We start from the raw sequence: 278,737 nt of genomic DNA, 5'->3' as shown, positions 1-278,737 counted from the left end.
AATGCAAAAGTCTGAGAAAGAGTCATGGGAACAAAAGCCACTGGAGGGAGAACAACTTGTCCTTTCAATCCATAAAGAGGAAGTGGGATGTGGAGAAAAGTCCTGAGCTGAAAAGCCACTGTGAGAGGGGCTGTGACAGAGCTTGAGCAAAAGCCAGGGTGATCTGAGAGGGAAATCACAATGCAATGGGCAGAACCTTTTGTGCAGCTACAACATAGATATGAAAATATTTGTATATGTACATAACACATACATGCATGATAAATACATAAATACATTTGATAAAGTTTTATTGGGTTTTTTTGCCAGGCAAGGGTACTGGAAGGGAAGACTTACCTACACAATCACAGCACATGGAGGAATTTAACCCAAAATATTTCTGGAGTTGGAAAACTTCTCCATTATCTCCCCCAAGATGTAGTCACATACATTCTCAGGACATGAAATAATAATTTAATGTTGATTTGATTGCACGTCAGTGTAGAATAAAAAGGTTTGAGAAACTGAAAATATAAAGGGGTCAGTTCTACCAATCTAGGTCAGCATCTAGAGTTTGAACGTGGCAGAGAATCATGAATACCTTCAGACCTGACAAACAGCCACATGACAGAGCCTCATCCACAAGTGTTTCCAGGAACTTCAGAGAACTTTGGCTCATATCCCAGAATCCCTGCAATTTTCAGGCTAGCTAAGGACAGAAGTGCTCCTACAAGTGAACTGCATAAAGAGTAAGTCCAAGTCATAAAAATATTGTGCTAGCAGTTGAGAAGGTTAGAATACAAATGCAAGTGAAGAAACAGATTAAGGTCAAACAGTTGTATCAGAATTAGCCCAGTGTGGTGCATTTACAGCTCCCTATCTCCAGCTGAGACAATTTTTTTATGTAAGAGTTCACATGAAAACCAAAGCTGCAGCCATCAGAGCCCTTATAATAATCACCAACCACCCTTCCAGCCAAATTTCTTCCTTTCACAGTTCTTGGTTCAATAGTTCTAACTCTTTTAAATCTTCCCAAGCAGATTTGCCCTCACTTTCTCACCTCCACTGAGGTATAATATTTGGGTCAGGTCTATCTTCTGACCTACTCCATGCCAAGTTCCCATTGCACTTTAACTGCATCACATCTGCCATTATAGAGACCCTGTTATGACATCCAGCTTTTAATGCAGTGCTAGTTACTTATTTACTAGCTATACAGACCCAAAAACTCCCTGGCTCTTTCCCTAGCTCGCTAAGACTGTCAAGGGCATTTTTTTAAATTTTTTTTTTCCAATTAGGGCATTTTTTTCTCCATTGTTACTAATTCACATTAAGGGTCCTTGGTCATGCTCAGTCATGCTGTCTCTTTGATCAGCACCCAGGTCAAATACCATGAGAACAGCCTTTCAAGAAATGCTTGGCTGCTCTGTCTTCCATCATCCTAAATGCTGGCTCTGCCAACACACTGGCTGGGGATTTCATTACCTTTACTATATTAGGTTCTTTACAGACTTCAAGCTCATCTTTATTAAATCATCTCCACACATTTTCTCCTACATTCTCCAAAAAACTATCCCAGGTCTTTGTTCAAGTTATTTAGTGACCATTCTTCCATCTAAGTAGAGATCCAATAACTTGAAGCTCTGCAGCTTGGTGTCTCTCACTCTTTTGGTCCTAAATGTTACCTGCAGAAAAAGTAACATCATTATCACTCTTAACAAGCCTTAGCTTCCCCTGAGGTGTTCAAACCCCTTAATATCAACATAATCTAGAGTTTTTACTGACTTCCAGAAAAGCATTCCTAAGATGATCTTAAGCTAACAACTGGGCTTTATTTCCTTTAAATTTAAGTGCTCTTTGGAGTTTGTTTTTATATTTGCAGTACCTTCTGGTCTACAACTCTCTTCTGAGCTGTATTTCTTCTCTCTCATGACAGTTAACTCACCACAATGCTCAAAAAGGAAATGTAAACCATTCAAATTCACACTATTCTAATAATTTTACAGTGAGTGTATTAGTCCCACCCAGTCATATTAAAAGTTACAGGAATGATACTTAAGCATCTCTCTGACTTAACCCTTCACTGAGGTCAAACAGAGCAGAATGTGCAATGTTTGCCATTTCAAGCAGTTCATATTTGAACCTTTCTGCTGGAAAGTCAATTTGTGACAAATACACAAGGTTCTTTATACCTCCCTAAAAGCTAGAGAGCAAACATACACACAGATATTTTATATATATATATATATATATATATATAGATCACATTCCTGTCCTCTCCTGAGCTCGTAATGGATGAAGTCTCTCCTCTCCATGAACAAAAATAGGGTTTTTTATAAAGCAGTTTGGATGTATTAGTCTGTACAAAGAAGGGAAAATACTGCAACATTTCTTCCATTCTGGCTTCTCCCTTCTAGAGAGTTGGGCAAATTTGCTCGGAATTTATTCAAGCTTCCAAACCAAATCAGTTTCAAAAGCCTTTGAGTCTGTGTAGGCCCTTCTGTTTTCAATAATGCAGCAGGAACACTATCAGCCCCTGGTGCTTTATTGGTCCTGAGAATTGTAATTGTCTCTCAAAGCTCCTCAAAATGTGGTATTTCTACAAAACAGCTGAGCTGTCTGGATTACAGCCAGTATCTCTTTTTTCCACCTCACTCTTGAAGAGATCACAGTATTTTCTCTATTTCTTTAAAGTTACGCTGTAATTTCCACTTTCATCCTTAGTTCTGCTCACTCATTTCTCCACACATGGATATTCTTGTAAAGTGCATTCACATTATTAATACCTCTCTTCTCCCCTGTCATCTCTATTGTGTTTTATTATCTGATGTGTCATTTAACTCGTCCTCCACCTGTGTTGTAATTCTCAGCACGGTGTGCCTTCCCATCCTGAGACAAACAATTGTCTCTGCACCAGCCCTCTCAGCCTCCACACACAAAGCTTCAGCTGCAAGTTCCCTCTCTCTGTGTTCCCAAAACAAAAATCTCTCACTCACTATCAACAGGTTTCTAAAACCTCAAATCAGATCTCAGCTAAGATCAGCAACATCTGGGGTTTCTGGATATGTCAATTATTTTGTCTTGTCTGATGGGCTCAGGAATTTTGTTGTATTATTTGCTTCTTTGAGGACGTGCACTGAGAAACAGTCTCAAGACTCTTTGGCTATAACCTTGTCCTTTGAATAAATAAAAGTGTCAGACTGACTGACATCAGCTCCATCTAATCTTACAAATGTTCTACTGCTCTTCACAACTGTTAGATATTGCAGAACTAACACATCTCTAGTATTTAACAACACTAGAAGATCACCCAGAATTCCTGCAAATTCCACAAAGGATGCAGTTTTAATTTCATCAGAAGGCTGTTGTTTCTAATATAAGTTTATACAAATCATTAAGAAAAAAACAAACTGTGTTATCCTTCTATTCTGGAAAAAAAAAACAAAACAAAGAGACATTCACTGATAGCTTCAAAACCAAGAACTTCTGAATCCTGTCCCTCATGATAAAAACTTTACCAATTTCATGCCTTTGAGTCTTTTCAACTCAGTGTATTTCTGAAGAGGGTTTTGTACTCTCTTTTGTACTCTCTCTTTTGGCTTTTTGCAATGAGAGGATGCTGTGGAGGTCCAGTCCTTTTTCTTAATATCTCTGTCCTGTATTATAAAAATAAGGAAATTATAATTATTAAAATTAAAATTATAAAAATAAGTTGGAGATATTAATTTTTGAAACTACCAAGGCAACATGGGAGACTCACTAATTTCATATAATTTGAAGGCTTTCTGGCCACATCAGCTCGTAAGTTCCATGCTTCCAAATCCCTGTCCTCTCCCTAAGGTCATCTATCCATAGAGCTGACATGCTGGGGATTTGTTTGTAGGTTTTTTCCATCACAGAAATGCAATGCACCTTTGAGGGCTTTGAGGCCAAGTGCTTGTGAAAGCCAGCCTGGATATAGCCTGAAATGCAAAGGGTTTGAGCCAAGCTTCACCAAATGTTTGAGCATGAAATAGTCTGGGGCAAGAAAGTGACATCCTTGATCCAAAGATATTTTCACATCATTCTCCTTGGATGCCAGAAATACACCAAGATTGTTTATTCTCCCTTTGGAAAAGGCACAGGTCTGCATGAGTGTCCTACAAGGAAGAGAGGGGAGGTGTCAGAGCACTTTACAAACTAATCTGGGTTTAGAAACACCATTACAATGAACAGCCAGTGTGTGCCTGTACCACTGTGCTCAGCTGAATGCAAGCAGACCAGTTCATTTCAGCATCATGACAGATCCTTTAATGTTCATTGCTGAAGTAGCTGTTTCTGTTTCACAGAACAAATTCCTACAGTTTCAGAAACAGTTTAATCCTGGCATTGAGAAGTTCAAAACACTAGTTTTCAACCTGTCCATTTTCCTAGTACAATCATGTTTTGGCCAATGAAAGACATATGAAATCCTGCAGTTTATTTCCTTTTCTTTATAGGATTATTACATTTTTGCTGTCCTGGTGCTTCAAATGAGACAACTTCTGTGAACCTTGTTTGGAAAGAGACACCATGTGCTTACACATCCCAGGAGTCCAAATTGTTCTGATGCTACACTTAACGTTCTTCATTAAAAACAGCTGAACACAAATGTAAGGGATTAATGTCTTTATTCCTTAATTATGTGATCAGTATCTATGTGGAGCTGAGATTATTTAAGTGGGGAAAATGCAATATTTTTTTTTCATGATATAAATGTTTTTAGCACTGAATTCATGTAAGCAGAGATGCTCACAAACTACTTTGAATCACTTCTGTTTCTAGCTGCTGGCACCTCTTAGTTCCTGAGTTTGGGGAAAGCAGCACTTACTGCAAGAGGACAGTGCCCTCAAAATATTCAAAACATTTTTAAAATACAGTTCTCTGAGTTCCTTATGCTGAGGAAAAGCTTGAGAACAAAGAATTTCAATTGTGTATCTCACCCAAAAAACTACTGGGCAAGACCCCTTGAATACTCCCTCTCTTTTCATCAAGATATGAAGCAGAATTATTATCTGACCTATTTGTAGAAAAACAATAGAAAGGCACAATTCTTTGCTCCCCTCCAGAAAGGCAGCCTGGGATCCCAGCAGAGCCAAGGGGTAGCTCACAGTGATCTCATCAGCTGAACTGTGCTGACACTTCCCCTGCCAAGAGCAATTCTCTGCAAAGGGACTTCCTGCACAGATAAGGGTAGAGAAGTCCACTGAGTATGTTGTTATTCCAAAGATTTAACTGGTAAAACACATGGATGTTGAACAACTCCTGGAGACCAGCTCAAGAGCAGGAGGCAGCTTTAGGATTGACGCCTCAAGCTTTCATTCTGAGCCCAGCAAATTCACATTTTCTCCCTTCTCAGGCATTTTATTTTCCATTCCAAATCCATTTCTCTGGAACATGATTAGAGCGTCTACGAACACTCTTGGGCAAGATAAGCCATGATGAAATAATTATTGAGTTTATAGTGTTGGTACAATCTTTGCTATATATTTTTAAGGGTGCCGGAGCAAGGCTGTATAATGAAAAATTGACTTATAAAAGTGTCACTGAACAGGTCTGTATTCACAGTTGTGATCAATGCTAAGTCCTTGACAAAGATAGAACTTAAATTCTGTGGATGTTTTGTGCCTACAACCAGTAGTTTTCTTTAAAAGCTGTTTTTGTTTAGAAGAGTAGTCAGGAACAGAAGGGAGGCTGAGAAAAGCTGCAGTAATTGCTTGAATAGAGAAGTGTTTTTTCATCTAGAAAGTTCCTAAACAACATTTTCATAAAGAATTGTAGCGCCTACTAGAAGTTTAACTTTAGGCAGGAATTACAAATGCCTATATAGGTTCTCTACCTAGATTTGAGGGATTCTGGGACACTTCTTGCTCTTTTTGAGTTTCCATCCCCAAGCTTTGCTGAGGATGGCTTTGCCCTTCCCAAAGCCCCCTCTCTGTTAAGCCAGCCAGCCTCCATTTGGTTCTGCAAGCATCATTTTCCTATTAGAAATGATGTTTTTATTACTGTCCTATCACGCTGAGCAGTGGGGGATATTCCTTCTGCAGCAGCTGGGGTGCAAGGCCTCCTGCCCTGTGGGGATTTGGCAAACCAGTTGCAAACTCAGTGGAGCAGGGAGCGAGATCTGCACAGAGGATGTCTTGACTGTAATAGCGCGCAGATCGCTCCATTCCTGCACAACTAAAACCAGGCCACTGTTTTGCTTTTTAAGAGACAATAGGTCTCTTTCTCCCCTCCTCCCAGACAGGCCAGGCACAATAGCTCCAAAATCAAAACCTTTTGTGAGTGCATATTATTTGGTTTCAAGCTGCCTGGAGTATAATGGTGATTTTTTTTTTCTCAGCTCCTCGCAGCAGCTGCCAGCATTTCTGTGCAAGGAGATGGGAGTACTGAATATCTTTGTGTGCATTATTTGCTATTATTTGTAATTTATTTTCTTAAAAAAGCTTTCAAAAGGCTGTTTAGGAAACTGCTGCCAGCTCTCCTGGTAACCCCAATGCATTTTCCTTATGGAAGGAAGTTCAGCAAGGAAAGCCACCACTTAGATTTAGAGAGCACTGTGTATTCTGTGCTACAACAGAAACTTTCAAAGCCTAGGGAGAACTCTGGAGAAGGAATGAGAAGTGGGAAAAAAGCCTCTCAGAAACAATAGAAAGGCTCTTTTCAGATTCACACAAGAAATATTGTTATTCAGAAAAGAGTAAAACTCACAATTAATTTGTCTTCCTCTCATCCTTTTCCCCCATCTCAGTCCTTTTCTAAGAGAGCAGCTCCTGGAACTCACCTTTTATGCATTCCTTGGCTAGGGTTATAGCCAAGTGTGAGCAAGCATTAATGCAGCTCCAGGTATCTGGCTAAATAAGTGGTTCTGCAAGGCTTAAATCACCTTTTTGGGGGCAAGGGGTGCAGCATCAGTCCTCTTTTGACACCTTTGGTAAGTACTAGCTAGGAAAGAAATAAAATGCAGTGATTTTCTTTTGCTGTTATTTCTTTTTGCTTTTTTTCTTGGTTTTTTTTTTTCAATGTACCACATTTTTACAGAGATTTTTCTAATAACAGATTCACTTCTGTCCCAGATAGAACAGAGCAGAACAGAGCTGGGGCTTCACTGTCTCTCTTTTCTGCCATGCCAGGTGTGATTTTTGTTTCTGGCACATGAATCCTTTGTCAAAGACAAGACATCTGCCTTACAGGTTGTTGACCACTGAACACAAGGGCTGCCACTCAACCATCCAAAGGCTGGATAAGAATCCCTCAGTATTTAATATTTTTGAATAAATTGTCTCACTTGACAAAAAAAAATAAACTTTACAGCAAAACTAAGGCCATACTTACAACATGGAATAGAGATCAGGATTCTGCCTGAGGTGAGGCTGACCCAGGCTGATGATGGAGTGCACCTCTAGAAAACACACAGCTGTAACTTTTTGGCACTAAAACTTATGGTTTGCCCTGCAAATATGGTTTATAAACCTACTGCCTCAGTTTGGTGTAGGAAAGTGAAGCAGAACTGGCTCAATCTGGGGAAAGGAAGAAGACACCTGCAAAGGACTTTTAATTCTAGGTTCATCCTGCTCGGGGAGGAAAAAGGAGAGACTGCAAACCCAGGGTGTTGCAATGCCCCATCTTTCACAGCAAGAATGGGATTTGTGTGTGTTCTGGCTCAGGCCACTGCAGTCAAACTCCCTCAACCTTGTCAGGTCCCAGGCTGTGGTGGATTTTAGCTCAAGCCTATCTCCAGCAGCCCTTCCCAGTGTTGGCAGGCAAGGGAGCAGGGCTGCCACTATTCACTGTCACAGCCTCAGCCAGGGACCTCCTGCCTTGTGATTGCTGATTTCAGTTCATTTCTCTGATTTACAGTTTCCTGATTTGCAGGTTGTTAAAATACTTGTAAAAAAACACCGGTCTGGAAAATGTTCCTAAATAATTATGTTGATGACTAAAAATCAGGGCTTTAATTCATAGCAGCTTATACAATAAGGGGAGATTTAGGGAGAGCTTTTATTCTCTACTCATATTTTTAATGCTTGATTCATGCTCATATCCTGTACTACAGACCCCAAAGTGAGTTTATATGGCTAAACTCTCATTCTACAGTCAGGAACTAGTCCCTTCTCTGGAAAAGCTTTTTTAAGCAAGTAACTTTTTCTATTTGAAGGTTAGTGCTGTGTTTATGTCCTGGAGGGCTTGTGAGGAATTAGAGTATTTTCCCCTCTGGAAGGGGATTGTGGGAATTGAAAGGTTGGTGTTTAAATAGGATGTCTAAGCACCAGTGAGAAACTGAGGTTGAGAGGTGCCCCGTTGAATTATGCAAATAAAGGTCACCACAGTGCTCAGGGATTTGTGCAGCACAGCCTGACACATCCTGGATCTGCAAATGTGCAAACCACAGCCAGGACTGCTTTGAGTTTTACCTTTGGTGTTGAGAGGAGAGAGATCTGTTGCCATTAGCCAGGCTAATGTTTAGGCCTGCAATGGTGTCATCTCAAGTTTCTTATTTAACCAATCCCAGCTGTGTGAAATTCTTCCTGCAGCAGAGCTGGAAGTTGGAATTAACCATCGAACCTCCCAAAATGTATGACTGATTGGCTCTATTGTAAGGTCTGGTTAGGACCATTTTGACGTGTCTTCTGCTGGAGAATGTCTTTGTTAAAACTCTTCAGAAATGCATCTGTTACTTAATACCAAGACAACTCAGAATATCCTGAGTGAGGCCTGGCCAGGATGGAAGATGGGCTTTACCACATCCCAGAGGAATAAGTTCAGGCTATTGTGAGTTGTTTCTGGTTTTGTAATGACTCCCAGCAGGGAAAAAGCTTGAGATTCACAGTTTTTCGCCAATGAGATAAACACTCTCCACTCAACTCCGTTTGCAAGTCTTACTTTATTTAAAGTCTTCAAAGAAGTCGACACAAGAACATGACTGCATTCAAACAAGGTTCTTAGGTGGGACAGAGCACTTTCTGCATTAGGGGGACGTGGATTACAGGAGTTTGCCCATGAGGTGCAGTAGCAAACATCTTCATGCAGCTTTGCAGGCCAAGGCTGCTCGTGAGCTCCCGTGGAGCACACAGCACCGCTCCAAGGTGCCAGAGGCTCAGGTGGAAGTTCAATCCTTTGGAGAGAAACAGAACTTCTGGAAGCCTTGATAGTACAGAATTCTGAAAAGTTTGGAACTTGCTTAGCAGCTTGATGTATTAACAGAAGCACTAAAAATAACAAAAAGGCCCCGGTTAGTTAGTGCAGGTGCCTGGTCTGCCAAGAGGCAGCTCTGAGGGAGGAGAGCTGATGTCAGCTGAAACCAAGTACCTTGATGAGTGAAGCAAGGAGAGCTGTGAAAACCCTTTCCCCTGGTGTGCTGGACAGTCAGGTGCACCCAACATCTGCTTTTGTCAGAACAGAGCTAAATGACATGACCTGCTATGACTTGCCAGACTCCTCTTTGTGAGATGGAGCATCCTCCTTGTCCTGCTCCCAGGAAATATTTGTCAGGCAACATTTGCTTTGTCTCATCCTTCTACATCTCACCGTGCCTCCTTGTGCACAAAAAGGAGCTGCTAGAATGGTGTGTTAGCCATCAGCTTGGAAAATGGCACGTTGAAGGAATGTCTTTTAGCACTGTATTCCACTACTGAGAAAAAATATTTCATCTGCTAGAGGAGTCGATGAAGCAAAGAAGAGACAATGTCTTGATCAAAAGCTTTCATTGAATTTTAAAATGTAAGACAGTAAAATGGTGGAAGGAGAGAATTTTGAGAATGGAGAAAGGATGTTTCAGGAATTGGCATATCATGGCCTCATTATTATTATTATTATTATGGCCACAGAATGGGAGAGAAGAGCACCAGCTTACCATTAACTCAAGGTGAATTTGCAAATTTGCACCTAGATATTTCCAAGGGACAAGCACATAACATGTGACATTTGTAGTGACAAATAAACTGATCTGCTCATACACTCTGAGATCAGCAAATTCTGCCCTCTCCTTTAGCAAGTTCCACAGCAGCAAGCAGGTTAATTTGCAATTATCTACTTGTATCAGTTTAATTTAATGCTATCTCCTTGTGTGAAAGGGTGAGAATATGGAACCAGTCAGTTTTAGGATTGAGGTGAAGGTCTTGCCAGTGGAGAAGTCTACTCCAGTCTGCCACAACTTTTGCCACTTATATCCCTTAAGGGAGCCCTTAAGGAACTCCCAAGGATACAGCACAGACAGAGGTAGAGAGGTTTTAAAAGCCATTTCCACTTTGTTAATAACGTGTGTGAATACTGGATTTTATTATTTCCTCTTTGATTTTATGACTATTGCAGATTATTCAAAAAGCAAACTGAAAAAGTCATTTATTGCCTGAGTTTGTTTTGTTTTTTAAACCTGTTACACTTTAAAGGATCATGAAGAGTTCCAGATCATACTCATAACAACAGGAATGCTTTATGAAATAAAGGAACTTGACTGCAAGTCTGAACACCATGATAAATGGAGGGGTGGGAGTCCATGTGGAGCTGTAAGGTTCAAGAACCCAGTGAGATTTTGCTGTAACTCCTGACTGAAGCACCTCAAGGGTCTGCCAGCCCTCTCCAAATGACCTCCATAAATGGACTGATGATCTCCTGGTAAAAAGATAGCAGGATAAAATCCTCCTGATACTTTGGGTCTTGCTAGAAACCAGATGTTCTCGGAGTACCTGACAGCCTCACTTTGAACACTGGCAGGAAAGAGATATTGGAGAACACAGGAATAAGAACACAGAAATAAGAAACCTTTTTTTATTATTATTTTTAATTTTTTTATTGCACCTGATCATTCTCGAGCCAGAATACTGGGGACTAAGATTTGGGCAAGGATCCAAGCTGGTTCTTCCTCATTAAATCCATTTTCCTGTTCCCACATGCACATTAAGGTGAGCATTAAGTCTGATGTTTCAGTTTTAAATCTCAATTCCCTTGCTTCGCTTCCAAGCCAAACCTTTCCTGGGGGACAGAGAGGCACAGAGGATGAGTGTCCTTCTTCCAGGGAGCCTGTTTCCACTGACTGTGTGATGAAATTGCAGATCATTCTGAGTGGTTCTGGCTGTTTTACACAAGACACCAGCTAATTAAGCTGCAATGTGTCCCCACCTTGACCAAGTACATGGTTTTTGTACAGCAATCTTCACTAAATGCTGCCAAAGTGCAGGTGGCACCATGACCTTAAGCTAATGTCTGTGTCACCAGCATTTCAGACAGACATTTCTCGGGTCACAGACTAGGTCTAGTTAAGTCACCATTTTTTTCTTCCCTGGTGGCTTTCTGGTTTAATTGAAACCAAAGGGTTTAAGTTCAAGATTTACTATAGATATTTAAGCACTTTTTCCCCCTGCCATGTTCCCCCAACAACCCTATTGAGCTTTTCCTCCCAGAGGCAGCTGCATTTGACTTTTTACCTGATGTTTGACAGCCTAAAATGCACCTTTTGTGCTGGTTTTCTAGCTACTAAGACAGCTTTTTTGTGACTTCAAGGATCATCTTATCAATGAAAGACAAAAAAATAAAAGACAGGAAAGTATACACATCATAGTAACTTCAGATAATTGTAATCTGAGTAACTGTAAAAACTGACAATCAAACAGATTGCACCTGTTTAAGGTCAGTAAATACTCTTTTAAAAGGCTATTCTTTAAACATGATGCTTCTGGACCTGTGTTAATCCATAGGTATTCATATCTCTGCCACTGACAACTTCAATATGAACTGAAAACACAATCCAAACAAGGATTAGATTTTCCAATCAGGCAGTGACAGTAAAATTCTGAAGCACTTCCAATGTGTCAGGCCACTCCTGCAATGGGAATTCTGCATAAATCACAGCAGTGCTCTGTGTCAAATGTTCTGTAGGAATAAAAGCCAAACTAAGTAGTAAGTGATTTAAATAAGGCTACTGGCTTGCTTCAAATTATTCCAAATTAAGTCATTTTTGAACTTAAAACCTTTGGCTTAAAATAAACCAGAGAGCCATCAGGGAAGAAAAACCTGAGTGCCATGAAAAGTGAGCTCTGAGTTCATGGATATGATTCATTTTCCCCTTTTCCTTTCCATCCCTTCAGGGGCCAGCCAAATGCATCTCTTACCTGGCCTTTCTTTACCCTGAAACTCAGAGTAATGGGAGGAACAGAGGAGCTGATGTGGCAGAATGTTTGTCAAAGGTTCTGCTGTGAGTGTCCTGTGAAGATATATACATATATATGTTTATATACATATATTTACACAGGTATAGTGCAGTGATAGAGATCCTGGGCCTAAACAATATGTCTGGGTGGTGTTAATATGGGATTTGCACAAAATCACATCTCTCCGTTTCTTCCAAGCTGGGGATGGAGAGATCCCTCACACACACACACACACATAACCCTCTCAGAGTGTGGCACCAACATCTGAAGCCCCCAAGATTGGAATTTTTGTTGTTGATGCTCACTTTCATCACATCCAATATTAGCCCTGAACCAACTGCTTCTAAGAACATCACTCTTCGCAACGTGTGTGGACATTAATCTTCCAAAGAAGAATTTAAATGGCAGAGTGGACCCTTCAGGCTAACACAGGGGAGGTGATGCCCTGCCTGTTTTTAATTAGAGCCAGCTTGTTTAATGAGGTAATGTTCTGTTGTGCTGGGTTATCTCCTGGAAGACGGGGCAGCAGGCGAGCTGCTGGGGAGGGACACTTGAAAAACATCACAGGCAGGCTGTTTAATGTTAGCACTATCATTCATCACCCGGGCTCTTTGGAGAGCCTGACAGACGGAGCACGTCCTGTGGGGACTCCATCAGCCTCTGGCGTGCTGCTCCATGCAATTTAGCCAGATGTATCAAAGCAGCAGGCAAGACCCTGCTATTTGGACAGCATTTACAGCATCCTGGGCAAATACTCAGGAAATGTTCAATAATGTGCCTTGCACAAGTGTGGCAAGGAGCAGATTCTTAGAGTGACGGGTTGCCAAGAGAAATGCTGGCAGTGCCTCACTCCAGCTTTTAGTCACATGCTGCTTTTGTTGTTATTGTTTGAGGGCTTATTTTTGCACGGGCTCTCTCGGTCTGAGGTTTCCAAGGGCCGGGTTTAAGGTGTCTTGCACACACCCATCTGGTTCCCGATCAAGAGGATGAATGTGAGCAGCAGGACCCCTGGAGCACTCGTGGATCTGGGCATGGGGCCTGCTGGAGGGCTGGGGCACCTTCCAGCAGACAGAGCAGGGCAGAGCTGAGTTCTGCAGCAGCCCAAACACTCTGCTCCCCATGCAAAAGGGATCAGTGGTGTTCGGGCAATCGTAGAGCAAATACCAGTACAGACAGGGAATTTAGTGGGGCCTCTGGCTGTATCTCTAGGCTACAGAATCCAGTCTGGTATGCTGACAGCCTCTGTTTTGGAATATAAGAGGGGTTCTGCAGAGTGTACTTCAAATACACCTAACTGTTTGACACTGAAATAACAATAATTCCCAAATTTTGCCATATGGACCTCTTCCCAAAAACTTGGATATACCCACAGCCCTGTCCTTGGTTCTCAGTGTGGAATATTGTGTCTGTGAGATCTCTCCATCAGTTACACAGCTGGAGGATTGCTCCCTCAGGAGAGCAGATACTCTGGGGAAAGCAGGTTTCTGCTCTTTCTGCTCCATGTCCTCTGCCCAGGCAGGGGGGCCACTGCCAGCAGCTGCCAGAGAAACCCTTACCATGATTCGTGTGGGTGCTGAAAGCAGATGGGGTTTGTGGCACTGGTGTTGTGCTATTTAAGTCTACAGCTTCCTTGCCAGCAAAGGAAGAAAAGAGCATGGTTAATGCACTGCCCCATGGGCTGCTGGCAGAAGATGTTTAACTTCTAGAGGGGGAGAAGTTCCAGTGGGCCTGGAAAAAGAATAGTTGTGATGTGTATTTTCAGCCTTAAGGCTAAAGCCTCATTAAATTCCCAGTGCAGAAGCAAAGCTGTCCCTGGCACCAGTGTTTTAAAATTACTATTATTATTATTATTATTATTATTATTATTATTATTATTATTATTATTATTATTACTCAAAACCAACTTTTCTGAGGAGACCCCCCCCTTCTCCCAGGAGCCAGACCTGCAGCTGGGGTGAGGGACAGACACACAACCCAGACACTTCCCCATGTGCTGGGGTGTCAGCTTCACCTGTGAATTCAGCTTTGGCTCAGGGCTGGTGCATAAAGATGTAAAATCCATCTGGGCCTTGCAGTCTTGGAAAGCCCTTTGATGGTGTTTCCAGCAACAGAAACGTAGCATGTGCAGAGCCTTGCATCCTGTTGCTAATAAGTCTGCTTTTACACCACTCTGCTACACTTAGTAACTTTCATTTACATATTTTTCCAATAATCTTTTAAACAAGTGATTAGATGACCATAAATCCTGGGGAGTGAGGAGTGCAGGGTGTGTTGGAAGAACAAGTGCTTGGGGCTCAGTTTAACCCTTCAGCCCCCACTAGAAAAGCCAGGGCCAGAGCAGCAGTGTCCTGCCATGTGCCCAGCAGAGAAGGTTGGCAGGGAAGGGTAAATGCTTCAAAAGGAACAGAATATCTTCTTGTGCTATCCCAAAAAAAAATACAAAATCTGGTGCTGCTGCCAAGCCCCAAAATGCAAATTAATGCAGAATGGGGAATTCAAAATGTTTTGCTAGCAAGTACATGCCATGGTTCTGGATGGATATTTAGCTGTTGATGAAATCCCATCCTGGTTTTAGCAACCAGGTTCACTACACCAAAAGGCCTTCCCTATTTGATGATATATGATGAGGCAAAAGAAATCTGGAATGGCTTTTTAAGGCAGGACAGAATAGGGACAGCTGGGTGGAGTGTGTCCAACAACAGCACTACCCAGAGACACAGACCCCTATGATAAAGTAGGGGATTATTAGTGTGGGAGGGTACCAACCCTGAATTTCAAAGTTTGAGTTCTTCCCCCTTCTACACCTGGAATTCAGCCTCCTCACTGAGAGAATCAGTGACAGCTTGAAAGATTGTCCAATATATATAATTATTATTTTTTATACATACATCCACATAGTTGCTTCCAACTCCCCAGGAATAAGAGTTTCCTCTACTGAGCCAGTTGCATAGATGGCTGAACAATCTGTCTGTTCAAACACACTTCAGTCAACTTTTCTAGCTGATTTGGCAAGAACTTTTCTTCCTGCAACTGGATCTCCTCCAGTAACAACTCAGACAGCCTTTTGACTTTGGGTTGTGGCTGCATGACACTGAATCCTTTCATTTGTCTCTCTGCAAGTAATGATGGGAAAGCCAAAGCACTGCCATGCCTCTGGATGAGAAAGGACTGTTTAATTCTTTGTGCCACACATCCAGGTGTCACTGACTTTACACCACAAAGCAGAATGGATGATCTCGAAATCAGGGATTTGGAGTGGCACTCAGAGGTTCAAGCCCTGACACATGTCCTGGATAATCACCCATTTTTGCATCTGCATGTATGGAAGTAACTTCTCACCTCAAAAGGTTTCTGTAAGGGATGATAGCCTGTTATGACCAGAGGGCTCAGTGTAATGATGAGCATCAGGGGGAAGAAATATCAGTTCCAGGCAACCAAGAAAGATCTGGAAAAAGATCTGCCAGCAGCAGCGAGGGTGAGCAGGAAGGGACACTGCTGTCATCAGACTGCTCCACCTTTCCCAGTCCCACCCTTTTGTGACAGTTCTACTTAGGCTGTGGCTGTGAAGGCTATGAAAACTTCTAGGCAGGTTACAGCACATGCATTTTACACGTGCAAATTTACACTGCCCTCCCTAAAACTTCAGCTTGGAATGACAACCATTCATAAATACTTCACATGCCCCAGCTGAGAGGCTAGAAGAAAATGTGGCCTTGATTAGCAACTGTTAATCAATTTCCCTTTCAATTAAATCTTGTTGTTGCAAATGCAGAGTGAGACCACTCAGTTTGTAATGTTCCCAAACCTTATGTTGCTGCCTGGCATGAGGAAACCAGACCCCAGCCTCCAAGGTTGTCATCCTAGGAACCTTCACAAGCAGTGAAATGCTATTTTGACAAAATCAGCACTTTTCTGCAGCCATTTCCCTGCTGACTTAGGGCAATCTGCTGGGACTGAGTTTGATAAGGGCCCCTGATCTTAGTAATGCAGCTTAATCTCCAAAAGCTGGATTTCAGCACTACCTAATCACATCAGGCTCCTTTGCCTTTGCCAATCCATTATGTTGCTGCAGGCTTCAAAGATTTTGGTGGCATAATGACATCTTCAGACCTACCTTTATGTACTTCCAAAATTCCCATCCAATCCCATGTGCCAAAGCATATCATATTCTTTTAATCGCCAGCTTGCTACTTTAGGGGCACCTTCCTTCATAAGTTCTGCTCTGCTTGTAATGATGAGATCTCTTGCAGATGCAGTTAATCAAAAAGATTGCAATCACTCCAGAAACACCTGCATTGGAAATAAGTCTGGCTTTTATTACTATGAATTCCTACTGCTGACAAGCTCTGGGAGGAGAGAATGGGGGAAAACCCAGGATCCCTTTGCACAGCTGGAATATAAATGTGAAATTTTCTTTCCATTTATTTTTCTTCTGTAAATGGTTTAGCTGCTATTGATCAAGATTACCACCAAATAAAAATCAGAATCTACTAGCTTGTGGTGTTTTGTATAACACACTCATAAAATAAATGTATTCCTTCACCACTGGAACAGGCCATACTTTTTGCTAGGATATGTGCAGAACTGGATATAATGTTCATTGTCAGGGCTCAGCAAACAGACATTCAGGAGCAGGAAGGATCCTCTATTGGGATTCCATACTTCACATGGAAGACAAAACACTTCAGATGTTCCCACAGCCTGCATCTTCTTTACCCTTATGCAATTAACGATAAATATAAAAGAGCTCATTAATTGTGATGGATAGGTACAACAGGAAGCAGAGAAACCAGAATTGTTAAGGGAGCAGAACAAAGATCTGTAATTCACTGCAGGTAAAAAAGGCATTTAAACCATTGCAAACTCTTCAATTAATATCCCTATTGCTCTCTCTCCTCTCTAACTGTTGGGTAGGTGCCAGCACAGTTTTTCTGAGAAATAGGAAGTTTTCAACCTTTACAGTGATAAAGGTGACACAGTATTTCAAAATTCCAAGGGTTAGATAATGAAAGATCTTAGGAACCTGAAAACTGGCAAAACAAGAAACAAAAAGCCATTCCTTCCAGGAAGTGGAAGGACATCCATGTCCACCAAGGACAAAATGGCAACAATCTAAGAAACAGCTCAAGGCACATTTATTAAGGAATGCTAATTTATTGAAGTCTGCAATAGTCCCAGGCTCTGAACACAGAACTTTTAAGAAATTAAATATTGAGTTTAAAAGTCATAGAGGATGTTCAAAATTTTTCTAGGGTTTTTGTTTTTGGTTTGTTTTTTTTTTTTTTAAGTAGCTGTTAAGTTCTGCTTCTACAGTGATCTACTAGCACAGGAAAAAGAAAAATCAAAGTGTCCCCCTGTCTCAGGACTGAATTCTCACTGCACACAGAGTCAGTATGAAATTGTTTGAGTCTCACAACATCCTGCTCTCTCTCACTGGATAGCAGCTCAAGCCCAATATATACTCAAAGGAATGATTTAGTGGGAATGGTCTGTCCCACTGCTTCTGCAAGAGCTACTGGAAAGAATCTCTAACACAAAAGCAGAAAATATAGCCCCTTTAGTGGCTCTTGATAATAATATTTTCTTTTACCTTCTATAGGTTCATTTCAGATTCATAAACCATCAGAGGCTGTGCTGGCACAGTTACTGACTGGTTTTAAATGGATGTATTTGCCATGCATATCCATGTAACTTTATTTAAATAGCCTGCAATTGGTAGTAGACAACTAAGAAAAGTAATGGCCCTCTCAGAGAAGATGCTCCATTAATAATAGCAAGGTGACACTTCATATTTTGAGCAGAAGAAATATTAGGGCCTGATCCAGCAAACCACTTAGCTACCTGCAGTTACAGATATCGAAATCCAAGAAGACAAGACACAAACTCTGTGTAACCCAACAGTTCCTGAATTTTGCATTAAAGACACATGAAGTAAAATATGCATAGAGTTTTAAAATCATTGGAAAACAAGGGAATGCCTTCTGTGACATGAGCAATGTTCCTTCTGGTCCTGGCAGCTTCAGCAGGAGAGCTGAAGAATCCCCTTCCCTCATCCTAAGCTGTCTTCCAGTATGAAATTGGAAGAGGTGGATCAGAAGGGCTAAAGGAGGATTAAAGAAGGTTTAACCCTGTGTAAAAGAAGGTTTAAAGTGTACCTCTCCCACTTCATCAGGTTTTATCCTTGTGGTCTGCTGCAGAGGAGGCTGTCCCTGCTGCTTTAGGAGCAGGCCCAAAGCAGCACCACGGCTCTCCAGGACACTTTGGGCTGTGGAGCACAACCTCAGCAAGCTGGTTAAATCCAGCCTGCAGTAACCTTGAGTAACCTCAAGTAACAAGGAGGGAAATACTTCAGACATCCTTTTTACCATTTCTCCTGGCAGCCTTTCAGAGCCTCAGCAAGCTGGCTGAGGTCAGCGCTGGGGTTCAGTGACCAACTCTTCACTCAGTGCCCAACACACGTCAGAAATGGCAACACAGGCGTACTCACTACATTGAGAAGTGTTCAGCTGTCACAAATAACCACTCATCCACTCACAGCCAAGCTCCAATTCTTCTTTCCAGAGCACTGTCCAGGTTGCATTACTGAGGGGTGTCTAAGACGGGCTGCAGGAGCACAGGGACTTTGCCTAACAGGACATGGGAGGCCACTGAAGTAACAGTCCTTGCTGACTTCAGTGTACTTAAGTCAGACTTAGCCTGTGGTTAAATATACAAGTCCTTTGCCCTTTAAGGCTTAAAATAAATTTGCCTCAAACTACTGCATTGGCTTACATTACAAGATAAATTATGAAAAATAAGTTGGCCTCAAAGCATAGTTTTGCTTAGCTGCTCTGGGCATGAACCGTTTCACTTGGCCTCTGTTTTCCAGACCACCTATCTCCCACACCAGGAGGATGAAGAGAAAATAATCAAGAGGGATGGAGCCTATTTAGACAACTGCTCAGCTCCTTGCAAAGGGCTCCTTCTCGGGTAGGAGATCCACCACAGAGGAAAAACAAAGCCTGCTGGAGGCTGATCATGGTGCTGATTCAATGCTCTGGTGTTACTGGACAGAAAGGACCAGGTCTGTGGCTTTGACCAGGAGCATGGTCAAATCCCTGGTCGGGATCTGTGCCTCCCTTCTTCCTCTCTCCCCCTCCTCTCTTTCCCTGGCTCTCACCTTGCCTTCTCCCTCATCTTTTACTACTACATTTATGTCAGGGCTGAACACACACAGAGTCTTGCGCACTACAGCTCTCATCACACCCATCACTTGACAGTGATGATCCCAGCACCCTTTACGAGATCTGTAACCAATTACAGCTGAAATCAATATGAATCCATCAATATAAGCTCTTAAGCTTTACAGCCATGGAACAGTGACAGGCACAGCCTACATATTTTCTAACAACACTGTCTAGTTGACTCAGAAGGGGAACTGCACTAAAATACAGTACTGCTACAGTATGTCTTATATAAAATGTCATATATAACATGTCATATATAACAAGAGGGAAAGAACAAACTACAAAGACACCTCTGTAAAGGCATTATTGCACTGCTATTGAGCAGTGCCTTTCAACAGCAAATCAATCACCAGTTCCCTTAAATGTACTTGGTTGCAGAATTGCTGCATTTCTAATTTCTATTCCCAATATCGGCCCAGGATTGTGCTGCCTTCCCAAACTTTATGACAGCTCTGCAAAGGTGACCCACTCCTCCTGATCTCATCAGCAAACTTTGAGTGGCTGCCCTGCTGCTGCCTCTGTTGGTCAATCCAGGCAACTCTGAAACAGCAGACAGGGCTGACTGCTCCTCACTCACATTTCTTGTGTGCCCTGCACTGGGTTCATGCCTAGACCTGAACTGTGTGAAAAAGAAAAATTAAAAAAGAATTTATGGTCTCGTGAACCTTGAGAGCAGAGGCCCTTGAGCATCTTGTGAATGACAGCAGCACTCTTAAGTCTGGATCCCAGCCCACGTTTTCCATCCAAGAGGACTGAGCGATGTTTGGAATTACATAGCGAGGAATCTAAACTAAACCAGGTGTCTTCCCAGTTTTGCCAAAAAATAGTTTGACACATACTAGCTTATAAATAGATGGTTCTGCCAGATCAAACAATGATATATTACACTGACCACTCAAACAGCCCAACAATGAAGCAATTTTCTTGAGGATGCGATACTTTTTTACTTTTTTAAATTGAAAATAATAAACAGATTGGTTTGTATTATCATGAAAAATGTGCTAAAGGGTAAGGTCTGTGAAGAAAAATCTGACAAGTCATAGGTCATAAAAGTTTCAGTTCAAGCTTGTTCATATTATAGTGAAATAAATTATTGCTGAAAACTCCTTTCAAAGAGTTCCTTTTTGATTGGGTCTTGGTTTTAAGATGAGCAAGCACTTTAAATGTGAGCTATTTCCATTGTTTGTGGGCAATAAACATCAAGCTGAATAGAAAAGCAGAGACCAGAAGTTATTCCCACTGGTGTAAAAGAAAAGCTGCACAGTATTTCCTTCCAACCACAGAACACCCTTTAGCCTTTATCTAACTATGATTATCCAGATCACCTATGATTATCCAGATCCAGATCACACAGGCAGCTGGACAGGGAGTTCTCAGCATCATACAAGGCTTTTCTTTCTCCTACAGGTACAACCCATAAACCCAGATGGCACTTGGGAAACTTCAATTCTTATGTGACTGACTCCAGCACAACCTGACTCCATTTCTAAGATTTAATTCCTTTCACTGGGACTGTTTGCCATTTAATTCTCATTTTGATCTTTCTAGAGTGAGGCTGTTTCGATCATGATGAGCAGTGTCTCACTCAGGACAAAGGAGATTTTGGGGGGAGATGTGAAGTGGAAGGGTATAGCTGCACAGGACCAAAGAGTGTCTTGCAGAGATGGTGTCTGTGGCAGAATTCCTCAGTGTAAATGATTCATGGAGAAACTTCTTTTTGCTGATAGGCTCTGGAGAGATGCCTGGATACAGTGATAAGGAGCTGACAGGGAACCAGCCATGCTCAAGTGCCTTTCAGTTCATCTAAAGCTGCAGAGAAAATCTCCTCCCACATTTAAGACTTTGGGACCCTTTCCAGTCATGTCTTTCCCTTCTGACAGTCTTCCAGTTCCCTGAGACTTTCTGGCCCTCCTCAGCATCCTCTTTTGTCTTCTTCTGCTCCCCCAAGGACAGTTCTGATCTTTTTTCAGCTCATTCCACTTCCACACAGGAAGTTCCTGGGGAAGAGGCCGCAGGTGGAGCAGCCTGTGCTGGGACAAGCTGCTATCAGTTGTCCCTTGTCCTCACTCAGGACGCACTGGAGCCTTTCAGAACATGGTTTAGACCTTTCAGAACAAGGTTTAATCCAACACAGCAGACTCAGCTCTCCCCCAGTGTTAGTTTCTAGTAGAGCTCTGTGCTCCAGCATGTGAAAGTGCTCTAACACACATCACATATTTTTCCAGGCTCCACTACACTGTCAGGCTTAATGAAACACTTAATTATCAGACCTCAGGACTTGGGATTCCCCAGCCAGACAAATGCATCAGGGCCTGGCTGTGCAATCCTTCCTCTGCCCAACACTTGCTCCTGGGGACAGGTAAAACCAGCAGGCTGAGAGAGAAAGAGGCTGCATGTCTAAAGACAGGAATGAGCTCATGATGGTGACTTCTTCTGCCAGCCTAAGGAAAGCCTGGATACAGGATCCAAATAGCTGCTCAGCACCTGAGAGGCAAGGAACTAAATCAGAGGCCAGACACCAAAACACTAGTCCAAGAGTTAGAATGGGAAGTACCAAAATCACTGCATTCCTTGACTGAAGTAATCTTGCCTAGAAAAGGTGGATCTAGCTGGGAGACCCTGGTGCAGTGGGACACAAGCAAAGGATGGAGACAAGAAGACACCACTGAAAAGACCCCACTGAAACTTTGGCTTTTGTCCCTGTTTCCACTTTCAGAGCAGCTCAGTGAAGCCCACCACCAGCTCTGTCCTGGCTCTGAGAGATGGGACCAGCACCCTAAATTCTCAGGTACCACAAAAATTTGCATCTTCTGGGCCAAAGAACAAACACTGCCAGCCATAGGGGCAGCATGAAGGTTTCACAGTGCCCACACCACAGGGGCTTTTGCAGCACAGATCATTTGTTTTGTCTTGAGCACAACAATTCACCCAGGAGGTGTTTCTCCCTCCCAGCCTGCCAGGCACAAAATATTCACCAGCTTCCTTTTCCATTACTAATTTAAGATCTACCTGCAGAACATTAAAAAAGCCTGCAGCATGACAAGCATGCAGAGTAAGAGGAAAAGATCTTGAGTCTGCCAGCACTCTCTGTAAATCTCTTTGGTAGCTGGGAAGCTGTGAGGTGGCAGGTTTTCAGTACTGATCCACTGTTATCTGACATGGATTGTAGGGCTCTCTGGGGCTTTTTTGTCAAATCTGTAAAGCCACTGAAACAATAGTTCTGGTTATAAGAACTCTTTCAGGGGGGAGTGAAAAACAAGAAACCATTGCTGGAGAGTATCTGGTGTTGATCACAAAGAGAATAAGTACTATTTGCCCAGAGAAAACAAGATTTTTTCCACTAACCTCTTATTTTGCTTTCTCAGCAATTTTTTCTGTTTTCTCTAGTCTGCAGCCCTTCTCTAAATAGTAAATTCAATATCTTGTGAGATCTAGAGAGAACAAAGTGAGTGTTAGGCAGACAAACAAGGAAGGGGTCAATTATTGTATTAAAATCCCCAAGTGCATTGTTCTAGCACAAATTTCACATTTGCTTGTGCATGCTTTTAACTGATTCCTTACTTTGTACCTTATAAATGGGCACCAGATGCCAGAGAGAATGATCAAAATTGCAGTGAAACTCGAGATCAAATAAGCTTTTCCCTAAACTAAAACTATTTTTAAAATATCCTCCATGCTTTCCCCTCCAAAGATTTAACAAGAAAAAGAGTCTTTCTCCCAATCTGTCACCTTAAGAACTGTGCACACAAGTTGCAAAATCTCTAGGACTCTGTGACTCCCCCCCAGTCTCTCCCCTCTTGAGGCACTGGAAGGACCGGAATTATCCTTGTCTTAAACTCACGAATCAGCTTTCCTTTCCCAAACACAAACATCCAACAGCTGTAAAAATGGCATCCAATCAAGTGCTGACTCTGCCAGTTCTGCAGTGTTCCTGCTCACGTCCATCTGCCTCCTCCTGCCACGCTGCAGCACATCAGAGCGTGCTGAGGAGGTAGGGCAGAAGTTGACTTGCTAGCCATGTGTGTGGGCCAGTAGCCAAGTGATTGCACTTTACAAGCTGGCCACAGATCCACCTTTCATGTCAAAACATGGGGAGAATTAGGCAACTTTTTATATTAAATAATTTTTCAATCAATGTTCTTCTGCTGTTTACTTTTCTTCTTCTTCTTGAAAACTTTAAAACCCTCCTGGATTGAGTTAGGTCAAAGAACAGCAAGTTCTATACAAGTAAGATCATGTTAAGTTACTGAATCTTTTTGTGAGCTATCTGGCTGCCTGCAGTGTGGCCAGAATATTTTTTCCCAGCATATGAACAGAAGAGAGACTGCAAGTCTTTCATCTGACACTGCCTTTTAAGAAAAAAGTCCTTTTAGACATAATCTGTTGCCTCAGATTTACTTCATGCTTCTTCAAAGTGTATTCCTATCTATATTTTTAAACATTTGGGATGTTAGAACCAATTTTCTGCTCTGAGTTCTGTCAGGAAAATGAGCCTCTCCCAAGCAAGGCCTACTCAGCTTTCTAGAAGGTGTCACCTCTGTCTTGCTGTAAAGCAAAGAACCACAGGTTTCTCCTCTCTAGGATGTTGTGGGAATTTCCCACACCCTGAAACTTAGAATTTGTTCTCTGATTTTTCTCCCTAGTGTAATAGGAACTGAGCCCCTCTTTCCAGTCCACTAATTGTAAACTTTAAACCAAATGTGACAGTTTCAGAACCTGGGTTAATTTGGCTGATCATAAAGGCATCTTCCAGCTATGACCTTCCTCAAAGACAGGAGCATCCAGGGGTTGAGTGAGCATCCATCCAACCCTTATGGACATGAACAGAAGCTGCAGATTTCAGATTGGGTTATTCCAAGCAGAAAACCATCATGGGTCTTGTTCCCTTAGGAAAATGGGATACAGTTCATCAGTTAGGAAAACAGGAGAAATAAATGGTATATGGGCATCAAACTTACAATTTCACTACTGGCCTATGACAGAAATCTCCCCTCCTTTCTGTAAGGGAAAAAATTGATTGAAAGGAAGAAACAGAAGAATCAAGAGGAGTTAGAGGAGATGGAGATTGCTGTATCTCAGAACTCTGACTCAGAAATCATGAGTGAACGCAAGAAACTACCACAGCAGCTTCCCTCAGTCCACATGCACACTCATGTCTCTGGGGAGCCTTTTTTTCAAATATGGGGTAGCTTTCTCACAAGTTGCAGACTAAAACACTAAATCTAATTGTTTCCCATTTATTGTGGACTGTCACAGGGTCAGAACACACCAACAGCAAGTTATTACTGGGCAGCTGACAGATGCTTATTCCTGTGTCAAACCCTTTGGATCAGAAGCTGAGCTGAGTCCTGCTCCTTTTTGAGTCAACAGAACTTCTCTGAGATCTTTCACTATGTCCTAACTACCACTGCTCCTTATGGCAACTATGAAACACCAGGGACTGCCTAAATTAGACACCTGGTTCTATATTGATTTCAAGTCAACACTGCCCTCAAAATGGGGGTGAAGTGCTTAATGCCTTTGGAAAGCCTGCTCCACATTTTTCCATATATTTCGATAGCACAGAAGCACAGGGAGTAAGTTTGGAAAGTCGCTTGTGTGATCTCTCACTAAAACTCCAAGGTACTATTCAGTAAAAATCCAGCCTTTTGGAAAATTTTGCATGCTGCTTACAGGACACTAATCATTCTTTTGAAATATAAAGGAAAAGTTTTTTGCATCAAAGCATGATAGGTTGAAAACTTTCTCCTTTCTACATATAATACAGAATAACTTCCAGAGCTGAAGTTGCTGTGGGCCAAACCCTATCAGTGGGATCTTTGCCATTTGCTTTATTAAACCCCCAGTGTGGCCCTAAAAGAACAGTATATACTTTATAACTGCAATTTGAATTCAGTGTTGCTGCATAAAACATTCTCTCTTCAACTGGCTACACCGGAAAATTTTGTCCTCTGTTGCACCTCAATATTTGTATTCTACACGAAAATCTTTCAGGCCACACTGTCTTTGTCGGCTGGTGGGCTCAGCCCACAGCTGGGCTCAGCCTAGTCTGTCAGCCCACAATTTTGCAGGTGAGAGTGATGAATTTACCACTCAATCTTAACAAACATTTGAATTCCACCCCCTGTTAAAAGACCTCTTTATTCTCCTCCTTTAAGTTTCAGAGAGGTCCTCGCAGGATCAAACTCTTCCACCACTTTGATGACTATTAATGGTGTGCACCGTCAGAAACTTGAATTTAGCATGGAAAATGTCCTTGGATGACCCAGCAGCAAGAGGTCACCACTGTGTGGAGAGCACTTAATCCAACACTGCACCTCCTATACGCCTTGAACTTGGCATTTCACTTCAGTGTGTAAAATGTTTGGACTCTCTGGAATTCAGACCATTTAACTTCAAAGTTCAGGCTCATTTGGCTGGTGGTGGGTAGTCTCACCGAGTCACCCGTGTTTGCTCCTAAACAGTCTGCTCCATATCCTGTGTTCTGGGATGTTTACAGACACTCTTGGGATGCTGGTTGTGTCTCCCCCATTCAGACAGAACATCTGAAGTTCAGGCCTTTCCTGGTTGATGCACTGGGACCCAAGGGCTGGAGCACCTCTCCTGTGGAGACAGGCTGAGTCGTTCAGACAGGAGAAGAGAAGGCTCTAGGAGACCTTAGAGCACTCTCCAATGCCTAGAGGGGTTCCAAGAGAAGTGGAGAGGGACTTTGCACAAGGGCCTGGAATGACAGAGGGGCTTTGAACTGACAGAGAACAGGTTTTGATTTGATATTAGGAAGGAATTACTGGCTGTGAGGGTGGTGAGACACTGGCACTGCCCAGAGAGGATGTGGATGCCCCATCTCTGAAGTGCTCAAGGCCAGGATGAAGCCCTGAGCAAGCTGGGCTAGTGGAAGGTGTCCCTGCCCATGGCAGCAGGTTGGAATGAGATCATCTGGAAGGTCCCTGTCAACCCAACCGTGATTCTATGATTTGGAAGCTGGACAACATGTCATTACAGCTCCGTGGATGCACTTTAAACTCCCTGGTGGCCAAAATATTGTAGATTAATTGTCATTGACCAGGTTTTTGGTGAGGATTTTACTACATGCTTAACCCCTGCAATACCACAGCTGGACTGCTGCCAGCCCCCAGATTTGTCCACCTGAAGCTACTCCCAATATATCTGCAGCCACAGCACAACCATGACTACTGCCACATCTTGCTTGATTGGGTCAGCCCAGACTATAACCCTGATGCAAATCAGCTACTGCAAATAATTTCATTCTCCTTTTAGCCACAGCACCCACTGCTGTTTATAACCAAGGCCAGTGTAGGCATTAGCAAGCAGGCAGGTTCCTGTGGCAGTTCTCTTCTGAAGGGCAGCAGAATAGCCTTTGCTCCCTGTGGCTTAATTTGCCTGTGTGGAGCCCTGGAAAGCCAGGCTGCTGGGAAAAGGGTAGGGATAAAGCCATACTGCAACAGCATTTTGAATGGACTGAAAGGAGGGAGGGAGAGGAGGGGTTTGAACAGCCAGAGGCGAGGAAGCTGCAGCACTCTGATGAGTGGATCCTGGACAAAGGTAACCACCAGGAACAGTTCAGAATGAACCAACACACACCAGGGCATGTCAGAGGCAAGCACTCCCACCCGAAATCCTGTTCACAAAAACCTGCAAATGAGCTGCCACTAATGAAAACAAGGGGCTTGGAAACTGGATGGTGGAGGGAGGAAAGGAGAGGCTGTTGTATAACTTGCCCTTCCTGCCCAGACCTGCCAATGCAGCTGGATCCTGACTTGCAGCATCATCACTTTTCCTGCCTTGGCCTCTTGAACCTGCCAGCAGCCCCTCGAAGTGACCTGCCAAACCTTTACTATCCGAACTTTTCTCCCTTTGAACAGCTTGATAAGGGGCCAGCCTGTGCAGTAGCTTCTCACTGTGCCCCGAAGGGAGAGTACAATGAGGCCTAAAAAGCCAATTGCACTTGTTACCCGAGGCAGTTTTTGAACTCTGCACTGAGAGGCTGGAATGCCCCCTTCCACTTCGCAGAACAAAGGGCAGCCAACCTGCAGGGGTTTAAATCTGAAAGTTCAACATGAATGTGATTAATGTGTGGCTTTGAATTTCATGTATTATTGAATTGTATACATTACTCCAGGCTCAGAGGTTTTTCCCTTTTATACTGCAACACAATTGTAAGTTCTGTTTGGGAGAGGTGCAGAGCAGAGAACACCAGGCAAAAGTATTTCCATATGTATTCCACAAATTCTCTGCCTGAAGGACTCGAGCGAGCTGGGATTTATGCTGTGTTCCACTGACCCCAGAAAAACAACTTGAAACAGATTTACAGAAGATGCACTGGAGCTCATTGCAATTGAAACACTGGATACTTATTTGACAGCCTCCAGGAATCCTTCCAGGTCCACCCTTTCCTGTGAATCTGCTAAAGCTCCGGAAGATTATCAGAGCTAAGCAATTGTGCAGGATGCTGGGTTTTAGGAGATGGGTTGCCTCTCTTAAGACCCATAAAAATGATCATCTCATGTAACCAGTGCTCCCACTCCAAAGTCTGAGTCCTTGATCCCATTTAAGTCATAATCTGCTGATAGGAGGCAGAAAGCTGGACCACACCACTCCTGTCTGATCCCGCTGGCTTTGGTGGAATGCTGCATGACCAGAGCAGTATCCCGCCTCTCACTGCTGGGGAAACCTCTAGCATATTTTTAGAAACAGTTAATTAACCCCATTTGTTGCATACAAAGGCCAACTGTAAAGCACACCTGGACACTTCCAGTTTGGACTTTTTCATTCTGTGTATGGCTCTTGGGCAAGTTTTCTCACTGCACCACAACATAACACGAGGCTAACAAAGGTCCTGAGAAAACCTTGAATGTTTTATTTTAGGGAATACAGTTCTTTGATTGAAGGGTTTGCCTGGGGAGATCATAAATAGAGTGTCAAATGGTCAGTATCTGATGGGCACTACCTGCCTTTCTGTGGATGGATCAATGGATCTCCTCCTGCAGGTCCTGCGCATTCCCACCCACCCATGCAGCCTGTGCTTTGCACTGGTGATTCTGCATGGAATGGAGCAACACACCTGCATAAATAATGAACCTACACAACTCCTTGGGCTGGCACTGTCAATCAATGTTACGATTCTGATGTCCTGAGAAGCACCTTCAGCTTTGCCTCAAAGACAAGGCACTGGTTTCTCTCCCAGTATTTAACCCAACCAAATACTGTTGGACTCATCCTGTGCAATCACAGGCCCCAGCATGACAAGTTTGTGGAGAATGCTCTGCAGCATCCAGACACGTCTTCAGAGAACTGTTTTCACTTGGATAAGAACATTGGAAAGGGGGATTTTCTGTCACACACCACCACCCAGCTCACTATGATTCCTTCGAGAAGGACCACCATTACAACACCCAGTGAGCCTGCCTTCTATGCGACACCTCTCACGCTGGGCTGGGCAGAGAGGATCTGGAAGAAATGAGAGATTATGTGAAGAGCTCCCATTTTCAAAGCTTGGATCTAGATGGCTTCTCATAATTTTCCATGCCAATTTGCATCTGGAACTTCATTTGCTTGTGGAATGGAGCATGACTGCTGCAGCAGGAGAGCTCTCTCTCCAGGAACAATTTCTGGCTCAGGAGGATGACTGACCTTCGTTTTGGACAGGAATATGAACTCTGTTGCCCTTGGACACCTTTGAATCCTTGTCTCCCATGCTTTAGCCATTACTTTAACCTATTACCAGCCAGGACATGGATATAGTTTCTCCTAACAGCACTAAAAACTTCCCTGGCTTGCCAAGCTTGTTACAGAGTAATGCTTCTTTAATTCTTTACTTCCCAATCAAAAAGTCCAGACAGTGGATATGGGAATTGTAGCAGTGATTCTTAGACCTGATATATGTCCAGTCCTAAGTTTCCTAGAGTCTCCCTGAAATACATAAAGAAAAATTATTGACCACTGAGGACATTTTGGGAGCAGGGAAGACCAGAATATCTACCATTATCCATGGCCAGAGACCAGCTCTGAAACTTCACCCTCAATCTGAAATCTGGCAAACGCTGTGCACTTTCACTGGCATGGACTTTACAGAATGCAGCTGCAGCTCTGAGCTCTGAACTGCAAAAACTAAACCTGCTGCTTCTCCTGCTCATCTCGGTGCAGTACAGACACAAACCAGACAAAACAGGACAACCACATTTCTGTCAAATGCGTGAAAATTCAATTAATGCTTGGGACAGAAGGACAAAGAAGTTTTGAGCAGGGGGCTGGACAGGAATGTTCTTGCAGTTCTGTGATTCTCAAACTGGCCATAAAGCACATACCAATGTATCAGTCAAAAATAGTAAAAATATCAAATACCTTTTGGGACAGCCCCCAGAAACAAAATTTTAAAAATCTCTGTATCTTCTCTGCAAAATGGTATTAACAAGCCTCACATACTGCTCCCAGCCCAGGAGCTGCTGGTTTGCTGGGCATATCTGCATCACTTTTGCTATTGTCTGGCAACAAGACCTGACCCACATCTGAACTCATTCAGATATTTCAATAAATCTGCAGTTTCCCTATAAGTCCAAAAGTCCTTGGTTAGGACACCCCTGTCCTGTGCAAAATAAACCAGTTCTCCCCATTTTATTTTGGCATGGCTGGTCCTCCTCCAGTATCTTAATTAACACAAGAGGAAAAAATAAGAAGTGTGACAAGACCCACCAGTGGCCTTTCTCTGTGTGCTCATGTGTCTCCATTCCTGGGGGCTGACCCAGGGCACAACTCTGCTCTTCTACGTGTATATTCCAGTGGAAGCATTTCTTCTCTCCTTCCTTGAATTTATTCAGATGCCAAACTTCAAATTCATCAAAACTGTCACGGGCCATTTGCAGGATGGGAAGATACTGTGGGTCCAATCAGCGTGGGTGCCACAAACAATTATCCGCTGTGGAATGATCCCAATTAGTAAACACCCTGCTAACAGGCCACCTCCCCAAGGACACTGATTGCCTGTGACAGTGTATTTTCAGGATGTCTGCTGGAAAACTAGGACTCAAGCCTTTGTGGCCTGGCTCCTGGCAAATTCCTTGTTAACCCTACAAAAGAATCTACACATGAATAATTAAAAATAGATTGGAGTAGAAATTTAAATTACATTTAGCTTTGTCACCCAACCCCCTTTATAACAAGACCTAGTTCTCATCTGGAATAAAATGGAAATTCTATTCCCTGTCTTGGCTTGTATGAGGCACTCTGTGTTTTGATGCTTTGCTCTAGGCTGTTGGAACTAAATAAAGATTTCAATATAAACACTCCCTTCCACTTTCTCCTTTCTTCTCTCCTTTTCTTTTGGTGCAAAATTCTCAAAGAGTTGCCTGAAGGACCAGCTCAGTGAGTGTTTGAAACCCAGCTGCTTACTCCTTTGCTGAACAAGTGCGGCCTTTAACAACCTGATAGTTGTTTCTAGGGAAAGAAATCACAAAGACAGGAACAAAATAAAGATACAAAACCAAGTCTTTTCAAAAGTAACTTTTTGACCACCCAATTATCTCCTGGAATGGACTGGCTGTGATGCCAGGATGAGGTAGGAAGACAGATTTGGTCAGCAAGGCTGCCTCCCAGCCAGCGCTCTTGCTCCCAAGGAATGGGCTTTAGTGCCATACTCCACTTCCTCTCAAGTGTGCCAAGTCTTCCCACACTGCTCAATAATCCTCCCACACCTCAGAGATTTTGGCAGGCTCCTGCACAGCCTCTCTCCTTCTCCTCTTGCCTGGAATAAGCAGACTCCAGTCTTTCATATGTGGGGGCAAGTAGATTTATTTAACTCGTCCCTCATACTTTCAGCTCTGATTTCAAACAAGTTGATTGGTAATTTCTTGTCAGTAAATTTTACCCCAGCTGTATCTTCAGCAGGGATAAACTGCCAAGTCTCTGTAATTTCCATGGAGTTATGCCACTTTCCCCAGTCCCAGTCCAGTCCAAAATCCTGGCTCCAGCTATCTTGCTGTCAGTCTGTCACACACACCCAAGGGCTCACTTTGCTGTTTCTCACACTAAAGTTTTGAGGGTTCCTCCTTCCTAAAGAATTTTGCTTTCAGATGTTTCTCTCATACAGAAAAACTACTTTTCCTTCTCTAACATTCCATCACTTTCCCACCAAAGTGACCAAACTTCCTGGTTTCTGCCATGCTTCACGTACAAGGTACTCAGTAATGTTTGAAAAACATCGCACCTAAAACTGTCATTAAAATGTTCTTTAATGCTTTGCTAATGCACAGGAGGAGCCCTCAGTGAAATGGATGAATCAAAAACTTTCATCAGTCACATTGGTTGAAAATCTGCATGACCAGAGCCATGTATCATTTGTCATTTCCACTAATCCACACGACTGAGTTCCTATTCAAAACAAGCCAAACAGTCTCGGAGGGAGGGCAAGATCTTGTAAGACCCTGTATCAAATGCTCTACTAGGCTCCAACTGCAATATATCTAAGGCAATCCCTTTGTCCAGCACTTTGCCTTTGCATGATTGAGGGTGAAATTGCATAACCATTCCCTCCCTGTCTCCCCCAGGCACAGCACCCTGTGGTTTGGAGCAATTTAAGACTTAGTTCAAAAATTTGTCTCACTTTTCTCCCATCTTGGTGGTCCACACTAAATCCCAACTCTTTTTCCTTTGCTTTCTTACTCCTTTTTTCCTGACCCATAGTGTGGTCCCAGCATCCAGAGCTTCACCATTCTTTCCCTCCACCTCCAAAGTCACAGGGACAAAATGTGAGAGAAAATCTCTGCTATGACCAACTCAGTTTACAAAAACCTTGGCACTGGCACTATTGCTTTCCTATCCACCACCCTCTTTCCAAAAGAGGCTAAGAAATACTCTGAATTCCTGTCTCAGTTGAAGAGACCCTTCAGCCCTCTGTAAAACTGCAAGAGGTATGGGCCCTTGTGAATCTGGGAGAAAAAAGAAGTCTGGCTCTCTCCCAGGGGAAAGGCTTTGCACATCAAGATGCAGACAGAGAAGCTGGCCCTGCTTTAAAGAGGAGGGACACAGTTCTATTTCTAGCAGGGACATTGTGTGAGCAATTCCCTCTGAAGTCAAAGGGTTTTTGCCCTCAGATATCCAAGGGCAGAAACCAGGAGCCAGAGTCAGCCCTGGTGCCAGCTGATGGAACAGGCTCACTCCAGCTGTAGCAAAATAGCTCCCAACACTAGGATAAAGCTGGAGCCACTGGAAGTGTCCTTGCAGACACAAACAGATTTATGACCCAAAAATTCAAATAGAAACTATCCTTGTAACCACTGCTAATGCCAGGAGACATTCATTCCCTGCCTATCCATCCTGCTTGGCTCACAGATCCCAGTGGTCCTCCCTAGGACAGCCACACAATCTATGTGAAAGCACTTGGCTTCTGGGAATGCCATGAATTTTCTGTGTTCCCTACAGCACACACTCACCAAGTAAGTCTTGATTTAGCTACAGGAATGTCTGATGCCTGTTTCCACAGAGAGAACTGTTTATTTTATAGTATCTCAAATGGATGGTGATAAACCTCTGATGCCTCTGCATCAGAACAAGGTCACTGACCCAATCTGCTGCCCAGCAAACGTGTATAAATGCAGCATGGCCCAGGCATGCCCCATCACCCTGGGCTGCCAAGCTGGCTGCCTTGTGTTGGTGTAGCACAGGCAGAGAAAGCCTGGGCTCTAAATGTGGCTTGAGAGAGGATGGGACATCAGGGAATTGCACCCTTGGAAGGACAGCAAGCCCTAAATGCTGATCCAATATAAGCTACACAACCAAAAGGGAAAGATTTCACAGCTTGGCCAGCAGGAGCTTCCAGAGCTTTGGAGGAGCAACAGCATGTTGGCCTAGGAGGGAAGTACCCACACAAGAGCTGGGGTGGCTTGAGGCACCTCTCCTTCACAGGAAAAGAGCACTGACTACATGGTGCACTGCAGACCAGCTCGAGAAACAGGAATGTTCTGGAAGAACCCACCTTCTGGCCAAAACACTTCCAGGCCAGAGGACTCTGATGAATGTCTGAGCTGGTCTTGAAGGGTTTTACTGCAAATGGCCACTTTGACACCACCACACATGCATAAACTGACAGGTTTTACAGGAGGGGCACTTCCGAAAGCCAACAGCTTCCCAAAGCCTCACATCCAGCCATCCAGCAATTTGGCATGTGGTCACTGTGCCTTCAGCAGCAGCTCCCTGACCACCTCAATCCTCTCAATCCTGACCTCTCTCAACCCTGAGATCTTTGAGGCTCTGGTGTGGGACTGTGGTGTCATTTCTGTCCACTTAGCCAGAAGACAAGCAATGGACTTTTGACCAGTTTTGTGATCCTGCATCACAAAGGGAGCAGGTGACACCTGGTCCAGCATAAATCCTACCACTAACAAGGGAGTCTTCCAGGATGGTCTGAACCAGCAGAGAGAGTTTATACCAAACCAGCGTGATCTCTCGTGTGGCTGCAGTGTTTTGGATCCAGTACTAACACCCTAAAGACAGTTTTATGGTATCACTGTGTGAGGACTCTGTTTGAACTCCTCTGGTTTAAGCCTTGATTTAAGCTAATGCATAATTCATAATGGGGATGATAACAGATGGCAACTTGTGAAGCCACAGGAACTCAATCAGTTGTGATCACATGACAATACCCTAAATAATTTAAATCATGTCTTACTGCAAGGGCTGCTCTGCTGGGGCCCTGTTACAGAGATGCTGATGCCACACTGTGGGAATCATCCTGCAAGGCAGGATCTGTTACCAAATCTCCTTCTTTGCAAATGGAGAAACTGAGGCTCAGAGTGAAGGGCTTCCATCTGCTGGCTCTGTGAAAGCAGATCCCTGGTGTCCTCCTGCTCCCCTGCCCCAGATCCCAGCCATGAGGCCCTGCTCTCTCCTCCTCTGCATATTGCACAAGTTTACAAAGATATTTGCAAAAGGTAAATTCAGACAAAAAGCATTGTTTTAAAAATCAGCCTGCCTTCCACAATACAGTTTCTAACTCCAGGAAAACTCTCCAGAGAAGTTTACCCTCAGACCAGACGCTCTCATGTCAGAATATCTATTTCTTCTTTAGCTACAGGAGGAAACTACCTTTCCAACACATGGTCTAGACCTCAGTGACACAGAGACCCTTCAGTGTCTGTGTGAGAGCCAGGAGGCCCTGCCAAACACCTTGGCCACTTCAGGAAGAAATGTGGGATGCAGGGAAGCGTGGGGGCTTCTCTTAGAGGCTCAGCACCTTCCTTTTCTTTCCATCAGTTTCCAGGTGGCCACATGCACATGGAATCTGGGGCTCTGCAGGAAAGTTTCGCTCGCAGTGACTTGAAACAGTTTTCTGAGTAAAAACACTTTAGGAAAGAAATGTTCTAGGAATAATCCAATGTGCTCTGGATTACAGAAATGCTTCTACCGTCACAAGGGACAAAGCACCATAAAGAATATAAAACTTTAATGAATTGTTATCATCATCTCAGCATACTTTGAGAAGACACACTGAGTTTGAGCCTTCTCTGGAATTCCAATCAATCATAATCAGTGCAGTCAGTCCTGGCTGAAGCACTGGCTGCTCACCATAAGCATAATTAACACAGACTGCTGCCTCCCGCCTCCTGACATATTACTGGGGAATAGGGAACACTGCCTACACCACATTCATCCTTAAACATCACTTGACTGCCAGGCCATTCTTCATTTCTAAAGTCACCATCCTTTTTTTTAAACACTTCAAGTATAAAAGCACACATGAGATGAAATTCTCCTACAGTAAGAGTTGCAGGCACTTTCTGAAGAGAACATCTCCCAAACAGAAAGGAAACTGTCGTCTAAAAAGACTTCCCAGAGGTGTTTGAAGCCCTGTTGGTTTAAGCACAAGGCATGGTTCAAGCAAGTTCTTCAGCACACTGGTTCTCACCAAAGCACAAGTGTGTACTTTCTGGTGCAATATTAGCACTTGGCAAAGGTGTTCAGAGAAATACCAATACATAAAACAAAGCTCTGTGTGTACAAGATGGACCAGACTCTCAGGTGGACTAGAGTCTGAATTCAAGGCAATTATGCCAAGTGCATGAGCAGAGATGCAGAATTAAGTTTCCTCTAAACCTGTGTGTTAGCAGTGGAGGACAGAACAGCGGCTGGTAACAACACTGTCCTGATCTTCAGGCAAGGATGCAAATCAGAAGATACCTCATGCCCTGAGGGATCCTAGATTAAAAGGAACATCCTTTCCAAAATTATAATAATCCCAAAACTTCTCACAGACCAAGCAGTTTTACACTCAAAATGAAGCCCTGCAATATGTCTCTGTTCTGCCTGGAGCAGGGACAATTCTCCATCACTTTGCTAGATGACTCCAAAGACCAAGAGTAGCTGCAGCCAGGGACAGCCAGCACTGAGGCAGGTCCCAAGCAAAGTGCCAACCACAGGTTTAATTGTAGAGGCTCAAGAGTGGTTTTGTCCATTTCAGTTTGGACCTAAGGAAGCCCTGCCTTTGTAAGGAGCAAAATCCATTCTTGCCACCATGAGTGACCAGCCCCAGACAAGGCTCACAGTCTTGCCCTCTCCCCAGGGCTGCCTGTATGAGAGCCAGCACAGACAAACTGCTCTTCCTGGGGTGGGATACTGAGAGAAACCTCTTCCCAGCAGAGATGGATGCTGCCCTCCCCAGCTGACCTTCTCTGAGAGGAGGCACTACAACACAAAAATTACCCGACTTGCTTTCCTCGGAAGGAAGAGAACCACAACACTCACATACTCATCTGCTCAGGCTCCTTAAGGAATGCCTCTTTCCATCTAAAAAAGCAACCTGACACCTTTTTTATTATTATTATTTATTTCAAGCAAGTAAGGACATGTCAGTCTTCTTGCATAAATCATCAAGGCAGTAACTTCAAAAGCAATGAACCTTACACTTCACGCTTATTACAGGGAATAGAATTATAGGACTCTCTTTTTTTTAACATGGAGAGCTAGAGTGATCTGAACACAGACTGAACTTAATCTCCTAAACAGGCCCAGATCTCTACTCCGAGTGTCTGGGTTATGTCTCTTGGTCCCAAGCATGCCAAGTGCTGCAGCTCCAAGCAGGTCCTTAATACTCCCAGCAAATTGGTGTCTTGGCTACCTGCCCCTGGGGACAGAGACAGAGCAAAGCACCAGACGCTGCAACACGGTGACCTTGGGCGATAAAAGTGCCCGAGGAAAATGGATAATCGGGCTTGAGGGAGCAGCTCCAGAGGAAGCAGAGCCAGAGCGAGGAGTGCCAAGGACAGCGCGCTCAGCAGACGGAGGGTGGCGGACAGAGGGAGGCTGGGGTTGGGAGGGAGGGATGGTGAAGTGGGGACCAGCCTGAGAGGGAAGGCTCCTGCCGTGCTGGGAAGGATCCATAGGCTATCCAAGAGTGTCCTCTGGCGGCAGCAGGCTCAGCAGCCGCGGTGGCCGGGGAATGCACCTTCCCTTATCTCCTAATTACGTGAGTGACTCATGGAAGTGAATAAACAACCGCTGCGAAGTCATTTTGATCTTGCCCACAGCTATAAGGTCAGGGTATGGGTTCGGTCAAGCTGAGGCGTGAGAAGTGCAAATGAAATTGTCTGGACTTGGCCGAGGTTACCCGGGGCTTGTCCAGGCTGGCACCGACAGCCGGAGAGGCACAAGCCCCATCCCACAGCAGGGAGGCTGCCACAGGAGTGCCCTCTGCCAGCAGCGATCCCAGGCTGTCTTCAAATCCTACCTGGCTGCACTGGAAAAAGGGGGAAAAACAATAACAACAACCAAACAAAACAACTAAACAACAAACAAAAAAAAAAATGAACAAAACCAACACCTCTCTGAATGTTTTTTGCAGCTTTCCCTTTGCATTACAGTTTAAAGAAAATTCTGGTTCAAAGGCCAGACTTCAGAAGCTGTAAATCACTAGAAAGATACCAAGTGGAGATTGGGAATGATCCCAGGCTTGGAGAGTGCCTTTCCCTGTGCAAGGCTGTGGGAAGCACCAAGGCTGGACATGGAGGAAGGAACTTCCCACTTTCACACAGCTGAGTCCTCACCAGAATGGGATTGAGGACACCACCACTAGTACAGGTGAGCATTCTATGCATGGCAGACTCCCAAAGATGTCACAAAACTTACAGAACACCGAGATCACACAGACACTGCCCAAAAAAGAGGGATGGAGGAGCAGAGGCAGGGAGTCTCGTGAGAGAGAAGGCATTTCTTCCCATGATGGCAAACCTGTGCTGAAATTTTTTCATGGCACTTTTGCTTCCTGGCACTTCAACTCCTCCCATCATAATCTGATTTTTGGTGTAGGTCCTGGCTTGAGAAAACCTGTAGGAAAAGGCAGACTCCAGAAAAGGGCATGGGGTGTCTCTCCTGTTCACCAAACCCACGTGCCAAGGGTGTTGCCAGTCTGACTGCCCCATGTTCCCCAGCACCAAGGAGGCAAGTGCCAGACGATCCCTGTTAGCCAGCATGGCTGTTCTCACCTGATTCTGTGTTTTAGCTGTCACAGGACAACTGGAGTGGCTCAGGTAACCAGTTCCATGTTAACCCAATGTCTCTCTGCACCTACTGGCCCCTCAAAATTGCCAGAAAACAAAATTAGGCACCTCAGGCCCATCTGAAAGAATTAAGCACAAAGAATATATACTTTTTGAGAAGACATTGACAAAGGCAAGCAAACTGAGACATCATTTGAACACCCCTTGCTCTGAACACTGTGTGCAGTCAAGCTTCTTCACATCTGGGGCTGGGAATGCTCTTCAAGGACAGGCACTCTCTGCTGTGTGGTGCTGTAGATCAGAAGTGATTTTTTTCTCCTTTAAAAAACATAAGAAAGAGTACCAGCCTGGCAGAGTGCTGAGCAGGTGTCCTGTGCCCCAGGAGAGTTGGTTTCTAAACAGAGACACGTAGGGATTTTTTCAAAAGCAAACTGAGAGTGAGTCTGCTCCCCCTGTTCGAGCACACAAAGCTTTCCCATGTGGGTAACTCTGCCCTGCTCTTCCCCTCTGCTTCCAAGGGAGAGTTCCCTGAGTCCTCCCTCTGCCTGCCCAGGCCTCCTCCAGCAGCTCATGGATCCAAGCAGTTTCTGGGAGATGTGTATAAACTCCCCAGCAGCACCAAAATCCCAACTCTCCCATTGTCTGTGTAAATGTTAAAATTTTGACTTTGCCTAGAGTTTGACACACTGTGGGCAAAATTCCTGTGAGCTTCCCAGAGCTACAGGCACACAGGGTGATTTGCAGCCCACATTTGTGAGGGGACCTGACCCCATGAGCAAAGCAGTTAAGAGAGATGAGATATTTGGGATCACAGGGGGTTTTTTTGGGTTTTTTTTAACTAGCCCTGTGACTCCATGTGAATATAGAGACATCCATCAATCTGTGCAGCCTCAGGACAGTGGCTGTTCTGAGACACTCTGACCCAAGTACTGCCTGTTTCCAGCTCCTACTCCTCCAAGGGTGTGTGCTGTGAGAACACTCACTTCCAAGTCACAGAGAGTTTTCTTGCTGACAGTAATTATTTTGATAAGAGACAAAACATAAGAACACAATCAAACTGAAAAACAGCTAATTTTTCCTCCCCCTCACCTCCATCTTGCTGTAACTTGAAATTTCAGTAATTTAAAAAAGAGATAGAGGATGTTAATGAAGTTCTCCAGGCCATGAAAAAGGTTGAATACAATATCAGACTCTGCCAGGACAACATAACCCACACAAGGGCAGGAAAAAGAACAACATGTAGCAGGAATGGAAAAATGTGGGACCATTACATCCCAATTGTTAGAATGCCTCTATGGAGCAGTGCAGAGCTCAGTCTGACACTGAATCACAGCACCAGACACAGGCTCTGAGAGAGCATAACATCAAGAAGGGTAAAGTCAGAGACACCTCTTTCAAACAAGCCTTTGGTCCCAGATTGCTCCCACATCTCCATTGCATCTGGAAGCACAACCTCTCTGAAAAGTTTATGTCATAATTATGATTTTCCAACGTTTACATAAAACTTTCATTTACAAGCATAACCAGATGAAAGTCTTCCATTGCATTCTCAAGAATCAGCCTAGCAGATTTCTATAGTTTCTTACATCACTTTCTTGCATACAATGATAAAATCACTCCTAAGCTATTTTTCTCACAGTTGATTTCACACAGTGCTGAGGCTTCACAAAAATCTTTGCATGAACTCCTGGAGGGATTGTTGGAATCACCTACAAAATCTGCACCTCTGACCAAGTTTATAAATCACAGCACATACCAGGTTCCAGCAATCTTCCCTTGGCCTCAGGGATGCCCAGGAAAGGCAGGCTACTCATCCCAGAGCCACAGCCCATCCATGGCCAAGGGAGGGCAGTGTGTCCTGCAGATCCAGCAAGCCAGGAGCTCTCAAGGAGAGAATCTCATTTCCTGACTACAGCCACATCATGGTAAACTTCTTACAGCAATTAGGCTGTTGGGATGCATCCCTGTCTGTGTGATCCTACCTGAGCCTTTTGGATATTGAGGTGCAGGCCTCAAAGGTAGATAATTTCCCTCAACTACATAAAATCACAGAATCACAGAATGTTCTGAGTTGGAAGGGACCCACAAGGATCATCAAATTCCAGCTCCTGGGTTTATTAAACTTCTACATCAAACTGGTGTTAACAGGGAAAGTTCCTAACAGGTATGAAAGCAATTTTTTTTCTGGAAATAATATTAATCAGCATCCTTAAGCTGAATGCAAGATATTTCCAAACAAGTTTATGAAGGCAAGAAAAGACAACATCACAAGCAAAACCTGTGAGTCAGGAAGAAGAATCATGTTCCTACTAAGGACAGGCTGAGAAGCTTCTCTTGTTACTGGTCAACAGCAAGCCTTCATGTGGAAAGGTAAAAGACAGTCAGATGCACTAACAATCCTGCTACATTAATCTTGCTCTTCAGGAAACTGCATGTTTTAAGAGGTGAGGTCATTTGCAGCAGAAGAGGAATAATGGAAACAAATGGCTGTATCTACTTTCAGAAGAATTTTTGAGACGTACAGATGCTAACTGCTGCGTGCCTGTGACTGGACTGCTCCAGGAAAAGAGCCACTCCCTCCTGCACACCAGGCTGAATCTGCTCCAGGAAGGAAAAGTAGTAGCAAGTGAAGGCTAAGATTGGACGCAGCCCAGGAGAAAGCTGAGTGCATTTGCTGTGTAGAAGGAGCAGAGAACAGGAGAGGGGGCTGTGCAGCAGGAAAAGTGCTTCTCTCTGCCCTGAAGATGGGAGATCACACTGGAACAGATAGAGCAGGTGGGGAAGCAACATGCTGCTTCTCCATTTCCTCATCTACCCCCAGAAGTCCACCCCATCCTACAGGCAGTGCTGAGGCTCACAAGTGGTGGATTATTTCCAGCTCTGTCACTGAACCTCCTTTGCAGTACTGGACAGATTCTCCCCTCCTGGTGAGAATTGCTCTTAGATCAGAGCACAAGCTAGAGATTTAGAATCTCTGAGCATTTATAAATAGCTCACCTACACATTTCACAGGAAGGCAAATGCCAATAAGCAGCTTTAATGGCAGCCCCGAGATGACAATGGCAGCACCGAAAACACTGCCACCTTTCTCCAGCCTGTCCTTTCTTCCCACATCCTTCATACTAATAGGGACAATTAAAACCTGGGAGAAGCCCCAGGACACTGACAATTAGTGACTGTAGGCCAGGCCTGAAACACAGTCATGGATCAGTAGTTACAAGTCTATGAAACAGGCTGGGCAAGTCATGAGCTGAGCACACAAATGGCACCTCAGGTCCTCGCCTCATCCTCCCCACAAGCCTGGACCACATCTCACACAGTTTTCACACCATGCTGTGGCCCTTCTCCTGCCCACACAGCAGGCAGAGCTTTTAACTTGCCAAACAGTTTGGCACAGATCACAGAGTGGGGAAGAGGAGAGGTCTCAAGGCATAAACAAAACAAGCCCAACCTGGCCAGTGGAAGGAGAGCAATTCCTCACTGTTAAATCACACCAGGAGCAGCACACTGTGGTCAGAACTCCCAGCAACTGGGACGTGCTGCAGATCAGGGCTGTGCCACTTGGCTGGACCCCATCAGCAGACAAACACACAGCCACAGCCTTCCCTGTGCATGACCTAGTGCAGCAAACACTTCTGTCTGTCTGTCTGTCCTCCACCCCACAGCACAGCCAAGATCCACCCCTGAGTGCAGGGACAAAACGAGTTGGATCACTGATCTGCAACCACATCAGCAGGAGCTGGCTGCTCAGAAGGCTCTCTGAGGAATGTGCTTGTTATGCTGGAGTTTCTGCCCCAAATCCTACAAACCAGCAAGTCCTTGCTAGGTCATCTGATAAGCAACATCTCCAGCAGAACCGGCTCAGGTGCTGCTATTGGTTTCTTCCAGCATTACTATGAATTTAGCTGGTTTTAACCAAATACATTTTAAAATTATTGTGTGTCTCTACCTTTGCCCATTTGCCACACTAAAAAAAAACCACAAATGTGAAACACAAAGCTCATTCAGCCCTGCAGTACACAAAGCACCTTTCTTTCCACTGGGGTCTCTAACTTTGACAGAATTAGCCTAGAATTAAACTAGATCCAGCCTGGCCAGCAAAAAGGGACTTCTGCTGGAAGATGGGATTCAGGACTGCTCAGTAACATTAGGATTTACAGGCTGGTCAGAGCCCACAGCACCAGGTGCTGTAAGGATGAAGTAAACAGCCTGTGCTCCATAGATTTTTAAAAGCAGCAGCTAAATGCAGCAGGGAGAAGCAAGGGAATAATTAACCATATAATTATACCACCATGTAGTGTCTGATGGAAATTGCCATCTTGAAGCAAACTGATTTCCACCATGATTATTGGAAGGCTGAGGGGAATAGTTTTACTTCATGCTTTCAAGCAAAAGCCTGGATGTACTTGTGAGAGCAGCGTGCAGGCAGCAGAGATTGCAGCATTTGGGGAGGGCTGATGGCCCTGCACAGTGTAATGAAGCATTAAAAAACAAGAAAAGCTGTTGCTGCACTTCGGGAACAGATCAAAGGCCGGGAGCACCCCAGGAGTGAAAAGAGTAGCTGATAACAGGGTACAGTAACAGGGCTGATACATGGGTGCGACTCAGCCCTGAAGCACCTTGCTGGTGCAGATAGCGAGCCTGGGAATGAGTCACTGACAGATCAAATGCCTTCTAAATGGGACAACACGGCTGTGTGTGCCAGCAGGCAGATGAGGCAGGAGAAATCCAAAGCTTTAGGATCTCACAGCCTTGAAGAATCTCTTCGTGCTTCTGAAAAATTCAGCCCTGTGATGGAACCAAAAATATTCACATGCTTCATGCATGTCCCACCTGCAGATCCCGAAGCAGTGCACTGAAGCCTCTCGCTGGCACGGGACAGCTCTGCCTCCCACCCAGAGCTGAGCCCCAGCTCCAGCTGCCCTTCGGCCAGCACTTCATAATCCGCATGAAATGTCAGAATCTGCCTGAATGAGAAATGGAGAAATGCTGTGAAAGCACAGCCGAAGCAACGGTAATGTTAAAAACATTCCAAAAGGGAAAGAGGTTCTTCCATCACAGCCCCTCTGCCTAAATACCTCCAGATTTTTTGTCAGGATAATGGTTTTCACCTCTCTCACCTCCAAACTCTTGTTGGTGCCAAGCAGCTGCAGTGCTCTAGTACAAAACCTTGGCAGCAGGAGCACAACTTTAGGTCTCAAAATCACTGAGGGCAAGCAAGGTGGTATTTTGATCAAGAGGCAGAGGTGTCCTTTAACAGCAGGAGAGGGTGAGGGACCAGTCTTTAATATCAACCATTTTTTTGGTGCTGATTTAAGCCCAGCACCACACAGGCTCATACTGTTGTGGAATGGAGTAAAACAGAAGTTAAAAGGCAGCAGATACGAAAAATGGTTTCCATTTGGTGATTGTCTCCCTTAGACCCCTTCCAACCTGTCCTATGTTTCACTAATTAGGCCTTTAAAAAATCCTGCAGCTTCACAGACTTGTTTCTCAAGCTTCAATGCAGAATTTAAACTATGAGAAACTGAAGAAGCATGTCTTTCTCTAAAGGTCAGCACCTAATTCAGAAGGAATCTGCAGAGGGCAAGAAGCCAGCAAGGAGTTCCCTGTTCTATCACATTGCACCACGTTTCAGTGTACACCAGGGAAACGCCAGCTGCTTTTGTTCCTGGATATCAGATACACACACCACAGAGAGCAGCCTTCACCCTCAGAGCACTGCTTGTCACTACAGGCTCTGTCAGCACACCACACACCCTTAGCCAGACTGAGGGAGTTTTTGAGTATATCCCATCAGAGCTGGATTTGCTGTGCTGTTTTCTGCCTGCCTCAACAGTCTCCATGCTGTTCCCCATCAAAGTTAACGTGTGCTCGCAGTGATTTCATGCTCGTATTCACAGCTTTACTGATTATAAGACTGAAAAGCCTGTAAGTGTTGGGCTGGTATCACAACAGGCAGGACATTCACAATGTCACATGTGTGTTAGCATCGCTGGCTCTGTGACAGCATTGAGGGATCCCTGCAAGGGCACCAGCAAGTGAGGCTGGGACAACTCCAGCACAAAACAAAAGCACCCAAAGGCTACCCTGTAAAACTGTGTGGTGCCTCACAGACTTCTTCAGTGCAACAAGAAGTTTCCATTTCAGGCTGTTTCACTTCTAAAATGTCACTGCCTGAGCTCGTCCCTGCACAAACTGGGCTCTACAGTCAACTATTACATCAAGTTTCCTCAGCTAGCTTGGCTGCAGGAGAGAGTGAGCATTCCAGTGCCTGCCCCTGAGTCGGTCTCTGGGGGTGCTGCTGCAGCCTGACACTGAATATCCTGTTTGTATCATTTCTCCCCTCCACCAGCAGCTCAGCCAGAGCCTCTCTAGCATCAGAAATAATTCTGTCTTTGCAGTCTATCTGTAACTGAACTCACATGTCAACACATCATTTATCTAAAATGACAGTAAAGAACTGTAACCAATACAGGGAGAGAAATGATCTTTTAAAGAAGTGATTTTACCTACAACCACACACATTAAAAATGGATTAGTCATAACTGCAGGTTTTTTTCAGGGCTCTGTTCCAAATCTGACTCTATTGAATGGCTTCACTCTGCACTTCTGCATCTGAGTGCTTTCAGCTTGTTTTAAAGTTCAGCCTTAGCTTTCATTTCCCACAGGCTGTGAAGCTTGTTTCAGGAAGAAGGAACAACCTCCTCGCAGTTGTTTCATTTCCCAGCCCAGAGCTGCGGAGATGTGTTGCAAGACCCACAGAATGGTCTGAACTGAAAACAAACCCACACAGTGAAGCAGAGGGGGCAGATCTGCTCAACCCCTGGAGTTAGCTGTTCTCTCCTTTCACTCCTGATTCCCATAACATACTGTTCCACTCTTTCCACGCTCACGTCATGCTGTTTCCATTCAAGGGAAACAGTATGAAACTTCATTTTTATATTCAGGAGGCCAGCGGGTACCCAGATTCTGCTGCAGAAAAATGGTCATGGTTCAGCTCCTGTTCCCTTTGGATGCTGGAATAACAACAGGGACAGACTTGCTGGAGGAGGCACAGCAACACCACAAGATCTGAACACCTTCTTTCCCTTTCAGCCCCATGATAGTTTGTAGCTGTTGCAAAAGTTAATACATGTCGAGGAGCTAATGGTATCCCTCCACCACCCAAAAGGCTTGTTAGATACCCATCTTAAAAGCACTGTGTTTGAGCTAAATATTGTAATTATGATAACCAGTGTGCATGAGTCCCAGCTTGAAACCACGGGAAGCTGCCTCTTCACAAATCATTGCTGACAGCAGGCAAAGCCTTGGCGGCTGCCCCAGCTCAAATCTCCTTTCTCAATGGACAAAAGCTGTGAAGGCAGCAAAAATTCCTACCATAGACGAAGTCTAGAAGTGTACTGCAGGAATCTGTCAGCTGGTGCTTGTGAACAGACTCACATACTTCCTGTGCTTTCTAAAATCTGTTCTGAGTGAGGCTGCACAGCTACCTGAGGCACCAAAAGCATCTACTTTCTTATTTCTCCATTGCAATTGTACCTTGGAGAGGAGTTATGAAGTTTTTCTTTACACATTCAAACATTCTGAACCCCTCCGCTAAAGGCAACCAAATACAATTCATCAATATGTACATATAAGAAATGTGATTTTCAATAACTCAGGGGGATTTTCTCTATGTAGTTCTCAAGGCGCCTCCTTAAAATCCACCTATTATGTTGAGCTACAAATAAACTAGAAACAGGAAACTGGAAGAGATTGGGTGGGACAAGAAATACAAGGAAGGAAGGAAGGAAAGATAAAAATCATTCAGAAAACCTAAATTAATTCTTTGCAATACTATACAAATACTTGGTTCTGCAATATCCCAGATACTCTTTTTTCAGATAGTAAAGATATCCTTTGCCCCAACTGGCAGCTACACTAAACAGCAAGTGCCTTGCCCATCCAAAATATAAGATTAGCGAGACCTCTGTAAACATTGCTTATAAATGTTCCTCTTGTCAGTGTTTGGTATCTTTAGGGATACGGGGACATGATATTTCTCCCTAGCAAGTTACCTTCTTTCCTCCAGTGGGTGATGAGATTTCCTGCAAGACATCAATTGCTCTGCCATCTCTTTGGTTAATCTAATTCAAGACTACATAAAAGCATTTACCCTGCAGCCTGTGGAGAGTGTTTCTGTTCATCTGGCAGACGGGACAGAAGCCCCTTCTTAAAATCCTGAGATCCAACTATATTAGTCAGCATCCCAAATCATTAACATCAGTCAGAAAAATAATGTTCTTCTCTTCCAAACAAGGGAGGTTGGATTCATCCAGGCTCACACACATTCCTCACTCATGCAACAACTGCAAAGGAATATTTTCTAGCTACTGTAGCCCCAGTTTTCATACAACTCCTTCTCTGCTTATGTATTGTAGAGTGTTAGAATCCTGCCATTAAATTTTGTCCTGATTTCCCATATTTAGCCATTATTTATAAACAGCAAGTTTTACCTCATGCTAAGCTTCCCTTGGTAATATATTCCTATGGTACCTCTAACAAAATATGAGAAAGGTACTCTTTTATGCTGAGTAAAACACACATGAAATTGAAGATTTGGTGGCAACATAATGAACTTTAAGTCCTTTCTATAATAATCTCTGAGTATTTATGTAACAATCATAGCTAGGACAGTACAACAAAGAGAGAAACAAAATCAGGGTGGCATTGGTATTTTCTGAGTACATGGGATTTTGGCTGGAATTTCCCAACAGCTATAAACTACAAGAAAACCTCCAAGTTCAATAAGGCAGAGTCACTTCTTAGTTTGTCTGTGAGTACATGTTTCACCAGAACAATAGAGTTGTTTCTCTTTGAGGGGAAGCACTGCATTCACCATGTAAATAGCTAAAGAGCTGTAAACACAGGACTGGCTTTAAAAGAAGTTTATGGAGAAAAGTATAAAAGCATTCTCATTAAAAACACAAATTATTCAAACACATGTACTGGAACATTGCTGCAGAAGTCATTGCAATTCCCCATCACACTCTCTTTTTATTCTACCTGGCCACACCATGATCAACCCAAAAGGCCAGGTTTGATGTCACAGCATGACCACTTACAAAAGCAGTGGTTTCTCTTCAAAAAAGTCTTCTTCTGTAACACAGAGGTTTCTCATGTCAGACATGCCTCAGGATACACAATATGATGCAGTCAGTAGAAAGCAATTACCTTCCACATGGTAAGGCAATCAAATAACTTGCGACCATGTGTAACAGCTAAGTGGCAACTACACAGGCACAAACTCCAAGTTATCTAAAAGCAGATCTTGGGGATATTTGTTCCCCCTGCTTCAGTTTATTTCCTTCCCTTTTCTCCTTGCAGCTCCTGGTGCCCCACAGAGAATCACTCATTGTTCCCTCTCGTTGTTCTCAGACGAGTTTTCTCTGCTTCTCCCTGCAACTTTTCTAGACATGGCAATGCATGAAGAACATTTGCAGACTGTGACTTCCAGGCTGAATAACGTCTAGAAAAGGATGTGCCCATTCCTTCACTAAGCTGCAATGTGTCATCTTGTCCTTCAAGCAGTCTCAGGAGAGGTGCTGTCAATGAGGTCTGTAAAAAATGCTTTGAGGACCAGCACCCCTCACTGTCAGTTATGTTGAGCTGCTGTGTCCAAGTGTTATTCTCACCTCCTGGTAAATCCAAATTCCCCTCAAACTTCTTTCAGGACAGCTGGACAACAGAGCATGAGTAATTTAATGGCAATGCATCCTCTTCTTCCTTTGTCACTTGGGATTGCAATTAGTTCCTCCATCACTTATGTAGTTTTCATTAATTAGCTCAGCACAAATTTACAGGAGCACTTCTTTGAAATAATTCTAAAAGGAATAATGGCATCTAATAAATTTCTTACTTTTTCCTACCAACTTTTTTTTGCATTAGTAGGGGGAAATTATGCCAACTGACTTCATCAGGCTATGAGAATTAAACCATCATTTATAATACTCTTTAAAAATGAGAAAGTGTCATTTAAATGTTAGTCACATGAATAAGCAGTGAGTCAATATCTGCATATTAACTGATGCATTTGAAGTGCTGGAGTCTTTCTGAAACCTGCCAAGACTGAGCCATAACAATTTCTTTTATAGCTGGAGATCAGCCTGAATAAAAGACCTTCCTAAGATCCAGAAGGTGAAAATCAGAGTCATATGCACATTATCTCCATTCCACTGAATGTCAGCTTAGAGAAAATCAGAGAGGACTGAGCAAGAAGAAGGAGCTGTGATTACTTTTGAGGAAAGTAAATAAGGAAAATAAGATCACTGATGCCATACTGCAATCTAAAAATTAATCCAGAATCTGCCAGTCCAATAGACTGATCCATCAGTTTGTCTCTTTCAAAGACTAACACCACACTCTGAAAGTTCATGTTAGAGACCTAAATACTGCTTGTGCCCCCTACAATTGAAAGTTTCTTTTATGCTGAATGTGATTTGTATCTGAGACATCAGACAGGGGTTTCTGGATTCCTTAACCCCAGGGTCAGTCACTGTTAACACAAAATAGTTTGCCTCAAAACATGAGCCTCCAAACCCAAATGTTTATATGTAGATACCAGTACTGATCTTGACAAATCTTTTATCTGTTTCCTCCTTCCTCCACTTCTCTGGACACAGAAAATACATTGTTACAATGAGGTAATAAATTTTGCCTGGGAGAGTGCCAGGAGATCCAGATCTGCTGACTTCTGTGCACCATAAGAGTTCACCAAGTGTGTTTAAAGAACACATACAACTTTCTCTCTGCTTTGGGCTCTAGAATTTGGTTTTTTTTCTGATTGTACTCTGCTTCATTGTGTATACACAGAATGATTTGGGTTAGAAGGTACCTTAAAGATCACCTAGACCCAACCCCTGCCATGAGCAGGGACACCTTCCACTGTCCCAGGTTGCTCCAACCCCCATCCAACCTGGCCCTGGACACTTCCAGGGATCCAGGGGCAGCCACAGCTTCTCTGGGCACCCTGTGCCAGGGCTTCACCACATTCACAGGGCTGACTTTCCTAATATTATATCCTGAAAGGATGCAATCCCTAACTCCACGATGTGCTCCCCGGAGCCAAAGCATCCTCCCAGCACTCCCACTGCACTCCCAGCCGCCACTCCAGGGGCAGGAGCAGCCGCTGCAGGCTCCGGGAGTTGGCTTGGCCATAGAACCGACCCCATTCCCTCAGCCAAGGGCGCAGCTGTCCCCGCCAGCCCCGCCGCTCGCTCCGGCCCTCAGATCCCCACGGGCTGCGCTCTGCCGCCCGCCGGGCCCGCCGTGCTCCGCCGGCCGTGCCCCACCGGCACCTGCCCACGGAGAACAGCCGTCATGAGCGGCGGCACTACCGGCAGCGCCAGGAGGCCTGTCCCGGGCTGCCCATCCCCGGCAGGACGTGAGACACCGCCAGGTCCCGCCGCCGGTCCCCGTCCTGATCGCGGTCCCGATCCCTATCCGCATCCCGGATCCTAATCCAGGTCCAAATCCTCGTCCCAGTCCTCATCCCCGGTCCAGATCCTGCTGCACATCGTCATTCCGGTCCCCATCTCCGTTCCTGTCCCCGTTCCCGTTCCCATCCCGGTGCGGGTGCCCGCTCCCCTCACAACGCCGCCCGCCCTCACGTGCCCCCGGGCCACGCCCCCTTCCCACGCCGGTCCATTCATCCCCCCCCCCCGTCACGTGACGCGGGCCCGGCGGGCGCTCCCCGGCCGGGGCTTCGCCGCCGCTTCCGGGCCGGGCCGGGGGCGGGGCTGGGGCAGGGCCCGGGGTGCGCGCGGGGGGCGGGGCAGGGAGGGGCGGGGCCAGGGCGGGGGCGCGCTCGGAGGGGCGGGGCGGGGCGGCCGCCGCGGCGGCGGCGGCGGGAGGGGAGCGGCGCTCCCGGCAACATGGCGGCGCGCGGGGCGGGCAGCGCCTGAGCCCGGCGCCTCTCGGTCCGCGGGGGTTCCCCCCCGGCCCCGGCCTCTTCTTCTTCCTCCTCCTCCTCCTCCTCCTCCTCCTCCTCCTCCTCCTCCTCCTGCCCCGCTCCCCGGCGCGGCCATGGAGAGCGAGGAGGAGCAGCACATGACCACGCTGCTGTGCATGGGCTTCTCGGACGCGGCCGCCATCCGCAAGGCCCTGCGCCTGGCCAAGAACGACATCAACGAGGCCGTGGCGCTGCTCACCAACGAGCGGCCCGGCCTCCACTACGGCGGCTACGAGCCCATGGAGAGCGGGCAGGGCCCGCCGGGCGGGCACGGCCCCCCCGCCGGCGGGCAGGGCCCCCGCGGCGGCGACGGGGACGGCGGAGGAGGCGGGGGCGGCTTCGACCCGCCGCCCGCTTACCACGAAGTGGTGGAGACCGAGGTGAGCTGCGGGCGCGGGGTCCCGGGGCGGTGGGAGCCTCCCCGCTGCCGGGGCCCGGCGGGCGGGGGTCGGCCCGGACATGGGGCCGGCGGGAGGTGCTCGGGGACCCCCCGCCGTCAGTCTCCGGGCCGGGGGCTCCTCATCCCCCCGCATCGCCCGCCCGCCGCCCGCCCCGCGCGCTCCCGAGCCCGTTCCCTGCGATCGCTGCAAGGTGAAGCGCACCCAGGGTTTTCCTTGGCATTCCAGGAATGTGTGGCTACCGTAGGGCTCTGCTTTTCGCTCCCCCTCTTGTGCCTTCTTGCATAATCCCGGTGACTAAGGGCTGTCTATTTTTTTTTAACTGTTTGCACAATGTTAAAGAAAGCGCAGTGTGGGTATGACTTTACGTACAGTTTTATTTGGATAATCTGAGCGTAAGTTTTGAAGTAGGAACGCAGTGAGGGCAAATGTTTTTCGGAACAGAGCTTTAACTCATAACTTAGGGCTGTGATCTAAAACAAAACTGAAGTAGACAGGAGTGCTGGAGAATGTCAGCCTTTCCCAGGTTCTCTCCTTCCTCCTTGTTTGCCTTTCTCTCTCTTCCATCCTCTTCCAGAACTCTGAACTCTTCAGCCAGCAGATACACTCATGGTACTCTCCTTGCTGTCGGAACAGTCTTGCACTGCTTTCCTGTAAAGCCTTCTCCTCCTCCTGGTCTTTTTCCCAGAACTTCACAGAGTGCTCGTTAGAAAAGAGCTAATTAGTAGTGTCCAGGCTATGGGACTCGTGGGGATGAGAACAGCTGAAAGCCCCCCTGTGTGATACCAAAGGGCCACCTTGCGCAGTCTCTGTCTCAAGAAGTGGTCAAAAGCAGATGCTTAAGCTCATGAATAAAACCAGGGAACCTCGTGTAGCCTCTCAGGCTCCAATGAAGAGTATCCTGAGGGTTTTCTGTGCCAGAAAAGTGCTCCCTTTCTGTGCATGCATGTGTGTGTGTGTCTATAAATACATTTGTGAAGAATCCATGGGCGTATCTGGTGCGTAACTACACTTGCACGGATCATCCGTATCCGTAGCCTCGGCGTATTGACGTCCAGCCCTGCGGAATAAAGATAGGTGATCCTGCTCACTGAATTAACTGGGTTAGATCCTGAGCTCCTCTAAGCTGCTGATGTGTGCTTGTGGGGTAAGGTGATCCGGGGATGGCATGTATGCCACGCAGAGACGGAGCCGCTCTTTAACTGCCCTGACCGAAGCGCCAGGGAACTGGTTTCCAGCCTTTCCTGTGAAGGATTGAGAGTGAATGAGAGTTTTTGTTGGCATTTGGGTTGGATGTAGTTATAGCTGGGACAGTCTGGCTTGTCAGTGTGACATTTCAAGAGAAGCTGTCAGTGTAAACTTCAGAGAAGCAATTTTTTCCCTGCTCTTGTTCCCATTACAAATGGCACTTTGACAACTCTCAGAGGATTCTCCCACCCTCCATTATTTCATCCGGTATTTCTCATCAAATTTACTTACGCTTTAGAATAGTTTCCTTTGCCACTCACGTTCTTGTTTGCTCTGACTTGTGTTCTTTTTAAGCCACAGGAGAGAAGTCAAAACATTTCAATGTAGGTAAATCACTGCACAGAGCAGGCATTTCAGAAGGATGGAGGTGTCTTGCTACATAAAAATTTATATAAATTCATGCCTCAACTTAGTAATTGGATTCATTTGCATATGAGCATCTGTCAACTCTTGCACGTGTGTGCAAAACAGTATTTTTGTAATAAAGGAGTTACATCTGTAAAAGTCCTGAGATTGGAATTGTTGCCTGTGCATATTTGTCTAACACTGCAGTACAATTTAACACCTTTTGACATACATTTTATGAAAGGGGGAAAGTGATATATGGTCAGTTCTTGGCTTTTTAAATTCGTCAGCTGTGATCTAACATAACATTTAATAAGCTACAGCTATTCTTCAAGTGGTTAATCAGTAATTAATCAGGTTAATCAGTAGTTTTCCATTTAGCAGAAGTTTATGGCATATGAAGCTGTACAGAAAGCCAATGCAGAAGCAGCTATATTATTCATTGTAGTCATACACATTATGGTGAAACATATTGTACCCCCTGCTGTCTTGTGGTAATTCAGATGTTATTTCTGGTTTTCTTCCTCTCAGTATCATCTCTCTAACAGCTCTTTGAGTGTGTATTCCTCCTTCTCTTCATAATACCAGTTTTCTTCAGTGGGGAGGAAGTGGTGTGTTAGATTTTTGGATTTTATATATCAGCAACAGGAGATAAAGAGGAGATAAATCACAGGAGAGCAATTCTTAGAAATTTTCCCCCGAGTAAAATGTTCCAGTCTAATGCTTCATGAACAAAAGTTAGGATTAGATGTTATAATTTAAAAATAAAAAGGATGCTTCAGTCATTCTTCAAGATGCGTATAACAGGTCTGTACTTTGAATTGACATGTTTTTTTTGGCTGAGCACACTTTAGCATGCATATAAGAATAGGTCTATGAATGATTAAACACTTTACATTTTCCCTAATCAGTAATGAATCCATTATGTTTGCATATGCTTATTTGGTCTCTATTACATAATGTTAGAATCTGTTCAGCATTCATGTGGATCAAAGAAAGGCTTGTATAGTGGTTTTCTTTGAGAGAAGCACAGCAACCAGATACATATCATACTAGTTAAAACATGTTTTCTGTAGATAAGATTTTAAAAATCAGAGTGAATCCTCTTTCAGTGGTCCAGACTGCTGGGCTTCAGGGCTGTCTGCAAGTGTTTAAGAAGCCTGAATTTAGAGTAACTGGCTCAGAAGCAAGATAGCTGCTGTGAGCTGGCCCTATATATTCCCTGTGCTTGCTTTCTGTATGAGGCTTGAGGTGGAGATGTGCATAAATTTCAATTTCATGAGGTTAAAACTTCCATTTCAGCAGGCTGGTGTTTCCCAATTGCCTCAGTTTTAGGTTAATAGGTGTGGTGTACCTTTGGCATTGATGCTGGTATCATGACCACACTTAACTCATCAAAAGAAAAAGGCCAGACAAACTTGGAAATGCAAAGGGGGCTTCAGTTCATTTGTGCAGTCTTCCTGAAAGCGCAGGAAGTTCAGCTTGAGGTTTACAGCTGTTTGGAAGTTTTGCCCTTTGTAGCACCAAACCACACTGATAGACTGAGGTCACCTGCTTTTCCAAGAGGTAGCTTTGTGTGTTTGACATAGCTTCTATGTTTATGTCTGCTGACAGAAGTAAATCTTGCATTTTGGCAGGATGCGGGGTTTCTGTGTTTATTCCTCAGGCAGCGTGCAGACTGTCACGGTGTGATTCTGAGCTTGGGAGGCGGGTGAAGGATGCTATGCTCATCTCTTCATCTGACTGACAGATAAGCTGCTTTATGATCTGCTGCTAAATCCTTATAATTTAAGGCAAGACTATAAATGAGTGTGATGACAACGTCTGTCAGTGTGTCCATGAATTGCCACAAGTGCCACAATTGCTGGCTTTAATGAGTCTCAGAGGAATGGGGTGGAGGAGGCTACACGAATGTGGGGATTGTGACCAAATAACTTGAAATTGTTGGGTGGGGCAGGTAAAGATATTAAACATATATCAATGGTTTGTATAACCTTTACTAAAACAATCTTAATTTGCTTTTAAAACAGCTTCTGAGAGCCATTACTATGACCTTTTGGCTAAATTGTGATGAACAGATTATATTACCCCCTGGCTATTCCTGTCCCCTACAGCATGTGCTCTTTTGATTTTATGTTTTTTTAGTTGAACTGGATCAAAAGCTCATACATGCCAGATTTTACTAGGTAAGGTTTATAATAAAACTTGTCCAAGATTGCTTTTGAGGTGCTGTTTGACTGCAAGAGAAGAGATTTTGTGAAAAAAACAGGCCAGCAACTGTAGTGAGTGCCAGTGCCAGGAACATTCTCACTAGTCATGCTGCAGAACTGTGGTGTTCAAACCCTACCTCTCCTCATTATTAAAGCTCAGGACTGAAAGCAGTTCTGCCACAGATGTGCTGTGTCACGGTGGGTGTGTAACTTAACCTCTGGTTTAGCTTTTAATGTGTAAAATGAGGATAATGGGGTGTGCTTTATTAGGAGAACCATGGACGTTAGGCTTGTGAAGTTCTTTGATCTTTGAATGGAAGGAGCTGTATTTATTTAAAGACAAAGAAGGTATTTAGCCTTCAAGCAAAGGAGATGGATTTCACGCTACAATTCTGCACATTTAAAGTCAGTCTCCTCTCTTGTAAGTAGTCTTGAGCTTTGCAAAAGTGAGTATTTCTTGCATTCTCATGTGGAAGTTTTACAGTGTGGCTTGTCTACGAATTGGCCTTGTAAAACAATTAAGCAATCAAATAAAGCTCTGTGGTGGATTCTGGCATCGAGTCCCTGGCTGGATGCCATTAGAATGTCAAGTGGAATTAGTATTTTAGCACTCCTGGTTTTCAGCATCACTGTTTTCAAAAATAAGTGGCCCTGGTGTGGAACCTCTTTCTATATTCTGATTCCATTAACAACACTTCCTTGAAAGCATTTGTAAGAAAACACTCTGGGTTTCATTCTTGATATAGCACAGACTAATAGAGATGCTACATGAAGTTAGGGAAGTAGGGGTGATACTGAGAGGTGCAACTGGTTAATTTTAAATGTAAGCTTTGTTTTGAGTAACTCACAAAGTCATTATCATGTAATGTGATCGTTAGAGTAATTGCTGGATTGAGAGGAGCACTCTCTTATTACTGGTTCATTGGTGAAGGTGATGCCTGCAGGGTCAGTGAAGGTGGGAGACAGCTCTGTACAGCCAAGTTCTCAGCTGGGCAGGAAGTGTCTCTGGTATAATGTCCTCTGGAAGCATTTTTTGGTCATCTTCCCAGTTTACAGTGCTATTCTGTGGCAGCTGTTTAATAAGGAAGTGAAATACTGAGGAAGAATGAGAATAAAAACAAATTAGCCAGTGTTAGAAGTTAATTCCAGCAAATCATTTGGATTGCTTTTGGATTAAGGAACAGTAGCTCTTTGTATGAGGAGGGCAAAGAGGAAGTGCCCGTTTCTTTTGTAAGCTTTTATTTTGAAAAAAACACGTATTTGTGCTGCTGTAGGAATAGCCTTTAGCATATATGTTTCAGGGGCCAAATTAAAAATTAATTTTAAAAGCCAATGTTCCCAGTGTTTCTTGCCACTTGATCTTCCTGCCACTACTTTACAACAGTTCTGGCTTTTCTGATGCCCAGCAAAATGACCTTGAAAGGCAGTTAAACATTTTTTCATGTTAGTTAGTCACAATTTTGTAATTATACACTGTTAAAATCAGCTGCTTTGTGAGTTCTGGTTTCTGTCTCACTATACATCAGTAGAAGTATAGATGAGTGTTTAGCAGCATTATTGAATTAATTTTCCTTTCCAGAGCCTGACCTTTGGTCACTAAAATGTTACAGTAAATACTTTATGTAGTAGTTCTGCAGCACTTCTCTATTAATTCCTGGTGTTTTGGCAAAGGGAGATACAAGTATTGATTTAATTTTAAGTATTGAAATGTTAAATGCTTGTGATTCATGGTTTTATTGTTTTAAAGCACAATGTTTATCTGATATCACACCAAGTTGTTCTGGGTTATTTAGGAACAAGTATGGGGTTTTGTGCTTATGAAAACTCGAGGCTTGGGAGGAATAGTGGTGTTGACTCCGTGTCTGGCTGTTTGTAGTTACACTAATAGAGAAGTTTTTAAATATATCCACAGGCAATAGTGAAAACACACGGAAGATAAGTGTTTTCTTGGTTCCTTATGAATGGCATTCCTAACAGTGCTTTCCACAACCTCTCCCTCACCTACAACTCATCAGACTTAAAAACATGTTCCCAAAAGTGGCTGTAGTGAATCTCTGCCTCAGATTTCACTCAATACTGTGGTAATAGCAGTATAAAAGGGCAAAGAGGCTCCTTGAATTTTTGAAGGAGTTTTTTTTATGTATGTTTATATTTTCAAATGGAGGTGTTAATTCAAGTGCTATTTTTACAGAGCCTCAGTTGTTTTGTTTTGCTGTGATGCTCAGGACTATGTTTATCTTTGAACAAGTAGACAAGTACATCAAGGGAGTATTGCCTGGTAACAACACACCATCACCCTGGAAATCAGGGAGAGAGTACAACCCATCTTTTCAGAAACTCTTGAGTCAATTCTTAGCTCTGCTGAATTTATTTTTATTTTTCAAATTCATGTTGTGTTCTTAATTCCCATCTTACACAATTTTTGGTTGTGAGAGATGGGGGTCAGAGGGAAGGTGGAGCCATAGGGTTTTTGTGGTTATAATTTGTTGTAATCCTTTACAGCTACTAAGGGTTTAGTGTAAGCATGCATCCTTGATGGTGTCCTTGTGCAACTCTCAGTTAAGGTCAGTGTCTAAAACGTTTTTGAGAACGTTCACTAAATAAATTTGTTTTTTCTTAGGGCATCTCTATGATGGGATAAGGGTCCAGATCAGCGTCAGGTGGAGTCTGTAAAGGAGGATTTATTTTCCTTTAGTACTAGATTGGAATAATTCTTTTATATTAGCATGACAAAATACTAGCATTTTTTCTTGTGACAAGACTGCATTTGTTTGTGTAAGGTAGTCCATAGTAGAAATTTTAAGAGCTTCTTTTATCTGAAGAAAGAACAAAGCAAAACATCTGTGTATCTCACAACAAACTTATGTTCTCTTATCAGAACATTAGCAAAAATGATTCTGTTACTGGACTTAAAATTTCACCTGTGGATGAAATTCTATATCTCTTTAGGACTTAAAACAGTTAAAAACTATGACAATACTTTACAAGTAAATATCTGTTTGTCAGTACATGCAGGAAATCACAGTGGGTTTTCTTATTGCCAGATAAGAAACATAATGTTTTATCTATATGTATATATTTTATATATCTATATAAAAAATGTATATGTTTTATATATGTGTATATATTATGTTTAATGTGTCATGTATCCCATACATGACACCATTTTTTGAGTCTTAGCAGTACTGACATAGTCACAAGAGGAGACCAAGCTTGCTTTAATTGTCTGGAATATCAGTTTATAAAGAGCAAATAGGTTCCAGGTATGAAAATGTGAGCATTGTTTTTAAACATTCAATACCTTGTTCTTAGTTAAGTGCAAGGTGGTAGCTTTGAGTTATTAGAATGGCTTTGAATTCTTACCTTTGTGTTTCAGTTCTAGGTAACAGAATATCCCCCTTTTAGGACTTAATTAAAAGAAAAAAAGGGTTTGACATCCTGGTGTGAAAGTAAAAGCTGGTTTAATCAATTGTCTGGCAGGTGGAGGGACTGTCAGGTCATGACTTCAAGATTCATAGCTTCTCTCACAAATTGATGGGCACAGTACATCAGAGCAGAGAAATGCTGTGTTTTTATGGGTATTTGATGTATTTCTCTCACCTTGCCTCCACCTGAGCGTTGCAGTGCTCTGCAAACACTTGTGAGTGGTACAGCAGTGCTGTGGCACAGGGGAGAATCCCTGCTGACACTTGGCAGCCGGAAAAGCTGTAGCATTGAGAAATTGATTTCTTTATGTTGACTATGTCTGTGAAAACTGAAAAGCGAACCTAAAATTTTTCTCTGCTAGTTCGGGTTTTATGCTTTGTTTTCATTACTGCTTTTCAGGGCAGTTAAACTTTGTCCTGTTTGTAGGTACATAATAACAAGGTTTTGTGGTTGTTTTTTTGTAGTAATGCAATGAAACTTTAAAAATCTGTTTTCTTGGCTATAAAATGATGGTTGTTTCGTGAAAATCACTTATTAGAGAGGCAGGAGGTGGAGGTAACTGCTTGGTCTGCTGGTGTCTTAGAAAGTCTGATCCTGTTGCTTGTTGAAAGAAACGTGAGTTTGTGGTTTTGTTTTCCAAGTTATACTGGATTCAAGAGCACATAATGTGACTTAGCTATGGTGATAATAGATTCTGTTGGTAGCCTCCTATCAAAATCAAATTAACGAATCTAAATTATTATTTGACTGTAATTTCATTACTAAGGCTGTCAATTAGAATCAAAACAAGTCTTAAACTCCTTGTTATTGTACGTAAAGTGACTGGAATGAGAACTGTCAGTGGCTTTAGTTAAACAGTGTTTGATGAGTTAATTAGCTGAATACTGCATGAATACATTTTGAAGCTTTAAACAGTGACCTTTTGGCAATTAAAGTTAATTCATATTTCACTTTTTGCACTAATCTTTGTTCTGTGCTACTCTTCAATAGAAAGTTTTATGCTACAGATTTAAGCAATGCTTTATGGATCAGATGTTGAACAATTTTTGTTTATTCAGCCTTGCAAGCAAATCTGGGAGGTTCCAGGTCCCCCGAGAGGGAATCTTGAAATCAGTGTTTGAGCCTGTTCCTGTGAGGGTATTTCTCCTGGGAGCCTGTGTGTGTGTTTAGCCACAACTGCATTTTCACACCTTGAAAATAAGCCAGAAGAGCCAAGACTGTTAGAATGAGGGGATCTTCAGGGCTTTTGTGCAATATGAGATATATCATAAGGCATGGAAAACTATATTAAAGGTTTGTCAGCAAGTTTGTTGGTCTCAGAATTTCAGCTGCAGAAATAGTCATAGATTTATCACCATGACTTCCTACTGCAGAAAAGAGGGATTGTAGGAGCCTTTTAGACAGTTTATCTTTAGATGATCCATTGGTTACTAGGGTTAGTAACCCAATTGGTTACTAGGGTTGGGTTTTATTTTTTGCTTTTTGCTATTCTAAAGAAGAACATCCCTACAAATCCTTATCATGTTTGGGGCCAGTGCAGTGCTAAGTCTGTTCATCCAGAATTGCAGAGTCCTGGTACAGATCATCATCAACTGGCAGACACTATTCTGAAGTCACCAATTTGAGGGGAGGGAGATAACTTTATATATATATATATATATGTACATATATACACATATATATAAACAACCAACAAACCCCAAGACCCCATGTAATTCCCCAAAGCCAAGATTCTGAAAGCCACTTTTTGGGAGGCTGACATGGCCTTGTATCCTATTTACTTTCACATATATGATAATTTTTCTTCAAAATATTTTATTTCCTCCATGGAGTTTTGTCAGTAGAGTGTAGCTCTCCAGCCAACATAAGATGATGCAAGAACTGAGCTGATGTTTCACCTTGCTGCAGCAGCTGCTGGTAATAAATCCCTCACTTTAAAGAGCAGTGCCCAAATTTATTTAAAAATTGGGTGGTGAACAGTTTGGGCTTTTTCATGTGCAGAGAGACACTAATTATGAAAGAGCAGCAGTATAAAGAGACTGTTTCTTGTAGTAGATTTGTTTTAAGAAACCCAGCTCAGTCTACACTAATATAATGTGAACATAGCTGTAATCTCCCAGAAATACAGAGTGTTAAATTTATTAATGGTTTGGAGGGGAATTTGGGTTTTAAACTGCCTGGGTGTGTGTTTAAGACTGTCACAAGTTTCACAGTAGCTGTGAAGCTTTGTGGATGTGCTGTGTTCTAAAATTAATAAATGAACTTGATACTTTCTGCACATGGTTTTACTAGCAGAGCACTGTCAAGCAAGAAGCCTCACTGCCTCTAATTCCTGGAAAGTGCCAAAAGCATGCTCCTTCAATGCAAATAGTTCCCATTATTATTAGAGCAATATTCCCAATACCACACTCATTTTTTGTGTAAAACCATCTTTTCACTGCACTGTTTGTAGAGTTAATCTGACAATAGATGTTCTAAGCATAATTTATGATAATGTGGGAGCTGAATGTACAGTGAAGGACAAGTATTATTTCACTTTCCATTCTCATGGACCCTGGCAATCACTTGTGTGGAAACAGTAACTAATGAGCAGCCTTGCTTGGATGCAGATGGGAAAGCACAACAAGAAGTGGAATTTTTCAGCTACAGTTGATGGTCTGCATTGCTGTTCTGCACCTCTTGAGATACCAGGTGCTGTCACTGAGTTTATTTAATGTGGATACTTTCCTCCAGGGGTGAAACAACTGTTGCTCTGCTTCTGTAACATTTGTTGAAATGTTGCTTTCCTTGGCTACAATTTGGGGCTGAACTGTAGTCCTTGAACACCCAGTAATTGGGTCTTTATGTTATACTCAGCCTGCCTTTATTACTCTAAAAGTTCATTCCTGCTCTGTTACTGTGAGCACTTTCTTTATAACTGCACACTTATTTTCTGTAGGAAATGGTTTTGTTTTCTGCATGGGTGTTCTTTACAGAAGCTGTATAATTAACAGTTTAATTCCTAAAAAATACTTCTAAATAATTTCAGTGTCTTTTCATGTAGACCTTCAAGCATCCCTTCTCCAAAACCTGAAGTATTTAAACAGGGTATGATTTGCTAGATGGGAATTACATTGAGGTTTCCGTGCACAGTGCTGGATCAGGTGACCACAGTTTCAGAAGCTGATATTCAGGTCTGCTAAAATGCAGCTTCCCATAAAGACAAACTGAGGACTGAGTGTTTAGTAGGGGTTGGAGAAGGGTGGCAGTTTATTTCCCAAGCACCAGTATGTGTTTTTTTCTAAGCAGTGTTCTGTTCCTATAAATTGTCCTGCTGCTCTCCAGAGCGTTAGTAACTCCAGCCTGCGTGCTGTCCGTGAACTTTAAAGGTTAAGCTCTGTATAATTGCTTTTCCCTTGGCTTAATAGTTTTGAACTATTATGAAGGTGAATGACACATTTGCTTTTTTAAAACAGGTCTAATCCTACAAATAGCAAATGCAGTGAGAAAGCTGGAAGCACTTTGTGCATACATTGATTTCATTCTTGATATACCATCTCCTCCAGAGTTCAGTTCTTTCTTTTGGTCTATTCCTTTCTAGTTGTTCCATTCACTTTCCTGACAGTGTCTGGTTTTTACTTTCTGATGTGTTTCCTGCTTGTCCTTCCTCCCTCCATGTCCCTGGCTTCTTTCTCAGTGGGATCTTGTTACCATCACTGTTCTTGTTTTCCACTGTCTCCGACAGTGGCTCCTGCTCGCTGCCAGGCCTGATCCAGACATTCTGTCCTTTCTCCTGCTGGCTTTGCCTGCTGTTGTGGAGGCAGGGAAAGGTAGTCCATGTGAACTCTTTGACACATTGGGTACCTGGCATCTATGGGAGGTTAAAAAATAAACAAAAGAAAATAAATGAATAACTTGTCTACTCTTTCTTTGGCGCTGCTGAGGCAGTTACCTCATATGGCATTTGGCGAGGAGCTGGGGGTGATTCTGTGTCCTGTGCACAGAAATAGCTGCTCTTTAGTGCCACTAGCAAGGAAACCTGTAAAGCTTAGCTGCAGTCACCTGCTTGCCTTTTCCCTCTTACCTTCCAGAGTACTTGCCAGTAACTCATTATTACTTCAGGAGAGGGATAATTACATTACCTTGTTGGACAACTGTATTTGATGCAGATTTTTTCTTTAGATTATTAGTTAGTAAAAGAAAACCTTGATGTACTGAAACAGTATCCTGTATTTCTAATGTGATGGGGTGAAACGGGCTTCCCTTAGAGTAAATTATTCCCATATTCTACAGGAGTTGTTGAGCAGAGGATTAATGTGCAGATCTATGGAGATCAAAATTCATACTCTACAGTCTCCCAGGGACTGGAAGTACTTATCACCTGGCTCTAGGATCTGATATGCTATGGAACAAGATTTGCTGCTTAAATAGGCAATTAGTTAGCAATTAGTTATGTAAACATAGTAGTTATCACTTACATGAAATACATCCAGGTATGTAATCCCTTCAAATTGAAATATTAAATTCTGCTTTGAAAAACACAAGGAGCCTCAGGGTTGAGAATTTGACATGCTTGTTATAAGCACAGCTGCCTTTTCTAAACCCTTTAATGTGCCTAGGAAACTGTTTCACTTGGAGTTTTTGTTTTTTTCACCCATAGAAAAATGATGAAAATGGGAATTGCTCTGGTGAAGGGATTGAGTTTCCAACAACCAACTTGTATGAACTGGAGAGCAGAGTTTTGACAGATCACTGGTCCATACCCTACAAGCGTGAGGAGTCTCTAGGCAAGTGCCTAATTGCATCCACCTACCTGGCAAGACTGGGTAAGTTCCCTTTCACAATTACACAGATTATCTGTTCAGAGGGTGTCACAGATAGAATATTGTGCAGTTGTGTTCTTTCACTTTAATCTTGTTGCTGTTTACTTGCACCCTGCACAACAGCCACATCTCTGGTGAAGTGGTTAACAGTGAGCTGTTCTACCCAATGCTGTGAAAACAACATTGATCTCTTTTCTTTCTCTCTAAAGTAATTTATTTACTTAAGTTTTTTTCAAAAAGCGGCGCACATGTTTCTTTATGTTCTAATAATTGTGGGAATTACATCTTTTCAGAGCTAAATTACTGACTCATTTTTTTCTTGTGCTGGCTATTTTCCATTCATAAAAGCAAGCTGTCATCTCAGTCTCTGCTGTACCATGCTTGTATAAGTGGTTGTTTTTCCCTGGTTAAATGCTTATATTGCATTAGAACTGAATTTTACTTTTCTTATTCAGTACTTTGGCTGGGGTTAAGAGTGTTATGGAGGCACCACACCCAACAACTGGTGTATAATGAGAGTACAAGATAGTTTTTCAGTCATGCTTGATGGCAGACTAAAGGAATGTTGTAATCTCTTGGAAGAATAGAAGTTGTTAAGTGGTTCTGGTTTGCTTCTCTGTTTCCAATCTGTGTTAAAGGGCTGTGCTTTAATTTGGTTTTGGAGGGAGGCTGTGAAGCATCAGTAACGTATGAATCGTAAACTGTGTTACAAGTTACTTATGGTGCTAATAATGCTTGGAGAAGCTGTAAAAGGTATTGGGAAATTAATTCTTAGTTCTGAAAGGCAAGTTCTTTCAAGTCATGCTTTTTGTGGTTTAAAAAGCATGCTAGTTATGAAGGAACAGTAGCACATTTACTACTGCTGGTTTGGTGTTCCCTCTAAATTTGCAACAAGATCCCTGAGGTCATCTTAAAAAGTAATTTTTTAAAATACTGTTAAAAAGCACTCTCTTTTCTGTAAAGGTGTTTCTGATTCTGATGAGAATTGCAAGAGGTTTATGGACAGATGTATGCCTGAAGCATTTAAAAAGGTAAGTAGGTACAATAGGTCAGTTCAATGTTTCTTTGTGTTGTTCATGGTGGGAATAGTGTTTTGTAATACAGACTTCAGGCAAGTACTGCATGGGTTCTTAGAATAAAATCACACTCAAATTATTTTCCTAGATTAAAATCATTGGAATTTGAATTTAAATTGTACAAGGTCCCAGTTTTGTAACTCTGACCAGCTTTAGCACTTAGCTTTTTGGGTTTTTTTTCTCTTAAATTAAGAGCCCTGTAGTAATTACTAGAGCCCAAAAAGAGGTTTAAAGACCCTTGGATATGGCCACTGGTGGCAAGTTCATGGTCAGATTTCCATTAACTATTCTTTCTGTTATTTCTTCAGAGGGTTGCTAAATTCTGTTCACAATCCATTTAGAATTATATCTTCCACCTCAGTTCTCAGTGCCCTGTGTTTCTCTGGGCTGTGGTGAATTTTCTCTGTCGAGCTCCTCAAAGTAATTGACTTCCCACAATTCCATCCACTTTAAGTACTGCCTAAATTTCCTGCCCAGTTTTTAGACCATATGTATAAAAACACATAAATACCCTTTAAAGAGTTACTCTGCCCTAGTGTCAAAATACTGAGAATATAATTCCATTTAAGGAAGGCAGAAATTTAAGGGAAAAATAATTTTTTTCCATTTAGTTTTCAGAGTACTAATCTTACATACAATAGTTTTATATCACTTGGTATTTTTTGCATATGAAATAAAAAATATAGATTGTTCCTCCAGAAGGATAATCATTAGATTTCTAAGTTCAGGATGTGCTGAATTACAATTTGCTGAAATATTTACAATAAACTCTATTAATGGTACAAAAAGTGATTGTATTTAAACTGTTAAGTTTTTTTATCTGCTTCTGTTCAGGCACAGCAGAAATTAAGTTAAATTTGCAGATAGCAGCCAAGTGTCCTTTATAAACAGCCATGAAACCAGATTTAAAGAACATGTTTCAGTAGGTGGAAGCAGCATTAAATACCTCTCTCTTCTGGTACATGTGCTTTGTTTTCCAATAGAAGCTGCTCAAAAAGTGGGAATTGGTAAATGGTTACCTCAGCTTAATCAGTGCAGCTTTATGGCTGCCTGTTTCAAGATTTAATAGTTGTGTGTTCAATCTGCAAACAGATTAGTTTCATATTAGTTGTTCTTTGCAAAGGTTACGGTCTCTACTAGTACATGCAAATGGAAACACTTTGATAGATTTTATTTTCTGCCATAAACTGTGATTTAAGGTGTTCTTCCACAAAATTACAAATTGAATTAACTCTTAAGCCATTAGTGCAGAAAGAGCATCTGAAAAACACACCAGACAGTGAAGAGTGCATTCCAAGAAAACATTTATTCTGAAAACAGTCTCAGGAGTTGATAAATTTGTTCTTGTTTGTGATTGTGCTCAAACTTTTTAAAAAATTACCTTTTTTTTCCCCTTGCTAGCTGTTGACATCCAGTGCTGTTCACAAGTGGGGAACTGAAATCCATGAAGGAATCTACAACATGCTCATGCTGCTGGTGGACCTGGTTGCAGAAAGAGTAAAACAAGATCCCATCCCCGTGGGCCTGCTTGGTGTGCTCACAATGGTATTTGACTCTGATGCAGTTTCTAACATCTGGGTATTTGGTTGGCATTTTGTATTTATGCAGCTGATCCTTTTTCCAACTGTTTAAGTTGTAGTTCATTGTCTTAAAACCTGCAGCTATTGATTGCTGCAGATGTTTTACATCCAGTCTGCAATTCAGAGGAGTGGATGCTGTTCAAAACTTCTGAAAATTATCAGTTAAAAAAAAAAAAAATCACATTTTTGTCAATTTACTGTTTATTTTTTAAAACTGATAGTTTGAGTTCAGTTCTCTGTTTTATGGACCTCTGGCTGACATGGTTATTGGACATTGTCTCTACAGAATAAAGGCTTCAAAATGCTTTATATGGTGAGAACTGAGAGGCAGAAGCAGGGGGCTTGCATTCAGCTTTATTTTTTGCTAGATCTTTAACTGTCAGCCAGGAGAATGCTTAGCTGAAAAGGTCAAATATTGTCAAGATAAGTTTTGAAGCTGACATAAGGCACCTGCTCATTGCCATGGGCTTTTCTTTCAAGGCATTTAATCCCGACAATGAATATCATTTCAAGAATCGAATGAAGGTGTGCCAGAGAAACTGGGCAGAAGTCTTTGGGGAGGGGAACATGCATGCTGTCTCACCCATATCCACTTTTCAGAAGGTAAGCATGGCCATGCCCCAAAAACTAATTTTAGGGTGGATGTCTTTGTTTCAGATAAGATTGCTTGTTTAGTAGGTATTTGTAACACAAAGTTTAAGTATGTCACCAAGAATTATTGCAAATAGATGTGGAGTGCATGTTGGTCTGTAGACATTAATTTGTGCTCTCACATTGTTCCAGTTCTCTGTTAGAGGCTACATTTAGAAATGGGTGTATTTTCATGGGTAAAGTAGCACAACAATCTGTGTGTTACTTGGGACATGAAGCATACAACGGGTGGATCTGTGTATCTAAGGACTGACATCTGTTTGGTTGTTGAGTGTGAAATGACCAGGATAACTCCAAGTGTTCAGTTCTAGTAGAGAATTCAGGCTTTTCTGACAGTCAAGGATAAAATACCTTCAACTCAAACACACTGGCAAGGAGGCAGTTTTTGAGGTTTGCACTCTCTTGTCACAGTTGTTCCAGATGGGTGGGTCCAAAACAGCATCAGTGGATTTGATTTCTCCTTCAGGAAACAAGTTTGTGGCCATAGAAAGAAAATTCTGCATCTGCTGCTTTGGGAAAGTAATGTTCCACAGTGCTATAAATACAGTTGCTTGTGAGTCAGCAGCCACATTGTGATCTGTTGCCACAGCACATGGACAGTGATGTCAGGCAGAGTCCAAAACAGGATGATGCTCATGAAAACCAACCAGAGCTCTGGCTACACTTAACACAGGAGCTGTCACAAACATTGTTTTATTTGTGTAATAGTGCATCCATTTGAGATGTGGCTTAATGGGCTGAACGTGTCTGTCCAAATGTCTGTTTCAGTAGACAAATGTTTAGCATTGATGTTGCAACTGCTAATTTCTTCCTGTTCTTATTGTTCAAGGAGCCTCACGGGTGGCTGGTGGATCTGGTAAACAGGGTAGGTAAATATAAACCAGAGTTGTTGTTTCTCACTTGAATTCATTGGTCTTCAGAGATAATTTCTTCTCCCCCATCCTCACCTTGCCCTGACTTGTTTTTTCACTCCTCACTTTTCTGACAAACACAAAAAAGATAGTTTGAGATTTTAATCCTGCCTTATAAAATATAACTTGTTGAGTTGCTGCCTTCTCCCCTGAGCACCTTTACCCTAACATGGTATCTATAACTCGAGGAATCTGAGAGCCCAGCTGAGGCTGCCATCAAAGGTTCCCCAAGCAAAAGTGCCAGTCCAGTGAGCTGTTGCTGTATGTGGTCTACCTTTCTTCCCTGTGTCCATGTTTTACTCAAGACAGAGTTTCTAGCTTGATGCTTAAACCCTGCTACCATGTATAATTGCATGACATTCCCTGAATTCCCATGAAAATACGAAGCTTTTTTTGGATGGGATGTTCCATGGTAAAGGACACTTGACATGTCAGGAACTGTCAGTGGAGTGTTTTCTATCCTCTCTTATTTAAAAAATAAAATACTGTAGTGCACTGTGTAATACTGATTATTTTATTTCAGTTTGCAGAGTTGGGTGGATTTTCAGCAATTCAGTCCAAACTCAATTCTGAAGATATTGAGCTTGGGGTAAGTCCATCTTCTGTCATGAGACTTCTCCCTTTCCGTTTTACCCTTCATGTAGAACCAGCAATGTCCCTTTTGGCAGTGCTTTTACCTTTTCTTTGGTACCAGAGCAGCAGTCCCACAGAGCCCTGAGGAAGTGCTGTCAGACTGGAGGTCAAATGAGGTTGTACATAAGAATCCTGACTGAAGAGCAATTAAGACTTCACAGAAAAGAGGAGAAATTAGTGTACCTTTCTGCTAGCATTCAGCCTTCTGGTTAGACATCAATCAAAGTTGTTTGATTGTATGTTCACCAGTATGTCCCTGGTTTTCTGTTTACTGCACCCATAGCTGCATTTAGCTGCAAGTGAATTGACTTCTGTCATTTATTACAGAAATCACTGCTTAAGGAAAAAAATCCTTAGGAAGACAGACAGTGTCTAATCCTAAACAACTTTTCAAGAAGTGTCTTAAAAACTGACTGGTTCAACAGAGCTAAACTATTTTTGGTGAAGACTAACTTGGTTAGTTTTAGCTTCCTAACCTATATTCTGGAGACTTCTAATTCTTTCAAGCTTTGGAGCATGAGGAGGCTAAAGGAAAACTGTGTCATTGGGAACCTTGTCCCCCAGTATAAAATCACTCTGCTTTCAGTGACGTGCCACTTGGAGGGAATTCAGCTCCTTTTCTTGGGATATTGGTATTTTCTGCTTTATATAGAGATAGGTACATATGTGAGCTTGACAGAAGAATAAGGAAAACCTTGATTTACATGCCAGTTCTGTAACAGAAACTTTGACTTGACTTTGTTTAATGATTAATAACTGCTTGCTTAGGAAGAAAATCTGGGTCAGCGTCACTTAATTTGGGCCTTGGACTGCACTGCTGTACACTCAGGTCCACAGTTCTTGATCAGTGTGAAAAGAAACTGATTTTGATATTATTTATTGGCAAACAAATGTTTTTCTACATTTAATTTCTTGACAATAGATGCCATTTTAAAATCATGCATTGAAGAGATCTTGACATGTATATGACACATTTACAAAAGCTTTCTCCCACGTATTGCTTTGGGAAAGAAATTTGCCATATGGCTTTAACCTTAAATTTTGCATTCACACTTCTGATTGCTGTAGAGAGCAAGCAAAATGTGATATGTTCCTTTCCGTCTGTTTATTTCTGTGACTGAAACAGGATCTGTCAGAGAACACTGAACAGAGTGATGGAAGGACCAAGATTAGTAAAAACTGGGAAGGCATTTTTTTATTTCAGACAAAAAATGTAACACATACTGTATGCCATATATAATATATAACATACTCTACTGTGTGCCATAGAGTAAATCTTTCTTAAACCATGTGTTGTTGTAAAGGACTTGCACACCAAAAACAATCATAGCAAATGACTGGAGATATATGATATAAATAATACTCGTTCACCTTCATTTGTCTTTTAAGCTATAGATTGCTAACCATGAAAATATTTCTTAAATATGCACCTAAATACTTGCTGTCTTTCTTTCAGGCAATCTCTGCATTAGTTCAGCCATTTGGAGTTTGTGCAGAATATCTTAACTCTTCTGTAGTACAGGTAAAATGTCTTTGTTATGACTTGTAAGAGGACTGAAAATTAATTTCAAACTGTGTTGGTGTGAAACTGGTGACTAATTTGAAAAGCCTTCAAACCTCACATTGCAGAAAGTGCAAGAACCATTTTGAGCATCCTGAGGTGATGAATAAAGGGCTCAGACAATGTTCAGATTCATTTTCCAAGCAATCATCTGTAGTCATGCATCTACATCTGCAGCAGTGAGAAGCTTTACTGCTGCCATTAGTAAGCTTGAGCAGTAGAAACCATGTGGGAAAAGAATCCAGCCTGAAGGTTGGATCTTGCTTTTAGTTTAACTTTCTGGCTGAGATCAAGCACATGGATATGAGAGTTTACACTGCAAAAATCGTGGAAAAAAAATTCACCAGGACCTCTTTGTATGTGCAAACATACTCCAGGCTTCACTCCTGCCCTCACCACCAAAAACTGTTGACTTAAGTGACTGAAAGACTTTATTTGAAGAGAACGTAGTTTAGAAGCCCCTGGGAGTAAGAGAGGCACATGCACCTAAGAACTGATGTGTTTTTAGAGGGCAATCAGTCTTTTTGCAAACCTGCATTACAGTGGTCTGAAATGGGTTCTTACTCTAATTGCTTTTATATTTTCCTGGACATAGCTACCAGGATAGTTTTATCTTTGTTGTAGGTGTTGCTTTATCTCTAAGGTAATTGTGAGCTTTCAGCTAAGTATTTCCTTTTGCTGCAGTCACGTCTTTCAAGTAATTCAGTTGATTTCAGGAAACATTGAAATGATTGTCATGCCTTTTTCACATTCTTTAGCCCATGCTGGATCCAGTCATTCACAAAATGATTAAATATGTACAGAATGTAGAAGAGAAGGACTTGAAAGACAAGGTAATGTTTTACATATGAAATATTTAGGAAGAACTTCCTGCTTGTCTTGGAAATGCTGTCAATGTAAACTAGAACAATAGCTTTCATCTCCCTGGCAAGAATGCAGCCTGTTCTGAATTCTGACTGAATGACATAATGAAAATGCATGTACCCAATTCTATTTAATACGCTTTTCAGTAAATATATGGTTTATGACCCTTTTTAAAATATTTTGCCACTGTTGCTATCAAATTTTTGGTACGGTTGGTCCCTTTGTGCAGCATGCTGAATGCTCACTCTCTGACTCAAAGATATTTGCTGTCTTGCAGTCTGTTAAATTCATATTACTGTTGCATTAGCTGTTTGCTCCTGAGAATTCAGTAGTAAAGTGTCTGTGTAACTTGTGGCTACTTCTTGCATTACCCTGAATTTGGCATTCGGTTCTGTTATATTGCATTGACTTTTTACGTAGTTAAAAATTGTTAGTTTTAAACAAGAAAGTATTCATAGGTTGTTGAACCAAAAGAGAAGAATCTGAAGCTTTAACCAAAGGTTTGATTATCTTAAAATACCTACTGTACAAATAATACTTTCAGATGTACCAGGTACTGTGTTTTGATTAAAGAGTCTGTTTGGTCACTAAACCTACTCTTTGTGAGTCACTGACATCTGTAGCAGAATAGCAAAAATACCAATGCCTCTGTTTGTCCCTTTTTTGTTGTTGTTTTGTTTCAAACAGAGGCTGGTGAGTATCCCTGAGCTCTTGTCTGGGATCAAACTGCTGTGTATGCGCTTCCAACCTGACCTGGTCACGGCGGTCGATGACTTGCGGCTGGACATTCTGCTGCGCATGTTGAAATCCCCCCACTTCAGTGCAAAAATGAATTCCCTCAAAGAAGTATGTTGGCTTTTTGCCTGTCTGTGTGTGCACAAGAGCATGTGTTTAGGTAGGATGGGTTGTTAATAAGCCACTGAAACCACAGCCTTAAAAAAAGAGATGGTGCAGAATTTCCTTGCAAGTTACGTTGCCTTAACAAAAGCTCAGTTCAAAATAAACACCAAAACAAGTTAATATAACAGGAGTTGTTCTTAGTATTAGTAGCCACTGCAAGGCCTCCCAGTTACACACAGTTTGAAAAGTACACTGTTCTAAGAAATGCAATTTTAGATTGATTTATAAGCAGTGGTCAATGCTATTCATTGAATATTCACTCTGGGATAATCCTGAGCATCCTGTGGTATATCCCATTTTTCTCCTTTCACTGAGAGGAAGCAGAAAAAAACCCAAATAGGACTTAAACCTATATTGATGTCTTAGCCCACTCACATCAGGTCATTGCACTACCTAATTGCAGTATTTTATATTGTATTTTTTAGTACAGCTGTATGTGGATACCGTAGTGTTTCAGAATCCATCTTTTCTGCTTCTTTCCTTCTCCATTTAAGAGAATATTGAGTTGTTAAACCTCATTGCTGTTTGGTTCTTAATCATAAATGCTGTGTATCCGTGGTGAATTTATAAAAGTGCAGCTTTTGAAGATTTTAGCAGAAATGTGCTCTTTCTCCCTGGAGTGAGGAGCCTGTATCAGTTCAGTATTGGATAAAAAGTAGGACACTGATTTGAGTGGAACAAGCAGAAGCCTGAGATAACCTATTTCTGGCATATCTGTAGAAAAATACTTGGCAGCACGGGCCAGCTTTTCTGTGTCAGACTGAGAACAAGATTGTGCTGCATCAGAGACTGATGACGTGGTGTTTCTGGTTAGGAATTTGCCTTTAAGTGGCTTATTAAAACACAAAAAAATTAAAAAACAAGCACCCCACGAAAAACAACCAACCCAAAAAATTCCAAACACCTTCTGTACACAAAATATTTCAGGATTCACACTTAAGCTTCATCATGAGCCTTTTTTAATAGATTTCACTCTGTGTTTGTGTGTGTGTGTGTGTGTGCATGATGCAGGTGGGAATTTTTTGTTAAAATCTTACATTTTGCACTTTTTAGGTAACAAAATTAATAGAAGACAGCACTGTGTCCAAGTCAGTGAAGAATGCAATAGACACAGACCGACTGCTAAATTGGCTCGTGGAGAATTCAGTCCTGTCGATTGCTCTGGAAGGTAAGAACTCTCACAAAGCCTTTTGGCACATGCTTTGAATGACTTAAATTTAAAAATCTCATCTTTCCCTTTCAATACATTTTAATGAGCACTATTAACCAAATAGTTCACGTTTTTTGTTGTCTCCAAAATAAAGTAAAATCCTGCAAATTCTGTAGCTATCACCTAGTCCTCTGTTTGACATCTGTGCAGATGTCTTCTGCTGTACCTGGGGTTTTTTACTCTCAGTTTGTATATTGTTAGCCTCTAAAACAGAGAGAAAAGAGGTGTTTTTCTCCCCAAGTAATAACATTCTGTAGGTGTGCTATCACATGTATGAAGCAAAACAAAATGGAAACAGCCTTGTTCTTTTTCTTTGTACTGATACTTGTCTGTAACAGTAAAGAAAGAGTTTCCAAATTAAGATAGCTTTGTTCTCTCTTAAAGTAATTAGTTCTTTTATATTAATTTAATGTCTCTAATACTGTTTGAAATATGTTCATTGAGTTGTCTTTCTTTGTTTCACAGGTAATATAGACCAAGCACAATACTGTGATCGTATAAAGGGAATTATTGAACTGCTGGGCAGTAAATTATCTTTAGATGAGCTCACTAAAATTTGGAGAATTCAGGTAAGCAGTCAAGACTAGGCAGGTGCTTTTAGACTGTCTTACAAAAGTAAACATTCCAATGAAGGGATTTTTAAAAATAATCTGTACATCTCTATTGCAATGTGGAGGTGTTGAGATTTTAACAGTATAATTAATGCAAAGAGTTCCTTCTACTTTTTCCTTTACCATGTAAAATCAATTGTTCTGGCAATTTCTTGTATCACAGCTGTTAAATCCTGTGATGAAGTTCAGTTCTTTGCAACAAGCATTAAGGAACTGTAAAAGTATTTGGCTTGGCATAAAAATTTGTCAGCCTGAAACAGGTGACGAGAATATTTGTCTAGACCAAACTAGGATATTAATGTTTGTGGTTGGAGGTATGGATTTAAAGTCAGAACGTGACTTTTAAGAGAGCAGGCTCCAACTGTATGGATTCCCATTTACCTTCCTGTTCAGTCTTATAATTGACTGACAAGTCATCTTTTGGCCTTCACTTTAAGGATATTCAGCTTTTTACTCTGTGGGGAAGGTGGTTTGAGTGTTTATGCAAATGACACATGGAAACTTTGACAAGAAACTAATCTTGCACTGCAGGAAATGGTTTACTCTCTGTGCAAATATTGATATTTTAGACTGAACTCACTGAACATGGTCAGCTTTGCAGTTTGTGTGGCATGGTAGCAAGTCTTTAATGCTTAGCAGAGTTGAAATGTGATTCTAGCGCTCTCACTTTTATTCTTTAATAAAAAGCAATACTTCCTCCCCCTCTCTGGCTGTTGTTACCATGGTGCTCACATCCATGTGGGAGGAGATTTCGTATTGCTCATTTTTGAGTAAAGCCTGGGAGAGTTTCAAATATTCAACACCTCACACGTGAACCTCACCAAGCAATAGAAAAGGTGATGTTTGTACTGCTGCCACTGCAGCAGCTTGAAGCTGCTGTAATGATGGCAGACTTGTAGTTTCCTGCTTTAGAGTTACTTCCAAAGACTTCTCAGGGAAATGAGGAGTGCAGACAATTTACTCTGAACTTGTGTTTCTACCATGTCAAAAGCTGCTATTCTCACTCATTAGTATGAATAGTAGGATAATACTTACATTAAGGTTTTTCTCTGGTTTGTTTTGGTTAAAGACCTACCTTGTGTTTTCCTCCTTTTCAGTCAGGACAATCCTCCACTGTGATTGAGAACATACATACCATTATTGCTGCAGCTGCTGTGAAGTTTAGTTCTGATCAGCTCAATCATTTATTTGTTCTAATCCAAAAGGTAAGTCTTCACATGAATTTACATTCCTTAGGAAGGTATGTGCTTGTGCATCCAGCCTTCTGAAAGGCAAATGCCTTGAACACATTTATATTTTCTTTATAAATGTGAAATTTGCTATTAAAAAAAACACTTCTACTGCTAACTTCTACGTTAACCCAAAAGCCTAATCTGCTACTGTATTCCTAATTGACTTGGATTTTAAGTACATATAGGTAGCCAGTCCTAAGGGACTTACAGTGAGATTTTGTTATGATATTTAATCCCTAATAGTATTTGAAAAATAATTTAGCAAATTAATGCTTTAACTCCCAACAACAGAAATAAGGAAATACTTATGGTGGAAACATACTTATTTGTATTTTGATTTTCCTGCAGTAGAGCAATTGTGGATTACATTTTTGTGTCCACTTGAGGTGTAACAGCCTGACAGAGGTGCTCTAACACTGATCTCTTTGCTGTCCAGAGCTGGGAGACAGAGAGTGACCGAGTGAGGCAGAAGCTGCTGAGCCTCATTGGGCGCATTGGCCGAGAAGCACGAGTGGAAACAACCACTGGCAAGGCAAGTGGATGCTTTTCCTTTGGATTTTTTGATTTATTAAATGGAGAGTTGCTAGCCTCTGTCCTTCCTAGGTGCTGACTATCCTTGCCCTTCTTCCTCCAGGTTCTGGAGGTTCTTTGGGAGCTGGCTCATCTTCCAACGTTACCGTGTAGTCTTATCCAGCAGGCCTTGGAGGAACACCTGACAATCCTCAGTGATGCTTATGCAGTGAAAGAGGCAATCAAAAGGAGCTACATCATCAAATGCATAGAGGATATTAAGAGGGTTGGTTTATTATTTTATCTTTTCCAAAATGAAATCTTATCTAGCCTCGATGTTGCCCTTTTCTTTCAAGATGCACAAATTGTGTGTCCCATCTGTAAGTTCTTACCTTGGGGAGTCCTCGAGAGGGGTAGGCTTTGTGTGAGCCACTTTGTTGATCATGAGACTCATAGTAAGTCTCTTGCCTTTGTTTTAAGCAAATTTTCAGCACAAGGAGTGATCAGTTTATGGGAAACTACCAGGATGGGCCCAAGGTTAGAATTTGCAAATGGAACCACTGTAAAGGTATGTCAGTATTTTAACTGTCCATTTCATGTGAAAGCCTAGATTAGTTTTTTTTTGAGTAAAGCATGTGTTCTGGCATGACCATTAAGTCTCAAAATGCAAATCAATATTTCAATTGTAGTAGTTTTGTATTTTAGTAAAATACTTAACTCTTTTCCTGTAACACAAAGAAGCCATTCCCAAAACTGCCTGTACTGTTTCCTGGCAGCAGCAGAGATGTGCATGGCTTAAAAGACTGCATATATTCTCTCCTGCACTGTTCACATAGCAGGCAGCTTTTCTTGAGGCCTGCAGGAATGCTCCTGTCTTCTTTTTTTTTCAGCCTGAAGTATGCTGTAAATAAAGAAAAAGGCTTGTATTTTTTTGTTCATTTCTTTCATGATAAAGCAGGTTTTGTCTGTGTTGCAACATATCTAGAGGATTTTAGATGTTTAGGAGGTATAGTATGTTGATTCTTGATACTGAACACACTTCTTCAGACATGAACACGCACTTCTTTGTGTGTGTTCATGAATATGGATTTCAAATCTTGGGCTCTCAATGTCTGTGAAAGTTGTAGTTTTTTGGGTTTTGTTTTTTTATCTTCTCTTATGCTTTCCTAACCTCACTCATTTTAATTATATTCTGGCAAAGGCTTTTACAGAGGTGCTGCAGTGGGAAACACTAACAAAAGCTGTAATTGTAAACTAAAAGGGTTTGGGGTAAGCATAATACAGCAAACTTCTAAAATACATGGTGTTCTTATTTCCCTTCATTAGGGAAATGAAGACATAAACTGGGAGGGAATGTAATGTTAAGGCAGCTTTCTCAAATTTGTGAGGGAGTTTTCAGTGGAGAGCTCTCTGTTATGGGCAGGTTCCTTCAGCCTCTCTGAGTGTGTAGGTGGTATTTGGGTGTTGTCAGTATTTAAACCAGACATCACTTCTCTGAACAAACAACCTCAGTACTGGTCTGTGTGGTCAAACTTTACAGAAAATGAAGCCTCCCAGAAAAGTGATGAGCAGTTCTAAAAATGAGGTAGGAGGGTTATTCTTTGTAGGATCTCTTTCAAAATGCAGCTTAAGTATCCTTTGCTTCCTATCAGGGAGCTGCTTGCAGCACCAATCAGAAATTTCTTGTCTCTTAAGCCTCAACAGTATTTTAAATTATTTCTTCTGTTGCTCTTGCTTTAGCAGTAAGTAACATAATTTGACTGGATTTGCCCTTTTATGCCCTTTTAGACCTGCTTCATCTCCCATAATTGAGGAAGGTGGTGGTTGTCATCTCTCCCTGGTGTAACTGAGTTCTTTTTGGCTACTTAATTTGCATGTTCTCTAGCAAGGAGCTGGTATTTGGGCTTAAAAATAGGGATAGCAAAATGGCATATGTGTGTATCAAAGGACTTCTTGTAGAAAGTGAAGAAGGGCACACTGAGTGTGTTTGAAAAGGGAGCAGGAACAAGTAACTGACGCCAGCAGAGGTGGTAGCTGTTGTTTTGAAACAGCAGGGTTAGCAGATATCATTAGGTTTCCAGGAGTCTGAGAGGGAAGTTACTCTGTTGTTGAGCATGTACCACATGGGTAATTGTTTTTACCTTTCCTGCTACCAGTCGTCCCAGCACAATAATCCTCAGTTTGTGTGGGTGGTGCCAGCCCTGCGTCAGCTCCACGAAATCACGCGTTCATTTATTAAGCAAACTTACCAAAAACAAGACAAGGTAAGGCTATTTGCTGACAAGATTTTTGAAGCTTTTCTTGTGTCTGTGTAGCTCTGCCATGCATGGAAGGTTGAATTTAGAAAAAAAAATAAATTAGCTAATAAACAATATTAAAAGTTGTTTAGTGATGTAGTGTAAACAAGCTGTTGGAATAGAGGTGCTGTGCTGTCCCTTTGTGAGCATGTGTGTATGTATAAATCTGTTTGCTGTGTCAGGACTAATTTATTTTATTCTCAGCTTTTTGTAGAATAATTAACAGGAATGTTTGTGTTAAAAAAGGAACAATGGCTAATGTTTAGACTAACTGCTTTGTAATTGAATTGACATTGACTCTTGGAAAACAGACTAAACTACCAGCAGTCATGTGTGCTGTAGAGTGGCAGTGTGGAGATGTGGGACTTTGCAATCTTCAGCACATGCTGAAAATACCAACATTGGGGGGTTGGGTGTTTGGAAGTGGAACAGCTGACTCTGGGTGGGAGAACATGACTCCTTCTGATACGTGTCTTTAAAAGAGCAAATTGCTTATGCACATCCTTGTTTAACTATTATTTTAAAAACATCTTTTCTCTCTTTTCTTTTATTGCCAAGAGCATTATTCAAGATTTAAAGAAAAACTTTGAAATAGTGAAGTTGGTGACAGGAAGCTTGATATCCTGTCACCGTTTGGCTGCATCTGTGGCAGGCCCAGGAGGGCTGGTGGGAGCGACTCTGGTGGATGGCCGATACACTTACCGGGAGGTACCAGATTTCTTTACCTCGTTTCATTTTTGATATTCACTGCTGAATAATTATTCTAGTTTTTCTCTATAGTTCTACTACTTATCTATGAAGGCTTGTTGTACCTTTGTTATTATATAGAAGAAAGCTGTGTAAACATTACACAAAATTGTACAAGTTCCTTAGCAAAATCTTTACCTGGTGAAGAGTAGATCTCCCCAACCTAGGATCTGTTGTTGCAGCTTCTTCACCAGCTTCAGTTCCTGGTAGAGATGATACCCTTGAATGTTTTGTGAAGCTCTAAATACCTGCAACAGATTTGCTAATTAGCACGTAGAAGCCACACACACAAATAGCAGTTTGTTGGTAAGGCTTTGATAATTATTTTTTCCACACTAGTTTTGACTTAGTGTCAAATAATATCACCACCAGCAAAGTAAGAGCAAATCCATGGGGACTTCAGTGTTTGTTTCTAGAAAGGTAGCCACAAAGTATGTTTAAAATAGAAATAAATCTCACAAACAGTTTCTGTTTCCAGGCTTTCCAAAATGCACTGTTGTTTGACAGCTTTCCAAAAAAAAAAATAAAATAAGTAAATAGAATGCTCTGAGTTCTTGTTTCAGAAAGAAAAGTCTTAAGCTTGAGTTTTTGTTTCCTCTTTCTCAGTATTTGGAGGCACATCTAAAATTTTTGGCATTTTTTCTGCAAGAAGCCACCCTTTATTTGGGCTGGAATCGTGCCAGGGAGATCTGGGAATGCCTTGTAACTGGCCAAGATGTTTGTGAGTTGGATCGAGAGGTAAGAAAAACTTGAAAAGTTGGTTTCTGTGGTTGCAGAAGGAATTTTAATGGGTCATGAGCAGCATGTGTGTTTGTTGAGACATGTGAAGTGTGAGTAACAAACTAGTCATGGATTTTATGCTTTGTGTAGGCAAGAGCAGCCACTGTTAGGAATTCACTTATGGCCAGGATACTCTTTTAACATTAAATTTGACTGGAAGAGGGACATTGGCTGGAAGACTAGCTGGAGATGCTGGTTTGAAAAGGGGTACATGGAAGTTGGTGCAGACACAAGAGACATTCAGCATTATTTGGGTGAAAGATGACTATGAAGTACCCTAAATCTGCAATGCAGCCTCTATAACATGTGAGGTTACAGGAGATGAGATTTTGAACCTCTTGCTGTAGATAAAACCTTCTGCAAGATGAGTTACAGATGAGTGGTATCTGATATATTTTGCTGTATAAAACTAAAATATTTGAAGTGACAAGTAGGGTAAAAATTATTACCCCATTATCTGCCTTTCATTCACAGATGTGCTTTGAGTGGTTTACAAAAGGACAGCATGATCTGGAGAGTGATGTGCAGCAACAGCTCTTCAAAGAGAAAATTCTTAAACTGGAATCTTATGAAATTACTATGAATGGTAAGAAAATGGATTTGGTGAACAGATTTGGGGTTGAAATATATACCAGAAATTTGCTTCCTAGGCCTTCAAATCAAACATCTAACCAGTTCTTTAAATCAATGTAGTAAAGGAGTCTATCATTTTAAGCTTTATTAGTTTTAGAGGGAAAAGTTCATCTCTTGTATTTGATAAATTTACTTTTTAAACAAAGAAACTAAGCCGGACCAGCATAAAAAACCTGCCCCTCTTTTTTCACTTTCAGGTTTTGGTTTATTTAAAACATTCTTTGAAAATGTGAACCTGTGTGACCATCGGCTGAAGAGGCAGGGAACTCAACTGGTGAGTGTGTTCTGGCAAGTTTGGGTCCTGTGTCCTCTTAGGGATAGGAGGAGGTGAGACAGGGATTGTGTAGCAGCTGTCTGACATGGTCATGTTTGTATTAATGACCAGATTGTCCTTGTAGCATTAACGTTGTTACATTCTGAAGCTAAAACTTTGACAATTTCAACAGTTAAAATTCAGCAATTGATATCTGGAAGCTGGTTTGTAGCTTGCTTTGCAAGAGGAACAGCTGAACTCTTTTTTTTAAATAACTGTGAATTCTAGTGTGCATTTTTTTCTTCTCCCAAGCAGGGAAAGTCTTTTTTTAAATGATTTTTTTATTCTTCTTCTTTGCATGGGAGTTAGACTTATCATATTTAAACTCTAACCGACTATAATTTTTAACTCTGATCCTTCAGTGGTTTTGTTAAATTAATGGTTATATGTTAAGTAGTTTATTATAGACATTGTAGATCTTTATCACAGAGAACTTATTTCAAATGCAGAATTATTTGCCAAGTATCATAGCAGGTTTTGTGATGGTTTATTGTGTGGTTAGTTACCATGTTGACTTTTTTGAAACAAATTCCATTCTAGATTAAATTTCTCCATGCTTTTAAATTTTTTAATTTTTCAGTTGGCTTGACTGAGATTGTTCTTTGGAATTTGTTTATCTGCCAGTAAACAATTTTTTTTTCTTATATAAACACACAAATGTGCAGCAGTTGGTTTAACTTTGCACTGTGCCAAAGTTTGGCAACATGTTGGAAAAGAACATTTTCAAGTTTTAATGAAAAGGTGCTTTTCCAGTTTTGTCCCTGTGGTTCAACTCACTATTGTGTAAGAAATCCAGTCATGTTTTACTGTTGTTCTTTCTTGTGTAGAGTGTAGAAAAACTGGAATTAATAGGAATGGATTTCATCTGGAAGATAGCAATGGAGTCCCCAGATGAAGAAATTGCCAATGAAGCTATTCAACTGATAATTAATTACAGCTATATTAATCTAACTCCCAGATTGAAAAAGGTAGGCATATATTTGTACATAAATGTGCTTTGACATTCATAAAGCCTTGATACTCTGCATGTTCAGTGATGTGATTTGTTGGGTTCTGTCAGTTTTGGAGTAATTCCCATGATTTTAGTGTACGTTCTAATTAATTTATCCATTTTATCTTTAGGATTCAGTATCACTGCACAAGAAATTCATTGCTGATTGCTACACACGATTAGAGGTAAAGAACAAATTTTAATTATTCTCATGCCTACATCCTTTTGGGTCTGTATCTTAGAATAAGAATACTTGTCTATGATAATTCCATTTAAAGAAAAAAATTCTTTCCACAAATATTTTTTGTCCTCTGAGCTTTCCAGGACATCCTGACTGTCCCTTTCTCTGCTCTGTGTTGCAGGCAGCCAGCTCTGCACTCGGCGGTCCAACATTAACACACGCTGTCACAAGAGCTACAAAAATGCTTACAGCAACTGCCATGCCTACAGTGGCAACATCAGTTCAGTCTCCTTACAGGTAGGCCAGCTTCTAAAGGAATAAATATGACAGCAGACATTTGCTCCCAGCTGCTTCCCACAAGATTTTGAGTGCTAATTAAAATTCTCGGTAATTGGTAGTTGTACATTCTGATGGTTCCTCAGCTGAATGTTCCAATTGCTATGCAAAAGGAGTTCCAGAGGTTTTGAAAAACCTCTGTGTTTAAAAAAAGAAAGGAGACAAATAAAACCAAAACCAAAGAGACATTAAGAAACCCCAAAACAATGAATAAAAAACAAAAAAAACCCCACCCTACCTCCAGCCCCCCAAAAACCAAAACCAACCAACCAAAACAAAACAAAAACCCCCACAGGTTATTACCAGCCTATTAATCATGTAATATTTCTGAGGCAGTGGGATTTAGCTGTGGTTCTTCTTAAATTAGGAGAGAAAAGGTTGTTTTTTCAACCTCAAGCTTCATTTAGTCATACCTGAATATGTGTAACTTAAATGTAGGAGCATAGGGTGGGACCTTTAGAAACATTAATCTTCCTCTGAAGCTGGCAATATCTCAAGCAGTACATCATGAGCCTCATGGCCTGTTTTCTTAGTTCATTTCTGCTGAATTAACTCCAAGTTTAAGGAGGTACCTTCAAAACCAGACAATTCATGGTAGTTCCCCGTGGGCGTTGGAAATTAATCTGCAAGACAAGTTATTCTTGTTTTCAATGTTTATCTTTAGGTCAACTAAACTTGTAATAATTGAGAGACTGCTGCTGTTGGCAGAGCGTTATGTGATAACAATAGAGGTAAGATGTGTAATTTCCTACCAGGCAAGGCTAAGAACACAACTTCCAATTTTATTAAAAACACTAAAAGTTATTTAAACATTCAGCCCTAGTTAGCCACCATCACAGAAATGTCTTGGTTTTCAAGAGTGATATTTACTGTCACCCTTCTCTTCCTGTAGGACCTTTACTCTGTTCCCCGAACTATTCTACCTCATGGTGCCTCTTTCCATGGACATCTTTTAACCCTTAATGTTACATACGAGTCTACCAAAGATACCTTCACCATAGAGGTAAGGTGTGCCCAGCTTGTGTGTGCCATGGACTGTTGGTTATAGAGCCACTCTTGGTGGGTTTTATGCCTGGACTGAATAGAGTAAAATGGTTATAAAGACTCCAGTTAACTTCAAAAGTCTTCTTAAAAATGTTAAAAATATGTATATGGAAGTGTCTGTGGACCAAATGTATTTCAACAATTAAATTCCAAGATAGGGAAAAATAAAGTTTTTCGCTCACTGTGGGTGTTGGAGCATTACTGTGCTGTCCTATCTTGTCACTCTTAGGAACAATACTTTTGTCACCCTATGCAGAAAGACTCTTTTGGAAGATTTTTAATTTTTCTTGGCATTTACTGCTCGAGCAGACTTACTGAACCAGTGTTGTTTAATTTCACAGGCTCATAGCAATGAAACTGTAGGAAGTGTCAGGTGGAAGATAGCAAAGATGTTGAATTCACCTGTGGAAAATATACAGATATTTGCCAATGACAGCCTGGTATGTTAACTAGAAAGAATTCCCATTCTTTATGAAATTGAGTCTTTTCCAGAACTAAACAATAAATATTTTCTTGCAGCTAACAGTAAACAAAGATCAGAAACTACTTCACCAGCTGGGCTTCTCCGATGAACAAATCCTTACAGTAAAAACATCAGGAAGTGGGACTCCATCAGGGAGCTCTGCAGATTCCTCAACCAGCTCCAGCAACAGCAGCAGTGTATTTAGTTCATCCTATGCAATGGAACAGGTAAAGTATATGGTAAAATATGACCTGAAGCCTTCCCTCAGATGTTTCCTGAAGGAGGGATAGATGGGGAGAGAGTAGGAGCTCCAGTATGATCTTCTAATCTTTAGTGATCTGGTTTTGCTTTCAAACTGCAATTGAAACAAATCATCTGAATACACAACTGCCTTATGCATGCAGGTTGGACTTCTATAATTTGTACTCTGTCACCTATGGTAGCCTGCTTGGTGTTTATTCATCTCTCCAGGGTCTTTTAAACAAATAGGACTCACCTGGTTTAATTATGAGACTGTGTATTTGTTGAGGGTAGAGATTTCCATAATTTCACTACTAATAAAGATACAGTATGAAAATAAAAGAAGAAGCATCGATTGGCATGTTCAGATCACTCCTGGTCTGCTTTGTATTTTGCTTGTCATAACAGCTGACTTCAAAAATTGGCTGTTAAAAGAAAAATGGAATAGTGTAAAAATTTAAATGTTGTCTCAGCCTAGAAAGTAGCTGGGATTTCTGTGGGTCAGGTTGGCATCTGGGCCATTTGCTTCAGTGAAGACCTCTGTCAAATTTACATGTAACAGAAAAGGGAGAAAAAGACCTTTGTATTTCTGCTTAATTCTCAGGAGAAATCCCTCCCTGGAGTGGTCATGGCTCTCGTTTGTAATGTGTTTGATATGCTTTACCAGCTTGCCAACCTGGAGGAGCCAAGGTAAGCAGATTAAATGGTTACTAAATATTAAAGAATTGCTCACAGGACCCAGTTTGAATACTCACTCCACTGTGTGCAGGCATCCACCAGGCCAGTGTGGCTGAGCCCTTGATTCATGCATGTAACTTCTGATTTCTTTTCAGGATAACACTGCGAGTGAGGAAACTTCTGCTCCTGATTCCCACTGACCCAGCTATTCAGGAGGCTCTTGATCAGCTTGATTCCCTGGGAAGGAAGGTATGGATTAAATAATTGATCAGGGTGAGCTACACAAAGAGGATTTTACTACCAGGTTCCTTAAATTCCCTGTCAGATTATTATACACAGAGGGTTTGAAACTACAGCCAAATAATATTCCTGTAAAGTCAATGTTCATTATTGACTTATTTCAAGCAGCCAAAAGTGAGAGGGTTATTACAGGGGTTGTAAGAATTATATTCCCAATTACAGCAAAACACAGGAGTCTCAAAATATTTCTTCTGTGGCTTTTTCCTCCTAGAAAACACTGCTTTCAGAATCCAGTTCTCAGTCCTCAAAATCCCCATCCTTGTCTTCAAAACACCAACATCAGCCCAGTGCCAGTTCAATACTAGAAAGTCTTTTCAGATCTTTTGCTCCAGGCATGTCCACATTCAGAGTGCTCTACAATTTAGAGGTAAGAAAGCAAATTTGCTTCTTTCTGTGTTTCTAAGCAGTAAGAGTTAAATATTTCTAGGCTTTTTGGGCAGGAGTCCACTGTGATGGGGTCATTATGAAAAAGGCAAATATTGTGACAAAGTCTGCTTTTATGCATGTAGTAAATTTTACACAGAATGAAAGGGACAGAAAGTTCCCTTTCAGAGACTTTACTGAGAAAACAGCCCCTCTTTGTGTGATTTGCAAGGTGGAAGAAGTGTTCTGAAGTAAGTGGAGAGGAGCAATGAAACAATCAAATTCTTACTGTTTAGATAAAATTCCTGCTGGAATCTCTAGATCTCTGAATATGCAATTTTCAGTGTGTGTATCTATGAAAAAATATATATGAAAAAAGTTGGCCCTTAAGAATTAATGGGAGCTATTTTAAGTTGGATTGGTTTTGCTTGATTAAATTTGTCAGAAACTTTGTGCTGTGTAAGTCTCCCATTTTCTGTCTAAAGATGAGTGTTTTTACAAAGCATTCAGCTGGGAAGAATTTTCACTATCCAAACATGCAGGGCTTTTACCAAGAGGCCTCTGGCCTGTTTTGGCTGCACAGGTAAAGTGGAACACCTACCCCCAAGCATTCTGCTGAACTCTTTAGCCAAAATGCTGGAATGGATCCTGTGAAGATTCTTTCCTAGAGTTCAGTGAATGGATTTTAAGGATTACAAGAGTTCATCTGGAGTTGTTGGTAGGACACAGTAACCAGCACACTGAAAGCTGGACACTTTAGTTCTACTTGCAGGTCCCACTACTTATAAGAACCCATGACAAATGTGATTTGAACAAGTTGAGGCTGGAGGACCAATTGCCAACTGCTTCCAGAACATTAGACAAAATTATTCTCTTCCCTTCATGGTGTGTGCCAAGATGAGTGTAGGAATTTTCTCGTGGTTGCTTCCCTTTAGGTTTCCACAGTCTAATGTTAGCTCTTCATCTTCCTACACTGTCATCACACTCCTGCCTTAGGATTCCCCCTTTCCTGTGCAGCTGGAGTGAAAGATACTTGATTGTGTCTTCAGAATTTGTTAACAAGTTCTACAACTCAAAGCAAATGGTTTAGGGTGTCTTGTTGAACTGACAGGTTATATTGCAGTAGGATGGGACAGCTGCTTCTGTGCCAGAGAAAATAATAAAGGCAAGTAATAAATTGCTTGCTTTTCTGGCAAGGGATGAGAAGTAATAAATTGGATTAGATGTGTAGATTATATGAGTGGACTTTTTCCTCAGTGCCAGTCAAGCCAATTGGAAGATGGTTTCTCTCAGGAAAAGGAATATGTGCTCTTTTATCCCCTCAGCTGATGATCTGGTGAAAAGATGGAAACCAGTCCTAGCAGCTTTCTGAAAAAAAATGTGCAGAGGAAATTTGCAGAACATGTGAAAGAGATCAAAACTGAATGTTGCAGATGTCCAGGGGGTGATAAGATTTCATGCCTAGAATTCTGTAAAACATTCTTCTGATCTATGAACCTGGAAGGGATGTATTTTGTTTGCAGCACTGTTGGCTGTACATGCCAAGGAGAATTTTCAAGGGAATTCTGGGATTTTAGGAGGGGCCAGGGTTTGTTTGGTTGATGGTTTTGGGGGTTTTGCAGGGGTTTTTTGGTGGGTTTGCTTTTTAGGTTTTGGGGATTTTTTTATGTGAAGTGAAACAGATTATAAACATAAATGAGAACTGACCCACAGAGACCACAGACTTCCTTCTGGCCATGTTTCTGAGTGCATTTGCACTCTGAAGTTCAGTGCTGATTTAAAACAGGAGGGATGATAGAGTGGTGATATTCATAAGGCCTCTAGAATTACCTGAGCCATCTTTTACAAAGAAACACCAGAATAATAGTAGTGCAATTATATTTCAGAAGGTGTGAATCAATAAGTAAGCCATCTGTAGGGTGCTTTATGGGATACTGTGAACTGAAAATCCAGAACCAGAAGAATTTGGGCTCCTAAGAAGCACCAAGTGAACCAGAAGATGACACTCCATGTACTTCATCTGTTCCCTTAAATGTAAACTGCAGTGAGAGCAAAATGCCCTTTGGTTCAGAATAAACATCTGTAGTTGCCACAGTTGTCCTAAATATTTGAGATTTATTGAATATATGGGATTTCTTTTACTGGCTACAGTTTTGTGTAAGTGTAATATTAATTGCTTCATTTGTAGTGGATTTTTTTGCTGTTACACTTTCACACTTCAGCAGGTGAAGAACGCTGAGAGGGGTGGTAGTTTACATCTGCTTATTTATTTATTTTTTGTAGGTGCTGAGCTCCAAGCTGATGCCAACTGCAGATGATGAAATGGCAAGAAACTGTGCCAAGTCTTTCTGTGAAAACTTCCTCAGAGCAGGAGGTTTGAGGTTAGGTTTCAAAACCTTGACTCAATTTGTAGCACTTCATTTAGTTAGCAGTTGTGTGTGGTTTCCTATTTCCACACTGCAGCACACTAATACACCTGTCAGCTTCTTTTTCAGAGAAAAAAATCCACCCAAGGCTGTTTTACCACTGCCAGTAGCTTTCATATTTAACAGAGTACATGTTGTTAAACCTCAAAATCAAGTTAGGCACAAATAAGCTTGTGAAATGTAGCTTGTACTAAAGTAGTTGATATTTGGATAGTTTCCTGACATTTAAGTGTTTTAATTCAAATTTGCAAGTGTGTACATTGCACTCTGCTGTGTAGACACCAGTGGACATTTTAAGCAGTCAAAGTATAGGTCATGCAGTGGGAACCAAATTAAATTTGTACTTATGGTCTTGAAAATTCACACTCTTCAGATAAGAGTTGAGGCACAGTTTTGAGTGGTTTGGAAGACCTGATAATATTGATTGTATGAGATTTATCAAGTATACTTTGCTCATAGTAATTATATCCATGACACACCTCTGCCCAAGAGATCCTGAAGCATTTTCCATCAGGAGGAGAAAGCTTCCATCTGTAGATATAAAAGGGGAAAATGAGAATGTTGGCCTCCAAAGAAGTGAGTTTGAACTGGGGCTCAGCTGAGTGAATAGGTGGAAGGAAAGATAGAGACAAATTAACTGCAGCTCTCCTAATGTGAAACATTTCCAAATGGAGTCTGTCTTATCGATTTGTTTTTAAGTTTGGTGGTGAATGTGATGCAGAGAGATTCCATCCCATCAGAGGTGGACTATGAAACAAGACAAGGAGTCTATTCCATCTGCCTGCAGCTTGCAAGGTACATAATTGCTTCTCCTTAGAGAAAGTGCTGCTACCTTGGCTTTTAGCTTTTAATATTTAAGATTAACTGGTACTTTGAGTTCCGTTTCATTCGCTCTGTGAGCATTCAAATCCAAGCCTGATGTCTTTACTCTGTGAATTAGATTCTTGCTGGTTGGCCAGACAATGCCCACGCTGCTGGATGAGGATTTCATTAAGGATGGGGTGGAAGCTCTGTCCTCGCGGCCCTTCCGCAACGTGAGCCGGCAGGCGAGCAGGCAGATGTCCATCTGTGGAACTCCTGAGAAGTCCTCCTACCGCCAGCTCTCTGTGTCTGACAGATCCTCCATCAGGGTAGAAGAAATCATCCCAGCTGCAAGAGTTGCCATACAGGTAAGGAAGTGTTTGATGGTTTTGATGTAGCAGTGTCATCTCCAACGACAGCTCTGAGATTTTTAATCAATCTGTCTTTCATACAGGCTTTTGCCTTGGCTCCATTTAAAAGCCTCTGAAAATCTTGACCATCAGTGTTTCTTCCCGTCTTGATCTGAATTTTTACATATTCTCATAAATTATTTTGGCACTACAAAGGGAAGCAGTATCCCAAAAGTGCTTACAAGAAATAGATGTACACAGAAATCTTACTTGTGGTTTATCCTCAGTCACACTTAACTCTTAAGATCTTATTCTTGTTAATTTCCTGTGTATTGAAAGGAGAATGTTCCTGCATGAACTTGTGGCTTTAGAATCCATGATACTTTAAATTAAAAAGACTTGGACAAGCTTTTTCCAAATAGCTCATTAAAAATTAAATTTGCTTGATGGTACTGTGGAGAAAAAGGAAATATTTTATTTTCATTACCTTAAAAAATGTTGTTTGAAAACCTATTGAGTCCAGTTGAAAGAAGCTTCATAGTCTATGTGACAAGTGTGCTGTGTTAGGTTGTTGGGCAGTGCTTCCCAAATGGATTGAACGATTGGAATCACCATGTCTGCCTCCAGATAGGTGACAAGGGTATGTATCCTAGTGTAGAATTAAAAAATTAATTGCTTATCCTAAGATAGCAATACCAATCTCTCATTGGGAGCAAAGACTCTTGAATCCTTGAACCTGTGTAGAGAAGAGAGGGGAAAACAAATGTAATTTTTTTAAAAATGTAAATGTAAATCCAGAAGATACATTCCTCTGATCCCTGTGATTAACAAAGATTGTTGAATATCACAGAAGTAACTGCTGTTTCTTGTTCCTCCAGACCATGGAGGTGAACGATTTCACCTCCACAGTGGCTTGTTTCATGCGCCTCTCGTGGGCTGCTGCTGCAGGACGCCTGGACCTCGTGGGAAGCAGTCAGCCCATCAAAGAGAGCAACACTCTCTTCCCTGCTGGGATTAGAAACAGACTTAGCAGCTCAGGTGGGTTAAATGTGTCCCTAAACCAATCTAAAAGCATTTGGTTTAATCTTAACTGAACACTTTAGGAGCTTGAAACTGAATTCATTGGATGCTCATCCTCTTGGATCTCCTCCAGCTTGGGACATTATATAATTAAATTACAAAAAATCTGAGCAAATTCATGTACATTCATCAGGCATTCAGAGAAGTTTTTCAATTGCAGAGAACTAACAAAAAGCTGAAAAAACATCTGAGTAAAATTTAATAAATTACAGCACTTGTTCTTTTTTTTTTTTTTTTTTTTTTTAATGCAGGAAGTAATTGCAGCTCGGGAAGCGAAGGGGAGCCCACGGCGCTGCACGCTGGGATCTGTGTGAGGCAGCAGTCTGTGTCCACCAAAGATGCTCTCATTGCTGGGGAAGCCTTGTCTCTCTTAGTAACCTGCCTTCAGCTACGTAGTCAGCAGCTAGGTATGGAAAAAATTGGATTATTCACTACTTGGAGTATAAGCCAGGTGGGAGGAGGCTTTTGGATATAGTAAACTTAAAAACAAAATAATGAGAAATTTGTAGCTTTGTTAGCTGAGACAGCTCAAGCTAAAAACACATTAGATTTTTTTTTTCCAGAGCTGAAATAAGGCATGTAGTGCTATGCCTTGGTTGGAAATGTTTTGGGAAAGCTGACTTACTGCCAGAATATAAATATTTGCACTGTCTTTGAAGTCTGTAATTTTGTAAGTGCTGCTGTTTGCATAGCTCCTGTTTAGTACTTGAGTCTTTGTGTACAGGAAGTGTAAATACTGGTGGTGCAGGAAGGCAAGGAAAATGCTGTTATATCATGGTGGCACCCCCTGGTGAGGGAAGGAGATCAAGAAATAGCCTTTACTGCTTTTCTGTATTGATGTCCTCTAGGTCCTGTGGTATTTTAATGCAAGACTGTAACTGACTTACTTTAAAATATTATTTTTAATAAGATAACCTGGTACTTTTCTGTTCCAGGATCTTTTTACAATTTGCCTTGTGTTGCTGATTTCATCATTGATATTCTGCTTGGATCACCAAGTGCTGAGGTGAGGGTCTTCCTCTGAAAACTTTCTAAATTCTCCTGAAATGTGTATGTTTTGATAATTTCATATGGTCTGAACATAAAATTGTTCATTGTAGGTATTCCCACTGATTAGTATTTGAATAGATAAACTTTGTATAATTGTTAGTAATTCCAGTATCTGGTGAGGGGTTGATAGAAAATGCTGTAGTATTACAATTTCTAGGCTTGTTTCATCCATGAGATGCACAGGACTGTGCTGTGACTAGTCTAAAGAAAATAGTCTCATTTTGGTGACACAAATTCTGTAAAATTGGTACTTCAGGGAAAGTTTCAAGTAACTTTGGGTAAAATTTAATAAATACTTCTGAACATTTATTCCAAGTGTCAGAACCCTCCTAAAATTCATTCCTTTTGAGTTAAGATTATCATGGATATTCTAAAATCTATTGACTTTTATGCTTACTTCATTTCATCATGTTTCATCTATTTTGCATGAAGTCATTGCATCTTTCCCCTTTATCTGTATTTATAATTTGTGTTTGTCAGAGGTTTTCACTCAGGGATGAACAGGGTTTGTTAAATTTCTAAAAACCCTGGCTGGTGAGTGCAGAGCTGGTTTGCACCATTGCATTGTCCATTTTTCCTGTTAGATTTCTAACATAACAGGAGTGTGGGGATTTCTGCAACCTTTGAGTAGCTGCTGGTGCTTGACAATGTCAATGTCACTGTTCCAGATTCGTCGCGTTGCCTGTGACCAGTTGTACACCCTTAGCCAGACAGACACATCAGCTCACCCAGATGTTCAAAAGCCAAACCAGTTCCTCCTGAGCGTTGTTCTTGGGGCCCAGCTGCCTCTTTGGTCACCAACCAGCATCATGAGAGGAATCAACCAGAGGTAAGTCACATGTGTGTTTATTGAGGGAGCAAATCTGACACATTTGGAAATGAGCAGCACTGTGGGAGCTCTGAGGAAAAAGAGATTAGCACTTGGCAAGTGTTGGAAGTAGATATCCTGCAATTTCTAAAGGAGTAAGTGAGAAGTTAAGGCGTGTTGTTGTTTTATTGTCCAGTGATAACTAACTAGAATTGCTATGAGGTGAGGGAAGAAATGAGGATTAAATATGATTCCTAACATTCAGAAGCAGCTGTTGGGAAGGAATGTAGTATGCAGAAGCACACCGAGGTAATTATGCTGCTTTGGGTTAGATGGACAGAGCACACAGACTTTAAAGACAACTGGTTAGAGAAAAGCTTATGATTTTAATTTTACCTTTCCTCTGTGTATATCTCTTTCAGACTTTTGTCCCAGTGTACAGAATATTTTGACCTGAGATGCCAATTACTGGATGACCTGACGTGTAAGTATGTGCAGACACCTGATTCAGTCATTCTGATGGCAGCATCCAAGCTTATCTTCCTCCTGTAGAAAAGATGTACAATTGGCTGCAGGAAGGGGTTGCTACACCTTGAACTCAGAGTGTCCTGCCAGTGTCCTGTGCTAGTGCCTGGCATGGTCTGTTCTTGGCATTGGGTAGCTGCAGGGCAGCTCATTCCTTCTGGAAAGTGGACTCAGTTCCTTGGTGGAAGGTTTACTCCATACACATGGGGGCAGAACTGGACCATTACCAAACTGTTTAAAATTCTCTGTATTTATATTCTACATTTCCAAAGCTGCTAATTTTTACTGACTTCCTTTTTTTTTTTTTTTTTTTTTCCTTGCAGCATCAGAAATGGAGCAGCTGAAGATAAGCCCAGCTGCCATGTTAGAGGATGAGATCACTTGGCTGGACAATTTCGAACCCAACCGCACGGCGGAGTGTGAGACTAGTGAGGCTGATAACATCCTGTTAGCAGGACACTTGAGGCTCATCAAGACTCTCCTTTCACTCTGTGGGGCAGAGAAGGAAATGGTTGGTGAGTATTCATCTTTAAATTGACCAGACTGGTGTGAGTTCTGCATTGACACATGACTAAACAGTCATGTGAAGACATCAGGAGAAGTGATACCGAGCTATAAGGACTGATTTTGGCAGTACCTTTAATATTTGTTAAAACATTTGTTGTTGTGATGCTATGAAGTGATTTTGTTTTCATGAAACACCTTTTTGGCATTTGCAGTGATAATGTGAGTATTTAACAGTAGATGTGGATTGCTGTGTTTCAGGTTCATCTTTGATTAAGCCATTGTTGGATGATTTCCTGTTCCGAGCATCCAGGATTATTTTGAACAGCCATTCCCCAGCAGGCAGTGCTGCAATCAGCCAGCAAGACTTCCATCCAAAGTAAAAATTCTTTTTCTTTTTTTTTTTTTTTAATGTTGAGTTTTGTCTTGAATGTCATGAATGCAAATGTCAGTATTAAGTCTTACAGACAGTAGGATTTAATACCAGTGGTGAAGCATTTCTCCATTTTCTACACTTCCTACACAAATGCCCAAATAGCATTTTATATGTTTTTGTGTGATCCAATATCCTTGTGTTTCTGTACTTCAAAGTCTGGGCTTTGTTAGATAATGATGAACTTCAAGCACAACCAAGTGCTGATGTCATTAGTCTAAAGAATATTCCTTTAGCTCATTACTGCTTGGGGAGTTGGCTAAATTGGAGCATGAGGAGGAAATTAAATTCCCAAGCTCCTTGTAAAGGAGAATCTCAAAAGTACCACTACTTTCTTTTTCCCTTCTCCCTACCTATTTTTTAAAAATCTAACACCAAGCACCTTGCACCTGAGAAAGGTGATACAGCCTAGAATAGATCAACTGGAGAAAAAAGAGTGGGGTTTCTCCTCCCTGTCACAGCTGTTATGGCCATACGGTGTCTGAAGGGGTAAATTTGCTCATGTGGAGTTCTGACCTAATGCAGCTGGATTGTTTGTGTTGCACTGAGTAGTTGGTGTTAGATCATGCATATCCTCACTGCCTTTCCACAAACCCAAAAGAAGGTTCCAGTGGCATTTAACAGCCCTGAAATGAATGAGACTTAATTCACTTCAGTGTTTTGCTCCAGCTTTGCTCCAATGCAGTTCATCCCAAGCTTGCTCTTTTGTTTACCTAAAGTAAATAAAGCCTTTTCTTTGGACTTCAGAAGAAAGGGCTGCTGTGTTGAACGACCACTGAAAAGAGCTGAGTTGGGAAGGTGTTGTCTAGTCTAGCTCTTCCCAAGCTTCCCTCCCTGTAAAAAAGTCATTTTGTCTCCATCAGTGTAATATGGTGGAGAGTATCTGTCTGTTTGTCCTCAGACATGCAACCAATTCTGTCTTCTTTTAAAGCTCCTCCTTTTCCTTGCTCCTGAACGTTAGTAAGTGTATCCATGTCAGTGAAGAAGGCTTGTTTAAAGGAGTATTCCTCTTGCCACTCTTCTCACTGGATTCTTCCCCATTCTCCTACTCCAAGAAAGAAAAAAAAATAAAAAATAGCACTCTGCAGTCCCTCAGGAGTGTTTAATCACTCCAAGTGTTCTTTAGAACATTGTTGCTTGTTCTGAGTAATACAGCTTTCTGGAATTAGAAATAATTGAGTCATCTAGCCAGTAGATCTGAGGTGTGGTTTTCTTTCCAGGTGCAGTACAGCAGACAGCAGATTAGCTGCTTATGAAGTGCTGGTAATGCTGGCTGATAGCTCACCCTCCAATCTCCAGCTTATTACAAAGGAGCTGCTTTCTATGCACCACCAGTGTGACCCTGCACTCACCAAGGAGTTTGATGTAAGCAAGAAGCCTTTTTTTATTTGTTTTAGCGTGGCTTGGAGTGCTGTGGATGGTTTACTTTGTTGATTCATTCATGAGATTTCCATGGTCTTCAATTTAAAATGGCACAATGCAGCTAAGGGTAAATGCGGATATATTTGATCTTCCTCAGAAGCAGATACTTCAGTGTGTTATTATCTGAGTAAGGAAGAAGTATTTACTAAATGTCACAAATTTTATTTATTGTAACATTTTAGGTCATTTTCAACAGTGTTGTACAATGTGTTAAATATTTAAATGATTGCATACAGTCGTCTTGCAGTTTTTCAGAATTTATATCCCTGGCTCCCCATTAAATTGTTATTAACAGCTCATATATGAGGAGGAGTAATTTTAAACTGAAAGTAAGTAGTTTTAGGTGACATATTAGGAAGAAACACTTCCCTGTGAGGGGGTTGAGGGCCTGGCACAGGTTACCCAGAGAAGCTGTGTCTGCCCCATCCTTGGAAGTGTCCAAGGTTGGACTGGACAGAGCTTGGAACAACCTGGGATAGTGGAAGCTGTCCTTGCCCATGACAGGGGGTGGAGCTGGATTAAGGTCCTCTCCAACTCAAACCATTCTGTGACTTCACAATATAAAGGTGGTTATAAAAGCTATAGAATGTTGTTGGAGCCTCGTGCTTTTTTTAAGTTATTGAGACAAAAAATGTATTTGTCATTCTAGTACCTTCCGCCAGTGGACAGTCGCTCCATTTCTGGATTTGTGGGACTGAAGAATGGTGGTGCTACTTGTTACATGAATGCTGTTTTCCAGCAGCTCTATATGCAGCCTGGTCTCCCAGAGGTAATTAGTTCAGCATCCAGTGAAGTCCTCTTTTTGGAATTACTTTCACTTGAACCACTTCATCCTAGCACCATTTGTAAATAAATTGTAAAATAAAAAGACAACTGTGTATGTATGAATATGCACAATAAATACAGGAATTTTAAGTTGTAGTGCTGTGTGCCATTACATCTTACAGTAATGATTTTTCCAAAAACCAATTTAATAAGGTCATTTATTTCCTTCCAGGCCTTGCTTTCCATTGATGATGATACAGACAATCCTGATGACAACGTGTTCTATCAAGTTCAGTCTCTTTTTGGTCATTTGATGGAAAGCAAGCTACAGTATTATGTACCTGAGAACTTTTGGAAGGTATTGCATCTTTTTGTTTAGAATCTATAGTTTTTCTGCTTAAAAAGTAATCATTTATTCAGCCTTTTCTAATTGCAGGATTTATGAAGTTCTAATTCAAAAAATCAAAACATGTTGAAATAACCAATTTATATAAAAATTACTTTTCTTAGCGATATATGTATGAAACAATCAACTTTAACATATAAATATATTTATATTTCATATAGATTTTCAAGATGTGGAATAAGGAACTTTATGTTAGAGAGCAACAGGATGCTTATGAATTCTTCACCAGTCTTATAGATCAAATGGATGAATACCTCAAGGTAAAAACCTCAGCAATTTCTTTTCTGGTTCATATGCATATCCTTGGTACCTTTTTTCTCTTTTTGCTTTGATTATTAGAAAAGAAGGCAGAGAGCCATTTGGCTTATTTTATAATCTGCACAGTATTCAGGAGTTTAAAATTCCTACTGATTTCTTGGTCCTCCACCCTGCAATATATCCAACTGATGTCTGACTTTACATCTCCAACAGAAAATAGGAAGAGACCAAATATTTAAGAATACTTTTCAAGGAATCTTCTCTGATCAGAAGATCTGCAAGGACTGTCCTCACAGGTAATGTCACATTTAGTGCATCAGTTACCAAGTTATGTGCTCCCAGAATATTAAAATATGTAGGACAAAGCACTAGAAAGTAGATAAAAGCCCCTGTGAGCATCACAGATTTGATAGCTGCAGGGCAAATGCAGTATTCTTTCTGAAACATATGTTTTGTTCCTGCCAGTTGGGTAAGTCCTAATATGTTTTTCTTCTTGAATTTAGGTATGAGCGCGAGGAAGCCTTCATGGCTCTCAACCTTGGTGTGACTTCATGTCAAAGCTTGGAAATATCACTGGATCAGTTTGTTAGAGGAGAGGTTCTGGAAGGAAGCAATGCCTACTACTGTGAAAAGTGTGAAGAAAAGGTATTGATCCTTAATTTTTGTGAAAGAAGATTCATGTGCAGTTTGATGTTTTCTAAGCATTACATGGTCATGGGAACCATGCTCAGATGCTGCTCACTCTCGCTGCATTGAAGACAAAAAGTTCAATGCCTGTAACTCATGTTGTAAACTAAAAATTCAGAGGGATGGCAGGATGGTAAAGTTTTGTGTAAGATGCTGAGATGTATCCCAGTCATCCTATGAACACCCTGCTTCCCATGGCTGGATTTGCCCTGTGAATCTCTAGAAGGATGCTGCAGATTGCCTGGGGTATCAGATAGAGGTGATATTCTTGTTTCTTTTCAAGAGAACTACAGTGAAGCGTACCTGCATTAAGGTCTTACCGAGCCTGCTGGTGATTCACCTGATGAGATTTGGCTTTGACTGGGAGAGCGGCCGTTCTATTAAATACGATGAACAAATAAGGGTAAGAAAACTTTTCTTTATGGTGCCTTCCCCAGCTACTCTGTGTAGTGGACTCTCATTCTTCCTATTCATTTTTCCTTCTTTTCCCCACGTTTTGATGCAGGGATTTTGAGTATGTGGTACACTTATAACATGGTAGTGCTACAGAAAATAAGTGGTTTTCCTTAGAGCTTTCCTAGTTTGCAGCATTCTCAGGGTCCTTTCAGAAAGCAAGGCAAAATACCTCCTTAAAGTGAGTTTATTATCTAACATCTGTGGAATAAGCATAAGAAGTTGAAGTTCCATATTTTCCTTTGGTGTTCCCAATGTGGGAAGTATTGATACCATTCTCATAAAATTACACAAAGAGTGTACGCACTGCAATGTCTTAATTAATCCAAAATATCTCTTCAAACAGTTTCCCTGGATGCTGAACATGGAACCTTACACTGTGTCGGGGATGGCTCGTCAGGACTCGTCCTCAGAAGTGGGGGAAAACGGCAGGAGCACAGACCAGGGAGGAGGAGGCTCCCCGAGGAAGAAAGTGGCCCCAACAGAAAACTACGAGCTGGTTGGTGTGATTGTCCACAGTGGCCAGGCTCATGCAGGGCACTACTACTCCTTCATCAAGGACAGGAGGTAACGGGCAAGAAGGTTCGTGGGGGAGGTTTGAGAGCTGTCTAAAGGCTTCTTCTTCAGGGAAAGTGCATGGAGCCATCCAGGGCTCTACTGGAAACACATTTCCCTTTCTCAACACCTGTCATGAGGCAATGACACAGGGATATGGGACATCATAGAGTAAAATTCCCATTAATTCTTATGCACCTTGTATTGCAGTTTGAGGGCTTCCTATGATACAGAGTTGCAAGGGATGTGCTTCTCATAGTTTTAATCAAGGTTACTTTTTAAAATGCTACTTTGACATCGATTGAACTAAGCTTTCTTCTTACTGTTAAAACAAATACGAGTTCAGGCTCGTGGCTTCTGGGCCATTCAAGGTGGTTTGTTTTTTATTGAGACAATCAAGTAACTTTGTTTCTGTTGTGTTTCTGTTGTGTTTTGATCACAGAGGATGTGGAAAAGGAAAGTGGTACAAATTTAATGACACCGTTGTTGAAGAATTTGATTTGACTGATGAAACCCTGGAATATGAATGTTTTGGTGGAGAGTATAGACCTAAAGTCTACGATCAATGTAAGCAGAAGACTGATTTTACAGTAGCTTCATATTTCATACTGATTTCAGTAGCAGTAGAGCTTAGTCCATTATAGGCACTTTGAGTTACTTGGGCTAATAATCCTTCTGAAGCATTGTTTCCCTAAAGCCTTCCCTTTACTGAAGGACAGAACAGCTTGTGTATGGCCTAATATCAGTTGAGCCATATTCACTGTTATCCAGCACTTTGTAGACTTAATAGCAGAGACTGAAAAGCAAAATGGCACCTTGTTAATATAGTTTAAAAAAAACCCAACCAAACATAAAACACCCCTTATTTTAGGCTAGTGAGGATGACTTCATAGAACACTGTGTGGCATCATAGTGTTGAACTTTTCAATCCTTTAAGGATTTTATTCCAAGTACCTTTCCAATATTCACCTGTTTCATAATTCAGACAGTTTTAACCAATGGCACAGATTGATGTTTTGATCTGATAGGCTTACACCACTGCCATTCACATTACTTGTACCCCCAGTTTTGCTTCCATATGGGAATGGGAAAGGTACTAACCCTTCAAGGGCCTTCATGGACTGCCTTTTTTCCCCACAGCAAACCCCTACCCCGACGTGCGCCGGCGCTACTGGAATGCCTACATGCTGTTCTACCAGAGAGTGTCCGACCAGAACTCTCCTGTCCTACCAAAGAAAAGCCGAGTCAGTGTCGTGAGGCAGGAAGCTGAGGACCTCTCCTTGTGAGTTCCTCTTGTATCCATAAAGGTTTCTCTCATACTGATACCTAGAATTCTCTCCACAGCTAAAAATTGTATATTTCCTGTCCAGCAAAGCAATGTATTCACCCTTCTGTTGATTGGGGTTGGTTTTTAAGCTGCTTGTTTGCTACTGCTGTTGCAACAAGTTCCAGCTGACTGACAGCCTGCTGTCATCAAAATCGCCTTAAGATCACCCTGGTTGCACTGGTATTTTATATCTAAACTGTAGATTTGCTGTAGGATTTCTTTATTCACCTTCAGCTTGTTTATATTTCAGATCTGCTCCCTCTTCACCAGAAATTTCACCCCAATCATCACCTCGACCTCACAGGCCCAACAGTGACCGTCTCTCCATCTTGACGAAGCTGGTTCGAAAAGGAGAAAAAAAGGGACTCTTTGTAGAGAAAATGCCTGTGAGGATTTATCAGGTAGAGCACCCTGAAAGTGGCAACTAAATTCTGCCTCTGTAAAATCTGAGCAGTAGTGAAAGAAACACAGTAAGTTTTAAAGGTTACCTTGAAGTAATTCCCACGTAGTAAAACTAGAACGGAGTTCTGGATTCTGACATAAAGTTACTAAACAGCTGTTTAGTGATATGTTAGTGTAAGTTTTGCTGTACCTTCTCACAAAATTGGCCCATCAATTCTTTGCTTTGAAGAAACTGCAGGCAGATGAATCAAACATGAGATCTGGCAGCAGTCAGCATGCAGGCAAGGAGAAACAACAGCAGAGAAGGTGCTTCATTTGAAGTACACTTGAGGAGTAATGGAGATGATGGCAAATTACAGTGATCCCCAGGTTCTTGAGTTCACAAGAATGTAGAAAGAGGAGGAGCAGCGAAGAAAGCTTGCATCACACACACAGGGAGAATAAACTCTGCAGGCTCTCTCTGGCCCTCCCCATGGGCTGTTTCAGGGCATTAACAGTCACTTTGGGCATTCTTGTATCTGGGATTATATTATTACAATGAACAGAACTTGGCTCCAATTTATTGAGAGTCTTTCAGCAAAATCTCATTTGAAAAAAGAAGGGCTTGGCATTTAAATACCTTATTGTGGCTACAGCTTGTAATTACACCAGGTCTCCTTGCTGTCTGCATCTAAATTTGTAGGCAAGCCTTTCTGGTTTGAGAGGTGTTCTCTTAGCTTCTTCATTAAAAACAAGTGAAAAATAGAACTTACCTGCAATTTCTTCCTTTTCTCCCTTAATGGCCAAATGATTAAGTCCCTCATCTGTTGTTTTGTAATATCTTTGAAAGAAAATCACTGGTTTTATACCAAATCTTCTCCTGTATGTATTTTTCCTTCTGCTGAAGTTGTGATTCAGAAGGAAACAGAGTAAGTTTGACACTGACTTTTAAACACCACACACGTACATAAAAGATGTTGTTGTTAGAGAAATGTATTTTGACAACATTTTTAACTTTTTTTTGCCTTCTTTTATAGATGGTGAGAGATGAAAACTTGAAATTTATGAAGAACAGAGATGTATACAGTAGTGACTACTTCAGTTTTGTTCTGTCATTAGCTTCCCTGAATGCTGTAAGTATCTGGATTTTAATCTTGGAGTGTTCAAAGTATGTTGGGAAAAATGGCCACAAAAGCTATTTGGGTCAAACCAAGAAAACTGGAAGAGCTGACATGATTTTGCTTTTCCACATGAGCTATTCCTTGTCTCCAGTAATTTTTGATGTCGATGATACCATCTGTCTCAAAGCAAACTCCAGCCTCTTTTTCTAGTACTGGGAGAAACATTTTGCCCCAGTAAAATTTATTTAATAAACCATACCTTTTATAATGATGCAAACTGAGCTCTAGAGGGACAGAAATCCCTCTCCATATGGAAGGTCCAAAAGTTGGTGTTAGTTGCCTCAGAGCTAGTAGAGTTTTAATTGGTAATATTTTCTTAATTAAGTTTTTCTAAATGGAATCATAAACAAACAGAATTTATTAAATGTTTAAAATCCACAGATCTAGTTGGCCTTACAGCAAGTTTGCTCCTGTTTTAGCATATTTATATAGTAGCACAGTCAGCACTGGAGAGTGACTTAGCACAGAAAAATGATGTGGTTTGTTTTTTCCAAGTGAAGCAAATAACTTGGATAGAACACATTGATGTGTTTAAGAGACAGCATGTGTGCAGCAGGCATCCTTCTGCTCTGGAGTAAATTTGATATTTCTTTCAGACTAAGGTAAAGCATCCCTATTATCCCTGCATGGCAAAGGTGAGCTTACAGCTGGCAGTCCAATTCCTCTTCCAAACTTATCTCCGAACCAAGAAGAAACTCAGGTAAAGCAAACAAGAAACACGGTTTAGTTTTGAGAGGTGTTTTTTCCTCCTGGATTACTGATAGTTGTCCCTGTTTTGTTGAAGGGCTGATACAGAAGAATGGATTGCCACCATAGATGCACTGCTCTCCAAAAGCATTGATGCTTGTCAGTGGTTGGTTGAGTATTTCGTTGGGCCAGAGGGCCGGGAGCTTGTAAAGTAAGTCCTGGTAATTCTGTCTGGGGTGTTTTGTGTCTCATGTGTGGATAAAGCTTTCTCTTAACATCATCTGGACTATACTGATGTATTCCCAAAGAGTTGACTGTGCACATTATTTAAACAGACACTTTAGATAATGACTTGGAGTTTTATTTCTAGTATTTTCTCTGTGCAGCTTTCTGAGAATGTTGAAAATCAAATTAGATAGCGCAGTGTGCATGGAGGAGGATGCAGGTGATGAATTCAGTGAAGGGACTTGGAATGTGTTTTAAGTTTGTGTGGTCAGCCCTACAAGTGGTGGGAAAGGAGAACATGGTGAAAATGTTTGGGATAAGGTAAGTTAAATACTTACCTGACAAAGATCACAGATAGACTGGAACATTTTCTTCTTGCCAAGCTAAGGATCAGCTAATAGGTGCTTTGAAAACAAATTATTGGAGATCTGACATGCTGAAAGAAGTGTCAGTGTAAAGAAAATGGTATCTTTATATTTGCATTGAAAAACAGCATCCTATGAGAGCTATGAATGGAGTAATAGGGATATTATAGGCCTCACTACAAGCAGGAGTGTGTGAATGTTAAAGCTTACTCACAGAGGTACAATACAAAATGTATCTGGACTATTAAAATAATAAATACTAAACCCCACATGGAATCATAGCAGCTGTGTGTACATGTTGAATCCAGTTCTTTTTGCAGCTTCATCTTTTCTCTTCCAGGACTTTCCTCCTGGAATGCAGCGTGAGGGAGGTGCGAGTTGCTGTGGCCACTATCCTTGAAAAAACCCTCGACAGTGCCTTGCTTTATCAGGAGAAGGTCAGTGAGTGTCACCCCCTCTCCAAACATCTTCTGGTTGTAGCTCTTCATTTCTAGAATAGGTTAATGCTCATCTCTTCCTGCCCAGGAGGGATTTGAAACACTTTGGGTTTTTAAGCAGTAGACAGCTCTTTACGTTCAAATTTTTTTTTTGTTTTCACAGTTAAAAACTCTACATCAGTTACTGGAGGTGCTACTTGCTCTGCTGGATAAAGATGTACCTGAAAACTGTAAAAACTGTGCTCAGTACTTTTTGCTATTCAATAACTTTGTACAGAAGGTAAGAAAACATTGTTTTCTCGTGGCTATTTAAATTTTAAAAGGCAGTGATAAAGCAGATAGTGATCCTTATTCATAGAAGGGTTTGCAGCACAGTGAAACTCAGAACTTTTATTGGGAGTAATCAGGTATGTGTTGTTTTTTAAATAAATGGCTTTGAATAATGGATTAGGATAAAATCACACAAAAATGTACCAGCAAAGCATACCAATGAAAGATGTCATTTCCAGTGTCTGAATTTTGGTTGTCTGTTTTGAAGGGTTATATGGGGTTAAAAAAATTAAAAATATATATAGATAGATACAGATATAGATATAAATCAAGCATTCAGGATTTTTATTTCACAGGGAGCAGAATATTAGCAGAATATAGAAATATTTCTAATTCTCTACTCTTTTTGCCTTTTTTTCTTGTAAGACATTTATTGTGCATCTGCTGATTCTGCTCTGGTTTGTGTAATGTGCTGTAAAGACATCTCTTCAGCAGTTTATCTTATTGATCTGTGTTGGGATATTATGGGGGTTTTAGGGTGGAAAGTGCAGGTTTCAGCTTGTGCATTTTACATCTGTTCTCTTGAGCACTAATTCTTCACCTGGACAGGAAGGTAATTTGTTGGTTTTGTCTTCACAGCAGGGAATAAGGGCCAGCAGCCTTCTCCTCAGACACTCTGCCCTGAGGCACATGGTCAACTTTCTCCTTGGCCCCAACCGGCAGAGCAATCAGGTACAGTTGTGTTGTGCTGTACTTTGGCCATCCCCACGTCTTTGATAATGTTTAAATTATTAATAAATACTTTTCTTGTGGTAGAATAGACAAATCCTTCAATTATTCTATTAACCTCGTGCAAGTGTGAGCCCACCTATGTGTAATTAGCATGTGGCAGAAGTGAGCAGGATCTTTCTGATAATAATAAAATTTTTACTCACTCCAAAGTATTAGACCATGGTGGTGGACTGTAAGAATATTATTTTGGCTTAACCAAGTGGATTAAATAAATGAAAGTTAATTAAATCTGTCTTTGGCTCAGCAGAACCGCAGGTGGAGTTCAGCACAGGCACGTGAGTTTGGATATCTTCACAACACTGTAGCACTACTTGTCTTGCACTCTGACGTCTCCTCACAAAGAAATGTTGGTAAGAATTGTGTTTTTGTCCTTTGGTGACCTGGCATTTCAGCTACATTGGCTGGGAGTAACTTAATTTTAGTGAGGAAAATACAGTCATTTTGAATTTAAGGCAGAAATTATTAATGCAAGTTTGATTACTTCTGATTTTCCTGTAAATGTATTGAGAGGCTGTGGCAAACAGTATTTTGGGGGGATGGAAATCTTGATACTAACAGTTTTGTACCTTCTTCACTTCCCCATATGCCTAAAAGGTCTTTCCTCATGTGAGCGAATTGAGCTGTGTTGTTGGCTGAACAGACTCATAGGCTGTATTTTGTTTAGACTTGTCCTGTCTTTTGCTATTCTAAAGGGGGGTATTTAGACTAAGCTACTGAATAACAAACAATTAAACACTCTCCTAGTTACTTCTTACAAGAGGCAAAAATATCCAAATAAAGATAATAAAGGAATAAGTTAAAATCTTCAGTTTCCTGAAGAAAGAATTTGATGTTGTCATTTAAAAGAATAGCTTAATTTCTCTCTGAGGTTGAAAGCAGTCAAAAATCAGAAGATAACAGGAGAATTATAAATATTTTGGATATGATAAATGTGCAAGAGTGATTGGTAGCAAAACTAAAGCTCAAAGTTGATAGTCTGTGGACATTTTGCTTTGACCTTCCTGCAGTTCTTTTGTCTGCTGTGACTAAAACAAGTGACGCTTCAGTGTGCAAGAGATTTGTTACTTGGAGTGGTAGCACACGAGCTATAAACTAGTTGAGATGAGTGTCATGAGAGATTTCATGGTGCCAAATGAGCAGCAGTGTCTTCAAGGTGTGTTAGAACAAACTAATCTATGAGTGGATTGTTTTTGTATTTGCTGTTATAGCTCCTGGTCTCTTTAAGCAGCGTCCACCTCTCAGCATCACCACTTCAGGGCCACTTCTGGCGCTCCATGAAGAAGTGGAAGCCTTGCTATTCCTGTCTGAGGGAAAACCCTACTTAATGGAGGTATCTGTTCTAAATTCTGCCCTGCTTGAACCTAAAAACTTACCTGATGTATTCCTTTGACATATCCTTTCATGAAAAACACTGATTATCCAAAAGCAGTGGCTATTTTGAGCCTAAACAAGAAGGCACTTTTAGTTTCTTGGCCTCTTCATATTCTAGTATATCCCTAAACTTTGGGTTTTTGCAGGGGCTTATGCAGCTTTTTACCATGTCAAATGCAGGTGCTAACTTGAGTTGATCTGACTTAATGGACGATGCTTGACCAGGCTCTTGGAGGTGGCCATCAGGAGCTGAAGGAATGCTGTGAGAGCAGGGGTTCAGCCTCCTAGGCCATGCAAGCTCTGGGGAAAAAGGGCTGCATCCTTCCTGGGAAGGACAAACATTGTGTTACAGAGTTATTTTTGGGAAGGCAGCCGTGTGCTGTGTGTGACGGGTGTGCTCTGCCCGCAGGTGATGCACGCGCTGCGGGAGCTCACGGGGTCGCTGTCGGTGCTCATCGAGATGGTGGTGTACTGCTGCTTCTGCAATGAGCACTTCTCCTTCACTGTGCTGCACTTCATCAAGGTACACACAAAACCAGGACACACCTGTCCCATAAAGTGTTTCTCACGGGCTTTGGTCATCCTGTGTCTTGTGCGTTGTAACAGCACCCTCAGAACAATCAGTACAGTTTTGTTGGATTTGGAGAGGGTGTGGGGTTTAGGTTTTCTTAGGCCTTTACTGTTTAAATTAATTCATTTTCAAAAATCTGTAAAGCTGTCTAGAAATTCTTTGCTTCATCAGCGTATTTTGCTAAGTAACTTTGTTTCTTACACGCAGACTCAGCTGGAAACTGCTCCACCTCATGAACTGAAAAACATATTCCAGTTACTCCATGAGATCCTGGTAGGTGAAGGGTAAAGACTTGTACAGTATAGATTTTGTATTGATGTGTAACAAAAAAGGTCGGGACTGCATTGGTAATTTCAACATCCACACATTTTAATCCTTCATCTTGAAGTTTTATTAATTCCTGAATTTCTCTCTTGATAATCCAGTGACATGTGAAACTTCACAGTCTTTCTTGTTCTGCATGTGGGGGTGGGTAAAACCATTCCATAGAATAGATGCATCATCACACACAACTTACCTAAGTTGATATTTTTCTTTCCTAACAGGTTATTGAAGACCCATTACAAGTGGAGCGCATCAAGTTTGCCTTTGAAACTGAAAATGGATTAATAGGCAAGTAAGCCAGTGGGTGAACACTCCTGTCTCCTACTGACCCTGATGGTGCTAGTGGTTCACTCCATCTCCTGGTTCCTAATCCTCCTAAACTGTTCTACATCTTAGGGAAAAAAACTTGACACATTTCATTTGGCCACTATCACTCCAAAAGTGCTCTAAGAAAATCCAAATTAAGCATTGAAATGTTATAGTGACAGCAAACTAGAAAGGAATTGAACTGGGAAAAAGAGCTAACTTATTTAAATAAGGGGCAGATCAGGGTGTATGTGTAATGGGGGAGGGGGAAGAAAAGTGCCTTTGATTACCATAATAGAGGAACTGTTTGAATCCTGTAACCTTAAAATTATTTTTTATTTCTTACATTTCTCAAGAAACTGCCAGACTTTTTGTTTTGTCAGCATCCCAATTACCATAAAAGAAAATGGTTCAGCACAGCAGGATGCTTGCCCTGCTAACTGCAGTAGAGCCTTGCAGTGGGACAAGTGGCTCCCACCTGTTGCTGCTCATACAGAGTGTTGTGTTTCCATTACATACAAAACTTCACTGAAGTGAGGTTACTGAAGCATTCAAAAGCAACAGAAAAATCCAGAAGTAAAGAGAGCTTATTTCATGTGCGTCAGGAGGAGCAGCTTTGGTGTGTAAATGAAATGTGGGGTAACACAGAGAGCCCCTCTGATGGGTTAGAGCAGCTCTTTCATGGCTGTTTGGGTGAGGAGCTGCTTCAGTCTGTGGCTTTCACCTTCAGTTAGTTTGGATCCTGATTTAGTGAGAAGGAATATTTAGCTTTGTTCTTTGTTTCTCTCATCAGTGCTCTCCCCTGTTTAGTAGTCTCCATGTATGGCTGATGGCAGAGAAGGAAATATGCAGCAATGTAAGAGAATAGCTAAGTGATTATTTTAATTTCTGGATAAATTGGTCCCACTTGGACCAATTCTGTGCTGTAACTTGGGCAATACATTACCTTTTTTCCTCTGCAGAGGAGAAGTGCAAGTGTTCAATTGGATTTTTATGTTGAAGGTTTTGAGAACTGCCCTGAGGTTTGGGAGTGAAAGTTGTAGTTTTACCTTGAAGTTTCCTCACAACAGCATTGAACAGCATCCCTCACATTGACTAGTTTTAATCCAGGAAAGGGAAATCAGCAAATAATAGGTTTTGGTGGTCCTTAATAGGATGCTTGTGCATAATTTGTAGTACAGCAGTGCTGTAATTTTAATCATCTGCTCTGCTTCAACAGTATTAAAACTGGCAATTTGCAGTTCCCAAACAATTTTTCCCAGCTTTGGAGGTTTCACTACAGCATTCTTTGCTGACTGCTATGGACAGAGCAACTTTTGAGTAGCAAATCTGATTGGGGCAGCTCCATGGAAATATTTTTGCTTCTCCTCAGTCAAAGAATTTTGCTAAAGAGGTGGGAATTCATTGTACAGAAACATCTTGGTAGGAATGGCCTGGGGTTTTGCCCGAGTCTCCCATGGAACAGTTTCATGGCTGTTGAATTCTGCTATGCTTGTTTATGTGAGGAAGCTTTAAACATTCCTCTGGCTTTGCAAACTTTGATCCAGGTGGAAGCTGGTGATCTGGTTCATTTATGGGGGTTTCAGACAGTTTTTTTTTTTTCCTTCAGACAAATGTAACCATAGTGATTATCTAACATAGAATGGATTATAGGGGAAGAATAACTGCATTAGGGCTGTTTAAAATTCAGGTACTGCATTTGAAAGATCAAAGTGAAAATGCAGCAGTTCTATTTTTAATCCAGTAGAGTTGTGGAAGTACTCAAGACTGCCAGCACTTACAGCATTTGTATTTAACACAAATACTTATGCTAACATCTGTAGAAACAAAATTTATTCCCTAACTTAAAATTTTAGCTTCGTCTTTGTTTCCAGACTGGCTGGTACATGGAAATCTAGGTTGTGGTTTCTAATCCATGTGTTTCTCCCCACAGCCTTGATGCACCACAGCAACCACGTGGACAGCAGCCGTTGCTACCAGTGTGTCAAGTTCCTGGTAACTCTGGCTCAGAAGTGAGTAATGAAGGTTTCAGAGTTTAACCTCATCCCTGCCTTAGATCCATCTGTGACTATTATAAAACCTGCTACTCCTCTTTTTGATCAGTTTTATCCTTTGTTGCTGGTGCAAGGTCTTGGTAGCACACATGCCAGTGTGAAGTGAAATTTTTACTGGTTGGTACCTGAAGGGATTGCTCAGGTAACAAGTGGTAATTGCTATTTATAAAGAAAAAGGCCAATCTGCAGAGCAGGAGTCTGACATTAACACCAGATAAACACAGGGACACTGTTCCAGATTTTTGAAATATTATGATTCCTAAATTCTCTTTGTTTAGAGCTTGGCATATGTCCTGATAAAGCATAATTCTGAAATATGTGAACCTGTGGAGTAGATTGCTTTGAGTAAATTTTACTGGGCATTATTGCTCTTGCTAATTCAATTAACAGCAGGGCTGTAGAGTTAAAGTCAGTTTGCAGTGATAACAATGCACACAGAGGGCAGCAGTGCAAAGAGAGAGGAGTCTTTGTATTTTGTTTTTGTGTTGGCCAGAATGCCTGGTTCCTGACTAATGAATATCATTTCAATTCCCAAGGTGCCCTACTGCAAAAGATTACTTCAAGGAGAATTCACACCACTGGAGTTGGGCTGTGCAGTGGCTACAGAAAAAGGTAATTTGGCTGTAAAAGGGAAATTGTCACTTGTTTACAACACCTATCATGGATAGATAATCTCCATCCTCTGCATGGCTCACTGAGATGGCTCTAAAGACAAAATACAAGCTACTTCATTTTTCACAAGGATGCAACACTTCGATGCAACTAAATCTGATGCAATGCCAGAACTTCAGTAGCCCTCCACGTGTTCCAGGCATAAATGCATTTACAGTGAATAAAACCAAGTGTGAATGGTTGCAGTGATTATTCTTTGCTATGAGGGAAGCTTTCAGTGCCACTGTATTCGTATTGGAAGGCTTCAGGTTTTTTTTTTTTTTAAAGAAAGCAGTTTTCCATTGCCTGTGTGTTGATGCAGGAGAATGTTTAAATGATTGGATTCCTTACAGAATCATCACAGCTTTGCACAAAGCACAGCTGTTAACTGATACAGCTTTTCCTCCCACACGTGTAGTGTTTGTTCTTCCCTCTAAACTCAGCATAGTTTGGCCAACATATCTTTCATAAATATCCAAGGACACTTTGCAAACTTGGAGCTCAGCAGAAGTTGGTTTCAGCTGAGGGACAATAAACTTTGTGGCTGCATTTAAAGTGTCTGTGCCCCAGATCTCCAGCTCACTGCTAGAGAATTCAGGAAGCTTGTTCCAGACTTAGTTCACCCACCGTCACAAGTGGTTGAGGCTTTACACAAGTGAAAATCAAATGGCAAATTGATGGCTTTCTTGGCTTTTTACACAGATGTCTGAACATTACTGGGCTCCCCAGAGTAACGTGTCCAATGAAACATCCACTGCAAAAACCTTCCAGCGCACTATTTCAGCACAGGTATGTGTCAGTCCTGGCAGAGGATGTTAACCTTGCTTACTTCTTTTCTTGAAAGCATCTGGGTTTGGCAGCTTTAGTTACCATCCCTGGAAGTGTTAAAAAAAAATGTGAGGCCATGGTTTAGTGATGAACATGGTGGTAGTGCTGGTTTGGCAGTTGGACTTGATGATCTTAAAAGGTCTTTTCCAACCTTAATGATCCTGTGATATTTCAGTGCACTTCAGGCTGTTTTTCCTTTAGAAGCTCAGACCCTGTGGTTGTTCCTGAAAAAAATGAACCCTTGAGTGATATTAGTGAATACTCACAATTACCTGTGGTGACTCGGCTGTCTCACTGCAGCAGCTATTATTGTTTAAAAACAATAACAATAAAACAATAAAAATTTTAAAAATAATAATTGTGAAATGAAGGGATCATTATGACCCCTGACACTCTCTTGGACTGTTTCAAACTCAGGACACTCTGGCCTATGCCACAGCCCTGCTGAATGAGAAGGATCAGTCTGGAAGCAGCAATGGGTCAGAAAGCAGCCCTGCCAATGAGAACGGAGAGAGGCACCTGCAGCAGGTAAAATAAGGGCAGATTTACCCTCTGCTGTGGGCTCTGTGGGGCAGCTGGTCCCTGGGGCTTGGGTCAGAACCATCCACGCAATAACTGTGCATCTTACAAAAGTGACCGTGTCCTTCTCTCCCCATCCCTTGTGTGTTTGAAAGGGCTCAGAGTCTCCTATGATGATTGGGGAGCCTAAAAGTGACCTTGATGATGTTGACCCTTAGAGGAAATCCCTGTCAACACAGGAACCAACTCAAACACTCAATGCCTGGTACCTGCTGGAACTGGAGTCGTGTTGCTTATGCCATGGGAAGTCTGGGGGAGCAGTGGCTTTACAGGACCAGAGGAGATGCTGGAAGAGGTTGTTTCCCTGAAAGATAAAAGCATTTTTTTAGCCACAAAGGCTTCAGATCAACAAATGGTCTAGAAAACTGCATCTTCACCTGCAGTAGCTTGTGACAGTCCAAAACACCGAAACCAAGTTTGTCAAGAAGATTTTATCAAATACACAAACGCTAGTGGTTGAATTTTTATGTGAACATTAAATGAGTGAATGTAAAACTGTTGCTTTTCTGTGATGCTGCAAAAAAAAAAAAAAATTCTTTTGGTTTTTATACAGGAAAAAAAAAAAGAAACAGACTGCCCTTATGTATGGAGGGCAAATTTTTAATCTTTCTGATAATATTGAATAGGAATATTCAAATTTCTGTAAAGATGTGTGATGAGTTACATTTCATTGTAAAATATTAGTTGAAGAATGGGTTTACATAAGGACTTCTGTATTTAATATGTCTCCCTGCTAATTTGTAAAGCTCCTGATGAGAAAGATCAGCAGGATTGCTCTGTAAGAAGAGTGATTCCTTACAGAATGATTTGGTTAAGGAGCTCTGGAATGAGTCATCTTTCCCAGTACCCTTCCAAAAACCCTTCAGACAACTGGGAAGGGCAGTACAAGAAAAGCTTTGTTCTCTGGGTATGCAAGCATTTATTATTCAAGGATGTTGATGAATTAAAAAAAAAAAAAAAAAGTTAATGAGTAGTTTAAAAGAAAAAAGCACTTTAAGAAGGAATTCTGTTGCAGTTTTACTCATTGAATTTTTTTAACCTTTGGAGACATATTGAATAAAATGTAGTCTCAGTCATGGATCTGCAATCACTTGCTTATGCTTTGAAATTACTGAGAAAGTTGGTATTGGTTGTATATGATGAATAATTCCTTGAGTGAGCTGGGAACACTGTTGTGCAGATTTTATAGCAATTTTAACACGGGGAAAGAAAGAATTGGCTTTGTTTGTATTTTCACTTGACCAGGCAACATTTAAAATATCACAGCTCTTTTAATTTGCTCACAAATAACTGGAAACCAGTTGGGATGATTTGAGCACAGTTTTATTTTCTATGTCAAGTGCAGTTCAGTGATTTCTGGCTCTGGATTCAAGCTTCTTTTGTGCCAACTAACTTCATCTTTTGTACATTTTGTGTTCGTCACATTTTCTGCACTGCTTTTTGCCTTTATTTATGGATTCTGCCTTACTTTAAAAAAATGATATAAACAAACATGCACAGAAACGGGGGACATCTTAAGGAGTGCCTGGGTACCTCCAGAATAGACAAATTTGCCAAGTTAAAGGCACAACCAGCCAAAAAGTGCCTTTTTTTGTTTCTTTTCACACGCTGCTGCCAAAACACGGAGCAGCAGACAGCTTTTCACTGTTGTGCACTAATATTGGAAGTAACCAGTCATTTCACTGTTGGAAGTAACCACGGGATGTGATGTCAGCTGAACGGCTTCATAACTTATTGTGGGGTAGGAGAGCCGGCATCACGGAGTGCAGGGGCAGGGGGGCACCCTAGTGAACCTCTCCCTTTCCTTTTCCAGACAACATCTTCACAGACACGCGGCAGAGTTAGCATTTTATAAATGTTTCTGATGATGTGCCGGGACATTTGAAATGTGACGCGTTTTAAATTAATTTCCAACCAATCATTTCTTACGGACACCCCCTTTCCTTCCTTCCCCCACCCCCCAAATGCTTTGGGAATGGCTCCTGAATCTTCCCAAGGAGTCAGTACACAGCGGTGATGTGGTGGGAGAAGCTGGTCATGTTCCTATGGGTTGGCACCACTTGTCACTTCAGGTTCCTGTTATTTCCTATGGAAACAACATCCTCGATAGCCGCAGGCCCAGGGAAGGATTGGTGGGAATTGCATCAGGATGGCTCATCACCACTGTGTATACTTGAAACCAATACAAACTTTTTCACCGTTCTGCTCACGCTTGTACAAAGTCAGTGGTTATAATTTGCAATAAGATGATACTTGGTCACTTATTTTTGTTTCCAGCTGCTGTCATTTGAACCTGCTGAAGATTATTTTTTGGAAAATAGAGTTCAACAAAAAAAAAAACAACAAAAAAAAGACAACTAGTTTTTGTGTAAATTGTGATGCATTTATATGTTGTAATTTTTACTGCCAATCTTTTTGGATGAAAATGTTTTTATACAGCTTACAAAATGTTCAGTGAGGAGCAGCCACAGCCTGCCTGTGAGCACTCGGGGAGATATTGTCCAATTATTGAGTAGACATTTGGCACTGGAAAAATAGGCAGTCTTGATGAACAGTCTTGGGATTCCTGGTCAATGGAATAAAGTTATTCCTTTCACAGAAAACTAGTGTAATCTTTAGACTGTGCACACGCTGCTACGCTCTTGTCTTGTTGATCCTCTTATCCTGAACCTCCTTGGGCCAGCCCTGCAGATGCTGAGCTCCCCAGGGGTGCCCTGATTGCTATTCTGGCTCCTGCCCAGAGTCAGTGGAAGCAGCTGAGTGGCCCTGGAGCTGCTGTTTGTCCTCATGCCATGGCATGTGCTGGGGCACTGTCACACCTGTAGCTCTGTGCAGCCTCTCCTGGCCTCAGCAGAGTGATTTACCCTGGCCACGCTCACAGTGGCGGATTAGAGCGGATTTTGTGTGTCAGATCCCAGATTTGTGGGCGAGCTGCGCGTGAATTCGTCCTGCCTCCCGCGGGGACAAGGGGCAGAGAGGTGCACACGGGGCTGCTGTTCCATTACTCACTTATTTGGGAACCAGGAGCTACAGCCAGAGCTGCCATCCCCTCTCTGCCTTTGTCACCTGCTCTAAGGACAAGGACTTTGACTTTTCCAGCCTGATCCAGCCTCTGCTCTCCACTGGTGGTCCTGGGAGCACGGACTGGGCATTGCAAATTGCTGCCAGCACTGGGATGAGCATCCTTGGGATCAGCCCTGCTCTCCTGAATGTGAGAAGCTTTTCTGCCTACCCACGTACAAGGCACAAAGTAAGGGCTAATCTTTTAATATTGTTTCCTTCCACCAGGATTATGAAGGCTTGAATTGAGCTGGGGAAGCTCTGTCTGGCTTATCAGGCGTGGAACATGCTCACACCTTGTGCTGGATCCTCCCCTTTCCCAGGGAAGGCAGCAGAGCTGAAATCCTGATGTGTGTTTTCAGAGGTGACGGCCCAAGGAGTCTGCTGAAAAATCACCCTCAGTGTCAGAGCTGTCCAGGAGCTCTCAGGCTGACATCCTTTTTTCTTTTCTGCCTCTTTGTGCAAAATTCAGGTTCCAGCTGATCAAATTATGGGCTGTAATTATGTCCATGTTATATAATTACATGTTTAGATTAGGGTTGGGCTTTTGCCAGCTTTATTTAACAAGTTGGAATTAGTTTCAACCTTTCAAAGTGATGTTTTGTGCTGGGTTTGTCTTCTCTTGCCAATTAAAGCCAGAGTAACAGAACTGCAGGGGGCTTTTGTATTAGGAAAAACACTCAACCCAGCCAAGTCTGACAGGTTAACCTGGAGCTTATGGTATCAAACTGCATCTTTTTTCATCTATCCTCAGATAACACCACAAAAATTATATATCACAGTACCAGGAGGCTGCTAAACACTGAGAGAAAAATGAGACCCAGCTTTGGTGGCTTCTGGTGCATCTCAGTGCTTCTCAGCCTTTCCCTGCTGTTGGCATCTCTCTGAGCCAAGCTTCGTCTCCTTCCTGGGGCTCCAGCCCTTCCCAAGTGAAGGAACAATGCAAGTTCAAGGGCACATTCCCAAAGCTGGGTGATGTTTGTTTCCGTAACTGGAAGCTCTTGCCCTGCACCTCTGTTGTTAAAACAAACTTTTGGTCTTGTGTTTGTGTGGATAACACAGTCCACAGAGCACAACCCAGCTGTGGGCAAGGGCCCTGTGCTGGCTGTGCCAGCTTCCAATGATGCCAGCTGTCATCCAGGAGCACCTCAGATCCCAAATCCCACTGGGGGCCTGGGGCTGCTCTTGGGGTGAGCAGAATCCCTGCTGGATCCCCCTTCCCTCTTCCAGACCAGTTCCCCAGGGGGATGTCTATGAAGCCAGAGCATGGACCACAAGAGCACAGGTCTGCAAGTTTTATTTTAAAAAGACATTTATAAAATGTTCATTTATAAAACTCCAAATAAATATTTAAGGTACAAATGTAAAAACTAAGGTGCTGTGAAAGCTTTTCCTTCATCCTATTTTTTTTTTTAAGGAATTGCAGCCTCCTACAGTTCTATGTGTCTTGGGAAGACCTGAAACTGTTGACACATAACACCAGCAGATCATTAACTTTGACTTAACAAAAAAAGCACTAATGAAGCAGTAGCTGACTATAGCAATGCAGATAAAAAATCTAATTAACCAAGCAGGCCGTTTAAACTACAGCCCTTGCACTTGACTCAGAAGTAAAGAAGTCTCCTAGGAATATGATTAGGCAATTATAAAACTGCCCAAAAATGGCTAAACTAAGATTTTCTAGGTGCTAAGCAGCATTAGCTGACAACTAATGAGCAGCTAACCAGGAAAGGAAGGAGTGAGCCTAACAATCCTTTTTTCTTTAAAAAGGTAGTGGATTTTGTGTTGGGTGACAACACCATGGCTTGTTCTGTCAGGGTGTTTATAGGAAAACTCGGTGCAGAGCAGGGAGAGGGTTCTGGGATGGCTCTGGTGCTGGGACAGGGCTCCAGCTGCATGGGGGATGCTTGGAGAGCTCTTGCAGGGCCGCTCTGGATGCTGGTCCTGGATCCTGACCCCACTGTGTGTGAGGCAGAGGGACGTTCATCCCCCACCAGCACGGCAGCCCAAGCGTGGAGGTCCTCAGCTGCATGTCAGAGCATGGATTGTTCTGGAAGCCCTGGAAAGGGACAGGGTCACACCATTCCAGCCAAGCCTCCATCCCCGCTGTGCCACAGGAGCCTCCAGCTCAGCCTGTCCCTACTGCCGGCTCCGGCAGCAAATGGCGATGGCCACAGCCGAGCTGCTGCCAGGGACAGAGGGTGCCAGGCAGGAATTGTCCACGGCATAGGCTCCCATGGAGCTCTGGGGAATGGCGTTACAGCCTGTCAGCGTCCAGCCATCGTCACAGGACACCGTCACCTAACAGGGAGGAGAGCTCATCATCCATGGGTCAGCACAGGGCCGGGGGCCTGCCCGTCCCTGATGTCCCCACACTTCAGGGTGATGTGACTGCTGTCACCCAGCTGGGTGGGGTGTCCCATTGCAGGGGGGGACAGCAGTGAGGGCAGGCAGAGACAAAGACAACAGCACGGCACAGGGAGCAGGGCCCATCCCTACCTTGTCCTCGTTTTCCGGGGCCATGCGCTCCTTCAGCCGGCACTCGAGGCTGGCAGTGGGGCAGCACAAGGCGTGTGCCACCGCCTCTGCCCTGCTGGCACAGCGGCAGGGCCCCCTCCCCAGCCCCACCACGGGCCTGCCAGCGGCCCCCAGCCCCACGGATGGCGAGTGGAAACTGCAGCCTGCCCGGGGGAGAGGGGATATTGGCACAGGGCAGCCACGGCAGCATCCCAGTGCACACAGGGGTGCCAAGGATGTCCTGAGAGAGCCCTGAACCTTCTCCCCTCCGTGCACACAACACACGAACCCCGTCCCTGCCACCCCAGCAAACACACCCACCATTTTACCCCCAAATCCGAGTTTTTCTGGAAGAGACACCCACGTCCACCAGGCTCGAAGGTGTGTAACCCGGCGTGTTGGGTGTTACCTGTCAGCACGTGGTGTCCTGGGGAGCACTCGGCCTCCCGGGAGCTGGCGCTGATCTGGCATTCAGCCCTGGGCCACGTACAGCACCTGGCGATGGCATAAACCCCCCGGCCTCGGGAAGCGCCGTGGGCCACGCACCGCTTCTGCCCGTCCTTGTCCTGCGGATGGGGCGGCACGGGATGGGGACACCCCTCCGAGGCCAGCGGGCCCTCCCGGGGCAGCACCTCCACGTTCTGCTCACCTCCATGTGCTCCCCGAGCCGGCTGCCGCTGCGGGAGAAGCTGGAGCAGCTGAGCATCTCCTCGGCGCTGGAGCAGCGAGCCACGGCCGTGGCGTGCCGGGCCGGCCCCGAGCGGGCCGACCACACCGAGCGGCAGAGCAGCTGCTCCTCTGCAACGGGGCCGGGGCGACAGCGGCGGGGACACGGGCGGGGACACCCAGTGACACCCAGGGACACCCAGTGACACCCACATTGTTACCCACATTGTCACCCACAGTGACACCCGCAGTGACACCCACAGTGACACCCAGTGATACCCAGTGATACCCACATTGTCCCCGCAGTGACACCCGCAGTGACACCCACAGTGACACCCACACTGTCACCCACATCGTCACCCGCAGTGACACCCACATTGTCACCCGCAGTGACACCCAGCGCTCACGGCACCGACCAGGCCCCATCCCGGCCCATCCACGCAGGCTCAGCCGTGCCCGGCACAGCTCAGGGGACATTCCCTGCGGCCACACCGAGCGCCCAGCCCGGCCCTGCAGCGAGCTCCTCACCTGTCCCCAGCCGGGTGGGCAGGGCAGCCACGCTGTTGGGTGTCTGGAGGCGCTGCTCCTCCGGGACCCGCTCCGTGCCCATCGCGCCCTTGGCGGAGAAGCGCAGGAGGCGCTGCCGGAGCTCGGCCAGGCTCAGCCGGGGCTCGGCGCTCAGCAGCACGGCAGCGATGCCTGCAGAGCCCGGGGGGCCGCAGTGAGAACCAGAGGGGACACGGCACACCTACACAGCGCTCCCGTGGGCAGCTCAACTCCAGGGACAAGGGAGGAGCCATCTCTGCTGCCCATCGCTCACACGCGGGATGCGGGAGCGCTCTGCGGGCTGCAGCGCCCCAACGACACAAACCAAACCCGCGCGTCCTGGAACGCAAAAACGCCCCCGGCTCAGGCATTCCTGAAGCCCTGTGCCAGTAGCAGCAAGAGGAGGGCCAGCCCTCCCTGCCCCTCAAAGCGCAGCTCGCCTGCCACGTGTGCGGCCGCCTGCGAAGTTCCGCTCCGCGCTGTGAAACACGTGCTGCAGTCGCTGGAGGCGCCGATGATGTCGTCCCCCGGGGCGAACAGGTCCACGCAGCGGCCAAAGTTGGTGCCCAGGGTGCCGATGGAGGCGGGCTGGTCCTCGCTGTCGGTGGCACCGACCGTGATGACCTGACGGCGACAGGGGAGCGCTGGAGGAATGGCACGCTCAGCCCCAGCCCACGCCGCCGACCCGGAGCTGGAGGGGATGAGGTGGCACCTCAGGGGTCCCCCACAGCCCGTACCTCCGGCTCGGATGCAGGCGAGTAGAGGCAGGCATCGTCCTTGTAGTTGCCGGCGGCCGCCACCATCAGCGCTCCGGCCCGTGCGGGCCGCCGGCAGCCCGCGTTCAGTGCGGGGCTGTGGCCGCCGGCCAGCGGCAGCAGCACCAGCGGCGCGTACGGCTCAGCCTCCAGAGCCGTCCTGACGAACTCCAGGGCTGGGAGGGACAAATCACTATGGCAGGGAGCTCCGCGAGGGATCCTGTTCCTCTCCGGGGCAGGGGGTCACTCACCCATGAGGGTCCCGCTGACGGTGCCCTTCCCCTGGCAGTTCAGCACCCGGAGGCTGCGGATGTTGGCTGCCGTGGCCACGCCGGCGTCGCGCCCGCTCAGCACCCCGGCCACGTGTGTCCCGTGGCTGTCACACTTGCTGGCCTGGCACAGGCACCGCAGTTTCATGCCTCAGCCCATGGCATCAAAGCAAGTTTGCAATCCCACAACATCGTCCCCACCCCTTCCCACCCTGATTCCCTCTTACCTGACACACACCCGTGCTACCCTAGAATAGTTTCCTAGAAAGAAACCCTGCCCCACTCAGCCCTATCTCCAAATAGACCACCTTGAGGGTCCCAATATCCCTCAGCACCACAGCTCCTGTTTCCCATCCTGCCCAGTATCTTGCTCCAGCCAAGTGTCTCCCTTGTCCTGGAAAGCCTCACAAGCCTGGCCAGGATTTGGCGGATGCAGGGGGGTGCTCTGGCCAGGACGCAGCATGTGGCACCTCAGGACTCGCCTGCCTGTGGAAGTGGGTGCCATCCTCATCGGGGATGCTCTCGAAGCCAGTCACAGTCACCCTGCCCTCGATCTCCCTGTGGGTGCTCTGCACGCTGGTGTCCAGCAGGTAAATCTCGACCAGGTCACCTTTATCTGCCAGGGATGCAGCAGGGGAGAAAGGCAACCACCATCACGGTCAGCTCGGACCGCCTGGGTTGCTCCCAAACTGCAGCTCCAGACCCGCAGCACCATGGGGCAGAAGAATATTCCCATCCCTCACGTTAAGGAGAGGGGACCTGACTCTTCCTCAGAGTCGCCCCCCTCGCACACTCCAGCGCTTACTGGGAGGGCTGTAGGAGCCTGAGCTGGGCTGCGGCGGTACGATCCTGCCCAGGTTCCAGGGAATGCTCTGGCCGAAGACGTAGGCATCCTCCTCGATGTACTTCACTTGCGGCAGCTTCAGTGCCTGCGGGGAGGACACAAAGCTCCCGTTTCCCCCCAAGGCCGGGGCTGCCGCTCCCAGCAGCGCCCACCGCAGCTGCCGTCCCCTGCCACGACCCTGTCCTCTCCACGTACCGTGTCCAAGACGTCGCTGCTCATCCTCACCAGGAAGGCTGGGAGGAGGTGGAAAACGTGCAGCAGCTCGGCCCGGTGTCCCCGCCGAGCCGCCCGGGCCTGCAGCCCCCGGGCCGTGCCCCGCAGCTCGGCCTCGCTGCCCGCCCGCAGCATCACCACGTAGCGCCCGGGCAGCCGCCACGACGCCTGCGGGGACACGAGCACCGGGCTGGCTCCGGGGGACACACACACACCGGAGCGCGCCTGTCCCCCCGCCCCACGCTCCTCACCTTGGCGGCGCGATGGAAAGCAGCGGGTCCCGGAGGGGCCACCCCGACGGCGGCTTCCCCCTCCTCGGCCGCCCCCAGGGCCAGAACCAACTCCGCCAGCACCAGCGCCAGCTCCAGCGCCCGCGGGGACATCCCGCACCCGCCCCCCGACGGGCAGCGCCGGGAGACCCCGCGACCCTCGGGGCAGGGGACGGCACCGGCGGGGACCCCCTGCGCGACCGCGGAGGGGCCGGAGAGCACCCGCGGGGCCGAGGGGCAGCAGTGCAGTCGAAGGGCAGGAGCGGGGCCGGGCAGCTGGAGCGGAGCCGCGAGGATCCCGGAGCGCACCCGCGGCTCTGAGGTCCCGGAGCGCACCCGCGGAGATCCCGGCGCGCACCCGAACAGATCCCGGAGCGCACCCGAGCAGATCTCGGAGCGCACCCGGGCAGATCCCGGCGCGCACCCGAGCAGATCCCGGAGCGCACCCGAGCAGATCCCGGAGCGCACCCGAGCAGATCCCGGCGCGCACCCGCGCAGATCCCGGCGCGCAGCGGCGGCCGCGGCTCTGCCCGTGCGGCCGGGGCTCAGCGCGGCGGGGCGGGGATCACGCCACGGCCGCCGGCCCCGTCGGTGCAGCCGGGCGGGTTAAGCATTAACGGGGCCGAGGGAGGGGGCGCGGCGTGCTGGGGCCGCAGGGAGAGGGCAAATGGGGCCACCGCTCACCCCGAGTCCCGGCGGATCGCTGGGGGCTCTGGCGAGCAAAGCGCAGCAGCTCAAGGACTGTTTTCAGAAAGGGCTGAAAGCTTTAATGTGCCTCCTACTGCCTCACTCCACGAATAAATTCCCGTGAAATCCTCTAATCCTGTTTGGGCATTTTTTACAGAGGCGGCACACATCGCAAATGCCCTTTTTGGGGGATGATATCGGCGCTTTCCCGCGGGTCTCCAAGCCGCTTCCCACCTCTGCCCTCCCGCAGCATCGGGATGCCACACTGCCCCACATTCCCAGTGACCTTCTGCAAACCCCGTCCTCGCTGCCGGCTTCTCAGGGAAATAGGAATATGTTTGTGTTTTGACTGGTTATTTGTAAGCTGCTCAGAGATTATATTTCTATATGGATGCACGTGTTTTATAGAGATGTGTGCATTTCGTGTGGATGTGCATGATTTGTATGAATGTTTTACATGGGTGTACACGTTATGTGTATGGTTTGTATGCACGTATATGTTTTAAATGGATGAACACGTTTTATAATTATGTGTATGGTTTACGGGGACATTAATGCTTTATATAGCTGTTTTATAAGGATGTGGATGGTTTATATGGTTTATATATGTGTGTGTTTAATATGGATGTGAATGGGAAATGTTGATCTTTTTAATAAGACCTCGAGTGGGTGCCTGGGCTCTGGTTCTGGAAATTGCAGGGACACCAGAGCATGCTTGTCACCCACTCTGCTGCAGAGCTGACATGGGAAGGGGTCGGCTTTCAGGACACTGATCATGGGGACAAGTCTCACTCCTGATTTTTGGCTCAGCTTCCTCAGTGCCGCTAAGTCCCACAACGCCCCATTGGGGCCTCAGGAGGCTTCTGAGACAGCTTGAGCGCTGGGGGACCCATCTCAAGGGGGACAGTCTCCCTCTCCCTGCACTCTTCCCCTTCGTTTTAGCCCAGGGGACAATCTGTGTCCCAGGGAAGGATGGAAGCAGCCCAAAGAGGAGGGAGGGGGTGGCGGATGTCCCCACAGTTCCACGTGCTGAGGAACCCATGAAAGTCTTGGCACGAACATCTGACCCCAGCACCCGGAAAGGGATCAGGCCCAGCTCTCACACTCCAGGAATGGATATCTGAAGAAAGGTTTTGTTTTATTTTGTTTTGTTTTAATTGAGAAATTATTCAGAAATAACTTAAATTTTGCACCTTGTACAAAAGTGCTGTGTTCCGGTCCCGGCTCCCTGCGGAGCTTCCAGCGTGTGTGTCTGTGTGAAGGGGGAGCTCCTGTTGAGGGGGGAGGAATGGGAGAGCAGAGGAGTCATCAGAGAAGACCTCAACAAGGGGAAGGGTTCTTAAATCCCTGCTGCCGTCCCTGCGTGGGGAGAGATGGGGCTCCGGGCGGTGCGGGCACAGGACTGGGTCGAGCATCCCGTCGGTAAAAGGGAACTTCCCCCTGGCTTTTGGGAGAACCTCGGGGTGTGTAGGCATACTTTATATGCTCCACAGCTCAGAGGCGCCTTGTCCTGCACCAGCCGGGAATCGAACCCGGGTCGCAAGAATGGGAATCTTGCATGATACCACTACACCACTGGTGCGCGAGGAGCTCTGCGGCCCGCGGGCCTGAGGGCTCGGCCCGGCCCGGCCCGGCCCCGGCTGCAGCCGCGGGTCCCGCACGGTGACACGCGTGGGTCCCGGCACTGCCAGCCCCTTCCCATCCATCGGCTGCAGCCGCGGGTCCCGCACGGTGACACGCGTGGGTCCCGGCACTGCCAGCCCCTTCCCATCCATCGGCTGCAGCCGCGGGTCCCGCACGGTGACACGCGTGGGTGGTGCCCACCCTGCACAAGCTGAGCCAGACCTGGGGCTGCTGGAGACGCTTAATTCCATGCAGGAATGTAGCGATTCCCACAATGTTTAACCTCGGCCGGCGCAGGAGCCGAGTCCTCCGGCTCCAGGATGCTGTGCCAGGGATGGGGGATGCACATCCAGCTGTGTGAAGGCTTGCGTGGGGGAGAAGGTCCCCGTGTCAGCCCCTTCCCCTGCCTCTGCCTGGAGAAACGCTTTGAAAAACAGATTCCTTTTGCCAAAAATGAAAGTGAGTGCCAAGCCTCGAGGTAGGAACCTCTTCTGTGAGGAAATTCTGACAGTGTTCAGCCTGGAGAAGGCTCCAGAGAGACCTTGTTGCTCCTTCCAGTACAGAGACTACAGGAGAGCAGGGAGGGACACTGGACTGTGAAGCCCTGTCACAGTTTTCCCAGGGAAACTGTGGACATCATTGGAAATATTCAAGGCCAGGTTGAAGGGCCTTGGAGCAACCTGCTTTAGTGGGAGGTGTCCCTGCCCATGGCAGGGGGCTTAGAGCAATATGACCTTTAAGGTCCTTGCCCAGCCCAAACATTCTGTGGTTCTACAAGTAAAAGCAGTGTGTCTCTAACAGATTCCCACACTGCACAGGAGCAGTGACACAGAGTGACATCCCACCCCAGACACCCTCTGAAAGCCAGTGAGACACGGCCCCATCCGAACGGCATTCCCAGAGCCACCTCGCTCCCCCACCCTGGGAAGGACAGGCAGGAGCTGAGAACATGCAATCCATCTGGTAATGCTTCCTCCTGGAGAGCGTCTGGCAATCCTGTGGCAATGTTTAGCCAACACTGGAGCCTTCCCTCCCCACCCTCCTGTTGGCCATAAACAGCCCGAGTGCGTAGGTGCTCCCTGCCCTTCTCCCTGGCTGCTTTGGTGACACCGAGGTGAGCGAAGGGAACAGCAGCAGGAGTGTCAAAGGGTGTGACACCTCAGATACAGCTTTTTCTTGCACACCCTGCACTGTACCAGCACTCCCTGGGTGACAAAGGAACACGGGAACATCCCTCCAGGGCTCTCGTGCTCCCTTCCCCTTGGGTGCTGGAGGACAGCTCTCCCCCACTTTTGCACTTCTGGGGTTGGAACTGCAGGATTTTTAAACTCCCTTCAGTTCTGTGCTTCCATGGAATTTGCTGAAGTGCTCCTCTGCCAGCAGACATGTGCTCCCAAGCCTCCTGGGACCATGCCAGGCACAGGCAGATCCAGCCCAGCTTCCCCAAAACAGAGCGGGAGACTCTCAGCATCCCCATGCTGTTGGATCTGCTGGTGCTTTGATCCAAACCCAGCTGCCCTGGGGAGGCTCAGCCCCACAGATCCCCACAGCAGCCAAAAGTTGTGGCTCCCCTGTGTGCTGGAGACAGGCTGTGGAGAGCCCCCTGTGTTGTCCCTGTTGTGGTGACAAACCAGGCTGAGGCATATCCACGTGGTTTGGAACAATTATTATTGACAGGAAGTTTGGGGGTGGTGGGTGCCAGCATGCAAGCCCACCTGCAGCTGTTGACACTGGCCCAGCAGTGTGCAAAGCCACCACCTCAAGTGGCATCACCAGGATTTTGGCTCAGTTTTGTCCCCTTTCCTGTGCCCCCAAGAGTGCTGGAAGCTGGTCCTTGTGCAGGAGAGAGGGGACAGCACGATCTGTCACCTCCATCACCCCTCTCCCAACCTGGAGATATGAAGGCTGCCTGCTGCAGAAGACTCAGGGCCGAAATTTAATTTCAACAGAGCTTGGGTAAGTGGGAAAAAGACTTTGAGGATACCCCTGCCTGGTAAAACCCACTTGTATTGAGCATGTTTTACCTACCCAAACCTGATCCTGTTCCAAACAGCACAGCCAATCCTTCCCCTTCCCAAGCACAGTATTTAGCCCAGATCCTGCCCAACCCAGCTTCTCTGTGCCCACCCAAATGGCTTTGGTGAGGGGGCCTTGTCCCATGTTCTGTTGAATTCTTGGTGTATCCCCTTTGGGTTTGGGGGAAATGACAGCCTCCTGTGTGGCTGGGTGTGCACAAGGGGTGCAGCATGGCACAGGGGCAGGCAGGAGCCTGGGGCCACTGCACTTTTAGGGACAGCCCTTTCCTCCAGGCTGTGACCTGTGTGTCCCCTCCATGAGGTGAGTCCATGCCAAGTGGCCATTCTCTCCAGGAAATCAGTTTTCAGGCTCAAAAAGGTTATCACTGGCGTTCAGCAGAGCATCTGGCTCCTCCTGGAGACCGTAGAAGAGGTCATCCTCCTCCCCAGGACCTTTCCAGTGGGATCGGGGGTGCTGTCCCCCCTCCGGGGAGCTGCTCGGGGTGCGGCCGCAGCGGGAGGCGGAGGGCAGGGTCCGGCTCTGTGGCGTGGGGCTGCCGGGCACGGAGCCCTCCAGCGATGGTGTGTCCATCTCCTCCAGCAGGGATGCCAGCGGGGCATCGCCCGCGGCTGGCCGGGCGGGGCTGCGGGGACAGGGTTACACCAAACGCGGCTGGGCAAGAGCTGCAGTTCCTCCTGGAGCCCCTGGCTGCTGCTCGAGCAGCATCCCAGCATCAGCAGAACCCTTGCTGGGTGGCTGGAGCGCCCTGGGACGTCCCTGTCCCAGCCCTCGGTGCCTGCCGTTTTGGGGACACCTGCCCACCAGGTTCCTGCTGCCCATGGGGTGAAGTAGTGGCTGTCCTTGCATTTCCTGAATCTACAGCTGGGATGGGAAAGCACTGCACCCCCATCACCTGCAGAGCCCTTTGGGACCTCCCAAACCAATGCTTGGGCATCACATGTGGCATCTGGTTTGAGGGTCACGTGCCAGGCATCTCATTTCTAGCAAAGTCTGACCAGGAATTTGGGGTTATTCTTGTGAGTGGTGCTGTTTATATTGATAAAATGAAATAAAAGCAAAATGCAGAAACGCAAACATCAAAATGCAAATTGCAACCATCTAAATTTCCTCCTGGGAAATAATTCAATTCAGAGACTCCTCGTGGGTTGAGACACCACCTGACCTTCAGTGGAGGCTCAGAGCCGTGAGAACAGCAAAACCCCTCTGCATTGTCCCCCACCCTCAATATTGGGTGTCTGATCCCCCCATGTTCACCCCACACCCCACCAGTGCCACCCCAACCCCGCAGACATCACATACCAGCTGCCTGCTGCTATTTCCAGGCGAGGTGCCAGGTCTTGGAGGGGGTCTCCAGCACCCCCCAGCTCCCGGTGGATCTCAGCTTTGGCCTGCACGGCTGACTGGGAGCAGCTGCGGGGTCTGGGCTGTGCCGTGGGTGGGAGTGGAGCCGAGCTGACCGCCTGCCTCTGGATCTGCTCGTAGGATGGCAGGCTCTTCTCGTAGGTGCTGGTGGCATCTTGGTTGGGGCAGGGGGTAATCAAGCTGCAGGGAAAGGGACAACAAGGGTGCTGAGCAGCCCTGCACACCTGAGGAAGAGGCTCTAGAGGCCACCAAAGCCCACCCCAGCAGCAGAGGCAGGGGATGCCTGCAGGAACATCACTGGATGCTCTGCATGCCCCGGCATCATGCAGGCTCAGCCCTGGGGGGGCTCAGGCAGCCCTTGTCTCTCCCAGCCTGATCCCTGCTTGGCATTTTGTGCTGCAGGAGGTGCAGCAGTCCCCAGCCTCAGGGCACACACATTACCCTGTTGTGGGACCCACCCAGTGTCCTTCTGTGGCAGCACCATGGGTTTGTAGTCCAGGAACCGCTCGACCCCGAGGTCTGCAGGGATGAACGTAATCTGGGGGGAAAAGAGAGGCAGAGCCCAGGGGCTGTGCTGGGCATCACAGGGTCCCTCGGCCCTCCTAGTGGGAAAAGGGCCAGAGTGTCCCTTCAGCTGGGTTTAGGGTCTTTTCCCACCCTATTTAGATGTTTTCCTCGGAAATGGCTTTTTTGAGGGAAACCAATAAGGAATGAATGAATCCAGCACAGCCCTGTTCTAAGTGCCTTTCCCCCCATGGAGTCACACATGTGCCCAAGCCCAGAGGGAGTCCCAAGGCCCACACAGGAGGTCAGTGGTCAGGGACCACACCATCCTTGAGCCTCGAGCACAGTGGCAAAGCCACATCTCCCTCCAAGCTGGGGCTGAGCTCAGCTTTGAGGGTAGCTGGTTTCTGCTTCACCCCAACCCCAGAGAGCACAGCTGCTTTCAGAGGTCCCAGCTGGTCCTGGGTCCTGAGGTGGCTCCCCCACACTTTGGAGGGCAGCCAGGTTGTTGACAGGCCATCCAGCAGTGTTCAGATCAGTCCTACAGATGCCCTCTCCTTGGACAAGTCCCTTTTCTGCCAGGCCAGTTTCCCAGGGCAGGGACGCGTGGCTGCGCTCCAGCAGTGCCCTCCGCCAAGGAGACTGGCAGGGGAGGGCTGGGCTCAGGGGGCCGGGACCCTCCGGCCTCCATGGCCACGACAGTCCCTTCTGGGAGGTCCTGGGAGCCTGCCAAGCCCCAGACCCCAAGGAAGGGGCTGAATGGGAGAGATGAACACAAGTTTACTTCCTTGGGATTACTCCTTGCTGCCCAAAAACAAAGTCCCAGGCTCAGGGGGTGTGCAGGGGGTGAAGGAGACAGGGCACACCCTGTAGGTATCAGCAGGGCACAAACCTCCCAAATCAATTCCCCCTCAAGATTGCTGCAGCTGGCTTCCCCTGGGGAAACTGAGGCTGCACATCCAGAGCAGCCAAAGCTGAGCTCAAGCTCCCTCCCCTCAAGCCCCGCAGCGTGCGCAGCAGCGGGAAGGATCCTACCTTTGGGTAGCACTGGCACATGCTCCATGTGATGCCCACGGCTACGAGCAGGACACCCAGGACGCAGAAGGTGATGTAGTACTGAGGCTTTTCCACGCTCATGATGAACATCCCCACCATCACCAGGAAGAAACCCAAGATGATGAAAGCGTAGCGGAAATTCTTCTCCTCCGCCATGGGCTCCGGGTGGAAGAGGTGGGAGAAGAGATTTCGGGAAGGCCGTTCACCTGCAGCACTGCCTGCCGAGCACAGCGTAAGGCAAGGAGTGGTTTCTCTCCCCAGAGGCTGCCAGGAGCTGAGGATCAGCTGCACGTTGAGCTGATCCTGCCCAGGGCTGAGCCAGCCAGTTTTTAATGGGTTTGTAATGAATGCAAACACTGCCCTGCCGTTCACACTCCAGTGGAGCCACCCTGCACGTGTCCGGGTAACCTTCCCTGCAGGCACACTCAGCCAGACCACAGCCTGGGGAAGGGACACGGAGGGAGAGGGGAGCAGGGCTGAGGGGATGGGGACACGGAGATCAGCTGGTGCTCTTGGGATTTTCCCAGCCCTGGGCACTGGGACTGGACTCAGTCATAAATCAGAGCTAGCACAGCACCAGGTAAGGGGGACACCAGAGCCCAGCATGTTCTCAGGGGCTGTGGGACTGCAACAGGAAAAGAGGGAGTGATCCAGGATCTTTTTGGAGACCAGTGGGTTTGGAACAGACCCTGCCTTGCTCTGGCTGAATGCTAAGGCTGCCTCACTGGGCAGCAAGTGGGCTGTGAAGGAGGAACTAAAGCCAGAAAAGGATGGAGTGAGGTTGGTCCACCCAGCAGAAGTGAAGACAGAGTGTCCCTCTTCCCTGTGTTCACTGAAGTTGGAGCTGGGATGTTAAAAGGTGTCTCCTTCCCACCACACGTCCAACAGCCAGACAGTGTTTGTTTTATTCCCTTGATTTATTCCCTCATTTTATTCCCTGGATACACCAGGTTTATGACAAATAATTATATTATAAACAGTATGTTAGACGTGGCTGCGGCTCCTCAGCCACTCTGCAGCCCTGCAGGGCCACAGGGGACCCAGGGCAGCCCTTTATTTTGGTGGAGTGCAGGACCTGGCAGCAGCCCCTGCCACAGCTGGCCTTTCCTCTGGGCAAGGCTGCACACCCAGCCGTGGAGGACAGGGAGGGAGGGGGCTGTGCCACCCAGCATGGCTTTTCCAGGAGGCTGCCTGAAATGCCAAGTGCACTTGGATGCTCTGACCACAGGCACGACCCACTGAGCATCCCTGACACCAAATGAAGCGAGGCATGGGGAGTCAGTACTTAGGGAAGCAGGGTGGAAGGCACTCCGTGGAGACAGGGCTGGAAGGGGCATTGCAAAGGCAGAGAAGTGGAAGGTGCAGACAGAGCTGGGCTTTCTCTGGCCAGATTTGCCACGGATTTATTACTGAGTGGGCCTGACAGGAGCTCCCCAGGGTGGGCCAGAGCAGGGAATGCAAAGCCTCTGAAACCAGCAGTGGTTTTATTAAAAATACGAAAGCTTCCAAACATGCCAGTTACACCCGGCGCTCTGAACACATCACCTGCAGGACCCACGATCCCAGCAGCGCCGGATCCACCCCTCGGACAGCCAGGAAAGCCGGGCTGACCCTTGCCACTCCTCGCCCACCCTCTTCTCACCCCCACAAAGAAGAGGCTCAGTTTAAAGCTGAGGGACTGGGCAGCCACCCGCAGAGTCCCGTTCCGGGCTGCCGCAGCTCAGACCCCTCTGACGCTGATGTTCTCATAGCTGGGGGGAGGCGTTGCCTGCGGCTCCTCGGGCGCGTCCAGCCAGGACGGGCTGGGGCGGAACAGGGCGCTGTCCGAGGAGCTGCGCCGGCGGCCGCCCTGCCAGCTCTCGTCCTCCTCCAGGTAGCGGTACAGGGGCGGCGTGAGCTCCTCCTTCCTCCCCGGAGGCTGCACATAGGCCGGGGCACCGTGGGCAGGTCTGCAGGTCAGGGCTTCTTCATAAGTGGGGATGGCACTGGCGTCCCAGTTGCTGCAGGGAAGAGGAAGAAACCCAGCAGCGCACACCGTCAATATCCCAGCACCCAGCTGGAGCATCCCAGTGCCCAGCTGGAGCATCCCAGTGCCCCATCAACTCGAGCAACCCAACATCCCATCAACCCCACTGTCTGGAGCATCCCTGAGCTGCCTAAGGCATGCACCGGGGACAGCACATGGACAGGTTTTGCTGAAGTGCCATGTGTCATGTGTGCAGGGGTGACCATGTCAGCTGCTTCCTGGCAACCATGAGGTTTTGCAAGAGGGTCCCATGGGCAGAAGAGCATCATCATCATCATCATGCCTAACCCTTAATTCACCCCCTGAAGAACAGAGGCTGCTGACAGCTGAGGGAGCAGTTTGGCACAAGAGCTGGACAAGCCCCAGGCACACCAGGTCACCGTGGTCACACCCCACTCCCATGCCAGCCAGAGCCCTCCCTGCACTGGCCAAGCCTGATGCCACTTCCAGCAGAGTTTTCCTGAGCAAACACAGCTTGTGTACAGGAAAAACCTCTGACAACCTCTGCCCTGCACATGGCCCAGCTTGGCACCCTACAGAATGGTGCAGTCCCAAAGCTGGAGATGCTGTGAAAGCAGCTCATCACTGCAGGTGAAACCCAGCCCAGTGTGCTGGGGAGGCAGCAGGCATGGGAGGGCACAGCTGGTCCAAAGGAAAAGCCATGTGCTCCACAGGGATGCCTCCATCCTGAACTTGGCAGATCTCTGTCCCAGGCAGACCGCCCCGGGCTTCTGTGCCAGGGATTTGCCAAACAGCCTCAGCTCGCACAGGAACACTACCTTGGAAATGCGGAAAGCGGGGTTTATCCCAGCACAGGATGCTTTTCTGGGGCTGGAGGAGCTGCTGCAGCACCAGCACTGCCAGGGTGCTGCACCCCATCCAGCAGGGGAGCTGGATGCTCAGGGAAAGGGACAGTCCCCACAGGGACACAGCAAAGTCCCTTCCTGGGATAAGGAACCTCCCCCCAGATACCCAGACCAGCCCACAAGCTCACAGATATCCAGATGGGCACTGAAATCCCTGGAGAACCAGAAACGTGTCTCCCACTCCAACTGTGTTTTTATGGTTTCATGTTCTTAAGAGTTTCTTTTAGTGCTGTTTTTCCCCAGAGCCCGATTTATGCCAGAGCCAAGATCTTTGCTATGACCCCATAAAGCAGCACTGGGAAGGGCTGGCTGGCTCTGCTTCCACAGCAGTCTCCAGAATAAAAAAACCTTTTGATCCAAAAACTTTTAAATGAAGAAGTGGGAGTAAATCTTGGGCTCACACTGGAAGATTCAGGGAACCTGAAAAGCATCAGTGGTGTTCAGGGCAGGGCAAGGAGTCTTTCTATACCCTGAAATGGGCTTCATAAAGGACCTTCTGCCTACATTCCTATCTTGATGCTATTCCAAGGATTATTTTCCTTTTTTTTTTCCCCATTCAACTCCCTTATAAAAAATATTTTGCTCCCATTAAAGATGTTACAAGCACCCTCATCCTTACAGAGCACTGCAGACGTGGGAGACCAGGACTGGAGCTCTGAGTGACCCTTCCCCACCCCCAAATCCAAACCTTCTGCCAGAAAACCAATGTATTCTTCTGCTTGGTAGCCCTGCTAAGGAGATGTGTCCCTTGGCACGTAATGGCCCTGCAGGGCAAGCAGAGCTGGATGCAGCCGAGCCAGCCACAGGCACGGCCAGCGTGGGCAGGGAGGGTTGACATTAATGAGCAGGAGCAGGAGGAGGAGAGCACAGAGCAGAGCTGCTGCTCCTGTGAGTTCACCAGCCAGCAAGGTAGCTGCTGGGACAGCCAGACCCATCCTGCCCACACAGACACCGGCAGGGACCAGGCTCCCACCTGCAGTTCCACTTCTCCGGAGGCTCCGCCGTGAAGTACTGCAGGTCCCTGGGGAAATGGTACTGGTAGCGCCGGGACACCACCCTGGCGTTGGCCTTGACGGACCAGAGGAGGCCGAAGATGAGGAGGATGCCGCCAATGCCGCAGCAGAAGAAGCTGACGGAGCGGAGCAGGGCGCTGGAGGAGGAGGAGCTGGGGACGGCCTCGGCTTCCCGGGGAGGCAGGAGGCGAGCCCCGCCGCCGGAGCCCACCTCCCCATCACTCCACCAGGCAAAGCACAGCGTCCCCGTCACCAGCAGCACGGCCCCCGTGATGGTCAGGCCGTAGCGGAAAGAGGCGGCTGCCATCCTTCAGGAGGAGGTTTTAGGAGGGGAGAAGAGTGAGACAAGGCATGAGAGAGCCCAGGTCCTGTAAGACAAGAAAGGTGGCAGGTTTGAGCAGAAGAAGCTCAAGGAAGACCTGCCAGAGGAGAAAATGACTGAGCGAGGAGTCATCCGGGTCTTGCAGCCCCTTTAGCCACCATTATTTTCCATCAGAAGGGGCATTTCCACCATCTCAGATGGGAAGCCTTTGGGAAAAGCAAAGTCAGCCCCAGGTTGGACCTATAAACTTTCCAACAGCCTCGTAAAAACATCTTAATTTTCAAGGAACAACACAAGAGCACAAGGGCAGGATGGACACCCCAGCTGTGGGAGCTCTCCTAGCTCTTCTCTTTGGGGTTTATTCCAGACCTCCTCCCAGGCTTGGAGGAATGCCAGCTGGGTTTCCTGGGTTTTCAAAGCATGGCTTATGGAAGAGGTCGGAGACAGGGACATAAATTTAAGATGTCATCACTTCTGAATTTTTAGTGTGCCTGTTTACTCCTCCAGAACTGATGACGTTGGAAAAATCTGCTCAACCTTCATCCACATGAAGTTCGGCACACGAACTTCAGGTCAGCTCCTCCTCAAGTTCCTGTCAAGATCAATCCTTCAGGTGTTATCACCACCTTCACCCTCCCTGTCAGGGTCATTTGGGGTTGGTTTGACAACCAAACAGGTGAGGTAGTGCCACATGTTCCTGCTGGGTGGCCCTTTTCAGCTAAATGTCACATGCAGAGAGTTTCCCTAGTGCTGGAAAACTCGGGGAGGAGGAGGGTGATCTCAGTCCCCATTGCTTTCTCCAGCAAACAGCAGGCATCTGCTCCCTCAGCTTGTGCACCCCCAGCTCCCAACTAACCAGGGAGGCAGAGAGGTCCCACCACGTCCCCTCCAGCCCTGCTCATTGCCCAGCAAGAAGATGCAGGTTCAGCTCGCACTTCTCAATGGACAAAAAGCTCTGGACCATGTGGGAATTAAGCACCAAGACCTCTGAACAGATTCAGTCCTGGGTGACTCTGCTGCAAAAGTTTGTCATGGTGGCAGTGCCAGCAGAGAGCCTGCACATGAGGGATGGCCAGGGCAGAGGAGGAGCTCAAGCAGAGGTGGTGGACAGATGGATGACCCACACTCAGCTGTCACCTCTGCCTTTATTGCTTTGCCTGTGTGTCAGTAACAGGACAATAATGTGGTGGCTTTGGTCTCCATTCCTCCAGGCAGGGCTCATCTCCTACAGAGGGGTCTTAAAATGTACCCTGAGATCTGGAAGGGCAGAGCCAGAGCTAGGCAGGGAGCACAAGTCCAGCATGGACTCGGTGTCATCAAGGTCGGGTAGAATTATGTTATTTCAAGCTGTTATTTATCAGATGGGCCCACTAAATGGAAAGCCAAATTACCTTGTAGTGAAAGAAACACTATCTGATCTAATCAACATTTAATGAAGGAATCTGATGAGAAGTGAGATTTAGGAAAGCTGCAGGAGTGGAAGCCCCAACAGCTCACTCCAGCTTTTGTCCCAGGGTCACAAGCCATCTGGGCTGGCTGTGACTGGTGGTCATCAGCTGTGGCCACCTGCTGGGAAGGCAGTCACCTTCCTGGGCTGAGAAAAGGCTTCCCTCCATAATGGGGGCTTCTTTGGATGCTCCCTCCTGAGTGGCAGGGGCTTGGCTGAGCTGAGGTAAGGAAGAGATTTTTGGAGATGGTATTAGATACTATCAGGGATCAGAATCCCCAAACCATCACTGAACATGAGCAGGACACAACAGAAGATCTGGACTCAGGTTGCCTTGCAGCAGGAGATGCTCAGGAGAATGAGGACCCCACTGACCTGTGAATGCAGCCCCTTTGGACAGCAATGCATTTTCATGCAGAAATTTCAGCATATTGTTTAAAGAAAAAATATTCACCCAAAAAAAACCCTACAGCAAAGCTCTTGATCCAACTGCATGGAAATGTCAGGTCACTCCAAACTGAAACACTGGACTGAACCTGCCCCAGGAGCTGAAATGTTCACCTCCTGTAACAAACACTCTCCGCATTCTGGGGTCAGACTGGTGAGGTTTGGGAGATGCTCTGAATACCCTGGTGAGATTTAGGAGATGCTGTGATTCCCCCTGCCTGGGAACGGGGAATTTTGCAGCCTCCAGCACTGAGCACATCTGGGAGAGCTGGCAACAAGGGGGAGGTGGAGGGAAGGTGGAGAAGCCTCTGGTGGAGAAGCCTCCGGGAGGTGATGGATTGACAGCTCGAGAGAATAAACTCTTCTCTCTCTTGACAAATCCAGTGTAGCGCAGGGAGCTCCGCTGAAAGCTCCCCCAGCCTCCCCGCACGTGTTCCTGTGCGGGGGCAGCTCCGTGACACTGCCACAGCTCAGTGACACTGCCACCACCAGGTGACACTGCCACAGCTCAGTGACACTGCCACCGCCGGGTGACACTGCCACAGCTGGGTGACACTGCCACCGCTGAGTGACACTGCCACCGCTGAGTGACACTGCCACCGCTGGGTGACACTGCCACCACTGAGTGACACTGCCACCGCTGAGTGACACTGCCACTGCTGGGTGACACTGCCACCGCTGGGTGACACTGCCACTGGTGGGTGACACTGCCACCGCTGGGTGACACTGCCACCGCACCCTTGCCCCTTGTCTCGGGCTGCCACAGCTCTCCTGAGCCTCTCTGAAAGACCCACGCTGTTTGCTCAGCGCACCAGCCGCTGCAAGAAGAATCTGAAGGAGCAGGGGCAGGGACAGAGGTGCGAGGCTGGGGCGGGACCCGAGGCTCCCGGAGCCTCTCCCGGCTCCGCTCCCGGGGCACTCAGCATCTGCACAGCAGCCTTCCCTCCCCGTGAGCATCCCTAGCACAAGTTTTCACGGAGCCATAGCAATTGTCGGCTCTCAAACGCTCTTCTCCACTCTCTGAGCCGCCCTGACATTTTGTTCTGCCCTGTCTCCTTCTTTGACCTGCCCCGAAGTAGTTTTCCAGGTAATAGATTTGCACGTTGCATGTACAAACAGATACGAATGTTGATAGTTTACATAGTTCCAGTGAGATGCTGAGAATAGCAGCCCCCATATAAAGTTATGCAGATGGTGATTCATAGGGTCTACTAAGCATTACTCAGAAAAACGCTCTTTTCAAGCAACACGAGAAAAGAAAAGAGTTTTGAACCTCTCCCACCGCCATCAAGCAAAAAATCCACCTCCACACCCGTCCCTCCACGGCACTTACAGATCGCACTTCCATGCGGGGCTGGAGACCTTTAATACGGAAGAAGAACGCCGGGCAGAGATGCACCAAAGCGTGAGCATGTCTTTAGGGAGATCCCTTCCTGCCTTTATCCAAATTCGCTCTTTTGTTGCGATAGTTATCAGCGAGGGTTTGGTCCCCGTTCAGAGCAAAGTACCAGCGATGCCTCGGAAGAGCATCCCACAGCTGCGCTCTGCCCGCGGCAGGCGCGTTCGGCGGAGAGCAGCACACGTGTCCCCTCCGCCGGGCTTCGGGGAGATGCTGAGCCCCACGTCCCCTCTACCGGAGGGCACCCGCGGGGCCCCTGTCCCGCCCGGCACGGCGCTCAGCCGGGGGGTGCCCGTGTCCCCCCGCAGCCCCGGTCCCAGCGCGTACTCACCGCCGCCGGCAGCCCCGCTCCGGGAGGCTCCGGGAGGCTCCGCCGAGCGCGGCCCGCGGGGCGGGCGGGGCCGGGGGCGGGCGGGGGGCGGCGGCGGCTCGGGGCGGGCAGGACCGGAGCTCCCTCCCGGCTCCCCGCAGCCCGCTCCCGTTCCGTCCCGTTCGGGAGTTCGGGATGCAGAGGCCGGGAAGGGTCCCTTGTTCACCCTCCCTGCCCTGGGGACAGCACTGCTGTCCTGTGTGTGGGACACCCAGGCTGCAGCACAGGAGGGTCTCTGTCCCAGCCTTCCTCTGTGATCGCTTCAGCTCTCCTCACTTCTATGTCAAACGCTAATATTGTCCCTTTTCCTCGTTCGTGGAATTAGAACGGTTTGGGTTTGGAAGGACCTTTTAAAGGTCGTGTAGTCCAAAACCCCTGCAAGCAGCAGGGATATCTTCAACTAGATCAGGCTGCTCAAAGCCCCGTCTCACCTGGCCTTAAATGTTTCTGGGAATGGGGCATTCACCATCTCTCCGTGCCAGTGTTTCATCAAGTTCACTGTAAAAAAACTTGTTTTCTTTATACCTAATCTAAGTCAACCCCTTTTTAGTTTAAAACTATTACCCTGCAGCACTCAGGACACCTGGATATTAAACAAGCTGAGGGTGCTGTGATCTGAATTTCAGGATGGTCGGTGTGACAGCACCTGGATTCAGGCACAATTCCTCATCACGCAGCTGGAGGGAGATTTGATCAAGAGCTGCCGTGCTATGTGCATCTCACACATCCACACATCCACACATCCACCATGCTGCTCCTGGGCTGCAGCTGAGCATCACTGACGGGCAGAGCCATTTCTGTGGATACCCTGGGCTGCTGTTCTTGCACTTCTCGGAGTTCCTCATCTCACCAGCTCAAAAGCAGCTCGAGCTTTACCTGCACATGCTGCAGGGGCTGGTGCAAAGCCCCTCTGTGGAATTCATGTCTGCTTCATGCATGATTAGAAGCCACTCAGCCCAGCTGAGAGCATGTGGGTGTGCAGTCCCATTTACCCGCAGCCACTGTGGAGTTTTACAAATGGCAAACTGAGGCACACAGAGGGCTGGCTCACACAGGAGTGGCCCTGCAGCAGGTTGGGTCCTTGTCCAAGAGGAACATGGGGCAGAAGTCCCCAGGGCCAGCACCCAGTGATCTGGGGGCACTGTGAATCAGCAGTCACTCTGTTGAAGAACAATGAGACATATTTTTCTGCTCCTTACCTGCTCAGATATTGTATTAACTGAAATTTAATTGTTAAACAGCATCTGAAGCACTTCAAGGTGGTGTTAGTGCACGGCTCCATGCTATTCCCAGCACAGGGCTGCAGAATGAGATGGCTTTGTGCCAGCACACTGCTTTTTCAGCCCCATAACCATCCACAACCTTCTACCTTGTCCAGGGGTCTGGCCTACAGGCAGCCACAAACCCATGATAAATAATCCACCACAAGGTAGAGGCTGGAAGTGCTGAGTGCTACCAGCACCTCTGTCTGCTTAGCAGCACCTTGGCCAAAATGTGTTTTCCCTCTCTGAGAACTTTCCTGATGGTGGACAAGGTGCTGCAACACAGGTCACAGGGAAAGGGCTTCTCCAGAATAAAGACAGAATATCTGTGGAAAATATGTAAAACATCCCATCTACGGTGAAACTGCAGTGGAGAAAACAAGGAGATATAAAAGACAGTTACAGCCCCTGCAAGAACAAGAACAAAGGAGGAACAGGGAAAGAGATTGTTCCAGTAATTGCCTCCCCCAGGTAGGGATGCTGAGCCTGAGCAATGCTGCTGGCACCAAAAAAGTGCTGCTTTTTGATTCACTGTTCACCTAGTTTTGCTGCTGCAGCAAATCACATGTAAAACAGTGCATTTCACTGTATAATCAAGATAAATAAGCCAGCTTTTTCATTAAGGGTGTCTGTGTGCAGATGCATGCCCAGTCACGACAGGATGGGTGATACCAAGAGCGCCAAGTCAAGAATGAATTTGGATGCACCAAGTCCAGAGCACAGAGTCCCTGTCAGAAATGTTATTTGTGGGACCTGGGCCAGGCCACAGGTGTCCATCAGTGATTTGGCACACAGGACACTCATCCCATGCTCAGCTGCTCCCAGCAAGCACCTCTGGTCACAGGGGTGTGAAAGAGTCAGTAAAGAGGCACTGGTGTGGCTTCAGGGGTCACATCTCTGCAGGCATAAGGTGTCCATGTTGTCCATATCCATGGAGAAGCCAATCCCAGGGGCTGGCACACCTCGTGTTTCCCTTAGCATGGGCCACTGGGCACGGCAGGAGTGGGTGCAGCCTGCCAGGCTGATAAGGAGCTGCAGCACATAGCCATGAGGATGTGCAGATGGGAGAGAGTTCCTGCATCCAGCACGTGTAAAGCAAAGGAGAAACCTCCTGCTGTTTATCTTTGCCTTAATTTGCATCTCCTTAAAATGCCTAATTAGTCATGCTAGTTGATATACTGGCTCAGGCGCTCCTACTTAACCCAGTCAGCAAACCCAGGCTTTGAAAATATTTGTCCTACACCTTCACTGGATGCAACATTCTCCGGTGTCCTTTGGGGTTGAACCCGCAGCTGGACATGAATCTCTCTGTGACAGTCCTGCTGCATGGGCAGCTGCAGGGCTTGGGAGCACTCCTTTGTGGTCTCCATCAGGAAAAGCCAAGCATTTGGATGTGAAAGGAAATCAGCACCCTGGTCACAAAGGGAGTGTGGTTTTTTTGGCTAGTTCACCTAGAAGTACTCCTTCTGCAGACCAGCTTGTTTTTGACCCAAGACTTTACTGAATGCCTTTTTGCACCATAATATGTACTTTGTAATATATCTTATTATTTAGTTCAAATTACTTCACTGAGTTTGGAGTATAATAGAAGAAGAAAATGTGTGTAAAGTTGTTTAATATCAGTTTCTGATGGGGTTCCTCCACTAGCTATGTCCATCATCTAGCAAGCCCCTGAACCCAAAACCTCTGAGTGTTTTAAAGCTTAAATATTTTCTTACTCAACTGTAATGATGGCCCAACCAGCAGCCTGTAAATCTGCACCACACTGAGGAACACAACTGTGGTGGAAAGTTTTGGAAAGGGACTTGGAAAGTGCTGATAGCATCATCCACAGAGGGCTTTATGGACAAGCAATGATCTCAAATTCCTTCAGCTCCTCATTGGGGAGTTTTGTTCATACAGGAGCACCTGGCTGAGGTGCCAGCTCCCCTTGGGGCTGCTGGGTAGAGAAATGGGTATGATAAAGCTTTGGGTTTCCTCTAAGGGAAATTTCTATGTTGCAGGTAAGGACAGAAGGAGCTTCCTAGGAGCTTTCCAACAAAATCTACAAAGAATTTGAAATCTGCCTAACAAGGGGTGGGGGAAGAAAAGAGTTAAATCCTGACATCTCATCTCAGTCTTTAGTCAGACAAAACTTTTCCTGAGCTCCTGGAGATTTTTGCCTCAGGGAAGCCCCATGTCTGAGCCTCTTTGTTTCTCCAAGAAGAGGCACCACGGTTGTGTTACAGGTGGGTAACCCACCATGCAGCGTGTTTTACGTGCCACAGCTGCTGCAACTCTGCTGCAGAGAGGAAACATTGATTCCCAGCCCTGTAGGCTCCTCAGTCAAGCTTGATGTCAGCCACATCTATCACACCTGAGCAGAGAGAGCTACAGGAGACATGCTCTGGCTGCTGAAACACAGCAGCAGCTTGCTTTACTCCACACATTGGATAGCTCAGCTTGAAGCTCCTGTGTATCCTTGATTCCAAATGCTGATGTTCAAAGAAGCAGCAGGAATTTTGATTAAACAAAAGACTGGCTGAATTTGCTTCCCAGTGAACTCAGCATTAGGTGTGAGATGAACTGCAGCTATGCTGACATCCCTGAGCCCCAGTGCCTCCTCATGCCTCTGCTGCATGCAGCTATTACAGATCCATGGAGCTATTACAGAGCTCTCCAAGGAGCAGGGAACGGCTCGGGCTTTGTTTATTTTTCAGCACAAAAATGCAAAAGAGAAGCTCAAAGCAGCAATAATTATAAATTTTAGAGGAGAAGGGTGGAGCAGCCATCTAGCTCTTCTGGTTGCCACCATGTGTGAAGCCCTCGGTGTCCAGCACACACCTGTCCCAGATGTTCCACAGCTGTTCTCCTTTTCCAGTGCCCCTGCATTATCCCACTGCCTGCCTTGGCATCGGGCTGCCCACAGGCACTTGTTCTCATCAGTGTGCTGTGCTGGGAGGTGGCTGAGGGTTATGATGCTGCCAGCAAACCTTGCAAAGGTTTTGTTGGAAGCATGACAGCCTGGGGGGAGACACAAGGAATGGCTGGGAGGAGGAGGGTTTCAAGGTTTCTGAAAGAATCACTAGCAAAGGTATCAGCAAAAACAGATTTAATATAAAAGCGACAGCACAATGAAGTTTGTTGGCAAGGTTCACTCTATTATTTACTAGATGGTTAAAGCACAGAGAGAAAAAAAAGCAAACAAGGAATCCAGTGTCAATCAATCCAAGCTGATATAAACCCAACATTATCTGTGTGAAGGATGGGCTGGGGAGGGGGAGACAAAAGGATAGGAGAAGGTAAGGGTAAAAAGGAATACATCCTAAAGGCACAACAGTTCTTCAATAAAGAGCATTTAAACTTAACAGGACTTAAACCTTATTTAACTTATGTTATCAGCTAAGTCAAACAATATAGCAAAGGATTTATATAGGATTTACTACAGCACAACAGTAACTTAACTACAGGCCTAACTTCCTTACAAATCTAAAATACTTAAGGCTCCAGGAGAGCAGCATTCCTGGGACATTTGATGTAGCATAGGCACACTTGCATGCACACTGTTATAAAGAGTCTGTACAAGATATCTGTAAGAAGTTCCCTTCTAATTCAGTGAAATACTCACCTGGGATACCTTTGGTGCCTTGCTGTGCCCAAAAGCCTGTCTGCTTTCTTCAAAGCTCATCTGCAACATCAGCTGTTGACCCAGTAGGAGCTCTGTGATTTCTGCCTGCACACCTTGCCTCACTTTAACCCAGAACTTTCACATCTCCTTACACGGGTTTCTAGGTTACTGAAGACAATTTTGAAGCTCTGCAAGAAATTACAAGAGGTGAATTTGGGAAATAACAGGCTGCAGCTTCTCTGTAATGGCATTAAAAGAGTCAGAGGATATCACCACTCATCTCCAGCGCCACAGCTCCCTCAGTGGGGAATTTGCCTCGCACTCTGGTTAGCTCTGTGGTATGAGGCTCTGAGGAGACCCCACTCCTGATGTTCCACTGATTTCTGCCTGAAAGAAACAGCACTAGCAGGAGATTTTTCCTATAGAGGTGTAAGAGCAGGTTGCTCCCGTCTCTTCCCTCAATCTGTCTGAGAAAAGCTGACTGTACTGACTTGGAAGAAAGAGGGGGATGTGAATGTGATTGTGATGTGCAAAGATGCATGTGAAGAAACAGCTGGAAGACATTGCCTAAATTAGTTACCTTCAGACTGCAAAGAAAGGTCTCCATCTATCATATGCAGATGACTTACATCAGCACCTCAGACTGCGACAGGACCTCACAGAATTCCCTCAGACCCATGAGCAGCTTCCCTGAGACACAGACCTGCCATCCCAGAGGCAGAACACAGGCTTCCCTGCTCGACCTCCCTGGGAAGCCACTCAGGATCCAGAGAGTTAATCTTGCTCCCCAAAATGTATCCTGTCCTTTTCTTTGGCTACTCATCTTATTTGAAAAGGTGTGGTTTCACTTCCCCGGCGCTCCTCCTGCGCCAGAGAAGTGTCAGCTCTTGTTGGCAGATAACTGGTTGTCTCACAGAGGGATGAAACTCTCCTGCCCTGATTCCTTCTGCCAGTTCCAGCATGAGGGAAAATTCATCCCAGCCCTATATCCTGCATTAGACTGATGTAAGCAGACAACTCTGTGCAATAAAAGTTCAGAGTTTATTACAGGCTCTAGTTTGATACCATAGATAATGGTAATTAACCGCTCTGGGATGACAGTGGTTTATTGCTGGCTGATTTCTCAATGTTTTCCTTAAACATCCTGTAAAAAAATGGGCCCTGCCAAGGATGGAGAGGGCAGGAGGAGACAGAAAGCAGTTGTGTGGGTCTGCAGCTCAGCACATGAGGGGCACCTGGAGTTTAACATGAGCTGGGGGCAGGATCAGCGCATTTAACCCATTCTCAGATTTGTTTGTGAGTCACAGGGTTTCTGTGGGTGGCTATTTAAAGGCCACTCTTCCCCATGGTCAGGATGCTGCAGCAATCATATTTTGATGCTTACTGGAAGTATGAAAAAATCGGGGTTTGGTTGTTTCAGGAGGTACTGAAATTGCCTCATTTTACGAGGTATGGCTCCCACCAAGTCTGCCAAACTGGATTCTACAGAAATTTCCTGTATTAAAGGAAACTGGGCAATCACACCCTCACCACCTTCTGTGCAAACACCTTCTCCAGCCACTGATTTGCAGAGCTGAGGACCAGTCAATTTATCAAGTCCTCAGCCTGAAAACTGTTCTGTATCTCCATGAGATGAGCCACACATGGGAGCACATCTTGTTCTTCTCCACAGAAAGGGGCAGGAACCTCTTCTCAAAGCCTCCAGCTTCCTTCTGCTCAGTTCCATACACGTGGGAGTCGCTTCCAAGGCACATCTGCTGTTGAAAGGAGCCGAGCAACTTGGAGGGAACAAATACTGGCAATCAGCTTTCGACCTGATTTTATACTGAGTTTTCTAGTGAAAAAAGGACATTTGTAGTCTATCAGCATAGCACTGAACCACGTTAAATACGCCTCCATTTATCTTCAATAAGACCAATACAGTTCCTTATTATTGGAACAATGGTATATTTTTGTCACCCTTAATTATTAACTTATCTGGCTGCAGTTTATTAAAAGGATATTCTAGGTGACTTTAACAGCTATACAACACTTATGTAACCAACATCTTAAACTCTTTTTTTTTTCCAGCCTTTCTTTTCCTTTTTTTTGCTTTGCTCCCAGCTTTTCTGTTTTTCTTTGGCATCAGTAAGTAAACCCAAAGGGCCAGATCCTACAGTTACACTGATGTTTTTGGAGCATGGCCTGGAGTTTTATCAGTTTACATCATCTGGGAGTGGGCCCATGAAATTTTTGAAACGTTGAAGTAAATGAAAGCAGGCAGGTGACAGAGTGACAGCACCAGACAGAGAGAATGGCCACAGCCAAGGCAGTGCAAGTCTTAGCTTTATTTGGAGGAAAAGGGCCTGCAAGTACATCTGGTACTGGGAGGTTAAACACACAGGCAGGTTTGCTGGGAGCTGAAAACGGGAGGAAAAATTTGGCCTGTACCGAGAAACAACTCGTAGTGTTCTCCTCTGGTGACATTGACAAGTCTTCACCATCACTAAATGATTCCTGCATGTTCCCACAGCATTTGTCACTCCAAGCAAGAGGATTCCAGAGGCAAGTGATGGGAGAGGGTACCCTGCAGCTGCTCCCCACCAGCTGTGGTCCACAACTGCCTTCATGACCAATCTCACCCTGAGCATTGTGGAAGCCACTGGAACTTGTGTCCATTTTGTCATGAGTCTGAGATAATGCATTTACTGCCTTTCAGTGACTGCAGCTCATTTCTGATGCCCAGCACAGTCAGTGTCCCCAGGATTTCACTGATAGAAAGAGACAGGGGAGCATCACACTTTCTTCACCCACTTCTCCTCCTCACTCTCAGGGCTGTAAAGCCAACTGATGGCTGCCATGAGCTCACTGTCTCCCACTGCTCACCCAGAGGAGTGTGGCCTCCCTCAGCCTGTAGTTTGAGTGCTGGAACCCCAAGTTCCTCAGTAACCAGCTCTCCACATCTGCTACTGTACCACAGCCACTGTGTTTCTGCCGCAGAGGACACAACCCTGGTGACAATGAAGGGAGGGCTAAATTCCTTTCCCAGTCTGGCTCTCTGTTTTGACAAGTGATTCTTTTTATAAATCCCAGACAGGGTATCCTTTCAGAGGCAGTTGTAAAGCTGGATTTAATGCACATCACAGAGAATACACGAAAGCTCTCGTACGTTCTGCAGCACTGGGGGTTTTTTTAGTGGCTCTGTGAACGTGCTGACCAGCAGCTGACCTTGCCTCCTGATGCAGAACACAGCCACTGAAGGATAGGACACTCTCTGCCATGGTCAGAATTCCTGATTTCACCTCACACCCTGCATCTGCTTCCCCCCAAGGTGGTGATGGGTCCCACCAGCCACCTACAATAGCTCATCATCAGAGGAGTGGGGCCTTGTGACACGATTGGTATCAGAGCACGTGGGATACAGCCCAGGTACCCTTGATCCCTGCAGCACCAGTTATTCCTGCTCTTGGTGAAGCCCTTCCCAGTGTGAACAGGGTGACTGCAGCCTGGAGAGGACAGAGGAAGGCAAGGAAAAAAGAGTAAAGTCGCCCCAAGAACTCAGCGTGCTGGACAGCATGGACCAGTCCACATGGAGAGCTTTCCCCACCGTGGATGTCAAGCAAGTCTTTCCACGTTAGGTCCACCTACACCTAAAATAGCCACACCAATCTAACCTTGCCTAAGCCTTCAGCTGGTGTTTCATTTCCCCTGAGAACTATCTGGAAGTTTCTAAAGTAACTAAAAATGCATTTTCCCAAACCCTCTGCCCTCCTCTGCAGGCCACCACACACTTCTACTCCCTCCCATGAAACATTTGTGAAACCTGAGAAACAGGTCCTATATAGATATCCCATCAACAAATACCTTTCAAAAAACCCATCTGCAAGCTGGTCAACTGAGCAACATCAGGTAAACAGAGACACTACATTCCCCTACAGGTTTTTCCTTCAGGGTGACCGAACATACTTAGGATTTCTCAGCAGAGGGAGCTTCTCACAAGCAGTTTGAGCACCACCTCCCTCCAACCCTCAGAAACGCTCCTGTTTCAAGCAGCACCAGCTTTGCTCCAAACCAGTGAGCAGGAAAACCAAAGGGAGGTGACTCTTAGCCCCGAGTAACCATCATCTGGGTTGGTTTTTTTAACAAATTTAAGCAGGCTTGCAGTCTTCCCAAAATTCTTTATTAGTTTTTGTAACTATTCCTATTAAATGCCTGTCCTTTCAACATCCTGGTACTGCTCAGCAGCAGCTCTGTGGCAGTCAGTACCAGGGCTGTGAGAGTTTGCAAGAAAAAAATGGGCTTTTTAATGCTTTTCAATGCCGTCATTTGGTGCCACTGAAGGCCTCTTGGTATTATTCTTATGGAGACAGAACTCTTCAGCCTGCTTTTGTGTGCAGCTCATATGCTCTGTATGTTATGACCATGCAGTGTGGCCAGCAGGATGAGGGCAGTGATTGTCAGCTGGGTGCTGATGAAGCCACACCTCGAATCCTGTGTGCATTTCTGGGCCTCTCATGACAAGGAAGACATTGAGGGGCTGAGGTGTGTTCAGAGAAGGGCAGCAGAGCAGGGAAAAGGTCTGGAGCACATGTCTGAGGTTGAGGGATTGGGGGGGCTCAGCCTGGAGAAAAGGAGTCTCAGGGGGGACTTTCTCAGACTCTACAACTCCCTGAAATGAGGTTGGAGCCAGGTGGGGGTCGGGGTCTTCTCCCAAGGAACAAGGGAAGCAGCCTCAAGCTGTGCCGGGGAGGTTTGGATTGCATATCAGGAACAATTTCTTCACATAAAGGGTAATAAAACACTGGAACAGGTTGGCCAGTGGTGGAATTATCATCCCTAGGGGGGTTTAAAAGCTATGAGGATGTGGCACTTGCGGTGGTGGCCTTGGCAGTGCTGGGGGAACAGGGGGATTGATGATCTTAGACAGCTTTTCCAGCCTAAACAATTCTATGATTCCATCACTCTGTGTGCCTTTTCCTTGTCTCCTCGGACAAACAGCTGCATCTTTTATCCAAAAACCTTTGCAAGGGTACCAGCAAGCCCTGCTGGGTAAGGAACAGAGTCCTGTGCAGGGCTGGCAGGACTGTCTGGGATGAGCTCTCCCCAGGAGGATGGGGAGCTCAGGCACGGTCAGTGCCAGGCCCCTGCTCTGCTCCCAGCACAAGCGTGCGTGGGGTGAGCTCCACCAGGAAGCTGATCCAGGCAGAAAATTTTAAAAAAACTGGTTTTAAAAGAAAATGTTTAATTCTTCAGTCAGATCAGTTCTCCAACCTGTTTTACTGAGTGACAGCAGAAGCACTTGTACTGCACAGCATGCCCAGAACAGCGTGAGTGGGTGGATGGGATGGCAGGAGAGGGAGGGAGGGAGGAGAGGAAGGGAAAAAGATTGCTTTTTTAAGAAGCACTAACAGCTTAAACACACTTAAAATGTTAATTTAATTGAAGAAACCAAGGATTTTAGTATCACAAAGCTACCAAGGGAACCTTAGATCTTCCAGCCAGATTTGAAGATGATGTTTTCCTAAGCCTACATAGATCGTTGGATGATGTTTTGCTCAAATAACTAGAATAACTAGAATGGAAAACCAGCAGCAGTTCTAATATCTATCTCCCCTTCCCTCATCCCCTTCTCGTTCCTGTGTTTTCTATGCCTGGCATCAGTAGCTACATGAACAATTTGACCATTTTGAGTGAACAGTGGTTCACTCCTCTCCTTTAAAATAGTTTCACATCACAATCTTTGAGCTCACCTACCCCCTCTTGTTGCCATGGACCTTATAAAAACAGGAGCAAAACATGAAAAACATTATAAGCACTTCTAATGGTTCTTCATAAAAAACAATTCCAAAATAGTATTTACACTGAAGGCATAAATATCCCCTTATGAATAAATGATGCTGTTATTCAATAAGCCCAGTGCTTGATCACATTCAGATCAGGAATAATTATTTAGATCCTTCAGAGAGGTTAAAATAACCTCTCTTATGGCATGGGAACCTTCTTTTGCATTAATAATTTCTATCAGCAGATGAACTGATAAATAAAAGCAGATAGCATCAATCAGCTCAGATGTAAGAAGATCTAGTGAGCAAACTAGGCACAAGCGCAACAAATATAATTTGGCTATAAATAAATTTAGTCTGGAAATTAGGAGACCCTTTCCAAATATGAAAGCTGTGAAGTCTCAGTCTAGTCCTTCAATAAAAGCAGTGGGACAAAACCCACAGGAGCAGTGTGCTAAAATTTCCATCCCTGGAATTGTTCCAGGCCAGGTTGCATGGGCACCTGAGCAAACTGTTCTAATGGAAGGTGGCTCTGCCCATGGCCAAAGGCTTGGGACTAGGTGATCTTTAAGGTCCTTCCAACCCAAACCATTCTGTGAATGGTTCCACTAAATCATCAAGAGGGGTTGAAAACAAAGCCTTCCATTTGTCCAAGACAGCGAAAGGTGTGTCTGGCCTGCCACAGCCGAGCTCTGAACCTTGATCCCTCCCTGTCTGAAGTTTCCCTCTCCAGGTATCAATCATCTGAAGGACAAGGTCAGCAATTTGTCCTGGTGGCAAAGAGGAGGAGTCACCACCTGACACTTGTGTTACATCACCATGGCTCTCACGGAACACCTTGATTCCATGTTCCTCTCTGACCCCAGTGGTGTCATGGCAAATTCTCTGCCATTCCAGGGCTCCTGACAGCCCTGGCTGTGCCAGGACCTCCTGGGGCTGCCATCAGCCCTCTGTCACTGTCCTCTCCAGCAGTGCATCCTTTGAGGGATTTTAACTTCAAAAAACAACGCCTCATCTTTCTCACAGACACTTTACCTCCTGTCACTTGGTTTCATCATGGATAGGAATTTTCTGCCAGGGTTTTAGAGGGCAAGCTGTGTTTTGGAGGGAGGTGCACTTGGGACTTTCTGTCAGAGACACCTTCACTGCTGGGTTCGCCGGTGCCTACAACACCAGAGAGATGCAGAGGTGAGGGATGCAGAGGTGTTTTGCTCCAGACCCCAACCCAAAAGCACCAGGGTGTACCCCTTGCCTGGGAGACACTGGCCAGCACAGCACCAAGGGCCTGCCCCCTGCCCTGACTCAGGGGTCCCCTCTGCCTCAGCCCTTGTCCTCTGCCCCGCATCCCATTCTGCCTCCCTCAGGACCAGTGCCCAGCCCTGCCCGAGGGTCTGACCCTGTCCCGGTCCCCATTGCCAGCCCTGCCCGAGGGTCTTACCCTGTCCCGGTCCCCATTGCCAGCCCTGCCCGGGGGTCTGACCCTGTCCCAGTCCCCATTCCCGGCCCTGCCCGGGGGTCTGAGCCGAGTCCCCCCCGTCCCCAGGCGGTGACACCCCCGCCCCGGGGGGGCCCGGTGGCCGCGGCGATGAGGGGGAGCGCGGGGCCGGCCGCGCGCAGCCAATCGACGCCCTCAGCGCCTGGTCCGATCTCCGCGGAGCTCTCCGATTGGCCGTCGCTCTCCCCTCGCCTCACGCCTCGGCCAATGGGGGCGGAGGGGCGTGGCCCGGGCGGCGAGCGCGCGAGCGGCGGGCGCGGCATGGCGGGGTCCCATAAGGGAGCGCGGCCGTGATGGAGCGCGAGCGGGCAGTGGGTGTCATGTCGGCGCTGTGGTCGGTGGGCGCGGGGCTGCTGCTCCTGCTGCTCTGGGTGCGGCACCGCGGGCTGGAGGCCGTGCTGGTGCACCACCGCTGGGTCTTCGTCTGCTTCTTCCTCCTGCCGCTCTCCATCCTCTTCGACATCTACTACCAGCTGCGCGCCTGGGCCGTGTGGCGCCTCCACAGCGCCCCGCGGCAGCACGCCCAGCGCGTCCGGCACATCCAGGAGCAGGTGAGGCTTGACCGGACCGCGGGACCCCCGGGGATCCCGGGGCTTTGCGAGGGGACAGCGTGTCCTTGTCCCGCTCTCTGTCATCCCGTCCTCCCCCGCCGTCATTCCGCACCCGGGGCAAAGTCCGGCCGGAGCGGGGAAAAGCAAAGGAATAAACGCCAGCGGGGCTTTCAGCCCCCTGCAGGGTTCTTGTCCCGCTGAAACTCCTGCGGAACTCCCTCCCTGCGGCTGTGCTGGCACTGCGGGGTCCTCAGGGATGCGCTGTGAGGGACACACGTGTGTGCAGCATGGAAACATCAGTCTCTGATCGGCCCCAGCGTGTTCCCGTTCCACTCGCATCCCGCTGCTCGGCACCGCCGGCTCCGGGAGATGCTTCATGGGGAGATTTAACTTTTCCTCCACCCAGAAATGCAGATGTCTGTAGTGATTCTGTGCTCTCTGGTGTTTGTGGTAATTCTGTCACGTCCGCTGCTGTTTCCTGCCTTGTCTCTCACATCACAGATACAGATGGATATTAATGTGCATGGCGTTATTCTCAGAGGGGTTTGGTTTGTTGATTGGGGGTTTTTACCAGCTGTAGTAGCAGCTCAGCTTTGAAGAAAACGCAATTGTTTGTTCTCTGGTGTTGTTAACCACTGTGGCTTTGCAGAATTTGTGGCTCATATGTATGGCTCACACGTTTTCCTTCTTAACTTTTTGTAGAATCCTAGGAGGCTTTGGGTTGGAAGGGACCTTAAAAATCATCTCATTCCAATCCCACCCTGCCATGGGCAAGGACATCTTCCACTAGACCAGGTTTTCTCTCTTTGCCTGGTCATTTGCAGGTTCAGGCCACTTTTTGTGTGTTTTGGATTAAAACTAAAATTATAAGAGTGATAACACCTTCTTCAGAGGAGGGAATTTTTAACTCTCTGTTAGTGTCTTGTTAGCTTTCCAAATCCTTCCCCCAAAGGAAGCTACAGGACAATAGAAATGTGTCCTCTACATAACCAAACCACTCTGGTTGTACCTTATTTAGAAGTTCAGAGGTCTGCAAAGAGACTTCCAAATCATCTCTGCTCTGACAGCTGTTGGCTCTTGCAGGTCCGGGAATGGAAGAAGGAAGGCAGCAAGAGATACATGTGCACGGGCCGGCCCGGCTGGCTGACCGTGTCCCTCCGTGTTGGGAAGTACAAGAAGATTCACAAGAACATCATGATCAATTTAATGGATGTTCTGGAAGTAGACAGTGAAAGACAGGTAACAAATTCCACCACAAAGCATTCACTATAGTGGATTTTACAGTTTTCTTTACAATACTCAGAGCTGAAGGGCTTAGATTCCACAAAGAACAAAATTTTGTAGCAGACTTATCAAATTTCAAGGGTTTGCAATGTGTGCTTGGATCGTTCTATCTGAAAAACCCAGCATATGGAATTGCTTGGCTTTTATGTGCTGAAGTCTAAAAGACCAGATTGATTTATGGGTTTGGGCACTGAGCAACAAGATGTTGAGGCAGAGGAGGAATCACTAAACAGTTCCCACTATTTTTAGTAGCTCTCTTAGGAAAGTGAGTCTCTGAGTTCTGATAACAGATGGAAGTGTATCCGGTTAGCCATATTTTGTCATCATTAATGCTGAACTCTTAATTTATGTTTGTTGAGAACTTGGGGGTGGGTTTCTCTTTTATTTGCTTTTCAGGTTGTTCGTGTGGAGCCTTTGGTGTCCATGGGCCAGCTGACTGCACACCTGAATCCCATGGGCTGGACTATTCCTGTGGTGCCAGAGCTTGATGATCTCACAGTAGGTAAGGGTCACTGATGGCGAGAGATGCACTGATTTTGCTGCCCTTTCATTAGGGTTTTTTATGCAGTAAAACATTGCATTGTTTTAAAGGTTCTAGAGATACTCTGTTGAACGTTATGTTCTTTGTGGCGTTTATGTTACAGGCATTTTTTGGTTTTTTTAAATAGTCTTAAAAGAGCTTTTAAAAGTTGGGGTTTGCTCTCATAAATCACCCACAGTTTGGAGTGTGTTTCATTTGATTTGTTGTGTGCTCTCTTGATAAGGTGGCCTGATCATGGGAACTGGCATTGAGTCTTCATCCCATATCTATGGACTTTTTCAGCACACCTGTGTAGCCTATGAACTTGTTCTTGCTGATGGAAGCCTTGTGAGATGTTCACCAGTAAGACAAAATGTTACTTTGCTATCATTTACAATGTCATTGACAGTTATTGGTGTGGATATATGATTTAGTATGACATACTTTTTGCAGACTGAAAACTCAGACCTATTTTATGCAGTGCCTTGGTCTTGTGGTACTCTGGGTTTCCTGGTTGCAGCAGAAATAAAAATGATTCCTGCCAAGAAATATGTCAAAATACATTACGAGCCAGTAAGAGGACTGCAGAAGATTTGTGAGAAGTTCACTGAAGAGTCTAAGAAAAAGGAGAATAGTTTTGTGGAAGGACTTATGTATTCCTTGGATGAAGCAGTCATCATGACAGGAGTCTTGACTGATGAACCTGAGCAAAGCAAGGTAACTAAAGGGAAGTTATTTACAATGAAAAAATACTCCCAAAGTCTAACTGAAGCGGTACTAGGATAAAACCATTATAAAATTGGAACAAGCTCTTAACATAGGATTAAAATTTGGATCAGTCCATCAGAATATTTTAAAAGTATAGCCCTTTCCTACTATAACAGAGTCTGTTCTCTATATCTCTTTCATTGAAATGACCCATTGATTTCATTGTTCTAGCAAATAATTCAGTCTACAGCCTCTTCACTGCAGTACCTGAGGAGGAAGAGAAGGATCTTTTATCATAGACTGAACCATGCTGCTTTGAACTGCAGCTATTCAGAGTAACTCTCTTCCAGCAAGCTTTTAATTCTGTTAATATTAATAAAAACACATCAGGGACATGCACAGGAGGGTCATGCAAAGTGTTCATGCAACCCTCCACCTGGATGTTTCCTCTTTGCCACGTGAGATTTCAGATTAATGGTGGGTTTACAGATTGGCATTTTAGGAATTCAGTTCTGTCACATTTGTGGGCTCTTAAATAGCTTATCAGTGGCAAGCCTTACTTAAACCTTACTGGCAAGAAAGGTAAGAAGGAACCTTGCAGGTGGTGGTGTGAAGGCTCCCTAGATGTCTTGTGACTGTCTTTTCCAGAGGGTATAACACAGATTCCTCCCAGGAAAGGAATTTTGGGATATACTCTGTTGTCTAGCAAGGTGTAACTGTTATCTAATGGATGCATGTTTTCTTGTAGATAAACAGAATTGGCAACTACTACAAGCCGTGGTTCTTTAAGCATGTGGAGAAGTATTTGAAAGCTGACAGGACTGGAGTAGAATACATTCCTTCCAGACATTATTACCACAGACATACTCGCAGTATCTTCTGGGAGCTCCAAGTAAGACCAGTTCTAAAATTCAGATATATCTGCAGGAAGGTACTCTGCCCTTTCACTGTGTAGGTACAATGTACCTTCTTCCCCTTGGCAGCAGCTTCTGTCTTTCATGGCAGAAAAAAAACCAGCAAAGTTTATGGCAAATTTACAAGTCCTGCACTTGGGTACAGCAAATCCAAAGACAGTTCTTCACATATAAGGCATTGTATCAGAAATTCCTAATTTTTGGTTTAGTGCTTTTCTGAATTTAGACCTAAAGTGTGTATTTCAGCATTAAATTTTCATACCTACTGAGTGATTTTCAAATTCAGATGGTGGAAAAAACATAAATGTGAAATTCTGATTGAAAAACTGTCCCACCTAAAATAATTATGCAGTCAGGTCATTACTTAAAATTTCATAATTGTGTTTATTGTTGTGTGTATTTAAACAAAATTTTATTTGACATTATAAATTATTCCTGTTACTACATTCTGAATCTCTGGAGTGAGGTACCAGATCCTTTCAGCTCCTGCAGAAGGTAAACAGGAGTTGGCTGTGCAGGCGGTAATTGAAATTTTACAGCTTTAAAATGCTACTGAGAAATTTGATTACTCGTGCAAAACTTCTGTAAGGTTAGCTCCTTGTGCACTCCTCCCTTGGCTGTTGCAAGATAATAGCTCGTTGCTCTCTGAACTTTATGCTTTGAAATTATGAGTTTGGGTATGTTGTGATTCACACAAGTGAAAATCAGTGGTAACCAGAGGAGGCTTGGGGCAAGGCTCCATAGCCAAGTGCAGTCCAGGCCCCATTAATTTGTATTTGAGTACTTCAGCAAAGTATCAGCAATTAAATTTATTGAAAATCTGCCTTAATATTACCCTGAGGACTCTGAAGTGTTCCTTTGGTCTGCTTGCACATTCTTCAGTCAAACTCTTTTTCTTTCCTCTTTGAAGGATATCATTCCTTTTGGCAATAACCCCGTGTTCCGTTACCTGTTTGGCTGGATGGTCCCCCCAAAAATCTCCCTGTTAAAGCTCACCCAAGGAGAAGCCATTCGGAAGCTGTACGAGCAGCACCACGTTGTGCAGGACATGCTGGTGCCAATGAAGAGCCTTGAAAAATCAATCCAGACCTTCCACGTTGACCTTAATGTAAGAATTCTCCTTAGAATGCAGCAAATCTTGGGTTGTTTGTGATAAGAACTGTGATTTTTGATCTTCAGACGTAATACCCTGCTTGTGCAAAAGGTCATTATTGTGTCCTAGAGAGTGCTGTGCTTTGTGAGTCCATGATGCAAGGCTGCAGCAGAAATAAACACAGCTTTCTGAAAAAAGAGATAAAAAAAATCTTAAATAAAAGATTCAAGCTTTGGTAGAAGCCAACACTTCTGAAAGATTTTATCACTTACTAAAATTTAAACTGATCTTCACCTAAATGATTGATGGTCTCTCTAAACACCAACTGTGGAGCTTCAATTCCCTTTCTTGCTTTTATTTCTGAATTTATTTTAGTTAGTGTAGAATTTCAATTTTGGACTGACCTGGAAAAGAAAACACTTCCTTTTCTTTTTGCTCAGAATGTTTATTCAGTTGTTGCTTTGAGATCGGGGGTGGTTTGTTTGTGGGTTTTTGGTTTGTTGGTTTTTTTTTTCCTTTTTAATTGCAAATATTTAAGGGCAGCAGATGTAATTCCAGGGGGACATTTTCAATCTATTTATGTTATGGTCATTAGAAAATCCAGCTGAAAACACTACCAGCACAGTTGGGAAGGAAGAGCTGAAAGCAAGGGTTTCAGTCTGAAATTGGGAGGAAGTTCCCTTAACTCTTCCTTTTGCTACATTTATTAAAGAGTTTAAAGGATGATTGTCTTAAAAAATAAGTGATAAAGTGTTTTCCTGCCCCTGCAGGTATACCCTATTTGGTTATGTCCTTTCATATTGCCCAACAATCCTGGTATGGTCCATCCCAAAGGAAATGAAGCCGAACTCTACGTGGATATAGGAGCTTATGGGGAGCCCAAAAGCAAACAATTTGAAGCCAGGGCTTCAATGAGACAAATGGAAAAGTTTGTAAGAAGTGTGCATGGGTAAGGACCCCATCCTCAGAATACTGATAAAGTCATATAATTCACACCTGTGTGGTTTAATCACAGTTATTTATCCCACAGAACTTTAATATTTAATATTGCATTAATATAACAAGCACAATAATTGAAAATAATTTAAATTTAATTTTAATTTAGATTTCTAATTTTGGTGAGTTTTAAATATGGTTTCATTTTATTATTTGATTGCAAAACCAGCCAAACAAAAGGACACACTGGCTGAAGTTCTTGTGGTGTACTGGGAGCTGGGTGACTTCAGATCGCCTTTCAGCTCCAGGCTGCTGCAGGAAGTAGAGTCTGCTGCTACAAAATACATCCTTGGAATACATCATTCAGGAATCCCAAAAGTTTGGACAGCTTCCCTGCCTGCCCTTGGGACTGCTGTCCTTGCAGCATCATGGAGCATCTCTGCCCTGTCCTTGCACCAGGATGTCCTTGCCCAGGGGGGCAGCCTTGGCTGTCCCTGCAGTCAGTCCCTGTGTGCTGCTGGCATTCTTTCCTCCCTCAAAACTTGTGCTCCAGAGCTTCCTTTTCCCTGCCTGGGTTCTCATTACACAGGACCACAGTGGGCGTGAGGCATGTGCCCACCATCTGTCACGGACTCGAGCCAGCCTAATTTGCTGGAGCGGTGTCAGTGGAGAAGCAGCCACAGGCTGGTTTCTCAGGAACAAAAAGCAACTACACGGTATTTTTACACCATCAGTATAATTTATCCCCGTTTCTATTTTGACCTACTTCTCAGGCTAACAGTGATCATGTCCCATGTGGCTGAGCAGTAATGGCAAGGCTGCTTCGAGATGATTTGGGGACTGCAAATGACTTTGAGCTGCAAGAAGTGATTTGCCAGAGAACAAAGCAACCCAAAGTTAATTTTAAGCTTTTTTTTTTTTTTCATTAACTTGAAATTAAGCTTTTAATTTAAAGCTCTTTACTGACGAAGTTTGGTCTGTTTTCTACCTGTCACTGGGAAATGAACAGTGGATAAATGCTTAATCTTCCAGTTTCATAAGCACACAAAACAATAGAGCTTCTGTGTTAGGTTGTGTTTTGCTGCTGTAGTCTGAGGGTAGCTGCAGCTTAGAGAGCACAGTATGGAAGTGAGGAAGAGTCCACAGCTGAAGAAGGATTTAATTTGTAAATGGACCTTTGTTATACCATGCTTTGTTCACACTATGAATTTATCTTCTTGGCCTGGTCTCATTTGGTGTCTTGCCTTCCTAGTTCTATTCTCAATGTCCAGAGAAATGAAAAAGTCAAAGGATGTATTGTTACATCTGTCTTGAGTGGGTATTGTAATGTAGGCAAATATGAGATTCTGTGACTGTGCCTACATGGATCCTAAGAAAATAGGCAGAAAAAATATTAAATCCATAAAACATAACTGTAAAATGTAATCTATGTGAGCTACTGTATTTGTTTGTTTTTAAAAAGCATTGTTGATGTTTTTGTTTTGTTAAGTATTTGCTATTCATAGCTTGCACTGAATTTTCTTTTAATATTCTATATCAAAACTTGTGGCTCAATTAATACTGAATCTGTCTCTTCCTTTTCCCTTCTCTCCAGTTTCCAGATGCTGTATGCAGATTGTTACATGACCCGTGAGGAGTTCTGGGATATGTTTGATGGCTCGTTGTACCACAAGCTGAGGGAGGAGATGAATTGCAAGGATGCCTTTCCAGAAGTGTATGACAAAATCTGCAAAGCTGCAAGGCACTGAGCCTGGCTGAGCTCACCAAGCAATCAGGGAAAGAGGAATTTACCTATAGCTAGTCAGTATATCCTTTAAAAAAAAAAAAAAAGCTTTATTGCTCTCCAAATAAGCTCATTCTTATTGATGTTTAAAGGTATGAATTCCTGCTTTACACATTTATGTTTAGTATTTCTTTGTATGTTTTAAAACCGGTTTTCCAGACTCAGAGTGATTGTTTTTAAGAAATCTGAAGTGCTAGCCTTTGTATCTAATGTAGTGACATAGGTGAGTTCACCTATTTCCAAGCAGAAGAAAAATAATGGGAATGGATGAAGACACTGGAGTTACACCAGCTGTGTAGCACAGCTATATTTAACATGACTTCTGAAAACAGGAGGGAGGGCTCAGAAATAGGTGCCAAAGCTGAACACATTGTCTAATTAATCATGTTGTTAAAAACATTTGCCTCCAGTCAGTATCCTGTAGAGCAGCTCTGCAGTGGCTCATCCACACTCCATCATCCTCCAGCTGTGTGATGGTGGTGCTGGGTTGCTCACGCTGTCCTGCAGGGCAGCTGAGCTCCCCAGGCGTGGCTTCTGCTGGAAAACTGAGCATTGAGGTGTGAAGAAGATGCTTTTTACTTGTGCCTATCAGATTTGTACTGATTTTGATTATGAAGTGCGAATGGATGTAGGTTTTTAGGTGTTTTGTAGTTGGCCGACAGTGCATTGGTTTTTTTGCCCCAAAGTATCAATGTTCTGGCTTTGTAGACCACTGAAAGAAAAAAACAAACAAACATTGCTGCTATTTTATATAGCCAAATTTTAATTTCTATGTGGGTCAGTTTATTTGGGTTTCTTTTGGGTTTGTGTTTTTTGGTTGTGGCTTAATTTTAGTGCCTTATAAGTACTCAGTTGGAGGAAGATATGGCTTATCTCAGACTGTTCTGTCCTGGCCTGTAGGAGAAGGAAGCCAAGGCTGCCCTCATAGGAGGTTTGTTAGAACAAGTGGCTGTGGATAAGAACTCTGGATGTGAATCTTGATACACACAGGCTTTGTTTGTGACTTGAGTGACATTTTTGCTTTTCATTTTAGCTGGTTTAGGTTGATAGGCTTTGTAAAAGGACTGTTTCAGTCACCTGGAGAGGAAATAACAGCAAGCACTGTTAGTTCCCTCTTCTGCTGCTCGCAGGTGAAAATGGCACAGTCGTGGACTTGATACAGTTGGGTGTAGAAGTGTGGAAATGTTTTGGCCCTGTCACCAGAATCAGGGTTCCAAACCAAGCCTGTGTCTTGTCCAAGCAGTACTGAAAATTGTTACTTGAAACCTTACTGAGCCTGACAGAAAAGAAAGTAATTTCCTTGAGGCTTGTGTAGGGGGTAACAGGGAGAACTTCTCAAACAGTTACCAGTGGGAGGTGTAATTTTATTATGTGTGCTAAACCAATGATTTTATTTATTGATAGATGGATGTTTAAGGTCCAGATGAAACCAATGATAAAGCAGTAGCAGGAATAAGCTTGGGCTGTAACTCAGTGATGCACACTGTGTGCAAGTAAGGTACCCCCTCAAATCCTGCACAGGGGCAGCATTCCACGGGGAGACACAGCCAGTGCAGAGTGTCCTCAGTGCTGCCCGAGCCGTGGAGCTGTGTCAGTGATCCAGGAGTGGCTGCCACACCTCCTGGCTGCACCAGGGGTACACAGGAAGGCAAGTGTTGATTCTCAGGGTGTGACCTGCCTTCCTGCCCCTCTTGGGAATTGTCCCTGGGGTGAAGCTACGATTTAGCCCAGTGCTTTTATGATAGTCTGCACAGAGCAAGAATGGTTTGGTTAGCTTTGAAAGGGCAATGTTAAAACAGCTAGAGGATATGCAAATACTTCTACTTAGCCTGTGTTTCACTTATGTACTGATGATCTTTAGGTATGCACTGTGTTTTTTCACTCCTTAATTTATTGGCAAACTTTGTATGCCGTGATTGGGTACTGCACTGTATCAGTCACACACATCATTGCTGTTGCTCTTGGTTTTTGGTTGTACGGGCTGTTGAAAATAAAGCTCTGGCCGGCGTACTGTTCCAAGGGGTGTCTTTTAATGAGTGATTGCTTGCTTTTCAAAGAGCTGTTTGTCATTTCTCTCTCATGCTTCTTGTGTCGTTCCACATGACTGGCGATTATTGAGAAAAGTCTGGGTGAGAGACCCAAGGCATTGTGAGGGAGGTGGTGTGGGAGGTGATGTTTGTAGGAATGTCTTTGAAGTCTGTGAGCCTTCACTTACCTTTCCCCCAAGACACACCTGCAATAAAAGAAACACCTCATAGCAGAGCCTTTAACCCTTCAGTGATGCCCCACTAGCTCCACACAGCTTCATGACGCCAATTGCCCTGATTTTTTACACACACACACACTTCATTCTTTCCCTGTGACATTTTGTCCAAGGAGGACAAACCCCCATTTTGCATTTAGGTGCTAGCCATTGACACTAGATAGTTACTTCATTCTTCTCATTTCATGCTAATAAATCTAATCCCTGCCTTGAGTGAGCAGCCAAAAGGGAGAGTGAAGACTCCGTGCGCTCTTCAGCCTGAGGAGTTTCACACCCATCTCTTCTGTCTCCTTGATAAATACCTTCCTGGCAGCTCTGTAGGCTCAGAGGGAGGTGTTCCTGCCCCTCCCTGATCACAGCTGGTACACCTTCTCCCAGGCTCTACACTGCTTTTTTCCCAGGGAGAAATCCAGGCTGCCAAGTGCCTCAGCCCTGCTGAAGTGGCAGTTCAGGTTCCAAAGCCCTTCCTTGTTTTAATCTCACTCTGTGCTGGCCTTGGCTTAGGCTGCATTTCACAACCCTTCTTTGTTGCCCAGCAGCATTTCTGTACCCTCCCTCACCCACATCACTGCTCAGGCATTTCCCTTCAGAGATCTCCTCCAGAACAATAGCCAGGATTTCCTCAAATCGCTGCAGCTCTACCTGTGTTCCATTATCTTCTCCCCACCAAATGATAATTGCAGATTAATTAGCACACTTAATCAGCCACAACTAACATGTAATTACACCTAGATTTAATTATTCCTGTCTGGTCTAAACACTTGCACAAGACCTGACAAACTTAACTGTAAGTGTGCCAATGTGTTCCCAGTTCATTTTTGTGGCCAGCTGCTGGCATTTCCTGCTCATCTGACTTTCTCTATTGCCTCCAGGTTTTCATTCCCTGCTCATCTTTGCTATGGTAGCACTTTTTCAGACTCAGTTCTCTGTGGAGTTGTGGTGGGTCTGGGGCTACTCATGTGTGGTAACACCACCCATAAAATGTACGTGCAACTCCTCTAAGTAGTAGCAAAGCTTGGAAGGATGTGTTTAACCCTGAGTGGGCTGTGTGTGCTGTCACACCCTCCTTGGGAGGGTGTGCAGGATCTGTCATCCTCTTCTCATGAATGTAATTTCTCTAAAGTCCCAGCTGCAAATAGTTAATTACTGTTCAATTGCAGTGTCATTGCCCAACTCCTTTAGGTCTATGTGTTCAGCCAGGAAGAGAGGACAGGGAATCCTTTCTGTCATGCTTCCTGTGGGCCCTATCCCAGAGAAGATACAATTCCAGCAGTTTCTCTCTCTTCTCCTTTGCTCCTGGGCCTCCCTGGGTCCCATCAGCCACTGCCATGTGAATTGCTGGCTCGTGGCTGCTCCTGAGGTTCCCCCAGTCTGAGAAACCCCCTGAGGACCAGGCTGATTGTGCCAGCACCAGAGCCACACCTCAGCAAGTGATAAAATAGTGGCACATCTTATCCATGTGAGCCCACCCTGCAGGGAAGGGAGGAGGACACAGCACCCACTGAGAGCCCAGCCAGTCTCCTCCAGGAGCATCTCTGGCCACAGCAGGCTGTAAAGGGTTGATTATCCCTGCAGGTCTGAGCACACTCACCAGTCACCTACTGCCAGCTGCAGGGAAGGGCAGCAGTGTCACAACCTCCCCACTCAAGTGTAATCTGAAAGTTCCCCACCAATTACGAAGATGTCTTGACCTCTTTCAAGCTGCCTGTTCCTCACTCAGCTGGATAAAGGAGAGAAGCCATGTGGATTCCTGCTGTTCATCCCTAGCCAAGGTGGACTATTTCAGACTAAAGCTTTCCCTGTCTGCTTTGAGCCCTTTAGGCTTTGTTCTGGTTCTCCGTGGGGAAGCTGCCAAGATGAATACGGCTCCAGGAATGGGTACTGAGGGAAGGGCTCCTACCTGCACTGGCTCTGCAATGTGCTGCTGATGCTGCTAGAGGAAAAACTGGCTTTTAAGCAGCAGAGCATGACTTTTTGGAGGATACAAGGAGCTCCTGGCACCTAAAAGGGCTCAGACCCAGCTGCTCTCATCCATGAAGTACATCTGCTTGCTTGCAGATGAAACAGAGCAAAACTAATGGGAAGGGTTGTCCAAGCATCCCTTGAAAAGGGCAAAAGCCTGAGGATGCAGGCAGAGGTAATGTGGTCATTGCTGAGCTCTTGTCAGGCTCACCTGCCTGTGGGCAGTGTGTGCTTCGTGCTGGGTGCTCAGCACATTCCAGCCAGGCTGCTCCCAACTTGAGCTGCCTGTCCTGGACTGTCCTGTACAAAACCTCCCAACGTTTTGTCCTCCAACGTGTGAGGAGCTGCTTCCCAGCGGGCACAGTCTGGGCGGTGAGAAGAGCTACATGGGTAAGTCCAGCTCCCCCCACACATCCAGCTCTCACCTGGCTGCCCATGTCCCCAGGACTGCCTGCAGCCACATGCTGACAGCTCTGGTCCCCAGGGACCGCGGGGCTGGTGGCAGGCCTTGCCATGGCAACCATCACCGTGGCACCCAGCATCTCCATTCCCCAGGGAATGTCCCCTCCCCTGTGCAGGCAGGAAAACAGCAGGGTCCTGGCAGGGGAAAAAAAAAAGCATTGTCTGCTCAGGAGGAGCTGTCTAAAAGCACCCAAGGGTTACCCAAGAGGGAGCACCTGCACCTTGGGGAGCTGCCAGGCTGCAGGGGGTGTGCAGTAATTTTATATTCCCCAGCAACTCCCCAAGGAGCAAATCAAAGGCAGGACCTTTGATGGAGTAACCATCACTCCACTGGGCATAAAAACATTGTCCAGCAATTACAGTAATATTTACTGGAGGGGATCAAATCAGCGAGCCAAGGGTGTGAGCCAGCACTGTGGGGTCACAGACCCTACAAGCTGTAGGAGCACATCCAGGGGTGGATGGGATGTGCCAACCCCAAGCCCAAACTGCAGATCCTCTGCAGGACAGAGAGAGGTTTGACCGCTGAATGACTTGGCCTCTCACCTGCCCTGATTTCCCTAACCCTGGGCTGATGCTACCTGGGGATGCTGCTGGAAAGGGAGGAACCATTTTCCACCAGCCCAGTGGCTACTCTCACACTGACCCCTTGATCTCTCTGGTGCTGTGCCAGGGACTGATTCAAGACAGCTGCTATTGCCTGCCTTTCATTGATCTTCTCCCCATCCTCTGCGGTTTTTCTCCCGGAAATCCCTCAGGGCAAAGAGGGAGGCCCCAGACAGGAGCTGAGCCCCTCAGTCTCACCATGTGCAGGGCACGCCGCTCTCAGGCCACACGTTTGGCCCCGCTGCCATAAATCAGCCCCAGCAAAGCAGCGGGGGAGCAGTTTGGTGAAAGGCTGCAGGGACAGCAGTACCTTTATTAGGTTCCCCCAGCACAGCTGGAAAAAATAAGGAGCCCAGACAGGCTTTCAGGCACATAACCCCTGAGCTGAGCCCCGCATTCAGTCCTGTCTGCTGATTTAATAAGAGATCAGCTTTCCCCACAGACCACATCTTCTGTGTAGCCTTAAACCCACCTGGTTAAAACGCTGCCCCAGCGAATCAATCCAAGCTGGTTTTGTCCCTTTGATCAGCACAGCAGGTAATAAGTCACCAATGGAAATGTTTCACTTCTCTGGCTCCAACAATAGAAATGGAGACAACCCTCCCGTCCTGAACTGTCTGGTGAAAATCTCACAATTCCTGGGCAAGCAGGAGATGGATAAAGGCATTTCCAGTGTGGCTCTGGAGATCCCCAGGGACGCACAGCAGCAGCTGGGTGTCCAAGGTGTGAGCAAATTCCCTTCCCACAGGGATGCATCCTGATCCTCCGGCCTCTGAGACAGCCACAGCACCTCTCCCAAACAGCATTGGCAGTGCCTGTCTTACTGTGGTGCCAAACACGTAGGGAGGAGTAATTGCCTGACAAAACCAGTGAAGGCTGGGCTGGGAGGGTGCTGGCTCCTGTCAGCCAGGAAACCTGGGCCAGATCCCAGCTCTAGCACCCAGCTGCTGAGGGACTCCCACAGATCCCTCTGGGCACAAAGGATGTTGAGTCACCTCGCACAACTGGCTCAACTGTTTAATGACTTTAATGCTTCTAGATAACCTGGAGCATCAAAGATGTGCTCTTTAATTCCTTGTTTTTGCTAATTTCCAGCCTGCTGTAAAGGAGTGCACATGAGGACTTCATAGAAGAATTGTAAAGATTTTTTCAAATCCCATTTTAAAAACAAGGATTCATTCTAATTTCCCTTTATTTAAGGAGGATTATTTAAGTCTTCATAGACGTGCTGTCTCCTCCTCCAGTGCAGTACTTTACTACGTGCTCCAGAGATGAAAAACTCCCTCTGAGCTGAGGGAGGAGGCTGAAAAGTGCAGTGTGGAGGTTGTCACTGGGTGGAGGCAATGTCTGTCTGCTAGACTGGATTGGAGAAAGCTGGAATGAGCTAAGAGGGTGGCTTTTGATCTCTCAGCCCTCCTTCAGGCACCCTCCAAGTGGTTCTGCCCCTGAGCACTTGGGACATGCTGCCCCAAGACTGAGCCTGGAAGGGGAAGCAGATACGCTCTTTGCTTTCAAAGACCCATTTTGTCCCATCCTGGCTCTATTTACTATTATTTACTGTTACATGAGGGTGGACATTGTGCAAGAACTATTTGTGGTGGATGAAACTCCTGGGCCAAGCTGTGGAGTTTGACCTAGATGATGCCATTCCCAAGCTGCAGCTCCTCGGGGACAAACAGAAAACATTTGTCATCGAGTGCTTTGAGCAGGTCATTGACCTGGGCTCCACTGAGACCCTGTGGGGCCTCCTGCAGACGCCGCTTTGGGCAGGTGAGGATGAAGAAACACCGAGGCAGAGATGGAGCCGTGGATTAAGGAAAATAATTCCCAGTCAGCGCCTGTGGAGCTGGGAGCTGCCTGCCATAACCACACTCTGGACATGACCCAGCTGTCCAAAGCCATGACCAGCGGGGAAGGATGAAGCTGGCAAAGGCGCTGTTTGAGGTGATGAAGGTCAGTTCTTCCAAAAGCAGGACGGACAAGTGGTCACTGTCCCTCTGAGCCGGTGGGACGGCAGCAACTTCCACAGTAGCAGCCTCTCCCAGCAACCAGGACCTCCTCAGTTTCCCAAGCGCTTGTTAATTAGGAAGGGACGCCCGAATCCCGGTGGCGCCTGCGGGAGCCCTGTCCCCGTCCGGGTGCCGCCCGCTGCGGCCGCTCCTCCCGGCCGGCAGGGGGGGCCCGCCGCGCCCGCCGGAACCATAGAGAGCGGCGCGCGCCGCCCACGTGCGCGTGTGTCCGCCCACGTGACAGGGAGGGGCTCCTCCATTGGCCGCGCCGGCGGGGCCGGGCGCGCGCCCCCGCGGGTGTAAGTGCGCGTAAGTGCGCGCGAGTGTGCGTGTGCACGTGTGCGCTCAGGTGTGTGTGTGCGCGCGCGCTCAGGTGTGTGTGTGTGCGCGCGCTCAGGTGTGTGTGTGCGCGCGCTCAGGTGTGTGTGTGCGCGCTCAGGTGTGTGTACGCGCGCTCAGGTGTGCCCGTGTGTACAGGTGTGCCCGGGTGTACAGGTGTGCCCATGTGTGCAGGTGTGCCCGTGTGTACAGGTGTGCCCGTGTGTACAGGTGTGCCCGGGTGTGCAGGTGTGCCTGTGTAGCGTTCACGTGTCCGTGCGGGGCTGTCTGTACATCCTGCAGAGTGTCCATGTGTGCCCCAGGTGTGTCCATGTGTGCCCCAGGTGTGCGGGTACGTGTGAGCTCAGTGCGCACGTGTAGGTGTCAGGGTGGCACCGGCTCCGTGCCGTGCGGTCAGCGCTGACCCCTGCTCTGTCCCTCCGCAGGGCCGTGTCCCGTGTCCGTCCCCACCATGGAGGCTTTGCTGAGGAGGTGCGGTCTCCCGGCGCTGGGCGCCCGGCAGCACGGGATCAGGGCCCGGCACGGCGGCACCCCGGGCAGGGCCAGGCGCCTGCTGCTCTCGCAGCTCTTCCAGCCGCTGGCCCTGCCCGTGGGCGGCCAGGGAGGGCCCGAGGGCCGGCCCGGGGAGCCCACCTGCCGCAGCCAGCGGCTGATGCTGCAAGGGGGGCTCATCCATCCCAGCAGCCCCGGCTGCTACTGCTACCTGCCGCCCGCCGTCCGCGCCATGGAGAAGCTGATCAAGGCGATGGACGAGGAGATGCAGGCCGTGGGCGGGCAGAAGCTGAACCTGCCCAGCCTGTGCTCGGCGGAGCTGTGGCGCGCCAGCGGCCGCTGGGACCAGATGGGGCCGGAGCTCTTCCGGCTGGTGGATCGGCACAACCACGGCTACTGCCTGGGCCCCACGCACGAGGAGGTGGTGACGGCGCTGGTGGCCTCGCAGAGCGGCCTGTCCTACAGACAGCTCCCGCTGCTCCTCTACCAGGTGACCAGGAAGTTCCGGGACGAGCCCAAGCCCCGCTTCGGTTTGCTGCGCAGCCGGGAGTTCTACATGAAGGACATGTACTCATTCGACGCCTCCGAGGAGGAGGCTCGGCGCACCTACGAGCGGGTGTGTGATGCCTACTGCAGCCTCTTCACCCGCCTGGGGCTGCCCTTCGTCAAGGTGCAGGCGGCCACAGGCAACATCGGCGGCACCACGTCCCACGAGTTCCAGCTCCCGGCGGATATCGGCGAGGACAGGCTGGTGCTGTGCCCTCAGGGACATTTTGCTGCCAACGTGGAGACGCTAAACGGGGAGCAAATCTCGTGCCCCACATGCGGGGAGAAATTCACCGAGACCAAAGGGATCGAGGTGGGGCACACGTTTTACCTGGGCACCAAGTACTCCTCCGTCGCCAACGCCGTCTTCTCCTCCGCCGACAACAAACCCCAGCTGGCAGAAATGGGCTGCTACGGCCTGGGCGTCTCTCGCATCCTGGCGGCCTCCATCGAGGTGCTCTCCACTGAGGACAGCATCCGCTGGCCGAGCCTCATCGCTCCCTATCAGCTCTGCTTCATCCCCCCCAAGAGGGGCAGCAAGGAGGAGGAGGAGGAGGGAGCGGTGCTGCTGGAGCAGGTGTACGATGACCTGGCCGAAGTGGTGCCCCACCTCGCTGGCGACTCGGTGCTGGATGACCGGACCCAGCTGACCATCGGTAAAAGGCTGAAGGATGCCAAAAAGCTGGGATATCCCTACGTGGTTGTGGCTGGGAAGAGGGTCTGCGAGGACCCCCCAGTCTTTGAGGTTTGGAATCAGAACGCCGGCGAGGTTTTGTTCCTCACCAAAGAAGGGGTCATAGAGCTGCTGAGTAAAGTGCAAGTCCCTTAAACGTCTCCTCTCTGAATCTGTCATCTTTGCTGCTGTGAGTTTGAGCAGCCCTGGCGATGGCTCTGGGTGAGCAGAGGCAAATCCAGCTCACGTCAGAGCCAGCCACAGTGTCCCGCAGGTGCTCCAGGTGCTGAGGTTGAGCTGGGATCAGCCTACATTCCCCCACAGGGCTGGGGACATTCCTCCCTCCGGGTACAGGTCCCTGGAAATTGCTTTTCCCAGCACCTCGTGTGGCTGTGGGAGCACTGGCAGGGACAGACTGGCCATGGCCTCTGTCAGGAGCACAGGACAGCCAAGGCTGCACGGGGACAGGAGGGCTCCCCTTGCTGCCACGTTCTCAGCATGGAGGATTCTGAGAGAGAGACAAAGGGAGGTGACTTTCATCTGTTTGCATCTCTTTGGGAGCACCCAGGTCCCATGAACGTGTGCCATGGCAAGCCCTGGGGCTCTGGTGAGGAACAGCTTCTGACAGGACAGGGAGCTCCTTGGAGGGGGTCACCTCACCCTGTGCCACAGCTCCTCGCTCTGGGATCAAGAGATCATGAGCAACAACGGTGCCACTGTAATAAAATCACAGAATCGTTTGGATTGGAAAAGGCGTTTAAGGTCATTGAGTCCAAGCATTAACCTGTGCTGCCAAGGCCACCACTAACCCGTGTGCCATATCCACTGCCTTTTCAATCTCTCCAGGGGTGGTGACTCCATCACTTCCCTGAGCAGGCTGTTCCAGTGCCTGACAACCCTTCTGACGAAGAAGTTTTTCCTAATATCCGCGTTGGGGGGGAGCGGGGGGCGATGGGTTGAAGAGAATGGGGCCGGGGCTGATGCCGGGGCCCATCGGAAGGAGCAGGGCTGGGATTGAGGTGGGATGTCGGTGCCGGTGGGATGCTGGGACTGGTCTGATGCCGGTGCCGGTGCCGATGGGAGGCCAGTGCCGGTGGGATGCCGGGACTGTTCTGATGCCGGTGCCGGTGGGATGCCGATGCCGGTCGGATGCCGACGCCGGGGCCCATGGGAAGGAGCGGGGCCGGGCCTGAGGCGGCGGGGGCGGTCTCGGGCGGGGCCGGGCAGCAGCAGCAGCAGCGGGAGCAGGGCGGAGGCCGAGCAGGACGGCGTGTCCGGAGCCCCGGAGCCGCCGCGGTACCGGGGAGCGCTGCACCCCGACACCTGGGAGCAGGTGAGGCGGCGGGGCCGGGCGCGGGGCCGGGCGGGCCGAGCCGAGGCCGCTGTGCGTGTCCGTGTGTCCGTCCGCAGGAGCTGGAGGCCATCCCCATGTTCATGAAGCGCTGCCCGGCCGAGATCGATGCGGCTCGGCAGCCCGAGCTCGCCTGCCTGCAGTCGCTGCTGTTCGACGAGGAGCGGAGCCCCGCAGGTGCGCACCGGGCGGGGCCGCCCCGCCGGGAACCGGGCTGGCCCCGGTCCCCCTGACCCCGCTGCGTCCCCGCAGAGCTGGCCCTGATGTACAAGAACGAAGGGAACGAGTACTTCAAGGAGAAGGACTACGGCAGAGCGGTGGCCGCCTACTCGGAGGGGCTGCGGAGGCGCTGCGGGGACGCGGAGCTGGACGCGGTGCTGCTCACGAACCGAGGGGCTGCACATTTCCACCTGGGTAAGGAGCCTCCGACCGCCTGGCACGGCGCCTCCGCGCTCCAGAGCTGCTTTTCCTCCCCGTTTGGGGTTTCCTTTTTGTTTGTTTTGGTTTTGTGATACGGCAGGGTGAGCAGTTTATCGGTGAGAAAGAGAGTCCTTGAGCCCTGAAGACCTGGCTCACCTCAGCACACGGCTGCGTGCGGGGTTTGTTCTCTGTTCCTTCCAGCTGCTGCCTGCTGCTCGAGCCTTGGCTCCAGGACAGAGCAAAACCAGTGGTTTTTGGAACCATAGGCGAGTTTGGGTTGGAAGGGGCCTTTAAAGGACATCTGGTCCAACCCCTCTGCAAGGAGCAGTGACATCTTCAACTAAACAAGTTTGTTCAGAGCCCTGTCCAACCTGGCCTTGAATGTTTCCAGGGATGGGGCTCCTGCCCCCTCTCTGGACAACTTCTGCCAGTACCTCACCACTCTCATTGTAAAAAATTTCTTCCTTACGTCCAGTGTAAGTCTACCCTCATTTAATTTAAAACCATTACTGGATGATCTTGGAGGTGTTTACCAGCTTTAATAATTCTGTGACTCTCTTACAGCTACCACCATCCAAACAGCAGTGTCCATGCAGCGGGGAAGATGTTCTGGGCCTTTTAATGCTGCTGTGTGTTGCAGCAGGGAGGGGGTCTGCTCTCACCATGTTATTTACCTCTCATCTGCATGATTGATCCTTGTTCTTTCACTTCTTGTTCTTAGTTTGCTCTTTTGTTACCCTCCTCTCAGCTCGCTGTGATTGTAGAAAGAGTGAATTCCAGGGTCTCTGCATAAATTTCTTTTGTCACCTCCGTACCTGGCTGGATTTTAAATACAAGTGGAAGGTTCTGAGCACTTTGACTTGCTTTACAGGTAATTACCGTTCTGCTCTAAATGACGCCATCCAAGCCAAAAAGCTGAAGCCCACCCATCTCAAAGCCATCGTAAGAGGTGAGAGTTAAGGCTGGTGTTGCTGCAGCATCCTTTGCGAGCACTTGGCTGATGTTAACTTCACTGATTGTTCTGTAATTGTTACCAGCCCTGAAACAGGCTGTCATTACTTGTTGCCTTGTTTCCTTGCATGTTTCTAGGTGTGTAATAATTGTGTTTATAAAGCTTCAGTTACTGTGAGTGGGCATCATACTCTGTTTCCAGATTAATTTCAGAAAGGGAGAGCAGTTACTGGAAGAGATCTCTTCACTTGATATTGCTGTTTCTCCCCAAAACAGAGCTTTGCCTTTTGCTTTGCATTTTCAATTGAAATATCCTTTTGTTCTTCACCTCCTGTATCTATCAGAGGCACTAGGCCTGTTTCTGTAGAGCACAACATAACTTTTCCTGTTTTGCACAATGATTTTTTTAGGGTCTGTTCTTTTTTCCCGCTCCATAGAAAACCCCCTTTTATTTTTCCTAACAAGACAAATACTGAAATGTTAGTTACAATGATAAAATTTTGTTTGCAACGGACACTTTTAGCATAATTCTGCTGATTTATGTGACTAAATGATAAAAGAGCTGATGAAATATTTTAAATTTTCTTCTCAATGGACCTGCTGGAAGTTTCTGGTTGAACATGACAAAAAATTTAGTGCAGAAACACCAGATCTGATGCTGTCTTTATAATCACCACTTTCGCAGTAGTTGTACACTGACTCCAACACTGGAAACTTACAATATTAATCCTTTCAGGAGCTCTCTGTCACATGGAGCTAAAGAATTTCCTGGAAGCAATAGAATGGTGTGAGGAAGGCTTGCAAATTGACCCAAAAGAGAAAAAGTTTGTGGAAATGAGAGCTAAAGCTGACAAATTGAAGGTAAATATGAGGGCAGCCTCATCTGCAGTGCTTGTCTCTTTGGGATCCTTGGAGGGAGGGCTCACCATCGAGGTTTCTGTGTGGTATGGTGTCCCCAGGCAGGACTGAGTGGTGGTTCCATGTGTTGTGTGTTGAGATGTGCAGGGGAAGGGGCTGGAGGGACCTTCCTGGGCACCCAAACTGATTTCTCCACCCGTGTGACCACAGTGCATCCTTTTCTTACCTCTAGCGAATTCAGGAGCGGGATGCCAGGAAAGCAAAGGTGATGGAGAGGAAAGAGCAGTGTCAGAAGGAAATTCTGCTTGCAGCAATAAAGGTGAGTCACTGAGAGGGGCTAGTTTTGTGTGGTTTGCGGTTTTTTTAAGAGCTTTCCCATTTTTATCTAGAAGTTGGTTCTCATCCATTGGCTTTTGAGGGCTAGAACAAAAAAAATTGAGTTAGAGCCATGATTGTCCAAGTCTGCATGGCTCTAGCCCCACCTCCCAGCTTTCTGCATTTCAGGTAACAGCTAATGCAAAATACAGACCCAGTGTTAGGAGGTGGGCTGAGCTCTGTGAGTGCTCTGGCTGCTGGGCTGTAGCATCACATCAGCCCAGTGAACCTGGCTTTCTTTGCTGCCCACAGGCATCAATTTTGTGGAGGAATAGAAGATAACTGTTCAATGGGGTAGAGGAGGGAGTCAGTCCTGGATCCTCTCCTTCCTCAGTGAATGTTGAAATGGCATTAAAATGTTTTGGGCTCTTACATACAGTCAGATCTCTTCTGCTGTTGTTTTTCCAAGGAAAAGAGTGAGCTTTCTTCAGTTCTCTGGAAGAGTAGATGTTCTCAGGGGCTGGTGTGTGCAGTTGCACCCTGCTAGGTCCCAAAGATTTTAGATGCATCCCTTTCCACATGTTTTCTCTCCATGTGTGGGCTCCTCTGGATTCCCACTTCTCTTCATCCTTTTCATGAAGAATTTGGATATCTGGCTGAGGTTCTGGATTTTACTGGGAAATCCAGTCACCTGAGTCTGATACTGTGGGAAAGCTTTGGATGGCATGTTTAGGAGCTGACTCATTAACAACATAATTTGACCTTTTACTGACTGCTAATTTTTTGTTCTTATTCTCCTCACCATAACTGTTTGATTTTTAGTTGGTTTTTGGTCTTTTTCCTCCCTCCCTCCCCTCCAGGAAAGAAATATCAAGCTGGCTCTTGAGCCTTCAGATGAAGAAGAGGAAGTGTCAGATGGCCTGGCTGAGATATCCTTAGATGGGTTCCACTCTGACAGTGCCACAGGAGCAAAGGTGCACTTGGATGCTGAGGGCAGCCTGAACTGGCCTGTCCTCTTCCTGTACCCTGAGCACGAGCAGACAGATTTCACTGTGGCTTTCCATGAGAACTCCAGGTGAATGCACTGCCAGCAGCACTCCTGCATGGAGGAGGTGTTTGAGCAAATGAGAACAGGCAGCAAGTGAAACACTGCCATGCTGGTGGAGCAGTTCCAGATTTCTAATCACACAGCTGACCCTGCTTTTGAGCAGGAGGCTGCACTAGATGACCTCCTGAGGTCCTCTCCAGCCTGAATTATTCTGTGATTTACATAAATTTATAGTGCAGACAAAGCCATTTAGCCAGGGTGACAGAAGGGGCCTGCAGAGCAAGCTCAGAGCAGTAATTAATTAATGGCCAGGGATACCTGTGACCCATCCACACGTGTGGGCTCGTTAAGGTGCTGTCTCAAAGCCCTCCAAACACGGCATCTCAGAAAAAGAGGTTAAACTTAAAAATTATGAAAAGCTTCCAAAGGGGGGCCTCAAATAACCAGCAGTGACCCCAAAGTTCTCCTCAGGGCTTTCAGCAGATCTGACTGAAGTGCTGCAGACCTTTCAGTGACTGGCAAGCTCGGAATTCCACGCTCCTTTAAGTCAACTTCAACTTAAAATCTTGTAGTGTTAAACAGACTTGGAATTTGTGACTTTTTCTTTGTTGGAAGACATATTCCTCAGATCTATTAATAATTTCAGGACTTAAAATTACAGTGCCAGCAGATTAGTAAAGTTGTAGTACTTTCATGGTAGTGTTCACTGTCCCTTTTTGTGACTAAAGGAAGTGGAAATGGATTTTTGGAACACACTGGACTCCAACACTCCTGAAGTAGCAAAGTAAAGAAGCCTTTCACACACAGACATTTTCTCATCACTCTGATCTGGTGAAGCATGGAACTGTGTTGAAGGAAAATCAATTTTAGACAAAATGCAGGGTGCTTTATCTTGACATCTTTTTCAGTGTGAAAACGTAAAGTTAAAAATAATTTGTTGTTGCAGTGCTCAAATTTGAAACCAGTAACCTGAGTTACAGCAGGGCCTGGGATTCATTGGGAAAGTGATGATTTTGAAGGGAAAGAGCTGTTGGTGATCTAAACTTGCTTTCAAGTCTGTTGTTTAATTTGCTAATGTATTTTTGCCATCATTCAAGTGCAAGTATACAAGTTATTGAAGCTGAGCACTTTGTCTAAGCTGACCAAGTGTATTTTGGCTTTTAGGTTTATTGATCATTTAATGGTGATGTTTGCTGAGTTACCTCCTTGGGATTTAGAGAAAAAATACCTTCCCAACAATCTTGAGGTGAGAAGTTTGACTTTCCTTCAATTTCAGGGTTGTTGTGGGGTTTTTATTTCTGGAGTGAGAGTGTGCACAGCTCTGAGGGTATGGGAAGTGTTGGCATCTGTTTACCATGCACAGATGTGGAACAAGGACTTATAAACTCAGACATTGCCCATGTGTGCTGACAGAATTGACTTATGGAAACGGAAGATGTCTTCTACTTAGACTGTATTTGACAGCAAGTATTTATAGATACTGCTTAGATTCCATCTTTGTAACAGTAACTGAGATTTAAACCATCAAGCTGATAGGTGGCCTGGTTTTTTAATTGCATCATGGAGTTGCTCAATACAAATAAGGAAATATTATTTTAAAAATAATTTCTTTTTAAAGTGGAGTTACTTAAGCACATAATCAGATCAAGATAATATATCTCTATTAACACTTTAGCAAAGGTGGGCTGTGAGTTGGTTGTGGCTGCAGCAGGTTTTCAGAGTGTTTCTGAAGTTGTACATAGAAGGATATGAATGTTTATTTTTCATTTTCCACTTCAGTGTCATCTGTGCCAGGCAGCAGCACAACCCTGCGTACAGTGAGCAGACAGGTCCAGAAGGACAGTGGCTGTGTACTTTTCCAGGTTAAATCCTGTGTGTATTTACAGTCTAAGGCACCATTGCTGGATTTTAATCTCTTAAATCAACTCTGTTTTGTTCAAATACCTCAAAACCTGCTCAGTTTATCTCCTAACATTGCTGCATTTCACCTGTTAAAAAGCAGCCCTTAGATTTGGATTGATTGCCTGTAAAGCATGGGAACAGCCAGTGTATTTTACCTTCCTGCTGTCACTGCCAGGAGAACCTAAACTGGTTTATACAGGGAAAACTTGGAATTCACACAAAACAATTTCTGCCTTGCTGAATTTTGCATCCAACAGTCAGGTCAAGCTGCAGAGGTTTGACAAAGCCCTAGCTGATAATGGTGTGCTGTACTGGGCTTTCAGCAGCTTAGTGCTTTTCTTCATGTACCCCAGGCACTTAATAACACCCCCCCAATTTTTTTTCCAGCTCTATTTTGAAGATGAAGAAAGAGAAGAAATGTATGAGGTGAACCCAGAACACACATTGCTACAAGTGCTGCAGCATGAAAGGTGAGGCTGTACCTGTCCATGTGCAGGGGAAAAAAGGCACAAAGTATGAGCTTTAAGTCCAGTTTGTTCTTAAATAGTCCTAACTCTTCTCTGACTTAATAGTCCTGCCTCTTGAAGGTATAAAGCTGCGTGGATTTTGTGTCTGGCTTTAGCGACTTACATTTTCCCCCCAAAAAATGAACAACTTTCCAGGACTGGATGGAGATGGGAAAGGGAGCTGGGCACAGCTGAGCAGCACAGAAGGGCTATTCCAGATCCCATCTACACAGTACTACTTTAAAAAAGAAAAACAAAAAGAAAAACAGGCAGCAGCCGCTCAAGAGCGTGTTGAAGGTTAACAATGCTCTCGCTGTTCACGCTGCTGCGTGAGCAGCCCCTGGCACAGCACGCAGCTCTGTGCTGCTCTGAAACTGCCTTTAAAGAGTTGTACTGTTACTGAGAGAGAAGAATTTGCTGGTTGTAAAGCCAGAAAATTCCTGTGCAGCCTGTGCTGTTGAGTTGCACCATCTCATAGCTGTCTGGAGCTGCTGCACAGCGCACGGGGCTCGGTCTGTCACAGTGGGAGCGGGATCTCCTCCACTCCATAAAACTCAGCAGTGTCCATAAGCCCTCAGATTTCAGGCTGTAAGGGCAGTTGCACAAGAACCCTCCTTCCAGAGGGAGAATAACAGCTGCCTTAATTAAAAGAAGCTGTTGGGAGACAAGTTGATTCATAAAACACTCCTCCTCAGATGTGCTTAGCCCTGGCTCCAAGAGGCTCTGCTAATCAGCACGAAAGCTCGTCACTAGCCTTTGGGAGGTCAGTCTTTGTGGAGCTGGGCAGGAGTCACTTGCTTTGCAGGACACTGAGCCAGCTACAAGGAAGCCAAGCACTCCTTTTAATCTTTGCAGGTATTTTGTAAAGGCCGGGACCCCGACAGTTTTGGTACTTGCCAAGCGTTCTCCTTTCTCTGAGAAATACTTCTCTGGCAAGAAAGTGCATCGACTGTAATGAGCAAGAATGAAACAAGGAATCCTGTGCAGGAGGCTGCTGTTGGTTAGCCCAGCTCCAGGATGCAGATTTCTGCTTGAACAAAAATACCTTGCACTCTTCAGGGGAGGAAAATAATCTTGGCACACAGGGAAGCTTCCAGGGGAGCAGCACAGGAGAAGGAAGGGCTGACATGAGGGGATAATTTGTTTAAAAGGGAACCCAGCTGGCTTGCAGAAGGTCTCCTCTATGATAGGCTGCATGTGGTTTTGAAATAAACCTGAAGCAGTGCCAAACACTGGCTGGGGTTGCAGTAACAGCAGCTGGGAATGTACCTCCTTACCTGAGAAGAATCACAGATTTCCTCGGAGGTGGGCTGTCGCTGCTGGGGTTTAACAGTGGTGGCCTGGGGCGATCCCTGCCTGTTGCAGTGGGGTGGATGCAGTCAGGTTCCTGTTGGCTGTGCTGCTGGCCTGGGTACAGCAGTGCTCTTTGTTTGGAGCAGTGTTTGACTGACCCTTTTGATACCTTCCTGAGTGTCCTACAGAACCTGGAATAAACATGGCTATTTTAAGCAGACTGACTTCTGCCTAATGAATGAGACAACATTTTTTCTCACCTTGTGAAATACCCAACACAACACCCTGATCCATCACGTTAACTGGTACAGCCAACATCCAGGGTCTTCTGCACTTCTATATTTGCGTTTGGCTTTTAATTAGAAGTAATTCTCAATCTCTCATTTCTTTCTGTTCTGCAGTGTCCCTGTGACTGCAGGAACACACTGCAGCTTTAGACACAGCTAATGTACGGGGTGTTAGAAGGCTGTTCAGCCATAAAACACCCCTGCTTTGATCATGGAGGCTGGCTGCAGGCAGCTCTAGAGAAAATTTCCGTCTCACTATTCCTAAATTTCCACACAAACACATCAAGAGCATCTCCACCTGAGGATGGTGCAGTTGGATGGCCAGAGCTCGGGGTTGCCTTACAGCAAGGCAGCCGGGGGTGGGCTCTGGCCAGCCAGCACCTGGCAGGGTCCTGCTCAGAGGGCAGGGAGCTGTGCCGCCAGGTGCCACAGGCTCAGCGCGTTGCACGCCAGGCAGAGGAGGTTGCACAGCGAGGACAGAGCGTGGCAGAGGGCGAAGCGCCGGGCCAGCTGCCTGTAGCCGGGGTTGGAGGCTCGGAGCTGCCTGCGGGGCTCGCTGGCCGCCGGCCCCAGCTCCTGCCCCAGCTCCTGCCCCAGCTCCTGCCCCAGCTCCTGCCCCAGCCCGTGGCCGCGCTCCACCCGCTGCAGCTCGGCCGCGCTGGCGGAGGTGGCCGGCCCGAAGCACTGCGCGTTCAGCACCGAAGCGATGATGCAGACGAAGAAGATGATGATCTGCGGGGGAGAAAAGCCCACCCTGAGCATCTCACACGTGTGGTGGGTTAAATCTCCCTCCCCCCCAGCCCCCTGGCTCCCCGCAATTTGGGTGCTTGTGGGCTTCTTCCAGCCGGAGCCCTGCGTGGGTCTCCGTGGTTTTCGAGCTGGCCGCTGGAGCAGAGGAAGGGCTTTGGGCCGTGGGCAGCTCACGTTTGGAAGGGGAGGTTACCTGGCTCGTGTGCTCCTCGCCGAGCCGCTCGCTGCGGTGGGACATGGCAAACAGCGTCAGGTTGAGGAAGGCACAGGTGCAGCCGATGTGGAAGTAGTAGGGGAAGAGCTCACGCTGAATGGAGCCAAAGGTGTGGCGAGGGAGGTGCCTGCTCATCACAAACCCTGCGAGGGGGAGAGCAGGTGAGTCCTGGGGCAAAGCCCCCTCCCCTGTGCCACCCCCCTGGGCAGAGAGCACAACGCAGCCCAACCTACCGGCCACGAAGGTCACCCAGAGCTGCATTCCCCAGGAGGTGGAGAGGAAAAGCAGGTGCAGCAGTTTGATGGTGTTGGAGGGCTCCGTGTCACTTGCCATGGTGTCCTGGATGGGGACAGGTCCCTTCATGTCAGCCAGGACGCCCTGAGCTCGGCGCTGAGCTGTGGCTGCTGCTGTCACCTTGCTGCTCGCAGGGCAAATGCAGTTCAGGTTCACAGACCTGCTTACTCAGGGAAAGCTTTGGAGCTGGCACAGCCCCGTTCCAGCCCCACCACCACACACCCAGCTGGGCTGCAAACCCGCTGTTCAAACCCCTCGTGTCCCAGGGGCCGGGCACTGCTCAGCACCTGATGGAACCAGATGGTTTGAGTGAACTTTTGGCAAAGTCCAGCCAACTCCCCGTCTGACCCTTGGCAGCAGGAACAAGCAGAAAGTCAATAAAAAGGGGAAGAGAAAAGCTGTGACAAATACACCTGCCCACGCTGTGGCCATCAAAGAGGCCTCTTGGCCAGGGGGAAGCCCCTCTGTTTAAAAACAGCAACAGCTTCTACGCTTTTTAACCAAAACCCTGGGGCTCACACCGCTGCCCCAGACCCTGCACAAGAGCACGGGCAGCAGTGGGTGGAAGGAGGCTTTGAAGGAGCTGCCTGATCCTTCAGTGCAAGGAGCACTCTGAAAATTAATTAAAACAAAGCTTCTGGGAGTAGCCCATCAATACTGCTGCCTGCAGAATTCCTCCTCCTCCTCCTCCCCTTGGCTGGTCGCCTCGGGGCATGAATTACAGCGGGGCTGGCCTTGAGAGAGACACCGCCGTCTAATTCTATCCCACTCCTGCAAAGCAGATAAATATACCCTGTATTGTGATATATTAGCTCCATGGATTTATTTAGGCATCCATAAAATCAGGTCCTTAAACCTTCTCGTGATGGCAGCACACTGGAGAAGGCGCCCACATCCAACCTGGAGTGCTGGCCTGTAAATCCCCAGCTGTCCTCATGGCCTTTTCTTTTCCAAAAGCTTCCTGGCTTTTCTTGGGTTTGGGGATTTTTCCCTGCAGCATCCTGGGCAGGAAGGCAGTGCTGGGCTCTGCCAGCAGCCAGCACAGAGCCCTGCTGCTCCCGGGGTCCCAGATCTGCCTCTCCAAATGTTTTGCCTCCATGCAGGAATTACTGGCCGAGAGCTCCGGGGTGTTTTCATGCAAAGAAGCTGCAGGTTGGAAGGTTGCTCAGAACAGGGGGTAACTCCATTATTTTTTAAAGGGGATTAGGAAAAATGGTGGTTGATTGCTGAATTGGTTCTAGAGCACAGCATTTGATGGGGAGGGCTAAGAAAGGGAAAGGCTGCTAAGGACAGTCACCAGCAGGTCCCTCCTTCCCTGTGGCATGAGGCAGTGGGGATGGGTGCTCCAGGGATACTCCAAGCTGCCCAGTCCTGCACTCCATGCCCTGCTGAGGGCCAGCAGATGCTGCAGGGCTGCAGTTTTCTTCCAGAAGCACGAAGCACACACCTCACACCGTGCCCCCAGGTCACTCCTGCCCCATCACCCTGCATCCCCGGGGACCCAGCCAGGCTGGAGCCAGCGCTGCCCGGGGCCTCCCGAAGGGAAAAAGCACAATACCTACAGAGAAGAAGAGGTCAGTTAAAGTTTAATGTTCAGGCAAATACATCATCCCCTCCACTTAATCAAGCAGCAGCAATTCCTAACGGTAAGTAGAAAGGATGGCTCTCGTCCTGGTGATAAAAAGGCAGGATTGCTCTGAGTTTTGGGAGATAAGAGGGCTCTACAAAAATTGAATGTATAGTACTATGTTCAGCCTAAGATGGCTTTATCTTTTGGAGGTCAGGGCACAGCCGTGCCAGACCTTGAGCTGAGATGTTTATGATGGGAGATACAGCAGAGATTAGGGGTTTATGGCCACAGCCAGCCCAGGGGTGGGAGCCACTGGCTGGTGGCCACAGGAGAAGGGACAGGAGCTCCTTCTGCTTATAAACTGGGTGGGAAATTTGGGTGGCAAAGGGACTGACTGGGTGTTGCAGAGGGACACCCGGGGTCATGGAAAAGACCCCATGCTCATTTCTGGTACCTCTGTGGCCTCACCTCACCCCGAGTACAGCATCACCATCACTTGCTCTTGGTTAAGCTCTACAAAACCCATCCTTGGGCTTAAGCACATGGCTCTGCAGGCAGAGGCAAGGGCACAGCTGGCACCAGTAAAACCTGCTGTGCCCAAAGCTGTGTGCCTAAGGGCTTCCAGGGCTCACTCATTTTCCAGCAGGCAGCAAGCCTTCCAGAAACCTCAGTGCTATCAGAAAACCTCTGGCTGTGTGACCCAGGAAGGCCTGGGAGGGGCTCTCCACAGGCCTGTGCCGGAGGGCAGATGTCCCCTGCACTGTCACTGATGAGTAGCACTTCCACTGTCACCCCTGCTTCATTCTGGTGCCTTTCCCAGAGCATTCCAGACTTTGGGGAACAAGGTTTGGCTCTGTCTTTTCCTTTTTCAGCATCTCTAAGGCAATTTGGGGTCTGCATCTCAAGGTGTTGGTGCACCCAGCAGAAGGGGACAAGGAGGGCTGTCCCAAACATGAGAGCAACAGCTCCAGGCAGTCCCCAAAAGCCACCTGCATGGAGCACCACCCCTTTTCTGCAGCACAGTCCTGCCTCACAGGACCCCACCTCCACCTGAGCCCCAAGTGTGCTGCTCCAAGCTCACCACACAGCAAGCCCCTGGAGCTGATACTCACCCAGAGCACATAGGGGTGCTTTTCCTTTCGAAAAACTTTTATTTCTGCTCCTTCCACAGCCCCAGGGGGTGGGATTTCAGCCCAGGAGGAGCAGGGGCTGTTTTCCAGCCCTTCCCAGGAAAAGAAGCAGCACTGGGGAGAGTGGGATTTTTCACCCCTATGCCAGGGAGGGGTACAGCACCCACCCCACATCACTGTCCCCTCTCTCCCTTTGCTGCCTCAAAAGGAACCATTTATGCCCCACCAAGAACTAGTGAAAAAAAAATAATCTGGTTTGGGAAGATTTTGGATCATATAAAGATTCAAGTAGTGTTAAGTGAACTAGAAAACCAAGTCCTGTACATAGAGCTTACAAAATTTCTACATAAAATACAAAAGGAAAGAAGAAAAGGTATGACACATCAGTGATGAGGTGGTACAGTAATGCCCCTCCACCCCAGCCCCTGAGCCCAAAGGCCCCAGGGAGGCAGGGTGTGGGTGCCACCATCCCATGTTCCCTTCCACCACAGAAGTGTCCCCCTCATCTGTCTGTCCATCTGTCAGCAGGGGGCCGTGGCTCTAGAAGTCCTGCAGCCGTGAGATCAGGTCCTCCTTATTCTTCAGCAGGAACTTCTCACAGGCTTCGAAGGTGGAGCAGATGTCAGAGGACAGTCCCGCCACGTTGGTGGTGACGTAGTTGAGGTACCCCGGCATAGCCTGGTTGTAATAAGCCACCTGCGAGGCACAGGACCAGGTCAGCAGGGGCACAGGGGAGGGGAGAGCCTCCCCCATGGGCTGTGGGAACACAGCCACGCAGCATCCCACCTTGCTCATCTCCTCTGACTCTGGCCAAATGCAGAACCCGGAGCAGAGCGTCTCCCCACGCGTGAACTCGGCTCTGGCGGGGTGGGTGGGCAGCGTCACCGACCGAAAGGCCACCACGTAGGGGTCCCTGGGGACGAGAGAGCCCGGTGAGCTGGCACAGCTGGGATGGCAGGGAGCAGGGGCCAGGCTGGACGCTCACCCCTTGCTGCAGGGCTTCCTCCGGGATGCCAGGATAACAAAGTCCTGCGGTTTGTTCTCGTTTCTGAGCTTCTGGCTCACCACATGGTAGATCATGTCATCGTCATCGACCTTCTGGACAAGCTCAGCACTCCTGTAAGGGAAGGGGACAGCTCACAGAAACCTTGCTGTGCCCCCTGAATCTGGGCCTTACATATTTACAGCCCACCACCAGACCCAAAATATTTGGGGGGGACTCAAAATAGGTGTTTGCTCCAGCAAAACAGAGCCATCAGCCCAGACGGAGCCAGGACAGGGACACACAGTGAGGTGTCTCTAAGAGCAAGCAAGGCAACACTCTGGCCCCCAGGAAAACCCAAAGGGATGCTCAACCACAAGGTTTGAACTCAGGGGTGTGATGTCTGGGGAGGCCTGCAGCACTCACACGTAGTGGCTGTCCCACTCGTGCCGGCGCCGCAGGTTGGAGAGCAGGGAGAAGGCTTGGCTGGCCGGGATGCAGACGGACATCTCGATGCGGAAAGACAGGAACTTGTCCTCCTCCAGCGTGTACATCCGTACCTTGGGGAGCACAGGGCACAGCTGGGACGTGTTCCCACCGGGATTGCCCACGCTTTGGGGCCGAGGGAGAAGGGACAGGGTTTAGCACCTTTTCCTTTTCCCTGGCGAGCACCCAGTTGGCTTTGGCCACGAGCATCTTCAGCGCAGAGACGTTGTTGTAGCTCAGGTAAACCTGGGGCAGGGGCAGCACGTCAGGGGCAGGAGGGGGAGCAGGAGGAGGAGCGGGAGGCAGCAGCTCCCACAGGTGACCATCCTACCTTGTTGCTTTGGTCCCAGGGCACGGAGAGCGGCACCTCGGTCTGTTTGCAGGAGACGACGTATTTTCTGCAGCAAAGGAACAGTTTCCCTTATGAGGGGTCACAAATCACCCCCAGACTGTCCCTGCACCCCAGTGCTGGGCCCCCCTTTCTTCCCTCCTCCATTTCACATTCCACTCATTTTTCTGCTCACCGGTCCAGCCGAATTTTTTTCCTAGCACTGGCTTCTCTGTACCTCCTTTCTCCATCCTGATAAATGGGAAAAGGCAATTAAGTTAATAGGAAAAGGAGGATGAAAAATAAAAAAAAAATCATGTCTTTTTGGAAGTGGGAAAAACATTCAGCAGGGAAGGGCTGGAAGGTGAAGCCCCCTTGCTTGCCAGCTGCTACCCTGGCCAGGCTGCGGTGATGGTCAGTGATTAATTGTGTTATTTCAGCATTACCACCATGCTCTGATCAAGTGATGAGCACTGGCACATTAGGGAAAACCCTTGTTGTGGCTGCAAAGCTGCAAAGAGGCCCTGAAACAGAAACTGTGTACCCTAGCACCTGCAAATGTCCCCTCCTGGGGAAATAAAAGCCAAAAAAAAGCAGCTTATTTTGAAGAAAGTGCTGGTGTGGTGCTTTCAAGCGGGTGAGAGGAGGTTTCAAGGGGGCTGACTTTGGCCACGAGATGATCTCCATCACAGTGGGAGATCCTAGTTTTAAGGCAACAAAAAAATCAGGGAGCAGGACAAGGATCAGCCCAGGAGAAGCTGAGACACGTGAGTGTTTGCTGCTGTGCTCACGTGACAGATTTCCTTGAATATTTAGATCCCAGCAAACTTTGGATTAGGATGCTTTGAAAGGTAAAAAACAACCTCAACATTCCTTCCCCTAAATTACAGAAAAGATGAGCTGGAACTTGCAGGCAATACTCTGTTAAGCCTTGCATGGCTAACACGTCTCCATCTCTGCGCGGGCAAGTGGTTTATTTTATTAGTTATACCGAGCAATCCATTTAATTCACTTGCTATTGAGCAATTTCATTTCCATCATCATAAAACCACGTTTGTTTTGCTGCGAGTCCGAGAGCCCTTGGGGGCTGGGTGGGATTCCCGGGGGTCCCACAGCGCTAGCGGGGCTGGGGAGAAGCCAGCCCTGCTGGTCCTTACCCCCGGCTCGGGTGCCACCATGGGCAGGGTGCGGGGATGACCCTCCTGGTCCAGCACCACGAAGGTCATGAAGGCGCTGTTGATGTGCCTGCGGCTGACGGACATCTCCTGGCCGTAGGCCTCGGCGCTGACCCCCACCTCCATGCTGCGGAGAGAAGGGATGAGGGAGCGGAGGGCCGCGGGGAGGGTGGGAAGGAGACCCCCACCACCGGCACCCACCTGTTTTTGAAGGCGTTGTTGACGATGGCTTTGAGCACCAGGCGGTCTCCCACTTGCGACGGTCCCCGAAAGTGGAACATCTCGATGGCCCTCAGCGTGGGGTGGGCGTGGCACAGCCGGCTGTGGGGACAGGTGTTACCCCCCGGCCATGGCCCCGTGCCACAGCAGCTCCATGTGCCCTCCCCGACACAGCCAGAGACAAGGAGTCCCCAAAAAATGTCTCCACTGGCCAAAGCCGGCCATGAGAAGGACCAGTGAGCCAACTGCCATGAGTGTGAACCTTTCCCTGGGGTCCCTCAGCACCACACACCTGTGGGACTCCCTGTGTCATCCAAGGGTGACACGCTGGGGACCATCCCTTTGGAGGGTCCCTACAGTGCAGCCGCACGTGTCCCCTCCAGGCACGTCATCCCCTGACCCTGAACCCCTTGTCGGGTCACCTGGCTGCGATGGTGGCCACGTTCTCCATCCAGGCCATGATCTGCCCACCGAAGGTGTTGCCCTGGTGGTTGGCGTGTGGAGGCAGCACCAGCTCCACGCTCTCCACCCGCGTTCTTTCTGCCGGCACCGCCCCGCTGCAGTCCCGCGTCTCCAGCTCTGCCGCGGGGGGATAACGGGGGTCAGTGTGTTGTACGGACAGTAGGAGCCCTCTCCCAGCACCCCACCAACCACTGTCCCTCTCCCCACAGGGATCAACACCCCGCAAACCTCCAGGCCTGGGAGTCTGGGATGGTGGGGCTGATCCCTACCCCGCCATGGCCAGGGCATTCCCAAAACGCCATGTGGTGATCACCACCAGCATCCCCCTGAGGAACTGGGATGGCACCAGTGGGTGTCAGAGCTATTTTGGAAGGCCAGGCTGCAGGACACGGTACCGGTTTCCTGGGGGCTGCGAATGAGGAGGTCCTTGAGGGTGTCCTTGTGCACCAGGCGCATGCGGCGGCGCTCGGCGGCGATGCTGTACTCGATCTTCTCCTCCTCTGTCTGCGGGGTCAGCGGCTTCAGCCTCACCTGCAAAGGGATGGGGCAGGGTGCAGTCCCGCTGGGGGACGAGCAGCAGCAGCGAGCAGGTGCCCTCCATGCCCGGAGTGGGGCCAAGAGCCACCCCCCATGCATCCCCCAAGCATGGCACGAGGGATCACCGAGCCATGAGGAAACAGCAGCTGCCGTGATGGAAATCTGAGCCAGCCCAGCCACACAGAGGCCATTTCCTTGGTGCCTTTGTGCAGAGGGCAACAGAGCCACCCCAGCCACCAGGCACTGCTCACCTTGCTGCCCAAGGGGCCCTGTGCCACGAAGGTGGCGTACGCCTTGCAGATGCTGCAGTGCTTCCCGCTGCACAGGTCTTCGTAGCTCACCTGGATGCCCACCTGGGAGAGGACACAGCACCCCTGAGAGCTGGATCTGCTCCCCAGGGACCCACATCCCAGCACCCACCCCTGGCCAGAGCCAGCCAAGAACGATGAAGGCGTGGGATTAAAGCTGGGGACTGTGGGAGGATTTTGGGATTGGGCCACGTGGCCGGTGGGGATGGGCACCCAGCAAGGAGGATAGGGGCACACACCAACCTCCATGCTGGAGTTAAAGGCTCGGTTCACTTTGGCTTTGATGTTGACAACTTGCCCAACACTGAAAAACAGGAAGAGAAGGCATGTGGGGTTACTGTGGGACAACAGCCACCAAGCGGCTCCCTCTGAGGTGCCACGGCATTCCAGCTCACTGCCCACTGTGGTAAGGCTTCCTGAGACTGTGGGACATGCCAGATGGCCAGCAGGACACGGGGACAGCCATGCCTGAGATGTGAGAGCAGTGAGCTGTCACCCCTGAGCAGCTGTGTGCAAGTGGGTCCCCAGGTCTGGGGTGCTGCCGGGACACCTGAGGGGTGCAGAGGTGCCCGAGGCTTGCTTGGCACCCCTGCCCCTGTGGGCATGCACATTCCTGCCAGAGCAAACGGCTCCTCCAGCCTTGCATCCACTGTCCTGCACAGCTGGACCAGCCACGGGGCCCCCCCACAAGCAATGGGTACCTTGGGATGCTGGGGGACAGCAGGAGGCAGGGCCCAGCCAGGGGCATTTCGCATCATCTCTTAAATGAAATATCTGCTGGCAGCACACTGCTGCTCCCCTCTGTGCCTTCAGCAGGCTTCAGGGTACACACACAGACAGCTCTGGCCCTGCAGCCTGAGCTACTCCAGACTGCTACCCATGGAATGAGCAAATTAAACTTTTTACTGACACCAACATCAGTCTTTACCAAATACGTCATTAAATCAGGAATATTCCTCATTCCCCAGAAGAGGCCAGAGCTAGAAAACTCAGCGGAAAAAAAAAATACACCCTGTAACCACCACTTCTCAAAAGCAGAAGAGAGGGAGAGCCAGAGTGTGCTTTGACACCAGATTTTTCCCCATGCCCTCACACGTGACTCCAGGCTTCAGATGAGCTCTGTAAACGACACGCTCTACACGTTGGCTCTGGCTGGAGCAGCAGTGGCACGAGCCGGTGCCTCTGGCTGTCCCCCAGCACGGACCCCGGGCCTGTGACATGCCAAAACGTTAGCAGGGTTACATGAGCAGCCTCTGTTCACATGCCATGCCACGTCAGTGGGGTTAAGGCTCCCAACTCACGGCAGCGCTGTGCTAGGCTGGCTGCTCTAGGGCCAAACACGTCCGTACCCGACAGCGCTCCTCCCGTCCCGCTGCCCAGCAGGGCTTACAGACGGCTGGCTGGGGCAAAAAGAGAAAGCAAATGTGGGGAGAGGGTTAGAGGCGATGGAAGCAGCCAGATGGATGCTCTGGATGGGTTTGTGGCAAGGGGCATGCACGGGCAAGGGGCCAGGCAGGCAGACTGGCAGCCCCACATGTCTATACATGGCCCCAAAAACTCTTTATCTTCTCTGTCCTTATCAAACAGTAGAAGCCAGCGCCATAAATGCCACACAAAGCCCCACTCAAGGGCACGTGTGATCCTCCCTGGAGGCTGCACTTCCACACAGCAGGGCGGAGAGACAGGGACAATCTGCTGCCCAGCCAGTGAGTTTTAAGCCAGTTATAATTTGGGGTCTTCTCTGTGCCCTCAAGCATCTACAGCTCCTCCCTGCCTCCCCCCCTGCAAGGGCAGCAGAAAGCACAAACAGCTGGGAAAGGAGATCTGACACAAAACTCCTCCACCTTCCAACAGCTCTGTGGGAAATCCTTGCCAGGCCCCTTGCTTGGAGCCTTAAACTGGACCACAGCAAGTGGGATCTGAGCCAGGAGCAGCACAAATTCCCTGTCCCTTGGAGCAGTGCCCAGCTCACCCCCGAGGAGGGACAAATGTTTTGCTGGGCTTGATGTAATTCTGTGGAGTGGGCTTGGGTCTGTTCTTCCCTGCTCCTGAAGCCCAGGAGGGCTGGGAAAAGTGTCCTGGGAAAAGTGTCCCAGGAAAAGCTGCCCCAGGAGCAGGGTATCAACCCCCAGGGGTGCCACCTCTGCACCATGGCTGCACCACATCCCCACACTGTGGATTGTCATGGAGCCCCAGGGCAATGGGTAGCTCATGTGAGAGGGCAAAAGGGTGAGTTCAGCATTTCCTGGGAATGAGGGTAAAACCCAAGAGTGAGTCAGACTTCTCAGTGCCAAACAAATCAGCTGACAGCCAGGGACCCCAATGCCAGCCCTGGGTACCCACGCTGGTGCCTGCCCCAGCAGGGAGTGGCTGGACAGTATGGATCCTGTGCTGCATGGATCCTATACTGCATGGCAAACCCCAGGGAGCCCCCTGGAATGGTACCCAGGTGGAACAGATGGGCACAGGGGGTGTGGGGCCTCTGAGAGATGAGTAAAGGTGGGTGGCAGTACCTGGGCTTACTGAGGGTACAAAAGGAGGAGACTACTTTGGGAATGCTGGGTGGGAATAGTCTCAAAACTGGGAGCCTGTGGAGGATGAGGGCAGAACCCTGTGAGGATTTTTGTCCCCTCTGGCCACAACCTCAGGTCAGGAGAAATGTTGTCCCCTGACACAGGACATCCCAAGGGCTGTGTGAATCAGAGGGGGAACCTCTGTGGGGCAGCACCAGGGGATGCCAGGAGCAGCCTGGGATGGAATTTTGACCAGACAATGCCCAGCCTGCTGCGTCTCACAGGGCTGGGAGGTCCCAGCACCAGCAGGGTGGGTGAGCCCCACTGCGCCTCAGCCACCCACACGGCCGCTACACAGGCACAATTTGCAAGATTTGAGTTTTCCAGAGCACTAAATCAGAGCTGTTTCCTGAACAAAGCCAGGGAGGAGCTGGCGTCGGGGGAAATACCGGGAAGCCAAGGCAGCAGGAGCTCCCCAGGCGACCAGACAGCGGATAAATCAGAGCAGACAGATCAGAGCGAGCCTCAGTCCCTGGCTGCCCTGCGAGCCTGGCACTGCCAGCACAGCTCCTCCTCTCCCAGGCACGCTGCTCCCTGCTCCAGCTCCAGCCCCTGTCCACGTCGCAGCCGGCAGATGGGAAAAACCCCTGCGTGGAATATTTACCTAATGGTGTGCTCAAAATAGATATCATCCATGGAAGCTGTGACGCACGGGCAGCCGGCGTGTCTCTCGGCTGGAAAGGAAAAACAAACGGCATCAGCAACCTGCAGCAGCGTGCTGAGGGTGTGAGGGCCACGAGGGCTCCTCTGCCCCAGCCTGGTGACACCGGTGACACCCAGCCCTTTCACTGCCGTGCCCATTGCTGTGTTTGCAGGGACCAGAGCGGGATCTGGGGTTTCTCCTCACCCAGCAGGGCAGGTTTGCATATATTTAATGGTTTGGAGGGTGTGTCGGTGTTTGCTTTCCCTCTGTGAGTTTGCAGCTGTGGGGATGCACCAGCAGCTGATTCCATCTCCCCATACACAGCAAATATTTCAAAGCCGCTCTGCCGGTGCGACTTCCCCCTGGGACTTCAGGAACCCCAGACTGCAAAACTGCTCTGGGAACCTCATCCAACTGCAGAATTGCACTCGTTTCCCTGTCATAACCTCCCCATGCTTGGCTGAGCTGGTGAGCTCCATTGCTTCCTGCTGAGTGGAGGAGCTCAACCCACTCCAGCTGCTGCTGGAATGCCAGGGGTGCCACCAGCCCTGCACAGCAGGCAAGGAAAAGAGCAGCACTGTAGACAAAGCAGGCATGGATTTTGATCTGTCCCCAAGCCAGCATGTATGCTGCAGTGCACATCTCCTCCCCTTCTTGCCCTGCTCCTGTTTGCTCTCTAATTACTCAGCAAAACGGCATGACGTGGGTGCCCAGCTGGCATCACTCTGAGGCACAGTGCTGGACTGCCAGGGATGCTGCCAGGGATGAGCTGGCTCCTCTGGCTCCTGCCTGCTGCCTTCCCTGGCAGCCCAGCAGGACGAGGGCTCCAGAGGGAAGAGGATGACTTACCGGAGAGGCAGGCGGCCGTGTCGATCCACTTGAGCAGCTGGCCGGTGCTGAGCTCGCCGCGGTGGTTGGTGTGGCAGGGCAGCACCAGCTGGCTCATCTGCACCTCGGTGGGGTTGCGGGCAGGCGAGGGGCTCGCCATGGCCCCCAGCGCCTCCTCCTGCTCCCCTGGCTCCCCAGCACGTGGTGGAGAGGTCGAGCCCTGTGGGGCACAAAAGCTCCCTTTTACCCAAGTGGGAAGCAAATCCCCTGAGAGAACAGCGGTCTGCGAAGACGCTCCCCACACAGAGCCGAGAGAACCCCAGCCATGCACACCCCTGGACACCACCAAACCCATCCAGCCCTTGCCAGAGACAAGGTGCCCACAGCCAAATGGGAAAACATCCCTCTAAAAAAAGCTCCATAGGGGATTACTCTAGGTTTTCAGGCCATTTATCATCTAAACCCACTGCTCCCTCCTGAACACTACGAAAAACCCCTCCCAACGTTAATCACTCTTCTGGGAAGGAATTTTTCTTCCTGACAGCTTCATCTTCAGGGTGCTGCAGCACAGGGTGGGTTTGGTTTCCTGGGGCTGGACAGTGCTCCACACCTTCCACCAACACTCCCCATTCACCAAAGAAAGCACTGGAAGCTGTGTGGTACAAGCAGCAGAGGAGGAGCATCCTCATTTTGGGGCTGTTGGGGCAGTAAAATCTGTTCCTGGCTTGTCCATTTGCTGGGCACAGGGCAGCTCCCCCGGCACCCCGGTGGGAAGCAGGGTGGGAGAGGGAGGAGGCTGAGGCGGTGCTGGCAGGGAAAATAGCTGATGAGAGATGTCAAATGAGTCGTGTTACACAAGGGGTGAACTCAGTTAGCCTGGTGAGTAACTGAGGAGACACGAGGAGCTGTCTGGGCTTTGTCACAGCCCTTTCCTTCCGCTTTCTGCAGCTCCTGCTCTCAGCACTTGTTGCGAGAGTCCCACTGCAGCAGCTTCTCTGCCCTCTGCTTTGCCCGGATTCTTTTAAAGATGGGTTTATGCTGAAAACGAAGCTTTCCCGACTACCCTGAGCTCACTGCCTCTCAGAATAGCATTTTTCTCCAGCGGGTCTAACCTCTGTTTCCATAGCTACTGGTACACGACATCCCGGGAACGGCACAAACCTCGCCTCAGCAGAGACGGCAGCGAGCGCACTGAGCCCAGCCGGTGGCAAAGGTCCCCCATCCCACAGTGACACCGAGCCCCGGCCATCAAAGCCCCTCCAGAAGCCTCCAGACCCCTCTGTGAACCTCCCAGGCAGCCTCCCAGCACGCAGAGGCGCCTACACAAGTACCACCGAGCTATTTTGGGAAGCAGGCAGGCTCTGGGGTAGGAGCCAGCAACGCAAAGAGCTCCAAAGCCGCCTGCTGCAGAGTGAGCAGACAGCCTGGCCCGAGATCCCGCCGGTCATTTTCCCGGCGCTTGACAGTTCTGAATTTTAGGGAAGAAGCCGCTAGCCGTGGGAAGAGCCCTGAGCCAGCGTGAGGATGGGGATGCTGATGGGGAGGGAATGTGTTGGGAGAGGATGTGGCCAGGTCCAGTGCAGGGCTGGGAGCAGCTCCTGGCACAGGGTGGCATCTGCCTGGCACAGCCTGGTTAGTAGTGGCGGCACAACGGGATTAGTTGCACGGCACGGGGGGTACCTGGAGGCCATTGCAACAGAAGCTCAAGATGTCTTCAGGGACTATAATATTCCCCTTGACCATTTTTAAGAGACACCTGGAAAGGAGAAGAGTGGCTCTGGTTATGGCAGCACTGGCAGAGATGGGGGTGGCTGTTTCCTGGCAGGATCAAGGCGGCGTGTGTGGCAGGTTGTCACACCCTGTCCCCACATCCCATACTGACATCCTTCCCCACACCACTGACCCCTCACCAGCACCTATCAGGGAGCTGTCAGAGGTGAAAGGGAGAAGGGCAGACCTGGGGGAGGTGCCTGCCATTCCATGGGGGTCAGGTCCCACACTCACCAGCCCAGATGAAAGAGTCCCAGCTATTTTGGGGAGCTGGACCAAGCACAAGCTGGAGGGCCGTGGCCAGCCCCTCAGTGAGCGATGCTGTGTCAGTGCTTCCCGTGTTGCTACATGTGACAGAGGACTGTGCCTTGAAGCTCCCCTGGCCGGAGCGGTGACACCGCTGCAGTCACAAGACAGCTGGGAGCGTATTTTTGGCAGCAGGCAGGGCTGAGGCTGCCATGGGTGGTACAGGGGGCAGCAAATGGGAAGCACCCAACTCCAGCAATGCTGCTGTGCCCTGCTCCAGCCCCTCTGCCTGCAAAGCCCTGGCATTCCACAAGGGCATCGTGTGTCCTTGGGTGCCTGCAGGCTCCCGGGCCATGTGCACGGTGACTGTATCCCAGCTGGACATTGTGGTGGCATTGCAAGGAAAGGCAGTGTGGGAGCTGCAGGAAAAACAAGTGGAAGAGGCTTCATAATTACAGTTTGCTTTTAAACACAACACTGCCAGGCCCTTGGCATATCCCCAGCTTCCCAGCATGTATCCCTCTCCCATGCAGGTAAAACCAGGCTGCTGGAAATAGCAGCTCTTTTCCCAACCCAAGCTCTTTTCCCAAGTATGGCATTGACTGATTTTGGCATGGGGTTAAAAAAGTGGAAGCTGTAGATTTGCCTCCTGCACCATCAGGACTGGGGAATCACACACAGTGCACCCAAGCAGTCGGAACAAAACAAGACACAAACAGCACGGCTGAGCCTCTCGCAGCCTCCCACCCCTGCCCCAGCAGCATGGGGCTTGGGATTTCCCCACCCTCATGACTTTTTCCCTAACCCCATGACCTCTCCAGGCTTGTTATTGAGGTTTGGGAGCCTCCTGATGGCTCACCTGCCCGTGCAAGAGTTACTGTTGTGTTTTTTTAACAAGATGGGTTTGGTGCCCAGTTGCAGACACAGGGCGGTGGCTGGGGGTGTCCTGTTACACCCCACAGCCCCAGCCAACAGCACCAGAGGGACATTCCTTGGAAACCCAAACCTGCTGCTGGCTGGCTAATCGTGTCACCTTGTCCCCTGCGTTGCGTTAGCAGGAGGAGGAAAAATACCCTGAGCTGTGTGCTTGGCATCATCCTCCTGCTATTTCCCAGGCAGTCCCACCCCATGCTCCCACCCTGGGGAAGGGGAGCGCCCCAGCCGCGCTCCAGAGACCCAGAGCCATCCAGCTGCTGGGTATTTATGGAGTATTTGTTATCAAAACCAAGCGAGCAAGTGTCTGTCCTCATTAAAATCTTCAGCCTCACTCAACTGTCACATTTTTAAGGCTGTTGACTGATGCAGACCTCGGGTCACCATGGCAACGGGATGCAGTACCCAGGCGATGATGCTCTTACTCTGTCACCCCTTGAGTGACCCACTTCTACCCAAAAAAAAAAAAAAAAAGTTTGCATTAGGAACAAAACCCTTCCAGCAGAATATTTTCCTCGCCTCCTGCCACGCTCACTTCCTGTGCTGCTGAAGGCGTAAGGCACCCACAATGCAAACCAGGGAAGACGCAGAGAGGAAAACACACCAACAACCCTGAAAATACTGGGGAGAGGGACCCCACAGCACCCCACAGCTCTCCTATACCCTGGCAGAGGGGTGTCTCACAGCACCAAAACATCCACAAGCTCCAGGAAAGCTTTCTGCTGTGAAATTCAGGGCTGGCCTCTTCAGAAATCACCAGAAATCAGCACTGTGCATGAACCTCCGCTGCAAGCCCTCGTGGGTGCCACAGCTCCCTGGGATGATGCTGGACAGAGAACAGCTGTTCCCCCAAATCCTTGAGCCCACTGAAATCAGGGTGTTTGCTTCAGCCACCCCCAAGACAGTGGATGAGAGGGAGAGACAAGGGTGAAACTGGGGTGGGGGTCCCAAGTTCTGGGCTTTGGGGGTGGTCTGGGCAGAGCAGGGCAGCCTCACACCTTGAGCCACCCCCACCTGCCCTCGGAGCTCTCTCACCACCCCACTGCCACCTCTCAAACACCCAATCCCCGTTTTCCCTCACCTGGCTCTGTCTCCTACCCCCACCCCGGCCCCTCAGCATAACCTTACCCCTCCCTGGAAGTATTTAAAGAAAAAAAGGGGGGAGATGGTGGGGAAGTAAGTGGTGACAATGAAGTTCTCATGGCAGATTATTGGTGTATAATTGAGCAATATCCATGGTAACAAGCAAATCTGCACGCGTTAAAAAATTAACCTGACCTACTTTGGGAAATTCTGCCATCTCGACAGGGCAGTGAGGGCTGTCCATCCCCTGAGACCCAGCCTGCCAGCCCCACTGCCAGCAGCAGCAAAGCCCCAGTGCAAGCAGCATTGGAGATGTCCAGCACAGCTCAGCCCCATCACCCCATGCCCATCAGGACGGAGCAGGGTCCCCAGCTGGAGAGCTGCTGCTTGGGATGTGGCCCCACTGGGACAAGAGGGACTGAATTGCCAGGTGACAGCATGGTGAGGAAACACAGCAGCTCCCTGCAGTGGGTCTCAGTGGGACCTCAGGAGGGTAGCCAGCCCAGAAGAAAGGCCAGGACACATTGCAAGAGGTATTTCTGGGACCACACATCATGTTTCTTTAGAGTTCATGGAGCAGAAAAAGGCACCGGGCCAGGGAAGTGCAAGGCAAGGGTCAAGGGCAAGACCGGGACAGGATGATTCCTCTTACAAGGGGCTGATGGTTTTCCAACCATCACCCATGGGAAAGCTTCACTCAGGGTGAGCACAGCAGGGACACCTCCAGCACCCTCACATCCCTCTCCACCACAGGGTGAAGAACCCCCAGCCCCAGCCATACCCACAGTCCCATCCGTACCCTCGCTCGAGTGCTCCCTGCAGCTCCCATGAGGCTCCCAGGAAGGCTGGTGCCGATTTGCCGGCACAGGGGCGAAGTTCCCCAGGGAGTGTCCCAGGGGACAAAGGTCTGGCTTTGTGCAGGGGGAGAACAGAGCCATATGTCACCCTGGTACAGCTGTAAACACCTCCAGGCCCAAAATTCACACGCATGGGGACACCCAACAGCACCGCCCAGCCCAGGCACCTTTGCCCTGCCACCCACGGCGTTCCCAGGGAGGAGACTGCCATAACATCAATACAACCACGTTTCAGAGCACCACAGCCAAGCCCACCAAGCTGGAAACCACCACAGTGGAGACCAAGCTGGTGCAAAGGTCTACACCCTGGTGGTCTTCACCGTGTGGTCTCCACCATGGGGGTCACCATGATTGAGACCGCCGGAGTGCAAAACACCCAGGTGAACACCACGGTGGTGTGGTGGTCCCCACCATGGCCAAGACCACCTCATTTGAGGCTACTGGGGTGGAGACTGCCATGGCTTCGTGCCACCCACCCAGCCACCCACACTGCCCCTGCAAGCCCAAGCACATCCCTCTGCCCTCACCATGCCGCCACCATTCCCAGCAGCCCTGTGCCCATGCTCCCCAAATATCCGCCCCTGCTTTTAAGTGAAAAGAAGCTGATTCAAGCCAAAACCCCCAGCACTCCTCCTGTCACACCCAGAAACACCTGGGGGGGTTCGATGTTCCCAGCTCTTGCCCGCTGTCCCCGCTGCAGCCGGAGGATGCCACGTCCCCATGGACAAGTCACCAGTGCTGACCACGATGGAGCAGCGGCACAGCTCGCTGCAAACCCCAAAGGGCAAGAAAGCATCACCCGGGCGAGCAGGGCGTCACAAGGGGCTTTCATCCCACATCTTCTACCTGGAAGAGCCTCCCGGCGCCGACGCAAGCCAGGACAAGCCGCGGCTCCGCCGCCGGCAGTGGAAGCCTGCACAGCAGCTCCCGCTCAGCCAGCCCTGGGGTTCCCCCCCTTGTCCCCATCGTGCCCGGCTCCCCCCAGCCCTCACCTCAGCCAGAAGAAGCTGAGCATTTGCGGGAGGTGTTGAGGTGACGGCTGGCTCGGAGGAGAAGCGTCCGGACACCTGCGGGCGCGGGCGTCGAGGCCGGGCTGGCTCGGAGCCCTGGGCCGGGGCCAGCGCACACCCCCTCCCGCTTCCCTAAATACGGCCGTGCAGAACTTTTCTTAAGGTAGCGCTTGGCAGATCTGCGCTCGCCTGGAAAATGGCCGGCGCTCGGGAGGCTGGCTCTGGATGCAGGAGGGAATGTGTCGGGCTGGCTGCGGAGCCAGGGAGAGCGGCGGGAGGCTGCCAGCATCCCTGCGGAGCGGGGTGCTGCTGCTTCCCCCGCCCCTCCCCAGGGAGCAGCTCCTGGGCTGAGATCCCCTCCCCAGCCTGCTCATCATCCTCTTCTCCCCCCATCACCTCAGCAAGGGGCACTGAGTTAAACTTACCTGAAAGTATCGGTATTTTCCCCAGAGCCGTAGGTGCTGACACCAAGCTCTCTGTCCGGAAAAGACTCGGCAAACTTCTCCAAATCCAATCCAATCCACACAGTTGCTCCCTGGCCCTGCTGCCTTTGAAGTACCTCTGACAGGGCTTGTCACAAAAACCCCCCCTTTTTTTTAACAAGGAAATCAAATGCAAATTGCCCTGTCACCGCATTAATGACTAATGGGTTTGGTGGAGATGTTGTTCTATTTGTATTTGATTTACACACTTTTACAAGTGAATCTTGGTAATCAACCTACAAGAGTTGATCAAAGCTCTTGGCAGGCACCGGCAGCACGAGTATTGCCACTGGAAAGCCAGCAGAGAAATAATTAAGCAGTTTCAACAGGAAATAAGGCCCCACTCTTTTTTTTTTTTTTTTTTTTTTTTTGTAAATAAGAATAACAAAGCACTGAAACAAGGCAAAAGCCCCTGCCTTTGCCACCTAAATTTTAGGCTGGTTGTGTGAAAATGTTCATCAAAACCCTAGAGCCAGGCAGAGGGGAGGTGGGAGACCTGGACAGCTCTGCAAGGGCTGGGCCGGGCAGGGGTGGAGGTGGGGCCCAGCTCAGGGTGAAAACCCCCTGAGGGGGTTTGGAGCCTTTGGGGGATGGAAGAAGCAGCGCTGCATTGCACCAGGTGATTGATCCGATTATGGTGATGGAGATTCTCTCTGGAAGAAGATTGTTGCCTGAGGACTTTAACCCCACTGAGCATTCACTGCTCAGCTACTTGGATAAAATCTGCATTCTTCATTCCATGAGCAGGAACAGAGAGGCCCTTCCGCCCTGCACAACCCCTTCCATGTCTTGCAGGTGGCTTTGCACACCCAGCTGCGATTAAATTCCATTATTTCAGAAAACAACATTTCCTTTAAAGCATTCTCTTGTGGGAAAGCAAATAGGATATTTCTCACCGGGGTGGTTTTCTACCCATCTAGCCCAGGTTTGTGCCCTGCAAACCAGATCACAGCGAGCGTCCTCCAGAACATCTCCCCACCTTTAGCACAGCGGCCCCTGGCCAGGAAGCTCATCGGAGATCTCTCCCTCCCTCCTTAGGACTGTTTGTTTCTGCAGTCAGAGATTAGGATCAAAAGGTTTGATCCGTGCAGGGAAAACGATTCTCCCCACTCGACAGAGGGAGCAGCTCACAGTCAGAACTGAAACACTTCAGATGCTTGAGCCACGCTCGAGCCTCCAAACAAAAGTTGCAAGGAGAGGTTGATGTTTTCCAGGCCCAATTAGCACAATGTTGTAATTCCCGAGCTCTCAGGCTGCCTGCATCCCTTCGCCCCGGCCGCCCAGCGAGCGCATGCCGGCACCAGCTCCCTCCTTCTGATCCATCACCATATGCCCGTCTTTTACAGTTCTTTGGTGCGTGATGCTCAGAGAGTGGATAATTAGCTAAATGAATTAATTGACATTCATACTTGTAATTAGCAACCGGTTACAAGCAGCTATTCTCCTTGGGACAGCTAAAATTTCTCAGGGATTGGTGTTAAAATACTGGAAAATCGTTCGGGGTAGGTAACGAGGGCCGGGAGTGCTGATGGCGCCCGGGTTCTGCCAGGGCTGTAAGAAACAAGCCCGTGCAAAAGCAGAGCAGGCTGTGGAACGTGTTGGATATGCCGCTGCTGCTCGGGAGGAGGAGAACTTTCCAGCTTCGGAAGAAATCCGGGCCAGATGGGCGGCCTCCAGCCGGCGGCTCCCACCAGCTCCCGGCTAACCCCTTCCACCCCCACTTACCGGAGAGTTCGCAGCGAGGCCCCGGCAGCGGAGGCTGCTCATGCAAAGCAATGGGAATTGGATGTCGTGAGTGTTAATTAAACCATTAATTACTGCTGAGCGGGGGGGAGGGGGAAAAAAAGTGACCTATTGGTTTTATCGCTTCTTGGAGTAGTTGGGAGGATGAATTGCTCTGGGGCTCGGCAGTTGGCAAAAGGGGCTGCGGCACGAGGTAGATCTTTGCTGACATGTAGGTTTTCTCAGATTTTAAGGGGATGCTGGCAATGGTGCTGATGCAGGCACAGGTAATCCCAGCACCCTGTGAGGCCAGGAGTGGGACCCACAGTAGGGACAGGCTTAGTGGAGACTGAGACCCCAGCTCTCCTGTTCTCCTTGGGGAGACCACAACACCAGGGACTTGGACAGGATGTCCCAAAATGCCCTTAGCAGGGATCCTACTCCTAGCCACGGGGTGCAGTCATCACCCACAAGCCCTGACAATCTGCACCCACAGCCCCTGGAGTCACAGCCCCGGAGAGGAGATGTGCAGGGACCCCCCACCCCCAAAATGTAGCAGGGGTGGGTGACCTGAAAGTCTCTTTCTCCTGGAAAAGGCCCCCCAAAACCTGGGCACCGATGGGAAGGAAGGGAGGGCAGCACACAGGCATTGCCATACAAATGGCTCGTTATGGAAAAGAGGAGAAAAAGTGATAGTAATGCATTTCATAAATCAAACTCTCATGTCTTGCTGTATCAGGAGCTCTGCACTGCCGGGGAGCAGAGCCTGGGCTGGGGGTCCAAAGGCCACCAGGGAGGATGAGCCCTCCAACTGCCCAGGGACCAGCAGTGGGGTGCCCTGCCCTGCTGCAGCCTCTCATCCTGTCAGGCTCTGCTACCCACGGCGGCTGCAGCAGCTCTGGCTGGCACAGAGGCAATGGCAGAGGGTGATAGGACAGGGTGATAAACTGGCACCCCACAAGCCTGGGTCTCCCTCAGAGAAGGGCTCTCCCACGGCTCCTGGCACGGGATCAGGGCCGCATCACTCTGCCAGGAATCCTGTTCTTGGCTCCTCCAAGCTATCAAAGCTTTAGATCTCCCTGGCATCGCCTGGAGTTTAAAGGCTGGGGAAAGGGACAAAAAAAAAAAAGCCAATCTCAGAAGAGAGGCAGTGGGAAAGGCTGGGCCAAGGAGCTGTCATGCCACCCCTTCAACTACTACACACCCCAGTACATTCTCAAACACACTGCACAAGATAGCAGGGAGGCTAATTTTTCTTTAGCTGCAGGCAAAAAAAAAAAATTAAAAAAAAAAATCAATTACAAGGTAACCTATTTTTCAACTCCTCCATTGCTGTTTACTTAATTTCAAGGCCGTCTTGCCCACCCTGCCAGGGAGAGGATGAGGGAGGCCATGTGCCACAGGGCTGAGCCAGGCTCTGGCTCACTGTGGGGTTTAGTTTGGGTTTAATTGAGACACCAAAGCTCAGAGCAATGAGGGTTTGTTTGAAAAGGACAGCAGGTGACATGGGGCACTCCGGCAGAGTCCAGCCCTGGTGGGGATGGGCAGCGCCAGGGGTTCCCTTCTCCTTTCTGGAGAAGGTTTGGGAGGTGCTGGTGACCTTTGTGGACAGGGACTGCAAGGGGGGTCCGTGGGGACAGGAATAGCGCCAGGTGTCCACAAGAGCAGAGTCCCAGGGAATCTGTGGAGCGCTCAGGGGGTACGTGAGGACAGGGCCATCCCAGGACAGTCCACGAACATTTGGACATCGGGAGCAGTTACACAGACACAGGACACCTGGGGGCACATGGGGACAGGACACTGGGGGTAACAGAAACACTCATGGGGTGGGGGAGCCACAGGACATCCCTGGACACGGGGACATAGGATCCTGGGGGTACACAGGGACAGGGACCCCCGGGGGACACAGGGGGACATACAGACACGGGAGGACACCCGGACACGGGGGGACACACGGACACAGAGGGACACCCGGACACGGGGGGACACCCGGACACGGGGGGACACAGGGGGACACCCGGACACGGGGGGACACGGGGGGACACACAGACACGGGGGGACACGGGGGGACACACAAACACGGGGGGACACCCGGACACGGGAGGACACACAGACACGGGAGGACACACAGACACGGGGGGACACACAGACACGGGGGACACCCGGACACGGGACCCCCGCGGGTCCGAGCGGTACCGGTGCCGCCGCGCGCCGCCAGGGGGCGCCGTTGCTCCGAGCGGCGCCGCGCGCCCCCCCCCGCCCCAGCCGCGGCCGCCCCGGCCCAGAGCCGGGACCCGCCCGGCCCCGCCCGGGCCCGCGGCCGGGGGCGGGCACCGCGGGGGGACGGCGCCCCCCGGCACCCCCCGGGCCCCCGCGGTGCGGCGAGGGCGGGAGGGAAGGGGGGCTGTGAGGCGGAGGGGGCGGGGCGGAGCGAGGCTCCGCCAATCAGCGCGCCGCGGTTTCAAGAAGCCCCTTCCGCGCCCCGCCCCGCCCGCGCGGCGCCGCGCGGCCCCCGGGGGGGACACGGACCGAGGGGGAGGGACACGGAGCGGCGGAGGGACCGGGGCACGAACCCGGTGCCCACCCTCCTGCCCCCCTTCCTGCCGGCCAGGGGGAGGGGAGAGCGGGACGGCGGCGCGCCCACGCGTGCCCGCGCCCGTGGCCGCGGGGGTTCGGGTGCTGCTGCCGGAGCGGGGCTTCGCCTCCGCACCCGGGGCTGCCGGGCCACGGTGGCACTCGCCCCCTGCTTATGGCGGGGACTCTCCGCAGGCCTTTATCAATAATGCAGTGTTATTAATTATGCTATTTAATTAATTATGCGCGTGCAGCATCTACCAGCGGATCGCTGCCGCTGCCTTCATAAAAAGCCTTTTGCTGGTTGGGGTTCCGCAGGCAGGCCTTGGACCCCGGAGCCACTTCGGGCACCGGCGATGTTCTGGCGCTGGGGATGCTCCGGCCGAGGTCCAGCCCCGACCTCCCTCCAGCCGCCGGCACAGCTGCGCGGGTAAACAGGAAACCCCAACACCGCAGCTCCCGCCAGAGCCAGAAACCCCAACCCCACGGCAGGCAAATGACTCCTGCCCAAAAACATCAGCGGCTCCGCGGGGCGGGCTGGCAGAGGGGATGGGTGGCAGCCCCCCGCTAGCGCTGCCCGCCTGCCGGCGCCGAGCTCATTTCAATGCGAGCCATGCAGAGCGCTCGCCACCGCCACTGAGGTGTGGAAATCTCGCCCAGACGAGGAGGGGGTTCTTCCTGCTCGCAGGTTTAGAGGGAAAAAAAGCCTTATTAGAAGACAGGGAATTTTAGACACCAAATCCAGCTGCTCTCAATGGCTGCGTGTTGTTCCAGGGAGGCTGTGAAATGAAGGGGATAGTTTTGGAGGGATGCAGGAAGTGTGCTGGATGGAAATCCCTCTCCCGTCCTCCCCATTAGCATCTCCAGCAGTCATCGTGCCCTGGAGTTTTGCTTTTCCCATGGGAAAAGGGAATACCAGGCTGGCAGCAGCATGAAAATAAAACAACCTATAGCTTGGTCAAAATTAAAATTCAAAACCCAAACTGCCAGCAGCAGTGCCTGGTGGGAGGACAGTCCTGCAACAGGCTGGGGTGCAGTGTGCCAGGCAGGAATGCAGCCTGTACAGATCTGTGTCCAGCCAGGATGGCAGAGGTGACCATCAGCAAGAGCACACTGCCCACACACCCACTGTGGATAAGGGCCATGTCACCTCAGAGGCTCACGGAGCCATTAGAGTTACTGCACCTATGTAAGTGCAGGGCACAATTAAGGATGGAAATTTTAAAAATGTGTTTATTTTTACAGATGATGTTCCAGCAGAATATTCCCAGTGAATTGACAAGCACAGGCTTTCTTCCCAGCAATGGGCACCCTCAAGAGCCCCGGGTAGAAGCCGCCAGGCAGTGATGGACCAACAGCTCAAGGAAGGGGCCAGGAGAAGGGAAGCTGCTCTGGGAGGTCAGGAAAGGCCAACTAAAACTTGGGAGCATTTTGATATCCTGACGAGCCCTGGCAGCAGGGGCTTGAGGGCTCCTTTCTGCTCCGGGGAAGTCGGGGATGGGTGCAGGGACGTTGCCTGCCCAGGCCAGAGGCAATAAAGCGCCTGGAGTGATGCAGCAAAACAGGATGGAGTCAGGTGTCAAAATAAATCATCCATGGAGGCAAGGCAGGGAGGAGAAGGAGGAGGAGGAGGAGGAGGTTTACTGCTCTTGAGCCTCCCTATATCTAACAAAGCCCCAGAAACCCCAGGTGGGCAGCAGGAGCCGGGCAGGATCCGGCTGGCCGTGGCCCCAGCTGTCCCAGAGCGGAGCTGGTCCTGGCCAGGCGTCCCAGCGCTCCAGCTCTCCTGGGAGCTGCTTTTCCCATCCCTTTCCAGCTCCCGCGGCTTCACCTTGTGGCAGGCAATGCACAGAGCTGCCAGGAGTGATAAAATGGCTGTCCCCCAAATTTATGGAGTTTATCTGTGAATAACTCTTGGAGGTGAAGCGGCCGTTGAGCGGGGGAGGAGGAAGGCTTTACTTCGGGAAAAAATTCTCCCAGGGGCAACACAGGGCAGGCAGGAGCCCAGACCCAGTTCCAGAGACCAGCAGGGACGTGCCCCGAGCCCCCCAGGCCCCCCAGCTTGTAGGGCTGGAGCATCCCTGGGGTGAGCTCGCCACTCACCCACGCTGGGGGAAGCCGAAGGCTCGTTTCCCATCCGCAGCGTGTTTATTAGGAGCTAAGTCATGAAGAGGCTTTGGCACATCTCCGTGGCTCCCATGGAGCGTGTTTAGCGCAGCAGAGATCGCTGCTTCTTCCAACAGCACGTGCATGCCTGGGATTTCCACGCCGGCCAGGCATTGTGCCCCACGCTCTCTTCCCATGCCAATCTTTTCTTCTCCCCCATAAAAAAGGTTGTATCAATGAGCTATGGAGCAGCATCCTGACTCCTGGGGAAGCACAGCTGAGGCCGAGCAGGCTGGAGCCTCCCCCTCATACCCCCACCCCACTCTGCTGCAGTAACATCCATCCTAAGTTTCTGAGCCTCTTCTAATTTTGGAGGCCGTTAGCAAATCAGGCGCTGTTGCAGCCAAACGAGGCTGCCAATGTTTCCTTTAAAAGCTGCTTTCACTCCGAAGGACTCTTCTAGATGGTTTGCTTTTAATAGCAGGCTGCAGGGTGCAATGCCCAGCTCGTGGCCAGGGCTCTCTTTGGAGAGGGAAGGGACTGGGTGGCATTGGGACTGGGGACGTGCAGGACGTGCCCATCCATCGTGGGCCATGGCAATGCACACGTGCATCTCTTTCCTGGTTCAGACCAGCAAAGATCCTCAGCCCCTTGCAGAGCTGATCCCACTGCAGCCCGTTTCCTCCTTCCCATTGCCAGCTTGTGGGGAAGTCTTTATAGCAGAGGGGGACAGATACAGCTCCTAACCATGGTGATATCTTAGAGGAGAGGGAAAGGCCAGAGGAGCCATGGAGAAGCAGGAGGCAGTGAGGTCAGCACGCTGGTAGGTGTGAGTGCTTTGAAAAACCCAATTGCTGCTTCAGTATAACCAGATTCAGGAAAATGAAGCTGAAGTGTGAAAAATGAAAGTGAAAAGATAGGAACCAACCCACGGCTATTTATTCTAAAAATACTGACCTAAATACTTAAGCGCACATATAAAAGTAGTTGTCTTTGCTGATTTCCTTTATGAGAGTCTCCCGGTTTGGTTATTATTTCGCTCAGAAACCAGAAGATAAGGATTTTTGGAGACATGAAGATTGTGCTCTAGCCTGGCACTCCAGAAGCCTTTTGCCCAAAGCTGTGTGCCCAAATGTCATATGAAAGCCCAGCTTTGAAATTCATGCATTAAGCTAACGAGGCCCTGTGGTGAGCAGCCCACACCTTCGCCGATCGGAATAGGAAAGGCTTTGGCTGGGTCTCATGCAATGGCTCTCGTGTTTCTCCATGGGTGGGATGATGGCAGTGGCCATGGGCATACTGTGGGCATGGCAAAGCCCCCAGAAGAAACTGGGGAGCAGAGGGAGGCACTGGAGCAGTGGCCTTGGCACAAAGCATCCCTCAGCTTGTGGCATTGGCAGAGCTGGGCTGTTGTCACATCTGGGCTGTTGTCACATCTGGGCTGGGGTTCACATCTGGGCTGTTGTTGCAGGCAGTCAGCAGCCTCTGCCCAGTCCCCACTCACCTGGAAGCAGCCAGGGCCAGGATGTGGGGAGGCTGTGGGCAGCCCAAGTACTGAGCCTGGCTTTGTGCAAAACTCCCTGGGACCGGTGACACGACATGGCCGGCGCAGCGGGGACATCGCAGAGGAGCACCTGCCCTGCAGGCAACCCTCTAACTAGGTATTTTGGGGTTCCCAAAAACACATCCCTGGAGGTGTCTGGGCCAAGCAGTGGGGTGGATGGTGAGGGAAGCCCAGGTGCAGGGGCCCAGGCAGCGCACGGGGACCCCTGCGTGGTCACAGCCCCCGATGCGGCACCGTGACCTGCTCTGCACGACCTTCCTGGGGAAGATTATGAAAGTGCATTACGTGTGGAGGCAAAACGGATGGAGGAGTGGGCAGGAGTGCTGGGTCAGCAAGTCGTGCAGGCTGGATGAGCGGTGAGTGCTCAGAGGGAGAAGGAAGAGACGTGCTGAAAACAGTAAAGGTAAAAGCTGGGCGGGGGAAAGGTCCCAGGGGGGAGAGCCAGGCACAGCGTTTCCATATGACAATGTGAAGGTGCAAGCCAGGAGAACATGGGCTTGATAGAATGGGCTGGTTTGGGGTTTTTTTTCAATTAGAAAAAGGGGTGCTCAGGGTCATGTGGGTGCAGGAAAGGGCTCCTTTTGGAGTGTGGTGTATGGCCTGGGGGCAGGGCTGTTCCGTACAGTATTCTGCACACCAGGGGATCGATGAGCACCAGCCAGGTCTCCTCACTGCCTGCTGGGAAGCGAGGTGGCCATGCATGGTTGGGTGAGTGAGCAGAGCCAAAGCAAGCCCTCCAAGCAGCAAGAGCTTGGGAGGATGTTGCAGAGGTGAGTGTCCCTGAGGACATTGGCTCCAATGGCAGGCTGCTGACTGGAAAGCCTTTCCTATAGCCCTGAGGTCCCCCTTCCTCCCACAAAACTCCCAGGAGTGATGGAGGAAACCCTCGTGGGCAGCAGAGCCAGTTGGACCACAGCTCACCCTGCAGCAGCTTTTTACCTAAAATAAGGCTGCTAAAATAAGTACCCAAACTGTCACCGTGCTCGCAGCAGATTTACAGCTCCATGCACGCACCTGGCACTGGTCCACCCTGCTGTGGGAGCACCCACGGGGCCAGTGGCAGCAGGAGGAAGGTCTGCTCCAAAACCCAAGGTCACCCTCCATCAGAGGTGCTCTGGCCCCGCTGCAGGGCACTGGAGGGGGTGGCTGGCTCAGGGCACTGCTGGCAGCACATATCAGGCAGAGACAGATGGAAGAGGTGACAGATAAGGGACTCAGCCTGGAGAAGAAACAGGAGAGATAGGACCCAAATGCTCTGCCCCAGCGGAGAGAGGAGGCTCAAAACCAGACCCAGCAGAGCTGGATTTAGATCCCGTAACGCCGGCTGGGCGCCTGTTCCCTGCCTAAACCCCTCCTTGCCGAGGGCAGGGGGGTGAGGAAACCACTGATGTTGAACTGCAGATATTTAGGCGGTGCAGTGGGGCTTCTGCTGGCTCCCAAGGCAGCTGAAAACTGCTGCCACCCCAGGAGGCTGCAGCCCTTCACTTGAGAATGGCTGGCATGGGGCACAGCTTGGAGGCTGTCCTGTGGGATGACTGAGAGAACTCCAAGACAGGCACCATCCCATTATCTGTAGGGTCTGCAGGCACACACAGCTCTGCTGGGACCCCCTTGGAGGGTCCCTGCAATGCCATTGCCATAGGGGACCAACAGGCAGCACTCCTCTGTAACCTCCTGAGGCATCCTGACTTTGTGCCAGTGCCCTGCTTGGCGCCACAGAGCTGCCACCAGAGCTCAGCCACAGGGAAGGAGCAGGGTCAGACACAGACAGCACCACATAGGAATGTCAGCAGCACTTCTGGGAGCCAGGCTGGGGTTGTTACCCTGCAGGACCACAGCCCCTGCACGATGGTTTGCCTGGGGACAGGGTATTTCATTGCAAAATGTCCCTTGCAGGGAGGTGCAGGCTAGTGGCAAAGGAGGTGGGAACAAGGAGAACCAGACTTGCCCAGAGCAGCTGGCACTGGCAAGAGGTGACACTTTGTCAGGGTGACAGGGTAACCAAGGTCTGACATTTTGGGTTTTGCCTTTGCTCCATTCCTCAGGAGTCAAACCACGAGCGTGAGTTTGGGGCTTGCAAGTCGTCTGTGCTCCTGAGACAGAGAAGTCCTGCTCCTCAGCTTTTTCTCTGTCACTTTCTCCCTTTGTGCCTTCTACCTCTGTCACCTCTGCAACAACAGGAACCCACAGAGTTAAAATCCCAGGAGCAGCAGCTATGGGAATGCAGCACGGTTTCCCAGCTTTCCCTGGGGACAGCCCAGGAGCCATGTCCCACATGGGTGCTCCTGCTCGGCACTTTGCAGTGCCTGACTGCAGCCGAGGTTAGCGCAGGAATTGCGGGTGAGGAATTGGAGCTGCCACGCAGGGAGCTGCTGGGGAATAGCTGCCACGCTTTACATTCACAGCCCATCTATTTTGCAATAACTTCACCATGATGTTCCCACATAGACAAGCCTAAGCTAGCATAGATAATGAAATGGGTTAAAGGAGACAGGCGGAGGGAGAGGAGAGGAGCCAGCAGCTGGTAGTAAATCAGGGAGAGAACAGGGTTGCTTTAAATTCAAGGTCTTGGTGGCAGGGCAAGTTTGGTTTGTGCCAAGAGGCATGGGGTTCAGAGGCTGAGACACTGTTGGGGAAGACAATAGTGTCTCCTTGGTGGGGCCACCAACTTGTGTCACCCATCAAACCCCACCCTGCTCCTGTCATTCCCCTGTGCCTGCCCCATGGGCATCACTGGGATTAAGCACAGCCAAGGGCACCCATCCTGCATGGTAAGGGGTGGTCAGAGGATCCTGAAGGAGCTGACAGCCTGGCAGGGCAGGCAGTGGGTTCTGCTCTGCAAGTAGAAGGTCCTGCAGGCCTTCATCAGCTCTTGGTCAGGGCCTGGGGAGACCCAACTGCTGAGACTCCCCCACCTTTGGCACGGGCTTCGAGGCAGTCCAAACAAGCTAATTAAATCCTGCTCTGCTTAATCAGAGCCATTGAGCACCAGTCAGAAGAAATTAATCCCGTGTTTTATTAGATACCGTTTGAAGTCGTGTTTGGCACCTCGTCCTCGGTTCTCATCTCCTTCTGGGGAAGGAAGAAGGACATCTGCGGGGAAGAGCGAGGGTGCAGCAGATGGCAGCAGGGATGATTCAGGGACTCGAGGAAGGAGCTGCGACTCCAGAGGCATCCCTTGGGTGGGAGGGGAGTGGGGGGGACGAGACACCTCTCCCTGCATCCCACAGCCTACCCCCTCCCCACGGCTGAGAGCCTGCGAGCCAGGCAGGCATCCCAAAAATACATGTTCCTCCGCATTGCATGCTAATGGCTCTGCTTGAGAGGTCCCACTGCAATTAAAGCACAAGGAGCATTAATATGCAACGTAGAGAGGCCACTCTTCCCACAGCTACTCCCTCCCAAACCTGTCCTTCCTGCTGCGCATCCCTGCCCACTGGGAGCCTGCCCACGGGGCTCCCACAGCAGTCCCAGCGGAGCTGCTGGCAGTGTGCAGTAAATTTGAGCCTCTCCTTTGCTGTGCCCAGGGGATTCTGCCTTTTCCCCCTGGCACCTTCTCCTGCCTTCAGGCTCAGCGGAGCAAGATCTGTTGGGTACCCACCAGGTGGGTGCCATGCAATGCAGCCCTGGCATGGGAGACACCCTGACAGCTGGGAGAAATCCACAGGCAGGTGTTTAAAACAACCAGCTGGGTGATGGTTTGGGGGTTTTTTAATGACTAATGGTGCTTTAATTTCTGCAACCCCAGAAAAACTCCTGACAAAGAGAAAGTCTGGCCCAGTAAGGTAGCCCACAGATCACCCTCCACACCTTGGGAGCTCTCGGTAGCCTTGGTACATCCTCCTGCAACTCGGCTAGATGAAGCTGCTGACTTTGGGGTGTGGGGATTTATTTTTTCCTAAATTTCCTGTCATAACTTGCGTTAAAACTTTGCAGAGCCACTTAATTGCGTTCTGTGGTGGTGATGATATGAAATTAGTCTCCCTTCTGATCTTTAGCTAAGTTGGTCCAAAGCACCAGCTTATAATTTGCTCTAATCACCGGGTCGCGGAAGATGTGAAGGCAGGGCCGGTGCCCGGTGAATTCACACGGGCTGGGAGTTTCCGCCCTTGCTGTGCCGGCATTTGGCAGCTGGCAGGTTGGGCTCTGCCACCCTGGGATGGCAATATTGATAATTTCTTTTGGTGCCACTTTGGGAAGTTCTTGATCAACTGCTCTTGGGTCATTTCCCCTAGAAAAGGTTGGGAACTACAGCTGTCCAGAGGAGAGGAGGGAAAGCCGAGGTGGTTTCCTGTCTTCCTTCTCAGGCTGCTCCCTCCTCTGAGCATCTCAGAACATCCTCCACTCCTATCTGGAGACCTGGAACCAGACTGCTGAAGGCACCTGGAGAGGCAGAGATCCTGTCTCCCTCTCACTTCCCTAGGCTTGCTGCATGTCCCAAACTGCTCCAGGGGCTGGGGATAGGAAGTGGCTGGGTTTTGCCTACTCACCTATCCCAGAAAAATCATAGAGTGAGAAGAAAACAAGCTCCCGATGAACAGGAGCAGGGCAGGGCAATATTCTGGGCACAGAGAGGCCCTTTTGCTGCCGTGGGCACAGCGCCCATCATTCCAGTGGCATTAGTGCTTTCCACCTCCACGCAGGAGGTACAGCATATCATGGTATTATTTTTAACCAGGGATATTTAGTGAACTTCTCACGTGCTGCTGGAGGGTCAGATTTATCCCATAGCCTCAGTCCCAGGGGACACTCCCAGTTATTTTTGAAGCCATCAGAGCAGCAGAGGAGCAGAGGGATGCAAAGGCTCAGGAGACATGAAGTCTGTGGTTTGTCTGGCCTGTCCCTCCGGTCTGTGCCACACAGGCGTGCGTGGAGCAGAGCCCCACACTCCTGCCTTGCCATCCCCGCCGTCACCCCGGCCCCCCACCACAAACCCCAAAACCTGGGCGAAGCCCCAGATTTTCCCTTTCTCCTGAGACAATCTCGGACGCCTGCAAGTTTTGATCCTTTTCGACCTACCGCATTGCAAGACTTTCTTCTTCTTCTTCTTCCCCCCGCCCCAGTTCAATTTAAACCTCAATTTAAACCGTGAAGCGAGTTTGGCCCTGCTCAGGCAGGTCCCGATGGCCGTGAACATTCCCACGGGCGCCGCAGCGCTGCCGCCGCCGCGGGAATCCCTCCCATGGCCCGCGGCTCCCCACGCCGCCGCCCCGAGCCCCCCGGGCCTCGCACGGAGCGCAGGGCCCCGCTCGCACCCGACATCCCCCGTGTTTCACGTGTGACCTCCCCGTTCCAGCAGCGGGGAACTCAGCGCACAACCCCAGCCAAGCGCGCAGCCGCCGTCCCGGCTGGTTTTTGTTCAGCCACTCACTTCGGAGCTAGAGGTGAGGCCAGGGCAGGGGGAACGAGCTGTTTGAAGCCTTTATTTTTGTGCTGCTCCAACATCTGTCCCCACCGGCACTGCCACCCGAGGCCGGCACTGATGGTTAGTTTGGTGGGCTCCTGCAGAAACAGATGTTGGTGGGGAGAGGGATGCAAAGCCCTGACTCCTAAATTAGAGGTGCCCCGGGACACAAGCGTGGCCTTGCCCAAGCCCCCGGAGAGAGGCAGAAGGGCTCCCCACAGCCCACGCTGCGCGACCCCCACCCAGCCCGGAGGGGGTGGCTTTCCCCGCGTGTTTTTTAGAGCGGCCAAGCGAACAAGACCCGTGACCGGAGCTCGCAGCCAGGACAGGCTGGCCCCGGGCTCCGCTCAGCCGGGCGCGCCTGGCCCCGAGGTGACCGCCGGCAGCCCGGTGCTGGGGTGCGCGGAGCCGGGCGGGACCCGCCGGGGTCGGTCCGGAGAAGCAAAGGCGGCGTGCCCAGCCCTTCGGCCGCCTCCCTTCTTCCTTCTCTCTGTCCCTGCCTCCCGCCGGGTCCGTCCCGCCCGGCCCCGGCGGGTCCCGCCCGGCGCCGCGGAGCGGCAGCGCCCGCCCGGCCGCACCGCCGCTCCCCGCGCCCCCCCGGCGGGCGGTTTCAAGTCCCCCCGTCCGAGGCCTCGGCGTTGCCGGCCAATCAGCGCGCGCTGCGCGCCGCGGCCCGCCGCCTTAAAGGGCCCGTGCGCCGCGCGGCGCTGGGGGGGCGGCGCCGCCCGCCGGCCGGGCCGGGCGCGGGCTAGGACCGCGCCCCGCCGCCGCCCGCCCTGCCTGCCCGCCGCGGGAGGCCGCCCGCCGCCTCCGGAGAGGGGCGTGGCGCGGGGAGGCCCCGCCCCAGCCGGGCGGTGATTGGCGGCAGCGGGCGCCCGTCGGCGGCGGGGGCGGCGCCCGGCGCGGCCACGTTCGGGTGCGCGGCCAGCGGCGCGTTGGGCGCAGCGAGCGGCGGCGGGCGCGGGGCGATGGGGGCGCGGCGGCGGCCGGCGCTCGGACAGCCCCCGGCACCCCCGCGGCGGTGGGCCCAGCGGCTCCGGCGGCAGCGGCGGGTCTCGGCGGCCGCCCCCCTCCTCCTCGGCGCGGACCATGTTCGCCAAAGGGAAGGGCTCGGCGGTGCCCTCGGACGGGCAGGCGCGGGAGAAGTAAGAGCGGCGGCGGCGGCGGGGGGAGCGAGGCGGCGGTGGCGGCGGGCGGCTTTGTGCGGGGCGGGAGCGGGGCGCCTCCTCCTCTGACCCGCCGCTCGGCTGTTGCAGGCTGGCGCTGTACGTCTACGAGTACCTGCTGCACGTCGGCGCCCAGAAGTCTGCGCAGACCTTCCTGTCCGAGGTGGGCCCCGCCGCCCCCCCCGCCCTTTGTGCGCCGCCGCACGCCCGCCCTCCATCTTGCGCGGGGCGGCGGCGCCGCCGGGGGGTCGCCGCGCGTGGGGGCCCACGCCCACCCGCGACCACCCCCCACCCACACCGCCCCCCCTCCCAACCCACCCCCCCGCCTTCCTCTCGCCCGCAGATCCGGTGGGAGAAGAACATCACGCTGGGCGAGCCCCCCGGCTTCCTGCACTCCTGGTGGTGGTAAGTGCGGGGGTGTCCCGTCGCGGGTGGGAGCAGCCCCCCGGGGGTGGGGGGGTGCCCGCCGGTGGCGCGGGGCCCCGCGGGGTGCAGCCCCGGTAGTGGCGTGAGTCAGCAGCGGCGGCGAGTCCCGAACCGCCCCGGCTCCCGCTCCCCGCGGGGCGTCGAGGCGCGGCGGAGCCACCCCCGGCCCCGCGGGAGCGGCGGGCAGGGCTCCCGCTGGAGAGCTGCCGGGCCAGCCTCAGGCACCGGGCTGTGCCGGTGCCACTGGGGCGCCCAGGGGAGCCGGGCTGGGCGGCTGCGAGAACTCCCTGAAGTCTCACGGGGGTTATCCCTTCAAGGTGTTGCCTCTTAAAGGCTACTTCGGCTTCCTTAAGCAGCCGGCATCCCCGCTGCTGGCGGTCAGGTCGGAGCAGTGTGACGCTGGGATGCGCAGCTGGATCCAGCTGAGGTCCCATCCCAGCCGTGGGCCCCGTGGGTGGGAAGCCGCTCACCTGCACTGACCCGGGTGCCCGATCCCTGATGAGTAACTGCTCTTCTCCTGTCTCTCCCTGCCGTGCAGCGTGTTTTGGGACCTGTACTGCGCAGCTCCCGAAAGGCGAGACACTTGTGAACATTCGAGTGAAGCCAAAGCCTTTCATGACTACGTGAGTAACAAGTTTCTAATCCTCGCGGTAATTACGGCGTTGGGGAGCTCCGGCGCACCGAGAGCCAACCTAACGTAACCAACTGGCAAAAAGCGTGGGGTTTTTTTAACCAGCAATGTTCTGATTTGACTGAACAGTATTTCATAATGTTGCAATTATGTAAATGAGCTCAGATACTTAAGCACTTAAAGGCATTCGGGCTAGTGGTTGAATTAAGAAGTTTTGCATAGCAATGGACAACAAAGATTTTATAGAGGGCCGATGGTGAGATATTTCATGTTGAGGACACTGTGATGGTGAGATGTTTCATGCTGAGGACACCTCCAAGGGTGGGCGGGGGTTGGATTTTGGTGGGGAGGAGAAGGGGGAATTCCCCAAACCACTGCTGAATGCCCCAGTTAATATCTTCTTGCCTTTGGGAAGGCTGAGGGCTTCCTTGGATTCCTGAGTCCTCCCTTGATCCCAGCAAGGGAGAGGTGTTGTCTTGTTGAAGCCAGTGTTGCAGACACCCGTTGGTCGGTCGTTGCGTGCCTTGGCTCTCCATGGTTTGTGCTGCTCTCCACAGGGGTGGCAGCATGACCCAGGGATGGATGGTGCTTCTGGGGTGGCATGCTTGAGTCTGAGGTGTCTCCTAGAGAGCCCCTCTTGGCATGGGTGCATGGCATGTCTGCCCAAGTGGGTGACGGGTGGGCTGCCCACTCCCGTCCCGCACGCGGTGCCCGTATCCGCAGCATTGGGAGGAATTTGCATCAAAGGATTAGTCACCTGGCTGCGGGCTTGGACCCCAGTCAAGTGCATTTAAACCTTGTAGCAGGAGCTGGTTTTGTCTGCTCCAGGGAGACTATGGCATGGAAACCATTTTTCCTTCCTTCCCAAGTTTCTCGTTGCCTCAACATGCCACGCTTGGGATGTGTGAGGGTTTGCTGGCGAGCAGTGCTGGGCGAGTGTCTCGAGGACCTCCACAGCGCTCTCACATGCTGTGTCCTCTCACACGCTGGACACAGCGGTCGCCCTGGGGCACGGGCAGTGACCGAGGGGCTTGGCTGTGTGCTGAGCTGCCTCTTGTCTCTTCCCACCCCACTGGGTCATGGGAGAAGTGTGTCTGGGTATTTGCTAGGTGGAGTTTGTCTGTCTGTCCATCCCTGCTGCCGTTGTCTGCATTGCTTGTTTTCACTGGGTTGGATTAGGATGGTGAACTCCTGAACAAAGGGTCAGAGCTGACAACCAGCGGCATGTCTACAAGTTGTTTGCTTCTGCTCACTTTCTGGATGTTTTGGGGCAAATTGTGGGGGTTTTGGGAGCCCAGATAGGACAGCAGGTTCATCAGGAGCAAGGCGAAGGTAGATCTTTGGGCAGAAGAGCCACAGGTGAAGATGACATTAGCAAGCAAGACATGGTGATGCTCCATCCACAGCAGCCTCCTCATCGTGTCTGAGGATTTAGTGTATTTAGAGAAATTAATCTTTTTTTAGCTTGGTAATAATTCTAACAATAGGCCTGAGTGCATTAGATGATTCGCATAAACTTCTTTAATACACATTGCTTTAAGCTTACGGTAAATAGACACAATCCTGATTGTTTTTAATTCTCGGTGTAACACAGTTTTGTAACAGCCCCAAGTGCTTTACATTTTGGGTAACTCCTAAGAAGATTTTCATTCCCCTGTGCTTTGGCTTGGTGGCACTGGGCTGGTTTCCCCAGGCATGTTTTGACCCCAAGACAGGGCTTGTGCTTCTCTGTGGCATGGCTGGTGACGGATGCTCACGGTACAGTCCCTCTCTGCGGAGTGTTTTCCTGGCACAGCGTGTACTTTACAGGGCGAGGGACCTACCTGGCCAAAACTTAAATATTGACCGAAGAACCAAACGATAACCGTGGGAGTGTGAATGGAGCCTTGTTTCTCTCCAGCTTCTGGGGCAGCCTGCTGGTACCGGTGAGATCGGTGGGCATTGTCAAACACCAAACCCAGCGACCCATCAGTGGTGCATGGCAGCTAAAACAGGATGTGAGCCCCAAATGGGGCTGGATCAGTGAGTCACGAATTGCTTCGTGTGGTGGTTGTGGTTGAAAATATCCCAGTCTTAAGTCTTGCCCCATGTTGGTAGAACACTGTATTTACACTTGGCCAGCAATGGGCAAACTCTGTGTGTCCTGCTTGGTGTTTGCCTAAAATATGGTGTGTGTTAACCCAGAGGCTGTGCTACTGTAAGGACAGAAGGAGGGGATGCTTTGGGAGCTTGGCATGTCACCTTCCAGAGCCAGCACCAGAGGGGTTCTTGCCTTGGAGACAAATCTTTGGGAAGGAGGAGCAGTTCCCCTCATTAACAGGGTGCTAACGGTGGGATTTGCATGGTGCGTCATTTCCACTTCATTTTCCAGCGTAACTGTATGAAAACTATTAGGAGCAGCAGGACAAATTGCCAATTCCCCTCTCCAGTCTTGAGTATTTAAATCTTCATCCAGAAATTAAAGTAAGGAGAAATCCCACTGCTCTTTTTTTGAGGGGACCCTTGAAAATTGTGGGGTCTTGTGAGCTCTTAGAAATACTTCTTACCTTTCCCCTAAGGCTTTTCTCCCAGGCTGGCACAAAAGCCTGCTGGGACTTTGTAGAAAGGTACTTGTTGGGAGAAGAATGATGGGAGTAGGTATTGACCTGGCACAGGCAGGAGGAATGCTGCTCTGCTCAACTCTTCCATCTCTGGCAGGTCTGTGTGTCTGTTCACACAGCTATCGAGTTGTGTTGGTTGGAGGGTTGTTAGTCATCCTCTTCCACCTGTACCCAAAGAGTTTATCCAAGGTAACAGCCCCTTGAGCACTCACCAACTCTTAAAACTCAACCTGTAGCCACTGATTTTGGGCTCCTCCAAGCCCCATGGCGAGCACGCCAGCGTTCCAGCACGCTCCTGGAGCTGGCGAGCTTGCAACGGGATCGCTCGTCATGACAGGGGATTTCAGCCGCCGCGTTATCTGGGAATTGGCTGATGGCTGGTCGCAGTTGAGCATTTCAACGCCGTGAAAGCCAATACAATTTGAGTTAGTGGTGATGACTGCCAGTTTAAATACCGCAGTGAATTTCTGTCAAAGAGCTAATACATAGAAAGGGGAATTGCAGAAAACTTGATCACCAGAACCACTTCAGTCGATTTTGGCCTCAAGCTACAGAAAATGAACTTAAATCTAGTTGACTGTTGCTACGTACTTTTTTGTGGTATTGCTCTGTCTGCACAGCCAGCTCATGTCAACATGCAGGAGAGAAAACTCGGGGTAGCCTTTAGGTGATGAAGACTTTGACTTGATCATTGCCTTCCTCTGTTGCCCCCAGTTTCCTCCTGAGAAGAACCTGTACTTGGGAGCATTTGGGAGCTTCCTTTGCAGCACAAGAACTGCGGAGCTGTGGCTTCAACTTGCCATTAACACAAAGAATTGATTTATTTGTTTTTGTTTTTAACTTTGGAAAGCTGCTGCAGTTCTTTCTAACTTGGATCTGGAAGGATGCTCTTCAGCAGTAGAGGTGGTTGCTGCTGGAAGTGCAGTGGTTGGTCTGGGAAAAGATGGTGTGTTTGGGGCTCCCGTCTTCCTGTCTTGGCTGGGGACAACCAGGGCTCCTTCTTTTTCCCCCATCTGAAACAGTCCCCCTTAGATTGAGATCTTGGGGATTATGGATGCATGGATGGATGATTAAGGCTTGCTGAAGTTAGTGTGCTCAGTGGGAACAAAGTGAAGCCCAAGAGGCTGGAAGGCCTTCAGCCTGCTGGCTGTACAGACTGGAGGTGTCCTAGGGATGGTTCTTTTATGCTGAATCTGACAATCACGCCCCATTCAGGTGTGGGACAGGCACCACGACCCAGTGTCAGTGTCTGGGTGTTCTTGGGCTGCGGGGGAGCACCATCTGCTCCCTAGGGTCTGTGTGGCCAGCTCATGGCATGGTGCCCTGGCAGGTGACATGGCCTTGTGGGACCTCTGGGAAGGGAGGCTCTTCATGCATGAAGGGTTTGGTGTGACTGTGTCCTCTCCCATGCCAGGCTCTCTTCTTGTTCCAGGACCAGTGAAGGTTTAAGACCTTGTTCCAGGCACCTATGGCTGTGAGGGTGGGAGCAGCAGGTGTGAGAGTGTTGATCCATGAGTACCTCTGTGGTGGTGCTCCATGGGAGCTTCTCCTGTTGTGTGCAGCCAGTGTATTGAAAACATCTTGTGTAGAAGAGGTGTTTCTGGGACAGGTTTAGTGCAACGAAGGGCCAGGGGTTGGGAACAACTTTGTGTGGTCTCTGTGAGCCCCCACAGGCATTGCCTGAGCCCTGGGCACGTGGCTCAGCAGTGGCACACAGGGCTCTGTCCTGTTTCCATGCGGGACTGCGCTCTGTCTGGGCTTCATCCAGCTCCACTCTGCAGGGACAAGGTTCCCTGGTAGATAACCAGAGAGAGGAGTTTCCTTCAGGAGTGGCAGGCTGCCAGGAGCAGCTGCAAAACTCCACATCACTTAAAAAAAAAAAATTGCAACAAAAATAAATAAATCCAGATATTCCCTCTCCTGGCAGCGCTAAGCTCGGCCTTCCCTCCCAGTTTAGGGTACTGGTGAGCCTGGGTGTTCTTTAAAGCCTGCTCTTGCTGGAGTACCATGCAAGGATGGATTAGTTTAATATTATATTTTAAACAAATGACAGAGCAACCTCTGCTGCCACACTTCTGCTGTCCAGCAGCAGGACCAGGCCATTTCAGAGCAGCACCTTTCCACGGGTGATGCTCGTGGAGAAGGCTCCATTGTGAAACCGGAGGTCAGAGCCCAAAGCTTATGTCTTAGTCTTTGACTGGGGAGCCTAAATATTTATCCTGTTCTGTCCCTAATGAAAACAAATTGTCAACAGTTGTTCAGTAACTGACTAAATTAAAATCTGTAATTAGTCAATTAGATTAAAGAGTTGGCACAACCTGATTGTATCATGCTGGTTAGGTTATTAAGAGAAAGGGTGTGATTTTTAATTACTGAATGCTAATTTTGACGGTTTCAAATAGAAACAGACGTTCCCCCCCTCCACCCCACCCCGAATGCCTCTGCAAAAGTAAGGCAGGGGATGGATTTTATATCAACAAATGGTGCAAACATGCAAAGTTTCTCTGGCTCCGGTCCGGGTGGGGGTTCTCCAAAAAAGCCGGGAGCGGGACGGGAGGAGAGGAAGGATTTCTTCAGCCCTGCCTGAGGGTGAGAGGGCAGGTGGGTGTTTGTACCTCGGGTGGGGACCCCTGCATGGCTGGGTGCTGGGGTCTGGCCCATGGAGGTCCTGCCCTGCTGCCCCGTTGCCCATCCCGGAGCGCGCGGGTCAGCGCGCCCTCGCCTCGCGCGAGCCCGCCTGCGGCACTGAGCCAGATTGGAGTATTTTATCTTTTTTTTTTTTTTTTATAGTACCTTTTAATCCCCCCCCCTCCCCCCAGTGCTTGAGAGGGGCCAGCTTCCAGTGGCAGGCAAAGCCCGCAGCAGGGAGGAGGAGGAGGAGGAAGGCCCTGCGTGGCGAGCGCGGCAGCCCAGCGCCATCCCATTGTTTGCCCCGGCGGCCACGTGGGCGAGCGCGGTGAGGCCGGCGAGGGGACCCGCTGCGGGGGGAGCGCCTGCCCCCGGCAGATGCTGGGCTCCGGGAGAGCACAAAGCTCGCAGCCCTGCCCTCCCCGGCCTTTGGGGGTCCCTTCGGAGGAACAAAGAGGGCGAGGGGCCACCGTGCCAAGCCGTGCCGGGGAAGCTGTGGCCGGCACGGGCGCTCCTGTCCGGCGGGCTGTGGGGAGGTGTTGGGTCAGGACGCCGTCTGTTGGGTACGAGTGTGACTTTCCTGTTCTCCTGATCATTTCCTTCCTTACCTTGGAAACTTGGATTTTCTCCTACCTTTTGTTCCCTATTTTTCTCTTGTAAAGCTGTCCCTGGTTCTATTGGAAACAGCTGCCAGAGCTGGTCCTGGGGAGCGGGTGGGGGGCTCTGGCTGTTTCTCCTCTCTCGCCGCTCACGCCCCCGCGGCAGAGCTGGCACTGCCGAAATGGCACCCGGCTGCTGGGGGGTGATCCGGGGGGAGCTGCTGCAGCCCGTTTGTTCCTGGTTTTCCTTAGGAACAGAGGGGATGGCAGAGGGAGCAGCACCTTGTGTCCAGCCTGGCTGGTGCTGGGATCTGCCCTGCCCTGCCTGCAGGACACAGAATGGGCTGGATCCCCATGAGCATCACAGCCTTGCCAGCGTCCCCCTCGTGGGTCAGGGAGGCTCCCTGACTTCTGCTGAGGCTTCTGCTCAGCCCACGAGCACATTCCTCCGTATTTCCCAGCATCTTCTTCCTCTGAGTCTTCACCCTGCAGATCCCTAAGGGACACCCCAGGGCTGAGGTCTCAGTGGAGCAGGAACAGTGCTTTTCCTCCGGGCTGGCAAGGAGCAACAATGTCTCTGCAAGTAAACAAATACCTCACCTGTGTCTGGGTTTGAGGTTTAGGGTTTTTTTTTTTTCTTCTCTCAAAACTCTTGGCCATGGCCACAAGTGCCGGGAGCTGAGTTCAAAGCTACAGCTGTGCAGTCAAGGGGGGATTTCCAAAATATGGGATAGCTTCTGGGTGCTGCTTCCTGTGTGTGATGGAACACTGCTACCCACCCACTGCCACCTCCCCTCATCCCTAGAGCGGTGACACCAGTCTCCTGTGCCAGTCAGGGTGACAAGGGTGACCTGTGTGTCTTGGGTAAGATTTGGGTTTGGATGGGGGTGCAGCTCTATGTGGTAAGACCAGCTTTTCTTTTGTGTTGGGTTTGTGCAATTTATGCATATATATATTTTTATAAGAGGAGAAATGCTCAATCTGCCTGAGCTTTATGTGGCATGCATGGTGACCGTTAGTATCAAAATTAGGCAGAAAAAAATGTATACATATGCAATTATATCTGTGGAATATGCACAATTAAGATGTACATGTGGATAAAGATAGAGGGGCACGTGCCTGTATATTTTGGAGTGGCGGGACAGAGCAGTGCTTTGTGCCTGGCCATCCAACGCCCTCCCACTTGCCTTACTCTTCCTCCTCCGTGGCCTTTGCCACCACCACCAGTGGTTTTTAGCAAGGTGATTTCCACCTCTGTGTTCCCCGGGCTGTGGGGTCAGTCTGTCTGTCAGTCTGTCTGTCCGTGTGCAAGGCTGCGCCTGCTGCCTTAAGATAAAGTCCAAAGGAAGACCTCTGGCTGTGTCTTGAGCTAACATTTTCTTTTTAATTTTTTTTTTCCTTAATGTTTCTGCATCAACCCTTGAACATTTGATCTGGTGCCTCTCCTCCTGGGGTGCGGCGGCTTTCTGTAGTGAAAATGAGCTCTCACCACCCCTCCTGCCTGCCTCAAACAGGGTCTGGAGTGGGGAGGGGGGGTTTCCTTCCCATTTTCCCTGGATTTGGGCTGGTTTTTTTACAGTCTGTTAAGGCTGAGCTTGCACCTATAATTGGAATTTTTTGGCTACAGACTGAAGCAGGGGGATGCACTGCAGCAGCTCTGACTTGCTGGTGAGCACGACCTGCCCAGCACAGCTGGGGTGCTGGCATCCCATGGCATTCCCAGCAGGTACAGCAGCCTACATCCAGTCCCTCCTACCTAGCATGGGATTTCCTTCTGTGTCCCACTCCTGTCCCAGTTCCTACCCACACAGCTGTCATTGTACCTGAGTCACTTGGCCCAGCACTGTCTGATGCCCACCATGACAAGTGGCTGGCTGGCATCTCCCTCCCTCCAGAACAGCCTTGCTGTCCAAATGGGACATCCACCCTGGGTGTCCCAATCCTTGGCTTTGCTTATTTACCCATTTTAGTAACTGTGAGGTGGGAAATGCCCCTCTGTCCCCACATGGGTAGCTGGCATTGCCCAGCTGTGTCCCCAGGCAGGTGGCTGCTTCCTGCCACAGACAGTGTTTTTAGCTCAACCTCGAGGTTGGTTGTTTGGGGTTGTGTTTTTTGCCTTTTTTTTTTTTTTTAATGAAAAAAAGGCAGGTCACGCTGAGGAAGGGGGCAGGGCACTTCCTTGAAGCACCCTGGTTTGGGGTGGGCAGATAAGGGTGCTGCGTCACTCTTGGCTCCTCTGCCCTGCCAAGCCTGGCAGAGCATCCTCCCTGCCCTCCTGCTCTGCCCAGCCCTCACTGGGTGCTCATCCTGTTTCTTGGGGGAAGTCCCTTTGGGATCAGGCAGCCTCTAGTGCAGAAGCTGCTTGAACCCCCACATCTCCATGCCAATGAGTGATGCTCACAGCAAGAAGGAGGGAGAGGTGTTTTTCTCCCCCTTAGTTCCTTTCTCTCGGAGAGCTGGGCAGCTGATGGGGTGTAAATCACACCCAGCCTCCCTGTGCCCATCTGGCAGCAGAATGGTGAGGGGTTGTTGCTGGTGGCAGCTTGGGGTGACTCCATCAAGCTTCAGCCCTGCTCCTGTGTCCCTGTGGCTCAGGGGGAGCGCCTGCTCCTCCCTCAGGAGCAGAACCTGGGTCTGCCTGTTGGTGCTGGAAACACTTCGGCTGTTGGGTTCTCTTCCTGTGCAAGGCGTGAAGCAGAGATGGGTCTGGTTTTGTGAGACCCTGTTGGGGTCTGGTATGGGGCAGGGACAGCCACGCTTTGAAATGCTCGCTCTCATCAGGGGGGCTTTTGGCAGGGTTGTGCTTTGTGGGATGTGCTTGAGGATGGAGGTGGGAGCTCATGAGGAAGCAAAGGCTGCTTCACATTGCGTATGGGTCCCTTTAGCCCAGCACAGAACCCCAAAATACATGGTTTTGTTTTATCCTGGGTATTACAGCACCAATAACACCCAGGTGCTTCACACCTTTGCCAGTCTCTGCTGGAGAGAAGGTCCAGGCTGAGGCTCCCAGGGCTCATTTCATTGTTAAAAGCAGATTTACTTGCTTGTCCCGGAGCCCTTCAGGCTGTTGTGGCACGTCCTGACAGCTTGTCCGTCCTTACCTGCAGTCATCAAGGAGTTTTCAACATGACTTATATAAAGGCTTTGTACTTGGATTGCTCCACCGTGCTGCACAATGGCTTCTTTGTCATCCTGCCAGCTAATTAATTTTAACTTTTACCGTTGCTCCAGCGCGGTGCATCATCCGCCTGGTCCATTTGAAGCTTCCCCCCCAACCTTAAGTGTTTTCCAAGCAGTTTGACTTGTTGCTGCTGAGCGCTGGAGAAACCAGCTGGTCCCGCTGGTGCTCATCTTCTGGAGAAGGAGCTGCCCTCACACTGCTGCGGGAGCTGGGGCTGGTGGAGGAAAAGCCATTAGGAGGCTCAGGTTTTCTCCAGTGGCTTGTTTCTCCTGGCTGGCAGCTGGAGATCCCCACAGAGAACATCCTCTGATGAAAATAACAGGCTCTGGCTCCCTGGCCGGTGATTGGCACCACGAGGATCTCACAGGCAGAGGTGAAAGCCTTGGCTGCATCTTCAGGACAAAACCCCTGGTGCCCAGGGATGTCTAAGCATGGGGGATGTGATAAAGGTGATTTCTGGAGGATTGGGCTCTGTTTGGTTGTGCTCTGGAAATTGGGTACTTTTTGCTTGTATGCTGTGAGCAAACACTCCAACACAGCATTCCTGGTGTAGCAGGGAGCTTACCCCTGAGCACCAGAGTGTTCACAGGGAGCAGAGCATCTCCTCAGAGCTGCCTGGAGAAGGACCAGGAGAGAGAGGTGACCCCAGCTGAGTGTCCCAGCCCTCGGGGTAGGGTGAGCCCCACGGTATTGTCTTTTCTGGGTAGGAGGGATGGAGATGGCCACATGCATAAACATCAGCTGAACGTGCAGCGTGGGGTTTGTGTGAGCTGTGCTGTGGCAGGGGGAGCTCCCCTCTGCTCGGGATGGGGACGGTGGCAGGTCAGGGAATATGGAATTGCTGCCTTTGTGTTTAATCTGGTTATAAGGATGGCTATTAGAGATAATGAATTTTGCCTGTCCCCACTGTTGTAATACAAGAACCCAACTGTCTTTCAACACCGCGAAGGTCACTCCTCTTTATTTCTGGTTGTAAATATTGCTGGTTACAGATGTTTGGGGTTGATGGACATGGCTAATTAAGTTTCTCCTGTCAGCTGGTTGGCAGGGTGCAGGGGTGCTGGCATGGAGGTGAGGTCAGAGGGCAGGATCAAAAGCGGGCAGCAATACCAGCAGCTGCTTAGCATGGTGTAAGCCCCTTCTCTCTGCAGCCCCTCAGTGAGAGCAGAGCTGGCTTTGCGCTGAGCCTTACCCCTCTCTTTATTATGAATTTGGAGCAGGCTGGTGGGAAGACGGTGGCTTTTGGGAGCAAGTTTCCATTTTGCTGCTCTCATTTGAGGGGAATTCAGCAGGAATTGTCACACCTGCTGTCCCCAACCTGACCTGAGGGTAGGAAGGAGTGTGTAAAAACCCTTCTAATTTTTGCCATCGAGTATTTTTTACGCCAGCACCACCACCAGAGGCTTTTTCTTTCCCAAAGAGACTTCAACATGGAAATGACGGTGTGCTGGCTAGCAGAGCCAATACCCCACCTCAAATTAGCACCAGGAGGGGCTGGGGGCCCCTTTCTCTGGGGCAGGAGGCCGGTGGCTTCCCAGTGCTCACCCTGCCAGGCAGGAACCGTCCGCGTGCGCTGCCTGTGCGCCTGGAACGCAGCACGTGCTGCTGTGCTCCCCAGCTCCCCCCGCGCGCCTGATTTATGCCGCTCCACATTTTCTCCTCCTTTCCAAGCCTCTTTCTCCTCTCCCTCCTTCTTTTTTTTTTTTTTTTTTCCCCTCCCTTGTGCTGCCTGTGCATTGCCTTGCTCCTTTTTTTTTTTTTTTCCCCCCTTATTGCTCACAGGCCTCCCTGTTAACCCAGAGAGCTGCAAGATTTAGGGCTCCCTGCCTGGTGTGCATGCTGAGTGGGGTTTTATTCTCCCAGAGGCGGGAGCCGTGATCCCCATCACCCCACTGGGACATGATCCTTGCACGTAGAAGGGGCTGTTTTTATTATTCTCTCCTATGGCCGCAGAGCACAAGTCGTGTGTCCCTGTTCTGGATGCTCCTGGCCATGGATTGCAGCAGAACTGGTGGGGTGGCCACGGGTGCCCATCGCCTCCATCCCGACGTCGCTGCGCCGGCCATCTGTCCCCTCCTGTGCGGCGCCGAGCTGCCGGCTGCTTGCCGAGGCATCGGGGCTTGCCCGGCGTCTGTGAGGCCACCAGAGGAAAAAAAATACAAAGAAAAAAAGTTCCATTTTTGCTTTGTTTGCCCCCATTTCATATGCATAACCTGACTTTTTGTCGCCTTTTGAGGGGCGTGGGGGCTTTTTTTTTTTTTTCCCCCCACTCCCCTGCTGCCTTGCCAGGCGCATCAAAAGTTTGCTGGGTCTTGCGTGCGTGTGCGGATGCCGAATAATTTTATTAGCTGCCTGGAAGGGAGCCAGCGCGGCGTGCACCGCGCAGGAGGTGGCTGCTGGGGCGCCTTCCCTTTGCTTCCCCTTCCCAGCTGCCCCCCCTTCGCCTCCGCTGGTCTCCTGTGGGTTGCATCATCAGTGTTACCCCTTGGTTTTATTTTTATATACATTTCTTAGGGAGGTGTTTTGGGGTTTTTTTTTTCTTTTTTTCTTTTTTTTTGCTCCTTAAAGGGTTAAAACCGATGGGGAAGTTCAGCTAGCACTTGCAAGATATGGTTGCCTTAGCAACAGGCCTCCTAATCTGGTAGGTGACCTGAGAGACTGTGGAAGATGCAGGGGTTGGTTTGGCATTTCATTATTTCATGAGGCTGCAGCTCTCCAGCTGGTTCCCTTCCCAGCACCGCCGCTGCTCCCCCCGCTGCCGCCCCCGGCATTCCTTGGCAAAGCCCCGGAGGGGCCAGCAGCACGGTCCCCTCCCTGGGAGCTGGTGGGTCCTGGGAGCTCTCTCTCCTGCAGCTCAGGTGGTAATTATTCAACTTTAGGATTATAAAGATGCTTTCCTACCTTGCCTTTCCTCCTTCGAAAGGATTTGCGGTGGTGACCCCAGAGGAAATAATCCATGTGGCCCCAGAGCTAAAGGTGTGCTCATTGGCACTTCCAGACCCTGTGTTTTGGGGTCTGTGGTCTTGTAACAAACAGATGGGGCAAGAACAGGGAAGTAGAGTGGCTGGAGAAGGTGATGGAGTTGAGATGCAGCATCTAGACATCATTTTGGGGAAGATTGGTGGGCTTTGGGGGAGTGTGGCAGCATTATTCCAGTTGCTCTGGGCTCCCTGGGCACAAGCAGCACATACCCAGGGCTGGATAGACCAAGACATGGGTGTTGCAGTGCCACAGCCATGGCAGCTTCCTCATTTTTTTCTTGGAAACATCTTCAAGTTGGCATTTCCCAAGGCTGTTCCTTTCCCCTTGCTGTAGTGACCACCCCATGCAAAGCATTGCTGATCACCCACTCATCCTCTCCAGTGGTGGAGCCACCTAAATTAAGAAACTGCATCACAAAACTTCCCTGCCCGATTTGGCCTCGCTAGATCTTTGTGCACTGTTGGATGGGGGCTCAAAAACTTCTGCCTGCGCAGTCCCACCTGGGAAACAAATGGATGTTGGTCACACCTGACGGTGCCCTCAGCACAGAACTGTTGCATCCTGGTCCAGATCATTGAGCTCTTCACCAGGATGGCCAAGCCACTCTCTGTGCCCAAACCCGGGATGTTTTCCCCCTTGCTGGATGCCGAGTGGTCGTGGAGCATGGCTCTGCCCTTGGCACTCAGCTGGGCTGGCTGGGCAAGGAGACCCTGATGGAAGGAAGGTGTCCAAAGGGCTGGTGCCAAGCTCCCTCTGGGTACCCTTGGAATAAAAGGGCCAGGATAGCGCCAGGGGCATCCCATTCCCGCAGATCCCAGCATGCAGACCTCTTTTGTTTTTTTCCCCCTCCCACTACTCCACGGCGTCGGTGGCAGCTGCCTGCGGACGCCGGGGAGAGCCGCCTTTGTTTACCCGCCTCTCCGGCAGAGCGAGGGCGGGGATGCTCTTGGATCGAGGTGCTGATCTGTCATCTCCAGGTTTTATGCATCCCCAGACAAGAAATCAGCGGTGCAAAGCACAGACTTTTTGTTACTTATCGCCGAGCTCTGTGCAGAGCACGGCTGCTGAAAGCAATCTGGTGTCTGCGATGCCCAGATTTATGGTTTCCCAGCCTCATTTGAGGTGTTGGCTTCCACTGGGAAGTAGAAAACCTGGTTTGAGCCATTGGAGTAGGAGGAGAGGACCATGGCATGTAGTGACACTGGACTCCAGTTCTGATCCCCAAGCTGGCAGATGCCCCCAGAGCCTGTCATCACCCTGGGTGGGACAGCATCTCCCTTGCTCCGTCTTATCTGGTGGATACAGGAGGACCAATGTCTCAGGGAGCTGAAACAGCTCAGTTTTCCCTCTGGGTCTTCTCCACTCAAGGCTGGGATGGCAGAGGCAAAGGCTGGAGGGAGGCAAAGGGAGGAAATCCAGGCAAGCCAGCAGAATCCCTAGAAAGCCCTTTTTTTGATCACTTCATCCATTTTTTTTCCACCCTATCTGCTTTGTGAGGCTTTCTAGGATTTGTCCCTCTCGGCGGGGATTTGGGGCGGTCAGCAGGGTCCCCAGGCACAGACAGACGGACAGGCTGCCAATCAGCCAGCACGCACCGTCCTTCCATGGAGCGCTGTGCTCTGCTGCCAGGGGCTCCTGGGGCTCAAGCACAGGATTATACGTGGACTTTTTTTTTTTTTTTAAAAAAAAATAATTCCCAGGGAAAATATAAAATATATATTTAAAAAAAAAAAAAAAAGCCGTCTCCCCCCCGCCTCCGCCCTGCTGAGAAGCAGCTCTGCGATGGCGGCTGGAAAGCGAAGCCGTAAGTGTTGCGCGTGCCATCTGCTCCGCTTGGATCGCGGGAGCGGCTGGAGCCGGCGCAGCCTCGCAGGAAGGGGGGGGCAATGCTTTGCAGGGGTAAAGATAGGGTCCCCCTGCCCCGAATTCCTCCCATCTGGGGTCCTCTAGGTCGGTTTGAAGCCCACGCTGGCATGCCTGAGCCCCAGCTCGTGCTGCTTGGAGGTGTCCCGTGGATGCGGATCCCCAGGAGGTTATGCGCCTCTACCTCCGTGGGTTGTCCAAAATTGAAGATGGTTTTGGGGTGGGATGAGTTGTGTGGAAGGGAATGGGCAGGTTTTGGTGGGTTTAGGCATCTGCAGCTCTGCTGGCTGCCTGAGTTGGAAGCACCTGCTGGCACAGGGAGCTCTGTAGTGTAGGGTGCATCTCACGGGGACCTCGGGTGTTCACTGTCACGAGGGCAGCTCAGCAGGACACATCTGCTCCTCCCAAGGGGGATACCAAAGGAAAACTCCTTCCCCAATAAGGAAAAAGTACATGTTGTCTCTAAAAATACAGAAATGTGTCTATTTGTGGGTTTGCTATGGGAGCATCTCTGGGTTCCCACACGAGGCTCTTCAGCTGGAGCCACCAGAGCAGTTAGGTTTCTCTCTGCTTTGCCAGTTTTTACAAAACTGATGTTTTTTTGAGACTTTACAGTAGGTCAAGCCAACAGACAGAGATGGGATGCCAAGGGAATTCAGTCTTTCTTCCTCAAAAAGCAGCCATGTCATCAGCAGCTGTGCCTGGGGTTCATGCTGGGTTGTGGGTGATTGGTTTGTCCAGGGGATAGCCAAGAGATGAATATTCCCAGGATGTGTGATACCCAACCTGGGAGATTAGTTTTGACTGCCTGGACAGCAACTGTGGAGCCCTGAACTACCCCTTGGCTTGGCTCCACCACCAGCAGTTTTGGTCTGCGGATGTTTATCACACGTGCCATATGTATGGGGTATATTTATATGTGATTTGCTGGTTGGGATTAAACTACATTAAGTACCATATATGTTGCTCACACCTCTGCCCCAGTGGGATGGGGAGGAGAATGGGGGACAGCAGGGGAAAGTAAAACCCATGGATTGCAATAAAAGTAGTTTATTAATTGAAATAAAATATAATAATAGGAATGAAAAGGGACATGATAGAGAGAAGTAAAACATGAACCAGATAACTGATGCACTGTAGAATTCCTCACCACCCACTGACTAATACCCAGCCTATCCCCAAGCAGCACTTATACTTCTTGGCTAAATTCTCCCAGTTTATGTACTGGATGTGACATTCTGTGGTGTGGAGTATCCCTTTGGTCAGTTTGTGTCAGCTGTCCTGGCCGTTCTCCCTCCTGGTTTCTTGTGCACCTCCTCACTGGCAGAACATGGGAAGCTGAAAAGTCCTTGACTTGGAGTAAGAACTACTTAGCAACAGCAGAAACACCAGTGTGTTATCAACGTTGTTCTCATACTGAATCCATAACACAGCACTGTACCAGCTACTAGGAAGAAAATTAACTCTATCCCAGCCAAAACCAGGACAATAGAATAATTTTTTATATTAGAGAGGGTTTGCTTGCAGAGCTTGGGAACTTGGAGAGGATGCCTGGTGCTTCCCCCCTCCTCCCTTCCCATGCAAATGCAGTTGCTCCTCTTCTCCTGCTGATGGAAAAGGCAGCGGTGGTGTGAGTGGGTTGAGCCTGTGGAGAAGGAATAGCGCTCTCCAAACAAAACCAGAGGGCTTGTGAGGAGAAATGGGAAGCTGAGGGAAGGTAGAAATGTCTGAGGAAGGGGCTGCAGAATGCTTTTGGTCTTGCTGGGCTTTGGGACAGGGTGGATTCCAACTCACTGTTCTCCCACAGTCATTCCCAGCTGGTGACCATGGTCAGACCTTCACAGGGTTTTCTGGGGTTCAGCACTGGCTGTTGTGAAACCTTGTTAGAGCCCAGCCCTTTACTGTTGAGCCTCCTGGGAGCTCCAGTTCTACCCCGTGGAGATCAGTTCATAGGACACGTGCTCCTGACCAAACCCTGGCATGCAGGACGCCCTGGGGGCCACTTGGCCACTCTGTCACTCCTCAGCAGGCCAGGCGAGAGAAAATACCAGGGGAGGCCCATGGATTGGGTAAAGACAGGGAAACATCACTCATCAGCTACCATCACAGGCAAAACTGACTCAGTGTGAATAAAAATTAATTTAATTTATTGCCAGTCAAATCAGCAAATGATAATGAGAAATACAAACTAAATCTTAAAACACCTTCCTCTTACCCCTCCCTTCTTTCTGAGCCCAACTTCACTCTTGGTTTTCTCTCACTCCTTACTCCCAGCAGAAAAGAGGGACAGGGAATGGGGGCTGTGGTCAGTTCATCACCGTTGTCTCTGCTGCTCCTTCCTCCTCACGGGAAAGACTCCCCCCACTCTTCCCCTGCTCCAGCATGAGGTTCTTCCCACGGGAGACAGTCTTACACAAAATTCTCCAGCGTGGGTCCTTCCCCCAGGCTGCAGTTCTTGCCAAACTGCTGCAGTGTGGGTCCCTTCCATGGGGTCACAGCCTCCTTTGGGCGTCCCCCTGCTGCAGCCTGGGGTTCCCCATGGGCTGCAGGTGGATCTCAGCTCCACCATGGACCTCCATGGGCTGTGGGGGCACAGCTGCCTCACCGTGGTCTGCAGCACAGGCTGCAGGGGAATCTCTGCTCCAGTGCCTGGAGCACCTCCTCCCCCTCCTTCCCCACTGACCTTGGGGTCTGCAGGGCTGCTGCTTTCATGTTCTCACTCCTCTCTTCTCTGGCTGCAGTTCCTCCTGCACAGTAAGTTTTCCCCCTTCTTAAATACATTATTCTAGAGCCCAATACGTTGCAAGCAGCTCAAAGTGCTGCACTTCGGTGACTACCCCTGAGCCCAGCATTCAGAAATTCATTAATTGGGCTGGAACAATTATTTTTGGCTTTTGCAGAGGGAAAGGCTATAAATAATCACCCCGCGAGCTTCTGCGGTGACTTTGCAGCCTCGGGGGGGGGTGGGGGGGTGTTGGGGTTTTTTTTTCCTTGCTGCTGTCCGACTGGCTTTTTCTTGGCGGCCAAGAGTGGGAGACTTTATCTGCAGAAAATGCCATTTGAGTTGATTAAAGAAACTCCTGCCATTGGCCCAAAGTGCCCAACTTTGTGCAGAAACGGTTGAGCTTTCTGAGAAACCACTCTGGGGACCTGCTGGGTGCAGCAGCCTGGCCCCAGGCAGAGGTGCTGGGGACAGGGAGGAGGGCAGGAGGGCAGGGGGAAGGCTTCCCTGGGCTCAGGGAAGGGAAACAAAGCACAAGACAAAGGATGCTGGGGAAATCTTAGCAAGGAGGGCTTTCCAGGCAGAGGGGTAGTGGTGGTGGGCACGCTTCTGTGCTCACACTGCTCCACCAGCAGCAGCTTGCACAGCCCTCACACTGAGGGGTTTTGGTCCTTGGGGAGCTGGGTTTGAGCCAGAGACTGATCCAGAGGTGAAAGCCTCTGCATCCCAGCACCTACCCCTCGGGCTCACCCATCCAATACCCTTGGGAGCCAAACCACAGCAGCCTTAGCAGAAGCAAACAGCATCTAGTACACCTTCTTTTGTAAGCCCTCTGTCGCATCTAAAATAAATTTGCATGTAAATTGACAGGCTGATTTTAATGTCTCCTGGCTGTAGAGCACTGAAGGCCCAGGCTTGCCTTGGAGGTGGGTATGTGGCATCATCCCCACACTTGCTGGATGCTGGCATGGTGGCACAGAGCCAATCCAGGGCAGAGGTGGCAAAGGTGACTGCTTTCAGGGAAGCAGAAACTTAGTATGTCCTTTCTTTAAAAAAAACAAAACAGATTTTTGAAAGATTTGAGACTTACTGACCGGCTGGTGGCTGAGAATGGCCAACACAGGACAGCAAGCTGGACTTTTCTGTAGGACTGCTGCTCTGTGCCAGGCTGCTGGACTCCCACAGCCCACACAATGCCCTGGGTTTGCAGGAGCACATCCCATATCTCTTTCCTTGCCTGGCAGCAATTAAAACACATTCCCATCATTGCCATCATTGCCAGAGACAACAGCCGTGAGTCGCTGGTGTCTTGGAGAGTGTCACTTTGGCCAGAGCAGCCCTTGGTACCTGGATTTGGGGAGCGCTGCTGGAGCTGGAGCCAGTGTGAGGATCTGTTAGGAGCATTTCGGGAAAGGCTGCCTGGAGCAGAGCATCTCCCGAGCAGTCTCGCCGTGGCAGCTTTCCTTCGTCATCCATTATTTATTTGATCCTCTGCAAAACAAATTCGCTCCTCGGCACTGATTCTGATGACGGTGCTCATTTTACAAAAGAGGTAAAAGGAGCTGGTTTTGTTCCCAGTCTGAAAGACTTGAACAAAAAGGTGTTTCCTGCCGCCTTCTCTCCTGTATCAGCGAGATAAATCTGCAGTTTTAGACTGGTGATGAAAATTTTGGAATCTCAAGTAGCAAAACATCCAGCAGCGCTTTCCCTGTTGATCCCCATCTTTCCTGGAGCTCCAAGGATGTTTGCTGTGGCAGGATTGGGAGAACCAAGGTGTTCAGCTTACCTCATAGCTCACAGCTGAAGGTTTCCTGAGGGCATGGCTGTGTGTCCAGGGAAAAGGGGCTTCACGGGTGCATCTCCTCCCTGCGTGTACTGTTGGAGGGCAGCTCTGCCCTAGGGGTGCTCAGAGGAGCGGGACTTGGAGCCAGTGGGGTGCTTTCAGAGGGTTTTTGGGGACGTCCTCAATCTCACCAGTGGCCAAGCCAGCTCCACGTTGCTTGCACCAAACAAGCTGGAGCTGTGGGCTGAGTGCTGGACCGGGAAGTTTGGAGGGAGGAGACGGCGCGCCGGAGCCGCGTTCGTCAGGATGGAAATAACTGTCAGCCCCATTCAATCTGTCGCCTTGTTCCCGGGGGACAATTGCAAAACAGGATTACTGGTACTTAAAAATTCATAGAAAACGTTTCTTATCACAACGTCATAATTGTTATGACTCAGAAGAGTAGAATTGCCATTTTCCTGTGCCTTTTTTCCCCCCCCTTCACTTTTGTTGCATACCGAGTCCCTTGCTGCAGCTGCGGGATCGTCAGGAAGGGGGGGAAAAAAGGGAAAAAACAAACCAGGGCGATGCTTTATTTTATGCTAACTGCTGCATTTGACTTGAAAATGATGTCCCACTGGGTCTCGTGGTCAGCGTATTACGGCGTGATGGATGGCTGTCAGAGCGGCGGTGGCTGGCAGATTGCGATGGGTGGAGGAGAACAGATGCCCGGTGACTTCAGGGGCTTTAGCAGAGCCCAGGACTGAAGAGTGGAAAACAAAAGCAGATGGGAGAGCTCTGGTTGGGCTAACTATTCTTCTCCAGCCACGTGTCAGGGAGGGAAGCTCATCCTGGCCGTGTCCCTTCTGTGCTGTTCCTCTGTGGTGAGCGGGGCTGCCTGGTGATGCCCTGGGTGAACCCCACTTGACCTGAGGCCTGAGCCTACGTGCAGACCATCTCTGCAGATCTCAAAAGGGCAACCTTTTACCCCTGTGAAAGAACAGCTTGCGCTCCATTTGATGGTTCTTGTTAACCCTTGGCCCTGCTGATGGAGCAGGGCCTGGCAGGCCTGGCCAGGCTCCGGGTGTTGCCCTTTCAGAGGATGTATTTTGTGTTCTGCATGGCGTTTGTCTTTGGAGTTGGGCTGGACCCTGTGAGTTTGAGTGGTGCCAATGGAAGGAAGTGAAAGGAGAAGAGTGAGCCTTTCTTGCAAGAGCCTGTTCTTAATGAAACACTTTGCAGGTGCTGCTCTGCAAACCCTTGTCTGCTCCCTGTCTCTCCTGCAAACTTTCCTATACTTTCTACCCCTTCAGGGTTTAGAAAATAACCTGCTTTGTCCCATTTTGCTTCTCATATCTTTATTTCCTTATTATTTTACCCCTTCACTTTCTTCCTAGTCCTCCGGTCCCTCCAAACTTGGGCAGGTGGCTGCTGCCTTCCCAGCTGGCATTTGCTGGGGATTACAGGGTTAATGGTGAAATTAAATTTCACTGCTGTTTTTAAATTAATTGAATCATCAGCGTGGGTAACGGGAAACAGTGGTATCATAATGTATTTGATATGGGTCTTTAAGTCAGCATTTGCTGTGAGATCTGGAGCACTAGATCTTGGTGGAAGCGATGGCTAACTGATATATTGCAGTTATGGCCACAGTACAAAGGCTCCTGCTATGTCTTAAAACGTTCAGGTCATGAAGTTGAGCTGGTTTATGAGATGGCTGTTTTCCGTGCGCGCTTCCCACGGCGCTCCTCGATCATACTCGGAAAAACCCTGCAGTTGGCAGGAGCCAGCGGTGCTCCCAGTTTGTGCTCTGGGCAGGCACCACACATCTCTGAAGATGCCCTCCTGGGTGACAGAGGAGCACTGGGGTTTTGCTCCTAGGAGAAAGCAGACACGGGGGAAAACATGTTTTGTCCTCAAAGAAAACAGTGGGAAGACTTTTACTGATTTGCAGCATCATCTGGCCTTTCCTTGGTGGCCCTGGGGCAGCTTCAGGACCTGCCTTGGAAAGGAGAAGCTGTCCAGGCTGAGGGGCCAGTACCTTCATGTGATGTCCCCATCATGCTGGGGACAAAACTTGGAGCAGGCCATTGTATGGGCTCTCCTTTTCTTGTCCTGTACTTGGTCCGGTGTGGTGGGACTGTGTGATGCATCACAGTGTGGTGCCTCATGGTGAATGGTGGCATACCCCTGCACCAGTGCTAAGAGAGGGCTGGTGTTAATTAAAAAGTGGAAAAAGGTAAAGTTTTAGTGTATGTGTTGTGGAGCTGCTTTCAGGTTTCCACCCATGAGGGGTTCCTGCATCCTATCCCAGCAGCCTGGGACTGCTGGAACAGGCAGGATGAGAGGAAATGATCTCAAGTTGCACCAGAGGAGGTTTAGATTGGATATTGGGAAAAATTTCTTCACTGAAAAGCTTGTCAAGCCTTGGAACAGGCTGCCCAGGGCAGTGGTGGAGTCGCCATCCCTGGAGGGATTTAAAAGCTGTATAGATGTGGCCCTTGGGGACGTGGTTTAGTGGTGGGCTTGGCAGTGCTGGGGGAACGGTTGGACTCGATGTTCTTAGAGGTCTTTTCTGACATAAATGATTCTATGATTCCCTCTCGTCAGCAACTTCCTCCGGAGATCACAATTGTATAGATGACCCCGGCGTGCACCTACGGCCACGTCAGCAGCACTGCCTTTCAGAGCCAAAATCTCAAGGCTGCTTAACCAACTGAAACCTCTCAGAAGCTGCCTTGATATGAATATTGATCTCCACATTTAACTCTGCTTTGCCCAGTTGATATTGCCCAGGCTGCTGGTGTGGAGGACGAGGAGGCTACAGGATGCACAGCTGGATTTTGGAACAAAGTTTGTTGGGACTGACCAAAAACCTCAGTGCTGAAGAGCCTGTTCTAGTGCACTAGTTCAGATTTTGTGTAAGGACTTGCTTATTATTTCTGCTAGTTATGTCTCTAATGAGGTGAGACGTGCCATATGTTGTCCATAGGGAGGGAGCGCCGCAGGTGGGGCGGGGGCTGGCCTGGTGGGTAGTTGCTACACAGAAGAGCCTGAAATTGCCTCAAACTCAGACTTGGTGAGCCAAGATTCCAGCTGATCCGTCTGTGCCATGGGCATTGGTGCCATGTCACGTCTCAGCCATCTACAAACTGGCAGCACCTTTTTGCTCCTCATCCACTGTCATGTTCTCCAGCTCCCGTCAGTTTTATCCTTCCGTTCCTGCTTCCCTTCTCTTACCCACAACAGGTTTTTGCTTCAAAATAAAGTGATTTTGGGGCTGGGCCCAACCGCGCAGCTCCTTTGCCTGCTCACAGGAGTAGCAGCCCTGATCTGAGCAGCCCAGGCTGCTCTCTGAGCAGAAGTTTGAAACTAAACCATAGCAGAAACATTAATTGGTGAGCCCTGAACTTAATTTGAACAGGGCTCTGCTGTTTAAACAATTTTTGGAGCCATAAACCAGAAGCCCTTAATTATGGCTAATTATTTTCTGCAATGAATCTATATGGAAGCTCTTCAACATGAGGGCTCCTCTGAAATGCACCAGTTGAGTGTTCAGGCATCATCCAGCCTGAATGTCCCTAATAAAATCAGAGATAGGAGTGTTGCCTCCAGCCCGGCTGCCTGACCAGGCAGGAGCCTGCTGCCTGCAGTTTCTTTAAACCCGGGGGTCAGGGCAGGGTGCAGGGGCTTGGAGGCTCCCTGGGCAGGCAGCTGGAGACCCAAGGGCAGGCAAGAGCAAGACAGGAGCTGTTTAGGACATGGACTTTAAACTCTCTGGCATTTGGGGTTTGTTTAAAAACCAGCTAGGTAAATATTTGTGAAGCGGTTGGGATCCGGCTGCAGGGTCAGGCGCTGTGCGCAGCCCTGCGGGCTGCTCTGGCCTCCTGTGGATCCTGTCCTTTCCACAGCAGGAGGCATGTCTATCCTCAGCCCTGCTGCAGAGGTGGTGGAGGCAGTGCAGGGCACTTGGCATCATCACTTGGGCCATATTTCTTTAGGATTCGGGCTAAAAATGGGTGCTTAGAGGTGTCCTGGGGTGTACCGATGTGATGCTTCAGTGGGACATATTTAGAACAGGTCTCCTGGCCAGGCTGCACTGTGCATCCCAGGGATGTCCCCTCTGTGCCATCCAGGCTACTCTGGGGGGTTGGTGGTGCCTTTTCCTGGTGAACCTGGAGCTCCTGCCCTGTGCACTCCTGCAGGAGGGAAGGGGGATCCTGCTGGGGACCCACAGTACATGCTAGGGCAGGTAGGACCTGTGGCTTGCTAGGGAGGATGGCACAGCAAGGATGGCGTGGCAGGGATGGTATAGTAGGGATGGCAGGGCAAGGATGGCGTGACAAGGGTGGCAGGGCAGGAGGATGGCAGGGGAAGGATGGCACGACGAGGATGGCAGGGCAGGAGGATGGATGGCAGGGCAAGGATGGCATGACAAGGGTGGCACGACAAGGATGACAGCGGGAGGACGGCGTGACAGGGATGGCACAGCAGGAACGGCAGGGCAGGAGGGTGGCATGACAAGGATGGCAGGGCAAGGATGGCAGGGTGGGAGGATGTCACAGCAAGGATGGCAGGGCAGGAGGATGGCAGGGCACGGTGCGGCGCCGGGGGAGCGGTCCAGGCTGCCTGTACACAGCAGCTGTCAGCGCTGCTGCCTTCACCCGCCCAGCCCCAGCCTCTTCCTCGTGGCACAGATGGTTTTAACACTTTCCTGGGCCTTTTTTTCTATAATTAACTCTTGTTTGCAAGTGGGAAGACACTTCTTTCCTTTTGGCAGAGCCATCAAACTCTCCTCGGCGGTGTGCTTTTTTAAAGCCACCGTGTATCTATCCCCCAACTGCAGTCTGTTGTTTTTACCAGGCTCTTTTAAGGCACTGGGCTGCCCCCCCTTTTCTCCCCCCCTTGCTCTTGCCCGGAGGTAAAATCCGCAGGGATTGCAGGCGGAGGAGGCCCCAGCCAGCTCCGGCAGGGGAGTTAACGAATCCGGCCAAGGCGATACAAAAGCCGGTGCCCAGGGAGGGGGGAACGTGGAGGGGCCCCTTCCCTGCACCAGGAGCCTTTGAACCCCCCCTGCTCCCAGCTTTGTGCGGCTTAGCAGGGTGCTGCCTGCACAAAGGCCCCTCGTCCCTCGTGTCATTTCCATGCTGCAGCTGGGAAGAGTTTTCCCAGGAGAGGCTGTTGCCCACCAAAATCTGGTGGGTGCTGGGGGCTGCTATGGTGGGTGCCCTGTGCTGCCGGGATAAGGGGAGGGAGAAACCCTGAAAAGCTCTGGAGCTTCAGCAGTCCTTGGGAGTCTTGTGGGGTGCCCCAGGAGGGGTGGGCAGGGGAGGGGGATTCTCTCCAGCCTTTACAAAGGTCTGGATAAACTAACTGGAATGCCTGGCCATCCTCTGCCTTTTGGGGAGCTCAGGGTCTGCCTGTAGCTCCCCGTGGAGTTTAGGGGGGTTTTGCTGTCAGGGAGGTGAGGGGCAGCAGCTCTCAAAGCTGGAATGTTTTGGGATGCTCAGCTTTGGGGACTGAGGACGGTGAACATCACAAGCTGGTGCTCGTAAGAACGTCAGCATGGAGATGAGGGTGCTGTGGGGGCCGTGACACCGGTGTTGACCCACCAGCCCGTGCCTGGGTTTGTGTCAGGGTGTTGCAAGAGCAGCTCTGCCTGTGGGGAGTGAAGGAGCTGTTCTTACCTATGGATATCAAATGGTGGATGTGAAGACAAAAGAGAGAAAGCCTGTCAGGAAGTTTCTACAGCAATTCATGGCCATGAGCACCATGCCTGTGCTCCCTTTACTCCTCATCCTGGTCCATCCCTTGAACTCCACTCACCAGCTCTGTAGCCAGGTGTTTCCCAGCACTGCCAGTCTAAACAAGACCTTGCAGTGATGCTCAGCACTCTCACATCACTCCCTCCCCCTCTCTGCTGTCTGAAAGCCTGGGGCTCTTTTTTTTTTTTTTTTTTTCCTTTTTTCTTCCTTGCTCTCCAGACTTTAAGTTTTCCTGCCTCACGTACCAGTTTATTGCTGGGTCAGGGGGCAGGGGTTTGCACACTGGTTTTATAGGGTCCCTCCAGAGCCAGCTTCAAAAAGCTCCCACTTCATAAATGAGGGGTTTGTATTAACCACTGTGTTTTGACAGGGAGAGGTGCTCTTAGAAGAGAAATAATTAATGTTTTGCAAGCTTTAAGGGTAATGTGGCTTGGAGTTGCATCTAACAAAACTGCCCTGTGCAGCAAACAGTGATTTTTTAAAAAACCCGTATTTTTGTCAGAAATCCTCCCCTATCCCAATGTTCACCTTGTCAGTTGTGCAACCCCAGGGGGACTTTTCCGTGGGGAAGTCCTGCAGCTCAGTTGTGCCTGGATCACCAGTGCCAGCAAGCACCAAAGCAATGCAGAGAGCTGGTGTTAAGGTAAATAAAATGTTGGGGCTGCTTTGGAGCAATGTTTCCAATCCCCAGGTTAAGGCAGGCAAAAGGCAGCAGAGCAGGAGGGAAGGTGGTGTGGTGAATTCCCTCTTATCCCATGGATGTGCACCTCTTCTCCTCTAGAACATGCTGAAATGGTTAAAATGTCTCTTCCCATTCACCCTCCCCCTCCCAAGAAATCCCAGCCTACCAGGGGAGATCTGCACCCCCTCCAAGCTAGCTTAGCCCCTGGCTTTTTTTGGCAGTGGAGAAATCCACCAGTTCTTGGGAGCAACACTGAATTACACAGTGGCTTACGTCAGATTTACTCCTCCTGTCCTTTGCTCTAGCTGCTCTATTAATTTTGAAATGCCTTAAGCAATTATCAAACCTGGGAAACACTATTCTGGGGGGATAGCACCCACAAATAACTGCAATAAACCCTACTGTTGAAAAAGGGGATGAAACACCAGACATGGGGCTGTGCTTGCCTGAATTTTGAGTGTTTTATTGTGAATTTTCATCAGAAATGGTGTCTGTAGAGTGGTTGGGGGATCTCTCAGGGGTCTGGAGGGGGGATCACACCCTTTCCCCACCCATACATCACTTTTGAGGTCCAAAGCATTACTCCCGGGGGCATAGAGGGTGCGAAGGGGCAGCCCGGGAGCAGGTTTGGGATGTGAGGACTCCATATGGCTGGAAGGGATTAGCCTGGGGGATTAGATGAGTGGAGAGGAGGGGAAAGTTGCTGCAATCCCCCATCCCCAAAAATCCTCATCTCTGACCCCTGGCAGATGCGCAAAGATGATTTCTGGGGACGATTAGCACTGCTTTGGGTTCGTCTGTGCCCCTGGAGTCACAGCTCGGCCTCGGTGCTGCCGGGATAGAGCGATGCCCACGGCCTGGGCTGGGATCCTGTGCTGGCAGGTGGTGAGGAAAGCTGGGATTTTCCTCTTCACATCCACATCTTGCACCTTCCCTTGTGCTCGATGTGTTTCCAGCCTGAGCTGCTTGCTCAAGCTTTCAGCTTGCCTGGAAAGAGTATCAGCGGTGCTCAGTCCGTGCTGCACGGACAAACCCGCTCCCTGGGGATGGATGAGCCTGGGACACAGCACTTGGGAAGTCGTGTGTGCTGTGACCTTGTTGGTGGCCATCCACTGCCTGGGGAGGGTGACCTGCACTGCTGTGGGATGTGGGGATGCAGGGTGTTCTGCAGCTCCGGACTGGGCAGTGAAACGCTGCGGGGATCCAGGATGCTCCGCAGCAAAACACTGCAGGGATGCCAGGATACAAGATGTTTTGTGGCTCCTTTCCTAAGGCTGGATGTCAGTGAAAAGGTCTGCATGGAGGGCAGAATATTTGCACCATTTTTCAAACATCACCATGGGAATCATGCCAAGGCTTGATGGCTTTTCTCCATCATCACTCAGTTGCAAAGCTCACCTTGCTTGGATTGGGGTTTGCCAGCAGCTTTCCTTGTGGTGCTCCAGTGTTGCTGTCCCAGCAGTGGCTCTCTGAGAACTGGGTTGGCTCTTGGAGTACAACTGCAGCCTCATGAAGGATTTCTAAGCCCTTACTGGCTTCTTGGGATGAATCAAGGGTGCAGGAACATGGAGGGTTAGTCATGGCAATGCTCCCAGGAGGGTGGGTCCTATAGGATGGGTGTTACCTGGGTTTTGACAAGAACAAAAGCCCATAGCCATCATTGTTACTGAATACAGCAGTCCTCAAATCTGCTCAGAGTCCATCCATCCCAGTTAATTTCGGGCTCTGAAGAGCTGCCCCAGGTCTGGCCACAGCAATGCCGGCTGCTCCCGAGCAAAGTCCACCGCCTTCCTCCCCATCGGCCTCGCCAGGCTTTATAGGATGTGCCAGACTTTGTCCCCGTGCAGCAAGTCACAGCCCTTAGTTAAGTTCAGCTGCTGCCTCTGGCTCAATTTAAGGCATTTCCACTCCTTCAGCAGCATTTTCCTTGGAAGATGCTGTGCGGAGAAGGTGCTGCTAAGCACAGACAAACATCAGCAGAGCCACCTCTTTGAAAAATGCTGATTTCTTTTTTGTTAGCCTGCTGCTTTGTTAGAGAAGGGGATTTTTTTTCTATTTTCTCCTTTTTTTTTTCTTTTTTTTTTAATTATTTCTTTTTTTAAGGGCTCGCTGTGGTAAAACTTCACAGATCAGCAGGCAAATCCATCAGGGGCCGCTGCGAGCGGGGCTGGATGCTTGGCCGCTTCCGTAGGTACACAAAACCCGCCCGAGCGCCCGCGAAAGGTTACGGCACTGCTCAAAAAGCGCCGCCGTTAACCTTTCACAGGCGTTCAAACACGCTTTGTGTTATTACACGAAGATGGTGGCCACGAGCATCTTGTCAGGGACGGGCAGATGGTGTTCACCTGCTCCGGACCAACTTCTTTTGCCCTTTGCCTTTGGTGTCGGGGAATAATACCGGGGCAGCTGCTCGCAGTAAAATAGGCTTAAGCAAATGGGATATTTTGGCATTCAAGTGCACGACAAGAATGGGAGTATTTGCATTAATTCTCTCCTCTCTTTCCCTGCGGCGGGAGAGGATGGAGAAAACTGGGATGTTTTCCCGTGGGGTAAAGCCAGGGCCTGGTCTTCTCCGGCTGGATTGGGGGTGGGAAGTGCTGGATGCTGCGCTGGGGTGTCAGTGCTTCATCCCACAGCATCTAACTACACAGACAATGGAAAAGGATGTTTTTCCAGGGAGGTCACGATGTTTCCCACTACCCTGCAAAGGGAAAGGGGGTCTCACTCTCTTCCCTGGATTCAGATGAGAGCTAGTTACCAGGCATCACTGACCCTCCATACAAACTCACAACTTGTTTTGTGTTGTTTTTGATTGCAAAGAGCAAATTATGAGATCAGCTGGCTGAAATACAAGGTGGCAAAACTTCGGGGGAAAAAAATAAATATTTTTTTAAAAAAATATATTTGTAATCTGTGCCCATCTTTAATGGGGAAATAGCTGCCGGACTCTGGATGCCTTTGGGGTGTTCTGCCAATGGAATTGGCAATATCTTCATTAGTGTCAGTAAATCCTTTGGATAAGTTAAAACTAGTTTTCTTCAAATGCACGTGGTGCAGTGGCGTGGCATTTTTCTAAAGTCACGGGTTATTATTATTTTTCCTTCTTGAATTGGATTACCAATTTAAATCTAGCTTTTCTTACAACCCCTTCCAAAATGCACTTGGCAGTTTCAATGTGGAAGAAGGCAGAGGAGCGGAGAGCAGCAGGCAGTGGGAAACAGAAGTCCAGCTGCCAACACCAGCAGCCTCCCCTGCACCTCATCACCACATTATTACTAGTTTTTAGAGAGGGTAAGCAGTATTTTCCTTAATCCGATTTTTTCAAAGGATGTTAACAGAGAGGACTTGATTTTGGCAATGATGCTTAAGAGAAGGATGGAAGGTGAGCTGGTCAGCTGGCCCTAAGCTTCCAGTGCAGTCCCACATAGTTACAGCCCAGAAACTGCAGCATGGAGCAAGGGACATCACTGGCAGTAAAGTCCTGTGGAACTTGAAGCCATCACAAGTTTGTAGAGAGCTCCAGGAAATTACCTCTCCCAGCAGCTTTGCTTGCTGGGAACGCTTCCCTTTTGGTTTTAAGAATTGTGACGTTTTTTAAAATCTGAAATTAATCTGTGACTTTCCATAAAGTCTTGTGTGGGTACATCAGGAGCACATTTAGGTGGAACTGAGTGTCCAGTGCAGGAATGCAAATTGTTGGTGCAAGGAGCTGCTGGGTGGCCCTCAAAGAGCTGAGCATCCCACACTGATAGATAAGCAGTAGATTAATAGTCCTAAGCAATTGCATTATCTAATGAAAATTTTATATAATTATTTTATATCACTTTTTTGGCAGGTAGACCCCTGAAATGGATGGTATTGATTGCTGGAAAAGAGCCTGGCCTGTCTGTTGCTGGAATTATTAGAGGAGAATTGATAGTAATTAATACCTGTGTATTTACAGCGTTTTCCAGGGTGCTAATTGCATGGGATCCATTTAAGCTGTTTGGCAGTGGGGAGGGGTCATACACTGGTTCTCATACACTGGTTTTAAGGTGTAGCTGGACATGGGTCTTGTGCCAGGGAAGATGCTGACAGTGGGAACACTGGGAGTACTTCAAGCCAGGGATAGGGGCCACTCCATGGGGCTGCCCATGGCAAAGCATCCCTAAACACCAGGCTTGGGGTGGATCTCTACACCCAACCACATGGTGTGGAGCCCTGGAGTGCTCTCCTCTGCAAATCCCTTCCTGAGTCAGGAGAAGCACTTCCAGCAAGGCTTCACTTCCCACAAGTTTCCCTTTGTAAAGCTCCCTGTACACACGCGCGTGCAAAACGGAGCCTAATTGCATTTAGTCTGTTTTACACCTCCCATGCTCATCCCTCCCCCCTCCACCCCCCTTTAATTCGGTCGCTGTGAAATTTTTGCAGCCCTGCCAAGTTATTTCCTTGGGATATATTTAGAGAAAGCCAGCTCAGCAGAGCGCGCTGGGTGTTTGTGGAAGGATGTTTGTAAATGTTAGCAGGAACGCTGGCGGGCTGGCGGAGCAGATGTCCGCGAGATGCTACCAAGAGCCTTATTTACAAACTTGTAAATGACTGAAGGGGTTTCCTTCCCGGGGATAAGGGGGACGCCGGCTTAAGAGATTAAAATCCTATTGTTTCATGGCCGGAGCTGCTGTCTCAGATTATCCTTTACAAGGGAGGGGAAAAGAAAAACCAACAAAAAAAACTCCCCCGTATTAGCTTGAAACACCATTCAACTGTTGTGCCTTTTTTTTTTAATGGTTTGGGTGTTTCTAAGGCTCAAGGAAAATACAGGGCTGGGGGTTGTTTCTTTTTCCATAAAGGAGAGGGAAAAAGTTGCCGAGTGTAGCTGTTCCTGACCAGGGTGTGTGCTGGAGCTTTGTGAGCCAGGCAGCTCGCAGGTGATGGATTTTAAATAAGCACAAAAAGCTTGTGCTGTTGTGGAAGTAAAATTAAGCTGAACTTGTATGCACAGTGTGGTGTCCTATGGGAGCACAGCAATGGCTTTTGGGTGGTTTGGTGATACTGCTATGAGCCCATTTAATCTGTTTTGGGTTTTTTTTGTATCTTGGGAATTCAAAGTCTTCAACCCAGCGTTCTTTTACCTTCTTTTAAATAAACCAGAACTGCTTTGTTTTGTCTTCTGGAGCATCCAGCCAAGTGGCTTGCACTGGAGGAAGACTCTGGCATACCCTGGCTGGAGAACACGGCGTGCCCCCAAAAAAACGCTGAGCCTACCTGAGAGGCTCTGCAGGCACCATGGTTTTGAAGTGGGTGCCCGCTGCTGGCGCGTGGGCTGGCAGTGGCACTCTCAGAACCTGCAGCAGGCTGGTGTTGCATTTATTTTGGTGCATGTTGATACAACACAGGCGCTGGCACCGACCCGTGGAGGGGACTGATGTGGGAGAGGATCTGAGGGCTCGGTCCAGAGGAAGCGGTCGGCGTGTCGTCCTCCCTGGCGTTAATCGGGTTACTGTGAGGTGTGGGAGGGTTCTATTATTAAATTTAAAACCTGGCTATATAAGATGAAGGCAGCTTTAACGAGATGAAAAGGCTTAACTGGAGTCCAATTAAATTCCGTATTACCTGTTTACGCAGCCTGCTTAAGTCCTGACCTGCACGCTGGTTTCTTCTTTAGGCTCCAAAGCCTGTGCTCTAGGCAAAAATATAAAATCAAAGGAGACAGATACCAGATCACCAGCATGTCCTGAGCACCTCTGCGTGCTCCTACCAGAGGCAGCTGCCCTCAAGTCTTGTGCTGTTCCCACAGTGGCTGCAAGGTGTGAGATGCAGCCAAAATCCTCTGGTTGATTCTTCTGGAGAAGAGAGGGCAAAAAGAGCAGGAGCTCAAAAAGGAAATACCCAGCCATCCTTAGTTTGGTTTTAGGGTTGATGGAGGCTGTGCCTGGCCAAGCAAGTGCTGGTATTGCTTCCCACAAATGGAGCATCCTCCCTGCTGCCTGCCAGCGCCTTGCACCACTCCTGGCATGTTATGTTTATTAAAAATAAGTGTTTGGTGAAAGCCAGCATGGGATGCTGGGGCAAGCTGCTTGCCTGGAGTGTGCTATGGGGACACCAGCTTGCATCTAATGGCAGAGTTACCAGCACCAGTTGGAACCTGTTTTTCACAGATGGTTAACAGGAAGCACTGCGTGTGTTGGTGAAGCATGGCAGGTTTGGGTGGGTGGTGCCCTGCCACCGTGGTCTCACCATGACACTGAGAGCCTTGCAGGATGGGGTGCAGTGCCTAAGCCCACCTTCAGGTCCACAAATGGGTATGAGGAGGAAGAATCCCTTTCAGCAGCCCCATGTGTGGACAACACATCCAGAAACCTCCTTGGCTTCCCAAGCCCTCTCTTGCAGGCTGCTGCCTTTTATTAGGCAGGTACCTGGGAGCTGGGAGCAGCAACGTTCTGGCAGTGACAGTGATTTCAACCCACCTGCTCTGGTTTCTAAATTCAGCCCCCAAAACCCCGGCGGTGCCTCAGGGCTGCCGTGGGGCTGAGCGTGCGGCAGGGCGGGGGGCAGGAAACTGCATCGCCGCACCCTGCTCGCAGCAAACCCTCACGCCCAGCAGAGACCTAAACCCTGCAGTAAAGAAAGTAAATAAACGAAAGCACCGGACCGCAGCTCCTCCCAGGGCTGTGGGACAGTGGAGGTGAGTTGTGTTCCCGGCTCAGCCGGCCTGGGAGAGCAAATTTGGGTGGCACCAAAAGTGCTGGTGGGGATGTGCCAGAGGCCGAGAGCTGTGTGGGGCAGCCATGCCAGTGCTTCTTCCCTGCTTCTCTTCAGCACAGTTAATACAGCAGAATAACCTGGTTTCTCCTGAAGGATTAGGTTAAGAAAACAAGATGGTTTTAACAGCCCTTTTACATCCTGAATAGATTGTAGCTGAAGACCCTAACCAGCTTTGTAGCACAGCCAGACAGCACATCTTTTCTTTTTTTCCCTCCATAACCTGATGCCCACAGTCCTGTGCAAGTGGGCTCCTATCGGTAATTCAAGTGCCCAGCTCCTGGCTGTGCTGTTTTGTCCGATTTCCATTGCCTCCTGACCTCCATCCTTCTTTATTTGCAAAGCTCTACTCGCAGGCAGCGGTAATAAATCAATTAATGACTCTGATGAATCGTTTAATGGCTGACAAAATAACACTACAGTCAACAGCTTGGATCTCTACAGCAGTACCAGAAGATGCTGGTTGACTCAGGGTAGGGAGACGAAACAGAGACTGTTAGCTCAATTAGTGCAATTAGTGTGCGATTTAAAGGCTTAGACGGCATCTGCTGGCGTACCAGGCCGGTGTGTTAACTGAGAGCTTCGGTTTGGAAGCCAAACACAGTGATCCAGATTGTCATCATTCCACTGGTTTCCACCAAAAAAAGGGGAAAAATACCGACGTATGTGGCAGGGAATTAAAAATACATATGTGTGTTTGTGTATATAGCTATACATGTGCTTGCCAGGAACACATATATATTGATTTCCAACGTGGGGAAAATTTGCCATCTTATAAAAGGCAAATGAGCTGACATGCCAGCATTGCCAGAGCTGTCCTGGCTCATTTTTGGCAGTGGTTTCCATGTGTTTCAGTGGAAGGAAATTCGGGGTGTCACGTGCCGGTGGGGACCTTAGGGTGGCTGATGTGCTTCTGGTTCAGCTGCAGCTTGGATGTGGTGGCACAGCAGTTCCATGCCCATTTTTTGCCAGCTTCCATGGCAACTGCAAATTGTCTGTACCTTCACCAGGGAGATCTGATGGGTTTTAGATATTCACCTAAGGAGAGAGCTTTGGAGAGCAAACTGCAACCAAAAGTCCCTAAAAAAAGTTTCTGGGACAAACTGTTGAAAAATAAACCATACGGGACGAGCTGTGTGGCCAAAAAATCCTGGAAATGGGTGCTGGAAAGCCCTTGGGTTTGGGTGCTGATCCTTACAGTTTGGGTGCTCACCCTTAAGGTTTGGAAAAGTTGTTCCTGCTGTCTTTTTTGGCCTTTTTTCTTCCATTTCTGGCACACCCAAGTGTTTTACAGAACTGCTCCAGCCACGGCTGCGCTCTCATGGCTTCGCCAGGGCTAAAGGTGCCTCGGTGTTTACCTTAGCAGCGGTGATGGGGAGGGGAATAAAAAAAGAAATAAAATGTCACTTCGCAGCCTTGTAAATCATTCATCAAGGGCTGACCAATTTGGCTCCCATCCTACAATATGCTCAGGGCACTTGCGGGTTTTTAATTACCAAGTTCTGCCAAGCGCCACATGTGCGAGGAACTTTAAATCCCCGTTTACGCTGCGAAGGCATAGGTGAGGTTTCAGGGTGTTTAACACGGAAAAATACTCTGTGGTTTTGTGGAAAAACGGGCATTTGCTTCAAGATTTTCTTTGGCTCCTCTGCTCTTCTCCTTCTGCTCCCTGTTGCCAAGGGGAGGAGAAGAGCAGCATCCTTTCCCCCCAGATCCCCAAATCCATGTTCCTCCTCACTCCCCACCACTTCGGGATCCATTTCGCTTTGGGAGATTCCCCAAGCAAAGGATTATAGTGTGCTGGAAATCTCTTGAAACCATAAAATATCACCTTGGCAGCTTTATTGCAGCGCTTGCCGCCTTGGGAGAGAAGCGTTTTGCGTGATAGAGGGTTTAATAAAGGAAATTCCAAATGGGCTCGCTGCAGTTTGGGGCTCAGTCTTATATATTTTTGCATTAAGAACCGTCATCTGCTTTGCAGAGAAACTGCAATATGTTCATGGCCTTGGATTAAGATTTGGTTTTACTTTTATAGCTGACCCACTTGGGGGGATGGAGGGAGGGGGAGAAGTGGGTTCACTCCCTCTCCCATCTATTTTTGCTGCCGTCTGATGTATAAAAAGAGCCTGGAATGGGCAGGCTTATTTTTCCTGCCAGGACGTGTGGTTTTTTTTTTTTTTATTAACTGTAAAAACACTCAGATCTGGCCTTTGCTGCTGATGGGGGGAAGGCTGTTCGGGATGCCTTGTTCAGGGGCATGGGGAGGAGCGTGGCGTGGGCTGTGGCTGGGGGTGCAGGACCCTGTAGCCTCAGGGGAGATTGGTTATTCTCACGAAGGGAGGCTCTTACTGGGGAATCGGCCTCCTGTTTGTGACACTTGCAGCTCTGAGATGCTGGGGTGGGAAAACCATCCACTCATCCGGCATGGTGCTGGCCTTCATCCCACATTCTGCACACCAGCTCCTGCTGGAGAGCTGATGAGGGGCACAGGGGATGCCCTGGGAAGGCACAAGGCAATGATTAGTCTGGTGCTCCCCTGCCTCTGCAAGGCTTTCTGAACAGGAATAACAACATTGCCGACCAAACATGGGGATCCTATCTTGGCAATACTTAGTAATAATCCTTAATTTTCCAGGCTGCCCTGACAGCCTGGTGTCCCCCTCTGCTCACATCTTGTGGTTGTTGCTGCATCGGATGCGGTCAGGAGCCGGGGCTGGCTCGGCTGCTGTTGGGACATGGGGTTTGTTGGGTAAAACCAAGCATGAGCAGTACCCCATCTGTTCATGGGATTTCCTCAGTGGAAATTTTTTCCATTATGGTTTTAGGCGGGTACGTCCATCATAAAAATTGGTGGAGGGAGTAGTTCAGCGATCCAAATCCAGTTAACACCACTGTGGTGCCTTTATAGCTGTCCTGTAACTGGAATGGGAGTCACTCGGTGTTGGGCAAACTGGAGTGCACTTGGATGGCACAGTACTGCTCCTAATCTCACAGGGATGTGTCACCAGCAGTGGCTTTTAAAGATCTTTTTCTTATTTTCCTTCTGAGTAGGATCTTGCCCAAGCTGGTGCTTTCCCAGAGAAAGTGAATAACTACAAATAGGAATGCTGAGAGGAGCAAGTGGGGTGTCCAGGTACCCCATGTCTGTCCCCGTTCCTCTTTTTGGGGCTGGAGCCATGCTGGTGGCTCATTCTGGGGAGGCACAAGGGGAAATGTGACTTTGCAGGTTGAATGCAATGAATTTGGAAATTAATAAAGCCTTGGCATGCTGGTGAGGTCAGGGAAGCATAATTTTTGAAGGAGAGGGCTAAACCAGCAAGCATGGTGGGGAGGAGGAGAGAGGCATTTTAAAACCTTTCAAACAGCTTCTGCCTAAAAATTACTCATTGGATGAGGCTCCTTGATGGAGTAACAAGTCTCAATGCCTGGGTAGATGAATAAACAAACCCCAGAATCATCTCCAGGTTCTGTGTGGCCATCTCTTCTGTGGGTGAGTCACAGAGTCCGGTGCCCCTCCATCTGCGAGCATCCTCCGCCGGTTCCTCCACGGGGGAAGATGCTCAGGGCTCCGGAGATACAAGGCACATTGACTCAGCGTGATGTGGCAGGAGAAGGTGGCATTTTAAACATGCTTTTATCATAACTCTGACCATGTTTGCTCTGGTTTTGTTCCCCACAGAGCGCAGCTGCTGCCCCGAGTCCCGTGCTTGGAAACATTCCCCCGAATGACGGGATGCCCGGGGGCCCCATCCCGCCCGGCTTCTTCCAGGTAGGCTGCTGCTCCTCCCGGCGCTCCCTCCACACCGCGCACGTGTTTGCTTTCGCTCTGGGTGTCAGCGCTGTCGTGCCTGTGTTGGTTTGTTTGGTGTTTTTTTTTTCCCCCCCAAGAGGATGCTAGGGAAGCAGCATGCCTGCACAGCTGACCTGTCTAGGAATAACTTGTGTTCTGCTGTCCTTCCGTGTTTGCTTTCTATCTTTTGTGGCCTTAAAGCAAATTCCTTGCTCGAAGAGGTTACTGTGTATTTACAACCGATGTTTTTTTTTCAAAGCTGCTTGGTTTATGTTTGGGTTGGGATTGTATTTGTTATCCAGTCCTAACAGACGTGTGTAATTGAAAACATTCTGGATTTTGATTCCTGAAACTTTTTCCCCCTCCTCTGGTTAACCACTTGATTTTTTCCAAATGCAATCACTGAATGCATTAACAAACCCTGGCTGTGGCTGCAGGCAGGAGTGGGCTCCAGCCAAATCCCTGAATGCCGTGGAGGCACCTTGTAAGCAAATACCCAGCAAAGTCCCCAAAGTCCCCTCGCTCCTTCCTTATCCCACAAGCTCTGACAGAGGAGTTGTTGGAGTGTTTGGAGTGACACTGACAGAAAGGATATCAACAGGCACAAAGAAAAGGAGTTTTCAAACCCTGAACCTTGGGGGTTTTCTCAGGAGTCTCTTTGCCCGGAGTGAGCTGCACTGGTTTGCAGCAACATAAGCTTTCGGTGCTGTAAAATCCTCCTGCTTTGAGGACGAAACGCTCATGTGAAAAATGGGATAAGAGTTGAAAGGAATATTTGTTTTGGCAAGCTGGGCTTTTTTTTAATCTGGGCTTGTGATTTGTATATGGGAGAACTTCTCGGGCAGTAGACAGGCGAGCTCGATAAGGAGCTTGTGATTTATTGTGGCGATATCTGAGCCCGATATCGGCGATCGCATTTGTGTGTGGGAAGGGGGAAGGAGGATCCTGTCTTTTTTGAGAGAGAAAGAGAGATCCCATTTCCTGAACATGCTTCTGACAAAGTAAGAATATCCAATATTGATTGGGAACCCTAAAACAGGCGAATCTCGTGGCAGCGCTCGGCGGCAGGGGGTGAAGCCAACGGCGGAGATGCAATCTCGCAGGTCATAGCTGCTGCCAGCAATCCCAGTGCCAAGCTGCTGCTTCCAACAAATGTGTCTCCAAAACGTCCTGATCTCGCCCCACAGTGAAGCTGACTGTCCTTTGGGGCTTCTGCTTCACGCCGAGCTGCGAGGGCTGCAAAACTGGCATGAATTTAGGGCAAGGCATCGAGAGTATGGGTTGGCTTTCCCAGAGTGGGAAAGGTGAGGAAGAGGAGTCACATCTCTCCAGACTTACTGTTCATGCTGCTGTCTCGACTCTTCACGTTGACAGCCTCCAAGCTGTCCTCCCTCTTTCCTTTCTGCCCTCCTGTAGCACTTTGGCACCAAGGGTCTGATTCAGGAGTAAACAGCCCATCCTAGCTCCCTGCCTCCTGTGCAGCTGGCCCAGGAGCTGCTGGGGAAGGGGGTGGCTCAGAAGCAGGAGTGGATCCTGAAACCCCAGACAATGTCATAACACCAGTAGAGGTTATGCTGCCCATCCCCAGCACTGCCAGAGGGAAGAGAGGATGGGTGCCGGTGCATATGGCTCACATGTGACATCTCCAGAGCCTGCCTTTCCTGAAAGTGCTCCAACATCTGGTTTCTCCTCCCAGCCCTCAGGATGGAAAGCAGAAGAAAAATCCCACCTTTTAACACAGTCTGAACATTGCCTCCATGAAAGCCTGTCTGATTTATTGCGGGTGCTGGAGCTCATTCCAGCTTCAGGACATGCTGGAGAGCAGCTCTTGCAGAGGTGGGCTGGAGGCTCATTGTTGAGCCAGTCACAGCTCAAGGGTAATTTCCTATCTGTAGGAGATTAAAGTGCCTAAATCCAGAGGGCAAAAACAAAAAGGTCACAGAAGATAGAAAGGACTTCTCCTCAACCCTTGGTATGCCAGCCCTGGGAGTGAGTGAGGTGGTACCACCTCAGCCAGTGCCATCCTCATGCCAGGAGAGTGCTGGAGAGGGCTCGGGGGTTTTCAGCATCTCACTCTTCTGCACCAGGGACCTGCAAGGGATATCCCCAGGGGTAGCAGGCATGGGCAGATAGTTTTGGAGAGGATTTAGAGAGCCTGATCGTGTCCAGGCATGGTGGGGAGTCACACAGGGAGCTGAGGAATGAGTCACCAGCAAAGTTCAGGTAGCAAAAACTCTGCACAGCCACCCTGGGGGTGCGTGAACCCCCCCAGCCCTGCATGTGAGGATGTCCACCATAGGCTGGCAAAGGTAAAAAATTATATGGACCATTCCTGGGACTTTGTAGCCCAAACACGTGTAAATGAGCTTGGAGAAGAAGGAATCCTCCAGAATGGGGAGAAGCAAGGAGGACTCCAGGCTGCAGCACCCATCCACAGCCACTGCCTTGTCGTGAGATTCCCTTCCCAGTGCCAGGGCTCAGCAGCGACCTTCAGGCCAGGGGCTAAGGGAAGTGCAGCCTGCAGGATCTCCCAAAATGATGGGAAAGGAGAAGGCCTATGGTGCTCTTGGGTTGCTGGGGCATTTCATGGTGCCAGCCAGCGGCACAGCATCGGCTGCGCTCCGGACAAAAGGTTGGCTGGGTTGACAGCCAGCATGGGTAGATGCTTTTATTTAAATCTCTCTCTTTGTCCCGTTGAGATGAACAAACAAACCCTCTGCTCATCCTCCTAAAGGTCATCAGAGGCGTTCCTGCTTTTGTTTTGAAAGCTGGATTGATGCCGGGGTGCAGATCCCTTGCAAGAGGGACGGGGGAGGGGGTGCCAGGGAAATATAGGAAGGAAAACAAAAAATTGAAAGCAATTAATACCACACATCTATACCACTAAATAAAGGCAGGGGGGGAGTGTCAGCAGCCCCCCCAGCCATGCCTGCTCTCCCCAGCACAGAGTCCCCTTGCCGCCCCGTACCCCGCGCTGATGAAATGGAAAGTTGACCATAAATCAATGTCGGCGCTGCGTTAGCTATGCATCAGCGGCTCGGCGCCGAGATGCACCAAAACAAAGCGCCGGCTGCTCCGTGTTCCCACACTGCCCCCTAATGCAGACAGACCTCGGGAGCTGGGGAGGACCGGGGGCTCCAGAGCCCGGGGGGCACCCCCCCACCACATCCCCTGCCCTCCCCACCTCTCGTCCCCACGTCCTGGGGACCTTCCTCTTTGGGTGAGGTCACCCGTGGGGTGAGGATGGTGAAGCCAGGGACAATGGGAAGGGGTCCATGTTGTCCTGCTCCCTCCTTGGATGCCACCATTTTCCCCCTGCTGTCCTGATGTCTCAGAGGTATTTCCCACTGCTCAGCGAGTGCCACCAGGTCTGGTCAGACAGTTCCAGTGAGGCAGCACAAGAACCATAAAACCAAGCTGCTCTTCCCAAAATCCTGGGGTAGAACTTAGTACCAGCCTGCACCAGGCAGGGTTTGAAGGAAGGTAGCCTACAAGCTGGAGGAAGGGAGAAGCAAGCATCAAGAGAAAGTTTTTTTCTGGAAGTTTAGTAGGATGCCCGAGGCTTTTGTACCGAGCGTCTGGAGCATATGGTGGGATTTGCAGTCAACTTTCTCTCGGGTGCTCCAGCCAGATGGAGGTGACTGTTCTTGGCTCTGGCTGACACGGGTTTGTTTCCTGAAGAGCTTGTGTTAAACATATTCCTTAAAACCAGGCTTCTGCAGTTGGGAGCCCCAGCTGCAGGCGAGGCAGAGCTCCTGCCCACGACTGCCTTTCGCTGTCTGCGGGGGAACTTGGCCCGCCTCCCCTCGCCTCGCCTTGCTGCCTTGCCTTGCCTTGCCTAACCTCGCCTTGCTTTGCCTTGCCTTGCTTTGCCTTGCTTTGCCTTGCCTTGCCTTGTCTAACCTCTCCTGGCCTCGCCCTGCCCTGTCTGGGGTAGGTCCTCACCCAGCACCCCATGCTGGAAGTCAACCGGGATCTTTCTTGTTGAAGGCAATGGGAGCATCTCTCCTAAAAGCTTCTTCAGAGATAACCTCTTCTTTTTCTTGACAACTTGCAAAATATCTCTCTCCTTCAGTAGAAATAAATCTCCTCTCGAATAAACCCAGGCATGGCTTTAATTAATATCCATCTAATTTATTTTAGTATTTTCTAGCGTCAAAACTGGCAGGCAGGGGCAGGTATTTTAAACACAAGATGCCTCCCTATTGCTAACTCGAAACCATCGGTGTCTCGTGGCAGTGATGCTTTGCCTTCTCGTACCATCCTGCCTTGTTCTGCCACCCCCAGAGGTGCTTGAAAATGTTTTTAAATAGCAAAACTCCCCCATTAGCTGAAAGTATGTAGCCCATAAAACATGATCCATTTGTGGTGAATTACGCTGGAAACATAAATTGACACACGCAGAGCTATGATCACTCGTGCCATTTTCCATCTTTAATATTTTACAAGAAGTTTGAGGAGTCGAGCTCATGAAAGACAGAGTGGAAATAACCTGATCTCCTGGAAACTCCCTGTAGGAAGCAGCTGTGGCAGCAAACTTCGGCTGTCCAGTGGGCCAGGTTGGGCTTTTAAAGCCCCTGGAGTGTAGAGGGGAGAAAAAAAAACTAAGCAGAGTGGAAGTTGGGGCACCAACAGCTGTTGGACACAGTTTCCTCTTAACACCATTTTAGCTGTTGGGGTTGTTTTTTGAGGCAGCTACAGGAAGATGAAGAATAACCCTACACAGAGTGTCCAGTTTGGGGGGAAAAAATAAAAACTTGGGGGATTACGGGGTTTCTCTGGTTGGGGAAGGGTGCTGGTCTGGAGGTGAGAGCGAAGCAACTGCAGAGCAGGTCCTGCTCACCCAGCATGACGTGTCAGAAGGAGCTGTGCCGCAGGGATGCGACTCCAGGGCTGGATGGAGGGATGTGGAGGAAGCAGGACAGCATGTGTTCAGCCTCCTCCTTTAACAGGAGTAGTTAATAACTGCTAAACACACATTTTTTTAAGAAAAGAGGGGTGTTCTGTTGGTTGGAGCCCACATGTCATCTCTGCAGAACACTTGTCTCAACTGCCATGATCCGTCGGGATCATCTGCTGCTCCCTCTGCAGCGAGGCAATCCCGTGCGGAAAGGCAACCACTCCAACAGGCGTTCCCAGCCCAACACAGCTCCCAGCCCTGAAACATCTGCAAATATTTATGGAGATAACACTATCCAGAGGGGCTGCATATCTGACAGAGCAGGGCAGCCGTGCTGAGGGGGCCGCGGCGGTCACAGCTCCGAGCGAACATTTTGGATGCTGCTGCACACAGAAAAAGGAAGAAAAGAAGGAAAAATTAAAAAGCTGCTTTCAGCTCCTCCCTGCCTGCCAAAATGTTTGCATGAGCTGGGCATCTCCTTATCCAGAAGTGTCCTCTGGGAATGGTACCACATGGGATAGAGCAAGGATGGTGCAGCGCTGAGCCTGGAGCGTCCCGGGAGCAGCCTTGGTGTCGGGACAGGAGCACGCTCCAGAGGATGCACTCAGAGCACAAACAACGGATGCTCTCTGGGTCCAGCAGGGGATTTTTCTCTGGTGGAAATGCTGCTGTGTCCCATAGATGCTTTTTCTCCAATAATCAAGTAGTGTTTGCTCTCCAGCTCAAAATGCAGAGCATCACCTTCAGGCCTAGCCAGGGTGCTTTAGGTGGCTGTGTCCCCTGCATGTTTGATACCTGTTGACCCCACACCCTCACCTGCTGTGGGATATGAGGAGAAGGACATCAGTACCTGGACAGCAGTGACGCCCTCCTGCAGCACAAGGCAGGCATCGTGGGGGACGCTGGCTCTTGCATTGATGGGGCTTGAGGTGTGGCCTTTGCTGGCCCTGATTTTTACCTTCCACTTGGTTTCATCACTCATTCACCTCTTCTGATCTTCCCTACCCCAAATCCTCCAGCTGAGATGTGTAGGAAGGGCTTTGGGGGTGGCCAGACCTTACTGGGGGTTGGTGGGAGGTGTCTGCTGCCCCTGCTGCACTTTGCATTCACAGACAGAGTTAGCAACTCAGAAGCAAAAATAAGTCAACTTCCATGCCTGGAGAGGACTTCTACTAAAGGAGGTTGATGCTGCAGTTGGACCTCAGAGGTTTATCTTCTCCGCTCTGGTGGGACATGGATGGAGAAGGCAGGGGGGAGGCTTGTCCTGAGGTGCTGTGACCTTGTCCAGATGAGGTTGGCCAGGAATTAAGGGCAGGGGCTGGTTCCTTTTGGCTCCTGGAGAATAAGTGATGGGATTTCAGTGGCTGGAGCAGAGAGGCTGGCAGGAGGCTCTTGGTTTAAATCTGCTTGGCTCCATCTCGCCGCTGAACCATTCAAAAAAAAAAACCAAAAAATTAAAAAAAAAAAAAAAAAGAAGAAGAAAAAACCCACCCTCTTACTTTATTTACATTGCACTCAAGTTTCTGCTATACAAAAGATTTGCAGGTGCAAATATGTCCTGCCTTCATTAACTTCCCCTCCCTTTTTAATTTATGTGATTTCAATTTTCCTTCCCTGTACTGTTAATTAGGGGACCCTCTAATCAGTACCATTATCACAGTGGTATTCATGTTTAGGAAAGCTGCTAAACAAACGCTTGCAAAATTGCTAAATGGCTAATTAATGTCTGTTAATTAAGAAAATTGCTCATGGTAACAAACCATGCCATTGCTGGCAGCAGCTAGAAGGCGAACACTTGTTGAAATTAGTAACGAGGCAGGTAGAGAACATCTGCTCCGGCGCCGGTCCTGGAGCCTGCCGTCGCTTCCCATCACCTACTGACAGAGCTCCTGTGCTTTCTCTACCAATTACACTTCCTTTGACTCCAAAAATACTTTTTTTTTTCTTTTTTTCTTTTTTTTTTCCCTCCTTTTCCTCATGTTAACACGCACCGGTATATTTCTTGCACCGAGCTCGCTGTTTTTCCAAGCAAATTTTCATTTCGTGCTTTTAAGGGAAATTTAATTAAAAAAATAAAAAAAATTAAAGTAGGCGTTCAAGCCCAAAATGTCAGCAACTGCTGCATTGCAGCCTTAAACCTGCACCAACTAATCTCTCCTTTTTTCCCCTAGACATCCTTTCTTTGCTTGCAGGCCATTTTACTCGCATCCTTAGGGAATCCACCTCGAGGAAGGATGTTGCATCCCTTCAGTGTGGCGGTGCAGCCCCGGCTGTGCCTGCCAAACGCTGCCCAAGCGTGAGCTGGGACGTGCTCCTCGTCCTCCACGCTTGCTCCAGCGCCTCCAGTGAACCACGGTCAAAACACAAACCCAGAGGTGTTTCTAACCTTTGGGATGAGAGAGGAAAAAAAAAAAGATTTTTTAGATTTTTTTTATTTTAGATTTTTTTTTTTTTTTTCCTTTTTTTGGTTTGGGGGTGGTTTTTCTATTTCCCCCCAACCTTTCTGGTCCTCTCCTGCATATTTTTTTTTCCTCGTTGCACGCCCCTGCGAAGTGTTTCCCTGTGTGTTTATCATTGCAGACTTGGTTGAACCACTGGACCGTTTACTTTCAATGTGGCCACTGTATTTTGACAGATGTTCTGATTTTGAATATATACTTTTTTTTGCCTATATCATTAGTCACTGTTCAGCTGCAAATGAATAGAAACTCGATTTAAAAAAAAAAAGAAAAAAAAAAAATTGATTTAAAACTGGGAGAACTGACTCCCCAACTAAACAGGTCCACCCATGAATCCTTTTTTTAGCTCTTTCTGCGCTTTCATGTGCTAATCTATAACCTCCTTCTACTGTCTGACCTCACAGGGACCGCCTGGGTCACAGCCCTCGCCACACGCACAGCCTCCACCCCACAATCCTAACAGCATGATGGGACCCCACAGTCAGGTAAAGACACTAGTGATGGGTAGGGCTGTGAACTGGGACGTGCGCTCGATTTACTTCTTTTTTCCCCCCTCTGTAAGCATGCTGGGCAGCGGGTACCCGCTCCCCGGGGAGCATCCCCCCGGGCACCCCAGCTCTGAAGCAAAATGTTGGCTTTTTCCCCCCCTTTTTTTTTTTTCTTTTTTTTTTTTTTCTTTCTCTTTTTTTTTTTTTTTTCTTTTTTTTTTTTTGTGTTTTTTGGATATGCAGTTGTCAATGGACTGAGAAGTCAATCGTGGGTATCAGACTGTTTTACCTTCCCAAGGTAGCCTGAGAAATTTAACTTGATGTGGGTTTTTAAGCTTCTGTTAGTAGCAGCAGTTGTAAAAAGAAGTAATGTTAACTTTCTTCTTTTTTTTTTTTTTTTTTCAGTACTTAGCACTGGGGTTTTTTCTGTGTGCGTGTCTGTATGTGCTTATTTGCCACTGTTTTTTTTTAATATATCTCTATATATTTAAACTTGAGCATTATCTAACACTCAGGGTTTCCCATGCACTAATTTTAACAGCCTCACCTAGTATTGCCGATGCCAAACACGCTCCCAAACAATAAACCTACAGAGAAAATGTCTAAAAAAAATGGACTCCAGACACCTTTCTCTCTTTTTTTTTTCCCCCCCCTTTTGAAACGTAACTTTTTTAAAAAGGATGTCTCCAGAAAAAAAAAAAAAAATACCAAAAAATACCAAAAGCAGTATTATTTATATACCAAAAAATGCCAAAAGCTAAGCAGCGTGCGTGGGGAGCGCGCTGCCTCCCCACAGCTCAGCCCTGACCCCCTTTTGTGTCCCCACAGCCGTTCATGTCGCCGCGCTACGCCGGAGGTCCCCGGCCCCCCATCAGGATGGGCAACCAGGTACTGGGATCCTGGATTTCCTAGGCATAGCTGTTATTTGAGAAGGGGGATGAGGCCCAGGTGTCCTGCAGATGCTCCTTGGGTTTGGATGGCAAGCATCACCTCCTTGGTCACCCTCCTTTTTCCTAGTGCTGGAGCATTACGTGTCACATAACGATGAGAGTTTAATTTTATTTTGAGGTTTGGGCCCATCCAGGGTGGAAAGAGCAGTGGGGAATGTGCTGCTTTCCAGCTGTGGTGTTCCCAGCAGGGCTGTGCCATGCTGTGTGCTCGCTGCCCGGCTGGATTTTCCCTGCAATCGCAGAAAATTAAAGTGATGGAGATAATCCTGCTGCTGGGTTGACGGAGCGTTTAGATCAGCAGCGGGGTCAGGCAGGGCAGGTCACTGCTGAATTTTTTGGGTTGGGTTTATCCTCTTATCCCAGCTTATACAAGGGCAGTTTGTTTCTGGCCATGCAGACAGAGGCTTCCACCCCACGCCCGGCCTGGACGCATGCGTGGCCTTTGGATAGGGAATTCATCTCCTTGCCAATGATGCCATGCAGATCCTTAGGGTAATGACCAAGCCAGAGGTTATTTATCACTAAAGGGAAATTAAAGGAAACCTGTAATACCTTTGAGCAGCAAAGGTTCAAAAATTATCTTGGGAGCTTGTTTTTTTGGCTATCAGCGTTATTTTTCTCTAGGTCTAATTAGCAGAAAGAGCAGGATAGTCAGGAAGTTGGATGTACCAGCTTGCTCTGGGTTTATGCTTACTGGATTTGAGACTTGAATCTTTGCATCTTGCTAACTGATGCTGAGAGAGCTGAGATATAGCTGAGAAAAACCCAGAAGAGGCTGATGGAGGACCCCCATACCCGGATGGCTGGAAGAGCCTTCCACCCAGGGCACTGATGGATGATCTAATGAGGTATTAATTCACTGCACCTCCTCATGGGTCAGTTTTGACAGGACCCCATCTTGCAGTGGTTCTCAGCTCATCCCAAGCTCTGCTGGAGGTGAGCACAGTGAGCTGGGCAGGCAGGAGAGGCAGGGGGCACTGGTTTGAGGAGGCTGTTCCCACATCAGGATCAAGCGTCCAGGAGTGGGTAAAGTTAATTAGAAGGATTTCATTTTTTTCCCCCAAACACCACATATAAAACACATGTTTGTACATAGGCAGAGCTCAGTGAGGTTATGGTCATACCCTGAGGGACAACAGGAATAAATAAGCAGGCAGGAAGGTCAGGCAGCAGAAGTGTAAATACCCACCTCTGCAACCCTCCTGGCTTATCTTCCTCCTGTTGCCAGCTTCCAGCCTGCAAAAAACTTTGGAATTGGGCTGATTCTTCCTCAGCACAGCCATGTACAGCCCTGCCTGTGCTGTGCTCCAGCACTGGGATCCTCACAGTCAGCATCCAAGTAAAAGGCAGCTCCATAGCAAAGCTGTTTACAGTTTGCTTCCCTCAGGCAGACAATATCTGCATTTCTTTTCGCCTTTATCTGTTTGGAGTAGCTTTTGAAGCTTAAATACCAGCATTGCCCGAGTGGAATGTGAGTTTGGGGAGGGGGAGCATCTGCCTTCCTCTCAGCCTGTGCGGGGATGGGTCCCAGCCTTGCTCTGCTGCACATGGAGCATCTCCCCACCACAGCCAAAGACTCGCTGCCTGGTTTGGCCCTGGTGTTGTGTCTTACCAGGGTGCCATGCTGCTGGTCACCTTTCTCTGCTGGATTTGACACCACAGCCCCGCTCAGCCTGGGTTTTCCCCTGCTTTCCTAAAATACTAAATACTGCAGCATTTGGCCTGGGGGGAGGGGGAAACGCCTTGTTTGGGGTTTAGAAGGGATTTGCAGAAGGATGAGGGAGGCAAACACCTGGAGGCTGTAGCAGTGGGATGTGGGATGCAGGGGGACGCAGGATTTGTTTTTTTAATCTCGCTCCCTTGCTTTCACAGCCCCCGGGCGCTGTTCCCGGTACACAGCCATTGCTGCCCAATTCGATGGATCCCACGCGACAGCAAGGTAAAGCCAGCAGAGGAGGGCCAGGCACTGGGGTTCCTAATTAGCTGTTGCTGTGTAACACCCCTGCTTTCCTCCCAACAGGGCACCCTAACATGGGCGGCCCCATGCAAAGGATGAATCCTCCGCGAGGGATGGGCCCCATGGGTCCCGGTCCGCAGGTAAGCCCCGTGCCAAAGCACATCCTACAAACCATGGGAACAACCTCCTGGGGCTCAGAGGGCTGGGAGTTCCCCTTCCCCCCACACCCTGTCCCCCCATTAGTGTTAATGCGTTTTACATTAGTCTTGCATCTGGAAATCCCTCCTTTTAACAGGAGTGAGGTCTTCAGAGCTCATTAAGGGTATTGCAGCCTCCCTCCTGCCCTTCTGTCAGAGGGGATGGCACTTAGCTCCGCTCAGGAGCAGCCTTTGAGTGCATTACACTGCCTGCCTGGGAAACAGTTACGACCCTAACTGCAGGAAAGGGAAAGGAGGCTTCCATTTGAAATTAATAAATAAAAAGAAATGGCAAAGATCCCTTTAGCAAAGGGAATAAGGCTTTCCCCCTGCGAGGTTCCCCTCCACCTGCCCCTCCTGCTGCCTGCTTGAGCTCTCTTATTTCAGGAAAGGGGAGTAAACTCTTGAAATTAAGCAGATCTGGGTTAATATATGCTGTCGTTCCGTTGATTCACTTTATGGAGTGGCTTGTTGTTGACTCACTCCTGTTTGTTCCTTCTACGAGACTTCAAAACCAGATTACCATATTTTGGTTGGAGGTTTATCCTCTCTGCATCGTCGCCTACGTGGAGTTTGTAGCGCGAGGATCAGAGTCTGTCAGGAGATGAGCGGGTGCGCTGGAGTTTTGTTTTGTTTTTCCCCCCGGAGACTGTTGAGATAAGTGAATGTTGTGTAAAGAGGGAGTTGTGTCATGTCTTTAGCACCAACCTGAGGATGTTGCTCAGGGGTGCTTGGCCATGCCCACGGGCACCCGGGCTCCATCCTAGGGCAGGGGACAAAAAAAACCTGCGCGAGCATCGTTTCACAGGCCAGCCCTCCCATAGCGCTGCTGCCATGCTTAAAATCCTCCTTTCCTGGAGGATTACACCCAAAAAGAAGGAAAAAAAAACAAAGGCATTTGCAAGCGTGGCCTGCGCCAAGGCGAGCGGCGGCGGCTTGCCCGGGGGAGGCTGCTTCCCACTTCCAGAGCTCGCCGCGAAACTTGGAAGCGGCGAGCGCGCACTGAGCGCCGCGTGGGATGGCGGCGGCTCTGGGAGCCGGCAGGAGTTGTGAAATGTTCAGAGCTTTATTTTTGACTCCACCATTCCCTGTGTATGTACATTAGGGAGGGTTTTTTTTTAAGAAGCAGCCTTTCCCTGGAGAAGCGCTGGGCTTCCCAATCTGGCACCCGCAGGCGCTGCCTCCCTGCAGCCGTCCAGGAATCGGCGCCTGCGCAGGCAGCCACCAAAAATACCGACCCAGACCCAGCAGTCCCTCACACCTTGTGTACCCAGGGCTTGTTTTCCTTTAAGCTTTGCATTGGGACCTTCCTAAACCTCAAACGATTCCAGAGGGCTGCAGAACACCCAGCCGGGACATCCCTGCGTCCTGACAGCAGCTCCTTATTACACAGCAGTGATGAATCATCCCTTTCAGCTGATTGCCGCTGCCTTTTTCCCTCTAAGAGTCCCATTTGTAGCTCTGCAGAAGCCAGGACAGGGGTTGCCAGCGCCAATATGAAGAGGGTTTGTAGCTCTCTGGGTTTTGGTGGTGCCTTGCCCAGGTCGCTCGGCACAGCTGCGTTCCCTCCTCTCCCTCCCTGAGCATCTTTCAGCTGGCTTCATTTTCCAGCCTTTCAGCTCCAATTAAAAATGCTGAGCCCCCCCCCCCCCCCCTTTTTTTTTTTTTAATTTAAACAAGGGGCTTGATGCTGCTATTCAGTGTAAATGGCTGAAATTTTGATCAATTAAGGACTTGCTGGTAATTTGTTTGGGGAAAACCCTTTTCTGCCTCTTCAAAACAAACTTTGGTGATGCCCTCAGCAATGCACCATGCACTGGTGTATCCATAAATCCAGGTAAAAATTGACAGCACTAAAGTATTGTACTTAAAATCCAGTTTGGAGCACTCCAAGGGGCTGTGGTGTAGGAGGTGGCCAGCCATCCCTCCTCCTGCTGTAGCAGTTTTTTTCCTTTAAATGGCAGAAACACAGTCCAAAAAGATGCATTACAGAAGAGATGGGGGTGGGAGGGGAAGAGCGGCAACGCGACCTAAATCTGGCTGCACGTCGCCTGGAGGGCGCACGGAGCAAAGCACAGACCAAATGGAGCGCAGCATTCGGGGGATTCCTCTTCCTCCACTGCCTTGGGCTTGGCTTTGTACTAGAGCTGGTTTTAGGAGATGAGGGATGCAGATCTGAGGCTCCCAGTCCCAGCTGGAGGCTAAGCCAGGGAGGAATAAGGCACGAGAGGAGGCCCAGGGGGCTGCCTGCCCTCGCCCACTCCCCGCGGCTGCAGATCCGCTCCAGGGGATGGAGCAGAGAGCTGGGGAGCAACAGAAAAACAAGCCTGGCTTGGTATTCCCTATTCCAGCAGTCATCCAGGGAGCAAGGAGTGCTCCATTTCGGGGGGAGCTCATGCAGCCTTTCCTCATCCTAACGCTGCAACCGGAACCTTCCAAGTGGTGCCTTTTCTCCTTTTCCTGCCCCTGTTTTCTCCTGCACAAAGGGAAAAATCCAAAAGGCTGTTGCTGGCGCTGGGGGCTGTGAACAGAATTGTCTTGTGGAGCTGGGAGGGGGATGTTTTCCCTCCACAGAGAGAAGGGAGGGGGAACTTGGGGGCTCAGCCTGGCTCCCATCCATATTCAGCTGCCTGCTTTTTTTCATAAGCACAATTGCCTCTTATGTTCATCATCATTAATTATTTTTTTTTATTTTTTTTTTTAAAGCTCATTTTTCCACACAGACCCGCTTGGTTTTTTGTTTGTTTATTGGCTTTTTTCCCCTTTTCTCTTGTCTCTCTGGTGACCCTTCCCGTTACAGTAGACTGACCCTTGGTTATCGTTGCAGAACTATGGCAGCGGCATGAGACCTCCACCCAACTCCCTAGGTCCTGGCATGCCTGGAATTAACATGTAAGGCAATCCCCACGCAGGGAGGTTTCCCCACTGACTCGGGGCTGTCTGCAGAAAAGCACAACATTTATTTTTTCCCCCTGTTTAATTTTGTCCCCAGGGGGCCGGGCGCCGGTAGACCGTGGCCGAACCCCAGCAGTGCTAACTCAGTGAGTATCTTGGAGTTGGCTGGGAAGTGTCCTGCAAATGGGATCATTCCCCATCAGCTGAGCCCTGCTAATGAGAGGGGGTTCCCCTGCCTCTCACTTAGGCTGCTGGGATTCCCATCCTGGCCAGGCTGAGGGGGCACTGGGGGTCTTAGCTGTGCCCTGATGGGATCCAGCCCATGGCTGAACCTGTCTCTCTCATCCCTACAGATCCCATACTCTTCTTCATCGCCTGGTACATACGTGGTGAGTCCTCCTGCCCCAACTGTCTGTCCTTCCATCAGGAGTTCATGTGCCAGGGGGGAATCAGTGCCATGGGAGGTGACTCAGCTGGGTTTGAGGGTTGGGGGTGGTGTTTGAAAACAGGAAAAGGTGGGCAATGCTCATGTTTGCACATCTTTTCACAGGGTCCGCCCGGCGGAGGTGGCCCTCCAGGGACACCCATCATGCCCAGTCCTGCAGGTACGAGCCCCCTGAGACCTCTCTCTCTCCAGGGCCATCCCTGCCCTATTGTTAATGACCAATTTTTATGGCTTTTGGCTTTCTGGGAAGCGGGTGGCATGGGCTTCTTGACTTCGGGATTGCATTTGGGGATGTTCCTACATCCCCCTGTTTCGGGGATTCAGATGCTGTGGGGCTCAGGAAGGTGAGGAATTACCTCCCCACCCTTCCCAGCCAGGAGTTGAATTATTTTTCACAGTTGAATTTCTGTGATTAAAAACTTTGTGGATCTTCATTAAATACAAATTAGCCAGAAAATGGTGGTAGTTAGAGGGAATTTTGGGTGATAAAATACAAAAGAATGAGTTCAAGTGGCATGAGTTTGTTTTAATTAAGAAATGAATTAATCACCCAACTTACTGGGCTTCACTGTTCCACAGATTCAACAAATTCAAGTGACAACATCTACACAATGATTAATCCAGTACCGCCCGCAGGCAGTCGATCGAATGTAAGTCTGCTTTCTAATAATTTACATATCAGATACCATAACAAATCATAATTAACTTCATCAGTTGAGAGTAAAGCAGTTTAATTGATTTCAGCCATTTGTTACAAAACAGAAATAAAACAAACCATCAAAAAGCGATTAACTCTTGGGCGACTTTGTTAATTTTTTATGGTTATTAAGAGAGCAGCAGTCCTGCTGCTCCGGCCGAGGTGCTGGGTTTTGTGGGATATGGGCAACCTTAAATCCTGTGGGATGCTGGTTGGAATGCTGTGCTGCAGCTCTGGGTCTGCCATCCAACCACATTTTCTAGCTGAACCCACAGGACCATAACACTCGCAGCCTCGAGGGGTGATGCAGCCCCAGGTTGTGCCAGGGAATGTTTAGACTGGATATTCAGAAAACTTATTTTCATGGAAGGGGTTGCCAAGCACTGGAATGTGCTGCCCAGGGCAGTGGTGGAGTCACCATCCCTAGAAGTGTCCAAGAAATGCATGGATCTGGCACTTCAGAGTATGGTTTAGCGGTGGTGCTGAGTTGACTGTTGGACTTGGTGATCTCAAAGGACTTTTTCAACCTCAACTATTCAGTGATTCTACGATACCTCCCCCCCTTGCCCTGCTGCAGAGAGATAGCAGGGGCAGGGACAGTGCTCAGGAGCCACCGTGGCAGCTGCTTGGGGTTGTTCTGTGGCTGATTTTTGGTTTTGTCACCTTTTTCTTGTGCAGTTCCCGATGGGCCCCGGCTCTGACGGCCCCATGGGCGGTATGGGTGGCATGGAGCCCCATCACATGAACGGATCGTTAGGTGAGCCATGATGGTCCTTCATTCCCTGGGGACACTGGCAGAGCATCCCAGTGCCTGCTCCCATCCTGGGGTCAGCCCCCAGATCACACCAGTGCTCAAAGCAGAGTCTTTGGGTGGAAATCAGCGGGGCTGTGGGGGACACGGAGCCATGGCTGCAGGCCCAGTAAGGCTCTTCTCATTTTCTCTCTCCTCTCTGCAGGGTCAGGAGACATAGATGGACTTCCAAAAGTAAGTGGGGTTGGTTGGAGGGTGGGTGTGTGGGCTCTCCCCTTTCCACTGGGGTGCTGCTGTCACCCTGATGGATGGGGACACGGGGAATGTGACTGGGGTTGGCAGGGCTGGGTCCTGCCCCACGGCATTGTCCTGCCCCCGTGGCGTTTCGGGGGGATGTGGGGACCTGCTCACCACCTCCCCTCCCCTCCTGTCTCCCACAGAATTCTCCAAACAACATAAGTGGCATTAGCAATCCCCCGGGCACTCCAAGAGACGACGGGGAGCTGGGAGGCAACTTTCTCCATTCCTTCCAAAATGACAATGTGAGTGAGTGCCTGCCCGGGGATGGGGGGACGGTCCCCGAGGTGCCCAGCACTGGTGTGGGTGGGCTTGGCACAGTGGGTGCCTTTTGGACTTGGGTTGTGCCCTGTGCCCCAGGACAGAAAAGTGGGCAGGGGGAAATAAGACAGTGGGTGGAAGCTTGGGGTTGGTGGAGGGATGGGGGTGCACAGGTGGAGAGGAGCTGGTGCACAGGTGGCTGTGCTGGCCTGGCCGATTTGAGACTCTGTGGGTGGCTGCAGACATCCCTCCTCTTCCTCCCTCTGTTAGCAGCATATACACATGTGCATGTTAATTATTTGTTTTAAATTGCATCTCGCCCCATACTGTTCTGCTGATTTTCTTCCCGGAAAAGCAAGTTACAACACAGATTAGGCCCTGATAAATGGGAGTCTCCAGCATATCCTCTCTTCCTGGTTTATTAGATCCAATTAGGTTGCTGTGTAGTTGTCATCAGCCTCCTTTTGCATCCCTCTCTTGGATGTCCAAGGGTCTGACCCGCCTGGTTTCTCACCGTGGCTCTGTCTCTCTTGCAGTATTCCCCCAGCATGACGATGAGTGTGTGATTTCCCTCCCCCTCCTCCTCTCCAGGATCAAGAGAGTCAGCTGCCGTTCGGAGGATCTCAACGAATTATGCAAGAAGAAGAAGAAGAAGAAGCTAGGTGTATGGGCAGGGACACGCGTGGCGGGGGCCAAAACCCCAGGTTTAGTTTCATGCAATAAAAAGGCTGAACTTTTTATTCCATAAAACATGAAGGACAAAACTTAAAATATTTCAAGACATGACAAGACCCTTCTTTGTGCAGAAGGGTTTATATATGTACATGACACTTCTTTTTGGAAACAAACGGAAGCCTCTAGCACCCAACTCCGATCTCTTTGCTTTGTTCTTTTAAATAAAGACAGAAACCGAACCTGTTGTATGTTTGTGCCGTGCGACACCAGGAAGCTAGTCTAGATATAAAATCATGTTGTCTCTGTTGTAGTCATTTTTTTAAATAAACTGGACAGTTTACAATGGTGGTTTTCGTTCAGAAGGCCTGTTTTTCTTTTTTTTTCTTTTGGTTTTTTTTTTCCCTTGTATTTTTTGGGTTTTTTTTTTTTGTTCGTTTGCAGCACAACGCTTCCTCCTCCAGTTAACAAGATCTGCTTTGGGGAAGAGACTCCACCACCTCGTTACAAACTTGTTAACGCAGGTGACCCCTTCTAGGATCACATCCTCGAATGAATCGTGATCTTGCTCTCTGTGACTGTGGCATGCACTGTGTTAGTCTTTCCCCCCCCTCTGAGTACAAGAAGAAATCTCTTGTCCTTCCCTTCCCCAGAGTCCTTCAGCTGGTTCACTGCAAAAATTGATTTTTTTAATAATTTTTTTTTTTTTTAAATCCACTGAAAAAAAAGAAAGGGTTAATCTGACCTGGGACTTTGAAACTGTGATCTCCAGCTAACTTTGGGATTTTCTGGGGGTTTTATTTGCTTTGGGGGTATTTTGCAGGGGGGGGTTTCTTTTCTTTAGAGATGTGCTCTTGTCAGGATTTCACTTATCTATGATTTGGAACTGGATGGAGATATTTTTTAAGGAATTCTTGTTGTTAAAATGTAACCTTGCTATTCTGTAGGCTCGCTCTGTAATAAGAAAATAAAAATTAATGGCAAGCATCGAAGGCCCTTCCTTCTGGTGGGAGAGGAAGGGACGAGCCAAGGCGGCGGGTTGGGATCTCTGTACATGACACTACCCTGTAGTTTGGTCTTGGTTTTTCTCCAGCTCCCATTTCTGCTCCATGTATATCATATTCTGTAAAATATTCTCTCCCTTGGATTTGACCTTTGTGCGGATTATTGAAAGCATTGTATCTTGTTTCAGTGTTTTTTCTTACCTTGTAGTCTGGTTCGAAAATTACCGAGAGGGGAAAAAAAAAAAAAATTATTATACATTGTAGTTTGTGTACGATATTTGTTGATAATGTTTTATTAAAGGGATGTCTTTTTTCCGCACCCCTTCATTGAAATGTTTTTGGGGGACATTTGGCTTGTTTTTATTATTCTGACTGCAAGACGTGAGATGATGAAACAACTTTTTTTTTTAGTGTGTAATATGAATAATTTTTATTTTTTTTTTAATGTTTGCCTTCTTTTTCCTAGGCATCTTCATTCTGCTTTACCTGTAGAAAGTCAGGAGGGGAGGGAGGGGTGGGTGGGATGGGGGGGTTCTGAGAGTGTCAGTCTCATAGTTACAGTCAGGTTAATATTTTCCAACTAATGCAGATTTTGGGTTGCATTGCATACCCAGGGGCTCCCCAAGGGGTCATTTTTAACCTTTTCCACTTTACATCTCGTTCAGGTTTTGGGGGTTTTTTCCTTTTTTTTTTTTTTAACTTTTTTGTTCTGATGTGAGGAAATGAAAGGACCGGTTTTAATGTATTTTAAAATGAATAGCTAAATTATTGTCTTCATTGGTATGGGATGGTTTTTTGAATGAAATGGTTCCCCCTCCTTCTCCCCCCTCCCCCTGCTGTAATAAATATCAACATAAACATTTGATTTCGGTGCTCTGCAGTTTGTTTCTGGTGTTTGCTGCCAGACATAGGGTGGGAGTTGGGTATTTTTTCCCAACCTTTATCGAGGACCAAACCCCAGATTTGGGGTGCAGGAGTAGAGGTGCTGCAGAGCTGAGAAGCTGGCACTTTAGGGGGGCTGGCTGAGCCTGAGAATTCAAAATCCCAAAGGCATTTGGCTGCAGTTCAGGACCTAGGGGAGGTTTAACGATGCCTGCTTGTTTCTTGGAATATTTTTCTTTTTAAAGCATTTTGAAAATTCAGCCTAGAAAATGGTCGGTGTTGTCCACACCGGGCTGAGGATGTGCTGGCCAGACCCTTGGCCTCCCCACATGGAGCCCATCAGGCTGCAGGCAGAGAGGGGTGTTTTAGGGGCTAAAAGGGGTTTTTTTGGTACACTGTTCCCCAGGCTTTGGTCATTAGAGGCTGGAGGGGCTGGTCTGCCCTGCAGCAGCTCCCTGGGCCAGCAGCTGGGTGCTGCTACTTCCCTTTGCCAGAGTTCTGCACTGCTGGGAGGTAAGAAAGGGAGGGGAACACAAGAGTGTTGTTTTCAAATACATAAATACTGAGCTTGCAGTGCAGTCTGTGCCCCTCCTTGGCAAGAGCTGCCGTGCTGGGTGGGTGTGTGCACCACTGCAGGAACAACAGCTCCAGGAGCTGCTGGGGATGGAGAAACCCAGGCACCCCAACCTCATTCCCCATTGGGCAGCATCAGAGGCTGGAGGAAAGATGGGGAATTTTTAGGCCTTTGGATGGGTAGTTGCAAGTGCCAGGTGTCTGAAACACTCCCGGGAGCTGCTGTGTGAGACTTGTTCTCTACCTTTGACTAGTTGGGGCAGGACGTGGCTGCCTGTGAGCTCTCCCTCCTCAGGGGAATGTTCAGGTGTGGGCTGTGGGGGCTGTGGGCCATCCTGGAGCTCTGCTGCTCCTGGGGAATGCTCCCACCTGGCACTGGCAGCCAGGTCACTGCTGGAATTCCTGCAGTGAGCACCATGTGGCTGTGGATGCTCCCGGAGCACAAGGGCGAGGGGAGGATGCACTGGAAGGCTGCTGGGTTTGGGAGCCACCATCGTGCCTGCACAGCCTGAGGAGCAGCGTGTGTTTGCACCCTTTGCTGCCTGGGCAGTTTTGCTTCCAGGGTAATGCCACAGATGTCCGTGTGCAGGGCCCACAGCTGTGCCCCAGTGTGGATTTTGGCCCAGGCAATCACGTCCCCCTGTGCTTTGCAGAAAGTAGAGTGTGAGCACTGTCCATCACTTGGTTTTGTGACCCCTGAGGGGTTGAGGCTGATGAGGAAATCCTGCCCTTCCAGACCCCTGAGGTCACCCCTGCTGACCCAGACCCTGCCCAGAGCAGCAGGCTTCTGCACTGCTGCCTGTTGTGTTTTTATTGTGGGGCATAAAAAAGTCCTTACTGTTGGTTCTTAAGGGTTACAGACTGGTATTATTAAATATCACCATGAAACTGCCAAGTTCCCTCCTCGAAACGTCTCCTGAGTCCAGCCTCAGGGATAATTGTCTCCCCCATTAGTTTTCATTAAATTAAATGTGGGAGGAGGATCAGAACAACCAGGGGCTCCAGGCTGAGCACGGTGTGTACTTGTTGGCACGATGTGTGCAGCCTGTGGAGCTGGATTTTGCAGTGGGAGCGGTTCAGGGGAAGGGAGTGTGGAGTGGTGGAGAGCTCTCCTGTGGGCAGCCAGGCTCCTCTGGGTCCTGCAGAACTCTCCTGCAGGCAGCCAGGCTCCTCTGCCTCCTCATCTCGGGCTCCTGCCACCCCATTCTTGCACGTTCTGCTTCCCTGGCTGCCGTTCATGAAAAGTTAATGCCTGGCCCTGGTCCGTGCTGAGGTAACGCCATTCGTCTGCTGACAAGCCTTTATAACTTATTGATGCCAGCCCAGATGTGCTTCTGTGAGCCATTGCTGGGCTCCCCACCCCACCTCCCTCAGCTGGGCCGATTCCAGCAGGCCACGCTGGAGGAACTGGGAGAGCTGAGCCATGCACAGAGTGCTTGGGAAGCGCAGCAGGACACCAGGGACAGCTGGCAGGAGCTGCCTGGTTCAAGGGCCACGCCGGGCCAGCCTGAGCATCCGTGCCAGGTGCCAAGCTGGGAGCTCCACCTGCCCCCACCTTGAGCTCCTCTCCAGGCCCTCAGAGGAGTGTTCCCTGCACAAGGATCAGCTGCTGCTTCCAGTGAAGCACGAGTACCGCTTCCCCTGGCCTCAGGTGAGAGTGGCTGTGCCTCAGCAAAGCAGGGACACGGCCTCACACGCTTGTGTGTGATCCCCTCGCCTCCAGCAGCTTCCTGATGCCCCACACAAGCCCTGAAGCCTCATTTTCCTGCTGACCATCCCGTGTCTCCCTGCTTCCGCTATTTTTCAAAACTCCCTTTGCTCTGCCGTCGTCCATCCCTCCGTGTGCTCGTGCTTTGTCTCAGCTCAGTTTGGACACAGCAGGGTTCCAGCTTCCCTCCTCTCTTCCCTTCAACTGCCTGCCCTGACAGAGATGTCTTTGTTGAGAGGTAAAAGCAGCTGAAGGGACTCTGCCTCTTCCACACAGCCCATCCCCACAAATTCCCACATCTACTAGAAGTACATGAGGTGTTTCACCTCTCCACAACCCCTCCCCACCACAGCTGCTCTTCCACCAGACTTCCTCAGGGAAATTCTCTCCTCAGGAATGCTAACAGGCAGCTGGCTGCCCGACAGGGCTTCCTCCCTGGGATGGGTAATGACCCGAAGCTGAAAGAGCGAGGGGATGTCAAGCAGGGTCCGTGTGATGCAGCAGGGAGCCAACAGCCCGAGAAAGAAACACCCACTGCGTGTGACAGGCTCCGCAGAGCACAGCTCTGTTAAAATGTATTCCCAAACACCTGGGAGCAAATCACAGACCTGAGCAGATTTACCCCGATGAGCTGAATTAGGCATCCCTCGAGCAGGCAGGATTATGATGCAGAGCAATGCAACACTTAGGAGGTTATTTCTCTTTCGAGCACTTCTAACCATGGAGGGATTTGTTAATTTAGCTTGCAGCCACTGCATCCCCGTTTACGGGGTGCAATTGTTGGTTTCAAATGTGACTGGAGAACGTTCCCGAAAGCTGTGGAGTGGAGCTGCCTGATGGGCTGGGGCTGGAACACACAACTGGGGTGTTCATCCAGATGGCCAGGGATCACAAAGCACAGACCAGCCTCTGACACGAGACACTGAAGTGAGATGAATTTCTTGGAAATGTGCTCTTCCACACCTTAAAATAGCGCAGGCTGTCCTCTCCCTTCCCATGTGCTGGAGGGTACCAGAACTGCAAAACATTCTACATTTGGCTGCAGCTAATTTAGCTTTCATTTTACAAAACCCACACTAATCCCCCCATGTTAAAAAGAATACGCTTCCTGCTCAGTTAACTCTGTGTGGCAGGAAGAAATTCTTCCTTTGTATTTCTAGCAGCAAATACCAGCTACAGGCACCAAAGTTTCCCGCTACATTCTACACCACCTTCCCCAAATGCACAGGTCTCTTCATCCAGGATTGGGGGATAAAAGGACTGCGGTTCTACAGATCCAACAAAGCAATCCCTCCGATTAAGTGCTTTGGGAACTAAGCACAGGGCAGCACGACGCATCCCACAGCAGCCAGGAGTAAAACAAAGTCAAAGCCAGGCAGAATGAAAAAGGCTCATGGCTCAGGCTTTCCCCTTGAAGCTTTGTAAGTCTCTTCTGCATTCAGAGGGACTCAAAGCAACCTCAGGAATAGGTTTGAGTCTGGCTCTGTGCAGAAGCACACTGAGAGCAGAGCCTGCGCACAGGAATAATGACTGGCTTATGTTCTTCCCAGGCAATGGAGGAAGAGTGCAGGAGGATGCATCTGATGACTTCTCTAACCCAAATCCAGAGGTGAGCCCTAAAATGAAAGACTTTCTTCATGCACTGTTTAGTTAAAAAAAAAAAAATAAAATTTTACTTTCAGTAACAATATAATTTATTCTTTAAAGTAAATTAATCCACCTTTCTTTAATTATATGACAGTTCTGGCAAAGAGAAGCAGCAGGTACAGTTGGTGAAGTATTTTCATTTGAGCTGAATTTCACACAGTTCCATGCAGATACAGTGCCAGAAACTTCTTGAATGTGTCTGGCTGAAAGCCAGAAATTCCAGCGGGCTTCTGCAGAGAAAAAGACACGGATGCTCAGTTTGCAGTGAAGTGATTAATGTAGACAAACAACGGCTTTAAACATGCTTGAATAAGACTTTCAGGCATGGCAGCTTCCAAATTGTGCTCTCCCTCCCCAGAAGGGTTTGTGTGGGAGTACTTCCACTGGTGTCAATCTCAGAGGGCAGAACCCTTTTGCCTCTGAGATGCTCTCCCAGTACAACCAGTACAGGCATCCCTGTGCCCTATTTAGTCCCCAGAGAGGCTGACAGTTGCTTGTGAGCGCTCCCTTCCTCAGAGCTGGTTTTAAACAAGCACATTATGAGATGGTGGATTACAGCTGGAGGTATCTGCACACAGGAGTTCATGTTAAGCATGGCATGTCGCACATCAGCACTACAGATACTCAGAAACTGGTCCCCTCAGAAATACCTGCATAGGTAAAAATGAGGCCAACGTCCACTTCAACCCTCCAGCGAGTTTAAAACCTGCTGCAGCTCTTTGCCAGCTCCCAGACCCCAGCTGTGGTGAAAGAGCAGCATTTCCACAACCATTTCCCAAGTTTTCCGTACCGTAACAACTTTCTTCTTGATTTCTGGGACGCACTGGGCTCTCTCATACAGGTTCTGATCAGAGTCAATCCAGACTAGATTTTTTACACCATCATTAGAGACAAGGTCTGTTGTATTTAACTGGAACACCATGAACTGGAAGAGCTGTCCATCTGTGCCAATGCTTTGCACCACTACTGGCTGCTCCAAAACCTTGGGGTCATTCTAGGAAAAGAAGGGGCACGTGGGGGAGAATGTTTCAAAATCTAGTTACAACAGAAATTGTATGAGTACTTGCTGATTCTGCATCTTTGGGTTGGTTTAAAGCCAAGATTTTAATAAATATATTGTTACCTTGCCCAGAAAATGACTCTAGTCAAACAAGTTTTGAATGTAGATTTTGTATTTTAATTAAAATTCCTCCTTCAGCCAGCAATGAAGTGTCAATTTACATACTGAGCTGTGGGATGGGTAACAGTTTTACAGCTGAACTTACTTCCTGGCTCCTGCCCCTACCACCCCACTGCATCACATTCTCATTGCTGAGCAGTGGATTTATGGATTTCTGAAGGTTGGGTTTTCACCTCTGGGCTGGGAAGCTTGGATGTGAAAATGACTGTAAGGAGCTTTCAGGCCTCCCTACACTGGCTGCAGCAGGAGAGGAAGAAGAGAGGCCCAGCAGCAGCCTCCCATACGTACCCCGTGGAGCGCCTTGGCCTTGGCCAGCGCGTTGCCAAAAGCAAACATCAGCATTTTAGCACGGAGCTGTTCTGGTCTGAACCTGTCGGTGCGAACGTTGGCAGACTCCAGGAAGAACAGGGTGTGAGGATGAGAGTAGGGATAACCATCTCTGAAACCTAAAAGGCACATAATCATGTCAGAAACTGCTCAGGAAGACACTATGCAGCCAAGGTTTTCTCCCATTATCTTCAGGAACTGTTCAAGTAGTTTGCTGGGGTTTAAGTTCTTGTCCTCAGTCCTGCTTAGGCAACACTATACTCACCACAGGTCTGGAGCACTCTTCTGTCCTCCCATTCCCACATACTCCCTACCCTCAGCTGCCCCCAGAGGGACAAGGACTCCCAAGTTAACCCAAACACAGATGATTACCACCAACACTGACCTGTATCATTGAGCTCTTTGTACACATTCACCTCCTGAAGATCGATTGTAGGAGCAATGGGATAGAAGGTCTCCAGAACATGTTCTTTGGTGGCCAGTATCTCCTCCTTGGAGGCTACTGGTGGTATTGGGGTCATAGAGTTCATGAGTATTCCACTCAGGCCACGGACCTGAAGGAGGATGGATTCTGGAGAGGGAAATTCGGCTACAGTCAAACACTGCTGAAATAACATCAGGGAAAGATGTACATTTCCTTTTGCCAGTCTGTTCTGCAAGGCTCACTCTCTCCCCCTCACCTCCAAACCCATCTGTAGGTTCCTCTTCTAAAATGCCAATGTTAATTGCTAGGGTTAAATTCTCAACTAAATATCCTTAGAAAAACAACAGCACTGATTTAGGACCCGAGAAAATAAACAGTCAGACCTAAGACACTGGTTCCCTTCTCCCACCATCTTGTCAGTATTGATTAACACCTAATAATCTCCTCAAGGACAGCATCCTCCTATCATCCAAGGCTGCCCATGCCAACAGCACTATTTAAACCAGAAAGAATAACCTGGTTCCAGAAACCGTTTCATTTTCTCCAAGTCCTCATCCTTAAAGCCAGGAGCTTTGCTACCCCTCTTATCTTACATGCTTCTACTACAGCAGCAACTGACCTCTTTCCCATGTTGCTGCTATCCTGCAGTTTCTAGCCAACATCCTTTTACTCAGAGAAGGATACTTCCCAGACATTAACCGGCATAAATGCATCAGGTTTTCAAACAGCACTGGGCTGTAAAAGAGGAAAAGAAACAGTTACATAAAAATGAGATCATAAGAGCAGGCAGATGCTTCTAGGGCACAAATGCTGTAAAATTACTGTATGTAAAACATATAATGGCATAACACTCCCAAACAGAGATTGCAGATTGGTATCACACACACTGTTTCAAGTTGGCAGAGGTAATGCTTACAATTATTTTAAAAATTGATACTCTGCATCAGCTAGATCTTGAGTTGAAACACAGACATTGGCCTGAAAGAAGCTTTGATCTAGTGTAGTATTTATGTCAGTGCTACTGTCAATATTCAGAATAGGGTTTTATTTGTTTCTTTGGTTGTTTTGTTTGACAATCTGATACAAACGGATTTGCACAGCAGACCCTCCTTCCACAGAAGAGTTGTGTGTGAATTTTCTCTGCAGCGTTTAAAACCTCCCCTACAGCACAGGACTCACCAATATTTTTCCCTCCTGGGAGCCACCTCTGCTGTGTCCCAGAGCCGCGCGTGGCACACCACGCGTTTCGCCCTCTCCTCCAGCTCCTGGAGCCCCAGAGCAGGGTTATCCATAATGGCCTGCACGGCTGGGGGCAAACCTTCCACGAGCTTCGTCTTGGTGAGCCACTGCGCCTGCCGCACTCCTGGAAACACAACCCAACGCGAACTATCACACGTGTCAGCGGTGATCCTCAAGGCCCCCCTCCAACCCAAGCCATTCTACGTGTGACCGAGGCTGCCTGGCAGCTCACGGGGCTCAGCAGGCTCTTCACAGCCCGTGTTTTACACTCTGTGCGAGTAGAACCCTTGGCAGGCGGAGTGCTTGGGAAGGGGGCAACGCTGGGGCCGGCGCGGGGTGCCCGGTACCTTCCAGCATGCGGACACCCTGATGGCAGATGTAGCACCCGCGCTCCTTGTACAGCGGCATCTCCTCGTAGCGCGGCCCCGGCGAGTGCCAGGGGTCGCGCCAGCCGCGGTCCCAGGGCGGGAAGCGCGGCCGGGCCAGGCCGGGCACGTAGTGCAGCCGTTCCGCGTACGTGACGGTGCCCAGCTCCACCTGCTCCCGCACCGGCCGCGGCTCCGCCATCTCCGCCAGCACCTCCGGCGGCGGCCCGCGCACGGTCCAGGGCGTACGCGGCAGCGGCGCACGGTGGCGGGGCCGTCCCGCGCGGGGGACGATGCCGCGGGTGGGGCCCCGCGCCGCCGCCGCCGCCGCCACCCCCCCCCGCCTCAGCGCCATCGGCCCCGCCGCCATCCCCGCCATCCTCCTCCTCCCGCCCGCCGCCTCAGCGCCCGCCCGCCGCCATCTTGGCGAGGGCTCTTCCCCCACCGTCACCCCCGGTGACTGACGGCGGCGGCGGCCAATGGCGGGCAGGCGCGCCCCGCGGTAAGGGAGGGTCGGCAAATTGCCTGGCGGGTGAGGGGCAGGCGTTGGGTTGGTGAGCGGGGAGGTGCCTCTTCGCCTGTGGGGCAGGGGGAGGGCACTTGAGAGACCATCCCTGGGCGGGAGCCGGAGCTCGTGTGGCGGGGCCGGGGACGCTGTGCCCCGGGCCGGTCTATCCGAGCCCCCGGGCGTGCATAGTAAGTGCTCGAAAGTCTGTGAATCTGCGCAGCCCCGAGCCCGGGCGTCTCGGACTCACCCGCGGCAACGTCGGGTTACCCCCCGTTCATAGCCCGTGGGTGCTGCGGGCCCCCGGACAAAGCGGGCGCGGTGGGAAGCCGGGCCAGTCGCCTTTGGTTCTCTCTTCCTTTCCCCGCCCGCCTCCTTAAAATAAGTGTGTTTCTGTTACAGGGGTGAAGGTTAGTTAATTAATTGACCTTGACAATGAAACTGCTGGAAGCGCTAAATGTTCGCTTCCTCCGCTTCGTCACCCGTGGCTTCATAATTTCCTGTGGACCGCCTTGTGTCCGGGGGATGTGGACACAAGAGCCTTGTGATCAGCCGTAACTCGGCCCGTGTGTGAAAACAGCGGCGTCCGCCGAGGTCTGCAGCATGGTTTTGACCTGAGGAGTGTTCAGTGGGTACAGCTCCTTGGGAAGCAACGGGAGCGAGGGATGAAGTCCTGTGGTTCTTGGCCTCCCCTACCTATGCGTTTAAAGCCCTGTATTCAAAGTCTATAACCAAAGTGGTTGTTTGCCTGAGACTTTGTCCTCTTTGTCTCAAGTCTCTTGGCTCTGAGGACTGCTTTCAGCTCACTGCCCTCCCCCACTCCAAAGCTACACAAAACTCAGGCCACATCTGGTGGCTGGGTTTGCTGCCCATTGTCCTGGTGGTTGGGTTTGTCACCCTATCTCTGGGACCGAGCAGCAAGATTTTTAAGATGTTTCTGCTCCGGGTGACCAAGCTGCTCTTTTGTAGGAAATCACCACGGCGGAACGAGCAGGATTAAAGGGTGTAGCTTTGGCTGGGCAGCCTGTCTGGGGAGGAGGGCCTGAGGCTGGGCTGAGCCTCTGCTCTGGGCTGGTGGCTCTGAGGTCTGGTGTTTGTGCAGAAACATTGAGCACTTGAGCAAAAATGGGGTGTTACACATCGGCTCCAGGTTTTCCATTTGACACACGTGCAAGATGCTCGAGAGAGATTTTCTCAGTCCTCCGAAAACACCCAGCTGATGAGCACACGCTGCTTTTCGTCGTGCTGGGTTTGATGCAGGGCTTGTGTTTTGCAGGCAATGAGTGACAACGAGCAGGACTGGCTGGCTCTGAGGCCTCAGGAACCTTCTCCATCCCAGTGCTGCGGCAGCGGCTGCAAGCCCTGCATCTACGATGTGTACGAGAAGGAGCTTGCACAGTGGGAGAGAGCCAAAGCAATGCAAGACAAAAGCCTTCTCCTGGGAAAGAAGGAGCAGGTCGATTTATCTTCATCGCATCCTGGAGCCTGTGCTTTGATCGTACTTGTTCGAGTCTGGGGTTGTGGTGATGGGTGAGGGATGCTGGGATAAATTAAAGTGGTGTTTTAGGAGAGGGCTGTAAATGCAATTCCCCAAACTCTGCTTTCACCCTCCCCCTTGGCCGCTCTCTCCCTGCTGTAATGTGATTTTCCAAGTGTAGAGTTCTCCCTGGTGTCGCATTACAGCTCTGGCTCTGCAGCTTCTTCTCTCTGAGTTTCCTCGGAGAAGCTTTGTTTTCCTCACCTTTTCATCTTTGCCTGATTTTTAGACTCAGATTTTGATGCTGAGAAAAAGCTGTGTTGTGTGTAGTGGAGCAGTTGCCTTCAGAGTGTAATTTTTAAGCCTGTCAGTACCCTTTTACATAAGATTAACTATGCTGGGTCAAACAAAAAAGATCAGCTGAAACAACTGACAATATTTTTTATTCACTGTAGCCATCAGCAGGTTGCAGAGTTGCCCCCAAAGCAGCACTTGGCTCTTTTAGCAGAATTATTTCTGTTTGTTTCCAGACATGAGAAAATGATTGCAGTGAGTCATAATAGGATGACCTTGCTGTAAGGTGTAAAAAAATGTAATTTAAAAAGGTGGTGGTGGGGAGAAATGCAAGATCCCAAAGTGCATGCTGCAGAACATGATAATGAATCAGCAGAGAGCTGAAATTTGCACCGGGCCTCGGTGTTTAATACACGTCCTGAGTGTCTCTGGCACTAAATTAGCACGCACGTTTGCTTCCAGAGAAAAATGAAATAATAAAAGACACCATCTAACCAAGTAATTATTTATTGTTGTTCTTGCAGAGCAATAATTCAGAGCTGAATCCAGATACATTCACTGCATTCAGCGTGAGCTCAGTGGAACAGCTGACAGAGGACACCTACCAGTACAAATTTGAATTACCGGGAAATAGCAGCTTGCGATTGAGTTTAGGACAACATATCGTGTTAAGGTATTGTTCTCTGTGCTAGTTAAACAGTCTGCATTATGTAACCTAACATGTAGGGTTTTGTCAATAGACAAAGGCTTCATAGCAGGCAAATCATGATTTCTGTATCTCCACAATGACACAGATGAAAGAGCTCGTGAGCTCGCTGCCTCTACTAATTCTATGGTAAAAGCTGCAGTTTTCTTCAGCATTATCCCTGCGTTGGTGGCTCAGAAAGAGCTAGGTGTGATTAAGAAAATACATTTGCAGAAAGAAAGATTTAAAAGAATAGATGTTACAACAGATTATTTACTCCAGTGTGTTGAAACAAAGACAATGAGCTGCACTTGCCCCAGAGCTCAGTATTTTAGGCCCTGTATCTTGGGGTAACTCAGCACCCCAGTACCCAGTCACTGCCTGACTGATTTCCAGCAAAACAACCCTCCTATGTAGTTTGCTGCTTGCCAGAAAGGGGCCACTTGGGGAAAGTTTCTGTCTCTCAGCCATCTGTGGTGATCATTGCCACACAGAGAAAGTCCTGTTACGATGCCATTGATGTGCATCTGTCGACGTCCCTGGTACAGTCAGGGCTGGTGTGTGCAGCTGGTTCTGCTGACAGCACACGCTCCTCCCTCCAGCCCTGGCTCATCACACAGCACAGAAAAAGGTTTGGTCACTTCAATCAATTCCTGTGGTCAGTAGCAAAGAGCAGGGTGGATAATTCCATGGAAAGGGAAGACTTACAGGAAGATACATTCTATATTGACAAGGCCCAAGGTCAAGGCTGTGCCTTGGCTTTTGTTACTTGATTACCAGATGCTGACTGGATGCAGAAAGTGACCCCAGCTCAAAAGGGACAGCAAACTTCTCAAAAAGAAAACAGCAAAGTGTTTTCTCTCCCCTTTGCCTTGTTTCTTTCAAGAACTCTTGCATGTTCTTGAAAATCCCTTTCAGGGGTGTGTCCAGGAGCTGGATGTGGTACAGCTGAGGCCACCACTGGGAAAACAAAAGGTGCTGTTAGCCATTATGTTCCCCCTGGATTTTTGCCTCTGGAAGGGAAATGTTTTGCATCTGTGCACAGGCTGGGCCACTGGGAAGAGGACCTGTGTCCCAGAGAGCTGCAGGAGCCCCCCAAATGACCCAAGTCACAGGGGTTTCCTGTTTCTCTTCTCAGAGGAGTGGTGAATGGTTTGGAGGTCCAGAGAGCCTATACTCCAATTAGCCCCAGGAATGCAGAAGGTTACTTTGAAGTTCTAATTAAAGTAAGTAAGCCTGGACAATATGGATTACAACATAAGGTGTTTTCTTTAGGAACCAAGCATGATGTCAGTGCTTCAAGTGAGACTCTCTCAAATCCCTCATGGACTGTTTCTCTGTTGTTTTAAAGCATTTGTGCTTTGCTGGTAAAAATTGCAGTTTTTCCCACAACACTGAAAGCAGTTCACACACAAACAAGTGCTTTGCAGCAGAAGCCCTGGGATCACTTGGGAGAGCCCCTTAGGTGGAAAGATATGTCCATTCCACTTCTCTCCTTTCATTTTGCTTTTTCAGGCTGTCTTTGAAATCACAGCCATTTGTCAGCCCAGCTGAACCACTGATTTTGGGAAATGTTTGCTCTTACCCTCCCCTCTGTATTTTACTTGAAGAACACCCCTCTGTCAGTGGGCAGCTGCTCCTGGTGTGCAGACAGGGCTCTGGAGCTGCAGTCTGAGAGGGACTTTGTGGCCCACAGGGCAGAGAGGTGTCCCATAGACACAGGCTGCATCTGTTGAGGTGGACATGGTGGCAGAGCCCATTTTGAACAAGTGTCCTCACCTTTATGGAGTCAATCACAAAATGCTTGTTGAATTCAAAAGGATTTTATAGGAGATTTGGCTGGAAAATAGTCTCATGTAAGTCTTCAGGGTGCTCATAAATTATTATTTTGTGTGGCAAATACTGACTTCAACATTTTTCCAATACTGCATCTGTATGTCAGGAGGGACTCCTCAGGGCAGACACCGACTTCAGTACAGGTGTGAAATTCAGAGTGCTGGGTATCTCAGGTGGCTTGCAGAGAAGGGCCACTTGTCCTCTGCCTGTCTTCCAGGATTTCATGTTTCTGGGGTTTATTATGCATCGTATGTTCAAATACAAGCCCTGCTCTTTAGAAAAGTCAACAGCTTCTCTAGGACACCTGTGGGAGGGTCATTTCCCCATTCTTGTGGCAATTGGTGTGTGGTAGGGGAGAGAAATGTTGCATTAATAGGATACATTCACAGTATGACGGTGAAATTTCATGTATAGCGGCTCATTACTCACAGTTTTTGCATTTCAATAATAATAGTAATGATTGTAATGATACCTTTGCTTTATATAGAACCTTTCATCCCAAAAGGAGCTATAGTTATTCTCTGGCAGTGACAAAAGAGGTTGGTAACACCCAGTGTAAAGCAGCCATTTTTATAACTCACTCTGTAGGTTGTGGTATATTTCACACTATTGAGGCAATTTTGGAAAGTAGTATATTATTATTACTATGCAATCCAAGCACTGTTCAAACCCTTCTGTCTCCTGTTATTACAGCATTGCATTTGTGATACTACAGTTAAGAGTGAGGGAGTTGCCATTTACAGAGCATAACCCTCTTTTTGAGTGATTTTATAATGTTAGGGTTTATCTCCATGTAAAATGGGGTGTGGAAGTTTTCCCCCAGGAGGTAATTTTTTTTTCCTTTTTATGTAGAAAAATTCATTTGAAACCCACTCAATCGCTTTTCACTTCAATTTTTTGGAAATAATTTTGGTGAAAGAAGGATTGTTTTAGTTTCCATTACCCCAGTCCTTTGGGAATGGGCAGAAAGTGGACTTTTCTGTTCTTGCCTTGGGTTTCCAGATGTAGTTGAAGAAGGGAGGTATAAAATTTACTTCTCTGAAGCAAGTGCACACTCTTTGCATGAGATTTAGCACCTGCCCAGAGCCCTCTGAACATAAAAGAATTCTGACAATAACTCAGAGCCTGGTTACGTGTGTGTGATTTACCTTTTGAATGTAACAAATGGTGCTAATACTTCTTAATATTTCAGGTTTAAGTGAGAGGCTGGGAGGGGAGGAGCATCTGTGTTCTTTCTTAGCTAACACTGCTTACAAGCACAGGCTCCCTCACTTGCTTTTTCTGAGCTGCTTTGTGGTTCACCAATTTTGTTTGCCTGCAGTGCAGCTTGGTGGCCAGCCAAGGCACTGGGGTGTGGAGCCAGACTCCTCTCAATGCCTGTGCATGAAATACCCCCAAACACACTTCTTTTGTGTGGGCTGGAGTGGCCAAAGGCTTGTATCACATCCCATCTTCTGACCCCTGGTTGTGTTGCTCTTCCCCAGGCTTATCCTTGTGAGACCCATTGTGTGCTGCAGCTTTGGGTTTTTCAGCTCTTGCTGCTTGGGCCAGTCCTGGTTCTCCAGACACATCCCAGACCGTGGCCACTCTTTTGCTCACATTTTTTCTCTTAAAACATTCAGTGGTCACACATTTAGGGCATGGATGGCAACATGACTGCTTGGACAAGGCCTTCATTTTCCAGCCTCTCGTCCCTTCTCTGTTTCCAGCGAGCACTGAGCCCTTCTCCTCACTCATGAGTGAGATCAGCATTCCTGCAGACAACAGCCTGGAAAATGTTGCTTGTGCCTACTAGAAAGTGAGGCAGGTTTTTTGCTCGTGTTTTTCTTCCATGGGGCCAACATTAACATACTCTTTTGGAACTGTGGAGGCATCCCTCAGCATCCAGATGATCTGTTCTGAAAACAAAGATTTTTACAAAGGAGAAACCTGGCTTAGGGTCACTAATTGTATCAGCGCAGCATCTGAGAGACTGAAACAAAGCAAGAGCTATGTGGTGTTTATATAAGTAACAGTACCCAGAGGGTATTTCCAGACCCCATACCCCTAGATCTGGAGAACACTTGAAGGCCTGCACTGCACTGTGCTTTGCATTCAAGACACTCTTCTCTGTGTGCTTTGTAAGCAAGAACTCTGATAAGCTTTTTCCAGTTTTGGAAATTCAGGCTGCGTGAGAGGGGGTTTGTGTTTACATTATAGTCAAGCTGGAGTGGTTCCAATATGATTTAATTTAAATGTCTTTGTTTTGGGTATAACTTTGAGTTATTTTTCAAACAGAAAGATCTTTCTTTCTTTTTTAAATACACGAAATGTTTCTTTGTCCCCTTTTCATTTAAATGTAGATAACTTTATAATTGACTTTAAGCTGGGAAACTTTCCAATGACGTATAATTATTCTTTTCTTTTGTGCAATGTTTTTTATTAGTGCTATGAAGCTGGGCTAATGTCAAAATACATAAAAACATGGAAAAGAGGAGACGTGGTCTTTTGGCGTGGGCCGTTTGGAGGGTTCCCATACCAACCTAATAAGGTTAGTTCCTAAGAGCTATAGGATGCTTCAGCCTGTGGCAGCAAGCTTTGTTCAGTATTCTGAAGGGAAGGCATCAATTTGATTACTGTTTTCATGACTATTTTAGAGACTTCCTGGGTTACTGTACAGTGTGACAGCATTAGCAGGCAGTTGGAGCACCTTCTTGAACTGCAGAATATTTAAGAGGGGAGGAGGAGGTGGATGGGAGACAGGAAAATATTAGCAAGGCTCTGTGTTCATCACTTGCATTAGGAGTTCCTGCAAAGGGAACTTTCTTTGCACCAGCAATGAGTGTGGATGGGTTTTTGCCTGATTTGATCCACATCTCTGTGTTGTGACTGAATAGAGGCAAAGAGGATGTGTTAATCTTCTCCTCTCTTGGGTATTCCCTGAGCTGTTGAGGTGTCAGGTCGCTCCCCAAACGCTGATCCCACCTGCCAATACCAGGCTGGCTGCAGGGAAAGGCAGATCTGGTTTCATGGGGAGGCTTCTCACACACACTAATTCAGTTACTTAATTCTGACCTTTCCAATGAGGAGCAAATTTGAAACACTGGTCATTAAGATCCTGAAGCCTTTTGGGGTTTTTGGTGAAGTTGTTTTTAAAGGTTTTTTCCCACAACAAAAATAAGTAAAATCTGAGTGGCCAAGTTCTATGCAGAGCAATTGTGTCCTGCTTCCTGACACACTCATTTCTTCCAGAGGACGTTCAGGATTTTACTTTGCAGCAACCAAGAGAAACCCAAGGAGCATTTTCAGTGGAAGAAAACACAGTGGGTCAGCAAAGCGTACTGCAGGATTGAAACTGAAACATGAATTAATTGAAATTGAGGCTAAAGTTAGGATAAATTATTATATTTGGGTAAAATCCAGTTTTGTTGGATTTGATATGTAAACCCTTTAAGTGCTATCTGTAATCCTTTGCAGAAAAATACATTTTGGGATCTGAATTTACCAGTTCATGACCTTCTGGTATGTTGTTTCTCAAGAGACCCTTTACCAGGGTGGCAGTAAGAGGAACTGACTATGAGCACACCCATTTCCAGCCACTACAGCTCATTCCAAATTCTCTGTTTTGTTGTTAGCATGGAGAACTCCTCATGCTGGCCTCTGGCACTGGCCTTGCACCAATGATTCCTATCCTTCAGTCCATAACAGATGATGAAGAGGATGAAACCTTTGTAACTCTTGTTGGCTGCTTCCCTACCTTTGACAAAATTTATTTAAAACCTCTTCTGCAGGATCTGGCTCGGTACTGGAATATTAGAATATTTTATGTCCTAAGCCAGGTAAATAAGTGAAGTGAGTTTGTGTGAGGGTTCTGTGTTCTGGATGAGCCTCTGCCTCCTCCACTTTTCCATAAGCATGATCTTAATTCTTTCCCAGTCATCCTGCCTAATTTGTGATCCAGTAACTGCTGTTCTTAAATCTGCTGCATGTACTCACACTGCTGCTAGTCTGGAGAATTGATGGCCATCTGGAAGTGACCATCACTGTTCCTCTCTGCCTCCCTGTTCTGTTGGGATGGACCTGCTGTTCCATAGTCACTGTTGGTTATTGCCCCCCATTTCAGACAGTTGTTGCTGTACAGTTAAGCTGATTTTTTTCTTCCTAATACTAGTGACTTAATCTGTCCTTATCTTCCATTCTTTGCTCATGGCTAGAGCTCTCCTCTGGTGTGCTAGCACCAACTTCCCAGCAATTATTTTTCCTTGCTGACCCATTTTTAAACTTCTAAAAGTTGTTTCCCCCTCTGTAAAATTACTTTTCTGCCACATTCATGGGATGAAGGCATACATCTCAATGGTCTTACATTTTGAGCAGTCTTTTTCATTTCCATTTGGTCCCAAAGTTGCCTGTGTTCTGCATGGATTTGGTGGTTAAAAATTATTTCCGTCAGAAATGAGGATTCATTGCTGGGAGGATATAGAAAGAATTATTTATGCTAAGGGAATGAATCCCACAGCATTTTTAGTTTCTCAGATGAATCATTTCTTGTATCTCTCACAGTGGAACTGCCTCACACATTCTGTTCCACATGTGGCCTCAGCAAGATGAGATTTGGTAGAGGGAAATGTGCTGGTGACTTGCCCCCCCCCCCCCCCCAGCTGCTCTGTAGGAGCATAACCATAATTATCTCTGGTGACATGGCTTAAATACCCTTTCCAGGGTGTTTAAACTCTGACTGCTGTCTCAACAGCATGAGGAGGTCTTGAAATTCAATCAGTGAAAGGCACTAAACCCACCTGACCCCTGTCAACACTGTCTGCCCCTCCTCTCTCCCTTTTTACCTCTCTTAGCTGGTTTGTGGTAGTCCAAGGCTGGCTCGTGCATCCTCCCTCCTGGGATTATGTATCTGTCTGTATTTCATTGTGCTGCCTGTCACCACCACATCTGAGCACCTTCTGCTCCTGATTAATTGCAGCAGGGGAATCCCTGCTGGATCCAGCGCCACAGGATCTGACACTTCTCATGGGATCAGAGCTGTATTTGGAGCAGAGCTGGCTTCTTTTGCTTTTGGTCAAGGGAGATGGGACTGAAAGAGACTTGGGAATGGGAGAGGCAATGGAGAGGAATAGACCTGAGACTTGGGAATAGGTGCCCTGGGAGATGGATCTCAATGGAGGAAGTTCTGCAGCATTTATTAGTGATAGTTACACCCTGGTTTTGTTCAGTCCCCTCTGAGTGAGTGGCCAGGTCCTGTGGCAAGGAAAGATTTCATCTGGGCTTGGGAAGAGGAATGCAGCTCTCAGGGAGGGTCAGTGTCACCCACATGGTGTCACAAAGGTGAAAATCGTCCTGTGAATTACTCTGAGGGGAAGACGGAGATTCAGCTCTAAGCAATGTTGTCCTTTTAATGTCACACACAGCAAACCTTTTACCTTTCCAGGAAACTTCGCTGGAAAAACTCCCTTGGAGCTATCAGGAAAACACGTATACTGGTCGTCTCAGTGAAGACTTGATGAAGACAATAGTAAATTCCTGTCGAAGAAGGCCGTTTGTACTAATTTGTGGCTCTTCTGCATTCAATGAAGACATGAGCAGATACTTGAAAGCTGCAGGAGTTGAAGAAAATTCCTATTTTGTCTTTTAGCAGGGCATTCCTCACCTGAGGAACCTTAGGCTGAGCCTTGGATGTCCTTGTTTCTTTGCAGACATCGCACAAAACGGGCCTGCTCAGAAGACTGAGCTCCTTGGAGCAACTATTTGTTGGTCCTCCCCTCGGTGGTGTAGTAAGGGACAGGTGCCATTCCAGAGTGGCTGGTACATGGTGTGCCACCCATACCTCAGGTACTAGGATGGCACTTGCAGTGGAAGTCTTCAAGGGCAATTTTGAGAGAGAGCTCTCCTGAGAGGGTACTAGAAAGCATCCATGCACACAGCTCTTCTGTAATACAAAGATTGGTGACTTGCTTTGCAGTCTGTTATTCTGCAGCAGTATTGTGCCCTGTTAGGTGTCCAGAGGAGAGATATAATCCTCAGGGATCCTTGCCAGGCTAAGGGGACAGCAGAGTCGGGATCATTTTGATTCTGTCATGTGCAGGCTGATGTCAGGCAAGTCCCTTCAACCTCACTGTGCTTCATCTGCCCCACTATACACTAATACAGAGAAGGTGGCACTGATTTCTGAAAACAGCCATTCCAGCTCTATCTGGAAAAAGTATCCATAAGGATGGAATGACACGTTCTGTCTAGTGAGAACTTAGGCTGAGCTCCTGCCCTGGCACAGCCTGTGTTACCTACCCTGTGCTTAGCCCTTGAAATGCTACCTAGGGAGACAAAGAGCGTGTCCTAAAAGTGGGAGAGTGTGGCTGGGTTGTGGCTGCTGTCTGTCAGGGAGGACGGTTGTTTGCTTTCCATGTCCCCTAAGTGCTGTATCATAGCCCTGACTCATTAAATTGAACCTTTTTCCAAATAAACAGCTGTTTAGTGTTGTCACAGGACTCTCTCAGGTGCCTGAGGAGGTTCCCTGAGCATACAGGAACACCACCTGAGGAGGGAAAGCTGCATGGGGTCTGCTGGAGAGCTTCCCTGTGGGACAGGGAGCAGAGCCAGGGAGCTGCCTCAGGAATGGCATCCTGGCACAGCACCCAGCCTGGGCACCTGCTCCCCTTCTTCTTTTTTCAGTCCAAAATGCTGCTGCTTTTCCTCTGAGGGAGCTGCTGTCCACTATTTTACCTTCTTAGACTGCTGTGTTTAGTATTTACACCTGGAAATACAGCTTTCCTGCACACCTTGTGCTTTTCTGTTCATTCCCAGTTCATCCTGTGTTGGGGTTTTCCAGGCTGTGTCAGGTGATTATTGCATTATCATTCATGCTTCTTTTGTACCTGTGTCTAACACTACACCTTACACAAAGGAAATGTAGTTTGTTACACGAAAAACACAGTGTGCACTGAAGTGGTGGCTTGTTTCACACGTTTGGGAGGGAGTGTAAGTTCCCTTTGCACTGCTGAGATTTGTCTCCAGTTACCAAATGCCTGGAATTAATCAAGTGTAGCTGCAGCTTTTATGTTAACTTCCTTGGAGACAAGGGCT

General features: G+C 48.2%; 12 protein-coding genes and 1 non-coding gene across 27 annotated transcripts; 6 read left to right on the top strand and 7 right to left on the bottom strand.

Annotated features, from left to right (window-relative positions):
* Positions 1–49,808: 49,808 nt before the first annotated feature.
* Positions 49,809–110,873, top strand: USP24 (ubiquitin specific peptidase 24). Of its 2 annotated transcripts, XM_014250715.2 has the most exons (67): positions 49,810–50,244; positions 62,131–62,296; positions 63,257–63,324; positions 64,771–64,914; positions 65,430–65,552; positions 66,430–66,465; positions 67,035–67,100; positions 68,601–68,666; positions 69,464–69,538; positions 70,257–70,415; positions 71,523–71,637; positions 72,145–72,248; positions 73,388–73,495; positions 73,959–74,054; positions 74,157–74,318; positions 76,189–76,296; positions 76,888–77,037; positions 77,683–77,814; positions 78,331–78,442; positions 78,687–78,763; positions 79,630–79,770; positions 79,925–79,978; positions 80,156–80,271; positions 80,975–81,041; positions 81,203–81,313; positions 81,696–81,794; positions 81,874–82,044; positions 82,662–82,747; positions 82,891–82,984; positions 83,247–83,402; positions 85,682–85,779; positions 86,524–86,619; positions 86,765–86,993; positions 87,854–88,013; positions 88,307–88,462; positions 88,991–89,061; positions 89,774–89,934; positions 90,336–90,397; positions 90,762–90,953; positions 91,204–91,321; positions 92,596–92,740; positions 93,447–93,566; positions 93,795–93,920; positions 94,130–94,228; positions 94,440–94,522; positions 94,730–94,871; positions 95,197–95,316; positions 95,713–95,933; positions 96,364–96,488; positions 97,062–97,203; positions 97,499–97,649; positions 98,667–98,762; positions 99,407–99,510; positions 99,595–99,708; positions 100,428–100,524; positions 100,688–100,804; positions 101,434–101,526; positions 101,834–101,936; positions 102,795–102,916; positions 103,367–103,480; positions 103,736–103,801; positions 104,074–104,140; positions 106,092–106,170; positions 106,749–106,824; positions 107,566–107,652; positions 108,109–108,219; positions 108,366–110,873. In XM_014250715.2, exons 1-67 carry the CDS (start codon positions 49,939–49,941, stop codon positions 108,426–108,428), a joined length of 7,794 nt encoding a protein of 2,597 aa, XP_014106190.2. In that variant the 5' UTR covers positions 49,810–49,938; the 3' UTR covers positions 108,429–110,873. The 2 variants fall into 2 exon arrangements, 1 of the variants encoding a protein (XP_014106190.2); XR_015773366.1 differs by lacking the exon at positions 108,366–110,873 and having other exon boundaries at positions 49,809–50,244; positions 104,074–104,144; positions 108,109–108,158.
* Positions 110,874–112,610: 1,737 nt separating this feature from the next.
* On the bottom strand, positions 112,611–117,936 carry PCSK9 (proprotein convertase subtilisin/kexin type 9). The gene is made up of 12 exons (XM_005521302.3): positions 117,392–117,936; positions 117,123–117,308; positions 116,889–117,012; positions 116,566–116,699; positions 116,066–116,207; positions 115,797–115,990; positions 115,500–115,683; positions 115,042–115,212; positions 114,497–114,645; positions 114,257–114,413; positions 113,830–114,011; positions 112,611–113,631 (listed from the first exon to the last, which is right to left on the bottom strand). Exons 1-12 carry the CDS (start codon positions 117,521–117,523, stop codon positions 113,470–113,472), a joined length of 1,917 nt encoding a protein of 638 aa, XP_005521359.2. The 5' UTR covers positions 117,524–117,936; the 3' UTR covers positions 112,611–113,469.
* Positions 117,937–119,607: 1,671 nt separating this feature from the next.
* TRNAG-CCC (transfer RNA glycine (anticodon CCC)) lies at positions 119,608–119,678 on the bottom strand. Its single transcript has one exon. It is a non-coding gene; the product is annotated as a tRNA-Gly (tRNA).
* A 1,692-nt stretch (positions 119,679–121,370) lies between these two features.
* BSND (barttin CLCNK type accessory subunit beta) lies at positions 121,371–124,924 on the bottom strand. Its single transcript, XM_005521198.2, has 4 exons — positions 124,658–124,924; positions 123,577–123,656; positions 123,056–123,298; positions 121,371–122,378 (listed from the first exon to the last, which is right to left on the bottom strand). The coding sequence occupies exons 1-4, from the start codon at positions 124,832–124,834 to the stop codon at positions 122,093–122,095; spliced, it is 786 nt and encodes a 261-aa protein (XP_005521255.2). The 5' UTR covers positions 124,835–124,924; the 3' UTR covers positions 121,371–122,092.
* A 1,221-nt stretch (positions 124,925–126,145) lies between these two features.
* Positions 126,146–137,614, bottom strand: TMEM61 (transmembrane protein 61). 2 transcript variants are annotated; one of them, XM_088060590.1, is made up of 3 exons: positions 137,438–137,614; positions 128,544–128,951; positions 126,146–126,678 (listed from the first exon to the last, which is right to left on the bottom strand). In XM_088060590.1, exons 2-3 carry the CDS (start codon positions 128,888–128,890, stop codon positions 126,399–126,401), a joined length of 627 nt encoding a protein of 208 aa, XP_087916716.1. In that variant the 5' UTR covers positions 128,891–128,951; positions 137,438–137,614; the 3' UTR covers positions 126,146–126,398. The 2 variants fall into 2 exon arrangements, with proteins under 2 accessions (XP_087916716.1, XP_005521254.1); XM_005521197.3 differs by lacking the exon at positions 137,438–137,614 and adding an exon at positions 132,133–132,545.
* Positions 137,615–144,933: 7,319 nt separating this feature from the next.
* Positions 144,934–154,502, top strand: DHCR24 (24-dehydrocholesterol reductase). Its single transcript, XM_005521196.3, has 9 exons — positions 144,934–145,245; positions 146,329–146,484; positions 146,926–147,031; positions 147,294–147,412; positions 147,503–147,766; positions 148,506–148,649; positions 149,582–149,779; positions 150,535–150,713; positions 152,295–154,502. The coding sequence occupies exons 1-9, from the start codon at positions 144,988–144,990 to the stop codon at positions 152,446–152,448; spliced, it is 1,578 nt and encodes a 525-aa protein (XP_005521253.1). The 5' UTR covers positions 144,934–144,987; the 3' UTR covers positions 152,449–154,502.
* A 5,055-nt stretch (positions 154,503–159,557) lies between these two features.
* Positions 159,558–161,996, top strand: PARS2 (prolyl-tRNA synthetase 2, mitochondrial). 2 transcript variants are annotated; one of them, XM_088060504.1, is made up of 2 exons: positions 159,558–159,729; positions 160,550–161,996. In XM_088060504.1, exon 2 carries the CDS (start codon positions 160,576–160,578, stop codon positions 161,989–161,991), a length of 1,416 nt encoding a protein of 471 aa, XP_087916630.1. In that variant the 5' UTR covers positions 159,558–159,729; positions 160,550–160,575; the 3' UTR covers positions 161,992–161,996. The 2 variants fall into 2 exon arrangements, with proteins under 2 accessions (XP_087916630.1, XP_087916628.1); XM_088060502.1 differs by lacking the exon at positions 159,558–159,729 and adding an exon at positions 160,031–160,094.
* A 730-nt stretch (positions 161,997–162,726) lies between these two features.
* On the top strand, positions 162,727–170,699 carry TTC4 (tetratricopeptide repeat domain 4). Its single transcript, XM_005521195.3, has 10 exons — positions 162,727–163,168; positions 163,246–163,363; positions 163,439–163,600; positions 164,478–164,555; positions 165,294–165,418; positions 165,648–165,734; positions 166,591–166,805; positions 167,943–168,024; positions 169,068–169,150; positions 170,042–170,699. Exons 1-10 carry the CDS (start codon positions 162,860–162,862, stop codon positions 170,139–170,141), a joined length of 1,359 nt encoding a protein of 452 aa, XP_005521252.3. The 5' UTR covers positions 162,727–162,859; the 3' UTR covers positions 170,142–170,699.
* A 114-nt stretch (positions 170,700–170,813) lies between these two features.
* On the bottom strand, positions 170,814–172,286 carry TMEM205 (transmembrane protein 205). Its single transcript, XM_005521300.3, has 3 exons — positions 171,964–172,286; positions 171,710–171,873; positions 170,814–171,498 (listed from the first exon to the last, which is right to left on the bottom strand). The coding sequence occupies exons 1-3, from the start codon at positions 172,091–172,093 to the stop codon at positions 171,163–171,165; spliced, it is 630 nt and encodes a 209-aa protein (XP_005521357.3). The 5' UTR covers positions 172,094–172,286; the 3' UTR covers positions 170,814–171,162.
* Positions 172,287–173,593: 1,307 nt separating this feature from the next.
* Positions 173,594–189,288, bottom strand: ACOT11 (acyl-CoA thioesterase 11). 6 transcript variants are annotated; one of them, XM_088060473.1, is made up of 19 exons: positions 189,147–189,288; positions 188,097–188,204; positions 184,946–185,021; positions 183,287–183,485; positions 182,399–182,468; positions 180,571–180,621; positions 179,465–179,525; positions 179,165–179,266; positions 178,772–178,907; positions 178,337–178,493; positions 177,897–178,016; positions 177,678–177,822; positions 176,717–176,772; positions 176,524–176,590; positions 176,355–176,438; positions 176,133–176,266; positions 175,710–175,841; positions 175,511–175,637; positions 173,594–175,420 (listed from the first exon to the last, which is right to left on the bottom strand). In XM_088060473.1, exons 1-19 carry the CDS (start codon positions 189,167–189,169, stop codon positions 175,265–175,267), a joined length of 2,004 nt encoding a protein of 667 aa, XP_087916599.1. In that variant the 5' UTR covers positions 189,170–189,288; the 3' UTR covers positions 173,594–175,264. The 6 variants fall into 6 exon arrangements, with proteins under 6 accessions (XP_087916599.1, XP_087916603.1, XP_087916601.1 ...); XM_088060477.1 differs by lacking the exon at positions 184,946–185,021 and adding an exon at positions 188,807–188,922 and having other exon boundaries at positions 189,147–189,274; XM_088060475.1 differs by lacking the exons at positions 188,097–188,204; positions 189,147–189,288 and adding exons at positions 185,270–185,700; positions 186,589–187,321.
* Positions 189,289–204,048: 14,760 nt separating this feature from the next.
* Positions 204,049–257,874, top strand: SSBP3 (single stranded DNA binding protein 3). 4 transcript variants are annotated; one of them, XM_088060202.1, is made up of 18 exons: positions 204,049–204,161; positions 204,273–204,345; positions 204,526–204,587; positions 205,147–205,231; positions 240,444–240,533; positions 248,318–248,398; positions 249,230–249,289; positions 251,224–251,290; positions 251,372–251,448; positions 254,333–254,397; positions 254,498–254,546; positions 254,754–254,789; positions 254,951–255,005; positions 255,425–255,495; positions 256,221–256,299; positions 256,499–256,527; positions 256,734–256,835; positions 257,443–257,874. In XM_088060202.1, the coding sequence occupies exons 1-18, from the start codon at positions 204,106–204,108 to the stop codon at positions 257,572–257,574; spliced, it is 1,269 nt and encodes a 422-aa protein (XP_087916328.1). In that variant the 5' UTR covers positions 204,049–204,105; the 3' UTR covers positions 257,575–257,874. The 4 variants fall into 4 exon arrangements, with proteins under 4 accessions (XP_087916328.1, XP_005521244.2, XP_005521247.2 ...); XM_005521187.3 differs by having other exon boundaries at positions 257,388–257,874; XM_005521190.3 differs by lacking the exon at positions 248,318–248,398 and having other exon boundaries at positions 257,388–257,874.
* Positions 257,875–263,360: 5,486 nt separating this feature from the next.
* MRPL37 (mitochondrial ribosomal protein L37) lies at positions 263,361–267,251 on the bottom strand. The gene is made up of 7 exons (XM_005521299.3): positions 266,855–267,251; positions 266,448–266,631; positions 265,888–266,003; positions 265,230–265,415; positions 264,806–264,963; positions 264,128–264,331; positions 263,361–263,567 (listed from the first exon to the last, which is right to left on the bottom strand). The coding sequence occupies exons 1-7, from the start codon at positions 267,249–267,251 to the stop codon at positions 263,490–263,492; spliced, it is 1,323 nt and encodes a 440-aa protein (XP_005521356.2). The 3' UTR covers positions 263,361–263,489.
* Positions 267,252–267,437: 186 nt separating this feature from the next.
* On the top strand, positions 267,438–278,401 carry CYB5RL (cytochrome b5 reductase like). 4 transcript variants are annotated; one of them, XM_014250962.2, is made up of 8 exons: positions 267,438–267,568; positions 267,780–267,971; positions 268,654–268,833; positions 269,673–269,821; positions 270,972–271,059; positions 274,095–274,199; positions 275,440–275,487; positions 277,089–278,401. In XM_014250962.2, the coding sequence occupies exons 3-8, from the start codon at positions 268,657–268,659 to the stop codon at positions 277,290–277,292; spliced, it is 771 nt and encodes a 256-aa protein (XP_014106437.1). In that variant the 5' UTR covers positions 267,438–267,568; positions 267,780–267,971; positions 268,654–268,656; the 3' UTR covers positions 277,293–278,401. The 4 variants fall into 4 exon arrangements, with proteins under 4 accessions (XP_014106437.1, XP_087916782.1, XP_014106436.1 ...); XM_088060656.1 differs by having other exon boundaries at positions 267,780–268,005; positions 275,284–275,487; XM_014250961.2 differs by having other exon boundaries at positions 275,284–275,487; positions 277,089–278,400.
* Positions 278,402–278,737: the final 336 nt, after the last annotated feature.

Source organism: Pseudopodoces humilis, chromosome 10, assembly GCF_049639895.1.
Source record: "Pseudopodoces humilis isolate 2021_Gansu_Grassland_sample_001 chromosome 10, ASM4963989v1, whole genome shotgun sequence".
Classification (NCBI taxonomy): domain Eukaryota; kingdom Metazoa; phylum Chordata; class Aves; order Passeriformes; family Paridae; genus Pseudopodoces; species Pseudopodoces humilis.
Note: the sequence above shows the minus strand (reverse complement) of the source record. Positions and strands in the feature narration are given on the sequence as shown.

Excerpts from the sequence above, each read along its gene's own strand:
- USP24 (XM_014250715.2), top strand. The coding sequence starts at position 49,939 with ATGGAGAGCGAGGAGGAGCAGCACATGACCACGCTGCTGTGCATGGGC. Across the intron at positions 68,667-69,463 it reads TTAACTCTTCTGTAGTACAG|CCCATGCTGGATCCAGTCAT; the intron begins GTAAAATGTCTT and ends CACATTCTTTAG. Across the intron at positions 89,935-90,335 it reads ATGAGAGGAATCAACCAGAG|ACTTTTGTCCCAGTGTACAG; the intron begins GTAAGTCACATG and ends TATCTCTTTCAG.
- PCSK9 (XM_005521302.3), bottom strand. The coding sequence starts at position 117,523 with ATGTCCCCGCGGGCGCTGGAGCTGGCGCTGGTGCTGGCGGAGTTGGTT. Across the intron at positions 115,213-115,499 it reads GGCGGCCGCACACGTGGCAG|GCATCGCTGCCGTGCTGCTG; the intron begins GCGAGCTGCGCT and ends CGGGCTCTGCAG. Across the intron at positions 114,012-114,256 it reads AGGACACCACGTGCTGACAG|GCTGCAGTTTCCACTCGCCA; the intron begins GTAACACCCAAC and ends TCCCCCGGGCAG.
- BSND (XM_005521198.2), bottom strand. The coding sequence starts at position 124,834 with ATGGCGGAGGAGAAGAATTTCCGCTACGCTTTCATCATCTTGGGTTTC. Across the intron at positions 123,299-123,576 it reads CTGCCACAGAAGGACACTGG|CTTGATTACCCCCTGCCCCA; the intron begins GTGGGTCCCACA and ends CTTTCCCTGCAG. Across the intron at positions 122,379-123,055 it reads GAAATAGCAGCAGGCAGCTG|CCCCGCCCGGCCAGCCGCGG; the intron begins GTATGTGATGTC and ends CTGTCCCCGCAG.
- TMEM61 (XM_088060590.1), bottom strand. The coding sequence starts at position 128,890 with ATGGCAGCCGCCTCTTTCCGCTACGGCCTGACCATCACGGGGGCCGTG. Across the intron at positions 126,679-128,543 it reads CCGGAGAAGTGGAACTGCAG|CAACTGGGACGCCAGTGCCA; the intron begins GTGGGAGCCTGG and ends TCTTCCCTGCAG.
- DHCR24 (XM_005521196.3), top strand. The coding sequence starts at position 144,988 with ATGGAGCGCGAGCGGGCAGTGGGTGTCATGTCGGCGCTGTGGTCGGTG. Across the intron at positions 146,485-146,925 it reads AAGTAGACAGTGAAAGACAG|GTTGTTCGTGTGGAGCCTTT; the intron begins GTAACAAATTCC and ends TTTGCTTTTCAG. Across the intron at positions 147,413-147,502 it reads GCCTTGTGAGATGTTCACCA|ACTGAAAACTCAGACCTATT; the intron begins GTAAGACAAAAT and ends TACTTTTTGCAG.
- PARS2 (XM_088060504.1), top strand. The coding sequence starts at position 160,576 with ATGGAGGCTTTGCTGAGGAGGTGCGGTCTCCCGGCGCTGGGCGCCCGG.
- TTC4 (XM_005521195.3), top strand. The coding sequence starts at position 162,860 with ATGTCGGTGCCGGTGGGATGCTGGGACTGGTCTGATGCCGGTGCCGGT. Across the intron at positions 163,169-163,245 it reads ACCCCGACACCTGGGAGCAG|GAGCTGGAGGCCATCCCCAT; the intron begins GTGAGGCGGCGG and ends GTCCGTCCGCAG. Across the intron at positions 166,806-167,942 it reads GCTTTCCATGAGAACTCCAG|GTTTATTGATCATTTAATGG; the intron begins GTGAATGCACTG and ends TTTGGCTTTTAG.
- TMEM205 (XM_005521300.3), bottom strand. The coding sequence starts at position 172,093 with ATGAAGGGACCTGTCCCCATCCAGGACACCATGGCAAGTGACACGGAG. Across the intron at positions 171,874-171,963 it reads CTGGGTGACCTTCGTGGCCG|GGTTTGTGATGAGCAGGCAC; the intron begins GTAGGTTGGGCT and ends TCCCCCTCGCAG. Across the intron at positions 171,499-171,709 it reads GCGAGGAGCACACGAGCCAG|ATCATCATCTTCTTCGTCTG; the intron begins GTAACCTCCCCT and ends TCTCCCCCGCAG.
- ACOT11 (XM_088060473.1), bottom strand. The coding sequence starts at position 189,169 with ATGCTCAGCTTCTTCTGGCTGAG. Across the intron at positions 179,526-180,570 it reads GACGGGAGGAGCGCTGTCGG|TGTTGGGCAAGTTGTCAACA; the intron begins GTACGGACGTGT and ends CCTGTTTTTCAG. Across the intron at positions 178,017-178,336 it reads GTGGCCACCATCGCAGCCAG|CCGGCTGTGCCACGCCCACC; the intron begins GTGACCCGACAA and ends CTGTCCCCACAG.
- SSBP3 (XM_088060202.1), top strand. The coding sequence starts at position 204,106 with ATGTTCGCCAAAGGGAAGGGCTCGGCGGTGCCCTCGGACGGGCAGGCG. Across the intron at positions 240,534-248,317 it reads TCCCGCCCGGCTTCTTCCAG|GGACCGCCTGGGTCACAGCC; the intron begins GTAGGCTGCTGC and ends CTGACCTCACAG. Across the intron at positions 256,528-256,733 it reads ACATAGATGGACTTCCAAAA|AATTCTCCAAACAACATAAG; the intron begins GTAAGTGGGGTT and ends TGTCTCCCACAG.
- MRPL37 (XM_005521299.3), bottom strand. The coding sequence starts at position 267,251 with ATGGCGGGGATGGCGGCGGGGCCGATGGCGCTGAGGCGGGGGGGGGTG. Across the intron at positions 266,004-266,447 it reads CCCAGGAGGGAAAAATATTG|CCCAGTGCTGTTTGAAAACC; the intron begins GTGAGTCCTGTG and ends CCTCTTTTACAG. Across the intron at positions 265,416-265,887 it reads AGCAGCAACATGGGAAAGAG|AATCCATCCTCCTTCAGGTC; the intron begins GTCAGTTGCTGC and ends TTCCCTCTCCAG.
- CYB5RL (XM_088060656.1), top strand. The coding sequence starts at position 268,657 with ATGAGTGACAACGAGCAGGACTGGCTGGCTCTGAGGCCTCAGGAACCT. Across the intron at positions 268,834-269,672 it reads TCCTGGGAAAGAAGGAGCAG|AGCAATAATTCAGAGCTGAA; the intron begins GTCGATTTATCT and ends TTGTTCTTGCAG. Across the intron at positions 275,488-277,088 it reads TATTTTATGTCCTAAGCCAG|GAAACTTCGCTGGAAAAACT; the intron begins GTAAATAAGTGA and ends TTACCTTTCCAG.